Here is a 288,358-nt window from a genome sequence, read left to right on the forward strand (position 1 = left end):
CTTCGGCAATATACTTGCGGTCAGTTCTTTCCAGGCGATGAACTAAAGGCTGCGAGAGCGGAGCCACTGCACATGTATTCATAACGTAATGCAGTCAGGGCGACGAGTATGTTTGGCAAAATTTTTGTTTCAATTTCCTCCGACCTTGCGTAGCTCTTTTACTTTAAATTGTGAGGGCAGACACAGTTACGTCAGCGTGAATTTGTCAAGGTAGTAAATTTTGAGAAATGTGGAAGGTTGGTGACTTAGTACTTTCACCCACACAGTGTGAGGATTAGTCGATGTTTATAGACATGCCACGTGTGTCCACTTCCGAACAGCGATCGAAATAACATGAGCCGGAGTCCCTAAGCGGCTGTATGACTGCAACGTCGGTGAGGACGTGCAACCGACCACTGTTTTAGATAGAGACAACACTGCATAAGTCAGCTCGCTGGATTGTTTGCACCTTCCCGTAGTTATGATTATCAGGCCAGTTTAAGCTGGAGTCCACGTAGATGTTGCAGTTATGCGTGCATCGACAGCAATCACTTGCAGAACTTCATCATCGGTCTCTCAATATAGCTGACAACGAACGACGAACGCTTGTTGGAAGACGCGGTCGACATTTTGCTTCTTAGCAATGCGTAAAAGGTGAGACGGGCTTGATCGGATCGGGTGTGAAAACCTGGAAGGGAAAATTAACGAAACACAATAAAATATTGGTGGCTGACTGGCGAATGTTACGTATTCTTCCAAGTTAGGTACTATAAAAAACGAAAGAATTATGTTCTTTTTTTTTCAACGAATGAAAACGCGACCGAAAATGTGGCACTACTTCCAGCAGCGAGCGATGCCACTGGCACACTTTGGATACGTGCGTTTCGCTTCATAAAAGAGAAATGTCGTTCGCGAGTATGCATACGCATGCATGTGATACATTGCTTCTGTGCTGGACGCAACAGGTTCCACCCAGCTCGAGTCGCGCATTTTCTTTATAGGACCAGAAGTGGAGTTCACCCACTTTGGCGTTATAGTAACAGAAAGCTCAAGGTACATTGAGCGCATCGCAGTGCACATGACATTGCAAGTGTGTATGCGACGCGGATTATAGAAGCGCAACTTTGATATGTGAGAAAATGAAAAGTAACCCGTAACACACGCGCACGCAGTTGTCTAGCTGCCAGTAATTTCATTTCGAATGAATCAGCTGTGCTAAGTAGGTTGGTACTGAGTTGAGATACAAGCAGTCATAGAGGCATTACGTAAGCAAGGAGTACAGGACGCTTTCGCAAATATCTTGGAAAGTACCTACAGAGGTTCCATAGCTATCATAATTCCACACAAGAAAAGTAGGGAGATATCTATAAAGAAGAGGGTCAGAAAATTAGTCACAATCTCTCCCATGTTATTCACTGCGTGCTTGGAAGAAGTATTCAAGCTATTAAAGTGGGAAAGCTTAGCAGTAAGGATCAACGGTGAATATCTCAGCAACCTTAGATTTGCAGATGACATTGTCCTCTTTAGCAACGCTGGGGACTAGCTGCAACAAACGATTGAGGACCTTAACAGAGCGAGAACAAGAGCGGGATTGAAGATGCATGCGCATACCAAGCAGAAGAAAAGCCGGTACATGCACGTCAAAGGTAATATCTATGTAATATGCAGAACACATAGATAATGATCAATAGCCAGACAAGGGAACAAGAGTTCATGATCAGCACTTAGCCTCTAGAGTCTGTAGTCTGTAAAGGAGTACGTTTACCTAGGTCAATTACTCTCAAGGGACCCTGATGATGAGACGGAAATTTACGGAAGAATAAAAATGGGTTGGAGTGCATTCGGCAGACACTCAAATCCTGACTGGAAGCTTACCATTATCATTAAAAGAAAGGTGTACAATAAATGCAGTCTACCGGTGCTCACATATGGGGCAGAAAGTTGAAGACTGAGAAAAAGCTCGAAAACAAGTTAAGAACCGCGCAAAGAGTGATGGAATGAAGAATATTAGGCGTAACGTTAGGAGACAAGAAAAGTTGACTGTTGGGCTAGTTGGTCGTCCATATTCGAAGTAGTAGCTTAGCGCGAATAAAACCAGGGACACAAGAAAGGCGGACAAGGACAAGCGCTACTAACAACTGTTTAATGGAAGGAAGGATAGTGCATATATATCTCCTTTTGTCACGCATGCGCATACCAAGCAGAAGAGAAGCCGGTACATGCACGTCAAAGGCGGTTGCGCAAGCAGTTAAATTCGGCATCCAGTAATGTGATAGAACTCACTCACACATCTATCTTTGTTCTTCTTGATAAAGAAGGCCTCAAGAGTGAGCCTGGAAGAGGCGTTTCCGCTCCTGCCAAGAGACAGTAAGGAACCGAGTGGATCAGAGGGCAAACAGGGATAGCCGACATTATAATTGACATCGAGAGAAAGAAAGGGAACTAGCCAGGTCATGTAATGTGTAGGTTAGGTAAGCGGTGGACCATTACGTTTACCGAATGGGTGCCAAGAGAAGAGAAGCGCAGTCGACGACGGGAGAAGACTAGGTGGGCTGATAAAATTATGTAATTGGCAGCCGCTAGCTGGAATCGGTTAGCGCAGGACAGGGGTAATTGCAGATCGCAGGGAGAGGCCTCCTTCCTGCAATGGACATAAAATAGGCTGATAATGAAGTAGGTTTGTCTTGTCTTTATGTTTCTTAATTTTTTTTATTCTTACACCAGCACGCAAATGCATTTAAGGGCACGATGTTGGGAAACACGTCTTGCTAGCCTTCTTTCTTCTGTTTTACACATTTCAAAAAGAATAAACTGTAGTGCGCCAATAACAATCAAACAAACAAGTCCTCGCACGTGTCACAGTTCGCTCTTTGCCTATATTAGGACCGCACCAATAAAAGAATTGCTTCATCATGAATTATGCGAGGAAACTCGTTTAATGATATGCGTAGAGTGGATAACCGGTGGGTCATTAGAGTTACTGAATGGGTGCGAAGATAAGGGGATCGCAGCAGAAGACGATAGGAAATTAGGGGAGCTGAAGAAACTATGAAATTTGGAGGTGCAAGTGGGAAACAGCGCAAGACAGGGGCAGTTGAACATCACAAGGATGATGTCGTCTTCCTGCAGTGGACTTAAAGATAGGATTATGATAAGGATGGTGATCACCATGACTCGTATTTGTATTCACGACATGACTGTCCCCCTTCCCGCCGTTTCTTTAGCTGCTCCTAGAATATGACTGATTTGTTGTGAGAACACTTGCTCTTTCACTCAGCAATTAAGTGAACCAGCTCTCGAGTACTGAATAGAGTAGGTCACCGGCAGGAGACATAGTGTGTTGAGGATAAGCACAAACGAAGTGACGGGAGACACTTATACAAGGCACATTTTCCCGCAATATCATAAGAAGCCAACAAACATTGACACCAAGGACAACATAGGGAAAATTACTTCTGCTTAATAGATGAAATAAAGAAACGATAACCTAATGCAAATTAAAGTCGATGAAAAAACAACTTGCCGCAGGTGGGAACCGAACCCACATCTTTCGCATTTCGCCATTTTTATGACTAATAAAAATCGGGCCCCTCGGTTAACCCCCTTCTATGACTAATAAAAATCGGGCCCCTCTGTTAACCCCCTTATATGACTAATAAAAATCGGGCCCCTCGGTTAACCCCCTTTCTTCACATTTTCCCGCAATGTTATTGAGGCCATCGTCAGATGAACACGCTTTATATTTGTGTTCCTCATGGACACATGCACTTTATGGCAGTGCCTGTATTATAAAGTGATGTACCCTGCACAGCTTGTCATAGAAAAGAACATAAAGCACTAAAAAATCCCTCCAGATAGTGGGAGCGGCGATTATCTGCCTGCCTTGTGAAACGCACGTTGATCTGATAGGGAAATTAAACTCGCAATGCGGATCGGCCAAACGTGCCTAACACGTGCCTAGCACATCGTGTGCATTGCTTTGTCATTCGACGCTGAATAAACGCGACCAAACGAAGCGAACAGCACCAGCTGGCAGCGACCTTTAGCGCTGTGCCATTCTTACGTTCTTATTCGAAGCTGCCGCTACATCAACGTTACTATGAGTCTGCAGAAGATCGCTCTTTGGCCCCATTAATTTGGGTACACGTGCTGAGGAAATTTCGCGAGTTCACGCAAGCAGCCGAAATCCCTACAGCAATGAAAAAAAAGAGCAAGAGAAGAAATCAGCGAAGATCTAAGAAAGCAAGATGAAAGGTGATCTCCCTGGCTTCATTTATTCCGCAGTAAAATTCGTGTATTTTTGCTGTTCTCAAATATGGACCGCGTGTAGTTCTCTCGCCCGCGGTGTCCGGTATTCAAGGCGAAAGGCACATGGCTACAGTCGAAATGCGCGTGAATAAGTAGGAATAATTTACAATCGTTCTTGCTTTATCTCGCGTCGGCGCTTTTCATCTGGACACATTCTGAAAGAATGTACTTGGTAGAGATGTGTAGTTTGTATGCAATGCACTTACGAAGCATTCTACCGGGAAGCATTCGGCGTATAAGTAGAAAAATACCGAGCGTCTAATTGCAAAGCCTGCAGCCGAAGTCGCGCTAGCGATTTGCTTCAAAGCCCGTTCTAGTCATCGCCATTTCCTTTTGTGAGCATCATTCTTTATTTTAACAACTCTGACTACGAGGCGAGTTATATTCTGACGCAGGAGAGACAATCTAGAGTATCGCGTTGAGCACCATCGAAAGCTTTCTACATGCATCGCTGCTACGGTGACTCCGTCACTACACAGTGTTCTATTCTGCTCTTCCGCACTACGTAGCGGTTCCTATTTTCGTGCTTCGCAGTCGTGTTTGTGTGATAACAAAATACACTTAATATACTTTGATTTACTAATATATATTTACTAATATACTCCTATATGTTTACTTAGATTTACATAATATTAGCATATATATAATAGGATGTACCACATTCCGTACTCTTGCGTTGTCGGGATATCTTGGAAGCTATTAATCCCTGGGTATCGTTAATTGGAAACCTTTACTGCGACACTGAGCAGTTAGAACACGAAAACATCATGGAACATGCCGGTGTCACATTTATGACGTCATGTGCGAGTCCCAAAGTGCGAACTGGATGATATATTCAGTGAAACGTGTGATTAAACTGTTCAAAACACATTACAGCTGCTCACGCAATTATGGAAACATCGCCTATGTGATTTTTTTCGTCAGATTGCAAGTCACGGTGACCCACATATTGAGCAGACATTTTAATCTTGAGCTTTGTTTTAGTCCTTGGAACACTGCCCGTAGACAAAAGCGGAGCTAAGGTAGTTTTATTCGAGCGAGATGAGGACACCATGATATGTATAATTGCACTCGATGGCACTCCGCCTGACATATGGCGTTGGTATGCAATTTCCACCACCATTTCGCTAACACGGATGCGATATACACGAAAGAATGTGCAGATTATACTAGCACGACACAGAGCATAACAAAAGAAAGAAAAAAAAGACTCGATGTTCCCTGCGGCATAGCAATAACGACATTCCATTGAGGCGAAAAAACGAATGCCCCACCAGTTCGCGATTTCCTCTGCCTGCCTCCCCCCCATAAAGCAGCGTGCCTCAACTCCGTGTTAAAGACCACTCCTCGAACGCCGTGTGCGGTTTGAATTGCGAGATGTGCTTCGCATGGAGAACACGACAGGGCGCCGTTCTGCGAAATCTGCGCAAAAATGAAGAGGCGACGGCAGTTCCGTGCGACCGAGCGAGGCGTCATTTGCATTGTCTACTCCTCCATTACCGTTCGACATTTGCATTTTTTTGCGCATTTTCCGTTTACTTCAGCGCGCGTGTTAAATGAGCACACGAATTTGTTTTATGACTGCCCCTAAGAAGGCTGGCGCAAACCGAAGGATTTCGATAAATAGGCTGCTAAACTTCTAGACCACGGAGTGAAACATTTCGCATGTCGCGTTATTCTTATTAGTACTATTTTTTTGCACACTCTCTTCATCAACTCGATCGTAGATTGCAACGTACCGCGTCTCCACTAATGAGCACATTATGAAGCTGAGCGACGGCAAAGAGAACATAACGCTGAAGAGAAAAAAAAATTCGGAGCAGGTCATTTTGTTTCTAAAGCGACGCATTAGGAAAGAATGGCGATTGGGAACAGACTGTTCAGCTTCCACTCGGATATCACGAAACCAACAAAGAAGAGCTGGAAATGACGTGCGTCTCCCCCAAAGAGACTCGCTTTTTGCTTCGATTCCGATGAGCTCGTTTCAGCATGATGAGCACGATTTAGGACAAAAGGTAGTGACACTCTGGTATTTCCCTCAGCATTCTTCAGTCCCCCCGCACTCTCTGACTCTAGCCGCAACTACGTCTTTCTTTTTCTTTTCGGAGTGGGGGGTGGGTTGGCACTTTAATAATAACCTTTTTTTTTCCACTCACAGAACGACTACTGTTGGTAGTGTCATAAAATTGGGTTTTCCGTGGGTTTACTCTGCGGCATAATTTTCGATGCTCAGCTTATATCTTCTGCTGCTCGTACTCAGTTGTCGCGTCCTCCTGGTCGCAGATTTAGTTTAATTATTTGTTTCATTTTGTTAGCCTACGAACGCTTTCTATTTCCGTCTGCCGCAAAAGTGTCAAATGCGTACGTGAGCGACCCGGATAAGTCGTCCATCGGAACACTTAATTGTTTCAATCGCTACGGCTACAAGCTGCGTTAGGCTGGCAGCCCATTCCCGGGTATCAACAACATCGCCAACTTCCGACCGTTCATGCATTGCAATCAGTCTCCTATCTTTACCATCTGCGAGCCGAAGATAGAAAGCTGAATGATGCTGTCGGGCTACCAAGGCGAGACAGAGGTTCACAGTTTTATGGAGCGTTGAAGTCGTGAAGAGCAGTGGTCGAGGAATAAGACTCAGTGAATACAACGTATCGACAAGAGAACTCCATGAAGTGTCCGAGGATCACTTTAACTCCAGCGGTATTGCTGCTTAAATCACTGCTGAGCATGCAAGCCTATCTATGCAAGGCATTCATCATACCATCGTACCATCAACCAATGGTGTAAGCAAACACATGGTTATGTGTGTGACCTTGATATCATTTGCCTAAAACAACTTATAGGTGTCTTTTTATTAAAGAAACCACGCTGGCGTTACGCAGTTCTGCTTAGAGCAGTAGCCTTATTGTGTCTTCCATTGTCGTGTTGCGTGTTAAATATTTCTCTGACATAGCAATGCTTGGTGCGACCATAGTTCCACCTACGTCAACAGCAAACACCCGCATCTTCGAATTAATGTGATGCAATACAACCAGTAGAGGGGCGCAACATTTAGTCGGTCATGGAATGCCTCCGCTGGGATTGCTTACTGTATAACTCCAATGAAACCGTCAAGAGCGCAGTGCATGATAGCCCACATGCACCCAAGTCTTCTTCAATATTAGCGGAATTGGTTAGGGTGGCTCAACTGCTAAAGCAGCATACTAGCAATGCCGAAGATGTGGGTTCAGTTCCCACCTACGGCAAGGTAACTTCTTCTCCCCTTTCGTTTCCTTTTACCTTCTCATCTGTCATTGCAAACACACAAAACAATTACCTCCCCTTGTTATTTTCTCTGGCCTCATTGTTCGTTACTTCGTAAGACTGTGACTAAAAGGAGTCGAGCACCCTAGACCCGTATGCGATTCTCCTTCAGCGATGGCAATGGAATCACGAGTGATTTGTTGTAGGGAAGCGAAAAACAGAAGGAGTTCTGCTGAATAGGTCTTAATGCCACATCGGGTAGATCCACAATGTCAGGCGTTGTCGCTACCAGGTGACGAATACTAATGCGGTATCTGATGTTTTGGAGGCAAAAGCAGTGACGAAAGGGGAATAAAAAGAGAAGCACGATACAGATCGAACATTTAGCGCTTGTTTAAGTTGTTCTTTTCGTCACAGTGGGACGTGTTCATTCTGAAGGATTGGCCAAGAATGGGCCTCTGCTGGCCGCATAGTCTTCCACCATGCGGCCAGCAGAGGTCCATTCTTGGCCAATCCTTCAGTTGGAAAGATTAGGCCAGTCTAAAGCAGGGAGAAAAATCATGGAATGGGTAGGAATCCAATGCGATAGGGGTGCCCCGACTGACAAGAAAGACATTCCATTGGACGTGCGTAAACGCTTCCGAATCGCCCCTCTACTTGAACATATGCATCCTATCTACCACAAAGAGAGGAGAGCTCACAGGGCTAAGGCTCTAGTGAGTGAGTGAGTGAGTGACGAAACTTTGTTCTGAACGCCTGCAGAACGGTTAGCCTTCCCCTGTTAGGGAGGCGTTACCGTGACGCGGCCATGACGTCTTCGCGGCGTGTGGCGCCTCTACTTCGGCCGCGGCCGCACTATTCCCTTTGGTCGACCGCGCCTGCCCCTCCTTTGGGGTGGCAGCCTCCCTCCGGTTTCGCTCGGTCGTTGCCTTTCGAGGGCCGCCGAGATCTGCTGGACGGCCTGGGTTTGAACATCTTGGTCATAGCATCTCGTTGCGGCCTCGAGCCGCGGCGGGATCGTTGTTAGTGTTGCAGCTTCATGCGGATTCTTAGCACAGTCCCAAAGGATGTGAGCTGCAGTGTCTCTTTCCTTTCGGCACACACAACACAGATCACTTTCATAAACACTTGGACACACGTGCCTCATCAGCACCGGGGTGAATAACGACCCCGTTTGAAGTTGTCGGTATAAAACCGCCTCCTTACGGGTCAAGCCCGGATGAGGTGGCGGCATAGTCCTTCGCTCTAGTCGGTACCATTTCACAATTTCATTGTACGAAGTCATTTTGTCCTTGGTTTCCCACCACCACGACGGGTCGGCTGTAGTAGCAGCGGCACGGTTGGTTAGTCCTCGTGCCGCCGCGTTCGCCGTCTCGTTGTGGTTAGCGTTGCCGCGATCCGACACATCACTGCCCATGTGGGCTGGAAACCACTTTATCACCACACACCGACTTTCACTCGCGAGATCGACCACACGCAGCACACGCGCGGCTTCACCACACACCCTTGCTCTGGCGTAATTTTTCACTGCCGTCCTAGAATCACAGAGCACAGTCGTGCACTCGGGGTCGGCGATGGCCAAAGCAATGGCCACCTCCTCGGCTTGATGCGCCCCTCGAGTCCGCACACTCGCCGCTGTTCTAGTTGCACCGGTCGATGCCCTGACGACTGCAGCGGCGAATGCCTTTCTGTCATGGGGATACTCTGCCGCGTCCACAAACACGGCACCCCTGTCTTTGGCATGGAGATCGATGAGCGCCTTGGCCCTCGCCGCCCGCCGCTCTTTGTGGAACTCAGGGTTCATATTTCTTGGCACCGGACATACCCGTAGCCGTCTACTAATTGCGTCCGGTACAGGCACCCCTGTATTTTCGGGTCCCATTTCCTTTGGTCCCAGGCCTAGGTCACGCAGCACTTGTCTGCCCGTTCTTGTTTCTGATAGCCGCGTGAGCTGAGCGGTACTCTGCGCCTCGGCGATTTCCTCCAAGGTGTTATGCACTCCCAAGGCCAGGAATTTGTCGGTGCTTGTGCAGTCGAGAAGTCCGAGTGCAGCCTTGTACGCTTTGCGTATGAGCGCATTGATCTTATTGCGTTCGCACTGCCTCCAGTTGTGGAAAGCAGCAACGTATCTAATGTGGCTTATAGCGAAGGATTCCACTAGCCGGGTGAGGCTTTCTTCCTTCATGCCTGCTGTTCTGTGCGACACCCTCTTAATGAGGCGGATGGCCGTGGTGATTTTGGCCGCCAGACGGTTGACCGTCTCGCCGTTGACTCGTTTGCGCTCAATCAGCATCCCCAGCACTCGGATCTTCTCGACAGCCGGGATCGTGTGACCACCGCTCGTCTTGATCTTTATTGTGTCTTGCTCTCTCGCAGGCTCGTTGCCTTTCGTCTTCCTTGCTGTCCTTTTCGGAGGAACCACCAACAGCTCAGACTTGCTTGGGGAGCAGACGAGCCCAGACCCGTCCAGCTGCTCCTCGATAGCGTCAACCGCATCTTGCAATGTATTCTCGATGTGTCCGTCGCTTCCTCCTGGGACCCAGAGCGTTATGTCGTCGGCATAGATGGTGTGTCGGACCCGCGCGACTCGTGAGAGGCGCTCGGCCACCCCTATCATTACAAGGTTGAAAAGCAATAGCGAGATGACTGAGCCCTGGGGGGTCCCGACACTGCCGAGCTTCTTCTTTCGGAGCTGCAGGTCACCGGCGATGATTTCAGTAGTCCGCTCCGTCAAAAAATCCTTGATGTACGCATAAGTTCTCTTGCCCATGTTTAGCCGTGACACCTGGGCCAGAATCGCAGAGTGTCTTACTTTGTCAAAAGCGCTCTGCAGGTCCAAACCCAAGATGGCTCGCTTGTCTTTCGTGTTGGTAGTGTCATCGAGGATGACATTTTTCAGTTGTATCATGGCGTCCTGAGTTCCGAGCTTGTTTCGGAACCCGATGATGGTGTTTGGGTAGAGCCCCGAATCTTCCAGGTACCTCTGCCACCTGTTCATGAGTACATGCTCCAACGCTTTGCCCACACAGGACGTAAGCGAGATCGGCCGGAGGTTCTCAATGTTGGGTGGCTTGCCCGGCTTGGGAATCAAGATGGTCTTGGCTGCTTTCCACTGCCGAGGTAATGATCCGGCTCGCCAGCAAGTGTTGAAGTATGCCGTGAGGTTCTCTATCGCCGCTTCGTTAAGATTTTTCAGCGCTCTGTTCGTAACGCGGTCGGGACCAGCGGCGGAGTTGCTGTTGAGACCGTGCAGGGCAACCCGTACTTCCCATACTTCAATGTCTCGATCTAGCCACTCGTTTGCTTCGCCTAGGTAGTCCGGGTGCGTGTCTGTGGGAGTGACCGGGAGGTACTTGTCGTCGAGGCGTTTCTTCACTTCGTCTTCCCCGTGCTCGGTCAGCGCCCTGTGGATGATCTTGGCCAAGTTGTGGTGCTGGTGAGACTTGGTCGTGGTCGCATCCAAAAGATGCCTCAGCATACTCCACGTCTTGCCGCAGTGCATCTGGCCGTCCGCTGCGTTACAAACCTCATTCCATTGCTGTGTGCATAGCACTCGGCTGTGGGACTCGATCTCGCGGTTGAGTTCGGCGACCTTCTTGCGTAGCTTTCTGTTTGTCCTCTGCGTCTTCCACCTTGACAGGATGGACTGCTTGGCTTCGATGAGGTGGGCGAGGCGGCTGTCGACCCTGTGGACACGCTCGTCCGTCTCGACTTCCTTGGTGGCCTTTTCTACCTTGTTCTAGGCTCTAGTAAATAAACTTAAAAACACACCGGCGCGTAACGTAGCGTATGTGGACGCCGCTTGCGGCAGAGACGGGCTGCGGTATGGACGGTGGTTAGTGGTGGCGGGTGCCGTAAGATAGCGTGCTCCACGTGCACGAGGGACGCCTGCACAGCCGATGAGGTTGCAGTAGCGCTCGCATGTGCGGGTACAGAAGCGGGAGTAATATTATGCGATAACAAATTAGCTATCCCAAATTTTAACAAAGGGAAAATCTCGGAAGAAGCCCACCACATTCTACTCAAAGACCATCCCAGGAGGGACATAACCTTTATTTGGGTACCGGCCCATGAAGAAGTCCCAGGCAACGAAGCCGCTCACGAGCTCGCTCGAGCACTATACCACCGGACAACTCTAGAGCAGCAAGTTCCAGGGATAAAAGATAGCATCATCACGTACAGGGAAATTGTCGATCATTACAAAACCGAAAGACGAATCTTTCCGCCTCCGCATCGGTCTCTCTCTCTGGAGGACGCTCGCATTTGGCGACGCCTCCAGGGAAACAATTATAAATCCCCACATTGGATCTACTTAACACAGACGAGGGACTATAATGACGCCCTCTGCAAAATTTTCAAGCACAAAGGTACGCTGGACCATATAATATGGGAGTGTGCTGGCTCCCCAGGGGCCAAGGAAAACATTGACAGTACAGAAGCCTGGGAGGCCTTGCTCCAGAGCGAGGCTGAAGACGACCAGCATCGAGCAATCCGCCTGGCCGTTGAGGCCGTGAAGACTCACCGTCCTCAACGCGCGGCGACTGCTTCGTCCTCCCTCCTACCTACGTGTAGGTTAAGAGGCGGGCACCCCAGCTCACTGGAGCAATAAAGTTTTCAATTAACAAAAAGGGCCAAGAATGGGCTAATAACCAGTGGCATATACTCTTAGAGCAAAGAATGGAAAAATACAAACATAAGAAATTTAGGAAAATCAGAGGAGCCTTTGAAAGTCATAGCGTTACTCCATATAGAGGTTCGCAAGTTATCGAGCTATCCTGAAGTCGAGATTGCTTGTACAGGTTTTATGTAGTGTTTCATTATTTTATTACATAGAACATAGATCTATTTACTGGCAGAATTTTGTCGGTCAAAAAGAAAACAAAAACAAAACACGCAAACCGACTCTGCGTATTAAGTAACCCGGAGATCGACCACAAAAAACTCTTTGCACCAAAATCCGAAGTGCCTTTTGAGGAATGCAACTGCGGTCTTACAATGGCGTGAAAGCACTCCTACAATGTCGCAGTAAAAATAATGAACAAAAAACTTTGCCAGAAGACCGTTGTAGCGCCACCAGAAGTTTGGCTAGCTTAATATGACTGGCTTACGCCAATCTCTGCTGCGTTTTCGAATTGCCAGAAAATGCGTTTGCACTCTTTAAAGTTCGAATTCTTTTATTAGGTGAAGGTTATTTCTATAGGTGCATATACCATTCCTTCTTGCGCAGAGAATAGTATAACTTGCAGCAATAGTGCAAGAAGCACAGCAACTGAAATTTAAACCATAAGTGGAAACTCTAAAGTCGAACTGATAGAATATATTGGAGCACATTGAGGCTTATTTTCGCGTCTGTGTGTAAACGAAATGTCACATAGTCTTCGATTATGTCAGTGGTGGAACGTTCTAACCTGTGCTAGATCAAAGTTGCTCCGAATATGACGGGGAATGTGAAGAAAGCCCGTTGAAGTTACTGGACAGCTTGGCAAAGTTGACGAAGAAAATTCTAAATGACGTATGCAGAAGCTGGCAGACATTTGCTGATGCTTAACAGAAAGTGACAGTGAGAAATCTCAGAACTGTTAAGTGACACCACTTTAGGCTGTGCCAGTTATGCACTATCCGCTTAAATGGATCGTTTTTTTTTTCGGGAAAGTAAAAGGAACAATTCTTCTCTCCGACGATGCTTAAATGTTGCGAAACTAGAAACGAAAGAAAGGCGCACGAACTGATAGAATATATTGGAGCACATTGAGGCTTATTTTCGTGTCTGTGTGTAAACGAAATGTCACATAGTCTTCGATTATGTCAGTGGTGGAACGTTCTAACCTGTGCTAGATCAAAGTTGCTCCGAATATGACGGGGAATGTGAAGAAAGCCCGTTGAAGTTACTGGACAGCTTGGCAAAGTTGACGAAGAAAATTCTAAATGACGTATGCAGAAGCTGGCAGACATTTGCTGATGCTTAACAGAAAGTGACAGTGAGAAATCTCGGAACTGTGAAGTGACACCACTTTAGGCTGTGCCAGTTACGCACTATCCGCTTAAATGGATCGTTTTTTTTTTTCGGGAAAGTAAAAGCAACAATTCTTCTCTCCGACGATGCTTAAATGTTGCGAAACTAGAAACGAAAGAAAGGCGCACGACAATGTCGCCCTCTATAGATCTTCCTATGAAGGAAGAGTGAAGTTGAATACTGCATCGATCGGGGTACCGGTCTTGATAGAACTGTACCTCTCAGTCACGACTCCTCTTCCTCTTCACCAATTCTCTTCTATTTTGGTTTTCCAAACCACCGTACTTTATAGCGTGGCCTAATTCAGCACTTCTCCTCGGCTTCATTTCTTTTCTGCTTAAATTTTGCAGTGTTTCTTTATTCTTTCAAGTTTCTCACTGAACGACAGTTGTATACTACGTTGGCGCTTCCCTCCGCTTCGTCAGGACGGTCAACAACAGAATAAGAAAGCATGGACAGGGAAAAAACGGTAGGTACTGGAGAGATCGTTTATGGCCCAACTCGCACCGGTGGTCATTCGGGCTCCGTTCAAGCTCCCGCCCTCACTTTTCGGATTGGAGTGAAGCAGGAGAGGCAGAATACCTAGTGGAACGTTCGTTCCAGCGAACATAACAATTTCATCTTTTCTCTTTACTTTCAACTTTTTTTATTTTTGTATTTCTCTCATATACGATCCTTTTCATAATTTTGCTGTTGTTGCTGCTCATTCTGAAGGTACCCAGCTACCGGCTTTGCCAGGGAAGTAATACGTGCAATGGGGTCTAACTGCGACTGGCGCGACAAAATTTTGTTCTTTTTGTAATGGTTGAGAAATCGACCCTCTTCGTCTTTAACATCGCTCATGGTATTCAAGAACCACGTGTGGCTCTGTCATTTAATTCTGCAGAGCATGAGAGTCACGTGTTCATTTTTTTTACAACGATAGCCGCGTGCCGATGGAGGTGGAATTGAAGAACCCTCGCTTGTCATTCTTTTGGCGCACGTTGACTAAGCCAGGTTGTTACTCATTACTGCGGAGCCCAGTTTCTGCAGCGTTTATTATAGTCTGAGAGGTGCTTGGCGGCTTTAAGCCTCCTTAATATTTTTGATGTGAAAGCTCCAAATTGTTCATTGAGCAATAAGACCACCCTCCGGCGTCTGTAGCAGCGAAACCGATGGACGGATGGACGGACGGACCAGCAGGGGCGTTCCTCAACGTGGTGCTCTCAGCCCGACGCTATTCAACCTCGCTCTTGTTGGACTTGCTAAATACTTGCCAACTACCATCAAAATTCAATGTACGCAGACGACATCTGTGTGTGGACTTCGGCATTCACACGCCCTCAGATACGTGCGCGGCTTCAAAGAGCGGGAACGTTGACAGCGAGGTACTTGTGTAAACACGGCCTCAGAATATAACCAGAAAAGTGCGCACTAGTGGCATTTACTCGCAAACCAATGACGCCTTACGTCATCTCAGTCAATGGGCGGACCATTTCATATGTCAGAATCAACAGATTTCGTGGCCGAATAATTGACCAGACCTCTGTAGGAGTCCGCACGTGGCCTGCATGAAACTGCGGCTGAGAGAAACTTCCCAGTTGTTTAAATACTTGACAGGAAATAGGTAGGGAATGTCAGTAGACGCAATGCTGAAACTATACAGAGCTCTCTTGCTCGGTTTTTCAAGATATAGCCTACGTGTACTGAACAATACCTGCAAAACAAATATTCGTGTTCTGCAAGCAGCACAAGCTAACGCATTCAGAGTTTGCCTTGGTTTGCCCAGATGCACGGTAGCAACTATAGCGATTGCTCGCGACCATCCAATGCAAACTCACATTATGGTGGAAACCCTGAGAACGCACATCAGATATTGTGCACGTGCCCCCTATCACCACTTTCCAACACTACCTTCAGACAGGCACCAAGCATAATCATCTAAAACTATCGTCAAGTACAACGACAAACTTCCCTCTGGCTTCATCGCTGCATCTAAACCATCTATACACCCTTGGTGTCTTATCGGCCCCACAGTTCATCTCAGTGTACCAGGAATCGGGAAAAAGTCTGAGTTGTCGTCGCCTGTGCTGAAACAACTGTCTCTGTTTCTTCTTCACGAGAGGTACGCGGACAGAGTACATATTTATACTGATGGTACCACAAACATCCAGTGTTCGTCCGGTGCTGTGGTTGTCCGAGCAAGAGCTATTATCATCAGCTCTAGGACTGACCACCCAACGACTTCGACATCTGCGGAACTAGCTGCTCTTCGTGCTACACTTTGTTTCGTTAATCGGGAACCACCTCGACAATGGTCAATCTTCAGTGACTCAAAGGCGGCCCTACAATCTGTGCTATCAGCTCTGCCTAGCGGACTATTCTAACACCTCAAATTCGATATTAGATGCTTACTCCATCCATCACATGAGAAAGGACACCACGTAAGGTTGAGTGGCTGCCAAGTCACTGCGGCGTCATCGTCATAATGTCGCTCGGGCAGCTCTTGAAGACACACAGGAAGAGGCCATACCACTTTCACGGTCTGACGCAGCCAGCATACTTCGACTGCTTGCACAGGAGATCACGCTCTCTCTATGGTGCACACCAAGCAGCCAGACCAACCGCAGCAACCGTCGATACGACCTGGCCCCTTTGATGCATCTCTGTATGCCAACTGGACTCTGTCGAAGAGAGGCCACTCTGCTGTATCGCTTATGGCTAGAGGTGGCCTTCACGAAATCTTACTAATTTAGCGTTGGAATGGCCGACAACGTTCTCTGCAATGCCTGTCTTTGCGAGGAGACGATAGAACACATTCTGTGTGACTGCCCTGAATATAATGTTCAGAGACAGTCCCTGGCGTGCGTTCTAGCTCACCTTGACAATACACCATCGCCAGTTTAAACGATTTTCACATGTGGCCGACAGAAGACATCGCAGCTGAAGCCGACGAAGGGACTACTTGGGTTTTTGAAAGAGAAGGGCTTGGACAAGCGGCTGTGACAGTGATGTCATGTGCCGCGCAAGAGTGACGGACTTAACTGACGATGTGTGTGTTGTGTTATGTGCTATCTCCCTCTCCTCGCCATATTTCATTCCCCCCATCCCGCTCTCATGTGTACGGTAGCAAACGGGTTAAGCTAAGCCGGGAAGCCTCCGTGCCTTTTCTTGTCCACTTTTTCCTTCCTTCCATCGCATAACCTAAACAATTTCAATATCTAGCGGACTAATGGAAGCGTTCTCATTGTGCGTCGGAAATCTCCTTGTGACCACAACAATATTTGTCTAACACCAAAATAAAGCAAAAGCTTTATACAATTCTACTCAATTATATCTTATACCTTCAAAATCGCACTCTTGAAATCGGAGCACCCAGCGAGCAAGGTGACCAGACACATTTTTCAGTTTCAGATGGTGGGTTATGAGGAAAGGAGAAATGCGTCTCAGATTCTAAAACAGTATTCATTAAATTACAAAAAGAAGAAGGACCTCTGGAGGTACGCATATTGCTCCAGAAGTTTATAGATACTAATTAGGATTTCTAAACATAAAGGATGAAACAGACAAATTGCACCAAATTCCACCTCCCTCCGTCCCTCACCGCTGTCAAAATATTTTTAAAGCACTATATCTTTGGGTAAAAATAGGTCCCTAAATCGGACGTCCGCCACCCTTGTCTTGCTCTTTACCTCATTGATATTTCTTTATCACAATGCGGCTTTTTTTTTTCTCTCGAAGCCTACGCTTTCACTTTTGATAGCGGGAATATGAGCCATGTCAAACAGTATAGAAGGGGCGCAGACAGGCACCCGGCTTTGTATAAGTTGTCCATCGTGCCATCGCATCATTATCGGCGTTTGCATGGGGGCGACCACACACGTCGCTGGCGTTCCCTGTACAACAACAACAACAGCTGTGATGAGACGACAGGTGGGCGGGGCTTGTGTTCCGGGATACCAAGTTCACCGAGCTGTCGGCCGCCGCGATGATGCTCCTGCGACACAACACGACTCGGGGCCTTTCCCAGATCATGTTATCCGTGGTGTGCAAATGTCCCCCTCTTCCCTACACAGTCACCCCCTGCAGCGACTCCCCTTGTTGTGGATGCTGATCCCTTTTCGTGGCGTGTTCTGCATAAACGTCATTATCGTGGTCGTCGTGGTATGGCGAGCCCGTTACCGAAATATAAGGGCTGCGCATAAATACGCTATGTGACCGGACTTGTACATGGACGCCCGGCAAAATTAACTTTACGATACGACAAGAGAACAAAGCAACCCGGCACTTAGGCGTGTAGTGGGTAAGTTAGTTTTTAGAGCACAAAACTCTAAAAGGTGCCTAAATAAGGACCCTACACTGCAAGCTTTCTTTTTAACAGTTTACAGATCAAATGGTGTTCGCACGAGAGCACAAAGCTACACTCAGCACTTAGGCGTGTAGAGGTTAAGTTGGTTTTTAGAGCGCAGAACTCTAAACCGTGCGGAAATAAAGACCCTACACTCCAACATTTGTTTTTAGAAGGTTATTGACACTTCAAACGGTGTTCGGGCGAGAGCGCAGATGAGTTGGTGTGAAGAACATTTAATATATTGTTGCCGCGTTTGCGGTATACTTTCTTTGATTGATGCCGAAAATTCACTAGTCCACGCACTGCTTTAATTCATTCTTTGTGCAGAAACTGAGTCAAATTCGTTTGTAACATCGCTGATTGTGTACCAAGGACTCAAAGAATATTGAATGCTATTCCTGCTTCCCGTGAGCGATCCCGGCATTCCCTTTCCTTCTCATTCCCTGAATTTGTGCAGTTAGGTATGTTTACTCGACATTAGCGAGCATTCCCCACGCATCCTATTGTTTTCACTCGTTACACAAATAACGACTAAGGCTACTTCGTTCATATTTTGCCGCACGTGTCGCAACGACTCCAACCGTTCATTCGATCCTGTCGGAGAAGTTTGAGGCGTTGGGCTAATTTCCGGTGTATTTTTTAAAGCGAGCCGCGTGAGAAACGGGGGCAAATAAACGCACAACGCGAGTGCAGCGTGTTGTGTGAACCTCAAACGTCATGGCTCGCGCTGTTCCCAGAATGATATTCTGCCCGAGCTTTAATATCGGCAGGACAAATTGCTTTCACAACTTGCAAAGACTGAGGCGTTCCGCACGTGTGTGGCGTTTATGCATGCAACACGCGCTGGGCCCCCATGGGCCCACAAATGCTGCGAAAAGAGCGCTCGCGCATTTCACTCGCACGTATAACGCAGGGATATTGTACAGCTGGTAAAGGTGCGTTTCATTACAGCGGAAGGGAAGCACGGATGGAGCGATTGCCGGCCATTATTGCGCGACTTCGACATCGCTGGGAGAGTCGCTCGTCCTGGCAGTGGACGCAAAATGAGGCTGATGACGATGCTTGCTTGATTAATCTCATCAGCAGTAAAAAAAACACATTAAAAGAAAGCACGCAACCGAACGTACCCCAAAAACGTAAGCTGAGCAAACTCGCTGGAGAAAATAATTGGCAAGTTACCCCAAAGGGAGGAACATTGACAGCGATCGCCATGTATTAAGACATTAAAGAAGTCAGGCTCGTAGCTTTATTGGCAGTGTATATGCCACTAAACGAGTGTTTACTAAGTAAACGTGTGTCATGTAATGTGCCTCGATGCAGACATGAATAGCTTCCGTTGGATGCCTACGAGTGCTCGTGATCATGAATCAGGACACCCAGGCCTCCACCATTCTACTTGGGAATGCTCCAAACCGCGCGGCCTTTCTACAATACTGAAAGTCTCCCCATCCCTGTTGGAAGCCGCTCTTTCCAGCACAGCCTTGCACGACCAGCGATACCTGATTGACCGGGCTAGCCGGACAGCAGCAGCAAATGGGGTTTTGGACTGAGGGCTCCACCCTCTGAGACTTCATTACCAGATAACAAATACAATTTTCTACTACTACTACTACTACTGCTACTACTACTACTACTACTACTACTACTACTACTACTACAACTACTATTACTACTGGCGTCATTACGTACGCGGGTGGAGAGGAGCACGCGTGCGAGTTCTGCAAGCGAACGCTCAGTCCTACCGCTTCCTTTAACTTATTAGAGCACTTAATATTAAAATGCGCTCTCAGATCCCCTATTATTTTGTCTCCGTGCGTGCATTAGTTGTACTTAAGGTGGACGAGCAAAGTTAAGGAACGTGCTAACACGACTTGTCTCAACAGTAATAACAAACTAAGAATGCCGCTAGAGCGAACCCTTCGACAAATGAACTTGTCTTCGGCAGGGCAGCAACTGCATTCCTTAGCAGCGTTTTTATGCGTCGCTGGACTGCTCAACTGCTCCCCCTCTCCAAATACCGTAGGAGGTGAGACGCTGGTGGGTATATAATAGCTCGAAGTGTTCAAAGAAACAGAGAAAAAGAAAGAAAAGCGTTGCGCTTCCGATAAGTGAAGCCCCCGTAAACAGGCAACAAAAAATAGGAAATTGAATCGAAAATTACAAAACTGGGCAACAAAGAAATGAAGCAGGGAATAAAAGGAGCCGAGTGTCCATAAACGCGTAAATAAGAAAATTTGGACAGAGTGTGCTTTGACCGAGAAGCGTTGACCTAACTAGAAGTCAAAAAGGGAGATTTCAGTAACCAAAAAAAACAGATCTGGTTATTATCCGTTACGACTTTGCATGGGAACTGCCATTATTTTTTGTAAAGTTACCAGCAATGCTCCTTCGGTGAATCTTTATGCAGCTGTCTGCTAAAGCGATACAGCGAAATATACTGCGAGGCCGTTCGCATGTGCTTCACTTCTGAGTGGGTCGATTGTTATGCGCATGCATTCGTATCAGGATGAATTGGGAGCTTTCATTGAGATGCACATTAGGCGAAACTAAGTAGCGAAAGCCAATCCGTAGCCCTGAGGTCCGCTCCATCATAGGGGTTCCAACTGTATTCTCATCGAAGTTATACGTTCATTCAGAACACCGATCACTAAAAATCTCGAAATGCAATTAGCGAGGTCAATGGAGATGTATGGCTTTTGTAGATAGAAACATGCTGAGTAGAGGTACATGCCCAGAAGTACGACACACATAAGAATTCTGTGGGAGTGCCAGGGATGGACACATACTCAATGACAAACACCCAGTCACCCAATGATTGAGTAGGGTAAACATACGAAATTTAGGAAAATCGAGAAGCGGTTAAATATTATGCGCTGTTCAAGAGGTCCTTTCTACAGTGGTCCATTGATTGTCACTACTTGATTGTCATTGATTGTCTTTCAAAATTTCATGCTATTTATGCCGCTCTGCAAGAGCATCCGAGCAGATACACAAGTGACAGAACACCATGCGCGTGAAAAAAAAAACGTAGATGGGTAGAGGTGAAGGTAGGCGAAGGAGTCTTTCCTTTAAAAGGGTTAACGTCACGCAGTGTCAATGGAATAGTTTGTGGGTAGGGAGGCGTGAGCTTTAGCAGCGTACGACTTGTCTGTTTGTCCGGTGGGGCTTTTCAGTTCCATAACTCGCAAAAGATGTGCACGAATGCGTTTCCTTCGTTAGCAGTAGAGCTCGGTACTGACCGAATGGATGCCGCATATGCTCCAGGCGTAGGCACCAATTATATCTAGCCGGTGTTGCCCAAACGCTGTTTCCTGCAGCCGGGGTTCGTTAGTGGAGCCACGCACGTTCCGTGCCAGCTAATATCGCTGATCATCTCACACATCGATTGCGGCAGCTAATCTCCTGTTTATAATTGGCGGTAGGCCTGCTGTGCCACAATTCGTACATAGCACATATTGCCAGTCATGAGAGCATTGGTATGGAGTTCCCTGCAGTCAGACGAAGAATCGGAAATGTTCAGTAGTGGATAGTCGCCTTCATTAGGGTAGTGCGAAGTTGTTTGCTAGCCACGCTTTCAGCCAGGCGGCGACAATAAACTTCATCAGGACACTTCCTGCGTACCCTCTGACGGCTCCAAAACATGGCTCTACCATTTCCACTGGAAAACATAGATGTGCGATAACTTCCTCTGCAAGAACTTGAAGAGATTCAGTTGTCAGCACGTTGAAAAGCAGCGGCAGCTCAAAGTTCACCCCTAAAGTGCGGGTTACATTTTCATATTTCATCTGTACCTTATGTGGAAGTATTTGCCGAGGTTCTGAGTGTTCATAAACATAGCCCAAATTTTTTAGAAGGTTCTGCGCAGGCTGTCATGGCGTCGAATGTTCTAGCAGCATTTATTCGAAATTATATAGCAAAGTATGGGAAATCAGGGTTTTACTACAGATATTTAACATTTAACACGACTATTTAAGTAGAGTCTACCCTTTTCAGCTTCTAAACGCAGTCTGTTCATTCGCCTCGAAAGGCACTCACTACAGTGAGGGGGCCCGTCCTAAAAGTCCATGCAGTATTTTGACGATCCCCTTCATTGCTAAGTTCAGGGTACCCTTTTCTGTTCCATCGAATGTTGTGTGCACAACGTTTTGCGAGACGTTGGAGGGGGATCATTATACAGTGATTATTAAACAACGTGCCATTGTATGTTGGCCTGCGGCCGCTAAAGCGGCATCTGCATAAGGCCCCCACCCCCCTCTGCTAGGCTGCGCAACGGGTCCCTTCGTTCCCATTGGCAGGAGGCCTCCTTGTCAAGCGTCGTGGTGAAGCATATAGGACAAGAGAACAAGCACAGCAGACGTCAAACGTGAAAAATAAACGCAGACACCTTAAGCAAAAACTTCCCACAACAAGATTACAACTAACGGCACTACAATTACGAGCCCGACGCTTTTGCGCAGCGCCAAAAATGAGACGCACTGTTTACTATTACACAAGATTTTGCATCCGCTGCTGTTAGCCGTCAGTATAGTGTTATGGCTAGAATGGAGGGTCTCCTCACTATGGTCAGTTACGTTTTGAAAACAACTTTTGCCGGTGTCATTGTGCCTCAGCAGTCCAGCTCACAGGTTGATATTTTAAAATACCAAAACGTTTAGCTAGTAAGTAGGCATTTATGCTATAAATCATAGGTAATATTCAACTACGTAGATTGCTTTTTTTACGCACCCAGCTTTTTCACCGCCTAATTACTGGTCTAATGTTATCGGTCGGCGCAGAACACATCTGCCTATATCCGAGGAGTGGACTTCATCTTGGAGCATAGGTGAGCACCAGCAATTAAGCTGGCATGCAAGATGAGTTGTGTTTAAATAGCCGACAATAAATAAGAGTTTGATTCATCAGTCATGCATCAAGACTGTCTGATTCTTCATCGTCACTACGCCGCTACAGCATTACCGAAGTTCGGCTAAGCTGCCGCATCACGGAAATGAGCGGAAGTGCTTGGTTGGCAGATGTACACAAATAATCTGTGAACCGCCATATGGCTTTGGTTGCCGCTGCATTCTTACATTGTGACCAGCTGTTGAAGCTGGAAAAGCCTGGTGAAGTGACGTACCCTATTTTCTCTGGGGAAGCGTGCGGGTTTTCACGTTCCAAAATTATGGGTCCTTATTTGACACCAGCGTTCAAGCCAACTCAAAACATGCGAAGGTTGCTCGAAGCACTTTGGTTGTCGTCTCAATGCATGAGGTCTTCAGGCGCACTGCCTCGACCCATTTTGTTCATGCTATCTACCAAATCAAGAATCACGTGCGCTTCCACTGGGTGCGCAAAGTCGGCAAGTAGCTGCCACCAGCACTACAGGGAACCTGCGTAACGGGCACAGCCCAGCTTTGTATGTTTGTAGCCTACAGTTTATCAACGTTTCTACGTCATGGTCTAAACCTTGGTTTCAAAAAAGCGGGTAGGCTGCGTTACGTGAAACGTCTTGTGCACTAGGTACTGGGTACTACATGGGTACTACGATGCTGAAATGACATAACCAAATGCGTAAGTTAATTTTACATAGTTCACCCTTTATAAAGGATACCTGCCTAGCTTATTTTAGAGCTAGGGTCTTACGTGAGCATTTTTGAAGGAAATCGGTCCCGAAAATGCAGAAGCGCCTGTACCGGACGCAATTAGTAGATGGCTACGGGTATGCCCGGTGCAAAGAAACATGAACCTGAGTTCTACAAAGAGCGGTGGGCGGCAAGGGTTAAGACGCTCATCGATCTCCATGCCAAAGACAGGGGTGCTGTGATTGTGGACGCGGCAGAGTATCCAGATGACAAAAAGGCATTCGCCGCAGCAGTCGTAGGGGCATCGACCGGAGCAATGAAAACTGCGGCGAGTGTTCCGACTCTAGGGGTACATCGAGAGTCGAGGTGGTGGCCATTGCCCTGGCATTCACCGACCCCGAGTGCACGACTGTGCTCCGTGATTCTAGGAAGGCAGTGAGAAATTTCGTCAGAGCAAGGTTGTGTGGTGAAGCCACGCGTGTGTTGCGTGCGGTTAATCTCGCGAGTGAAAATCGGTGTGTCGTGATCGAGTGGTTTCCGGCGCACATGGGCAGTGATGTGTCGGATCGCAGCAACGCAAATCACAATGAGACGGCGAATGTGGCGGCGCGAGGACTAACCAACCGTGCCGCTGTTACTGCGGTCGACCCGTCGTGGTGGTGGCAAACCGAGGACAGAATCATCTCCTAGCTACAAGGAAACTGTGAAGTGGTACAGACTAGAGAGAAGGAGTATGCTCCCACCTCATGCGGGCTTGACCCGTAAGGAAGCGGTGTTTTACTGACAACTTCAGACGGGGTCGTTTTTCACCCCGGTGCTAATGAGGCACGTGTGTCCGAGTGTTTAGGTGAGTGACCAGTGTTGTGTGTGCCGAAAGGAAAGAGCCACTGCTGCTCACATGTTTGGGACTGTGTCAAGAGCCCGTACGAAGCTGCAACGATGACAACGATGCCACCTCGGCTCGAGGCCGCAAGGAGGTGCAAGGAGGTCACGATCACGAGATCCAAGCCCAGGGCGTCCAGGAGATCTCGGCGGCCCTCGAAAGGCAACGACTGAGCGAAACCGGAGGGAGGCTGCCACCCCAAAAAAGGGGCAGGTGCGGTGGACCAAAGGGAGTAGTGCGGCCACGGCCGGAGTAGAGGCGCCACACGCCGGGAAGACGTCATGGCCGCGTCCCCGTGATGCCTCCCTTACGGGGGAAGGCTAATCGTTCTGCAGGCATTCCTGGTAAAGTTGCTTCGCTCGGAACTGTGCTCGCTCACTATTCGTAATGGGCTCTCTTTTTCAGAGGGTGTTTAAGCAATATGGGTAAAAGATGAGCCCCTTAAGAGTAGTAGCCGAGACTGCCCTGTACCACTGGACTTCACCACACTCCTTGAGGGTTGGGGTTTGAGCGCTTGCCTAAATCTCCTGCGCTTGCGCTTCCTGTGGAGACGTACACGTTGTGCAGGTATCAAAGAAAATGGATTAGCCTTTGTCGTTTTTCGCCATTTCTCAACAGCACGTGTCGCATGCAGTTGAGTTATAGCCGATTAGGCGTTAAATTTCTGCAAGAATTCCCCACCTGCCTGCCTTTATAACCCCGATGAGCACCAGTATCAGTACAGCGTCTATAGTTCGACCGATGGTTCCACGCACTGGCGCCGCCAACGTAAACGGATATGGCCAACGCCGTCCGACGTGCCCGGCGTCTAACGACGCTCGGCCGCGCTTGCCTACTTGAGAGCCTTTATTGAAAAAAAAAGAAAGGTGGAGCCCTTAAGGGGCTCCGAAATAGATGTAGTCCCTATTCAGGTACCCCATTGGTACCAGCCGCCAGTTTAGCCCTCCGGACCAAGGCGTTTTGGCCCTGAAGGCCCGAGCAACCGAGCAGCGCCACCTCCCATTCCTCTCGGGTTGGGTTAGGGTTGGAGGAAAGAGCTGAGTTGAGCTGACAAGCCCAAACCATGTGGTAGGTATCAACCACCTCCCCGCAGTACTGTTACTTGCCATTGAAGGAACAATCGAAATGTTTCAAGACTGCCACGAACAATAAAGTGTTAGTGAAAAGTCGGATCCATCTTTTCGTGAGGCTACGGTGCGCTTCCCGGAAATGGAATAAATGATTATCCATCGCTGGGCAGTCCTCTGCAATCTGTGTGCATGTCACATGTTTCTTGAGTGTTGTCATGAGATTTTGAACCCACGTGCTGTACGCTTCTTCAAGAAGACTGGTCGGTGGCAGGGACTTACGGAAAGCAGTCCAGTTTGGCAATTTCGCCTGAGTTAGTGGCCTTTTAAGGGGCCGGGTATGAATTAAAGTGTTAAGAATACAGTGATCGCTTCCTGGCGTGTATTCGGTGTTGTACAACTCAACGTGTTGCACGTGTTTGGAAAGTGTGAGATTGGGAGAAGTGTTCCGAGTCATGGAGTTTCGAACACATGTTTGTTGTGCTGGGTCCGTCTGGACGGTTATGCCTAGCATGCAGATAAGCTCCGCTAGCTTCCTAGCGCGAACCTCCTCCTTGTAAACCCACACCTCACTAGGAGCATTCAAGTCGCCCACAATGTGTAGGAGGTCCCGACCCACTATGCTCAGTGCTCGGGTGAAGATGTTTGCAAAAGTTACGTGTTTTAGCTTGGGCGGACAATATACGTTAGGGATATGTAGTTGTGGGTAAGAGCGCCGCAGGGATAACACTGCGACCATGGTGTCGGAATATGTTGTCTGTAGATCGAGGGCTACCTCTTGTGCTGTGCACGCTTTGTGTACAAGTATGCAGGTAGATGGATGTCGCTTAAATGCATTGTACCCTGACATTTTAGCTGAGGCCCCCGGTTCCTGTAGAGCCACGATGGCTGCTAGAAATTGCAATGTTTTCGAATAGAGGCGAACATGAGCACTCTTAGCAGGATCCTTGAAGCCCTTATAGTCACCCTGTACGATTGACAGTGGTTCCTGTCTTGATTTAGCTCGCCTATGTCTAGTTCCCTGCTCCACCATTTGCACCAGTAAAAGCAGGATGACTTAATAACCGTACCGGCACGCTCTATGTTATCAAGTGAATCATCAAATTCTTCGTGTTTCTCGTCCTCCGTTACGCGGAGGAATTCGCTCGGACGCCCGGCCTTCCTAATGGTACTGGTGCGGCGGAAGAGTCTCGGGTTTGTTTGTATCCATGTTTTGATGATTTGAGTCCCCTGTTGCGTGACTGTTGTGGCTATATGCGATTTTTGGAGTTGCATGGAAGATTGGACTGCCTGATTTATTATATTTGGAAGTTGAATTGTCTGCCCCATTACGGCCTCCATTTGCTGCTCCAGGGCGGCAACCCGGCCTCTTAGCTTGTTAGTAGGGCACGCGCGTACCGACGGTACGGTGCTGCCCGAGCACGCAGATGCCGAGTCCTACTCGCCAACCATGGACCCTTCTGTAATTGGAGTGTCTGCCCTAGCATTTTCCAGTGCATGCATTTTGCTAGCTAGCTGCGCGTTTTGCCTCCTGAAAGCTTCTAGCTCTCTCCGCATATCGAGTTTCAAGGGGGAAGGTTGACAGAGGGCAGAGGAGGACTGAGACTGAGTAACTGGACTCCTGTCCAGTTACTCGCCTGTTTCAAGAATTGCCAAGAAGGGGGAAGTCCTCGGCTTTGAAGGCCGGCGGCTTCGACCCGCTCTCGGGCTATACAGCATATTGCGTCTTCTGGCCCAGTGGTGCTCGTCCGGATTTGCCTGCCTTCTCTTGTTGGGGTGGTTGTTGTGGTCATCCCTGTTGCTACTGCGGTGATGACATTGCTGCTCCTATTGATTGGGTCGTTGATCCCAGTCCCATTAAGTTTCTGAAATGTTTCGACACAGTCTGCGGATCCGGTGAGGTGAGTTCCTCCGCAGATCATGCAGGATGGTGGGAACTCACGTTCCGCAAGTCCGCACGTTGTGGAGCCGACTTGTATGCAGCAGAAGCCCCATCTTCCTTCTTCTGGGTAGGGGCAGTTATCCACCCGGTGTCCCACCGCGCCGCATCTGTAGCACGCACGGATGGTCTTCTTATATTCCCTGACACGGACGCATTCGTTATTAGATTGAATATAACGGAGTAGTCTCCAGCCTTCAAAGCTTAGCATGGCCACAGTGGATTTAAATTTAATAAAAGCCGGAGGAGGCATAATGCTTTAAGAACTAGCAGCCCTTTATACGAACTGTCTATCGACTTCAAGGGTCCCATCGAAGTGGAAGAATTCCAACATTATACTGATGCACAAAAAAGGAGACGTTAAAGAATTGAAAAATTATAGGCACATTTGCTTACTTCCTGCATTATATAAAATATTCACCAAAATAACCCAGGGAACAGGCAGGTTTTGGGACAGGATGCTTTACAATGGATCGCATCCATGTCATCGATCAGGTAATCGAGAAATGCGCAGAATACAATCAGCCTCTCTATGTGGCTTTCATAGATTACGAAAAGGCATTTGATTCAATAGAGATACCAGCAGTCGCAGAGGCATTACGCAATCAAGGAGTACAGCACGCTTACGTAGATATACTCGAAAGTATTTACAGAGATTCCACAGCTAACTTGATTCTCCACACGAAAATAAGGCAGATACCTATCACGAAAAGGGGTCAGGCAAGGAGATACAATCTCTTCAATGCTATTCAGTGCATGCTTGAAGAAGTATTCAAGCTAATCAACCGGAAAGGCTTAGGAGTAAGGATCAACGGTGAGTATCCCAGCAAAATTCCATTTGCAGATGACATTCTACTGCTCAGCAACACTGGCGGCGAGCTACAACAACTGATTGAGGACCTTAACAGAGAGAGTATAAGAGTGGAGTTGAAGAATAGTAGGCGGAAGGACAAAGATAATGACCAATAGCCGGACAAGCGCACACGAGTTCGAGATCGCCAGTCAGCCTCTAAAGTCTGTGAAGGAGTGCTTTTAACTAGGTCAATTTCTCACAGGGGACCCTAATCATAATAAGGAAATTTACCGAAGAATAAAAATGAGTTAGATCGCATTCGGCAGACATTGTAAGATCCTGACTGGAAGCTTACCACTATCATTAAAAAGAAAGGTGTACAATAAATGCATTCCACCGGTGCTAACATATGGGGCAGGAAGTTGAAGACTGACTAGGAAGGTCGAAAACAAGGACTGCGCAAAGACCGATGGAACGAAGAATACTAGGTTTAACGTTAAAACACAGGAAGAGAACGGTGTGGATCAGAGAGAAAACAGGGAGAGCCGGTAATATAATTGACACCAAGAGAAAGAAATGAAGCTAGGCAGGTCATTTAATGCGCAGTTTGGATAAGCGGTGGATCATTACCTTTACAGAATCGGTGCCAAGAGAAGGGAAGCGCAGTCAAGGACGGCAGAAGACTACGTGGGGTGATAAAATTAAGAAATTGGCAGGCGCTAGCTGAAATCGGTTGGCACAGGAGAGGGGTAGTTGCAGTTTGCAGGGATGGGCCTTCACCCTGCAGTGGCCATGAAACAGGCTGAGAAATAGGCTGTATATATATATATATATATATATATATATATATATATATATATATATATATATATATATATATATATATATATATAGAGAGAGAGAGAGAGAGAGAGAGAGAGAGAGAGAGCATGTTTCACCGCTGGCAACTCCTACTGAGGAAAATATTTCGTTAACAGTACATATTTATTTGATCGCTTTGGCGGTGAGCTGACCGTAGCACGTGTATCAGAATGCAAATACAAGGATATTTAGTGCCTGAATACAAACTAAAAAAAAACTTTGACGTGAGGCAAAGGATCGTGCGGTCCTTTCCTCACGCTTGCGCAGAAGTAATACTCTTCAAGGTTCAACCTTAAACCCTATTCTCGTAGTTGGTGCGCCACTTAGCGCATTTGTCACGTCGCCTGCATTTTGAAGTATTACGACGTCATCCAGCCATCAATAGGGGTTGACTCTACGCACAATTACTCGCGATTGTCGCTCTTCATACCTTGATGCCTATTCGTCACTGCCTTCGTGCTCTCTCCTTCATCGAAGGAAAGCTGCTTGCGCTCATCGCGCAAATGAAGGTTTGCTAAATACCTTGCTTCCTTTCAAAATGTCATCCAATTTTGGTGACGGGTACCGTTGCTATTGCGCTAACAGATTTAGCGTGAGCTTGAAGTCAGTGCAAAGGTAGGTGCCACGGTTATCTTATATTTTTTTTCACTATATCCCTCTGCAACTGATTGATGGGCGAAAGTACGTGCGGCTTCCTCTACAAGACGTTAGAGATTTGCACACGTGATAGTCTTTAGCGTGTATAAATGTCACGAGATATACCAACGGCTGCAAAAAGACTTATCCTAAAAATGTGAGAGTTTCAAATACGTGGGGCCATGCGCGCTCGTTAACATGCTTACAAGTTAGCTTTGGTAAGAATATTGAAGTGCACTTAGAAGCAACGACGTAACGCAGAGTGAACATGGGCGCTGTAACATCGCCCGTATTTGTGCACTCTTTTTTACGCCTTTGTTCAGAAGTATGCTGCAATATTCATATATATTTAAATAATTAGCCCGCCAGTACGCCTAAAGGCTTTGTGGTGCATAGTAAAAACATAGTAAGCGAATAAAGAATCGAATCCGCTAAACATGTGGAGTAGTTTTCAAAACGTCATATTCTTGTAGGATGGCTGACATGAATATAACTGTTCAGCTCCGTTACCGGAAGGGTATGAACGTGGGTTTAAATTCTTGGGTAACGCTGATGGCAGCATCCCTCCCACCGTTTCTGCCGAAAGCCGGGGCGAAAAGCTTCGTTCTCAAAGGGGGTGCACGTTGTGAAGTTTCAATTTTTGACTTCCTCTACAACTAAGAAGACGCTCGTGGAAGCTGCGATGATGTGTAGTGCGAAAAGGGATCAATACGGAGCATTTGCTTCTTGGCCATCTTTCTTTTTTCTAGAATCAGTAAGAGGGACAGAGAGGGTGCAGGGCGAATCAGTAAGCGGATTGTGAGATTCCAGTTTGTTTAGCTGAAGGAGAATTAGCTGATAGTGAGCGTGGAAAGCGGCTTAGGGGCCTTTCTCTCCACGATGCGAGCAATAAGAATGATGCTCTTAACTTCTGCTCTAATTGACCCGGTGCGGTACGCTTTCTTTTGGCTTCGATCAATCTTTAGCACACTTTACTGGCTAGCGGGTAGCTTCCGCTAATGACATGCGTAGGTGGGGAACATTGGAAAGCAACTATAGAAAGGAATAGTTACGCCTCTAGGTGGAGCGAGCGTTTTAGTGATTAATTGATGCGGAAAGGAATAAGTAGTGGCTTCTGTATTCTGTAGTCCTCTAGTACAGATTTCGCAAAAGAGCCGCCATGCTTAAATGCTCCCCTGTAATTAAGGCGCCAGTGGAGCAGCGTTGAAAGAGCTCGGCGAAAGATTAAAGGTAGTGCATAGAAATCAAATTCGGCTGGCTTCAATGACTTACGAATGCCTAGTGAAATGTTGAGCTCATTATTCCTCGTTTAGCACTAAAGCACTAGTTGAAAAAGCGAATAAATGGTAAAAGTCAACATAAGAAAGAACACCGTGGTGTATAATGAATGCTAGTTGATCGCAGCTGTATTAAAAACCGTTAGATTCGAAATTGGGAGTCGCAAAGGTTGTGTTTCTAAAGCGGAAGCGACAAACGGACAGGCCTGCGTGCAGACAGCGTTTTGTTCTGCCGAAACCAGCACGGGTTGCCTAATTTCTCAGGTATGTGAACTATTTAGAGAACCTCTCACTAAAGAGTGGTGCTGCCTACATGCAGCCACGATAGTCCAAAATTACTCCGTCAAATCGTGATGGCATCCGTTATCTCAGAGACCACTGCTCATCTAAGCTAGCGGTATCGTGAATCGGCATATCTCCTGCATTACGGCATACTCTTTGCTTCTAGTATAGCCCATAATGCCGTTTTGTATTGGAATGCAAACGCAAAAAACTAATAATTTAAAATAATAAAATAATATATTAATAAGAAGAACTAATAAACTAATTTACTATGGTCAGCAAAATTATCGGAATTTTAAGCTTATTGCCTGCGAAGGCTATTAAACGCTCGTCCTACCGAAATCCCATATTTTAAGTTATGGAGACGAGACAATTAAGCAAGGACGTCGACGCTATACGTTCTACCAATCGCTTAGTGTAATCAGCCAAGCCCAAATATTCACATTTGGAATCTTCTGGGCTCTGTTTTATTTTTCTCGTGCTGTAACTTAAACGATAGAACGACCATGCCCATTTCTGTAATCAGAAATATCCAACTAAAGTGCGCGTTCATGCAAACGCTGATCTTTACTCATGATGCCTCATGATTCGGTCATGTTTATAGCTAAGAGTTCTCCTAACCTTTGAAGAATATTTAAAAAAAGAGCTGTTTTTCTGTAAGCGTAACTAAGTACTGCTCAGTTCTTATAGCTAAATATTTTAAGTTATGTATTGGAAATTGGTGGAGCGATCAAGGCGTCCATAACCCTTACTGTAGTGTGAGCAGCCTGGCAACCGCATTTACGTTGCTGTGATAGGAAAAAAAGGGAAAAAAAAGACTCGTGAAAATAGTGTAGTCCCGAGTAAAATGATGCGCAAAGTAAGATTTACTATTCAAACGCTATATGCGAAATGGTGGTTGTCATTGAGAAGCGCTGTTTTCTTTGACAAGTTTGCATAATTCGCTGTACACCAACCAAGACGCTCGCTAGCCACCTTTTTTATTCCAAATTTATTTTGCAATATATTACAGTAAACATACACTCAATAGGCATGTTGAGTACTAGAAGCGTGTAATATTTCTTCAATGTGTTGTAGTCGTGGTGGAGGTACAGTCGTCAAGGTTAGCTTGGCGCGCTTGGCCGGCTATTCTTGAGGCTAAGAATCTGTCGCACTGTTAGCACGGGCGTTTCACGTAACGTTCATTAACATGACAGTTTTGAGGCACGCATTAATCAGGCGGAATACTGGTTTCTTGTTTACTTTTTAGACTGCGTCAAGCAGGGACTCCTTATCTTGTTTCTCAGTACAAGAATTAGTTCAAATATATTGCTATTTAAGAACTGTTAGTTTCACATCTGTGGAATATTAGCTTAATTTTTTTTGCTACAGATCTCACATTTCTATATTGTGGTACCTTATTACCTTCTAAAGAAAATTATAGCCTATATTACGGACAAAAATATTTTTCTGAGAGACAGGTCTTGCATCTAGAGCACTACAGAAATTAAAGCACTATGACGTGGACTCATTAGCCTAATATATGAGAGCACGATATTGGAGCAAGTTGCAATCGGTCAGAAAACAAGAAACTGACCTGTGTGTTGGAAGAAACAAGATTGACTGGCGTTAGAAAACAAAACCAATGCAGGTAATTAATGGCTCTCATCTCAGCTATAACATGTAAATATAAACACGAACAGCGAACATGCCATTGCCGATGAGTGGGAGGAAGCTCGTCCCCACGAGGAAAGCGGTATCGTCAATCATTGGAGATAAGAGGATCAAGAAAGAATGGTCGCCTGGACGTGGCGCAGCCCTGGCCTTTCCGGCCTGGCGGTATGAGCCAGCGTGAAGCTGTTAACCCAACGAAATTTGGCGGCTCGACGCACCCTTCGAGAGTCTGGAACGTGACCGTCCTCATGCACTCCTCTCGCTGTGGTTATCTTGAGCTGCGCAATACCTTGCGCTGAAAGGAATCGAAAGAAGTGGATATTACGGTTCTACACATTCAAGTCGAGGACTGGTAATCCCTCTGTTAGCTCACGAGAAAAAGGCTCCCGTTCTCACGCTCATCTCTTGTGCGCCATAGCAGCTGTAGATTTATAGAATTATGATATAATCGTGCATGAACTCTCCAAAAGACTCGCCATTTTTTATCCCCTTTGAAGTAATATGAATGAGAAGCATGGGAAGAAAGTATCCCGAATGAAATAGCATAACCATATGTCGTTGCCACCTTGTCTCGAGACTCTTTCTCGACATGTTGCCACTGCTCCAGTTTATTTCTTCCAGATCCCCTAGGTCAGTTCTTGCTAGCTGAGACGATCAATTGTTGAGCCTTGTGAACAATGTTCGATTCAGTGTTGTCATATCGTGGCAAACGTGGAAATTAAATCGCTCTTCTCCTAGACGTGTCCGACGGCCTGCTTTTAAAGCTGTTCTTGTATGTCGACCACTCTCCTGTTTAGTGTGAAACCCGCAATGTCCCGCTTGCTACACAGGAAGTGATCAGGCACCATGAAACTTCGATGGAAAGTGCGCCGTTACAAGAGAGAAATAACGTCTTGTAGCAGACGACGTGTCATGAAAATACAAAAGTGAACCTCTTGTCTTTTCCTCCCTTGTTTTGCCTCGAGTGACTCCTGCACCTTTAGTTTGCTTTGGTTAACGGATCGTCGTGTGGGCCTACTGAGAACGGTTAAGCCTTAGAAATCTATAGTTGAACGTCGCTCTTTCAATTAGCTATGCCACAAAAAAAAAAAAACCCTAGGTGGCGCAGTGGTGCAATTGAAGTAGAGGAAGACGAATAGAAAATATTATTCTTCGCGACGCAGTTTGCCCAATTTGGAGCTCATGTTATGTGGCAGTGACTAATAATTTAGCATCTCGACCATGCCTGCCGATCACTTCCACTTTGCCTGACTTCAGCCTGGCATTGGCATTTATGGCATTGAGAAAGTGCGAGTGTAGTTTGCAGGCTGGATGGTTTAATGAATTGTATAAAAGACTCAGTTAATTGACGAATCGTTTAATGATTCGTCATTCAATGACAATTTGTGTATCTTATGTAAAACTCTCTGTTCTGGTTTATTCTTAGTTGCAGTTATTTCCGGGCGTAAAAATGGTAATCCTCTCGACCTATTTGCTCGTGATCGTAAATCACCGGTTCAAGATCAATTTCGCAAACCTCCATTTGCCAGGTACGGATACCGCCTACCTTGGAGAATCGTCTGTCGTTGCAGGCAGCCGGCAAAGGACACTATGGTGTATGGTTGAGCTATTAAAGGGACACTATTAAAGGGACGCTGTTAAGGCACACTATTATTGTGGTATTACAGGAACACAAATAATCAATCGAGCTTGGTCGATAGATGCTTCGCCTATTATCCCATCATCATTTTCGGTGTGTGACTGCTTCACTTGGGTGCGTAGAAAATGTCTGCCAAAGATTCCGCTCCTCCTCTACAATTTGAACGGACAGCGCCTAATCAGACGAATTGACCTACTGGCCACGTCACCTCCTTGTATTCCGCTCTCTGTGAATGAGACAGTGCTGACATTACATGTAAGGTAGTACCATAGTTTCCTGCAGGTGATGCCACTATTTATATTTATAATGCTTTGTTGCTTGAGCGCTTGTCTAAACTAGAAACTGTGATGTCGTCACTTCTTGGACTTTATCGCTTTGGTAGGCACCTCAAGAACGAAGCAGGCTCCTGTTGCCAAAGGCAGTCCATAACTCTATGCGATTGTTTCTTAGTATCTTCAATCTTAGTATTTTGTGAGGATGAGTTTCTTTCATTCTGTTATTTCACCAGAGTAGGCAACACCAGCGATAGCAGGGCGCTGTGTTCGACCAGCCAATGTAGGAGAACAAGACAAAAACATTTGCAAAAAGGACCCTTCAATATACGGTACCTAAATTTCGGTGTCGTGTTCCCGGAACTAAATATTTCTTTTTCTTTTATAGAAGGTACAGAACAAATAAAGACCGTCTTGAAGCATCTACTCGGGTACATGCTGGAAGACGCTTCCCTTCGATAAAACGGGATAATAAACAAGTGCGACTATTTGAGGTGCATGTAGCGTGCCTGGTTTTGACTACTGTCACCACAAGAAGAGTTTTTCCAAGACACGTATATATTTGACGCGACTGCAGCGGTCTTACTTCGGTAAGGTCTCGAAAATCTTCCAATTTTCTAGGTACATTGCGACTTCGAGGGAAGAAAACAAGAAAGATATCTGCGGAATGCCTCGCAGGGAACTGGTAATACCCCACTATGCGAGACACGTAATATAAAAATAAGCAGCGACACCTTACATTGCAATAACGCCAAGGCTTGGAATGGAAAAGAGAGACGTGATAAAAATGAGTCTTGTACGTCGAAACCTACAAATAAGCTAAATACATCCGCCTGCCGAATGCACTTTGCCTATATTTAGCGTAGACGAGAGCCGCGCCTCAATGTTGCAGCACTGGTATGTTCCTTTTTATTTTATTTTTCTGATGTATCGGCAATATAGAAGACTGTAAAAAAGAGCGTCTAAAGGCGAGTGTTTGTTGAAGTGTGCCCGTTCATTTATTTTATTTCTGTGGTTTGAGGAAAAGAAATTTGCGCATAGGTTGGTCCACAGGTAAAAAACATCGTCTAGACCTTTTATTTTCCGCTCCATGTTCACATATTTTGAGGAATGAGAAATATGTGGATGAAAGAAAACCGTGTCCCGTCGTCTTCATGCTATGTACTTGGGGTTATACACGATACTGTAACACCCCAGAATCAAAGACTAAAAAAAAAATGCTTATTCTCCCGTAATGGAGAGTAGATGTAAGCATGAAATGAAAACGGGCAAAGCACATGTGGAGTGGAGATGATACTAGTCAAAATCTTAAAATGGGTGTAGTGCATGTTCGCAATGGCACAGAGCACCACACCACACCGTGCGATATTCTGCATTGGTTTATATGGACGCAATAGTTTCCTGTCAAAAACAGAACATAATTTTGATTAAGGACCCGAAATTTGTTAAAAAGGTTGTCGAAAATTTGAAAGTTTGAAAAAAAGAATACGAAGTTTGCGAATTAATAGCGTTGCATCAATCACAGACATCGCGGTATTGTAAACGGCATCCACTAGCTAAATGAAAGGGCACAAGTTTTATACGGTATTTTATATCATACGCGATTTTTTTACGTTGTGTACAAGGGTTGCGCAAAAGCATCATGGCCATGGTAGAAATTTTTTCGAGATTCATGTTTGACGTGTCAATTTTGTCCGCTTTAGAATTACTGTTAGCTGCAATGAACATAATTCTGATGTTATCTTTTATTGCTGAGTTACATAGTTGTAAACTTGATAGTTTCCTTTTCTGAAAACATTGAATTTCCCTCACTTTTTATTAAAATTGACGACGTAAATAAAGAATTGAAAACGAACAGTCACTATATTCCAGGGGCGTAGCCAGGGGGGGGGCTTATGGGGCTTCAGCCCCCCCCGAAATTTTTTCGTGCTGTCCATGCACCGCCGACCAAAGCCACCCCCGGCGCCGGAAATCACTCTGGATTTTGTCTAGAATGTCTTTTTGACGCTCGAAAAGACATTTAACCGCGAAGATTGCGAACTCGGGCTGGATTTCGTGGCAACGCCCATACACCGGCAGTCACATAACGCCAAGCAGTTCCATCCGAGCACAATGTTTCAAGGGCGCTTTGATGGTGAGCGGGCTCGCCGCGGCATCTCACTGAGGCCACGGAATCTATGGAGCGCATGGATATCAATTGCGAAACTTTATGGGTATAAATCTCATAAGCTCTTGATGTGAAACGTGCATTGACATTTCCAAAGTTGTGCTTTAAATTTTCAATTGCGGAACTTTGTGGGGTTTAATGTTGTTATAAACATTTGACGCCAAAGGTCCATTGACTTTTCTAAAGTCTTACATCGGAACATAGAACGAGACAAGCCAAATCAAAACACTAGCAGACGAGTTGACAAAGCACGCAGCGAGGTCCAATGAGACGATGTGTTGGGGTGGTTCATTTGTGCCGTCATGTCACATGAAAATATATCAACACTTTTTTAACCTACGCCAGAACAACCATGTCAAGACACTAAAGCCAGCCAAAGTAACTACGTTCTTATTTATTTTTTTCTATTTTGACTTTTATTCGCCGAGAACACATTGAGCCTCTTCATTTTTTTTTTGTTCTCGCTACCCTACCCGCGGGCTGCCAGAGCGAGCCAGAGCGCATATGTTTTTCTCGTATGGCCCCGACCACCGCGCGGTGCACTTCGGTGGGCGTTCGGTTTGCTCTGGCCGAGTGGATTTTCACCTGACAGAGTTTTGGAAGCTTTCTGGCTAGCAGACGAGAAAAAAAAAAACAATGGTCGCTCGCCGCCATCACTGTGGGGACTCGAAGGATTGCACCGCGTTCCTTGAGCGGAAACTTTCTGGAAAGTCTTGATTCGCCGGTGTAAGATACTGAGCAGTATGCGTATGGTTCTCAGTGGACCAAGCGTCTCATGTTTTTTTCGGTATTCCTTCCGTGGCCCCATTAGGTGCCCGAAGTAGGCATTCGATTCTGGCCAACATACTTTCCTTTGCGTTTCTTTTTTTCATTTCGGAGCCTCCGCCTCACAGAAAAAAAATACATTGTTGCGGCGCAGCGAATTGTCGCATGGTGAAAGTTCGATTTTGATACTTCTTTTGCGGAAAGTAATGGGCGACGGGACGCTTCAGTTGCCGGATACGTTTATTGTGTAATGAAGAAAGGAGGAGAATGGCATACCGATCATCATCAAGAACAGAGGGCACGAGACCGGCGTTCGAAGACCACCATCTTGCTCTCCGCGCTCACTGTTCCGAGCTACCGCCCGTTTGTTGGACTCGCTCAATAAACATCCTTACATTTGGTGGAGGTGCTGGGTAAAGGGTACACGTCTTTTCGAGTGACCTTGTTTAGGCGCCGGTAATCCACGCAGAAGCGAATCGATCCATCCTTTTTTTTAACGAGAACCACAGGGGATGCCCACGGGCTTTGTGAAGGGCGAATAACGTCGCGTTTAAGCATATCGTCAACCTGGTCGGTAATAACTTGACGTTCCGCGGTGGAGACGCGGTAAGGGCGTTGTCGCACTGGCGAGTTGGAGCCGGTGTCGATGTTGTGAACAATGGTAGAAGTTCGGCCAAGGGCACGTTGGGCAACATCGAAGGAGTCGCGGAACTGGTAGAGCAGCTGGAGAAGAGCAGTGCGTTCAAATGGGGACAGTCCGTCTGCGATGGACGAATCGAATAGGTCAGCAGCTGGAACATCAGAAGGGGTAAGAGCACTGATGACGTCGAGGTCGCGTCGAGCTGAATCTTGCTGCACGGAAAAAATTTGGCCGACATCAATGGGTTGCACGCATCCAAGGGATTCACCTTTAAGCAGTCTGATGGGATATGGAAGAGGATTTGTGAGGCAGAGAGCGCTTGTTCCATTCGAAATAGAGAGGGTCGAATAAGGCAAAAGAAGTGGCTTCCGATTTAGAAGAAGGCATGATGGTTCAAAGAATGCAGCTTCATCACATATGCTGTTGCAGAATACGGGGAGCAAAACAGCTGCTGTCGGCGGAATTTCTGTGTCTTCTGTGACGACTATTTTGTGTGCGGCTTGATGAGCGGGGTAGTAGGACTCGTCACACAAGGGGAAGAGCTCAAGTTCAGATCTGGCACAATCAATAACGGCGTGATTATACGATAGAAAGTCCCAGCCAAGTATAATGTCGTGCGAGCAAGAGGAAAGGACGATAAGCTCGACAATGTAGTGTTCTTTAGCTATAATAAGTCGAGCAGTGCAGGCAGCTATAGGCCGAACAGGGTCTCCATTCGCTGTACGTAAGGGCATCATCTCAAGAGGCGTGGTCACCTTCCGAAGCTTGCGGCAAAGTGTGGCGTCTATAACAGAAACGGCAGCACCGGTATCGACAAGAGCATATGCACGGATGCCTTCTACGAAAACTTCGACAATATTCGACGGCAAAGTTCGAGGACTTGAGCATTTCGACAGCGCAGTTCTTGCCTCACGAACTGCGGAGGCTAGTTTCCCTCATTTTCAGGGGCTGGTCGACGACGCATGGGCGACAAGGAGCGGCGACGGGGTGAAGGTGAGCGACGAGACGTGGGTTGCGGATAGTCACGTGAAGACGTGCTTGGTTGGGGACCCGGATCTTCATAACGAGAGCGGGGACGATCTATGTAGTTCGGTGAACGGGCGTCTGAATATCCTGGCGCGCGACGGCGGCAGAATCGGGCGATATGACCAGGGCCACCGCACGCAAAACAGATCGGCCGGTTGTCGCGCGTTCGCCAGGGATTTGCAGGGATGGGAGCAGACCATGTCACGGACGGCTGAATCGGGGCTGCAGCATACGACACACCATGGGGTGGTGAGGGCTGTTGAAGCTGCTGCCGCTTTACTACCTCAGCGTAACTAAGAGGCGCGGCGACAGGTTGCTGCTGAATGGGCACCGGCATGGCCTCGGAAATCTGCTCTTGAATGACGTGTCGAAGCACGGGAGCCAACGGGATTGGTCGCTGCAGTTGCTGCTGTTGTGGGAGCTCCTGACGCTGAGCAAACGGCAGGAGAGACAACTGACGGGCCACCTCCTCACGCACAAATTCTTTCATTTGTGCGATAAGGTATGGCTGGGCAGGCATGATGTCCAGTGCAGCGAGCGGTTGATTGTACGTCTGAGATGAACGTCGGGTGAGAGCCCGCTGCCTTCTCAACTCGTCGTAGCTGTGGCACAGAGTTACCACTTCAGACACTGTGCCAGGAGACTTCGCAAGAAGCATCTGAAAGACATCGTCGTCGACACCCTTCATGATGTGCTGTATTTTGGCACTTTCGCTCATTGAGGCATCGGCGCGCCTGCAGAGATTGAGTACGTCCTCAATATAGGCGGTAAATGTTTCATTCGGTTCCTGTGCCCGTGTGCGCAGCCGTTGCTCGGCGCGTAACTTCCGCACGGCAGGGCGACCGAAAACGGCAGATATTGCCTCCTTGAAAGCAGACCAGTTTTCAAATTCCGATTCGTGGTTCGTATACCACAGCTTCGCCACGCCAGCCAAGTAAAAGTTCGCGGTACTCAACTTAGTAGCGTCATCCCACTTGTTGGGTCCACTAACTTTTTCGTAGGACGACAGCCAGTCCTCGACGTCCTGGTCTTCCGTACCCGAAAATACCGGGGGGTCTCGCTGGCGAACGGGGCCGGGACAAACGGCGGCCGGGAGAGGTGGCGGCTGTTGGGCTGCGTCAGCTTGCATGGTCGAGTGCAACGTGCGGGATCGGAGTTCCAGGGTGCCGACGATGTGCGTACCCAGCACGATCCACCAAATGTAAGGATGTTTATTGAGCGAGTCCAACAAACGGGCGGTAGCTCGGAACAGTGAGCGCGGAGAGCAAGATGGTGGTCTTCGAACGCCGGTCTCGTGCCCTCTGTTCTTGATGATGATCGGTATGCCATTCTCCTCCTTTCTTCATTACAATTCTTCCTTCTTCCTTTTGTACGGTCGCCAGCCGACGCACACTATCGACACGTTGCTGCCATACGCACCAGATACCTCAGAGTGCACGCCCGTGTCAGCAGCGGCCCGTTACGCTGAAGATTGCCGACAACTAGCCAAGCGCTTTACTACAGCCGACCAACAACGCCAGAAAAACGCCCGCGATGATGATCACTCTCCGGCCGCAACATTCGCTCCTGGAGCACTTGTGTGGCTGCTTGTACCACCCTGCGCCCCTGGCTTGTCGTCCAAACTGCTCCCAAATTATCATGGTCCCTACCGCATCGTCGAGCGTACTTCCCCCGTAAACTATGTCATTGAGCCTCTTACGCTGCAAGGCGACCGTCGTCGACGTGGACGTGATGTTGTTCACGTAAACCGCCTCAAGCCGTACTTCGACCCTCTTGTACCCACCTGTTAGATCGCCAGGATGGCTCCACCTTTCTCGACGGGGGCAATTGTAATGAAGAAAGGAGGAGAATGGCATACCGATCATCATCAAGAACAGAGGGCACGAGACCGGCGTTCGAAGACCACCATCTTGCTCTCCGCGCTCACTGTTCCGAGCTACCGCCCGTTTGTTGGACTCGCTCAATAAACATCCTTACAATTGTATTATTGCGAAAGCAATTATATGGGCACTCCAGGCGCATTCCTGCCGTCGCCCTCATGTTTCGTATAAAGTTCAAGGGTGATAACATCGTGACCACGCGCTGCATGCTGTATGTGCGAGTGAAAGCGTAGTGGGGGAGGTGGAATGGGTGAGCCGACGATGGTGGCTCAGCAAAGGAGAAAAGCGGGGAGCAAGCGCGCCGCCTTTCATCGCGCGCAATACATCGGGGGGAGTGGATGGAATGGGGGCGGAATCTAGGATTCTGTGAAGTTATGATTGTGCAACATGTTTATTTGCCTTGTTTGACGCATTACATAAAGTTACTTTTTCTTACATACATAGACTCATTGGAGACTTATACGTATACTTAAATATCTTGTTGCGAGGTTTTGTGTATACATGCAGTGAACTATGTTTCCAGTGACACTTTTTTGTCCTTTATCAAGCCGTATTTTCACATTTGTATATCCCATTGTATCTTTGCATTTCTAATGTACGAGGGCGAGTCAAATGAAAGTGCACCTACCCTAACCGCGCAATAATGGCTCGGTTCATTATCTGCGAGGCATGCGCGTAGGAGAACGGCATGTCTCATTTACAAAAGTGACACGCAGGTGTGAAGATAAATGTTATTTAATGCTCTCATACACTGGGTTGAATATGGTTGCGTCACATAATGGACACTTCAAAAGTTGAACAGCTCGGTGTCGCGAAGTTTCTGAGAGCTAAAGGTGTTTCCGAAACAGAAATTAATCGCCGTATGGCTGCCGTTTACGTTGAACACGGCATTTCATTGACCACTGTGAAGCGTTGGAGCAAACGGTTTAAAGGACGTTGTAAAGACATTCCAAGACCGGGCCAAACCCATCGTGCAATCACCCCCCACACAATTTCAAAGGTTCATGAGCTGATGAAACAAGAACGGAGGATAAGCATCGATGAACTGGCAGACCGTCTGAACATCAGTCACGGTTCGGTTCACGCCTTAATTCATGAGCTTCTCGGTTATCGGCTCTTTGGTGCGCAATGGATCCCCAAGATTTTGATCCATAGCGAGAAGACGGAGAAGTTTCGCGCTATCTTGACTCATCTGATCGGGTATCACAATGAGGATGACGACTTCATCTTTGCAATTGTGATCGGGGATGAACCTTGGTGCCACTACTACGAGCCTGAAACATGACGGCAAAGCTTACAGAGGAAACATTCGAATTTACCAGGCCCAAAGAACGCAAAGGCCATCATTTCCGCTGGAAAGGTGTTGTTGACTTTTCTTTCGGTCGTCAGGGTCCATTACTGATAGAATTTGCTAAATCTTGAGAGGCTATCAATTGTTTCCGATATTGTGAAACGCCAGAACGGCAGTGTGTCGCAATCAAGAACGAACAACGTGTAAAATTGACGAATGGGGTCATCTTGTTCCACGACAATGCCTGTCCCCACGTCGCTTATGTGGTTAATACAAAACTGGCAAAGTTCAAGTGGGAAACGCTGCAGCATCCGCCATACAGCTCAGACCTGTCACCTTGCGACTTCTACATTTTGGGGCAACCGAAAAAAACTGCTCAAGGGAACCAGATACAGACTTTTTGAAGCAGCAACCCAAGGAGTTTTATAAGACGGGAATCACGCGACTCGTTAGTCAATGGGACAAATGTCTAAATTCTCATGAAGACTACTTTTAAAAGAAGTACCCCGTTGTTGGCTCACATTCATTTGACTTGCCCTCGTATATCTTGCAGAATTCCTGCTGGTTATACGTGCCCTCTGTTGCGACTGATTTCGGTGCAATTACTCACGATAGACGACCGGTGACAGCTGCTTCTGCGTAATACATTAAAACAAATTACAGCGTCATTGACATTTTTCATTGGCCATTGCATATATACAAGAATGTAGGCACGGTTCTTGAATGACAAAGTTTCATTAACATATTTGTCCTCGACTTGTTCAGTTCATTGCCTTTTAATTTTTCATATCAGTGGCATGCACTGCTTTCCTGGTTTCGAACTGATATAGTTCTAAAGTTCGTGTGATACTTTCTTTAATTAAATGGACAAAAATATGGAAGCATTGATATCAGTTATTTTGGGCAATATTTTTGGCACATACGAGTATATTATTTTATGAAAAAATACATATTTTATTGTTTTGACTGTGCGTAGCGTTCAAGAATTCGTTTGCAGCATCTTTGGCAATGACAATGCAGTTATTATTCATGGATTTGATCCCTTGAAAAATTGTTCAAGAGGAAGCTTTAGCTCGGGCCCAATCCGACGTGGCCTATTCAAATACTTGTAAAACGCAGAAACCCTTTTCTTAGATAATCCTGCTAATCGCTTTTATTGAAATTCTTTGCACTTGAGAGAGAAAGTTAAATCCTAGTTCTGTTGGAAACACAACTTCGATTTAGGGCCTGAATGTCGTTTAAAATATTTTGAAAAATTCGAAAGTTCGAAAATATAGAAGCACGACGTTTACAAACTAATAGCTATGTATGAATAACAGACATTGTGGTTCTGTAAACGGCATCTATTATAACAGTCAAAGCGGACAAGTTTGCTATGTCAATTTGTATCTTACGTGAATTGGTTACGTTGTGTACAAGGGTTCTGCACAAGCCGTAGTTCCACAATACTAAATTTTTTTGAGATTCATGTGTAACATATCCATTTTGTCCGCTGTAGATGTACTATTAGATGCAATTCACAGAATTGTGATATCATTTTTCATTGTTGAGTCACGGAGTTTTAAACCTGATAGTTTCGTTTTCTGAAAATTTTCGATTTGGCCAATTTTTAATAAATAATTGACCATCTAAATAAAAAATTTGAAACCCGTAGTCACTAGAATTAAAGTTTTTTCTTTTAAAGGCAACAACAATATTTCTGGCTACGCCACTGGCCCCATGTATGTATATATATATATATATATATATATATATATATATATATATATATATATATATGTATATATACATACACACATGGGGCCAGTGGCGTAGCCCCCCCCGAACAAAATTTCTGGCTACGCCACTGCTATATTCTAAGCTTTTCTTTTAAATACAACAAACGTCGCCAAATTTGGCGCAGTGTCTGCCGAGAAAAACAAATGCACCCTGTACATGTATTTCGATAGGAGGACTTAACCTAAAGCTTTCTCTGAATACGGTTACATTCAAAAGTTATTACACGCATCCAATAGATCTCCCAGAACAGCTGTCGTCTAAAATGGCTTACCCTTGCGCAACTGTGTTAGGATAAATTGGCCATTTCACCAAAAGACGCAATATTGAAAGTCATGATAAGTTTTAGCGTTGCGTTCGATCTCCTCCCACTTCCGCGTAACAATACGCGGAAGTGACAGTTCCCGATGCAGCACGCAAGACAATTGCTTCTGTGCAACAGCAACAGTGACCTAGCAGATACCAGGCATCTCACAACGCTGGCGCGACGAGGAACCACGGTGGGGGAGTTACCGGCGTGGCACCTCGATGGTGGCTGAGATAAAATGAACGGAAAACAGTTGGCGCCGATCTGCGCAAACATTTTAAAGGTTTAATATATAAGCCTGACGTTTACTATCTCTTCCGCTCAGACCAGGGTATGCGGCAGGAGTCACGTTTATACAACTTTTAAGTGTAAACGCTAACACCTGTGCGTGCACTGTTCATGCCAGCAGCGGAATTAAGAAGGCTGCCCTGGGGACCCATAACGTAAAACTATTCCAATATGTTTTTATTCCAATCTCCTGTTCTTCTCCCGCTCTCCTCATTTATAGGAGGTCACGTTTGTTTGCTTTAAAAACGAATAACATTACCTACATTGATCACCTTGTCTTGTCTAATTGGCTGAGAAGAGGGAAGGAGTACGCTCAAGTGGAGAGGGATTCAATGGGGCTGAGCCAGTGCACTGAGAATCGATAAGCGGATGAAGAAGGTGGTGCTGGCGTCTGCGATTGGTCCGCTTTCCCTCACTTTGCTTGCAGTGGCTGGTCGGAAATTGCGGTGGCATCCAAGGGAAGGTTAATAATGCTGCTGAAATGGCTCCTTAATAAAGAATAGTTGGTAGAGCGACGTCGTGAACATGCTGAAAATGCTCTAAAACGTTACAGAGCCACGCAAAAAGATTTATTGTGCGCAAATAAACGCATGTTCTCCGACAGCTGCGAGTAGCCAGTGCCTGAGCGATCGGCGGCAGCTTTTATTCCTTTCAGAAAGGGGCAGCCTGCGGCTATTCTGAAAAAAAGTTCAGTTTTGTTTGGCACACTATTGCATCTTTAACGCGTACACGTCACTTTCCCGCAGTGAGTTTTCGCAGTCTTGTGACGTCGCGTGACAAGCAGGTGAAGTGGGTGCAGCCCTAAGGCTTTTGACCGATAGCCGAGGTCTAACGGCGAAAAGGCGTCGAATCAAAAATAAATATTTTTCTTGCGTTCGATTCAATCATACATAATCAGTGTGTACGCGTCATATCAGATGGGGAGCCCGGTTTTCATGGCGTTGTCTGACAGGCAGGCGAAGTGCGGGAGGTCGAGAAAAGTCTCACCTACCGCGCGGTGATTATTGCAGAATTGGAAAAGAAAAGTTTGGAATAGCTTCACGGTATGCCACCTCTCATTCGGGCAGAGTTGGCTGTATGGAGAGTGACAGTGGGCGCGGAACTAGCTTCATCGTTTTTGCAGCGGAATGCACTCCACGTCTCTGCACCAGACTTTCTAGCAATCGCCGTCGGTGTCGCACTCACCGTGATGTACTGTATAAAACCCAAGGGCGATAAAAGCGCCGCCGCATGCTGCATATAGGAGCGAGTAAAAGCGCGTGTGAGGTGCCGACGGTCGTGGCTGAATCTCGCGCGCGCAAGCGAGGGAAGTCGAGAGGAAACGCGCCGTCTGCCGTTGCGCTAAATGCCGTGGGGTGGACGGGAGGGTGTGAAGGAGGGGGGCGGCGCTGTTCTTCGGCAGCAACTGCGTATATCGCGACCGCACACAAGGGAAACCGATGATTGCGTCTCAATCTCACTCGCGCGAGGGAGGGAAGCGGCGAGGCAGTGCATGTGAGAGAGGCGGCGGCGTTCTACAGCAGAATCAACTGCGTGCATTTCGCGGCAGCGCGTGCTCGCGCGCTCCTTCTTGAAAGCGGTCTGCAGACGGCTCATACATTTGTGCGTGATGTGTTCTCGCCGCTCAGTTTGCGTCGAAGCGATAGACAGCACGAAGTTCCCTTCGCTCGCTGCTGCTGCCGCGCTTCCTCAGGCCAGCGTTTTGACAGTGAGTGTCTGTGGTCGTCGAGTGTGATGTGTTCATGTTTGTCTGCGCGCGCTGACGCCATGCTTCTTAATTTATTTATTATGCGAATGTTTCAAAGTTTATACCACTGAAAAAAAGTACTATCCTTACCTCGTACAGCTGTCTACGAATTTGTTATCGCAATTGCTGCTTTGCGTTTCGGGCGAAACTTCGACTTTTCTTTTATGAGAATTTTGTGTGGACTGTCATTCTCGAAATTCCGAGGAATAGCTTAATCAAGAAAGTGAGAGAAGGTATGAGCAAATTTAGTGATGGAATGATGTGGCAATATCACCCGCATCAACCACATGCCATACAGCAAGTTGTGGCTTATACATATAACTAAATATATCCGGAAATTCTTGCTCACGGACAACGACGCTGACACCGGCATTGGTGCCCGCATCGACTCCGACGCCGTATTTTCGGCAACACGGGACCCTTAACGCTATCGTGTTAAGGGCGTTAGTGCACGGTTCTCGGTTCTGATTCTTAAAAGACTTCCTAGGTAATACCTGAACACAAAAAAGACGACACACAGGTATGCCTAAAGCACACCGAACCTAAATACGATAGCGCATTAAATTCGTCTCATTATCCAATTTACTTGTTTTTTTATTTAGCAATTTGGTTTCTTACACTCAGCGTCTGCCCATCCTTGACAAATCCACAAGATTGACTATGCGCCACTGTGGCACATGAAGTACGCAATGCCTAAATTTAGGCACACATTGTGTGAGACTTCCCTGTGCGTATACCTTCCATCACCACGCTTGCCTCAACAACCGTCATACAACGGCTACATCCTCGTGACAACACCTGTCTCACAATGTGCATCCGTGGGAATTGGTAGGTTCGTATCAGCATTCCCTGTGATCGTTTTTGTGCGTAAACATGTAAATTGCATGCCAATAAAACTGAGATCCTTGTGGTCAGTAAAGATAAACATTTCATGAGGCTCTGCGCTTCTCGCGTAGAAAGCCAGGACATTTGTAGGCATCGCAGCTTATTGTACGGGGTTTGTTATACATCGCATGGGTAAACTTGGCTCCTCAATGACTCAAAAATGTGCGTGAAACATGCTCATTTTAAATTATTTTCGGTAATTCCTCAAAGATAGTTATGAAAGCCACTCGAATCTTGGCCAATTGACCTTAGTTTGTTCAGCGCCATCACCGTCGTTATCATTTTGAATTTTGCACCTTACAACTCTTGTAGGTCGAGCACTCTTTTGGAATAAAGTTGTAATGAAAATTTCAAACGCATACGGAAGATTTTTCTCGAGACGATGGTAGACGATGGTACTGCGGATGCACTGACAGCATCCACACACACACACAAACACACACACACACGCACACACACACACACGCACACACGCACACACGCACACACACGCACACAGACGCACACACGCGCGCAAACACACACACACACACACACACACACACACACACGACGACTGACGACGTTTGTTTCCCATCGATACCAACTGATTTCTCCCTCGAGTTTCCCGGCTGAATCTTGCACGCGTCATTTGACTATGTCAGTGGCTTTTTTGTTGCGGTTCCAAGAATAAGCGTTCTAAAATTAGCATTGCATTGAATTCATTCACTAGCTTATCGCAGACTCATTTCGCAACCGAGCTGCACGCCACAGCTTCAGGGAAGAAGGCAATCTGAATACGCGCGCAGGTTATTATTCAACTCCTCCGCAGAAACCCTCCAAGACCATCGGTACAAACGCTTGTGTGAACGGCCAGAGTGCGAGAAAACAACAGAATCAAGATGAGACGGTGGGACCCGTGGCAAGAACGACGGCTCGGCCCACGTCCGCATAGTTATCGAGAAAGCCTGCCCACGCATGTCAAAGTCGTCCTGATGCGGCCCACGCCATCGACAAAAGGACGGAAGCCGGACTTCGCTGTCTCAAAGCTCTCCTCCTCCTCCTCCTCCTCCTCCTCCTCCTCCTCCTCCTCCATCCCACTGCCCCTTCTGCTTCTCCCGTAGAATTACTGGATCACTTAGCTATTCCTTTGTCTTCATTGAAGGAGCTCTCTTCTTCCATACTTCCCTCTTTTACCTTTTCCCGCTTCTTTTTTTCGGGGAGGGGGGGGTCCATTTCCTCAATCGTGGCAGTCTGTCCTTGGCCCGAGGCGTGCCTGCGGTGGCCTGAGACTCTGCTGCCCACCCCGAAGGAGGACGCCACCACCCAAAGAAGTGTGTGTGTCGATACGTCTACTGACAAAAAAGATGTTCCAGAATAACCAGTTCTGTGCAGCATTAGTGAAGCTGATTGAAATAATTGAAAACGAAGCACGCGTAAATTAATATTTTGGCAGGTGTTCAAATGAAAAGCGTACGTGCGCATATGTTCATGCAAATGTGCCTTCTGATATCTTTCAGCGTAAAAGAGGTTTCAGGTATTTTATTTAGATTTCAGTATGTCACGTGTGCTATCCGACCACGAGCGGAAATCGCAAAGGAACGCCGGAAATTGATCAGCGTTGTTTACGTTACCAATATTTTATAGTGACGTCCTTCTGGGTTGTGCATTCATTATGTACGATTGATTGTTGTGTGGTAATGCAATGAAGTACAATCTGGGCGAGGGCCAAAATAAATGGAATTGTGAAGGCTAACACGTCTCTTTGGACACCGTGAGGTCCTTCAAAGTAAGCCACAAAAAATTGCTTTCCAAGGCCTCCTCCATTCGAACCGCATTGAAAGATGGCCGCCGTGGGAGAGAACGAAACCGGTGGTGACGCACAGAAAAGGAGCAAGCCGTACCTAATTAGGCGCCTCAAAGAGATGAAACTGGGACGGCATTAACCGCGAGATTGGCGTTTCTTCATTTCCGTGGGTGGGTGGCTTGACAAAATTAGGCAGAGAGAAAACATATTTGATTAGCAGCCACAGAAGCAGAAGGGCAAGAAGGTGCTCCTGAGTGCACGAACTACAGGCCAATCACAATTTTATCTTCCATAGCTAATATCATGCAGAAACACATTGCGTCTACTATGCAATCAAAGAACCATATAGTAGTAGCACTATTCTTAGACCTGACCAAAGCATTTGACACAATAGACCCGAATATGTTGTTAAAAAGGTTAAAGTGCTCAAGCTTTCGAAATGAGTTTTACAAATTCTTCAGTAACTACTTTAAAGATAGAGTACAGTGTGCAAGACTTGGTGACGTTTAAGGCGACTTTCAACCAATAAAGTATGGGCTACTGCAAGGTAGCACGCTCGGACCGTGGCTTTTCAACATATATCTAGCTGATCGGGGTCTATTGAAAACTAGTTCGAAGCTGTTTCAATGTGCTGTCGATACAGCACTTTCCCTAGAGGTGTCTGAATATAAAGGAGATAATCAAACCTTTCAGCAGGATATTAGCAAAGTACTAGATCGGTTTTCAGATAATGCAAAATTTGTAAACCGTAAAAGAAAACAAAGCTACGATATTTCAGAAACCAGCCCAAAAATATTTCTCTGCCTTTATACCTGCATGGTTCGATGTGTTCCCTGTGTAAGAGCCTGGTTTTGGGGCATGGACCAGTTGTGAAGTACCTGGGTGTTCTTTTTGACCAACACGTTACATGAAGTGAAGATGTTACCTGTATATTTCATTTATTTCATTTATTTATTTCATTTATTCAACCTTAAGGGCCCGAAGGCATTACATAAGGGGGGGGGGGGGGGGGCGTGCATCAAAGTCGAACAGCTTCATAAGAAAGTTACATAATAAAGTGAACATTAGTTGTAGTAGGTACATAAAAAGAAAATTTCAAAAAAGAAGAAGGCGGAACATATACACAATAACAGCAAGGCGATAAATAAATAGATGTGGTACTCATGTGGTTATGTTGTCATTATCAAAATCGTTTACTTTTTCGCGAAATGTTTTGCGGTCACTGCACGAAACAATGTCATCAGGGACTGCGTTCCAAAGTGTTATGGCATGGGGGAAGAATGAGCTGCTCATCGCCGTCGTCCGGCACTTTATCGCCGCAAAGGGGCGACTATGAGATAAACGGGATGATGTTCTGAACGGGCGTTTTAAGAGGGCGTGTCCGGAATTGGTGAAGTAAAAGAAAGTGTGAAGAAGGGAAAGACGAGAAGTTACGCGCCGTGAAGCAAGCAATGGGAGAGACAAAGTTTGTTTTAAGATGGTTACGCTGATATGTCTAGAATATTGTGACGTAATGAAGCGAGCAGCGCGTATTTGTATGGCTTCTAAGTCATCGGCGAGATAAGCTTGTGAGGGATGCCAGATCGATGATGCGTACTCAAGTTTGGGTCGCACATATGTTAAATATGCTACTTTTTTTTATTTCAGACGATGCAGATTTTAGGTTACGTCGTAAATACCCTAGTGTGCGTGAAGCTTCGCAGCGAATTGTTTGGATATGTTTCACCCATGAAAGTGATGGCGTCATATGAACTCCTAGATATTTGTAAGTACACGTGTGATCAATAGGAACAGAGTTAATGCGATAAGTGTGGTGTACGGTGGTGTGTTTGCGCGTGAAAGATATTACCTTGCATTTAGTGAGGTTAAGAGGCATGTGCCATTTTTCGCACCAAGAAGCGATAGTATCAAGGTCGTGTTGTAGGGCGATTGTGTCGTTAGATGTATGAAGGGGGTTATAAAGAACGCAATCGTCTGCGAAAAGCCGCAGCTTCGTTGATATGTTAGTGGGAAGGTCATTTATGTAAATTAAAAACAATAGAGGAGATAAACCTGCGCCTTGGGGAACCCCGGAAGTTACACTGGTAAGGTTTGACTGAAAATTGTTAGCATACGTAAACTGAACGCGTCCTGTTAAAAAATTTTCAATCCATTTGATAATCTCGGGGCGGATACCGAGAGAGGATAATTTTGCAAGGAGATGGTTGTGAGACACGCGGTCAAAGGCCTTAGAAAAATCTAGAAAAATTGCATCTATTTGAAGGTGATCGTCCATGTGTAGTAGTAGGTCGTGGGTAAATTCGGCAAGTTGAGTTTCGCAAGACAAACATTTACGAAAACCGTGTTGTAAAGGGTAAAAAAAATTGATTGATTCTAGGTAATCCATTAGGTTAGATGCTATAATGTGCTCAAGGAGCTTAGATGGGACACTGGTTAGAGAGATCGGACGGTAATTAGTAGGGTTATCGCGCCTTCCTGCTTTAAAAATGGGAATTACCTTCGCTTTTTTCCAATCGTCGGGAACGTTTCCTGTATTTAAAGATTGATTAAATATAAGGTACAAAAATTTTGTAGAAAGAGTTATAGTACTTTTAAGTAATTTGCTGTTTATGTCGTCGCAGCCAGCTGAGGATGGTATTTTAAGAGAGCGAATTAGATTAGATATGCCATCTGGGTTTAGTTGCACTTCAGGCATTGTTTTTGCCGAGAAGCTAGGTAAAGGCTCCATAGTGCAGGGATTAGGAACGTGAAATACCGACGTGAAGAACTCATTTAGGGCTGCTGCGGAATTAGTAGGGCTTATTAATTCATCATCTGAGTCAACGAGATTTATTTCGTTAGTTTGTTGTTTCGTGGAGATGACACGCCAGAATTTGTTTGGGTTTGAGCGAAGCATTGTAATTAGGTCAACAGAGAAGAATTTGTGCTTGGCTTCATTTATTGCTTTAATATATTCAGTCTCACAGAGGCGGTGTCGCTCCCATGCTTCTGGACTATTTCTACTTTTGGCGGTTCTGTAGAGGCGTTTTTTCCGGTTAAGTAGTGATTTCAAGTGTTTGTTAAACCATGGGTTATTTGAGTCGGACTTAATAATTATTGTAGGGACATATTTGTTTTTTAAGCTTAGCAACGTATTTTTATAGAGCTCCCAATTAGCATTCACAGAACGGGTGGCGTAGGACTTTTCGAAATGTTCATAAAAGAGAGTGAGTTCATGATTGATTAGCTGAAAGTTTCCTCTATTATAGTCGGTGATTAATTTCATCGTAGGTGATCTTCTTTTTAGTGGTATAGAAAGGGATACATGAAGAAGGTTGTGGTCGCTAATTCCGGGCAGTATTGTCACACTTGATATGTCATCAGGGCAGCTGGTGAGTAAAAGATCAATTGTGTTATCGCCTCTAGTGGGGCTGGTTATTGTTTGATGGAGGTTGAAGTCTAGCGCCAAGTCTAGGAATTGTTTGGATTCATTCAATGGCGATTGATTAGTTACTGAAAGGAGGGCCCAATTGATGTGAGGGTAGTTAAAATCACCGAAAAGAAAAATGGGCGCATCGGGGAATTTGTCTTTTATGTTTATAAGGGAACTGCGAAGGTGATCACAAAAAAGCGGATGACTGTCTGGTGGTCTATAGCAAATGCCGTATATTGATTTAACCGAGGAATTATGTACACATACCCATGTTAGTTCTAAATTGGGATCATGGCAGATAAGTGAGGACGATAGGTTGTTGTTCACTGCTATAAGGACGCCGCCTCCTCTCCTTTCCTTGCGGTCATGGCGGTATAGCGTGAAATTCTGATTTAAGGGGAAAACTTCACAATCTTTGATGTTGTCAGTCAGCCATGTCTCTGTGAGAAGAATTAGGTCTGCGTCGATGTCTGTGATAAAACCGTGTAGCTGTTCACGTTTCGGAATTACACTTCTGATGTTCGTGAACCCAATGTTTACATTTACTGACAAAGATGAACGGTTGCTTGAACGACCTGTGTTGTTTAGTTTGTGTCATTCGGTGTACGTATCAGCCTTGTCACGCGACGAATGTGCGGAAGGTACTAATGCAGGGGGTTTTGCGCATTCTAGGACAGCATCGGTTGCAGTGTCATAAAAATATGACTTATTGCCTACGTAAAGTTTGTCAACAGTAAGCTTAAACGCACATTTTTGAGGGCGTATGAACTGGATTAATTTGGAGCGTGCGTGGCGAGTAGAGGGAGCGAAATCTTCTCTGATAGCGTAGTCAGTTTCTTTCAGTTGTCGGCCGCAAGCAAGAATGTTTTCTTTAGTCTTGTAGTGATTTAGCTTTACAATAATTGGTCTCTTCTTTTCGTTACCATATTTGCCTAGGCGGTGCGCACGTTCAATGGCGTTTCCGTCCAATTGCAGTTTCAAAGTGTCAGCGCAAAGTTTTAGGATCTTTTTTTCAGACTCTTGCCAAGTTTCTTTTTCTGTGTCATCGAAACCAAGAAATAGAAGATTGTTCCTGCGCATTCGATTGTTAGTGTCGTTGCTAGCCGCTTTCAGAACTGCGATGTCACGCTTAATTTGAATTGCCTCGTGGGCAGCTGGATCGGGATTGGTTTTCGGGTTTGCGATTTCCAGTGCGGCTAGCCGGTTGCTAATTTCTGTGAGCATTTTGTCCTGTGCTAACTGAGCGGTTTTCAGGTCATTAAGTTCGGTCCGCATAGTATCTTGGCATTCTTTGAGTTTAGTTATGACAGCCTGAATTTCTTTGGTAGGACCGGGGTTCAGCTCTACATCACCGGAAAGAATCAATAGCAGGTGGTATAGTAAATTGAAGGCAACAGCATCCGTATACATGCTAATAGCGCGGCCCCAAACGGGGTCGTAGGGGCACGACACCGCAACAAGATAACGGTTGTCACTCCGGTACTCGGCTGAGTAGCGGAGGTAACTAACCTGCAGAAATAGACGTGGGGTGAGCATGGTGTTGCATGCGGTGTCGTGCCCCAAGTGGTCGATTCGTTGCTGCGCCTTAAGTAGCCTGTGCTCGGAATGCGTGACCGGTGACGTAATCGATGATAGGGGTTGCCAGGCCAGGAGAAGAATCCGGGCTGGGTCTGGGATTTCCGGGGGTGTCGGCGGGTCCGTAGGCCATTCAACGATGCAGTCGCCTGCCTCGTGAAGGCACAGGGTGCTGGGCTGTGGCAGGAGCTCAAGGGAAGAGCACGAACCAGGCGATAGGCAGCACATGAGCATCTGCAGAAATAGACGTGGGGTGAGCATGGTGTTGCATGCGGTGTCATGCCCCAAGTGGTCGATTCGTTGCTGCGCCTTAAGTAGCCTGTGCTCGGAATGCGTGACCGGTGACGTAATCGATGATAGGGGTTGCCAGGCCAGGAGAAGAATCCGGGCTGGGTCTGGGATTTCCGGGGGTGTCGGCGGGTCCGTAGGCCATTCAACGATGCAGTCGCCTGCCTCGTGAAGGCACAGGGTGCTGGGCTGTGGCAGGAGCTCAAGGGAAGAGCACGAACCAGGCGATAGGCAGCACATGAGCATCTGCAGAAATAGACGTGGGGTGAGCATGGTGTTGCATGCGGTGTCGTGCCCCTAAAATATCTAAAAGAATAAGGGCTGCTGCGGCAATGATGTACAACTTGCGAGGGAAAACCCCAATGAATTTGCGGATAACCATATCCAAAGCATTAGTTGAATCTGTATTAATGTATGCGATAACATTATATGGCACTCGCTCCCACTATGAGAGTCTTACTTTGAACAATACAATTAAAGAAATTGTAGATACAGTAACTTACGGCACTCCACTGCAATCACTTGACATAGGAATTAATTTTGTTGTGATTTCCCGGTATTACTTTTGTAATGATTTCAAGATACCAATTCGCAAAAATGTAACATTACGTACCACAAATCGGTTCGGTAAATCACGTTCTCATACCAATTATGGCAGCAAGAGGCGCAAATGCTATGTTCAAACTCTTTTTAATCAAACTGACGGTGGCCTGTTTAGATTTACTGCCAAAAGACAAATGCATAAAGAAATCAGAAAATGGTGTGTGACTGTACGGTCCAATACATGATGCAACAGAAAGATCCTTATATGCACTGCATTGCCTTGACAACAAATTAACAATCTGTAACAAACGCTATTTTTACCAAATGCATATTTTGGAACAAAAATTTAAAATTGAAAAGATCTAGTCGCAACACTGAACGCTGCAGGGACGGCACGCAACATGGAATAGATGCGACGTCTGGCGCCTGGGCGGTGAAGCTAAGGAGGAGAGGTCAGGAGAGGTCACGGAGCCCGCAGGAGCTGTGTCGCAAACTGCGACCAGCACCAGGTAGCGCTGTGATCGGTGCACCACAATTGATCTTTCTTTTTTTTCCTGGATCTATCTCTCTCTTCTACAAAAACACCATGCGATCTCAGAAACCCTACAGGCGTGCTCGTTTCTCTCCGGCGTCCTTTAAGGCGCGTGACCTAAAAGCGATTTGTCTCTCGCAACCCCTCCACAGGCTTATGGGGAGGCAGTGTTACGCTCGCTTTGGTTTTACCATGACGTGGGAATACCTCAGCGTTTTTACTTCTTCCTGTTTTGCCTTTGTGGAACTTCGCTGCCGGCGCGCTGAGCCGTCCCCAAATCTCCTCTGTTTTGTCCTTCCGCTGCGTTGATCACATTCGGTCGGCCGCCCACGACCACGGGTTATTCTCCTATGCCATCATTACACTTCGTCGTGGTTCCACAAATGATCCATTCCATTTGCTGGCGTACTGCGTGGATGCACGGATCATACCCGATTTTCTCTAGGGAAGTTCTGGGTGTCCCGTTTGCTACCTGGATGGATAAACCGGAGAAAGCAGAAAGATGAGCGAAAATCCACTGTTTGTGTAATCCGCTCTCCAAATTCCTCTTGTGCCTGGTAAATGCATTGTATATTGATATGTGATGCGCTTAATCAACCAGCATATGCATTTGTTCCAGACATTGGTTCGGCGTATCAAATGGAATTCGCAAAATTTTTCCGACCTCTCCATTTTCACAAGAGACATCTTTCCCGTGAGGGTTCTGATACTGCGTGGGCGTTGTCGAAATTTTGATTTTAGAAACGTTACCAAAGATGGTAAAATTTGGGAACACAGTTCAGAGAAAGCGCGGTTTGATCGGCATTTACCACGTCAACAGGCCTGTAAGAGAAATTAGCGCAAACACATACACACACACACACACGCAATTACTTGGCAGGGTGCGAAGAACAAACGCTATACTGGGGACTTGCTTGCCTGCAAGGGTCGCTAAATACATGTATGAAAATGCATGACACAAAGAGGGCATGCGCGGAAGCAGCATTATCACCGCAACGGTGTCTAAACGAGGAAATCAAGAAAAGGGAGAAATTGATTGACAAATTTTCTGGACGTGCATGCGTAGACACCGTCGTGATGTAAGCGTGTGTAGACACGTTGTAATATACGCGCTTGTGTGCATGTTATGCTAAAACCGCAGCAAATTTCACCAAATAGCACTGCTCTGATCTGGCAACTAGTCGGAAGTGCCTATGTTTTCTCCCCGGCAATTTAACTACAGTGGACTCATGTGGCCCAGACGCTGCAAACAAGCACGACAAGGTGCATGAGTACATCACCAGAGCCTTATCGAGCATTACAATCCGTATTTGCTTTAAAAATATGCCGTCGCTGTGAACTTGAGATGACAAACAAATGACGATGCTTCTTGCTTCCCATATGTGTAGGTGTCGTCACTTACCACAGATTGCAATTCTCCTAGGTGGCATGATCGCTAACAGGACACGTTTTGGATTAAAAAGGCTGTCTCATCAATTTGTGCAGTGCCTTTTCAACAAATTCAGTTGATAACCTTTTAGATCTCTCGATGTGGTCACCTGTAACATTCTCCCCGTTAGGCATAATACAGCGGTTAATCCTCTTCTTCCATAGCTGGAGGAACCCTTCGTAGATCTCTTCTGTTAAGCGTTTCAGTAGCAATGTTTCTGTTCGAACTGTCGGCACGCCCGAGAAACGTGGTCCAGAATCGAGTGCCTCTCTTCCGACAAATTTTTCGGCACTCGGCGAACGCAACCTCTCAGGCACTTCCGAACAGCCAGGCAGAAAGCTGCACTAGCGGTTTGGCATCAGGTAAAAATGCGTAGTCTGCATTTCTTTGGCAGTCAAAAAGTGCAAGCAGCATGATTGAGTTTTGTTTCGTTCTTTCGAATTTCTCCTTTAAGCTTGCCTTGAATATTTTTATTTTCAATCTTGGCTCTGAAAATCTAACTTGATTTCGTGTTAGTAAATTCAAGGTTCGTCATTGGTGACAATCCGTTGCAAGAATTCATCGCTGTCATCAGAAGTTTTCCAATCAACGGAACAATCCTTTCGTTGCTGTTTTTACTCCCAAGCCAGCAGTTTCGACACCATCCTGCCCCAACGGTTTCTCACATACAGTATCTAAGTTTAAATTCGGTGAGCAAGCAACTTTACTAACCAACATGCTTTCCATATTATTCTCACTGTCATTGCACACAATTGATGTTTTCACTTTCGCAAGAAATAGTGGAATGTCCTCATCTGGCATTGTCCTTGCGGGTCTTCATGGCAATCCCTAAAACACCGAGGTCACTCGAACACAGTTCCTTTGTTTAGCATATCCTTTAGCGCCGTATTCTTTCTACACTTCGTGAACTTTCGTGTAACTCTTGCCCAATTCCTCAAGGAATTTGATGATAATCGTCTGTTTCATTACTTCGTCGATCCCAACTTCAGCAATGACTGCAGAGGGGTTGCACGAGAACTGCACGCATAAAATTCCGCAATGACGTACAGGTGGTCCGACTCGCACTAGATGCCAATCGTTTCCTTTCCACTGCAAAGAGCGAGAGTGGGGTAAATTTACTGTTTCGCAGAATCCAGTGCCCCTCTTTCGACAAATTTTCAGGCACTCGGCGAACGCAACCTCTGAGGCACTCCCGAACACCCAGGCAGCCAGCCAGCCGATTGCTCGAACAATATGCACAGACCTCGTACTTCCTCTTTTTTATATGCCATGGAACGACATGCAGCTCATGGTCAGCAGTCGGTAACTATTCGTTGGCTCGGCCGGTGTTCTTCGGCCAGGAGGACCGGGCAGGTAGGATCACCCCAGCTACTTCCTCCTTTCCTACCCCTTCCCTTATCCTGTTTTCATCTCCTTTGATTAGCCAATTTCCGTCCATTCATCGCCATTATATCTCTCCTTCTGTTTAAGTATATATATATATATATATATATATATATATATATATATATATATATATATATATATATATATATATATATATATATACAATATGGTAATATGAATGGCCACGCAATGTCCGGAGAAGCATACTTAAGGAAAAATTTATTCCGCCTTTTATTTCATCTGCTTTGCATACACGTTATCGGGCAAGGCACGCTCCGTCAGCCCGTCCAAGAAAATAAAAACCCTTAAAGTGGTGTCTATAGGGCCATCGTTTTATCTCAGCTCCGACATTTTATCTATCTTTTTCTAACGCATATGCTACTTTGGTCGATGTCCACGCTGCCCCACGAGATTCTTTCTTCTTTCAACGTATCGGGTCTTGGAGGAAATAATCATTATTCTGACTACGTTGTGTCACTTATGAGATAAGCGTCCCTTTGTAAGGAGAAAGAAGATTAGAGGCTCTTTAAAGGGTACCATTAACTGAAATTTTTCTACACCCACCCAAATCTCGGTATCTTCCTTTGAAGGGGCTCTAGATTACGACAGAGTTTGTTAGGGGAAAATGAATCTCTCCGAAGAGTTTCAATACAGCGTAATTATAGGCCTCCGCAAGCACGAGGCGAACATCTCTAAGGTAGAAAAGTACGTTTCCTAATAAGCCAGGGGCATATAAAAGTTCGAGCCTGATTATTAAGGTGCTTCGATAATCGCTCCCGCAAACGCTGCTTTGCCACATTTTCTTTTCTTCCCACTTGTTCTTATGTGGCGTCCGCATTATGTAGCCCACCGCATTATCTGCAGGGAGCAGACGGTAACCATAGTACATGGCATTTGCATTCCTTACCACAGTTCTTTCTGATCGCATATTTTAAACACGAGCTATGGGCTATCTTGCTTAGGCACTGTACTACCAGTTGTCTTTAACCACGTTCTTTGGTTATCTGGTGCTAGTTTTGTATAATGGAGTCCTCATTTGCTCTTTCTTTTTTTCTCCTCTGAAGGAACCGTTTTTGACACGTAACTATGTAGGACCACAACAAAACTATGTGCAAGCAATGTTTATTCTTAGACTTTTAGCTGCTGTTTCGCTTCGGAAGAAGTGTTTTTGAGGAATTTTTCTAAACGGCACTTTCCGCTATACGAAGCATTCTTCAAGGGTTCGAGTGTTCTGCTAAAATCAATCACTTTTGCACTTCTACGGGCCGGTGCTTGCATGGGGAGCACGCAATGAAAAAGAGTCCGGATATTTGTGCCGAAGCGAATGGCAGCAGTTACCGCTGCCGCGGAAACTTGTTTTAGGGGGTCAGAAATGCGACGAAAACTTGATATATGTTCAATCCGCGCAGGCGCCATCCGTTGGGGACAAGGCCATGGAGGGCTTAGAGCACACTTGTCATTTGGGTTTGAACTTTCGAGAACTGCACGGCCAAATAGGCATGTGTGCATATACATCACATCCTTTCGGGAAGCTGGGTACTTGAGCTAGTTGCTGTGAAGTCTTCTACAGCGTGTCTCGAAAAAAAAAACACACACGAGTGTATTTGCTTGTACAGCTTTCCGTGATTGTCTTTCTTCTAGTGCTGTGGTTTCCTAAACTTATTGATTTATTGCAAATGATTGCTAGAACAATAAAGTCAGCCTGCCTACATCTTTATGTGCTTGGTATGAATTAAAAAAAAAAGATAGGACGAATGAATACTCACCGAAAATAGGTAGCTTGCCACTCTATCATTGTAGGTGCAGTCATTTCCGCAAAAACAGCAACGGCCTAACAGAAAGAGAGCATCTGCCAAGCAATCCGCGACAGGTCATCGAAGGAAATATTTTCTTAGCACATACGAAAAGGTCACCTCATGGAAAGCAAGGAGCGAGAGTACTTAGGACAGCAGGTGCCGCAAAAAACAAGGGTAAAATATAAGAGATATTACCACAGACGACAGTAGCAATGCGCGGAATTGCGCTTATGTTGATTAAGGAAACGACCATATCTACAAAAAGGAAGATAACTCAATTAATAATGTACAACCCATAGGAGAAGAGAAAGAAATGCTAAAGGTTACTAGGTATCGACACTTCATTACAACAATATTGATATATGCGTGCTGTCAATGCCTTCAGTGCAGTTCACTGCGCTAGGTGGGTTTATTTAATTTTTGAAACTTTTTCTGCATGAGGATATTTACTACTACTACTACTACTACTACTACTACTACTACTACTACTACTACTACTACTACTACTAATAATAATAATAATAATAATAATAATAATATTAATAATAATAATTATTATTATTATTATAATAAAGTCATTCTGGTACGTACTGAAAAATTCATGTTCAGGAAAATCTAATCAAAAGTTTTCTACATTTCGCCTTGACCGGCCAGGCTCGAAAGGCGAAAATGCATGTTGTATGTGGCGCATAAAACTGCCTGCGTTATGACACCTTTCCATTTCAACATTGGGCCAATAGAGGTCCCTTGATGTGAACTGGGATACTGTGCACCGTCGAATACCGTGAAACCCGCGTAGAGACCGGCTGCCTCGGCTGCTGCTTCCGCATTTCTACCGCTACTTGTACTGCTCGGATTGGCGGCTTACTGGCTGCTTACTTGGCTGCTTGTACTGCTTAACGCTTGGCGCGTGGTAGGAGCTTGCGGTGCCGTGTGACATGGCTCAGTATAAAAGAGGTTCATGGCGGCAGTTTGCCATCTAGGGTCCAAAGGCTCCCCTAACGCAGGCATGCCCATCATAGATTGGGGCGAAACACATCTTTCCCAGCGTTGAGGTGACATAATGGCCGACTGTCAGAATGGGAGCGTGCTTTTACCTATAGCCAGTTTTATTCATTATCTATCCCAAGTGGCTTTCTTCAGTTCAGTAGAATCGTCCCCTGCTGAGGTCACGCCCGGTGTTCCTAAGAGATCCGTAATAGGCCCTTTATTATTTTAGTATATATTAACAACCACCATATACCACCTCATATGTATTTAGGCTTTGTGCGCATGATTGTGTACTATATCAAACCATTAACTCCATTGGTGACCATTGTGGTCTTGTCCAATCCCTCATGTCGTTTAGCGCTTGGTGCAAAAGATGGCAAATGAAAATCAACTGCAGTAAATCAGTCAACCAACTGACGGAGCTCCTTGTATTTTGGCTATTCTGTGAATTATGTTGGGCTAAACGAATGTTTGAATGTAAATATTAAGGCGTTATTCAAAGAGAAAATCTTTCTTCGTCTAACCACATCAGGTAAGTATACGGAAAAGCACTAAAAAACTTAGACTATGTGGAACCGCACTTTTCCTAAGACCCCTGGAGTAAGTACAGTACACTAATTTTATATAAAACACTAATTCAGGTCATTCCTGAATATGCATCTGCGCTTTGGTAACCTTACAAACACTTCAAAATAACACCACTCGAAAACGTTTGAACAATTTAGATTTGTTTCATTTGCCAAAATTACAGCCGCATCTTCTCCCCGACACAGGCTCTACAGTCACTGAACATTGAGCCACTGCTTTTGGGTTGTCCCAAATAAGCTCTGAAATATTTATATGTCAAACTCCACCTCTAGTTCTTGTGATTGTAACCATATTCTTGTTTGGGATAAAAACATGCGCAAAATAGAAGCCTTGATCACAGAGACGGCATGTGCAGGCGAGCTAGTCCAGATAACCGCACTCGCAGTCCTTGCCTTGTGCTGTCTGGACAAGAAGGTGACGCTGTAGCAGCTAAATTGGTGCGATCGAAATACATTAGGCAGTAATGCGACAGCCCACGTAGATTTTCTAAGTACCACACGGGCTAGTTCAAACCGTAGATACGTCGAAGCACGTTTTTCGAATGCCCTTACATCCGACTTCGAAATTCAATAAAAAGGCTTGAGGCGCGCTGATTTTCACTACTTGTTAGGTGCACCGTTCAAAAGGTCGACGAGGACCAGACGACGAGCGCCAGTCTCTGGGCTAATGTTTGCCGGACAGCACGTCACTGGGTAGCGAGACAAGCGAAGAGTCCGTGGAACCAAGTGCGTTGGAAGGGGAGCTGTAGCAACGGTTTCTCGTAACTGGAGATTTGTTTGGACGCCGAACCAACGAGGCGGCCTTCGATAACGTCTCAGTAGTCTCTCATTAGGAGGCAGTAAATGGTAGTCGATTCGGAACCACTGCTAGTGGGCATGCTCATTTACACAAGTCTTAAGTGAGAATGGAACCGGTGAGTTTCTGAAGAACAGAAACTCACCTGGGTGGGGACGATAGACGACAGGCCGGGCTAGTGGAACGAAATGGCAGAATGCAGTAAATTATAGCGCACTGAAACAACGGCTGCCTTTTAAATTGTGAGCGCTTGCAGGCTACCAATTTTTCATCACGACAATTTCTTTTGTTTCAAGGTTGAACGTACTTTGATAAAGTTGTCGCGGACATCACACGTTCTGGGTAAAGATTAACTTGAAGCTCTCACTGCCGCTTGTGAAGAACAGGGTTGTTGCTCAGTGCCTATTTGCAACTAGAATCCACACAACCCAGCTGGACATATTCTAACTGGGAACCGCTTCGCTCCACAGAACCTCGTTGCACTCATTTGGAATGACAATGATGGAGCCACAACGGCGTCTTCCACATGTCTGCGTGACGTCACCGCGTGATTAAACATGGCGGCGCCCGTGAAACCACTTTAAAAAGGCTTGTGCCAGGTTTCAGGGAAGAAGTTTCACAAACCAAAGCAATCTCTATGTATATAAGTTGCTCTCTCAAGAAAGACTTCGCAGTTCATTCATCGTCGCATGTACTTTAACGTTTACAAACACCGCTACATAACAATTATGAGATGTCTGTGCGATTGCTACCATTTTCATTGCCAATCGAATTACCAGCAGTAATAACATATTTAGGTATCCTTTTGCAAATTCAGCCGTAATATATGCGTTTTAACTCTGGTTAACCGTGAACAGATACTAAAAGGAACAAGAACCGCATCCTCAAGATGGTACCTCCCACACGACCACGGTGATAGCTACTAGAAGCACAGCTTCACACCAACTTCGATGACTTCTGACGAAGAGCTCACGACGACAACTGATAAATAATGTGAAAGATGAAACGAAGGCAGTGGCCACGATGGGCAGAAAGTAATGCGTAAGTGCGACAACTTTGAAGAAGGTGAGCGCCGTGAAGCGCTGTAACTCCGTATTACATTCCTTGCTCGGACAAAAAAAAGAGAAAAGTTTTGTTTTCGAGAATCCTGTCGCGATATATAAACAAATATATTCATAAAGATGACTATTACGCAGGTGACAAATTTTACGAAAATACGATTACAGTTCTTTTAGCATCTACTCCTGTAAAATAAAACAGTCAAGAAACGGAAATAGCCTTTCTGACACAGTGGATGCCGCAAAACAGAACAAAGAGTAAAGGCTGCTAAAAGACCTCCTTGCGGCAAATGTACATCAAAGTTTTAAGATTGCCGGGACGAACACCTCTGCAGGATTTTCTATGAGATCGTTTTCACAGGATTAGAAAAAAAGCAGTAAAGGCGAAAGCATTCGCAAGGGCATCGAAGGTGCGAGCAAAGTTGTGCGCACTGGTTTTAAGAGAAAGTGGATATTGGGCGCTGGAAGTTCGTTTCGATCAGAAACCGAAAATAAATGCCTTATTCGACAAACCCGCCACGCTGCTTCTTCACGTAGAAGCCCATCTTAGCTTTTTGCCCTAGTTTGTCAAAAACAATCAGTGCCACAACGAGAACACGGCAGCCGACGCCGCGTGTGACAGGTAGTGAAGAAGGCTTTGGTAAAGAGATTTCGGCGCGGCCATTGGTTGGACTTAGGCTGAGGCCGAGGAGGAAGAGAAGAGACGGCAGTTGGCGCCGTTTTGTTTTGCACTTTCTCCGTTAGGTGTTTTGACGCTCCCTGCTTCTCAGTTCGAACGAAGTTCACTCCCTTTCTCCTCCTGAAGGGGGGGGGGGGGGGCGCGAGCAGGAAGGTGGGTATCGGAGACTGCAGCGAAAAAAAAAGGCAGAGCGTATCCTTTGGTGACGATTATCGAGGTTAATGGCATAACCATTCAAGCAGCCGTGAACATGGAGTTTGTCTATGTGAATTCTTTTTTATTTGTAGAAATTTTGGTGAAAGGTGATGATGAAAGCTGATGCGGCACGATTCAAATAACCGGACCATTCAGGGACTCTTTCACCAAATATTCTTCCAATTATTCCACCCTTATGCCCTCATACCCAAACCAATTTAATCAAGGATAAATAGGGGCACTACCGATTCGAATGCTCGCTATATCTGAGGGTAACCAGAAGCAGAGAGGGAGGAGCAAAAAGAGATAGGCACGAAAGATGGGAACAAAAAGAAAGATAAGTACAAAATCTGGAAGGCGAAGGGAGCATGACCAACCGAGAAATGGAAAAAAAATCTTGCAACTGCAAAATTTTTTTTGATTTATAGGGCATTCGGAGAGCCTTGGAATGATTGTAAAGATAACAACTGAAAACTTGTAGCAAGAGGAAGGGCACTAGTTCTCAGGTGTAAAATTTATTTGCTGCAAGTTTAGGTAGCCTTTAACATTTTCGCAAGCCCTGCTTCTCCAGAAAAAAAGAAGAGGTGAAGCTAACATGCAGGAGCTCCAGGCCAGAACACATACCCAAATTTTATTAGCAGGCGAACATGAAGGTGGCAGATTAATAACAACGTGGTACATGACATTCCTGATCGACTTTTGCTCGCCCTGCGACATAAATCGCCCGCCCGAACTCCCTTTGCTGCAATATAGTCAATGTGGTTCTTCCAATAGAGAAAACCATTATATATCCCCCAAGATACTTGACAGTCTCTTCTTCTGGGGTGTTAGCAAGGGGAGAAGAAAGAAATATATAAGGGGCGCCATCAAGAGAATAGCACGCAAAGAACTTTTGTTAACGTGTAGACAGAGATGCATCACATCAAGCAATCTTTCTAGAACCGAGCAGTTTGCCTCCAATATTTGGTAAAGCTTGTGAATGTTATTTGCCGGTGAGAAAAAAGATATGTCGTCGGCGTACACACAAGTAGCTGCATCTTCGTGACATGGGATGCGTCCCACTAAAATATTTATTTAGACTAGAGGAAGCACTGCCTTTTGTGGAGCGCCTCTTGTCCGCACGTACCTATAAAATCAATATCAATATAATTCAATAAAATTTTCATGTCACCTAGAAATTCTGCGAATAATGCTTGAAGACACTTTGGCACGTTCAAGTTCCGAAGATAATTGAGCGACGTCACATGCTCAACACTATTACATGCCTTTGAAATATCTAGAGTGACTAATACCGCATACTTCATGTGGAGCCGTGCCAATTGAATACAGTTTCCCGGTCAATATGAGCGTGTCAAATTGAACACTAAGATTTGAAACCAATTTATTGCACACAGATGCAAAGACCGTATAGTCGATGCAGTATTGAGGACTTTATGTAGAAGTTCCTCCCATTTTGCCTTCGCATCAAACACAGAAGCAGCTAATTGATGTCTAAAAGGTGCCTTGAATGACTAATTCAAATTTCAAGACATTTGTTAGCCGTAGAAGACTACAGGTTCTTCATGAAGCCCTGTTAACACCGTAAACGTTGGCTAACGGACATCTTGATAAGCACTGCAGACTTTTATTAGTCATTTCCGTAAGAGGAGGGTTGTCCACAGTTACAATTTACTGTTAAATGAGGCACGAACATAATAAAAAGCTTATATTGTTGGATAGGGGTGGACAGGTAGTTTTTCCCAATATACACCATCATTTCTTCAAAAAGTATGTGTAATGCCACAATTCTCTAGCATAGCCTGTCTTCTCAAGAAAGCTATTTTGCTGAGACCAATCGATTTAGTTCCAACTGTAACACTTATTTTTTAAATAAAGAACATTTAGTATGACGATTTCATGCTAATGTATATATATTGACTAGAATAAGATGAATTTGCCCTGGAGAATTCCCGGAGAATCGAAACAGTTTTTAGAAGAGAAAAATTGTCACTGATGCCACGGTTTAGGCAGAAATGACGCCCTTCTTTAAGTTACAAGTGGCAGATGATCTTATAACCAGCGCACTAAACACATTGCTGTGATACGATGAATTCCTAAATAATTGGCGGTTAACACATGGAAAAACAGTGTGCTCATAGCTATATGCACCTATTTATGCAATTCAAGCATCATTTAAATGTGATTTGTTCCTACCTTCTGGGTGCCCCTCGCAAAATCATGTATATTCGATCGTAGCATCACGCAGACGGAATGCCAAGAAGTTTGGCATACTTCCAATTAGTGAAACCTATAGCATGTGACATGCTAGCAGAAATAGAAAAATAAATGAGAATATGCTTAGAGCTCCACCGGCGCCAGAGTGTGAATCATTACCAAGGATTCCAGCTGCATAGGCGCGCGCTCATGCTACACGCGCATCCAATCAGAGCCGTTTCGCTTCAATCGGCGAGGGAAAGGGCAGGAAAAGTCTTTGCGCGCGCTGAGCTGGCCTCCTCTTCGCCCATTTCAGTTGAGCCTCGAAAATGGATGGGACGGCCACGGATTGTGCGTTCTCCCGAGGAAAGGGCAGCGTTGGACGAATGGCGGTGAGAGCTCGCCTGTGAAAGGGCTCGCCGTTGGTGCGCAGATCCAGCTCTTAGAGCTGTCTGAGCCCAGGGAATCCAACAGCAACGAGAAGATCCCTAGCTGAGAGAGCAGAAGACCGAAGCAATCCGATACCTTTACGTGTGGGTAACGTAACGGTGACGAAGGTCTGGTGCACACACTACAAGCTTCACTTACCCCTATCTTTCGGTAGGGGAAGGGCTGGCCTTTTTTTTATGAAGTGACTTGTGTTGTTTGCCGCTGGGTATGGGCTTAGCACCAAGCGCCGTTGTCAGATGGGAAGAGGACTTACCTACAAGAGACAGGCTTCAACGCTGGCATATGGTAGCGAATGATAAATGCATATATTGCGCACAAACACAGGGCAACGCGCATGTAGTAAAGAACTGCGTTGTAGCACGCTCCTTCTGGAAGCTAGTTGCAAGAATGTTCGGAATATCCATCGCACGGCCACAACAGTGCCGAGATCGGTTTGCCAGTCTCGTCTACTACAGCGCTAGCTACGTTTTTTTTTGGTGTGCTTCCGCAACATCGCAGAACGATCTCGGTAGTCAAATAGAGCAATGTACCCCAGAATGCGGAAACTACGGGAGATAGTATGGGGTCTTCTCGAAGAACAGTTGTTCGAACTCGGTGAAGCCGAGTTTCTTCGCCGCTGGTCTACGCGGTACATGACCGTCTCCCGAGGCAAAGTCTTTCTACAGCCAGAATAATGCTCAGTTCTTTTGCCCGAGTTCAGACTGTATCTGTATGTGCCCCTGGTACATTTCATAAATTAGAGGCTGACAATAATGCTTTAGCGTGGACGCTGTAATGAGCTTGTTGTTGTTGTTGTGTGTCACAAAGCCAGTGTCAAGCAGACACCATTTATTATTTCGTTTGCTAATCTGTTTTGTTTACATCAAGTAGGATGTATTACATGTGCTGTACCTTATATTGTACTTTTCGTTCATACCACAGTTGTAAGCGTGCCTACGGGTAAATAAATTTCCTTGTCAGCCAGAAGATGCGAAATGGAACATACGGGATATTTAAGAGCCGTCCGACCAATGTGAAGAAGAAGAAGAATGAATTTCAATAAAGAATAGTTCGGCAGTTCTTGCTGTGGTATGAAGCAACTTGCAGTCTTTCAGTTGCACCCTGCATAATGGGCAGGCCACTTTTTGGAGACTCGTGTAAATATCTTCATTGATATCGTGCATGTCACGAAACTCTTAAATAAAAAGAATTAATCTTACCTATCGCACCTTGCTTCAAATCAACTTTCCTTATTAAACGAAAGAATACTTAGTAGACTAGCTTTGTGCTTGAGTCTTTTGTTTCTAGTTTTATTATCATAACAATTTCGCTGTTAGGTTGCAGGTAGACTCTAGGTATGCGTTGATAATTTTTTTCTGATACATCTGTGTAATACCTCCGCTACTGCAGCGAATATTTCTTGTTGAATTCAACCCAGTTTTGTGTAACCAGTATTTAGCCGGTGTGTGCCCGTTTGCAAAGCCCGATTCTGAAAATGGCGTAGCCTAAATATGTCTACTGAAGTGCCACTCTTCAATGAACCTGTTCGACGCCAACATGGGTATGGACTGCTACGTATTTGCTACTGGGACCATGCAGCATGAGCCAGTCAGCACGTGCCAATAAGTACGCGCCCCTAGTGCCCTGTGTTTGGTCCCAAATTGGGTCACTGAGTATCGCAGCAACAACAAACAACACATGCGCAGTGGCATCTACGAAAGGCTTCAGATTGCCAGATGGAATTGAATTGGCTGGAATTTGTCTACTTATTTTCACGAATCAACATCACGAATAGGAACATTCAGCCTGTGATGCCTCATGGCGGTGACAAAATCAGGGTCGAAAATTTTTGCGTAGCCACAATCTCAGCGTGGTTTAAACTTCGGCATTATTATAAGGAATATCGCTGTCCATGGAGTCGGCTTGCCGAAAGCCTCATCGCCGTAGCGACAAAGACGCAGTGTACTTGGCTACCACCCAAAAGCTTAGATTCTCCGCGCAACAACAACGACAAGTCAATTTTTTCCTTCTGGGTGTACCACTCACTACCCTGCGTACGAATGAAAACTAAGTGTCCTGTCACATATATTTAGAAAACGCTAACTCTAAATCTTCATTGCGTTGAAGGTGGGCGCATGATGAAGGGTGAAACGCAGGGTTTTGACATTGCGCTACAAGCACGTATGTTAACTTCCCAAGGAGCCCTTATTGAGACATTTCGCCAGTTACCGAGGCCTCTGTCTGGTGTAGGCCGACTTCGGTGCGAAAGAGATGCGGATGGTACTAACGAAACATTACAATACTAGCCGGTTACCATTGAAGCCTATTCTTCTGTTTCGGTTTGAACGTTTTCCCTGGCGCCTATATCTATGGTGCTGAACATGGATCCACAGACGATAGTCACGTGGGTGGCTTGGATGTAGCCCCAGTATTAACTGGTATTTGCCTCTTGATGGCCGTAGTCCGAGATAGCTAGATAGGAGAGGCAGTAAGTTTGCGAGAGCCACTAATAGAGACCAGAAGGAACGAGTGAGACGCGTGGGGAAGGGACCACTCATGCGTATTGATTGGCATACATATTAAAGCAAGAAGAAACTTCGCAAAATATGGGTGACTGGTTGGGGCAAAGTCGATGGCGATGACTTAGTGATGGAATTTTATGCTTCTACTGACCACCACTGGTTGCGAAGGAGAGAAACAGGACGCCCATAACAAGCGACTGACGTCGTCCAGCAATATGCAAAAAACAAGTGGTCTCCAGTTCTCTCCCGAGAAGTCAGAACTATTAGTCGTTCGATAGAAATCACGAAGAAAACTCAATGAAATACCCCACATCACACTCACCTTCGACGGCAAAGCAATATCCACAGTAAACCGCATCCGCATTCTCGGCCTCCACATACAACAGGACGGCGGAGGCGAATACACCCTCCGACGTCTCAATCAGACCACCTTCCAAATCATAGGAATGGTCACCCGCATCACCACCAAACAATACGGACTGAAAGAAGACGACATACCACAGATCGTCCAGGCCCTGACAATCAGCCGCATTGTCTACGCTAGCTGCCCCGTACTTACCCCTCACTCCCAAGGAGATAGGTCAATTAGACGTACTTCTTCGCAAAGCATACAAGCAAGTGCTCGGCCTACCACCGGGAAAGGCGACACCCAAGCTTGAAGTCCTAGGAGTCCATAATACAGTATGAGAAATTGTAGACGCCCACCTCACGCCTAGCCCTCCCACCAACAGGAAGAACAGTCCTAGCGCGTAGGCTACCGCACACATGGCCAAGGCCAGCGAATAAGCAATCCATCTGGCTCCCAAGTTCCGGGAGCACATCAAGGTAGCCCCTGTCCCCAGAAGCATGCACCCAGAACATCATGCCGGTCGTCGCCATGCTCGCACAAAGACTCTACAGACAAAATATGACACTATAAACAAATGCCGCGCAGTACCCCCAAAAAGCAGCCACGACGGCCAGCGTTGTCGACCTTAACCTTCAAGAGGCGGTCTCGATGACGGTCTGCACTGCCACCGCCCTCTTAGTGGAGGAGACAGCCATCGCCTTGGCCATCACCTCTAGTCTGACCAATGAGTACGTCACAATTATTACTGACTTCCAGGCAGCTTGCCGTAGCTACGTGAGAGTCAAAGTATCTTCAATCGTCCACCGACTCTTAAAACAAGCCTCCCAATTCCCGGACGTTGAAATAATATGGACTGCAGGAGGCGAGTCCTTCCGTGGAAATCAGTGTGTGCACGCTGTAGCCAGAGCTCATGCCTCCCGGGCGCCACAAGAGAGGGATACAGCCTCATCTAAAGAGCCCGTGCCTTTACAATACAATGGCATGCTACAACACCGCAGATTGAACAGTTGACAATACTCACCTCCACACAAGACCGTCTTACGGGAAGACGCCGTAACAAGGCGAGAATTACAAACCAATGCATACCTCCATTTAAGCATACTACACGCAATGCACCCTACACTATACTCATACAAATGTCCCCTTTGTAACGACTACGCCTCCCTATATCACACCACATGGGCGTGCCCCAACGTGAAGGCAGCCCCGCAAATACCCAACTCCACACCCGAGCAGAGGGAGGCCATGCTGACTACTTCGGACCCTTGTAACCAACAGCAACTGGTGCGGCGGGCCCAGGAGGCAGCAAAAACCGCTGGAGCCCTGAACTAAGGGCACCTCCTGCACGAGCAGAAACACACCTGCTTGCCCTTTCTTTTTTTTCATTAAATGTTTTTCCTCCTCCCACTCCTCCAATTCCACCTTGCAAACCATTTTGGGCAATCCAACGATTTCGAAGAGATTGAATGAAGAACACCCAACCTCTGGACTGCCCCTTCTTGGCCTATTCGCGCAACAGAGCCAGACGGAACATCGGGGTAACCGTAAACTTTTGCAGCTCGAAGCACGCGCTTTGGCTCACCAATTCACTGTGTGGGCTCAGCGCTGCAAAAACCTACTGTCACGAAATGGCTGACGTGATTTGTGCGAGCAGCTGAGCTGCGGGGCAGAAAGCAAGAAATAATGGGGCACTTCTTCAGGCGTGTTGGTTATCATTATATAATTCGGCTGGCTCTCAACCTTACGCCGGGAGAATTTGCTAAGCAAACATCTGTAAGTTTTTTGCCTAGCAACCAGCAACCTCCAGCAACTCCTCCTTCAATTACGCGGATGATACTTTGTGCATTTCGGTGCCTTTCATAAAAATCGAGGTACTCGCTGCAAATAAAAGCAGAAAACAGCACTCAACGACTGGACATGACCGCTTCCCATACGGGCTTCTGAGGAACTTGGAAGGGGAGGCTAGTGACATTTTAATCCAGGTTTGAGTAACTAATGGATGTGGAAAGACAACCACAAGTGGATGAGAGCGAGTGTCCGACGACGGCGCAGAGACGACGGTGGCATGAGAACCGTAGCGTAATCACGAATAACCGGTGATGGCATCATTACCATTACATATCACTGGCGGAATGATATTAGTGAAATGGCGTAGGTAATGTAATGGTCGACGCCAATAGGTCGACCACAATAGGTCGACGTTTCTGAATTCATGACGATGGTCAAATGACGGTCTGACGATGACGCCATGATGGTAATCACATGACGACGACTGCTTGATGGCGATGGGGTGACCGCGTCGGCCTGACGAGAATCAGCTGTTGTTAGACTGAACACGATGGATCGCCCATTATGAGGACGGCTTCACGACTAGGGTATGACGTCACTGAAGTGACGACATTGATAAAAGGACAGCGTGATGACGACGTCATGATGACGACAGTGTGGTGACGATAGCGCGATGGCGACGGCATGAAGAGAATCGCACGACAAAGCTGGAATGACGAAGATACGACTGGAAGAGCATCACGACCGTGATCACGCTCCTAGGGGCCCAGCCTATGAGCCAAGTTAGGCCACTGTGTGAGCGTAGTAGGCTTGACGACGATGGCATAAAATATGTCACAAGACGAAGTTGGAATGCCAGCGATGGAATGACCGAGATGGCATCTCGGTCAAGAGTATGACACAGTAGTTTCACGACGACGGTGTCACTGTCAAAAGTGCTTTAATGAGCATTAAGAGGACTTCGGTGCTCCTATCTAAATGCATGTAAAAGGAGAATTCGTTTTTCTCGACAACCACTGCACCAAATATGACGAGGTTTGTTGCATTTAAAAGAAAAATCTAAACTGTAGTGACTGTTGAATTCAAATGTCTGAGTCCTGTTGCCAAGCTTTATTAAAAATTGGCAACATCTAAAATTTTCAGAAAACGAAACTATCACGTTTAGAACTCAGTATCTCTACGACGAAAAATTATAATACAATCCTGTGGATTGCATCTAATTGTACATCTAAGGCGGACAAAATTGACATGTCACACATGAATAAACAAGAAATTTAGTAATACGGAAATGCCGCTTGTGCAGAACCCTTGTAGCCAACGTAACAGATTCACGTAAGATATAAACTGACCTTCCGAATTTGTCCGCTTTGAAGGATCTAATGGATGCCGTTTACGGAACCGCAATATCTGTTCTTAATGCAGAGCTATGAAATTGTAAACTTCGTGCTTCCATTTTTTTCAAACTGTCGTATATTTGAAAACCTTTTCACAAAGTTCAAGCCAAAAATCGAAATTCCGCTTCCAACAGTCACTAGAAGTTATTTTGCTTTCTCAAATGCAACAAATTTCATTAGAATCGGCCCACGGGTTATCTCAGAAAAACGTTTTTGCGTTTTACATGTATTTGAATAGGCCGCATCGGAGTTGGGTCCGAGCTGAAGCTTCCTCTTAAGTAGTGCTGCTACTCGATTACCTCCCTTTCTTGTGGTGTTTTTTGTAGATGCAGCGGGGATCGAATAAATTTGTACTACAAGATTCCTTTGTGTTTTAGTCGACCGATATTTCAGCTTCTCATGGTTTTTTTTTGTACTGTAGCCTATCTGTATATTTTTGCAATACTGTGTTTTTTTTCTTTTTGTTGTATCCTTTTACGTTTTTGCCCTTACCCTCTATAATGTACTCTGCCTACGTTTAGAGTAGTTTTAAACGAATAGTAAGTAAATGTGAATCAGATTCTCCGACCTGCATAGGGGGGATAAAGGCGCAAACATGCACTGACAATAAGACACGTTTTCTTTCTTCTATTTTAAGCTTTTTTTACGTGGGGTCCCTTGCGCTTTTACATAACGTGGGCCACGTTCAGTCGGTACCAGACAAGAGACACCAGCGTTAATCCAACCTCCATCTCACTATCAGTGCTCCTTGCGCCAGTACAATAGTCTAGCGCCCTCACAAGATTTGTCAATCTAATTATGATCGCGGTTTGTCAATCCCCGTATGCTATGTATTCCTACATAACGCATGGCGACGTCTAGCTGGAATTCGAATCGTTATTAGCAGGTGTGATGCCTTCCAGGAAAAATTCTACGAAAATCAAGCATTCTCTAACCTTGTTGCGGTAGTGTCACTGTCTCTGTTACTTAGATATTGTGTCATCTTGCTTTTCAGTCGTCGTGCCAGAGGGATCGGTCTGAATGCAAGAAGGAAAGGGCTGCGATGAGAGAGGTGTTAATGAAAAGAAATGCAAATGTTAGTAGAAATGAAGCCGACAAAAGTGAGTAGTTTCTTTTTTTTTATCATAAACGTACCACTTCCCCACTGCACTTGCTGCCCTGGCTGACCTGAAACTTCCAATCTTTAGTGCAAACGTCTACCAGAATAAATCTACATAACACCCTCTGTGCTCCCGTAGTTTCTGGTTTTTCTTTACTCATTGTGTTTTTCTTTCTGTGTCTCGCTGTAAACGTGATCTGCTAGTGAACTGGTATTGCACTGATAAAGTTCATTAAACACCCCACCCGCCATGAGCTCTCAGCTATTTCAATTGTTCTTCGTCCGGGGTACTCAATAGCTTACATCCCGCACTGGTCTCATTACCTCTGCTACCTCAGTGCGCTCACTAGTCGTTACGCAATACACTTTGATGTCTTTCCTGCTTCGGCTTTTTTCTGCTCATCAGGACGTTTCCGTCCTTCTTTAGATGACCTCGAGAAGGTTTCCTTTCTGTTTCTGCAATGCGCTTGTAGCGTGAGTGGTTGGGCATCTTCCTTTATTGTAGTGTGTACCATACTGAAGTTGTTGCACTTCAGTTTTTCCGGTTTGATCCACAGCACTTAAATCTCGTATCTGCGGTAGTCATAGAATTTCGACAGAATTAACGTCCTTATCTAACATGCACTCCGACGACGCACGCATATTGTCGAGCCATTGAGAAGGAAAATGAATTGGGCGGGGGAAAGAGCATGCGGGGCACAGAACGGAATGGAAATCACAAAGGATTGCTCGTTTGAGAAAAAAAAATATAGCCAGTACTCTCTTGTCCCAACTTCCTGTCCGGTGCCAGCGTCCTAGCAGGCATCTATCTTTTCTTTCCACTCCACCGCCTACCATCCCGCTCTTATTGCGCGCTCGAAGAAGGGAGCTATCGAGCCTGCTGTTGGCTGCTACGAAGGAGGCATTTTTCTTCCTCAGCTTCTCGTCTTAGGACATGTGCAGTCCTTCCTGTACTAAAGAAATGAATGTGCTTTACTCCCGTAATTTTGGGAGAATATTGTATGGTTGCAAGTTTTTGTAGTTACTGATATGTTACATTACGTGAAATGACTTCGCACCTTTCCTGAGGCACCTTTTTTTTTTTTGCTGAATTGCAAGCGGTTTTGTTAGGAAGCACACATGATTTTGGTGTGAATAGGGAAGCAGCAAGAGCCGGCTACTGAAAAGGAAATACAACGGCGACAAATGTTTGAGCTTTCGACTGACCTTCTTATCCAACAACGTTTTCCTATTAAATGCTCCGGAAGGAAAGACTCAATCCGGGGTGGCTGGAGTATGTATCTCTCCTCGTAGTGATGCTTGCAATACGATTCGCTATGAAGAAACCTAAAAAAAATTGCTAAACGGCCAAACACACAAAAAATGAAACGAATTACCAGACACCAAGTACACAAAAGCATCGCAATATAGCCTTAATTGGTTCAACTGTCAGTCCTCGAGTCCATATCAAGGGGCTCAGTTTCTCGGAAATGCGTTGTCGTGAAGGTAACACTCCAAGTTCCTCTGTACACGATGTCGCAGCACCTCTTCTAGCGTGATTTCATGCAACCGCAGCCAATGGCCGACAAGGTTGGCTTGGTTAACGGCTCGTCTTGTTTTGATCTGCTTCCTTAAGCATCACAGGGGGCAAGCAGTTGTCGAATGGAATATGTCGATATTTCCTGCACATCGTAACAAAGGTACGTTGTCACAAGGTCGCCCATCATGACGCACCATAATTTCCCAACCTTACTTTAGCATGCATTACTTACACGTGAATTACTACTGTCACATCCAGAGCCAAATTTACCCTTCTATACATCATTATCTGTCTGAAAATGGGGGTGAACCATGCGCCCTTGTAATCGCTGGAAAATGTAGTCAGCTGAGCAAGAAAAGCTACCGAGAGAGCTAGCAATAATTTACATCCTTTGTAAACATTTGCAATCGGCGAGCGCTTACGTATCATGGTTATATTGCGCTCAGTTTTACACAGACGATATTAAGGAAGAACAGGGCGTGGTCGGACGTAGCGCAAACTACCAACTGTTTATTACTGTTAAATAACGCGCTTATATACAAGGAGATATGGCGCGGGGGGGGGGTATAAAAGATATGACAAGTTCACGGAATGTGATCATAGTTCGGGTCAGGCATACGTCGTGCACTGGCCCCCGTTCGCCCTGGCAAACTCGACCTCAGCTTTGATAAGCGCGATGGACGGAGTGCTTACGCACATTTCTTTTTCTTTAGCTATTAGGAATTACGTATCACTGGCAATCCTTTTTCTGACAAGACTACCGATAAGAAGGAGCTATAATGTATGGTTCAGTTTATTCCAGGAAAACTTGAATTGTCGGAGTCAGTGTGTACTCCGCATCTATACTACTATGTGTAATTAAACGCAATGCCTTACATGCACTACCATGCAAAAAAAAAAAGCTGCACGCAACAACATGATTCCCAACGCAAAATGATGTAGACAGAGCGCACTATTTTCACACTATTCCGCAGCCTCACCCACGCTATGTACAGTGCTCAGCAGTTTAAATACAAAAACTCAGACAACAGGGTGGCCTCCACTATCTTGAGCCAGCGGCGGGCGCTGGTGACACTGAGATGATGCGTTCTCGTGCCACATGAACGCGAGAATCTTTTCTATGCATCGTGACAACATTCGGCCTCCACAGCGATCACCCAGGGAGTCCTGGTGGCGCTAAAGTTGCTGACTGCCATTCTCTCTGAGTAACGCGCTTCAATCGCTGAGCACTGTACACGCACAGAAGCAAACGTGTTGCAGAGAGGCAAAGGCTCACTCACACTAGGCCGACCCGACACCAATTTCTGTCGCCGACTGTCGGCGACAGCGTTTTTACAGTGGAGCTTCTAGAACATCGCTGGGTTTCTCTTGACGTCCGCTGCTTCACCGAGGTGGGGGAGAGGGAGCTGAGGGACCAGTAAAGCACAATATAAAAATATCATCGCACAGCGTAGTGATGCGGTGAGGGTGGAGAGCTTAATACGGGAGAAGAAGCGGCGCGGCGGCGACACAGGTGGTGTGACGTCATTACTCTCCAATGAAAACCCGTGCGCTCGCTCTGGCAGTGCTCTTTCACGCAGTGAAAAAAATTATGCGCGGCTCTGCTATCGCAAACACCAGAGACTAGTGGAGCTGGGAGACGCCCAGCAAAAGCTAGACTAAGTGTGCGGTTTGGCACTACATTACTGACCTTCCCCTAGCTTAGCTGGTCTCTGGTGTTTGCGATAGCAGAGCCACGCATAATTTTTTACCTTTGTGTTGGCACCTGTACCATACTGTACCGATGCCGAGCTCTCCGCCGACCGTTGGCAGATTGTCGGCGTCTGTACAGTGTGACAAAGGCGCCGACACGAAGGAAAAAATACTCTCGCCGACAGTCGGCAGACCAAAATTGGTGTCGGGTCGGCCTAGTGTGAGTGAGCCTTAACACCCCTTAGACGCGATGACACCAAACCGCCTCCTACATATGGAGCTGTCCAAGCCACTGCTCTATGGAGCACAGGACAATCCTATTGAATGGGCAATACGAGCTTACCCACGGTAATTTTGCTTCCGTCCTTTGATATATAGAAAGGTGTTACGTTGACTTTGGTGAAAACAATACGTTTTGTGCTGTTTTAGAGTCACCTTCAACAGCCTATTGCTTAATTCTGCACGTCTGTAGTGCTAAAACATACTCCTTTTTAAAATGTGCATGGATGAATCCAGGATGAAGGACAATTTGCGTAATATGTAGTGAGTCACATCGTCATCCAACGAACATCAGCTACGTTGACTCTGCTAATAAAAGCAAACTGATAGCTGAGGTCACTTTCAAAGATAATGACCACGGTAACATCGGAGTTCGTGTTGTCTGCAGGAGGATATTGGTGTTTTTTTAGGAGGTTTTTGCGCAATTGATCATTCCCGTGACCCACACAAAAATATGCTCGCCTCTCGCGTAGAGTAATCAGCCATTTTTGACCGCTGTTTACGGAGAGCAGCTGGAATAGACTTTAGCTGCTGCCTGCGTTCCTTTTTGATATCATAGTCATTTTCTGATTGGCCCGTGCAATCATGTCACTCATATGACTATGCATCATGTGTGTGCCTGTACACTACCCCCACAGTGTATCCTTACCCGAGAAGTGCATAAGAAGAGCTCGCCAGTACGTAGCCGGAAAATTAACGGGACCATTAGTGTGACCAGCTACACATATGAAGTGCTCTAGTCCGTGTTGACATGTCATTATGCATTGCACGGCGCTGTCCTTGTGAGACACGTGCATAGACTAAGCAGTACGTGTTACACAGGAAACTCAACCATACATGTTATTGTGTGTGAGCTTCACATGCTGTTGAGAAGTGTGACGCGCGTAAAATCCATTGGGCAGCAGCAGCCGTGATTCTGTAGTGCGCACTGTTTACAAATTCCCGTACGAGCCTATATGTAATGCAGTGCGAGACCACTGGGAAACCGCAGCGTCTGCATTTGAGACTGTGCTTATTGGCACTACGACATACCTAAAAAAAGACCATGACGACTTCCGGCATATCCAACCTAGTTAAGATGTTGCTCCAACAACATAATCAACATCAACAACTACGTTGACGACACCCCCACAATAAAAACAACAATTTCGCATAAGAACACTCACTGCAAAATAAGCCAATTTTTTCTGTCAGCGCGTTCGACTAATGCCGACGCCGAGAAGTAGGTGTGCGCTTGATTCGCCTAGAGTGGAGAAAGACTCGTTCGAGGAAATAGTGTACTTACGCTCAGGCCACGCCGATGCAAGGAGACAAGGACACGGGATGCCTAATAGCGCAGGATGGCGTCTGTATGCATTTATCGCGTTGTTATACTGTTACGAATCCATTAACGGCGGGCGCCTCCAGAATGACAGCGTTTCCTCTCTAACACCCGGAGGGGAAGACACGTCGTTGATCAGTGCTGGCGTGTCGTTTCAAGCAGTCGGAGGTGCATTCCTTCTCGTCTTGCCTCTCCTTTCTTCGCTTTCTCTCTCGCATTCTCTCTCGCTTTCGCCCCGTATACGACGCTCTCTTATATCGATGGTGATACAGCATTATCCTGTTCATATGTACCTTTCAACCAAACTTGGAGACTCGCACCTCTTTCATCCTCAATGTCGCTATAAGCCATTTATTTATCGGAATATGTCTAGGCGCATATGTGTTTGTCTGTTTCTCTGCGCATGCGGGTGCGTGAAATTTCATAGGAAGCACATGGTACGCCAGACGAGACTGGTTAGAGGCTAACGCAATCAGCTGTAATAGATAAGAAAGAGGAAGGCAGAGGTATTGTAGAACGTGTTCACTTCCAACGACGTGGCCATGCAAGGTAGTTTTGCGGGCAGAGAACAAGAAGGGAAAACAGCGGGAAACGACAACGGTAGAAAAAAAATGAAGATAAACGGGTACGAGAACCAGCGTTTTTTATCTGCCTGGGCTATTTCGCGACCTGGGCGAACTACATCTGCTCCTCTGACTAGGAGTCCTACACTGCCGGCACCGTGAGTCGCCGGGAAAAGGTGTTGCCGAGATTGCACTATTTCATCTGGTATATAGTAGAAGCTTAGTGTACTTCGAGCGGCAACCACGAAACCGAGATTTCGCGTCTGCCCCTTCTCTCTGCGTGTAAATTGAGTGTGATGGTTATTTGAAACTAGTGTAACCATTGCAATGTTATCAATGAATTAGCATTCTTCGAGTATTTCACGCACTTTCCAGGGGCTATCTATCTATCTATCTATCTATCTATCTATCTATCTATCTATCTATCTATCTATCTATCTATCTATCTATCTATCTATCTATCTATCTATCTATCTATCTATCTATCTATCTATCTATCTATCTATCTATCTATCTATCTATCTATCTATGTTTGTATACAGCCGTTTGCCCATCTACCTGGGACACTGGGTAGTCCGTGGTCAAATGAATAGTGCATCGGCGCTGTGCTGAGGGAAGAGGGTTCAAAACCAGCCTTCGGACCAACTTGGATCATTGAGCATGTGGCAATGTAGCATGCGTGCAGCTCTTCAACGAGCCTATTTCACGCGAACATGGGTCACTGTAGATGCGGGAGTGGGTAAGTACCGCTTTTGAAAAAAAATTCTTTGATGCTGTCTCGGAGTACTGGGCTGCCGCCATACGGTCCGGCCTGGTCTCCAATAACGATGCTAACTTGGGTCACTGCGTATGCGCCAGTAAGTGCATGGCGGTCCTCAATGAACATTTCTGATGCCAACTTGGGTGACCAGATATGCGCCACTGGGAATGTGCAACTCTGCCGTAACGAAAAATATACTTTAAATTTCTTCGACGGAGAGCGGAATTCAAGCCACGTCACATGGGTTCCTCAGGGACGGCAGCGAGACCCACTATCAGGATGCGCCGTAAATGCACTGGGTGTGTGCCACAATTCAGTGAACGCATTTCTCGCCAACGTTTTAGCAAGCTGCGCCATGAATGCATCGGGTGTGTAGCGCTCTTCAACGAACATCTAGCGAACTGGAGTCACTGGGTACGTGCTGCTAGCTGTACGGCGAGTGAGAGAACGATTCTCCGCTTTGGCCGCACATGGACTTCTAGGCAGCGCCACTCGACGGCACATCGCGTCCACAAATAAGCGCGAGAAAAGAACCCAGTGGCCGCTGACGCATTTCTACCGGTGCGCTATACATCTCGGAGGCCACGTGCACGCTGGCTTCGCGGCGGCGGTGCTAGATGCCGCTGAGCCTCTTTAGGGGAGAGCAGAAGAGGAGTCCCCGCTGCAGTGCACGCGTCATTCATAACTCATTTCAATGGTGGTAACACGTCGTGTCGGCATATTGATTCAATGCTGGCGCATTATCGTCCACATTCATCGAAAGATGGCTTCTGTTACCGTTTTGTTTTGTTATACCATCGCAAGAAGTGCCTAGAAATGTTACTGAATAACAGTTCGTTCACGCCATGACCCAAGTCCTAGCAAAGGGATGTTTAAAAAAATATTTTTTATTACTGAAACGATAGCGGCACTGAAGGAAGGAAGAAGAAGAGAGAAAGTAGGCAGACAGTGACATCATTAAATATGACTTCTTCGCTCCTTTAATTGGGGGCAGTGCCGTAGCCAGGATAGCATACTGGTGACCTGTCCACCTTCCCTCCCGAAATTTCTCTGTCAGATTGTGGCCTTTTCAGCCTCCCATCCTGCCCATTTGCCCTCATCCTTCCCATCCCCACTCAAGTGCATGCTTACGCCCCCCCCCCCAAAAAAAAAGCTAAAATCCTGGCTATGTCACTGACTGGCACTTGACTGAAGAGAAAGGAGTGACCAAAATGGTGAAAAAATCATCGATGATGATTGCCTCTCTAAGCGAACACCTGAACACGTTTATACTCTATTCAATTTATCAACGAAATGATGGTTTGAAGGCGTGTGTTTGTAAGTGCGGAGATTTGTATAGCATTACATGTTTAGTTCCGCGATTCACTAGTGAACGCAGCTGTGTACCAGTACATCTAGTGAAGTGCCAGAGGCCTCTCTTGCAGCCGCCACGGGAGGAGATGGTGGTTGTAGGAGGGCTGTTCTTTGCTTAACTTTCACACACACCAAAGCTCTCGCATGAGATCACGTGCCTGCAGGCGCGGCTATTCACTTACATGCGCAACGGGGTTAGTAGGCTTGAGTGACAATATTACGAAGGCATGTCTTCAACAGAGAGAAGCTCTACCTTTACATTTCTCGCCCGTTGCCGTCGTCACACCATCCGCAGTAACCCCAAATGCTGAAAAAATTGGAAAAAAATTTTTGTTTTTCCGTTGCGAAGTCATATCTAGAATTCTTAAGTTCTGAGAACTGAGTTTGCACTAATGCTTTATAATCTGGAGGACTTGCGGTTGGCGTTCACCGCCGAACGCTCCTCGCCACTATATATTTTCATAGTACACACATCCTTTTACTTGTCGGTCAGAGTCCGATCACCATCGGTCATGACCAATCACCACGAACCACGAAAAAGAGCGAAGGAGCCAAAGAAAGCTATTTGCGTTATAAAGTACGATTCTGTTGATAAGTATGTCCAAAAGGCACCACACCGGCGTACTCAAGGCCCGATTCTCTGGCAACAGATGCTAGTCCTGTGAATGCCTGTTGGGGGCTGGCGAGTGTGGAGGTGGGAGGTAAAGGGCTAGCTGTTTCTTTTCTCGGGACTTGATTATGCAAATGCACGCAACTAACACGTGTTTGTACAAAAGTTCAGAGACACTTCGTGATTATCAAGGGAAATAACGCAAATGCGCTCATCGGGAATTTATACTTCAAGCTGCACTTAATTTGCTGTTTCTTAGTATACATTTGACTAACCTGAATCGCGGTCTGTTCTTGGTGCACCTACACATAAGTGGTATTGACGAAGATGCCGTTGATCGAACGACGTTGTGCAGAAACGCTCGGCATTTTCCCGTGCAATATTTTGATAAGCTCCACGAAATGCATATGGAATCTGTAAAAAATCTGTACGAATTGCACGGAAACTATACGTAAAATATATGAATATATAAATATATTCCCGTATGACGGAAAATACCTGGCTCTGGTGAAGCATGTCCCGCACCCTGTCGCATATTTTATTCCAACCACTGAATTCAGGCCAATCAAACTTAAAATGAAATGCCTAGGATAACATGGACACTGAATTGCGCTTTCTTGTTTAATGATTTGCTCCCAATGGAATTGACATTCAGTGCTTCCTTCCCCGACACAAAGAAAATATTTTGCCCAGTCGTGATAAGGCATACGCGGCACGTAAATAATCTGAATACATTTAGCGATAAAAAGTTAGCGCGTAAATTGACGTTCATTGTAATTGCATTAAAATTATTATTTCCTACTCTAGTGATAAGAAGCAGTACTCAAGACACTTTATATACGCCGGCTCTGAAAAAAAAAGAGTAATGTGACAGAACCCACCTCACGGTGAAATTTCACCTAGGTGCGATTAGAAATGTAACAAAGTAATGCCACAACGTATTGCTACCACACAGACGCGTCATTTAAGACGCTTGTATGCAGCTGAGGTGGTCACGCTGCTAAGTTCAGGCATGGAACTTGCGTGAATACACATTCAGAGAAGTTGGACCCAATATATATGTATATAACGGAGGTTCGATTGCGTTATCCATCAGATACATCCTAAAGAATTTTTTTTACCTTTTATAAATTCGCATGTTCTGTCGCGCATAACCACTAAAGCAAGTTGGAATTGATGCGGGCCAGTGAAGAGCAGCGCGTACCCATCTAGATATCCAAGTTATTGTCAAAGCGGTGTACAAAAGAAGGGCACAAAACCAGCACCGCATGCCTAGTAGCACAAATGGAAACGAAACTAATTAACTAGTCAGCGGCACATGGCCAGCGTCATGTACAAAGTGCCGCCAGATGTTCAAACGGTTAGTGATCGTACTCGGTTTGCTCAGCACAGGAACGCGATGCTCTACCTGCTTAGACCACGGATTTCTCAGCTAGCGAAGTTGGCTGAAAAACACGTATAAGATAGATAGATAGATAGATAGATAGATAGATAGATAGATAGATAGATAGATAGATAGATAGATAGATAGATAGATAGATAGATAGATAGATAGATAGATAGATAGATAGATAGATAGATAGATAGATAGATAGATAGATAGATAGATAGATAGATAGATAGATAGATAGATAGATAGATAGATAGATAGATAGATAGATAGATAGATAGTCCTCCAAAAGAGTTTTTAGTGCCTTAAAGATACAAATTGCATAAAAAATGGCTTTCTAATGGCGAAATGATGACTGTCGGTTCCGTTAACTTGACATCGCAGTTTTTTTTTTCGCAGTTCTTTTCCAAAAGTCGTGCGAAAATGAAGGTTCCGAGGGATAAAGATACCTTCGATGCGGCGTTATGATTGCCTTAACGAGGTTTTAGCTTCGTTAAGGTGTTCCTTCTTTCATTTTTCTTTTTTTTCTTTTTTTCCCTAGATCGCGGTGCGCGGGTATGGACCGGCGGGAACGGCGAATGATATTACCTCCTGGAGGTCATCGGCCCAGAAATAGTGTTTCTATTTTCTGAACCGAGCAGCGAAACTGAGTTAGAAAACGACGAAAAAGCCATACGCCGAAGGTAGAAATGTCCTGGTGATTGCCTTGTTCTTTTTTTTTTTCATAAAACTTGCTTTCCGAATAGCAAGTTTCACGTAAATCAAGACCGCAAGCTGCCGAATACGAGAGTTTGCGCAACCTACATCACCCACGTCTCGTGTCCCCTAATCTTGTTTGAATCGAATTCAATTCTGGGGTCTTACGCGCGAAAACCATGATTTGATTATGAGGCACGCCATAGTGGGGAACTTCGGACTAGTTTTGACCACCAGGGGATCTCTACCGAGCCCCCAATTTGCGATTCACGGGCGTTTTTGACATACTGGGTTCCATTGCCCGTTGGTAATTATCAAAAAGCCATCGTTGCCTGAGCCGATAGGGTCGCTCCTTGTGAGGGGCCATCCTAGAACTCGGGCCTGCCAGATCACAGCTGAGCAGAACCTCAATAAGGTTGTTACCACCACCGGGCGTTTTTCCGTTTCGCTCCCATAGAAATGTGGCCGCCGCGACCGAGATTCGTTCCCGCGACCTCGTGCTTAGCAGCGAAACACCATTGCCCCAAAGCCACCGCGCCAGGTTCGTCTTCTTTGAGAAGCCAGGGTAAGAAAAAAGTGCAGCTTTAACAGGCGATGGCCTATTCCCTTCACTTAATAGCTTCCCAATCCCGAACAGGAAACCCTCTGGCAGTAAAAGTCCGAGAGAACAGTTCAATTTAGGTAGCGCCTCGGGGCGGCCAAGTTATTTCGACATAGGGGCACAAGAGAAAAGCAGAGAAAGAAAGAGAGAGAGACGAAACTGTGGCTCAGCTCTTACACCAGGTTCTATCGAAATGCCATGAGTGCTCGTAGCCGGACGCGGACTAGCCGAGCCAATCTCCGAAGCTGCTAGACAGCAATGCTGTGAAAGAGCAAAGCAAGAGTTCTGCCAACGCGGACTCGGCGGTACAACGTCGAATATAGGGGAGGGAAGCCGCTGCAGATGTAGGAGAGACGGAAAACATGAGCGCAAGAATGAGGCTTGAAACACAGACGTAGTGAAAAGATCAAAAGAAAAGAAATATATGAAATATAATGTGAAAGCCACCCGCCAAAACGTAGATCTCCGATGCAACTTAGGCTTTATTTGCCGCAATGATGTGGTAGGACAGAAAAATAAAAAGTGAGAAGAGGAGCCATTAACGCTGCAAGCAGAATACGAAATATATTGTGGAACGACACTACTAAGAGAGAGAGAGAGAGATGGAAGACAGGAAAGGCAGGGAGGTTAACCGGACGCATGTCCGGCTTGCTACACTCGCTAGGGGAAGGGGGTATGGGGATGAAGAGAGAGAGAGAGGAGAGAGAGAGAGGATAGAGAGAGAGGAGAGAGAGAGAGGAGAGAGCACAGTTTCGAACACAGTGGAAGGTTCGCACCGAGTTTACACACGGTTCCCAAGGCCTGTCGACTTGAGGTATTTCAAGAGCACTTTCGTGGCTTTCTGTGCCATCGACGCTTACGGCCGGGGCCCAAGGATCTTCCTTACGGAAATGGTCAAGGGTCCAGCTGGTTGAGTGCTGTCTGAAGAACTTCGCGCTCCACGTCGTGTTGGGGACATATACATTGGATGTGTTGAATTGTTTCTGTGGTTCCGCAAGAGTCGCACATGGGCGTATCCCCCATTCCGATGCGGAACGAGTAGGCCTTCATAAATGCCACGTCGAGCCAGAGGCGGCACAGTGATGTCGCCTCTATGCATTATATATTGCTTCAGTGGTTCATCATCGCGATAGTTGCCTCAAACTATTCTCTTTGCAGTTTTACATTGTCTTCACTTTGATGCGTTAGGCTTTCTTTTTTCAAAGAACAGGCACGGAGAATTCATACATGGTTGAAATATTTAAGCTATTTTTAGCGAATAGCTATGTGATGTTGGCTACCTTATTCGGTGTTGAGACAATGACTTTTATCGTCCAAATTATGGGTCATGTTTAACACATCGCTTCAGATCTCGCAATATTGAGCAGCACGAAAGCAAATGAATTCTTCATTTTGTTGAGCTCTAGCACTTATAAAACACACATTTTTCTCGTTTATGAATGTCTCCTGTAATGGCATGCAGGAATCGTGAGCTAACAACAAACACATTCCAACTGAGGAAAAACAATCTAATAAAATATAAGCACGGTATTGGGCTACGACTCAGTCTTTACTGTGCCTGAGCCATGAGTAAATGCACATCACAAAACTGTAATACCAATTAGGCTGGCCTACGTCAAATCGGGAGGAGTAGACAGAAATAGCCTGTTAGAAGATTACATCCATATTCTGTCAAGAAATGTTGGTTTAGAAAAATCAAACCTCGATACACCTTCTTGGCTCCATTCTGTAGGCATAGGTTGATTTTGTTAATCGCTAATTAGTGCACTTTGTTGTTATTGTGGACAACACGGCTATCCAGAGCCGAATTCGCTTGCGTCCATGTCTTTGCTCTTTTTCTCAGACAAAACGGTGGCAACCGAAGGAACGTTACGTTGGATGCAAAAACGGTCGAAAAAGTAAATAAAGCAAAATCATGCTGCTGTTATTGATCAGCCCACTCACTGATCACCCCTTAAAAGACAGAGTGCATATCACGTGGTGTTAACTTTAATAAATGTCGGTCCATACCAGGGGCTGCATTGGATTTGGGGAAGTGTATGGGCATTCATTCGTACTGGCGGTACGACAGTATGAATAAGTTAAGGTATGATGAAGCTTCCTTCCATTCAGAGCACATGGTGATGGCTGGCTTCCCCTTTGTGCAGACAGATAAGAACTGCAGTTTCATTGAAAGAAACCAGCGCAAGGTGGATGAGAAAGTATATCATGCTGCAAAGTCAAAGAGGATGAAGACGAATGGCTCATTTTTGGGACGTTGCAGCTGGGTTTTATCTTTCATGGGGTTAAATTACTGAGAACTAGATGCTTTGTCTTGCTGAAGGAGTGCATGCAAATTGGTTACCTTGTTAGCACTGTCACATGGTGCTTGGCATTGACAGTGGACCATATTTGTGAATTGATTTTGCTTCAAAGTGTAGCATGCTTTAGTAATAGCATGAGCAACATTTATAAATGCAGCTCCAATTCTTTATTTCAAGGTTTGTATAGTAGCCATGCGTCAGCCAGAGGGCTGCTTTCATTTATCTCTCCATCGTCGCCGACACATTCTGCTGGGGATGCGAAGAAAATAAAAAAAATTCATCAGACCTTCCACTCTGTCGAGAAGGACGAGTAGCGAAGCTTTGGTTTATTTTACCCCAATCGACGCATATATGTATATTTATGTATTATTATAACTGAAGGACACAGACAGCGAATACATCTTTTGACTGTGGAGTGAATTATTCTTATGATTTTATGAAGTACGGATGCGTGCAAGCACCGCCGCATATCAGATGCAATTTCCACAATATCGACAACTTTACTGTGAACTACGTATTTATGAAAAGTATATGAAACTCGGCGTTGTTTAAATTTTTCTTAATCGTCTACCTTATGCCCAAACAATATTTGTGAATGGCATGTTACGAACTTGTTTCATCCTATTCTTCTTAGTAAACAATCTTGTGTATTCTGCTGACTGTGCTGGGATTTATTGTCCGCAGTATTTTATAAATAAATAAATAAATAAATAAATAATGTTACGGTCTTCTTAGCGACTATTTGCGATATAATTTGCTTAGGGATATTTTCGATAAAACAATAGTCACAGCCCTTTTCTGTAACACTGCACTCTCCGTAGAGGGCCCATGTATTAGCAGCAGACGGGAATTAGGTAACGTTCCCAACATCACTATCAACTAGCTATTTACGACAAGTAAATGAAATTTGGCCTAATGATAGAGTCGTCTTGGCGCCCAATTTCCGTGTATTATTTTTCTATACACCTAGATTAGATTGAGAGCTACGGAGCATTCGCAAGATACTGCAGAGGAAAACGCAGGTGGCCTCTGACGCGGACGTAGGAGGAGAAGGGTCGGGTTTTGTGTCGACACACGGACACTATCCGGCGGGGGTAGCCCTTGACAGCATCTCTGTAGAATTGACTTGCCATCCCAGATACGCGAACGTGGATTTTCAGCGAAGCTGTTGAAAACGACCACTACAACCGCAGAGGTGATATGCAATGCCATCTTGCTTTAGCGTAATAGGTAGTAATGGTAGCTTTGTTTACCGCTAGTAATGGTAGTAATAAACAATTTTGACAGTATGCCACAGCGCATGGCGCTGCTGAAACAACATTCGAGCCAGTTGCTTGGCTAGTTATCTTATATACGAAAGGCTAGGGACGTCACTCCCCACGTCGCAAGCTGCCGTCGCCACAGCAGCTATCGAAACCGTAACTTTTACCGGTAAACGTATGGAGTGAGGGCTACGTGCTTCCCATCGTTATCAGGAGCACCTTATCATCAATGATGTATTTCGGAGGCTTATTTTGTGCTTGTTCTTTATTGAAACTTATTCTGTTCTGTATGCTGTATGGCTGATTCAAAAAAATGTATGCATTGTACGGTAAACTTCCAGGCCCTACGCTGCCGCCGAGAGCGGCACACAATTTGGTTGGCAGACAAGGGTAAAAAAAATGCCGACCTGCTGGAGGCTAACAGCTTCATTGTGAAAGTTACAGTGACGTTTCACTTTGTGAAAGGGGGTTATGTGCAAACGTACGGGTGCAGCGAACATTCGCATCGAGCACCACGGTATCTAACCACAAACGGACTGGGCCGTGATCACGGAGATACTGTTATTCACGGCCAGGTGCCTTCCTCCTGCGACAATCACACCTCTCACGGCAACAAATATAATCTCGCCGATATGAAAGATAAGGCATCTACGATTGCGCACAAAATCCGGCAGAACATATTTCACAATGATTGTCTAAGTTAATGCGAGAGAATTCATACACCACGTATAAATTTATTCAACTTCCATTCTATCGTTTGTGGTACCCATGGCGGCTATCTGGGGACTGTAAGGCATTATAAATATTTAAAAATTTTGATATATTGTACGCCGTTGGCAAATACAAGATATATGACACCACCTGTCTTTTCTGCAGGTATGGAATCTGGGACGCAGTGTTGTAACACCAGTGCCTCCTTCTCAAATTTCCCTAGGTGGCCTAGTTTTGGCAGCGCAACGAATACGTTCTATTTTAACACGCCGTCGCTTCTTTCCTAAAACCTTTTCTGCTAACCGAGGTTTCTTCCTAGGAACCTATTGTAACTGCTGCAACGTGTGGCGTCTGAGTCTACATTACATTATGGGGTTCTACGTGCCAAAGGCACGTTTTGATTATGAAGCACGCCGTAGTGGAGGACTCCGGAAATTTCGACCACCTGGGGTTCTTTAACGTGCACCTAAATCTAAGCACACCGGTGTTTCCGCATTTCGCCCCCATCGAAATGTGGCCGCCGTGGCCGAGATTCGATCACGCGACCTCGTGCTCAGCAGCCTAACACCATAGCCACTGAGCAACCACGGCGGGTGCGTCTGATTCTACTTGAGCTGTAAATACTAAGGCCTTCCTATTCGAAGAAACCGAAGTTACTCGGCCGCGAAAAGCGTTCGCTCCTCTCATACTTCCTGTTCTTTCTATACCTAACGACAAACACTTCGACTTCGATTCAGCACATCGCTTCTTTAGTCGCGCGTATTTGGCGCCCTTTGTCCAACTGTAGGCCTGGTTCCAAGGAAAGATACTCCCTTGCCATTCTGCGGGCCCGGGTTTGTCTTCTCGTAAGGTACTGAGCTCTTACCTTCTACGTTCGTTCTCTAGTTTGACGTCGGCTACCGACGCAGTCTGTCGAGCCTAGATGTATCGTCAGGCTCAAGCGGCTAGGGGTAGGCAAAGAAGTAGTGTCGTGATTAAAGTAAAACGACCTTACTAAGAGCAACGACCCATACTTCATTACTCGTCTTACGGTTACGCACCGAGATATGCGCCGCAAACGCTCAAGAGTGTCACGCGCTTGAACTCGATTGAAAATGCGCCTCATCATGTTCCCGTCCTCACTCTCGGATATCGGGCATATCGGCAGCGTTAAAGACAATCTGATGTGTCACAGGGGAATGTAAGTCGTGCACCACCCGTGTAGCTCCCACCAGTCGCTGCGCTGTTTGCGCACATGCACTACTATTGCTCTGGATTGCTCCAGGGCAGTGTAGTTAGCGCCGGCAGTATTGTGCCGTTGAAAGAGACGCGAGCTTCACGCCTGACGCTATCAGCACAAAATCACGCAAAGGGGCGAGAGAAAGGGCAAAGTACATTCAGTGTATTGTGTACTGCCAAAGAGCATTAACTCGCATCGGAAAAGGGATAACTACGACACATAAATGGCCGGTAACGCCAGTAAACACGATTATCTTAATTCCGAGCGCCGTAGTACATGACCCAGGCACGCGTTGTCACAACTTACTGTAGTAAAAAGAAAAGCAGCTACATATACGGTATTTTACCTCGTAGCGATGAGCCTGAATTAAGACCATGGCGTGTAACACAAACAAATACAACGGGAGCGAAACTTTCTAGGCTTACCAATTAGCCGACGTACTGTAAATGGAGCTTAGGGTGGATCAGTAGCACACGCGGGGCCACAATTACCAGCATCATGCATATAGGATAAAGAAAAAAAAGAGCATGAGCCTATTGCTTGAGAAAAAATTCATGAACGAAGCGTAGATGCGTCATAATTAGCGACAGTGCCCCTCGCTTTTGTAATCCTAATGTTCTCTCCGCATATGCGTCGTTAGCCACGCCGGCAAAATTGCAAAAGCGGTTCCACAAAAGACACACGCTTATACCGCGGCCCCGTCTGCTGGTGTCAGTTCGCATGTAATTAATACGAGTTATGTCTGCTCTTTTTCCTTAATGCAACAAGCTTCTTATGCAAATGTTCTTGCAAAAGTCTCACGCTTAAGCTAAATAATATATGCAGGAGGTATGTTGCGTATTCATTTTCTGCCATGTCAATGCGAAATGGGTCGTGATAGATTGTGAGCCATGACCACATACAAAATATCACACAGTGATTCATGAAATTTTGGCAGTGTCCTAAATTTCTAAAACGAGTTCAATCAAATCTTGAGATGGGGAAACAGGTAAAGAAAAAGGGCAGGCTTTTGTTTCATAGTCGTCTTACAGATATCCTTCCTCTCCACTTAGATTGTTCAGCAATAAATATTCAGGTGTTATTACACTACACGTAGCACATGAAAATGCAATAGCGCGAGTAATACCGTCGAAGACCACGGTGTGTCGTTAGATTACGTCACATTTAGTTAACGTAACTCGTTGACTGTTAGTAGTATTGTTTCCTCTGTCTTGCGCATCACGGCTTACTGTCTCCTCAACATTACACTAACCTATGCCTACGTAATTCGAGAACGAACTCGGTGATCAGCCTAAAACAGTTGGATCATTTAAAGGTATAGTTAAATTTTGCTATCCCAATCAGAGCCTTTCTAACGACGGATGGTGCTTTGACGTCCTTTATACATACTCCAATATTTCGAAGAATTCAAGGAAACATTCTGGTGGCGCCTAGAGGCACTGTAGAAATACCAGAACAAAGAATTAAATATCAGCAGGCGTAGTGTGTAATGCCGGCGGCAAAGAGAGCGTTGATGGTGGAAACACTGAACTGTAGTGATCTAGGTGATAACTACTCCCGCCAAGAAAAAGAAGTCATCAGCACAACGCGTCCCCTGGTTACTGTCAAGGACTGACCGAGCCCAATGTAGTAGTTGCCTTGGCAACTTGTCAGGTAATGGAGCATTCAGCACAGCGTAACCGACGGTCTCAGTGTGGCGATATTTCTGTGGGTCAGGCCCCATTAAGATTCCTCGAAGTTAGGGGCCACTCAAAGAATGATGACTATGCACTTCCAAACCCGTAAAACATCACATTTCATAGCGCACATAAGCGATATCATAACATTAATTTTTATATTATCATGAGCTATAATATGCTAGATGGGACAATGCTCTTCTATGGATTGGATCCGAGAGCAATTTGTTTGTTTGTCACCTCTTTTAGTAAAAAAACAGGTTTTAATAAAAATCCTGCCTTGATACCAGCTGACGAAAAAGCCACACTTTGCCACCAGAACCACACCTATATAATGGGCCTAAGCTTTGGCGATCGGCCCCATACGATCGGCCATAAAATATGGGTAAAGAAAGCTTTACTTCAAAAAGCTTTCCTTCCATTCAGAAGAAAATATAAAAAATACGATGTAGGAACAGCTTTTTTTAGTTATAACAGGCTTGATGGAAGCCAAAACTCAAAAATATAATGTTATGGAGCGCAAGCACACAGTGAATAGCATTTGAGAGATTGTGTCTCCCGGTCTGACCCCTTTTTATAAAGCCATCTTCCTGCTTTTCTTGTATAGAATTAAAGTAGCTGGGGAACCTCTGTAGATATTTTCCAAGGTATTTACGTAAGTGGTCTCTACTCCTTGATTATGTATTGCCTCTATGATTGCCGGTATTTATACTGAATCAAATGACTTTTCGTAATCTATGAAAGCCAAAGAGAGAGGCTTATTGTACTCTGAGGATTTGCCGATAATCTGAATAATGGAATGTATGTGATCCATTGTAGAGTATCCCTTCCTGAAGCCAGCCTGTTCCCTCGGTTGACTAAAGTACAGTGTTGCCCTTATTCTATTGGAGATTATTTTGGTAAATATTTTATGTAATACTGGGAGTAAGCTAACGGGCTTGTAATTATTCAATTCTTAACATCTCCCTTTTTGTGGATTACCATACTATTCGCATTCTTCCAGTTTTCTGGGACCCTTTCAGCATTACGTCTCCTCCATCTTCGATTAAATTTACTTTCATTCCATCTTCTCCTGCCGCTCTACCTCGTTTCAAGTCTGGCAAGTCCCTTGAGACCTCATTGCTAGTTATAGCAGGAGTTTCTGTATCCTCTTCATTACTGTTTCGAATGAAGTATCCCGACTCCTCTGGTCTGTACGGAATTATTCCACTGCTTTTACTACACCTTAGAGATTGCTGATGATATTTCTCTGCTTATATTTCAGTGCATACATGTAGCTTTTTCCTATGCCAAGTTTCCTTCTCACTATTTTCAGGCTACGCCCATTTTTTACGGCTTCTTCAGTCTATGTCACGTTGTAGTTTCGAATATAACTTATTTTCGTCTTGTTGATCAGTTTTGACAGTTCCGCGAATTCTGTGTTATCTCTTGAGTTCGATACATTCATTCTTTGTCGTTTCTTTATTCGGTCCTTCGTTACTTGGAAGAGGTTGTGTATGGTTGCCTTGGTGCCATGCCTCCCACTTCAATTGCTGCCTCTAAAGCCAGCCTAGTTACGGTTTCATTCATTACTTCTATGCCATCTTCATCTCTCTGTTCTAAGGCTGCATATTTGTTTGCAAGTACTAGCCTGAATTTGTTTGCTTTTACCCTTACTGCCTCTAGGTTTCTGGTTTGTTCTTGACCAATTTAGCTCTTGCTCTCTTCAAATTAAGGTGTATCCTAGCCCTCACTAACCTATGATCACGGTACTTTACCCTGCCTATCACTTCCACATCCTGCACAATGATTTGATCAACAGAAAGTATGAAGTCAATTTCATTTCTTGTTTCACCATTAGGGCTTTTCCAGGACCACTTTGTGTTGCTACGTTTCTGAAAAAGGTGTTCGTTATTCTCAGCTTATTCCTGTCCGCAAATTCTACCAGCGTCTCTCCGCTAGTGTTTCTAGAATCGATGCCATAGTTTCCAATTGCTTGTTGACCCGCTTGCTTTTTCCCCCCTTTTGCATTAAAGTGGCCCATTACTGCAGTATACTGATTTCCATTTTTCTCATCGCTCATTCAACATTTTCATACAACTGATCTGCCTTATCATCGTCGTGACTGGATGTTGGAGCGTAGTCTTGTTCTGCTTTTAATCTATACCTCTTATTGAGTTTGATTACGACTACAGCTACCCTCTCATTAATGCAGTAGAATTTGTCAATGTTGCCCGCTATGTCCTTGTGGATTAGAAATCCTACCCCATATTGCTTCTTTTCAGGGAGACCTCTATAGCAGAGGACATGGACGTTATTTAGCAATGTATAAGCCTCATCAGCTTTCTAATCTCACTAAGGCCGATGATACCCCAAACAATGTCTGGTAGTTCCTCAAAGAGCCCTGCAAACCCTCACTCGACAGAGTACGGCAATTAAATGCTGACAGGGTCACTGTCCATTGGCGTCCTGTCCAGACCCAGAGATTCTTAGCACCCTCGGCTGCGTTACAGGTTTGACCGCCACCTTGGTCAGCTACCCTCATCTACTGGGTTTTAAGGGCCATGGTTTAATTGTAGGAATCATTCAAGCTATTAAACTGGTAAGGCATAGGAGTGAAGATCGAGGGCGAATATCTCAGCAAACTTCGGTTTGCCGGTGACGTTGTTCTGTTCAGCAACACTGCAGACGAGTTATAGCAAATGATTGAAGACCTTAACAGAGAGAGTGTAAGAGTGGGGTTGAATATTTATATGCAGCAGACATAGATAATCATGAATAGATTTGCAAGGGAACAAGAGTTCAGGTTCCGTCAGCCTCTAGAGTCTGTGAAGGAGTGCGTTTACCTAGGTCAATTAATCATAGGGAACCCTGATTATGAGAACGAAATTCATAGAAGAATAAAAATAGGTTGGAAGGCATACGGCAGGCATTGTCGGCTCCTGACTGGAAGCTTATCATTATCATTCATAAATAAGGTGTACAGTGAGTGCATCTTACCAGTGCTGACATATGGGGCAGAGACTTGGAGACTCACAAAGAAGCTTGAGAACAAGTTAAGGACCGCGCAAAGAGCGATAGAAGAAAGATTGCTAGGCATGTTGTTAAGAGACAGAAAGAGAGCGGTTTGCATCAGAAAGAAAACGGGCATATCCGATACCCTAACTGACATTAAGAGAAAGAAATAGAGCTGGGCAGGCCATGTAATGCGCCGGTTAGATAACGGTTGGACCATTAGGGTTACAGAATGGGTACCAAGAGAAGGGACAGGCAGTCCAGGACGGCAGAAGACTAGGTGGAGCGATGAAATTGGGGGAATTCGTGGGCGCTAGTTGGAATGGGTTGGCGCAGGACACGGGTAATTGAAGAACGCAAGGAGAGCCAGCCTTCGTCTTGCAGTGGACCTAAAACTGGCTGATGATGATGATGATGATGATGATGATGAGTAGGAGGAGGAGGAGGAGGAGGAGGAGGAGGAGGACGGAAGAATGCGCAAAATAGAAGTTCATAAAAAGGGAACTCAAGATAAAAGCGCGCGAAAATCACGATATAGTAAATAGTATAAGTTACATCATAAACCAGGAATTTTTTCCTGCTAGTCGTCCGAATTGCAATGGGACCTGTAACATTGCCACGAAGAGTGCTAAAATTGCAACAAGCGAGGCTCCTGAGGTCGCTCAGGTTCTGATTTGAGTAGAGTCAATGGATAATTTTACAGTAGAGCGACTGCCTGAACACCGCGGCTCAGGTGGCGGTCATTTCACGTCCGAGCAAACGGAATCGCACATCTGTGCAGGATCGCTTGGAGAGTTAAACTAGCTTGTTAATTGCTGCGATTAGACCTGTTCGAGTTGCTGTCCAAACGTACTTATTACAAGAAATTTCCCTCCCCTCTCGTCTATAATCATCAGGGGTTCACGATCGTTTCTCAATTTGTTGATCGGGAAGAGGGCTAGCTTGTTACCACTTCACTGACAGGAAGTTATCGATAGGAATGATTGCGGTTGCGCATTTTCAATGGCTATTGGCGTCAATGGCTAGGAGGGTGCGTTAGGAATAACGTATTTTTTTCGTTTGTGGTTACAGAAAAGTTTGTGTGAAAAGTTGAAAGAGTTTATAGTTAGGTGATGTTATGTTCACCTGATCTTGTGTAAGAGTATTATGAGGACTAAGCCTAGGTTCTTTTTGTACGCCGGGCAGACTGCTTGAATTTTGACCGTGAAAAAAAATGCCTGCGAGCGCAGCTTTGCTCAGCATTATTCAACAACAAAAAAAGCTAAAAAAACTTCTACCATATAATGTAGGTTCATAGATAACTCTAAATCACACAGACCTCTGACTGAATAGCATTTGATGTTTAGAGCTTCACTGAACTTCATAAATTTCTCATACTGGGTCTACCCCGTTCTTGGGCAACTTAGTTGGGGCCGCATGGTCCGTGCGTAGGAGTGGCCAATTCTGTGAATGGGTATGTAGATCTGTGAGACAAAAGCTGCGAAATGTTCGAAGCATTTGATGTAGGTCTTCCTTCTTTGAGCGTGAACCGCTCCTAAAGATTGATCACTCGACGGGTATTTAGATTCTGGGCTTTTACGACCCGACACCCCAATCCGTTTATGAGGTACGCTGAAGTTGGAAATTCCGAGTTGAGTTTGCCAGATCGCCGTACACAATCGTTTTTAAATACCACTCCTGTTGGAATGCGGTAACCGCTGCTGTGATTTGACCGGTGACATCGAACTTTAGCAGCGCAACAACATAGAGATTGACCTTCAACGGCGGGTCCCTCTCGGAGATTATCAGATGTTGTCTTCGTCCTCGTCACATCATTACGTTGACGTACGACAGTTGCATCCTCCTTGATTGGTATTTCTACTTCGGCGTAGCTTCAGAACCGCTGTAGTGTACACAAGTACACTTGGTATGAAATATTAAAGCGGTGGTCTGTGCGGTCAGTGACCATTAACATCGCATGAGATTGCGCGCTGTATTGAATGGTAAGAAAGTTGTGCTCATCTTCTTTACGCTGGGTGCAGACTTAGGCTTAGTTGGTAGTGCATATTAGACTAACCAAGCGAACAGAAAACTTGGGCACAAGAGATGGGACAGACACGGGACCATGGTGCAAAGGCATTTATTTCATATGGAATGAACCAGTTGTAATTCAACGCCGTGTTTGCGTTTTCTTTTCTCGGGCGCCAAAGCTTTATTATGCAAAAAAGAGGGGAGGCATGCAGAAAGGACGCAAGAGTAAAGAAGTGGACAACACTCTTGTGTCCTGTCTGCATGCCTCGCCTCTTTTTTGCATAATGAATTCTTACCAACTAGCTCAGCTTTCCGTCGTTCTAAAGTTATATGTCGGCGTTTCAGGTAATTAAATATAATATGTATTAATATAGCATTTCATTACCCGTCTTGCGAAAGCTTTGCTCCACATAGATTGCAACACGTGCGGTGGATCTGCATAACTGTCTTCCCATTTCATGAAGTCGCGAATTTTTTTTTTTTTAGTTAAGTAGAATCCGAGACATTTGGGACTCACTCGACCACACTATTCTATAGCACATTGTTAGTAGATCTCATGAACTTTCACGGTGCGGAGATACATTATGCTCGTTCTCTCCATGCCAAGAAATGCAGTGCACCTCTCGCTTTTCCGTGCTGGGAACATGCGAGAGAATTACTAGAAAAAGTTGAATTTCCGATTGCCGCACAATATGCAAAAACAGCTGGCAACCTATTTTGTGGAAGGAAAAGTGCGCCATATTCTTTGCAATACACTATGCCTGTAGAACAAATACGAACAATGCCGCTGGAACAAATCAACCGGGAAGGTCGTCTGTGGTAAACCAGTTTTGCCGCCATAATTGTTTAATTTGGTGAATCTCTCACGCGGAAATGCGGCTTAGTGGTTCAGTGCAAATTGTAAATAGCCGTATGGTGAGAGTGGAGGAGCAATTATTCCACAGGCAACGGTATTTTAGGCAACTCGGTAACCACTAGTAATTACCACAGCCCCCCCCCCCCCCAATAATTAAGACAAATTGAAAGACGACCAGTTGCGGCATCATTGTCCAAATTGCTTAAATTCAATACTTTCCGTCATACATATTAAAAAAAAAACTGTAGCTTCATTTATATATAAGCCATGCCTCAAGATTACATTGATTGATGCAGCCAAGTGTGGTTCTTTAATGTGAAAGTGCGGCTCTGGAAAATTCGCGTGTTTTGCTGTACCTGTGGTTTTGCTAGGGGTAGTTTTCCTATACGGGCACTTTTCAGTTTGAGCTTTCGCGCTCGATGACGACTCCTTAAGAGTGCCTCCATATACTCAATGACAGTGGCCAACAGCTGCTTTCCCAGCTCAATAAGTCAAACAATCCCAGGTTTGAGAAAAGTAATATTTGACAAACAGCTACGGGGCCTTTTGTTTAGAGCCTTCCAATAAATTAACCTCGACAAAACTGACTTTGACCTCCCACTGATTCTTATGAACGGACCCCAATTTTTTTCCCTAGCTTGCACGAATGTGATCAATGAGGAGCTTCAATCTGATCAATGTTATCTTGTGCCAAACGTGACCCTAAGGCAAACCAGGAAGCAAACCTTGCAGTGCTCACTTTCCAGCGCTCTGCTTGGAATGTTTTCTGAAGAGGAAATTTCATGGGATCGAAAACCAGCAAATAGGACACCAGCCTCAGTCGGATGCCTGTCAGAAGCACGAGAGAAAGCAACGCAGGTACCTCACTGTTATTTTTTTTTCTGACTGTAACTCGGAACGCTGAAGGATGCTCGAGAAGACTGATCATTTTTCATCTTTACAGTCGAAAGACACAAAACAACAGTGCCAAGCCTAAGAAAAAAAAAGAAACGGGACAGAATAAGATTGGGAAACATGAATGGAAAAATAAAGAAAATAATGGAGACAGAGGCATTGCAGAAGGTACCACTCGAGCAGGGGCTCGGCTATCACATAAACAAGCGGCAAAGTACCGCAGTCTACCCTCATTGACTGCTTCCCCGCATCGCACGCAATTCGATAAGCTAGAATCTTCCCGCCGTCTCCACAAGCTTCGGCACGCCGGAAGCAGGCGCGCAAATTGGATAAGCTCAAATTCACACGAATCGTGCGGTGATGTGTTTCTCCTTGCTGATATCATGTATTTTTGTTTTATTTTTCTTCACCGCTATCTTCTTTTTCATCGTCATCGTGACGGCACATTTGCCGTTGGCCGGGCAGCGTATAACAGGCGCTCTGAGAAATGCGGAATTTCTTGTTTGTACACAAACGTGTTCCGATACTTAACCTTTTTCTTATCTTTACTTTAATCGCATACATGAACAATATGGGCGGCTATATACCTTCTCATGAACAGATTTTTTTGCAAGCGTGTAATACATTAGTCATACGAATTCAAAGTTTCCTTTTTATCGCACCGCTTATAGTATTTTTCACTTATTGTTTGGAAACATTATCGTGTTTGTGGTGTCTCCTCATGACTTAGGCTCTTTCGCTTGAATATTCTTCAAGTACACATGATGTACTTGTCTCGCCACGCATTGCTTCCTTGAAAGCGTTTTCCACCAACGCAAATGAAAGACCAATCGTATTGCACGGTGAACCTTGTCTACAGAGAGCCAGAAATATGCTCAAAGATAAAAGTTCCTGTAACGATCAGCTTCATAAACGAGGTTTTAGTTGTTAGCGCAAATACGGCATGTTAGGGCACGCTTTATCAACTGTCTGACTGGGTAAGCAGTTCGTAGTTTCAACCAGTGAGTTCTGTCACACAATTAGCGTTAGCAACCGTGTGTATATCCATGTAACGCGCTGATAAAGAAAGGAAAGAGCACTGCGCCACACGATTGAAGCCAAGACTACATGCCCAACATGTGATCGTCACGTCAGAGCACGCAGCAAGATTTAGCGCGCTATTTCTGTAGGCAGAGATAGAGCAGCGCTTGAGAACAAGTGCGCGTCGGTTAAAAACTAGCGGGAGCCAAACAATCCCACCCAATATGTCTGCCTCAGAGATTGCGGGTTTCGCCAATATTTCAAAGAACAAAGTAGCAGGAATGGCTTCAAGGAAAGTTTGTTTGCCTAGGCTGGGTGCGTGAAGTGATGCCCTGTCCCAATGTAAATCCTTCCTCCATGGGCGAAATGCAGGAGAAGAGTTGACTTTAATCAATACTGCAGCAATCTTAGTCTGTGACATGACAGTGAAAAAGCCTCAAAATTAAAGTTGAAATTGTTGGCACCTCTCGGATTCAGTATACTGTAGTAGAATCAAATTTTCAGAGCACCACTAATATTTCATGCGCGTTACGTTCATTTTCATAGTCAGCCTAGCTGTGGCCACTTGACCCCGGTTTTAGTCTGCCTGCATATGCGGCATGGTGCCCTCGACCAGGCCTCGCATTCCAGCTGCATTAAATGAACTAGTGTCGGTATGCGTGTGGAGCCGGGTTAACAAATACTCCACCAAGTGAAAACGCAAGTGCAATATGTTTTTTTTGTATTTACATAATCGCATTTATTTATTCACGTGATTTACCCCACTTCACATTATGAAAGTTATTTTCTCCGCTCTCTCGAAAATCACCCCCACTGCACACCGCCGTCCACGTGTCAGCAGATGCGGCTAGACAATTGCAGCGCGCCCAGCTATGATTTACACTAATTTTCTTTTCTTCCTATCCTAAACTTAAAATAATCAACAAATTATTATTGCTACTCATCCTCTGCACGGCGCCATGTGCCATAGCAACTACTTGAACTTAAAAGAAGAGAGCCGCCGGATTGCCATTCTCCCCCATCTTTTCATTCTGACAGCTAGCATTTTTGGGACGCCACGTGACATTGTACCGCTTTCGCGATCGAGCCAGTCAAGCTAGGGCGCTGTATGTTCTCTATTGGGTCAGATTGTAGTAGAGGATGTTTTAACATGGCTTCGTCGGAGCACAGTCGTGTTGAACATGAACTGTAATACCATGACCTCCTTGATCGAACTGGCTCTACAATTGCACGGCGCCACCGATATACGTAACTTGGTTCAATAAATGCCTAGTTATTGGAACGCTGTTTATTTCTACAATGTGACATTGTGACAGTGAATGTGAATGTGAGAGTGAGAGTGACAGTGAATGTGAGAGTGACAGTGAATGTGACGTGTGACAGTGTCACTGTGCACTCCTGGGGCACCTTCGAGCACTGGCACCATTAGGGAGCTCATACCGAACAATAAATAGGTTATCATGCCGGCGTTGAAGCCGGCGCTCTCAAGCATTATCGTAGACCTGACGTTGTCGGCACACGCATAATTGCTTGCACTACAGCAATGTTTTGTGCCATCTGGTAACAGTATGTGGAACTTCATATGGGATTGGATGACCTGGCTGGAATGTGCATTAACTTATTTTTAGGTGATACTTCCGATCAAGGTTTGGTCCGAGCCACAACAATGATATTTTAATGCATCTAAAAATGAAACTATAGATGACGACAAAAAAAAAAGATTAAGAAAAATATTTCTGACGATTTTGGCAATGCCGACAAATTAGTTGAATTTATTGATGTAGGTATTAATGGGGAGAGTAGGCCGTCACGTATTCGTCCTTCCAAAACTTCTGGCCTCTGAACGAAACAAGAAAAGTAAAAATAATCGCGCACCGAACATAGCAAATCCCATGAAACAACAGCATTATGGCAAGAGTTTCTCTCTAGGCAGCTTGCTGAAACATCTTCTCGGCTTGTTTGTCTGTCATTTTTGTGTGTTTGTGTCTGTTCGCGGTGGTGGCTCGTTCTGAAATTTCACGCACCAAGCCTTACATCCGTGTTTCTATACAGGGTGTCCCAGCTAACCTTTGCCAGAGTTTAAAGATATGCGAATGCCACCTACCGGGATAGAACCAAGGTAGTGTCGTTTTGCAGTCGCTTGGAGATACTCTAAGTATATTTCTCGTTTCGCCTACTTAGCTAATTGATCTTAATTAATTAATGAACTTCTCAAATATTATGATTAGATAAAACGTGTCAATGAGAAAATTGTAGAGCAAGATGAAAAACTACCGATACAGCTTTATGTTGCTCAGTACGGGCTACGGAATAGTTTTTCTGCGAGCGCGAAAGAAGTCCGCAAATGCACGCAAAATTGCCGCGCGACTGGCCGCTTGAGGCAATTTGCCTGTATTCGCGGGCTTCTTTCAAGCGCAGAAACTCCCGATACAGAAAGCTGTATGGGGAGTTTTTCATGTTGCTCTAAAATTTTCTCATTGACACTTTTCTTCTAGTTATAATATTTGATAAGTTGATTATTTAATTAGGACAAATGATCTATTTAGGTGGAAGGAAAAAAGTTTTAATATCTCGAATCGACGGCAAACAACATTATCTAGGTTTTGTCCAGCTACGTAGCATTCGCATATTTTTAAACTCTTGATGAGGTTATCTGGGACACCCTGTATGGTGAGCCACTGGTTCAGTCAAACATATCGCAAAAAAAAGACGAAGGGCGAAAATGTACCAATTCCTCTCTGTTGAGGCACGCGTACCGTTAACTAGTTAATAAATGGATGCCAGGCTTAGCAACTCCGCCCAAAGTTAATAGGATGCTAATGGCGGAGGCTCGCGGTGGCGTTCATTGAGAAGACAACGACGCGCTCAGGTGGTAGGCATCGCCCAGACGCCGCTCTCATTAATGCGGTGTTTCCCGCTGAGCTGTCGATTTAATAGAACCTGTCCCCCACACCATAGAATTAAGCTTTCCTTTGTTGTCTATTGGGAACGCAATAACAAACTTTTCCGGGCCAAGTCAACCTTCTCAACCTGAACTTCGGCGCAGCAGAGCGGCTATCTTCCAAAAAACATAAAAAAGGAGGTGGGCTTGGCGGCCAAACTTGCACAAGCGAAGAAAAAGGAATGCAGGGAAGAAGCGCACACTTTGTCATGAGTGTAGCCGTCAGCGTGGTTTATGTGTAGGCAGCCGTGAATCCGACGAGCCCGTGGAATTTAATTAACAGTGCCCATGGAAGCGTGTGCACTGATTGGAGCGGGTGTAAGACGCACAAAGATATATTTACAAGTAACGAAAGTTCATAGCTAGCCTGTGCCGGATCAATTGAGGAGGTGCGAGCGGTTTCAGGTCCGCTTTCAGCATGTGTTGCTGCTATCAAACAAAGCCTCCTCGGTATTTGGAGTGTTTTGGGGAACGAAAGCAAGTAACTCTGTGTGACGAGTTCTTGAGCATGAATAGCGTGGTACTGGTTTACCCCACACAATCGGGAAGAGAGAGTAATTGCATCATTTCTCCTTCCAAAGTAGAGCTATAGCAAGAACCATTTGAATGAAGTATTTAATTAGAGGGTTACGGCTAGAGTATACGCCCTTTTGTGACATGTACATAGTGAAAGCCTCTTGTGATTCAATCTCATGCTCTATTTCTTATTATCTCTTTTCTTTTGTCACTTTAAGAGGAAGCTTTAGCACGAGAGCTCCAATGGAAATACATTGTGTCATGAAATCACTTTTATTATTATATTGTGCCGGCAGCTTCGATCCAGGTTTGTATGAGGTTTCTAGCATGTAAAGAAACAGTGAAAACTTAGTGCCTGGAAGAAGTAGATTGTTCATTTTGGCCATGACTTTTTCCAGAAAAACTTTTAAGATTCTCAAAATTTGACAGAAGTCAAATATCAAGTTTACAACTCTGAACTCCGCAATGAAAACTTATATTACATTTCTATCAATTGCGCCTAGTAATACCTTTAATATGGGCAAAGTCGATGCATCATAGACCGCTCCAGCATGCCCTACTTATCTGTGAGTAGAAGCTGCAAAAACTCCTCTGAAATACAGTAACCATTTCACATGCGCTTTATATACATATTTAGATGATCGACGACATTAGATAATCAATGGATGAAATTTACACACACTGTGGCATCTCTTTCTTGAGAGCAGTCACAAATTTGTAAACTTCTTTCACTTCTATTACCTGAAAATATGAATATTTTTGTAAGAAACTTCATGCCGTATTTCAAATAATCGCTCACAGAGCCACCAGGAAAAGAAATTTTGATCTCATATGCAACAAATTCATTTCTTGTTGGTGCGACCGTTGTCTCTTAGAAGGATTTCTCCTTGTTACATGTATTCAATGGGCAAATCGGATATGGCCTCGAGCTACGAATTACAATTATTTTGTTAAGCACGACTGGTTTTCTGATTTTTTTTTACGTAGAAGATAGGTTTTACATAGAATATAGAATTTATCAGCCAAGACCACATCAAGGTGTATAGCTGCGTCTGCGTCATTCAAGGTGTATAGCTAGCTGCGTTGCGTCTTTGCGCAGGCGCAAAGTGCCGCTCTATCGACACTCTTCAGAGGTATTCATTTTGCCTAATAGGCCGTGTCCTATGTTAATGCCCCTTCCAAGAAGGATGCCGGGATTTTGGTCAGCGGTAGTCTTTGGGCCAACGGCAACCTCTGAGGGGCTCCATTATTTCCTTTCTACTGAAAGGAGCACATATCTTATCAGTGGCAAGCGCGGTCCGTCTAGTGGTTCTTTCCTCTAAGGACCGACGCAACGAAACCCGAAATAGCCTCTTGGGGTTGCGTGGGGGTTCGTGCGACCGAGGCGGAGGACAAAGAGCAAATTGTCTAGAACGCCTAGATCGGCTGGTCCATGAGTCGACGTCACTTTCCGCTTCTGCCGGATGAGTGGAACTTAGGCCCTGCGATAACGTACCTCCAAAGGTCAAAGAATCGAAGGTCTAAGGAATTTCTTTTTCTTCTTTTTGTCTTATGGAGAGGGCGTTCGTTCATAGTAGTGTGTAGTGTACACATAATTGCGCAGTCAGCACATTACGCTAAGACGATATATATATATATATATATATATATATATATATATATATATATATATATATATATATATATATATATATATATATATATATGCATGCTGAGTTTGCTGAACAGGTCAGAAGATACATGAATGGGAGAAAAAATGTGGCCGAATGAATCCCACAATAACTGTCCACGGTACTGCAATATATGTAGACGCAGTGTGTTGCAACACCACATTGCGACAGCCGAAACGCACCGCCTGTAATGTGTGTGCGCAGCCAGGTAGCTTTCTCGTGCTTCTCTCTGGACAATGTGTGCCATTTATCGCTGCCGCAACGGAGACACGCGTGGTGCCCGTGTGAATACATATTCAGACGAGGTTTTCTGAATATTTATTACGCGCGTTCGGCTGAGGGCATTGAGTAAGCAGTGGCAGTTCACGCCGGTGACACAAGTTGGCGTCAGAAGAGGTTCATTGAAGAGCGGCGCGCACCAAGTAACGCATACGCAGTGTCAGAAGTTCGCGTGATACAGGTTGCTTGTGACCCAAATTGGCGGTAAGTAGATTCATTGAAATGTGGCACAACAGGTTACCTTGTGGCCCACATTGGCATTAACTAGGTTCATTGAAGTGTGGCGCTACAGGTTACCTTGTGGCCCAAATTGGTATTAGCTAGGTTCATTGAAGTGTGGCACAACAGGTGACCTTATAGCCCAAATTGGCATTAACTAGATTCATTGAAGTGTGGCACAACAGGTTACCTTGTGGCCCCAATTGGCATTAACTAGATTGACTGAAATGTGGCACAACAGGTTACCTTGTGGCCCAAACTGTATATATATATATATATATATATATATATATATATATATATATATATATATATATATATATATATATATATATACGTGTGTGTGTCTGTCGGTCTTTTCGTTCGTCTTCCTGTCTGTCTGTATTTTCCGTATGTCCACGTTGCCAAACAGAACTAATTTATTTCGAAAGACGTATAACACAGAACGCACACAGGTCAAAGAAGGAAAGGCAGAATGACAGCCGCTAGGAGCTCCATGTCCTTCCATGGCATGGAAAAAGACGGTATTTTCGGAAGTACCCTGGTGTCTTAAGCTTGACTAGTAAATTCATTGTTTGTGATAAGAAATACATGTGATTTATTGTAAACTCAGAAGGAAGACAGAAGCACAAAAGAAACAAGGACGAGACGAGTACAAAGGAGTGGTGCTATAGCAAACCTATTCAACTTGTTATTGTGCTGCAGTCTCAAAGTTGCAAGCGGTTCACCTATAGTGGATAGATTTTAGCAAAAAGAGTTGACAACTTCGCAATATTTAAACTTTCGTCGCTGATCCATGCAGGCTCATTGCACATGCTGGCGTCAGTTATTACGTTCTTACGACAAGGCCATAGTATACTATTAGAAGGCAGTGCAATCGCTCAAAGGGTACTTACTATACCGGGTGAGTTACTTTAATCCAAACAACTTAAGATTTAACCCATGACAGGATGAATCCACACTTCTCGTCCCATCAGTCCGGCGGATACTGGCTAGCAAAGTAGCCGTTTCCCTTCGTTCGCTAACCGACTAAAATCTGGTAAATAACTTTCAAATTACGGGTTTCAAGGCACATGTTGCAATGGAAACACTGCAGCGGGACGCCGCATGAGGCTAGAGGAATTTTCGCAATTAAAGAAAAATAAATGCTATTCGTTTTTAAGAAATTTGTCGACAAAAATTTCCTTCTTAGCTCCCATATTAACACGCGCTTTTGAAATCGCGCAAATCGATTTTGCCTCCAGTGTCGTCCTTGTACATTGTAGCACTGCAATTGCAATGTTAGATTTAAAAGAAGCAATAAAAAACCTACTTACCGTAGGTATTTTAGTTTTTTATCCTACAGACGGCAACGGCTACTCGACCATTTAGTGACCCCTACGCTGAAAGAACGAATAAGCAAGAAAACATCGTCGCATCGATTCATAATTAACATAACCATATTTTTATGTTCACTGCAGGACGAAGGCCTCTCCCAACGATCTCCAATTACCGCTTTCTTGATCCGGCCGACTCCAACTTGCACGTGCGAATTTCCTAATTTCATCACCTCACCTAATTCTCTGTGGTCTTCGAATGCGCTTGCTTCCCTTTGAAAAACATTTTTTAGTTGTAACAGTCTACTGGTTATCTACCCTACACCTTACATGGGATGGCCCGCTTCACTTATTGCTCTTTCATTACACAGCAGAATATATCACCTCTGCGAGGGAGAAGACGAATTTCGAGAACAATTGGCAAGAAAACGTTTTTTCTCAAGTTTTTTTATGATAGCTATTTAAGCCACCGATGAGCTCAGTTAACAGAAACAATGGCGAAGAAACTTTCTTTTAATGGGGACACTATCAACTCAACAGAAACCTGAATTATTTTCTTCGTGAAAATACGCAATATACTAACGCATTAATGGGATTGGAATGACCCGACTTACAGAATGGCAGCAATGTCTATTAATAGCACAGGACAATAGCCGGCGCTCGTCGGAGGTTAACAAAAAGCGATCAATACAGCGGGGTAAAGACGCCAAGAAGCATAGGTGGCAAAGCAAATCTTCACTAACGTTTGGAAATGCAGAAAAACAAAAGAAAAACTTAATTTAACCGAAGAAAAGGCGACCTATGAATGAAGGCAGGGCGAGCGCAGGACAGTCGCCAGACAGGCCGGTGTTAGGGCGCCGAAAGACAAATCGCTGTGGAGTCGCGCCCCCCAAATGAAGCTGGACACAAATGCACGCGCCTATAAAGCTTGTGCTGCCGCAGGGTGCCTGTGTAGAAGCCAGGTACAAAAGAATCAAGAAGGATCGCAGTGCGCCCGATCGCAGCGCCACTAGGTACCGCATGTTATTTGCGACACAGGCCTCTTGCGTCCGGGAGCATATCCGTTGCGTGACCTTTCCTCCTTGGACTTCACCGTCTAGAGGCCAGATATCACATCTGCTCCGTGTTCGATGTCGCGTCAGTAGCTTGCAGTGCTGGTTCCAAATCATTTTGTTATCTCCGTGCTCCCACAGCAACGAATAAAATAATTCTTTTTTGCTTTTTTTCTCTCGCTTTCTTTGTTCTAGTCATCCGTGCCCGCAAATGCGTCTGACAGCGTTATCCTTTTATGTACAGCCATAGTTTTCTAACTTCGCGGTGAAACCCGCTACAGCACGCTTTGCAGCAGCACACCAGTGACCTTATAGTTGGATGTACATTGATTTCTTAAGTGCATTCTCGTGTTGCCAATAAAGGGAAAGCCACATAGCCAAGACGATCGCCAAGGAAGCATGCAGCAGAATTTCTTTTCGAAGCAAAAAAATAAGATTATCGCACAACAGTACTTTGTAGAGGCCACCCGCAGACCTCCGTGTCCAACGGAAATCACGCAATCGCTTGACATGGAGATGCCTAATGATATGACGTGGCGCAAAGGCACTATTACAAAGAAGCGACAAACAGAGCACTTTCATGGTACAGCGTCCGCGTCTGATGCTGGAGGTACTAGGTCCAAACCTTGGGGCCAAAAAGCACCGAACGTTTCTTTTTTTTATCTGAAGTGTAGAGGTGTGCCACAACCTGGCGCTCGATTGTTTATGTGAGTCCTCATCTCGAGAGGGGACCCTCTAGAGATTCGCGAAGGTCTCTGGGCGCCCTTTCTTTCACCAAGGCTTTGGTGAAATAGTGGCCAATCTGCCACTGCTGTGGGAGGCAGATGAGTGCTACCACCTGGTACATACCGGTACATCGTACCAATACCGCTCCCGACCGGGTGCTCTGCACCTGGCGCTTGGAAGGGCACTAACCTATTGGTGAGTCGGCGGCATGGCACCACCCGAGTCCTTTTAGAGTGGTTTAGTATTTGTTTTGTCATGGTTCTTGCACACTAAGCATAGTGGTCTGTGCGAACCTCTCCCAAGCAACGTACCCCTGCAAAGCAGGACGCCTGGCCATGGGGATGTTTGTACCCGTCTTATAAACCACTGTGTGGCCATCCTTGGGGATCGAACTACACACTTCCCCAGTCGAGTCAGGTGTCTTACCCAGCGGGCCGTGACTGCGGTCAGGCACCTGGCCTTCCCAAATGAGCCTATTTCAGGCCGAATTGCAGCTGTTCCTAAACTGTTCGCTGCATTCACGGGAAGTGAATGCTGTTGTAGCCTTTCGCTGTGCTTCGTGTCACCTCGGCAGCCAAGTTCTGGTGTTATGCCGGTGGTCTAACTGAAGACTGCTGCTCGATATCGAATGATGAAGCCCTATCCTATGGTTAAATTCAGGATATTCGCTATGTCGCTGCAACCGAATGGTGGCGCCATCTGTCACTTATATGGCAAGGCGTGGAAAAACACGCCATGTGGTGACAGGTGGCACCACCGCTCTGTCGCAGAGAAATTGGTATCTTTTGAGTAATATCGCCACCGACAACATGCACTTCCCATTGTCTTGAATTAGAGTTGCCTGTGGCGGCACACGACAGCCTATATGCTGCCACCGATCGTGCATCAACGTTCCGATACGTGAAATTTTTCATTGGCTGTAATATTGGTGAAATGGGTATATATTCTGTGACTCACTAGTCCATCCTACATGTGGGAGAATAACCTGGCTAAACTTCGCTCTATGCTTCACGGATATCTGTGACAATCCTGAATGCCTCGATCAGGAGTGATGATGGCATCGACGGCATAGAATTCAACGGCGCACGCTACGTTGCTGTGCCGGATTAAACGAATTCTTTACAATGCGATACGTCCTTTAAATCGACCAGGGAACGTCTGAACCGGGCTAGTGGCTAAAACTATACAGATCGGCGACCACGCACCAAAACACATTTAAGCGCCATTTAAGTGCAAGCCCATTTGTAGCTACTTTCTCTGTTTCTATAACACTCAGCCACTGCAGCTTCAACGGTAACCTGCTTATGTCCAGAAAATGAAATTGCCCAAAATTTTTATATGAAATAATCAATACGGCTCTTGCTGAAAGAAGATTGATGCGTTTAAAGCGAGAAAGAACCACAGGTTATTGATCCTTTTCGTGGCCATCCGGTCGGCGCCGCAATATTTGAAGACGTGGTGACGCGTCTATTCGTTGTCTCAGCTGCCTCCGTTGCCTCCGTGTTTGCAATAGATTTGTATGACGCCGGTGCGGCTTAGCAAACCTCTGCTTTGGGAGATATCGCAAGCGGGGACGGGGTGAACGAGACGAAGCTTTCACCACAGATTCAGAAAGCATGTAAAAGGGCTTTCTGCGCTGAGTCAGCTATGTCCAAACGGCGCGAGCAGCTTATATGGCACTTGTCCTAAATGCGGTGCTAAATATGTGTTCCATGCTATCCAAACATTCCCCATATGAAACAAATCAGGAATATAGTGTTTTGCTCTTGGTTCTCTATTTGGTTGTTAATTTGAAGCAGCACCTTGTCATATTTCTGACTCAGTAAAGTTCCACGGTGTGGTCACTGTCTGATTATTTCTTGCCTAATCGTTCGCGGGTGCGCTCAGTTCCAATAGATTTTTTCTTGCCGCGCACAACGGTTGACACGTAGCTTGCATTGTAACACCTTTTAGAAAATATATATTCTCGCCGGTGACTCGCTTATTCTTGAAGACCGTCATGAAACATTCAGCTTCGACCATTCATGGGCTGTCGGTATAGTCCGTCATTTACTGCGCGTATAAACTGCACGTATATTCAAGTCTGCGCCCTCTCACATTTTCTTGATACGCTGGCGACAGAGTGGGCGTGAGTTTTGCATGCCAGCTGGCGTAGCTGTGTGCTGATAACGTGCACCAAAATTGACTATGACAGGACACAGGAAGTGGCTGTAGCCTTTGTCATTGTTTAAGGAGCGGTACTCACTCGTGTGGACCCTCTGGGGTCGAAGTCCATTCTTTGCAAGTTAGCCATACAACGCTGGCGTATGAGGGAAGTCTTTTATTCGGGGGGAGAGACGTGCATCGAGAAGGACGGGCAACACAGGCAGTCCTTATGTAGCAGTGGTCTGTGCTCGTGGCCACACAGATTTATCCCATTCCTTAATATGTCAGTCACTATTCTTGCAGTCAACTACTGCACACGTGTCTTCAGTCTGCCGCTCCACAATTTGCAGCACGATTGGAGCAGAGCGTGTTAGCGAAAACCCACTTGCATTTCGGGCAGCTGATCGCACAGAAGCAAGGTAGAAGCGCTCATGGATTCGTATTCGTGCTCTGTCACTGAGGCCACGTGCAGCGCCCCGACGGAAGCGCCATCTCCCTTCGCCAGAACAAACTGCTCAGCGGACAGGGTCACTAAGAAAGGATTTTCTTAAATGTTTTGGATTACCTTTGAAGATTCATGGAACTTAAACATGAACTGTAAGTATGACATACCGACATAATGTATTAGAAACTTCTTGAAGGAGGTCGTTGCGGCTGATGCAATTGAACACACTACGTCATGCCTACAGTGGCGCTACACCAGTGACCCTTCATTCAAGTGTGTACTTAAACTCACTTGCCACTTAATCAGAGCGGAGGTGCATCAGTTTAATTTCCTATGATGAATGAAATGTGCACAGCCGAAAAGATAGAATATTCTAGCAATATATCAGGAAATCCCAAATATAAACACTTCTGCAAATAGTCACGTCCAATAAGAATCAAAGACAATACCAACCCAGAAGAACGTTGGTGTTTAACAAACGTCGAGAGTGCAATACCTGACGTGTGCTTACCGAGTTTCATTTCGAGAGCATTCGTACGTAAACCACAAGGCTTGCTAGCGCATGTGCGCCGCGTAGAGGTACGATTCAAATAACGCAAGCTTTTCTCTCTCGTCATGCAATACTATACGAAAGCGCGCTCGCATAAGCATGCCACCACCCAAGCTTTATCATCGTTTTGATCGCTGAACTCCACCAGTACTGCACAGAACTGGCAAAACCAGCAGGCTTTTTACGCAGACTGAGAAGGCACGTGTGGACTCAAACTCCTTGAGGCGGTTCGTGACCTCTTTGCGGGAAGGCACCAATGCCTGGGGCGCACGTTGTGCAAAGGAGCCGATGCGGCGCCGCAGCAAAAGGAAGCGATGCAAAAGCGGGAAGCAGGAAAGAAGGGAGTATGGAAGAATGGAGCCCCATACACGCATATCGCTGAATACCTCGGCGCTCCGGTAATTCTACGGAAGAGCCAGAAAGGGGGGAGGATTTTGATAGAAGAAGGAAGAGCCCGACTCGGTCGCAGCCTTTTGTTAGCGTGGGCGGCATCGGGACGCCTTTGCCTATAGTGAGGGCAGGTTTTGTGTATAGATATCCGGATGTGGGGCGCGACGGGGTTCTCGCAAAGCATCACGCTGTCTCGATTTGTTGCTCGTCTTTTTCGTACTCGGCCCGTTTGCTGCAAAACGGAAACTCAAGTTCGAGAACGCTTTGGCCGGCGGTCTTAGCGGGGCTCCGTGGTTGAGTTCAATATAACGCGGAATTCGCATATTGATATTCGCTTCTCCCACTGAAACGGTAGCGTGCGGGTCAGCTGCGCAATCACACGGTGGTTCAGTATCATGTGAATTCGAGACGCGTTATTTTAGGAAGCTTATAGGACCAGGTATTGGACTGCAGTAATGGAACTACAAAAGCGGGTATTACAAATACTGGTCTTGCCGAAACACCCCCTTTTCGGAGCAAAAAATGTTTTTTTTTTTATTCAGCCGATTTACACCGACTTTGGTTTTTATTCGTAGGGGCGGAAAACATAAGCGTCGCGCCTCTGAACTACACCCTTCTTATAACCCGCTTCATCTTCGTCACTACCATCGGTGGACTAAATAAATCTACAAAAAAGAAAAACTCAGAAGCCTCTCGCAGTTTGATTCGCAATTACCGCTGTGCTCGGTGAAGCGAACGCCATACGATGCCAACAAACTTCCATTTCTGTCACTCCATCCACATGTCTGCTGCACTCGACTGTGTCTCATTTCTCGTGACTGTCGATCTATTGATTTAAAAAGAATTACGCCTTTCTTGTTGTACACACTCAATCTCATCCCACCCGAGTTCCACAATGTAAGTGTAACCTAGGTATAAATCGATTAAGAGTGTACATGCGCCACTTAATCTTGATCATTTCTCTCCGCGGCCATTTTAATCATAAATAAAATACCTTATCTACCCACGTTTACCAGTTTTCTTTTATTCATATTTTGTTCCTCATTCTTAACATGCCGACCATTGTTTCGGGCGCTATAAGCAAGGGACGGGAAAGGGTAGGGGCAAACTAACGTGGACCGAAGTATGAACTGGCAGAAAACGTGGGTATTCGATACGTTGAAGAAGATTATCAAAGAGAGGTGCTGACTTAGACAGCTCACATGCTGAGTAGAGAAGGGGCGGTCTCTGAAAGTAGAAGAAAAGTTTCTAAGGGCAAAAAAAAAAAACGCAGCGGAACGAGCAGGGAAGAAGCTAAATCGATGAAGTTAGTAAAATGTCACGCTTAGGCTGTGGTCAGGTAACGCAAAGCAGCGATGTTAGGAGGTCTCAGGGTTACGTCTTGCTTCTGTTGTGCTCGTGCGCCATCGATTTGGGATGCTTTCAGTGCACCCTCAGTCGCATTATGAAGGGACTGGGTGACCCTATCGTGCAATACGCCTACCATATGCGGCTGAAATATCGCCCAGGAAATGGCCTGAGGGCATATGGAAACGCAGCCACTCCGGAGAATATTTTGTTTTCTCCGTGTCGAGTCTCGAAACAGGAAGTTTGAAACACACAAGTTGCCCATTGAAGAGAAAATGGTTACGATGCTGGCCATTACACTCAGAGCAGTGGCACCCAACCTCTCATCGGCATTGGCCAAAAGTCCTGTGCCTTGCATAAATGTATGAGACAGATCTAATCAAAAATAGTATTCAAATAATGACAAACACATTAAGTCGTGAAGGGTAGAAATATCTTCTGATGGAGTAGTCGGAATGAATAAAAGAATATCCATTTCTCTAAAACGAAAAGAACACCAAAAAAACAGGCGATCGTCTAGTAAGACTTACAATGAGATTGCTCACATTTGCGCAGTCATTCGCATGGAAATTTCGCAGTGCAATTCCTGTGGTTCTACGTCAAGCGCTTTACGATCAAATGTGTGTTCCTCTGGCTGTTGTTTCTTAACCTTATTTTCGTTTTTTTCTATTCTGCTGCCCAAATCTACATACCGAATTGTATAAAAACATGGGCCCTATAACGTAAAACTATACCAATGTGTTTTATTCTAGTCTCCTGGGGTCAAATTTGCGCAACCGCCGACGCAATAATTGGGTGGCGACACGCAGCGTTGCCTCAACAGCCCAATCAAGCGTCCTTTTAGTTTATAGGAGGTCACTTTCCTTTGCTTTCAAAAAGAAATACCATTGCCTGCATTGAGTGGTTTCTCGTTTGCAATTGGCTGCCAGGAGGCGAGGAGCACGCTCAAGTGGAGAGGTCAAAAACATGGCAGTTTGGGCGAGTTGGTATGTCATGACTTTTTTAGGCTTGTAGCGCAGCTCAGAAAAAGCAAAAAGGAAGGTGGAAGGGGTAATGAAAGGGAACGGAGAACAGAGTGAGCGCTCACTCTGTTCTCCGTTCCATTTAATTACCTCTTGCACCTTCCTTTTTGCTCCTTCTGAGCTGCGCTACAAGCCTAAAAAAGTGGAGAGGATTTCGATGGGGCCGAGTCAGGACAGTGAAAGTAGATAATCGTATGAGGAGGGTGGCGCCGGCATCTGCGATTGGTCTACTTTCCTTTAGTTAGCTTGCGGTGCCTGGTCGAAAACCGTGGCGGCGTCCAACGGAAGGTTAGTAATGCCGCAAAAACGGATGCTCAGCAATGAAGAATTGGCATAGTGAGGTCATAAACGTGCCGAAAGTGCTCGAAATCCTTAGACGGCCATGCACCAAGTTTTATTATACGCAGATAAACCAATGCTCTGCGGCATGACTAGCGCTAGTTTCATCAGTCTGCCTCATAACCACACTCGGGACAAATGAATATTTCATCATCTTGATAGACATATTCTGATTGACAATTTAAACATAGTGGTAAAGTAGTCACCTGCATTCCTAGAATTTTTTAATGTGGGTGCGAGTGGCCAGTGCATGAGTGATCGGCGGCAGCCATCTTTTACTCCTTTCAGAATGGGGCAGCCTGCGGCTTTGCAGAAAAAAAAATCTGTTTTCTTCAGCATATTAATGCATCTTCAACGCGTACACCTCACTTTGAAGCGGTGAGTTTTCACAGTTTTGTGACGTCGCATGACAAGAAAGTGAAGGGGGTGCAGCCCGAAAAGTTTTGACCAATAGCCAAGCGCTAATATAAAAAAGGCGTCGAATGAGAAATAACTATTTTTCTTTTGTTCGGTCAAATCGTGAATAACCAGTGTGCACGTGCTATATCACACGGGGCGCTATTACAGTTTTCGTGACGTCGCCTGACGAACAGGCGAAGTGGGGGTGGTTCAAAAATGTTTTTGACCAATCGGGGAGGGCTGATTTCAGAACTGGAATAGAAAAGTTTTGAACGGCTTTACGCTATAGAGCCCCATACCTGCATAACGTTTGCTGTTTATAGGCCCCGTATGTGCTGGCCACCCTCTTCAATCCTTAGTCCAACCACAAAGGTGCGTGAGCCAGGAGAAAGTGTTGTTCATAACCTGGGTAACACACCACCACCTATATAATGTCTAACTTGTGCGATGAATTGGTTCCGCGCCTTAGCTTAGCTGCTGTAATCTTTTACCCGTCTTGCGCTTTAATTACCGAAAGCAAGCTCAAGTATTTCGTGTGTTTTGATTCATTACTCCCAACTATTGTTCACGTTTATTCATGCTGAAGTTCGAGGACAGCAACGCCTGATCAAAAAGTCAAAGTATCAAAAAGATTCAAGAAGATCAAAGAAAAGAATGGAAAAATAAAGAAGCTACCAATCCCTGAGCTGCTCTGAAGCTACCAAATGCATTTTGAAAGATGCCTCGTAGATGACAAAAGTTTGAGTTTTGGTGATCAGCCTTGAGGCTGAATTTTGCGATAAAATTTGAACAGAGCTCACGGCAGTAATCGCTTCCATTATGGAGTCACAAGCACTCCGCAATTGAAAAGTTATGTTCACTGTCATAGCGGGGGCAAGGACTGTTGTTAACAACGCGTTCTCTATCTATCAAATGAAATAAACACAATGTATTAAAGTTTCAGACTACGTGGATGTCTTCGAATATCACTGCATCGGATGAATAGAACCCAGGAAATTCAGGCCCATTTTAGGGCTTTGTATAGGTACATCAAGTTATCGGTTCGTCGCAAGCATACAAAATCACAGACAATGAAGCCGCAGAAAGCATAACGGAAGGCAATCGCAATGTTTGATTGTAATGCAGATATAATCAGCTACATGAAATTGAAAGAACACAAAACGATACGTCTCACTAGGTGGGGACCAAACCGACGTGCCCCGCAAAACTAGTGTGGTAGATTACCAATGAGACTGTCGCGGTGTCATGCATTAGCCACTTTATTGGGTAATCGCGCTCAAGATTAGTTCAACGGTCAGGTCTGCACCTGTTAGTTGATACATATCTGTGTGAAGAAATCGAAACTTCCATCTAAGCCATGTCCGAAGAAACAAACACAGCTTCGAGCCCTCACAATGTTCAAGGTGTCGGGGACATTCAAGGTATTACCATCGGTTGGCCTTCGTTTTCACACCGATCCATTAATTTTATGCGCCTGCTAATATCCTCTATTGAATCTTTGACTTTAACGCGTCCCATTCTATTTCTAGCATCAATGAAAAAGAGCCGGTTCCGTAACGGAAACTTTATAAATTTTAGGTCGATGTTACCAAGCCCACAAATTTTGACTCCATGCCTGCGGTACGAAAAACATTTCAGATGCAATAACGAACGTGAGCATTTCTATCAAAGTTTACCCGGACAAAAATTAAACTTGTTTTGCGCGCCTTTGTATTCAATTCCTAATGCTACAAAAGCGAACCAGCTCAATGGAAACATGGCGGTGACACCTTAAACAAGCCATTGCATGTGCGTCTTCCAGCGTATTTAAAGTAAACATGACGCTTAATTTTCAATATTCTTTCTCAGACTTCATGTCGGTTTTCTGCATATCACTGCAACTAGCAAAAAAATGGCATTCGGGTTCCCTTATTGCACATCATCAGTACCTAATGAGGTGCCCGAGGTCGGCAGCGTTCATACCATGAGCTTACATACGACGGCTTATTAGCCAGTTCCATGCTCCTAAGCTCACCTACGGCGTGGTGCTTGCGGTTGAAAGCCGGTTTTGCATCCGCTACTGTCGGTGTTACGGGCACTGTCCAGGACTAACCTTGAACCCATGGAGAAATACTAATTAAAGTGGACGACGATAATGAGACCTCTGCTGTTGCTTAACGATTAAAGCGCAATGAGCGTTTCACTGCGGCAAATTGTCTTATCAGCCACTTGGATTTCCCTTTTGCATTACCGTTTACACGATTCAAATAAATATAAGAAATAATTCTGCATGCGCTTTCTCGGGCTCACTGCATGTTTGCCTCACACGTGCTTTTTTTCTTTAGTTAGACGATATTTTAAATTATTGCCTGTGGTAGATAACACAATTCGTAACCTTTATCTAAACAGCTCGATTAGGCAGCCATTACTTCTAAGAGAAAGGAAAATACTTTAATTCAAATGAACATCATAACTACGTTAATTAACCTTCTTATTGAATTACTTTACAGCACACATTTCAATCTACGAATTGTACCTAGTGATGTGCAAGGTATATCGAATTAAACTGAATTCCGAGGATGGCACCGCTGTCGAGATATGCGCCGTCAAACTTGGGCTAAAAATGCACTGTTGTGCCACCTACTTTCAGAGCACAGGTGGTGGGCGCCTGCTTCTGCGTTCTGCGTTAGCATCGTCCCTCGGCGTCACTGAGTGAGCGAACACAGCGGAGGATGAAAGAGCGAACGCGGGGCGCAGCGCGGGATGAAAGACCGTGGTAGCGAAGAGAGCGCAAGGAGGAAAGGTGAGGAGGAGGAGGAGGATGCAGCGGAACCATGAGGCGGAAGCGCAGGAGAGGGGTATGGTGAAAGCGTGAGAAGGAAAAGCGTAGTGCCTCGCAAGACGGGCTCCGCGGCCACGACCTCTACGAGATGGCGCCAGAGTACCGCGCCGTCGTCTGTTCACCAATGTCCTGTGGGGAGCGCGTCCACCAATACAATACATGGAAAAGAAGCGCTGCATGAGCGGAGATCTGTCTGCGGCGGCTGCCGTGAATCGCACCCACGCGTCACCCACGCGCTGCCTCTTGCGATCGCTCTATTAGCGAGGCAGTAGCGTCTCACTTGGCTCTGTTTGCGATGTGCCGCAGGGGACAGTCCGCGCTCGCCAATATATCAAGTGAAGACACGTACAGAACTGAGCTCAATTTTCGCACGCAGGTGTAAGGTAACCTTCGCTGAGTTTTCTAAAATAGAACTCTGTTTCATGCATTGAAGCCAAAAAGTAGCTGGAACGCCAGTGTATATTGTCGGACACATTAAAATCAGGATCCCGAAACTGGCGTATTATTCAGAATGCGTTTTATGTCGATGTACTTTCCATGCTCAATAGATACAATACGTAGATTAAGATATGTGCACTAAAATAATTACTTAAAAAGTTAAATAGCTTAACGGTGTTGATTATCTAATAAGGTATTTTCATTTCTTGAATAAGTATCGGCCGACTCAAACGGAAATTTATATCAAGCGTTGCAACTGAAGTATCTTCCACACGTAATCTTTCAAATTTTGGTGTCCTAAGAAAAAAAGCATACCTAAATCTTAATAAGGTTGCAACTAACCAAAATTCATACCCTCTATTTTTGCTCTTCCAACATACAAGAGCGATTTCACGCAACAGACGTTTTTAGAACTGTCTTCACATCTACACATTACTGTTTAGGCAAAATTACATTATTAGTTAATGCGATCCTGAAGCATCATCTTGGCTTGCACAGCTGTAATTACAGCTGCTGTAGGCAATAGAATAAAGCTTTCTCAGCGCCTCGAGATTTGCAGACTGTGAAATTACCTGAGTCTAGCAGAATATAACCGGGCACGAACGCCGTTTTTTGAAAAAGTAGATGCATCTTTTTTGCTTCTTTTTTCTCTCTGAATTCGAACAAAAATAAAGTAAATGAAGGCACACTCTTAGACAGAGCCTCTCCTCCTGATACCATTTCGCCACAGCGTTAGACTTTGCGAATTGTTGTTAAAAAAACAGAATAGCGTTGCAACCGAGAGGCACGACTCTCTTCTACGCAAGGGGGCGTCTAATGTGGCCCTAGTGCATTTGACAAGAGTGACATTTCCAGCTCAATTGGACGTTTTTATTTTCGACACTCCATATCTTCATGTCTTTCTTAGGTATATGGAGCCTTAGTATTCTTACAGTGTAGGCATCACTTTTTTATTTTTAGACTACGCATCATACAAAGCTTGGTACTTTCAATAGCTTCCTGCAAGCCGTTCAGTGGAATTACTTTCTTTTATTTCCTTTCCAACCAAATGTCACGTCACACGTCCAGTTTCTGGGCGCTGAAGCTGCTGACAGAAAGAAAAACGCCAGAGAAGTCGTAACGTTCTGAGAATACTTAAAAATTCTGAATACCTTGCAAAGGAGAACGAGGATATGAGTAAACTCACCGCTCCCACGTCGAGCGCACGCCTCCTGGAAAAACGTCTTGGCTTTCCGATATGTCAAAGCCATGCACGCTACGTGCTCGTCGAATATGAAATTATTTGTTTCTTCTCCTAGGCTAGCGAAGCATCCACCTACGTAAGTAGAAACAGCAAGGCGCTCTTTCTGTGTCCTTCCCTTTCTACAACAGGAAAACGAAACAAACTTTTTCTCACCGAGGAATGGAATTGTGTCTTTTGTCAGGGTGTTTCACAAGCAGAAAGAATATTTTCTGAAGCTGTATATCTAAGGGTTGCTTTTTTTTCCTTTTTTCCCCACTACCATTGTCTCGCCGGAAGCCGTGATCTCGCTATGGCTGTTGCAAGTCATTCGGCGTGGAGGATGATAACGAAACTAACAGAATCGAAGAAAAGAAAAGCTTTACAATATAATGGCTCGCAAGAGTACCATAAGAAGCCAACACGATTTGCTTGCTCCTTATGATATGATTAATAAAAATTGGAGCCCACTGTTGCCTTTGTTCTGGCTCCCAAGAGTGACACATGTATGCGCGCAGAGTTTGGAACTGCAACCTGCAAAGGAGCGCCTGATTTATTTTTCATCCAGCGACATGTATTTTTCCATAAAACTGTAGCGAAAAAAAATTGGGCTTACCGGAGGCAGGTACTTGATAAAACATTGCAGGAAGGTCGCATTTTATGGTTGAAATCACTCAATTCAACACTTACGAGTGTAACACTGTTACAAACATGGTTTGTTAGAGAAAAAAAAAATTTGGCCACGTCTCTTCCCTTCACTTGCACCTCAGGGCGAGTAATGCAATCTAATCTCTGAGTACCAGTTCTACCATAGCTGACATAGCCGCCATCTTTTATAACATGACTCACAACGAGGGGCGATAACGAATCGAAATCCAGCTTTGTTCTTGAGAAACCGGGCAAGTAGCAGTGCCTTTTGTTATATTAAACCATTCTGGCAATCTTGTCTCAGAATTCGAGCAGGAACAAAGCACTGGTAAGGGCGTCTTTCCTAAGGATGTGGAAACACAGACCTCCGTGCCGAGCGTCTTGCACCTATTAACAGAAAACATCCAAGTGTCACCACTGTTGTCCGTTGTATGCACCTAGTACGCGTACGGTCTTCGTTCGTAAACACAGTTTCTCGGTGTTCAATAACCCATCTCCCGCGTATCCAGATACGTGGCTACGCACACCGATTTTCCCTCGCGTTCGTTTAATTGAGGAGTGCTCTAGCCCACCAAAACGTAAATATGGACGCAGTATAAAACCTTCACGTACAACAAGTACAACAGACAAATGAATACATAGTGAATGTTCCTGACGTATTGTGCGATTGTTGTCGGGGGAGAGGTAAGAAAAACAGACATTCAATCAGCATTACGTTTTACACATTAGGAGATGAGTTCACATCAGGCACGTATTCAAACGGGCGCCCAGACTCCGCCGCCCCCCTCCGAAAGGGAACACTTGACCCATTTTCGCAAGTGTAAGATCAATACCGGTGCAAGCAGTGATTAGCCAATTTCTCACCCGCAAGAATTACGCAGCGGCTCGCATGCCAATGAACTACTTTCCACAAGATATGTGCATAAAAAAGGCATAAACGTTAACGCTGAACTTGCCAGTCCGAGTCAGGCAAGGTAATACAACGTGAATTTCGGAGTCTGTCTTCAACTTCGAAACAACCACGGGAATTGTATTCTGGATTCACACAAAGCGAGTGAGTACGGAGTGAACTGCGAAGTATCATCGATGCATGGTTGGTACACAAGAATATCAGGTGTTCTGTGGAGTTCTTCGGGTTTTGTAGAGGAGCGCCACAGGTTAGCCTTGTACATTTTCTATATCGACGATCTGTGGACCTCGCTTGTGCGCGGCTTTGCAAAGAACCGGACACCGAAGAACAGTACACAGAGCTTTCAATTTGCCCCACCAAGCCACTTCACCAAAGGTAAACTCAAGTCTGCGCCACTCGCCTTTGAGCTTTACGTCGGTGATATGAAAACAACACACGCTCCCATACTACGAGGGGGGTGGGAGAATCTGGAAGGCTAAATGACCGAATTTGCAGGACAAGAGCTCCCACGCCATATGTGAAGGGCGCTGTAGTTAAATGTGATAAGAACATAGAAAGTTGAAGGGCTTCAAAAAGTTGACAGACTCCTCAAATTATTGAAAATGGTTCAGAATGAAGAGAGTAAAGCGATGTGCGGAATATGACGGCTAAAGAGCCGCTTAGTGGGCAGCATCTCATGCTCATTTACGGGGTGCAAGCCCTGGCCGACGAAGTTGTCTCTAGCTATACTGAGAAGTCCCGGCGTATGTAAAACGTTTGGTGAAAGAACTGCTTGAAGCCGATACTGAACTACCTGTTTTCAAAGGAAAAAGGAAGTGTATTAAAAGTACGTAGTTAGGAGACAGCTTGGCCTAGCCGAGCGATCATGCCGCCGTCTTCTGACTGAATGAGAAGACGACGGCGTGATGCAAACGGAACTGTAATAAGAGTACGTAGTTAGGAGACAGCTAGGCAATCATGCTTAAGCTCATTAAGTTGCGTCTCCCCTCGTATGCATGTTGGCACGTGTAGCTGACAGAGATTCACACCGAGTTCCAATAAGGAAGACATTGGGGCTATTAGATGTACATTATCAGGAACAAAAGAGACACTAAATGCCCGAGACATGTTTATTCCTCAAGAGTCAAGGTACGTGAATATTCGAGCTCGTCGGCAGTACATATATCAAGGGAAAAAGGTTGTGGATCTATCGCGGTGACGTCCTCAGCCAGCAACTTCGACAATGCATCGCACGCACTATCTTTTTGTATTATGAGATTTTGCTTCTCAGAAACATGTATTCATACCTCCTGACGTCAACAAAGAATGTTACATCCATAGTAAGGTTCGTTGCAGCGCAACACAGCGCGACAACAGCGCAACATAGCACCGTGTCGTCGTTCCATACCTTCTTTTGTCCTCGTCTTGCGTTGCATTGTAACGAACCTAACTATGAATCCCAACCAACTGGATCAACTTGCCATCTTGATGAAGGTTACACCAAAGCGGTACTTATCGTGGGCTTCTATTTATTTGTTCGAGCGAGTACTACTCCTCATTCCGGACGCAATTCAAGGTAAATACGCGGTGTTTGTTTTATTGTTAACCTAATTTTTAATAATCCCCTGTAGTTTGTAGCACAACTGTACTTCATGGGCAAGGTCACTCTCATAGGCGGACATTATTTCCTCGAGTAAACAAAATGAATATTTAAATGTTTAGCAATGTTTGGGTAATTACCTTCAAAAATAATTACTTGAAGCTACATGCTGCAATTTATGAATTGTAGCCCGTGGCATCAATAATCATCTTCACTTAGATCCAATTCTGAGGATGATGCCTGTTTTGAGATATCCGTCTCCAAAATGTGTGACGGAATGCACTGGTGTTAATGTATCTTTTGAGCTCATTAAAAAAAATGAACACCTTCCATTGAAGGGTCCTTGAAATGGTTTGTGTTGTACGCCCACACCCCAAGGCTCTCCATCAGCAATGCTATCTCACAAGAATTCCATCTCAAGGCAATATTAGACAGGTCAGCGTAGTTAGACATTACCCTCCCTTCAAGCTGTGCCATTCCCCCTCAACTTTGACGCAGTGCTATCGCTACGGCACGCCTCCTTCAAGCGGTGGCGCAAATGCTATCTGCTTACTTGTTGATTTGAACCGTCTGTGAGGTCTCTTTCTTGCACACTTTTTATCGTTAAGTCTGGGCTACATGGAGCGAAATTTCAAGCCGAATTGTGCGTGGAGGAAAGATGCGCGAAAGCACTATATTCGCACAGTGCTTGCAGTTGTTTCTTATTTTTTATTGCTACATAGAGCGAAAAAAGACGGATGCCACGGTGGGGCTTCGTCCCACTGCTGCGAGCGTATCTGATATGTCCCAACGGCAAAGCAGCTGTTTCCTGTATTATTTTGGTTCGATAGTCGCCCGATATCATAACAATAGCTAACAGTACGCACGTTTACGATTGTCCCTGTTATACGCTGGTAAGATTTCTTTAACGCCGTCGAAGAAGAAAAAGAAACGACTGCCCCTTAACTTGTGAATGTGGTGAAATGGGCAGTTTATAATGTTTTCGCTACTCGATATAGAATATGAAAAGAAGACATCGCGAGTAGCAATGAGATAATTTACACCGACAGTCGATCTCACACTTTCCTCGTGGGAGGCTGAGACTGTACCACTGCGCTGTCTTAACAAAGATGACCGCTTTCTGGCGGGCGTTCAGAGACGTTGTAAAGCACGCTGAATTGCTAGCTGGGGGTTCATCACCAGCGCTGGGTCACTGCAGGCTTTATGTGGTGCAACGCATTCAGGCATGTGGTGCCTCCCTATTGCTGCCTATTGCCCTTAAGCATTCTCGATCAGTCAACACGATGATCCAGCACAAGAAGGGATAAAAGGTCTACATCTTCCTAGCATGTCATGTGGTCTAAGATGTCATTTCTGTCGTAACATGACGCGCCTTTTTATTCGTTTTTGTTGTAGGTCATTGCTTCACGCATGTAGTAAGTGGTGCATTGCGGCTTTCAATTGACTAAGGCGCGCAATTCCCCGAAGTTGGATGCAACACTTAATATAAATAGCCGGCTTTATATGCAGCCAGTAGGACGCCTCTCTGGAGACAGGGATTTCGCTTCCACGCCCAGCACGATCTGCAACTGTGGATCGAAGATTGTATATAAGGTTACAAAAGGGCGCCGCTCTTCTTGAATCGACTAACTAGTGGGATATCGAATAAGGAAAACCAAAAAAGGAACTGAAGGCCCCAGAGGGAAGAAGATGAAAGACAGTTTCAAATGAGAGTTATACTGATATCTTTTTAGGGAATTGGATCCGGAGTGCCTCTTCGCCGAGCTTTTCATACAAATGCTTACAAAGGAACCGGGAAATCGTGAGCGGGTTAGGTGACTCGCTCCCGTATGAAAGTGCTTGAGATCTTGTCATATGGTCTTGCCGAAAAAATATATATCTTAGACTGAGTGTTTTACTCATGTCACGCTCCAGACATTGCCTTAACTCGACACATCTTTACACAACAGCATAGGCTCCAGTGCTTTCTTCTCTCTCTTCATTCTCGTTTTGACTTCGTGCGGCATACACTTTTCATACTCGCTGCGTATTTTGCGCCCGGATCAAACGTGGTTTCAGTTTCCTTTCGAGACAAATTTAAATTTCGTAAACTCCACTATTACGCTGAGCTTCCTCGCTACTTTCAGTTAGCGAAGATGTCAAAAAGTCTGCACTAATATAGGTTGAATTTCTTTTGAATAGTCATGTTTCATGAACACATATAGGCATCCTACGAAAAGAACGAGAAGCAGATCGGATAATTTTTTAGTCCCACAATCGAATTGGACGAAACTAGGATGGTAAAAACAAGAGGAGGCCACTACAGACCAAAATGGAGTCCCATAGCTTGATACAATTCAAGGACTGCTTTGTGTGCAGCCCATCCAGTAGAAGCTCCACCTTCAATGAACAACACTTTGAGCGAGGATCGTGAAAGGCAAACGCTTCTGAAACATTTCGAGAACATAAAGTGGCAACTGCGCGATGATGGCAATTGTAAAAGCAGATATTCAAGTTGCCTCAGTGCAACCGAGAAAAAAAAAGAAAACAATAGTTTTCAACCAACTGTCATTGTGGCTGAAACTCTATGACTAACTCGACGTGTTCTCTGTGACTGGACACTTTGTCCAGGAAGCCCCATTCGAAAGAAGGCGGCATATATGGAAAGCGTAGAAAACCGAGCATAACCTGGCGAACGTTAGACAGGCCACAGCAGTCAAAATTAGCTTGGAACTCGCAATAGCAGTCTATCTCACAACGGCTGTGCTCCTTTGGGATGGTTAACTCAATGAATCAATAAATAAATCAATAAAGTAAGCAATAAAGTAAGTGATTAATTAGTCAATCAATTATTTATGAATTATTTATTTTCCTTATCGATCGATCAATTGTGTTTCTAGTTACTCCGGCTTTTTCTAATTCCTCAGTCGTCAACTGCGCTCTCCCAGATTTACCTATTGGCTCTTCATTTGCACTGTTACATACTTCGGGACAACTTATACAATTGAAAATGGCAGGACGTCTTGCATTACATAAGGAAAATTGATCAATGACTTGTTGCTATGCGTGCACTGTACCTCGGGATACCTACTACTAAGCCGCATGGTTTGTGTTTTCTGCTACACTTCTTGTTTGTTTGAAAGCGTGTTTTATGTGTTTAAATGTTACTTCCATTCTAGACTATTGCTCCTCCATTGGAAGGGTACAGAAAGCGCCGGTGATGGCGGCAGAACGCAGGAAGGAGTGAAACTTCTTTCCTGTGGCTCTGAAAATTTTGACCATATCTCTGCCACTCAAAATTTCAGAAGCATGCCCACACGAAAATCAGGATCCTATATCGAACAGATGGGCCTCCATGACAGCATGAGTGTTAGAGGGACCTTTTCCCTATACAACAAGTCAGTGGTGGAGTCGATTCTCTGCCGGTGTTATTTCCACCACCCATTGCCGTTGTTCAGTGATGTACCATTTCATTGCTTGCAGGAATAACATTCAGTCTCCCTCACTCCCTCCCCGCCCCTAAACAGAAACAAGCCTTTATTGATGGTCTAATTGGCATTGTCATTTCAGCGAACGTGAATGTGTTTGCAAGCCTCTTTTTCGTTTACCTGTTGAACACCTAAACCAGACAAAGGGTTCACAGGTAGACGCGGACTTGAAGTGACCAACTTAGGGGAAAGGAAGGAAGCCTGAGCCTGAAACCAATCCTTGGACAATGCTTATGGTTTTCGCCCACACGAACACAAAATCCATTGTCCTAAAGCCTCCACCTTAACCATCCCTTGTTCGCCTATCCTTTTATCATCTACCTTTTGCGTAATATCGACTTGCCCTTTCAAACTCGTTCGTTTGTTGTATTGTTTTTATTGCACAGAGGCTCCTGCCGGAGAAAATGTCGAAATTAGTTTAATACCCACCAGTGTCATTGCGCAGTGTAGCAATAGCACATCCTCTGACCTCAGTCACCTGATCATACATATAACGCCTCAATAACAGGATGCCCCAAATGTTCTATTACCCACCATTTTGGGGCCTCCTTTCGTAAAGATTCGCCTACAACTACACATTACACCAAACACAATGGGTCTAGGTGCAAGGGCTGTCCCTTGACATACTTACTACATAAGCATCGCTAGTAATAGGGGAGAAGAGAAACGGGGCCATTAGCGCACGAAAATGACAACAGTTGTGTAATAGAGGGCGCCACTGGACAAGGATAGAAAGCAAAATATTGCGCAAGAGGACAGAACGAGACTAAGAGGAAGATGAGAGCGCGGAACAGCACCGAGATCCTCGGAGGGTAATCAACGGCCATATGTCGCCGGGTCTATATCTCTTCGATGCGCAGCCTGGCTAGGAACGCATATGACACCGCTCGTCCAGCTACCATTCTGTCTCGATCGCCCTATCTCCAGCAATAGCCGATCCGGTCTTCTCTCGGTATTGGGAAGGCTCCTTCACCTCGTCTTCGGCTCAGGGACAGTGGCTGTATTTGTGCATATTTACGTGTGTCAGCCATACCGAGAGCTATTAATTACCCCCTTGCGCTTTGTTTTCCAACGCTACCCGGCCATCTCGTTACAAGGCACGTATCATCTTTTTTTTTCTTTTCGAATGACTGAACGGCCACTTGCTTCTATATTGGGTGACCTTCTGGGGAGTCTGTGTACTCAGACTGCCTAAAATCGCTCTGAAAGTGCGCGAAATGAAAACACCGTTGATGCATGAAAGAACATTTCCTCTTTCTCATAATTGTATGGCGCGATCAATACATGAGAGTACCGCAACATACAAGAGCTGTAAAACTCAAATTAATGAGTCATGGATGTGAGAATAGTTACCCTGTAATAAAATGTTTTTATATAAATCTTCGCTTTTAGGAAAAAAGTTTTGTTTGAAAGGTCCAGGTATAATAAGCAGATTATAGTTAACCTGTATGAGGATCGTTCTTGCCATAGACGACATGCAATGTGAATGGATACAAGTTCGCAAGCTGTTGATGGTGTGGTGTGGCAGATCTGGAACTTCTTGTATGTCGATGTCCACAGAATACCCACCGCACCAGTAAAGGAGGTTACTGTCGTAGATCCATATGTGTGAATGGCAATTCGGCTGGAGCACGCACATCATGCTTTGGACACTGAATGCGTTGCTGCAGGGCAAATGGCGGCAAGTCCCACTTCTTTCCAACTACTACAATGTAGAGGCCCACTCGCTATTACCGGTGGCACCACAAAGCAGACGGGAGTCTTGCGGCATGCGGAGAACCAGATGGAAGAGAACAGCGATAGAAGGCCACATTTCTCAAAAATGTAGTGCTCGTCTATTCTCCGAAATAGAAGCAAGAAGTTGAACCCGGTTCTGAAAAAGTTGCCCAAAATACGTTCCTACAGTGACAGTGTCAAATTACGCGCCGTCGGGGTGACCCCTGGCCGTGGAAGTTGTTACAGCTGCTGAATTCTATCAGCAGGTCAAAAGACCTTCTATGCTCCCGGACTTGCATGCTCTCAAGCGCTCTGATGCTGGACTTGTGGGTACCTAAAAAAATAGGAGCGCGGTAATGCAAGAAAACCAAGAAGAGCGTGTTCTAAACTGGAGACTAGAGAGCCGTGACAGTCTTCATCTTTTTCCAGTGATTACGTTGAATAGGTGAGTGGTAGAGATGAGTCTTTTCCGCAGGTAGGCCGCGTGGAGGCTCTCGGAGAGGTTTCGGCTGTCTGTGATGCCTAAAAGTTATGTGCGCTTCTGTGCTAACAAGCATTTTTCTCTTCCTACGCCGAGGTCTCATGTCTGAAGATAGGCAGACGTCAGCGTTGAGACCCTTTGTATTCTTGCTCGTACCTAGGGCCGACTGACTGCTTATGGTAAGGTAAAGACGCCATCGGCGTAAATTAACTGGCTGGCCGACTGCGGTAGCATTTCTGCTAGCCCTAGCAGAACGAGGAAGAAGAAAAAGTGTATGAAAACATGAGCTTGTAGGACCTTCTAAGGGTCAGATAGCTACAGCTTCACAGAAAAGTATGCGGTAACGTCAATAGCTACGAGCGCGTCGAGAATGTATTCATGTGAAACATCTTCATATTCTTCATAAGCTTCCATAGGCGTATTGAATACTCTCGCAAAGGTTATGCCCATTATTTTGGTTGAGAATAAAGAAATCAAAGGACATTTTTGCACGCCATTTTCGCGATGTATTAGGAATGCAACATGAACATATTGTTCAACAGCAGCCAGCATTCTTCTCACCTTCCCTTTCTCTTCACCTGCGTCAGTCCATGTCTTTCTAAGAGGACACCTAAATTCTAAGAGGACACCTTGAGATCATCTCGCAGAAATTTTATCACTTTTGTGGCATATTATAACGAGCAGGGGGCCACATTCATCTGCTATTCAGCCCCACCTTAACGGTATAAATAGCCTACCCAAGCAGGGGGGTGGTGTCTTCATTTTAAGGCCAAACTGTATATAGTTACCTTTCGGTGTTGGTCGATATCCGCTGGGAAGACACTATCATCATGTCTTGTTTCCTTTACTTCTCATAATTAGTTAGTTCACAATGAAGTAGTAAACGTTACTGAATTCCCGTCTTTTCTCACTACATGGTCCTTTACAAAGGGAGTATGGGTACAAAAACAGTCTAACTATTGTTTTATTGAAACTAAACCCGTCACTGAAACTCAGGCCTCCGGCCGATCTGCACCGACGCGAAGTTTCTCTTCTGTGTCGGTTGTGGCTTGGAGTTGCCTTCACGAATGCCTACTCAGCACTAACTGGAATGGCCGATAGTCCTGCATCTGATGTTTGCGAATGCGAGGAGAACACTGGCAACTTACTGTGCCATTGTCCTCAGTTTCAAGCACAAAGACAACCTTTGTCCAACGCATTGAGGAAATTAGATGATCGTCCTCTGAGTGAACAGACAGTACTAGAGCACCGTCCCCATCGATCATCGGCACAGAAGGCAGTGAAGGCACTTTTGTAGTTTCTCGGGACGTCAGGTTTGCGCGAGCGACTTTAAGTCAAGTACGGTCCGTACACGTCTCTACACCTCCTCTCACCCCTCTATCTCTACCCCTTCTCCCTTCCTCCAGCGTAGGGTAGCCAACCAGACCCTTGACTGGTTAATATCCCTGCCTTCAAAAATTCATCTCTCTCTCTCTCTCTATCCGGAAACAAATTCTATGACAATTATCCGCTAAGACAACTCTAACATTACGCCGAGTTTCAACTACTTTTCAAAATTACGTAGTTCACAGTGAAGTGATGAATATTGTGGAATTGCCGTCTGCCATGCAGCGGTACTTCCACACATCACTACTTTATGAAAGATTAGGAATAAATTACTCATCAGTTACAAGATGTATTCGTTCTTTGTGTCCTTCAATAATAATAATAATAATAATAATAATAATAATAATAATAATAATAATAATAATAATAATAATAATAATAATAATAATAATAATAATAATAAAACATACATACATACATACATACATACATACATACATACATACATACATACATACATACATACATACATACATACATACATACATACATACATACATACATACATACATACATACATACCTGTGTCGAGTGAGGTAAAACACCACAGCTTCGCTGCTTGCCCTTCACAGAGGGCAAAGGCTGATGAAAATCGTATCTGTTTACGTGTCTGTACCCACAAGCCATAACCAATGAACCACTACACCACATGTCTGCTCTCTGACAATGGCGACCTCGAAGTCACAGACTTGCTGGCCCTGACTCAAGCATCAAACCGCAGCGATTGCCATAGACGACGCGCAAAACATCAGCACCGTATCATGGCCACCAACCGTTCATCGGGCGCCTGTCGTAATTCTGTGCCAAGACATAGTAACACGGTTATCTATCTCGAGCGGTTCTAGGCTTTGGCGAGAGTGAATTAGCTGGACGCGCAAAGCAAGGCGGACGTGCTTATCACGTTACTGGGTCGTTAACGGCGCACACAGCCTGTATACCACGCTGCAGTACTTTGCTTCCGGACGTCCTTGAACAGACGACGTATGAACAGATAAAACAGACGCTTACGAATGGTTACGCGCCGAAGCGGTTGGTATTCTCGGAGCGACGTAACTTCCATAAACATACACAGGGATTCCGGGAGACAAGTGACGGCTTCATCGTTGAATTGAAGCATTTGGCGATGAACTGCGCGTTTGGAATGCTTTGAACTGAGGCGAACAAAACCAGCTTGTCGTGGGTGTGCCCAGCAAGGCAATTGTGTGCAAGCCTTCGGCCGCTGAAGATGGCAAGTGCCTAACGTGGGATAGAGCATGTGTTATCGCTACGTCCCCGGCGTTCACGGAAAATCACGCCACGGAGACGTTACCGGGACCCAGCGTGACACGAGAACCAGTGGGGGACGTCAAGTGGCAACGCGGTGATAGTGCGGCGACTACGCGGTCGACGAGCGACAATAGGCGACTCGGGGTGGCAGACGCAAGGGAAGTGTCCGCTGACAAAGGATACCGTCGTGCTCTCGTTGTGGGCATCGCCATCACCAGCGTGATTGTGGACACATCAAGGCAAGTTGCGACATTTCTGGGACGGGACACTTAGCTAGCGTGTGCAATACAAGGTAGAGAAATTTTACCGGGGAACAGGCTGTGTCCAGTTTATAAATGTATGCGCTAGGAGCAAGAATTCAGCCGTACAAAGTTAGTAGGCATGTAAACGAGCGAACCATTGCTATGGAAATAGACACAGGCTGGATAGGAAGGATGTATTATTTCGGCAGGCGCACTTGAGAAGTGTTTTGGGCGTCAGTCATATCAGCCTACGCAGTTCCGCTTACCGACATACAATTGCTCAAGTTTTCCATTGAAGGGCAGTATAGCTAAATCATGAGGGCACTTCTTCTAGAATGACGCTTGCGCTAGCTCCTTGGCCGAGACTGCTTGAAGCACATTCACCTAAACTGGTCACAGGTCTTCCCATTTAACAAAATCACTTAAAAGCATGGGCTGCTAGACAAGTACAACAACGTGTTCGTGGGCTGAATAGGAACTATTAAGTGGTTTGTGGGCTCTGTTGTTTTGAAGCAAGAAGCTCAACCGATATTCTGCAAAACCAGGCCAGTGCCGTATGCCCTGAAAGACAAGGTTGAAAAAGAGTTGAAGGACATGGAAGCGTCAGCTGTCGTCTACCCTATACGCGAAAGTCAACAGGCAACCCCAGTTGTAGTTGTTCTGAAGAGTGATGAAGAAACGGTGAGGATCTGTGGGGACTGCGACGTATCCTTAAACCGCTGTATTAAGGTAGCCCACTTCTCTTCCGCGTTGCCAGAAGATGTGTTCGCGTCATTGGCCGGGGGGACCTGTTTAAGTGTGCGTGACTTGTCGAAAGCGCATTTGCAACTTTAGATGGATACGCAATCGAAAGAGTTGCTAACGATAAATACACATTTCGGCCTTTTTTGTTTCACGCGTTTTTCTTTAGCGTCGCGAGCACTCCTGCCAATTTCCAGTTGGTAATCGATCGTGTATTGGCCGGCTTTGAGGTCACAGCGTGCTATCTTGATGACGTCCTCATAGCAGGAAACATCGAACACGAGCCCCGGAGACGTACCGAACAGGTGCTACAGAAACTACGGAAGCACGGCATACGTGACAACGCGGATAAATATGAATTTTTTAAACACCGCGTCTGCTACCTAGACCACATAACCGACGCAGTCGGCATTTATCGCACGAAAGATAAAGTGGAACAGACATTAAGGGCTCCAAGACCGACTGGTGTCTCCGAACTGAAGGCTTTCCTAGGACTGATGAATTTTTCCGCAAGGTCCTTTTCCGAACAGCAACGACCTTACAACTGCTCTATAAGCTTCTCAGAAGAGATTGTCCGTGGGTGTGGACAAAATAGTGAGATAACACCTTTCGAAAATTCAAGCAAGCTGCTTCTGATCGAGGAGTCAGTGCTAGCTTTGTGCAATAGAAACAAACCGCTGCTCTTCACGTGTGACGCATCAGCATAGCCATGACCTCGCAGAGAGAAGGGGTAAAGTTTCTACAAATGAGCACATGAGCGTAGGTAGCTCTTCCGCTGGGCAGTGGGTGATCCCCTCAGTCCATAAGTGCAGTGGCCTTAGCTCCCCTTCTCGCTCGGCTGACTAGGTTGAGCTGGTCCGTCGAGTTGGAGCTGGAGAGCGCTGCCTCCGATTGCCGCGTGCTGGGGTGCGTTCTGGATGTGAGTGCGGTGTGCATGGTTTACCATGCGGTAAAGCGTTGCGCGTGTATCGCGGTGTGGGCATTTATACGAATGCTGCGCAGTGTGTATGGTGTGGTAGAGGCTCAAATGTGGATAGGTGTTTAGAGTTTTTGGCATATTATGGCTTCACCTGGAGTGGGAGCATTATGAGGCGGCAGTAGCGTTCTTCATGAAAGGCGATAATGTTGTAGGATTTGCGTGAAGGTTAATGTTATGGTTTCGGGGTGGAACTGCTCGGCGTAGCCCTCTCACGGCTGCCGGTGTGCATACGCTCGGGCGTAGGCATGTGCCTGTTGATTACCGCGTAAGGACTCATGCCCCGGAGTTCACATTACTTGTACGTATGGTGTACGTATAATACGATGTGCGGCCCTAGAAATGTTGGCCCTGCAAAACTTTCTCCGTGCCGTGTGAGCCCATCAGAACAATGACGTATTCCCATTGTGGTCTCGTCGTGATGGCTAACACTATAGCTAGTCCATCTGCCTCCGCAACGCTCGCTCTGGAAACCGGCGACGCATTTATTTCGGTCCCGTCGTTGCCGAATACGCTGGTGCGCTGATGGTAGCGGTGCTCGCACATGCCGAAGGTCACAACGAGAGACCATAGCTTTGGCGTCCCGCACGCTTACAACGGCCGAAACTATGCACAAATTGAGCGCGAAGTTTCAGCCACAATCTTTGGCGTTAAAATGTTTCTAAGTACTTACTCGCTCGGCAGTTCGATATAATGACTGATCACCAGCCGCTTACGCAGTTCGATCCGAAGACATACTGCGGCTAAGTAGCGATAGCAAGAGTGCAGCGATGGAAAAATATTTTTGCTGATAATCAGTACGTCATAAAGTGCAAGAAGGGTCAACAAGTAGACCACGCAGATGGTTTATCAAGGCTGCCATAGGAAACAACGGCTGGGGGGGGGGGGCGAAGTAGAATTTCTTTCACCACAATCCCTGGTTCAATTAGTGCCCAGGAAAAAGAGACAAGGGTATACCATATCGCCAACATATCACCCCCAGTCGAATGGGACAGTAGAAAGGCTTGCACAGACGACAAAGAGGGACATCATCAAATTATAGCTCGAAGATGAGAAAACCGACCGAAGGTTGTCTCTGCAGCACCGCATTGATAATTTTCTGTTTTCATAGAGGAACACCCTAATTGTTTCGCAGAATCAGCTCCCTGCGAATTGTTTCTCGGAGGCAAAATTCGAACCAGACTGTCCATGCTGAAATCATGCAGGATGAAGTTGGGGGAAAACAGAACTGGGAAAAAAAAAATAAGCCCACTGCAGATGCGTTGAAGGGAGACAGACGAGAGTTTACGCGTGGCGAAAAGGTGGATGTCGGCGCCGTCCGCAACGAAAAGGTGAACTGGTGGCCAGGGAAAATCGCCACGAAGGTCTCAAAAATGACGTTCCTGGTACGCGTAGGCGGGATTCTTTTGTTTTCTCGTACAAATCGCGTAAGATGTAAAATGGAATTGTCAATGGTTTCCTGATCCAAAACACCACGGTCTGAGAACTGAGATACGTAAATCGAGGTGGTACCAAAAATTTTACCGACTAGGGGTACAGTAGACGCAGGTAGGGAAGGGGCAGGATGCGCCGTGTGCTGAGAACTTCGTGAGCTCTGTGTCCTCACCGCTTCGTTCGCGTTGAAGCGGCAGGCAGCACGAAGGTAGCACGAAGCGACGGACGGACGGACGGTTTTTCTTGTTGGGCCCGCATAGGATCCTTACCCATTTCAACGAAAGAAAGGGAGGGGGGGTAAACTTCAGCAATTCCTTCAGCTATGAACTCACTTCGACATCAGGGGCGTGATCGCAGATCGTTGTTCGAAACGTGCGTTCAGTTTGCGTTACGCTACGCATCACTCGATGTGCCTAAGCCGAGGCGACGGTCGTGGCGACCGCCGTTGGGGCGGCCTATAGGCCAGTCGAGTGAAGCGAAACTGAACGCAAACTGAACGCGCGCTTCGAACAACGATCTCCGACCGCGCCCCAGCATTCTTTCGCCCTGAAGACCGCCAGCTTGTTTTTGCTTGACAATGTTTTCCTCAAAGAAGTGCGTTAATTCACTCACTACCGGGGAATGGTCAAGAAACTGGCGGTTGTAATGCTGTTAGCTAAGGTGGGGAACTAGCGTGGTCGTAAAATATTGTAAGAAAATTAGGTGAGAACGTGAAAACGTGAAAATTTATTACAATACCTTGCGGATAATTATAAAACGCGACATCAGGATTAGAAAGTTTAATGAGTAATTTGTGAGTTTATGGGTTTGGCAATGTAAGCATCTTCTTTTCTGTATTACTCAGTATTGAATTTTGGGCAAGTCGTAATTTATATGGACAGAATTTAGCGCTCTGAAACTTCTAATGATTAAGTAGGTTAAACTTATACTCTGTTACGGTTTGTTCGGAAATGCTATTCAAGTATCGTTCTTGGAAAATAAGAATATGTAAGGCAATTGTTATTCGGAGTGAGTGGAATAAATGATAGGGCGTGCTGTCTTGTTTTCGTCTACCCCGCTTGAAAAGTATGTATAAAGGATCAAAGCTAATTGCTAATTTGGCCGTTTAATATCTGACAACAAAAGGCAACAAGAAAAAAGAAAGCAAGTTGGGTGGGTAATGCAGTTTAAATCTGCAACCCAGATGGTTATATGTAAGTATGATAAAAAGGCTGGCGGTCTTTATTGGATGCTTGTACTTGTTTGCATGTCACTAAAATGAATGTGTTCCGAGTTGCTTCCAGTTTTCTACACTGTCTTTTTTTCGACAATATTTTTCTTCCGTGTAATAGTGAAGCTGATAATGACTAGGCAGCTTGACGGCGACTACTGTCGTCATCAAGCACACACTGACGGGCCAGTCAAACTGCTGATCTCGCGAACGTAACTTCTCACAAAATAAAACAAATAAAAAAAACGTAAGGCGGGTAGCTCTACCAGACGGACGTGCGCTTTGTTATCCTACTCAGCGGAAAGAGTATTAAGAGACTGAAAGAAAGAAAGCTAGGGGAGGGAAGCTTGAGGGTGTGTCCATGCGTACAGATGAACTTAGAGAATAGAGCCAGGCCCTGAGTACTGTCGACTGTCGACTTCACAAGCTGTAGCAATACAGAGGCCGCTTTCGGGGATTACGACACGTGTGGGATTTGGTCAACCAGCATGACCTTGAGTCTATAAAGCAGTCCCACGTATCCCATTATAGAATTTCAGTGCTTTTTTTTAAATGTCATATCCAGTAACAAGGAACACAATAATGCTGCATAGCAGGGGGAAAGGACATGTGGTAGGCGCGGCTTCAATGAAATATGTAGGATTCGAAGACAAAATATTTTGGTTTTTTTTTTCAGCAACTCGGGCATTCTAGGTCAACGACATTAGTTCTCTTGCAGTTTCCGCTGTAGACGTAGGTATTTGAGCATTCTGGGCAGCGTCATGAACGAACCGAGAGATACTGTAAGTCAGATCATTCAAGAAAGACGTGGTGGCCCATGTCGAGTGCATAATTTTTTTTAGATTCCTCGATATCGGGCACTAACTGATGGCAAGTTACGAGACGCCGTCTCCACAACAAGTTCTGGAGGGCTGGCTTGTAATCACAATATACTTTATTGACAAGCTGAAGATGCTAGTCCAGCTGACGTCCTGGAGAGCCGCTCCCCCAGCTGTTGGTTGGCAAATATAAGTACAGTGACAACACAATCACCCTTTTGGTGGACGTGACCATGGACACGGAGATAAACAGAGAATACATCGAGGAATTTTCATTGAGACTATGAACACAGGTTGCGAAAGAAAAATGTTGTCTGTTAACAAAGGGGTTATATCGGACTAGCCATGCATTGCTCATGCCATGGTAATTATCCATGACAGCATTATGACTCAAAACTTTCTAAATTTTCGGGACTGCGAGGAAATCGGAGATGCTAAAAATGGCCGAACTACTACTTGATAGAAAGTGCTACCGGGTTAATAACAATATAAGCCATTTGCATAATTTTTTTTCGTAAACAGCGTGTTTATTGCGCACACGTTCCTACTTATACAGCAGCTACAGTTATTGAAACGTTTTCTTTTACTGTTATTCATGTGCAATTCAGATATAAGCCGCTGCACACCGACTACCACCAAAGCTAGCGGTATTGGATGCCGAAGATACAGTTTTTCGGTAAGGCGAAGTTGAGTTTACTGGTTCAATTTTTAAAGGGATCTTTCTCCTAGTCTTTTAGAGCACGAGAAAGGACGCGATGCCGAATGCCTAAGACGTCCCGAGCATGGCTTCGAGAAGTTAGCCAAGGAATTTGTTGAACGCCATGATCCACGTAGCTGCTTTGTGTACGTGCGAGCTTATGAAATTGAGTCGCGTGTTTGAATATCATTTTAATATTTCGGTACTTATTCACGCTGAGTTCACATATAAAAGTTAGTACGGGTATTATGCAAAAAGACGCGCAAAAGTAAAACTCTGTAGGGGATCTGGTAATACAAAACATAAGTAACAACACAACTTCAAGGTAAATAGGAGTAATAAAGATTGCCCCGAGTGCAGTAAGTTTATTCAGCTGGAACATTCTGCACGTTGGAAATTTTTTTCCTCTTCTTTTCTCAAAGTGAAACTGATGCCTCAAACTGTAATTATACAAGGGAAAGCCCAAGAAGCGACCGATGCCCGATTCCACTACCTTAGAACCACAGTGCTCTCCTTGATAACGAAATGGTGTTATGAACTCAGATTACTTTCGGACAATTCCACTGTTCTCATAGACAAATGAGGGAAAGAGAGAGGGGAATGAGAGTTGCGCAACTCCTAATGACGTTCCTCTTCAAGAAATCGCGCAAATGGGGAACTAGGCGTGCCATAATTACTTCCGTGCAATCAAAAGCCTACACCAGACGAGCGGGTCGTGTTCTAGCGAATGCACTTATAAAAACGAGTTGGTCGACATTTGCGCATTTTGCTAATGATTCCTAATGTAGCTAGGCAAGACCAGCCCTCACTACGCCATGGAGTTTCTGCGTATGTTGCCTCAGTGAATTTTGCCATTCCCCCAATAGAATACTTGTTGCTAAAAGAGGGCTAACGATCTCAATATGATATATTCGGTATTTCTACTAAGCGAGCCGGTTTTGATTTTCGTAGTCTTTTTCTTCCTTGAGTGAACATCGCAAAGCAATTACACTGGAGCCTTGATTGCACGAGTGAAGTTAAGAAGTGCGCATCGTTCCTGAAATTTCCATTGCAGATTTCTGAAGTGTTCTCGTCTAAAAGCCTGTACTTATTTCCGCGTCCATCTTGAGGCTGCATGCTCAGCCAAGTCAGAATATCTTGTGGTATGTTTGCTGTTGTTGCTGTTCCACACCGCCTGCCTACGCATGTCATTAGTAGCAGATTCTGCTTGGCCACTGAACGAAGTCCAAACATCGATCGGAGCCTTCCCCAAAAAAGGTCTATGTCAGGTTTACAAGAACAAAAGCCAAGATCATCAGCCTCTGCACTTGTACCTTGGAGAAAATGGCCCGTAAGCTGCTTTGCCTGCTTGCGTGTCACTAATGCTCCGTCAGCTAAACAAACTAAAATCTTACAATCCGCTTACTCGTTCGCCCAACCCCGTTCTATCCTCCGCCTCTGATAACGATTCCTGGAAAGATGGCAAAGGAGCAACTGCTCCCGTAGTTGTTCCTTCTCGCCAAGCATGTTTTTTTTTCTTCGTAATAATTCTCCAAACTGGTTCTTTGCTGTAAATACCTGCCTTGTGAAGGCCCTTTTTGGCACCGCTATAGCCGTAAACTCTGGATGCCACACTGGAATCAGCCTTGGCCGAGAATGAGTTAACGGCACCTATTCCAAGTTCAAATCGGTTCGTGTTGTAGGACTGAACAAGTATATTTGGGTTAGTAACTGTGTGAATTTGCATATTACGCTTCGAATACAACTGATGATGTTGGACAAATGAAGTGCCTCATTCCGGCACTATGGTGACCAAACGGGCAATCAACAAGTGCCGATTATGTAGCACGCCTAAAGAGGCTGTAGGTCACCTCACACGCTAAGGCATCACATTTATCGAGGCACGTATTTCTTCCCTTGAAACGTCGTGCCCAGGGGAGGCATTCTGTGCGTCGTTAACTGTTGCTGCACTTCTATTTCAGGCTGATTGCTCAACAAAGATTAGGCAGTAGATATCGGTAGTTTGTTCGCGCGGCGCTACGTCCACAAAAACGTTTGCAAATTCCATAAAATCGACAACATTGTAGAAATGAAGCGTTTCTACACGTGACGACTGACTCAAGTTTACCGCATTGATCTAGAAGCTCATATTTATGCAGTTTCGGTGGTTGGTCCACTTATAGGAAGCTAATAATGCCTCTCTAAACGAAAGTGGCTTGGCTTAATATCCAGTCATGGTGCCCTGGTTATCAGTGAGGGGCCAGGTGAGTGTTGACAAACAATAAAATAATAATGCAGTTGCGAGAAATTCCTTAGGTATCCTATATTTGAAAGTATAGATACAGCAGCCTATACAAGATAATGGACGCTGTTGACTCTCAGTAATATGGGTGCGGTAAAAAAAAACGAAACACTTCATCTCAGCAATTGTTGTGCCAGCAAATCTTTCTGGAGTAAAGTCTACATAAGCCTAAACACATTGAAGTTATCGTCACGTCTCTCATAGTCAACGGCGGGACCGGTATTATTGGAATTCATCTCCCATTATTTGATGTAATCTAGCTTTTATACTTGGTTTGGTTAAACAGACTGTACATTGTGTCATCACCTTGCTTTTCATTCAAGTCTTTAATTTTCATAGAACTAAATCTCGAGAAGGCAAAGTGAGCTTTTGGTTCAGCAGCACTTGTATAATAGCAAAGGCTGCTTTAATATATTGTCCGGGTCTTTCTCACTGAAATATGCGTTCATCGTCGTAATCACCCGTGAAGCCAAACGCAAGGTTGTGAAGTTGTGAAACGCAACGCAAATTGTGAAATGCAAAGCTCCACAATGAATTTGGAACGATACATATTGTTTGAAAACACGAAACAAATACTATCCACACAACACAACACCTATCTCGTCGTCGCTATCATCACTAAGTACAACCTCGCTTTTACGACTTTCAAGCTTCATATCGCCTTAAGTGTCCCTTGCGTAATTGAGGAGAAGGGAAATAGCAGCATATATTTGACAGAACACTCATTTTATTTTGTGCTCTCAGTAGTTATCGGTTGTCATTAAGACGGCATATGAGAAGTTGAAATAAAAGGCGACATAAAATTGCCGAAAGCGTTGCGGCAAAATGATTTGTCATAGAATCACAGATTAAGGAAGGTTATCACAGGTATTTGTATATCGTGTGTGCTAAAAAAATGCAAAGTGCAAAAGAAAACACATAGTGAATCTTATAATGAATGATGAAGCGCCTAATTAGCCAGATATGAATCTTCTCGCTCCTATTGCGACATTGAAGATAACGCATAATTTCTCCGAGCCAAGCGACACCCGTCGCCTATGCTAATGTTGGTCAACGGACACGAAGCTCAAACGCCTCACTCGAGTTTATTATTTCCAAGACGCTTAACCACACACACACCGCCGTTGGTAAATACGCAGTGACTAGCAAAACAAAAGCATGCGATCCAGGCGCACTAGACACAACTGCTTTCCCAGAACAAAAGCGGGCTGGCCAAATAGTAAATGAAAGATTTGAAGGGTAAGAACTAGAATTGGCTACCGAGCTTGGAGCCGCATGCCTCTAGTACTTGCGTGCATTTTCATTTGTCGGAGGCTTGGCGGGTTCTGGGCCGTATTTACTCTCGCCTTCCGGCGGGCTCAGGCTCACAACCTTGGGATGCGCCTTGACAAACGTTCAAGTCAAATTGCCGTGGCTATCCCTATTGGCAATAGGTTGGTAAGGGCAAAGAATTGCACAACATTAAATCCCGGGATTTTACATACCAAAACCACGATGTGATTACGAGGCACGCCGTAGTGGGAGACTGTGGTTAATTTTGACCACCTGGGCACCCAAAGCACGGCACGTTGGGCGTTCTTGCATTTCGCGTACATCGAAATACGGCCGCCGCAGGCAAACAATGTAAACGAAGCATATGTTACCTAAGCTGGTAGCGTTCGTAGATTTCAGGTTGTACACGCTTCGTCTTCGTGTGAGGGGCGAGCTTTCGTGCGCTTGCGCTATGTGAAAGGTGAAGAATAACATTCCCATCCTAGGAAAACAAGAAATTTTTTAGAGAAAATACCTTCGATGTGCACAATACCTTCTTTTTTTTTCTGACGCTGCGATTAGCTTCCCTGCCACCTTGTCCTAAGTCGTAATTTATGTCACTTCGGTTGAGTCTTTGAGATAAAAAAAAATCATGACGTGGTGACGCAGGCTACCCATTTTCAAGTGGCGTTTGCAAGTATGTTCAGAGCTCACCAACGTTCGTGCAACTGTACTCTGTTTGACGATTGCGAAACTACCACTACAGCCATACTAACAGGCTTGTTAAGGTGAACGTTTTGAATAGTTATGCAAATGACGGACGTGCATACTGGTGAAAGCTTTGAAATGGAACTAGCAAAATTTCCATTTGCTGCATTTTGTTTACAAAATTTGTAATGTACCTTAGTAGAGATGGCGGATGACACGCAAGCTGGCTGTTTGCGTTCCCAGTGATTATAGCAGTGCTGCTGAATTTCTTTTTTCACAGTTCGTTATTTTCTGCAGTGATTATGCAGCCGCGGAAAAGCTGGAAATGGAACTTTCAAACTCTTCGGGCCGTTAGGGGTGTGCTCTCCGCCGACGCTGTTATTGATGTGCCCTCGCTAATGAATACGCTAAAGGTTCTTAAAAAAGGTACTGCCGAAAGCTAGCGTTGCCACCTAGCTGAATGACTTAGTTGAATGACTTAGTTGAACACCACAGAGCACATTGCTTTATGTAGAAAACGACGGGCCACTCCTGGGCACGTTTGATTCCGTGTTTTCACTCTCTAACGATGGTCTAATCACCGGCGCTATGCATAACTCGCGCCACGACACGCGGTATGGCACGCGTTCGCCAGATCCTAAATTGCAGATTAGCTGCAGCACTCGATCCATTAGATGACGAGCGGTATTGGCGCCTACAGCACGTGCGTGGGTCCCCTAACGAGATTCGGCTGGAGACGAGAGAGTCGGGCAATACCGCCGGGCTATAATTGGTGCTCGCGCCTGTATCGTATAGCACATCGATCCGCTCAACGCCTTGTTCTAGGCCTAACGCCGACAACGCATTCTCGTGGCCTTTGTGTTGGTTCGAGAACTGCAATGCCATCCAAAGCAGACGCGCAAGTATTGCACAAGAAAATTAGATCTATACACAGATTCGACATTACTATAGGGGTGCTCGATCGGCGAAATATTTCCGAATCAAATCGAATTGGAATATTCGAGATAACTTACCTCTAAATGTTCATTTAGATATGCAATAATTTCTAATTTGCAAAATGACGTGGAATATAAGTTCGTGACGTTCGTTAACTTTCGAAACTTCTGACAATAATCAGTGTTTTTTAAGTGCACGTACAAATCGGTGCTAGACGTCGAGACAGATCAGGAGCTTGTAAAATAAATTAGCAGTTCCGGTCGAAAGGTGAAGCACTGACTGCGTTGGCAAGGCTTAGCGCTGTGCTTCAAGCCCTCGGATTGTGTTCCATAGATATGTCCGCACGTCCGACTAACCCGGACGAGATATATGCGGGTGCCCCAAAATTTGTGGCTCGCTTGTGTCATCTCCCTGAGGCCAGAGTAGGCATAAAACGTGATAAATTATGCAGTGGAGCACGTGAAGTCACATTGAACAATCCAGAATTAGCGATTACTTTGCTGTCACTCGCACTCTGAAATGTCTTGTATATCCAAACACACTTCACAATTGTTCCAGATGCTCCAGGTATATTTCTAATAAGCAAGCCCTCCTAATGCACAATGTAAGAAAAATAAAGAGAAACCTACTGTCCTTTCTAGAATACGATCCCACCTTTGCTTTAAGATGCATAGCGAAAAATGCGGTTCGAAGTGTTTGAAGGCTGTTCGCTCTTCTCTTTGGGTCTAAAAAATTACCCTTCGTCCACCCCTAAAAACAGTAATGCCAAAAAACGGCTATACCTGAATTCAGCTTTCTGCACCCTAGACGAGGACTGAGTAGAGACTAAGACACACGAGCGCAGACTCACAAGAGTGCTTTATTTCGAAGAAGGCGACCACATATATGGCAAATTCTGGGACACATCACGTGTGAGCCGCCTGCAGAAAATTCCTATCTTTAAGCAAGAAAGATAGCTCGTTCCTTGAAAGGGTGTCTCAACACACCTGTGTGGTGTTACCCACAGGTGTGCTTTGGTGATCTCGCTGGTTACGACTTTGGCTGACAATTGAGCAAGCACTATAGTCCGGTTTACACGTGACCGTTGTGGTGGCATTTGCTTGATTGCGCATGGAAGTTCCACAGTGTGAATCGAAAAACCCACCTCTTATTTCCATCGCATTGTAGCGATGCTTTCAAAGCCTGTCGTTAAGGCAACGTCCAATCTGACCAACACAGAAGGACCAACAACTCAAAGGCAGATTGTAAATGATTCCTTCCGCAGAGTCAACAAACTTTGGCTCATGTCTCCTTTTGCATGCAAGCTCTTTGGGGGAATTCGCCCTTGTCAATCTGCATAAGGAGTGCAGTTTATCGGGAGCAGAAAAAGAACATTTTACACTGGCCCGCTGGCCAATGCTTTGCAGTGGATGTGATGTACCGTAGGTATATGGAATAACCACGACTTTTTTTTGTAAGGTGTGGAAGACTGAGTGGCATTAGTTATTTGTGGCGATCTATACACGCTTCAGGAGGCCTTCAGTAACGCTAACGAGGACAGGCGTAGGATACCCCGCGTTCCTGAGGCGAAGTATCTGTTCAGAGAAACTGTCGGTCATGACCTCAGGGCAAGACTTGGATAAGGAATCGGACAGGCATAACTTCGCGATGCGCCTTTTTACCAGCCTTGAGTGCGCTGACGCATACGGGAGCAGTGCCCTGTTGGCACGAGGCTCGTATTTCCAGTCTATACGTTTGTCGAGGAATCAAAACCTAATGTCGAGAAAGCGTGCGCTTCCGTTAGACAGTGACTCGTGAGTTAAAACTAAAGGTGATAAGCCCGGACGTGCCAAAAATATTGCGCTTGTAGCTAGCGTCTTGGAACGGCCTGACCTGCAATTAGGAAAGACTCAAAATTCCTCCACGTACCTAAATATCTCAGCGATGCGGAATTCATGAAGATGACCGCTGAGGCCTCTGTACAGTTTGACTATGGGGACGATACATGGGCCGATACATGTGCCCTCCTTGTGTTTGAATGGCTGGTCCTCATTCTGAAAAAAAGTAGACTAAACGTGAAAACTGAGCAATTAAAGAGACACACTACATGACAGCGTCGTCTCATTCATAAAGGAGATACTTCCAAAACCATCGACGTAATTCCGTGCACAGGAGAGCAGGCAAAGCTGGGGTAAGGAATAAAACAGATCATTGATGTCTATTGAAAACGCCCTGGGGTTTTCTTGTGAGGACGACCTCAGGTAGTCTAGGACAGCATCAGAGTTCTTGAGAAGAAACGTCTCATCAACGTTGAACAGACTAAGCGAGGTTTGCAAAAATAGGGCAGTGACTTCCGCCAGGTGCCCTTTTCAGAGAGGAATTGCTCTGAGAGGGGCGTCAATCTGATATGTTTTAAAACTGAAGAAAACATATCGAAGCACTCTATATTACTGGCTCCTATATCTTTGAGAACACTATACAAATTAAGCGTGTTATAGTTTTTTAGCCTTTCATTTTTCTTCTAATATTGACAGGTTTCTGCAAGGAGCAATACCGTTGCGTACCACATCTAAAGCTTTCTATTTAAAGAGAACAGGAGAGAGCACCGCAACATCTCCCTCTTTGTCTGCCGATAAAACGCAAAGATTATGAGCCTTTAAGAAAGACAATGCGCGTTTAGCAGGTACCTTCTGTACCTGTTAAAGATGAATGTATAAGAACCTACATACATGTCCTACTAACATTCCCCAGATAATCACTTTAGGGGAATACCGACGCTGCCTAAGGCGAGCGTTACTCGCGGAATGTCCATTGACGTATTTGGAAATATTCGAATATGTTTGCAAATAATTGATCTGCAAAGACGAAAATTGTGCCCCTTTGTACATGGAGTGCTGGGCTGGGATGACGTAAACGTTTTAATACAAATATTTTCTTTTTGTGTGTGTGTGTTTGTTCAGAGAACGCAGAACTGGTAACGACAGCACGTCCGCTGTAGCTTTTGTATTTCTGCGTCTTGAGCAGCTTTCCGCTAATAACCAACAACACCACGACCAACCCGTACGCTCAACACCTTCGTCCTCCTTTCACGTCATTAGGTAAATTATTCTCCGCCTCCATGTAGTACATGTCAACGCTTACCTTACGGCGCAACATTTACATTTTGTACGCCGAGCGTATAGGACGAAGGCTACCATAATGACGTCGAAGTGAAAGGCGCCCTGCATAGGGTTGAGCTGGAGAGAACGCGCTGTAGGAACGTGGGGGATTTCTGTAGGAAGCGGTTAACATGACCTCGCAAACAACACGAGTCGTGTCACGGGCACATAATGGCGCGGAAGCTGTGAACTTCCTACTCCCTGGCCGACCGGGAACTGATGCGAAGACGCCCACATGCCTGCTCATCATAGCCGTAGTTGACAGGGAACGACAGCGAAGTCTGTCGCCCCATGTGAACGCCCACCGCGAAGCAACGGTACTATGGACAATTTCCAAGAGACGGCATCTCTGTCCGGGTGACTTCTACTGTTCGACGCAACGCATATATGCCTGTATATTCCTATGGAAATCGAAAGTCAAACAGTAAAAATCGAGAGAAGAAAACGCATTGACATTGAAGAAGGAAGAATCTGGTATATTGCTGCAGACAGTGCTCGTCAACTTTTCATATGGCTTACGTTTTTCTCGACATAGAACGAGAAGAAGAAAGGGATTAGTTGGAATTGATTTTCGGCAACTACAACCATGCGAAGCCGACAGACAATGAAACCAATGAAAGTATAGGGTGAAGCACTGTTATTTTTAATATAAATATACAAATGACACTCAAAGGACTACGAAAGCCAACGGAAAGCTTATTTCAGGTTGAAGCCTAACCGACACAAATCGCGTACGTCGAATAATAACAAGGTTTTCATACTTAAACAGCAGCCTAGCTGTTTGACGAAGTTAGTCAGTTTAGTCTGTGAATATTTACTTATGTCTATCGATTTTTTGATGAACATATATGCCTTCGATTATGTTGTTTTATTAATTTCTTAATTATAGGGGTTTTGGCAAATCAGGCACATTTCTTTTTGTCTTCTCTGAACCATCATGGCGGTCTTGAAGCAAGAGCAAGTGTTTAGTTATTGGGCTGGTCGGAAACTTGCATTACTAGATGCACATATAGAAACAGTGGTAGCCTGTCTGATTTCATAGGCTGCTGTAAATTAAAAAAGTAGTGGTTGGTTTCAACACTGTAGGTGAACAGTTAGCTCAAAGTACAACTGCGATGATAGAATCCTTATTTAAAAAAAATACCATAGTTTTGGTACCATTTTAGATCGAATAACCTTAATCTTAATCTCGCCCCTGTTTCGCGCTCACTTTTTCTATAAACCTTCGTCTTCTCGAGCAGGCGGATTTTGTTTCCCGCTAATTCGCCATAACTAGTTAGCTTCCTTCTCACCTTTGTGATTGATTTAGATATGCAAACATTGTCCGTCCGTCCGTCCGTCCATCTGTCTTTGTCTGTCTGTCTGTCTGTCTGTCTGTCTGTCTGTCTGTCTGTCTGTCTGTCTGTCTGTCTGTCTGTCTGTCTGTCTGTCTGTCCGTCCGTCCGTCCGTCCGTCCGTCCGTCCGTCCGTCCGTCCGTCTTCTGTCTGTATGTATTCGTCGCACTGTGTTGCAGTGCGAGTTGCGTGTGGAGCTCCCCTTACACCCGTGTCTTAACCAGTACGCGAGCGCAAACCATAACTTCGATCGCCACTTCCTCAAGAAGAAGTTCGGAAGCCCACGCAGTGTCGGCGACCAACTCCGGAGGTATAAGCAGCGATCACAGGCGCAAAGGCATAAACGGCAGCGTATACGTAGTGGCCCAGAGGCGCAGCGTCTCAAAATGACAGCTGTTACGAGAAAAGAATGCAAAAACGCCCGCTTTACCACTGGTGTCATCAAGACCGGTACCACCGTGTGGTTTTTATGGCTGTGTGTTAGAGCCCTAGCTTAGGGACTGGCCCGCGAGAGTGGTTAGACACTCGCAAGAAAACGGCGCTTAGTTGCCAAAGAAAGCTCAAGGCTTTTAGATACCTTCACAAGCATAGAATGTATAACCGAGGTATGTTACCCAATAGTGTACGTGTTTCCATCTGCTCAGTGAACAAGGCTTCTGTGTGGAAGCCGAAACGTTCGAGAATTTTAATTTAGACAATGCCAATTTGGTTGGCGTTCTGTTTTCCTCTCTATTATGAAGTTACTTCTCCACCACACGAGGTTTCGTCAAACTCTTGATTTATGTATACAAGTTCATTACCATCTGAATGACATCTGAGAGAAGAAGGAAAAGCGTCAGAAAAAGTGTCTCTGCTGACGACGGATATTACGCTCCTTACTGTGCTTGTTTTTGTCCTCAGTGCTAAGCGTACTTATCCTTTATTGCCATTTAAAACCAAACAAAAAGCAAAAAAAGTATACAATATTTATTGCTGAAAGTCCAAGTGAGAAACTCAAAGACGCTAATTTAGCCTCCAAATTGTGATTGCTTTCTTCAAGGGCCCGATAACGTAAAACTATTCCGATATGTTTTTATTCCAATTTCTTGACGTCAAATTTGCGTAACGACCGACGCAAGCATCGGGCGATGACCCGCAGGGTTGTCTGGACAAACCAATGAAATACTCCGCTCGTTTACACGAGGTAATTTTTGTTTGCTTTCAAAACGAATAACATTGCCTACAGTGAGCAGCTTGTCTTATCTAATTGGCTGACAATTGGAGGCAAGGAGCATGATCAAGTGGAGAGGGATTCATTGGGCCAAGACAGTGCACTGAAAATTGATAACCGTATGGAGATTGTAGTGCCGGCGTCTGCGATTGGTTCGCCTTCCCCTAATTAGCTCGAAGTGGCTGGTCGAAAATAGCGGTGGCGTGCAATGAAAGGTTAAGAATGCCACTAAAACAGATCCTCAACAAAGAACAGTTGGCCGAGCGAAGTCGTAAATATGCCGAAAGGGCTTGAAAACTTTACATGGCCATGCAAAAAGTTTTATTGTACGCAAATATACCCATGCTATCCGGCAGGCGCGAGTAGCCAGTGCCTGAGCGATCGGCGGCCGCCATCTTTTATTCCTTTCGGAACGGGGCAGCCTGCGGTCATTCAGAAAAAAATTCAGTTTTGTTAGGCATATTATTGCACCTCCAACGCGTACACGCCACTTTGACGCGGTGAGTTTTCGCGAACTTGTGATGTCACGCGACAAGCTGGTTAAGTGGGCACAGCCCGAAAACTTTTGCCCAATAGCCGGTGGCCAATGGCGAAAAGGCGTAAAATCAGAAATAACTATTTTTCGTTTGTTCGGTCCAATGATGCATAATCAGTGTATTTGCGTCACATCAGATAGGGAGCTATCGTGGTTTTCGTGCCGTGACGTGAAAGGCAGGCGAAGTTTTGGTGGTTCCAAAAACTTTGTTACCAATCGCGGAGGGCTGATTGCAGAATCGGAATGGGAAAGTTCGGAATAGTTTCACTTTATAGCGCCCGAAGTATATGTATTTACGGTTGTTTGGTGAGGCATACGTTTGCTTATTCAGACCCACTATCTAAGCGTACAACCCCTACACTTATGAAACGTGCCGAACACTCATTTCAGGTCGCACATGTCGGCGTCGCCTTTCAGCACATCTTTTGCGGCTGGCATCGGAGCGTATAATGAAGAGAAGAAAAGATGAGTGACTGCCAGGAAAAGCCTCCGGCGGAACGTATCCACAAAGAAATAGGAGGTGAAGTGAGAGAAGCAACAAGAAAACTGACTCGTAACTCGAATGAAGCCGTATCGCGCTACGAAATATGCGTCGGTCCGTGCAAAGCACTGCCCGTGAAATGGCGAAGCAAACGATGAGTTATTTACGGTCTATCAGGGGAGCTGTGGCTGACGTGTACTTCGTCTCTGGTTAAGGAACTGCGTTTTCACAGTTCTTTTCACTATTACCGAAACCAGGAGAGCAGGCTAAGACCCTACATCGGCTGCATGCAAATATAGAACCACGGAACAAAAATAGAGTGCGCAACAAAACTGGTTTTGAACGAACTTGAAGGCACGTCAAGAAAGTTTTCACTAATATGAAAATACGTTGAGGAGAACTCTAAATGCATGGTCTTGTGGGCTTGCATCCACAGGCCACCGTTTGATCAGCGACCCGAGTTGAACCGTTAGATATGTGCCACAGAAACATGACGTAGCCCTGTTCCAAGCATATTTTCAAACTACACGTATAACACTCGGCATTTAATAAAAAAGAGACATGCTCTTAAAGTTCACAACACTGAGTATATAGTTATAAGCTATGGAAAGTTGCATACTACTTGCCTATCTGAAAACTTCGTCGCTCTGACAAACACTTTAAGAAAAGGTATCTCCAAAGCATTCTCTCTATCGCATCCCCTCTCCTAGGAAACAGACACTGAAGAAGAATATTATCACAGGCTGTGATGGTAAAATGCAGTTCTAGAGTAGATAGAACCGCTCTGTTACTTAGAACAGAAGCTTGCTAAGAGATATAAATCAAATAACAAGAAGTAGGAGGCCACAACGCTGTGTGGTGCTCTCACCAGTATTAATTAACGTCATCTATTGTGACAATATTTGCTTTTGTATAGCTAATGATTCATTGATAAAATAGGATGCCATTGTAATATGAATGAACCCAAGACTTAACACGGCAATATACATCAAGCGTTATACGCGAAAAGAGCCCAAGTCCTATGTGGTAGCTTAAGATACATGCATGGCGTCACACTGTCGTGCCCCCACTGCATATTTATTTATTTGTTTATTTATTAGATACTGCCAACTGCCTCTTGGCAGTCGAGGCAGGAGTGAGTGTATACAAAGTTGGCACTGCAAGTCAAAATAACAAAAACTTGGGTTACAAGGAACCATAAAAAATAAAATGCTTAAAGATACAGACTATTGCGTCGGGAAAGGAAGCATGTAAAAAATGACAAAAATAGGGAAATGGTGATTCTAAAACGAACACGCTTCATTGCAAAGATTGTACGGCAGACACAAATGAATCAACCGAGGACATACAAGCGACTTCTTGCGGTAGAGCATTCCACTCTGCTATAGTTAGAGGGAAAAACGAGAAGCGATAAGCAGATATATAACGTGGTTAACTCGAATTTTTAGTTTTATACTCCCCCTTTTTTTCAGGACACAGAAAATAAATGTACGAATGTATCTAAGATGCCAGGTACAGCAGCGCCTAAACAAGGTGTCCAAGCGGGCAGTGATAAACGAATTTAAAATCAACCCGCACATAATTTCTTAAGTTCTTTTTACAAGAACGAGAGGCCTGGTTCCAGATCCCCCGCAGGGGCGTCTGCGTAAGCAGGCGTTTGGTGTGTTGCGACACCACGGACCCGAGCACACGAGGGTTGGACCCTCCCGCGTGTAGCCGTGCGCGGCTTAGCCGTGTCCGGGGAAAAGGGGATCCTGGGGGTTGAGCCAATGCCGGGTGCTCGGACCTTTAAGGCCCCCCGGCGAAGGCAACACACCTCTTTGGCCTCTGCTTCACGTAGACGGCACCCCCGGACTGACCCACCCGGGGGAAATCGGTAGTCGCCTTTTCCTGTCTCTCTCTTCTCAAACCCTTCGTCTTTATCTCTCACTTTACATCTTTCCTGTCTCCTTCTCTCTTCCATTTACTTCCTTTCTCCACGGCGGCTAGGGTTAACCTTGTGTGGATATCCTACCTTGGGTACACCATATTGGGTTATAGTGATGGCGTACGGCTGGCGTCGTGCAGGCTTGTACACAAGCTCTGCCGCGTCCCCTCGTTGGGCTCCGTGGTGGGCGGTCGGCGCTGTTGCCGAATCTTATATATTCCCATGGAAACTCCCTTCCCCAAACTTCCTGATCGCCCTCCGAAACGAGGGCGCACCGAAGATGTTTTTCAGTTTTTCGGACACCAAATCCAGAATTTTCCCCGGTTCCACGTCATTCACTCTGAAAAGCCAAACAAAGCAGTGCGAAACATATCACCATTCCTTCTCTCAAAGTCCTTGACTGATGTTTTTGGATCAGGTTATAAGGTGTCCAGGATGGCAAGCGGTGACCTCCTCTTGGAGCTCCGCGACCAAAAGCAATATGAGCAACTACAGAAACTAGTGTCATTCGGGGAGACCCACATAACAGTAACGCCACACCGCACAATGAACACCACCCGCGGTGTTGTTTCCGATGATGATCTGCTTGAGCTGACTGAGGCGGAGCTCCTGGAGGGCTTTAGTGAGCAAAATGTTATCAATGTTAGAAGAATAAAGATAAGGCGAGATGGTAAAGAGATTCAAACGAAGCACTTAATAATTACCTTTGGTTCAAGTGTCCTGCCCGAGTCAATCGAGGCCGGGTACATCAAGCTCCGCGTTAGGCCGTATGTGCCCAACCCACTCCGCTGTTTCAAGTGCCAGCGCTTCGGCCACAGTTCGCAGAGTTGCCGAGGCCGCCAAACTTGTGCTAAATGTAGTGCCCAAGAACACACCACTGAAACGTGTGAGAACGCTCCCCACTGTGTAAACTGTGATGGGGAGCACGCCGCGTACTCGCGGTCGTGCCCCTCCTGGAAGAAGGAAAAAGAAATAGTAACGATCAAAGTGAAAGAGAATATATCGTTCAAAGAGGCACGAAGGCGGGTAGCATACCTGCCAAAGAAAAGCTTTGCCGAAGTGGCGCGTCAGGGGGCAGCGTCACAACGGCCTCCGGCGACTGTCCGACCCACACGCAGTGAGTCGGCAGTTACGCCATCTGCCCCCACGGTGGTTGCAGCTAGCGCTGCTCCGCCAACCGAGGAAAAGGGGCCATCGACCCCGAAGGTTGGCGCAGCCAAGGCTGCCCCAACCTCCCCGGCCCCTTCCAGCGCTGGCAACAGCCGGCGCAGCCAAATCCCGCACAGTGCCCCATCGACCTCCGGGCTGGTGGGCGCAGGGGTCTTGCCCTCCAAGTCGGGACCCTCGCTGGTAACTTCCCGCTCGCAAGAGCACGTGTCCGGCGCCTCACAGGAGGCAATGGACACTACACCTATCTCCACGGCGCGCCAAGCGCCTAAGGAGCGGCGAGGCTCCCTCGAACGCTCCAGAAAGGGCAGAACTCCCGTTACAGGGCCTCGAAAGAGCTCTGTAACCTAAGGCATCACCTCCGTTTCCGTAAACACAGCACCAATTTTTCTTTAAATATGGATACACAAATCATCCAATGGAATGTCAGAGGTCTTCTCAGGAATCTCGATGATCTGCAAGAACTTATCCATAAACACAATCCAAAAGTGCTGTGTTTACAGGAAACACACTTAAAACCAAAACACACAAATTTTCTTCGACAACACGTTACTTTTCGCAAAGACCGCGATGATGCTGTCGCATCATCGGGTGGTGTTGCCATTGTAATTCAAAAAAGCATAGCGTGTCAACGTTTACAGCTACGAACGGCCCTCGAAGCAGTGGCGGTTCGAGTTGTCCTGCTGAACAAACTCATCACTATTTGTTCGCTTTACATACCCCCACATTACAAATTAAAGAAACCTGAATTTCAGTCCTTCATAGATGAATTGCCAGAACCTTATGTTGTTCTTGGCGATTTCAATGCACACAGCACCTTGTGGGGAGACTCTCGTATCGATGCGCGAGGTCGTCTCGTTGAACAGTTCCTTTTCTCTTCTGGTGCGTGCCTTCTGAATAAGAAGAAACCCACATATTACTGTCTTGCAAACAATACCTTTTCTTCAATAGATCTGAGCATAGTTTCTCCGTCCATACTGCCTGAACTAGAATGGGAAGTTACGAACGATCCTTACGGAAGCGACCACTTCCCCGTACTATTAAGAACACTTAAAGAAGACGAATATCCACCACAGGCTCCTAGGTGGAAGACTGAGACAGCAGACTGGGAGAAATTCCGTAACTTAACTAGTATATCATGGGATGACATGTCCTCGTTAGGAATTGATGCTGCCGTGGAATATTTTACAGCCTTTATAATAGATGCCGCAACTAAATGTATATCACAAGTAAATGGATTGGCATGCAAACGGCGAGTCCCGTGGTGGAACGACGAATGTAGGATCGCTCGTAAGAAACAAAACAAAGCGTGGGGGATGCTACGCGCCTCCCCCACTGCGGAGAATCTTATCAATTTTAAAAAAGTAAAATCCCAAGGCAGGCGAACCCGCCGACAAGCCAGAAGAGAGAGTTGGCAGAAGTTTTTATCTGGTATCAACTCCTATACAGATGAGGCCAAAGTCTGGAACAGGGTTAATAGCATAAAAGGGCGACAAACATATTCACTTCCTTTGGTGAACACACAAGGTGAAACACTGAAAGATCAGGCAGACACACTTGGAGAACACGTTGAGAGCGTGTCGAGTTCAAACCACTATTCGCAATCATTTTTGAAATACAAACAAATAGAAGAATGTAAGCCAATAATACAAAAATCCAGACAGAATGAACCTTATAACCGGCCGCTCAGTATTGCAGAGTTGAGAGCTGCTTTGACCACATGCAAAAGCTCTGCACCGGGACCTGATAGAGTCATGTACGAAATGATCAGAAATTTACACACTGACACCAAACTTACACTACTCACGCTTTTCAACGCTATTTGGGCTATGGGATGCCTCCCATCCGCATGGAAAGAAGCGATTGTGGTCCCTGTTCTTAAGCAGGGTAAAGACCCCTGCTTGGCGGCAAGCTACCGTCCGATAGCTCTTACAAATTGTCTTTGTAAGGTTTTTGAAAAAATGGTTAACCGCAGACTTGTACATTTCCTTGAACTTAACAATGTCCTCGATCCCTTTCAGTGTGGCTTCAGAGAAGGGAGGTCCACAACCGATCACCTTGTGCGCATTGAGGGAAACATTCGCGACGCCTTTCTACATAAACAATATTTCCTATCCGTATTCCTCGATATGGAGAAGGCGTACGACACTACGTGGCGCTATGGAATCTTGAGAGACTTGTCGGGAATTGGCATCCGTGGCAATATGCTCGTCCTAATAGAAAGCTATTTGTCCAACCGTACATTCCGCGTGAAAGTCGGCAATGTATTGTCGCGGCCTTTTATACAGGAAACTGGTGTACCTCAAGGAGGTGTACTTAGCTGCACGCTCTTCATCGTGAAAATGAACACCCTTCGTGCTTCATTACCGCCAGCCATTTTTTATTCTGTTTACGTAGACGACGTACAGATGGGCTTCAAATCCTGCAACCTTACTGTATGTGAGAGGCAAGTTCAACAGGGCTTGAACAAAGTGTCCAAATGGGCAGAAGAAAACGGATTTAAAGTTAACCCCAACAAAAGTTCTTCTGTGCTTTTCACAAGGAAAAAAGGGCTCATTGCAGAACCCACTATCGAAATGTATGGTCAGCGAATTCCTGTGAAAAAAGAACACAAGTTCTTAGGCATCATACTTGATTCCAAATTAACGTTTATTCCACACATAAAGTACCTCAAGGACAAATGCTTAAAAACAATGAACTTGCTTAAAGTGCTATCCCACACAACATGGGGCAGCGACAGAAAATGTTTAATGAATCTTTACAAGAGCCTCATCCGATCACGGTTGGACTACGGTACCGTGATCTATCATTCTGCAGCCCCGAGCGCGCTAAAGATGCTAGATCCGGTCCACCATCTAGGAATCCGACTGGCCACTGGAGCTTTCAGAACAAGTCCTATTGAAAGCTTATATGCAGAATCAAATGAGTGGTCACTTCATCTGCAGAGAACATACATCAGCCAAACATATTTTTTGAAAGTCCACTCTAATCCTCAACACCCGTGTTTTAATATCATTAACGATACGACATATGCTACACTATTTAATAATCGTCCTTCCGTAAGACGGCCTTTCTCGCTGCGTGTGAGGGAACTTAGTGACGAAATGCGTGTCCCAATCCTCGAGCTTTGCCCAATGCATCCAGCCAAGCTGCTACCTCCTTGGGAGTGGCAGCTGATACAATGTGATATATCCTTCATGCAAGTTACAAAACATGCTCCAGAGATTGAAATCCAAATGCATTTCCGGGAACTCCAGCACAAATACTCCTGCACGGAGTTCTTCACAGACGCATCGAAGTCACACGACGGGGTGTCCTATGCAGCCGTCGGCCCATCCTTCTCTGAAACCGATGTACTGAATCCGGAAACTAGTATCTTTACGGCTGAGGCTTACGCACTGCTGTCGGTCGCAAAGCATATAAATAAGTCAAAACTCCAGAAATCAGTTATATATACAGACTCCCTTAGTGTTGTGAAGGCCTTGATGTCTTTCTGTAGCCACAAAAATCCGGTAATTAATCAACTCCACTCCGCACTGTGTAAAGCATATATATCAAACCAACATGTGATTATATGCTGGGTACCTGGTCATAGGGGCATTGAGGGAAACGTACTAGCTGACCAGATGGCCACATCCATTTCATTGCATTCAGTTAGTCCTACTGCTTCGGTCCCTGTCACAGACCTGAAGCCTTTCCTAAGAAGAAAACTGCGAAACCACTGGCAACGTATGTGGGACGCAGAAGTAAATAATAAACTGCACGTAATAAAGCCACAGTTAGGTTCTTGGCCCTCCGTAACAAAATCGCGGCGAACAGATGTCCTATTCTGTCGCCTCAGAATAGGACACACATTTGGCACGCATAACTATTTACTCACTGAAAATAATCCTCCAACCTGCGGTAGATGCGGGGAGAGGCTGACCGTCCTCCACGTCCTCCTGGAGTGTCGGGCAGCCGAATCCGAAAGAAGGAAACATTTTTCGCTAGCATACCGGCAGCACATCCCCCTACATCCCGTAATGCTACTCGGCCCAGAACCTTTATTTGACACCAACGCAGTCCTAAGTTTCCTGAAAGATGTTGTCCTGCATGTTTTTAGCCCCGCATGTTCGTAGCGGGTCCTCTCTTCAGAGGATGCCGCTGCGATAGCTCTTTAGTATAGCACATGCCTCTAGGCCCTTGGGTTTCAAGGGCTCTGGCGAGGCAGTAGTGCTCCAAGTTTTTTTACCATCCTATATATTTTTATTTTGCATCATTCTTCTACGATAGATTTTATTGTTCATAGTATTCGTCATTAGTCATCGCCATAATTTTATAGTACATAGATTTTACCCATTTACAGCGACTATTTTTAGGCCTCTTTACAGCCAAGTCACATCTTCCACAATACATCGATAACACTACCACCTGTCATGGCGCTCTTTGGCCAAACCTGGCCCTTGCGCCACAAAACACCACACATCATCATCATGGTTCCAGATCCTTTTGTAGAACTGTGCGGACAACAAATACCTGTCAAAAAAGAGCACAAATCTCAAGGAATTATTGTTGACTTCAGGCTTACTTTCATTCCACACATAAGATGTCTTAAAGCAGGATGTCCAAAAACAATGACCTTACTTAAAATCCTATCCCACACAACATGAGGTAGCGACAGAGACCGCTTATTGAATATTTACAGAAGTGTAATTCAATCACGATTGCACTATGGTGCCGTGACATATACTTCTGCCGCCCAAGTGCGCCAAAGGTGTTAGACCCTGTCCACCATCTGGGTATCCGCCTGGCCACTGATGCATTCAGAACAAGCCCTGTCGAAAGTCTATACACGTGGAGTCACACGAGTGGTCACTCTATTTTTAGAGAACATACATCAGCTTCACCTGCTTTCTTAAAGTGCACTCTAATAAGGAACATCCGTGTTTCACAACCGTTAACGACATCACGCGTGCTATAATTTTCCGTAATAGACCCTCTGTGACACTACCGTTCTCACTGCGTATGAGAAAACTTAGCGAAGGAGTGGTTGTCCCAATTCTCGAACATCGCCCATTGCCTCAAGCTAAGCTAATACTATCCCCGAGTGGCAGGTGACAGAAGGTGATGTATCCTTTGTTGAAGTCACAGAGCACGCTCCTGAGCTCGAAATCGCTATACCTTTACATGAACTTCAATAAAAATACTCTTGCTCCTAATTCTAGACCAATGCATCAAAGTCACATGCTGGCGTGTCTTACGCGGCTGTTGCTCCCTCTTGCTCTTAATCAGGTGTATTGAACCCCCATACAAGCATCTTTACTGCAGAAGATTGTGCATCACTGGGTGTGGTTAAGTACATAAAGACAGTACAACCAGAAAAAGCAATAATATTCACGTCTTGGTCAAGTGTTGTAAAAGCACTAATTTCCTTAAGTAAACACAGAAATCTCGCTTTCATTAGGCGTTACTCTTACTTGCACAATAATTATTCATCTGGTAGACACGTGACAATATGCTGGGTTCCTCGCCATAGATGCATCGAGTGTAATGTGCTATCAGACGAAATCGCCACATCAATCACATCGCAAACTATTTATTTATTTTTTATTTTACCCTCAGGGCCGAAGCATTGCAGAGGGGAGTGGGTAGAGAATAAACACAGTGCATAGTAACATAATAATAACAAAATAATAATGAACATAATAAACATAATATCACAAAGCATGCAAGGTATGGTACATCCTAATTATACAATGTTAGCTAAGGCATGTTTAAATCTGCTATTATCATTAATGGAAACAATGTCGGAAGAAAGGTGATTCCAATCTTGTGAAGTTCGAGGTAAAAAAGAGTAAAGAAAGGTTTTAGTATGGCATGGCTCGATACCAACCTTAAAGCGATGGTCAACACGGTTAGATATATAATGTGGCTGAAGAATGAATTCGTCACGGAGGGTAGGGTGATAGTAAAGCCGATGGAAAAAGTTCAAGCGAAAATGTTTTCGGCGGGATGCTAGGGATGGAAGAGATATATCAGATTTCACAGAAGTTATACTCGTATTCTCGTATTTTATCGCTTCCCCTGGAACTCATTACAATTTGCCTGCTACTCGTTGGTCATACTTGGCCCTCGCGCCACAAAACACTACAATTATCATCATTATCATTATCATCATCCCAATTTCTCTATTCGGGAAGATATGCACTGAAAATTATCCGTAAACTAAACTGTAGAATCGCCAATACAGGAGCATGCTGCACCCACAAAGTGGGAAGGAGTGGCAAAGAAAGCTAGTGTAGAAGTGTAGATGTAGGCAGTGACGTCACCTTAATATTCTGACGGCTCCTCTCCGAGACTGTATTTCAGTATACCAAAAGTGCAAGGCATTTCAATGTAATCAAAAAGTTTGAGACGTAAGAAGTTTAGGAAGATTGTTTCTACGATAAAAGTGATTGAAATACGAATGACACAGAGTGCAATTTATGGTGCTGCAAAACTACCGGCTGCGAGTTTTGATTGGAATATATAAAAGGTAAAATAGGCTGTCCGTTTCCAGAGTAAACGATAACGTTAATAAGTGTGTCGCACTACGCTTCACGCTTCCAGGTATTGTAGCCGAGTAAAACGCTTTCACATATAAAAAACCTTGCGCTAAAGAATAACAAAACGTATGCGTGCGAATAGGAAAAAAATTCGAGGGATTTTTAGGCTCCCTATTTCATGCAGAGAAGCGAGCTCTGTAATGCCGAGTAATCCTGAAGGACAAATCTATAATTCCCTTTTCTGTAGCTGCACTGGCTGTCGTGAAAGAACAAAGAACAGTATCATACAAGATAGAGCCTATCAACTTGGGTGGCACTAAGTGGAAAAAGCGGTAGAGAAAGAGAGAGAGGGGTGAAGAGGAAAGGCAGGGACGTTAACCCGTTATTACTCTCCAGTTGGCTACGCTACACTGGGGTTTGGTGGTAGGGGTTAGAAAGAGGACAGTAAATGCACATAACGAGCACCGGCAAAAACATGGATTAAAAGAAATGAATTGCCATCATCGACTCTCCAAGAGAGAAATAATGTATTAACGCTCTAAACTCATATTACAGTTTGTCGCTTTTGCACAGGTGTTGCTTTTCATTCACTCAACCTAGAAAGAGCTGCGGCAGAAGAGACTTTCTATTCAGCCAGAAGTGCCTGTTAAGCGACAGATTACGGGCAGACGCCTATACAAAAAGGCAGCTCCGTTTCCCTATTGCAGCCAAGCCAAGCGGAATTAAAGCCGACAGGCGAGAAGGGGCTTTGGCGGGTACCTCCACTTTAATCCGTGCTTTTAAAAGATAAGCTTAATACAATGGACTACACGTCCATGGCGCGTTCGCACAAATTTGGGGCTAGCGTTTTTTTCGTTATTTTTTTACTTGTTCATGACTTCAGTTTTCATTCGAGACCGACTCACGCACCTATGGTTATATTTTAACGAGAATGCTCCGATATTTTGTGTACTCCACTTACGTTAGACCGATCTCTTGCCTGCAGCGACGACGTTCAATAGGTAGCCCACATTATATTTTTTGCCTAAACTAATACACAATTGCTTACTGTTTAGGAAGTTAGATGCCCACTGCGAAATTTAACTTCACCTCCCCCCCCCCCAATTTGTAACTTTGACCACCCCCTCATTTCAGTTGCTCCGCGTAGAAATTTGGAGTTGGCCAACCACCAGTTTTAATTTCGCCCATGTCCAAATTTTAGGTTGGGCCACCCCTTTTATTTCAGATGGCCCACCCACAAATTTAAGTCTGCCCATCTCGAATATTCAAATTGGCCCACACCCAAAGTTCAGTTGGCCCACCTCCAAATGCAAGTTGACTCAACTCCAAATTTCAAGTTGACCCTCCCCCAATTTCAGTTGGCCCATTGCTACTATGAAGTTTCTCATGCATTTTCGAAGGAGCCCTACGTGTCTCTACGGGTATTTTCTTTACATTTCATTTTATTTTATTTTTGCTTCAATAGGTTCCTTATCTCTTAAAGCTACCAATCATCTACACTTACACTATCTTACCGATTATTTTTGTCAAGTCTGCCGAAGCACTTCAAACAAAAGCTGGAGATTGAGAAATTCGAGTGTGATCTGAGAACGTGACAAATGCAGAGTTTATGGCGCGTTTAGAATTGACGTACCTTCCCAAATGCACTGAAATAATCGCTGTGGTAGCTTAGTGGCAATGACGTTGCATTGTAAAGCACAATGTTAAGAACTCAGTTCCCGGACACCTAAGCCGCATTCCCGTGAGGCCGAAACGCCAAAACATTCGTCTACCTTGCAATGAGTGCCCGGTGAAGAAGGCCAGGTAGTAAGAAATATCTGGCGTCCGTCAACACGGCATGCCTCATAATCATATCTTGATTTTGGCACGTAAAACCTCCGAGCCAGAAGGGCGAGAATATTTGTCGCGGGAGACATCAATAAGCAAATTCAGGGACCTGAACCATGGTCACTCCGTGTTGGTAACCGTATGATAGGGGTAAAGGAAAAAGGAAAAAAAATATGGAAGAATGCGTCCAGTGTGCGCTTGTCCTCAGATTCGAACTCTCTTAGAGTCAAAGGCTGCTTATTGCCGATTTGTCAATAAAATGCATTAAGGCTTCCTTGACCTTGTGCGTCTTTGGTCAAGATACCGGACTCTTTGCTCCAGAAAACAGGATGTCTTCTAAGCGATGGAGACTACGCACGACATATCGTTGGCTCTCTAAGATTGGCCAGTGACCGGAAATCTGTTTCATATAGTCGCGCTACATCACCATTGTACTTAACAATGAATAAGCGTACATAAATGCCACACTCAACTACATGCGGGGCATTAATGACTGAATAACTGCAGAATATTTAATAATTAGCGGAGTACAACTTCTATGTGACCTATTGTGGGAATTTGAACTCGCATCGTACATTAGGCAGTAATTATGCCAAATCTAAAAACAACGTTCACCGATGATTAAGATACTTCTCAATGCGAAATCTCAGCGCAGCTCTGTACCTTTCCTGTTCGAATGTCATTATTTTGTAATATGGTTACATATGTACATATTTCATGTTAGGAGGAGAAGGTTGTGAGTAGCGTAGCTGGCACGGACAATCTGTCTCATGCGTCACATTGCGAAGGGGTGAAATGTCGCGTGACCGCCTCGCTAATCGGGTGATCGCGAGGTGCAATGCGTGGGTGACGCGTGGGCGCGGTTCACATCAGCCGTCGACGACAGACCTCTCCTCATGAAGCGTTTTGTTACAATAGAGACGACGCGCGCTACTCTGGCGCCGTATCGTAGCCATCGTTGCCGCACAGCCAGTCTCGCGCTGCATTACGCTTTCCTTCTCGTGCTTTCGTTCCACCAACGATGAGATTCATCGCGGAGAAATCGTGCCACCCGTGTCAGCAGCCACAACACCCAAGGGAGCGTCACCCCAAGCATCACTCGTAGCCGCTCGCCATGGCCGCTAGCAGGAGCAGTGATCCCCGTCACAAACGCTGGTATCGCGGACTAACCTCAGCGGCTGACGTCGCCGGCGACCGTAGCCCTCCCCACCTCGCGCTACCCTGCGCATCCCCCCCCCCCCCCCTGAGAATCGCACATGAGATCGCCCACGTGGCTGCGAATTCCGTGGCCACTGATAGCTCAGCACATGCGCAGGTAATTTGCCATCCACTCCTCGTCCACTTTCCGCCTCATGCTTTCACTGTAGCTTCCGCCTCCACTTTCCTCCTCACGCTCTCTTCTTTCAGCTACCGCTGTGTTCCGCGTTCGCTATGTTACGAGGTACTACGCCGAGGCACACCGACGCTCAGCCTAAGAATGGACGCCTAAGAGCTGTGCTCTAGAAGAAAGCTATGCGTGTGCTGTCTTTTATCATTTTTAAAGAGGAAAAGAACCACTAATTCAGACGTGACGTAACGAAGGAGTGTACAGGACGAGCGGTAAACCGCACAAAATGAGCAGAATACCGCTAGTCCTGTCCACTCCTTCGTCACGTCCCATCTGAAGTCGCGGTTCTTTTCTGCTTTAAACATGTCGGGCCAACTGGCCCAAAGTCTTGAGCCTTTCATCATAGTAGCCGCAGTCAGGGTGGAGAGCATACCGTCAACTGCAAAGAATATAAGGTTACATGCGTGTGCACAACACGGCGGGCTCTGGATGCAATGCAGGACACTTGCGGCTTATGAACGAGTTCACCACACATGGCCGATTGTGGTGTCCTGACGTGTGACGTCGCCGCAAGTTAGTCACGTGGAGGCCGCTGCGAAAGAATGGGTGGCAGTGGCACCGGAAATAAAATTCAGACTGTATATCTGCTCTCTTGTTTCCTAAGCAGGTATCTAAACAGAGAGAGAACTGGAATATGGAGTTCTCTATGGCACGAAACCTTAATTACCTTGTAAATGAATTTACCGAAGAAAGACACCCTCATATTTGAAGGTAGCAAGAGCATACGCTGATTCAATTTTTATACTTTTCGTTGTGTCTCTTCTCGGCTACCTTTTGTTACAAGTATGCCGAAGACACTAAGCCGTCAAGAAGATTCTTTTAATTTACTAAGCCAGCGAAGATTGTGAGGCTGTAAGGTAGTTCTGCCTCGTGTAAATCTTATCAGCTGTATCAATAAGAAGTGACCCACATGTTTAAGGGCAGGAAATTGGCGAAGTGAGCCTCAGCGACATGACGATAGCGAGCCAATTCACGCTGGGGAAGAAATTTGTGGGAATGGCGTAGGTAAAGCAAGGATGTAAAAGAATTATGTAGGACGAATGTAGTAATGAGAACCTCACAATTTACTGCTTATGTAAAACGCTCGCTGCATGACTTATCAGCCTTAGAAAAAAAGGTTCGAGGCTGTTGGAAGTGTAAAGAAGAGGCTTTGTAAGGCTTGCTTGAGTTGCACAGTCGTTCTGGCCACATAAGTATTTGAACAAGGAAGCAGTTGCTGAAGGGCGTCAATTATTTTACACAGCATGACTTCGGAGGGATGTTTGAAGTCATGCCACGGGTTTGGAGTCAGTCTCTTTTTTCAGCAATGGGTAGCCCATGAGATGTGAAGGAGGTAGTTCATATGTGAACGCCTGTATGAGAAGGCATATGTGTACAGAATGTATCCGTAGCAACCTATTTCGCAAACAATCAAGATAGTGCTTTAAAGTATTTCGCCCTGATCAAAACTTGCTCAGGATTTTTTGATGATCGTACGTATCCTGCTGTCGTTTCTATATTATGATCGAATTCCCTTCCCCCCCCCCTTTCGCTGCTGGCCATAAATGAAATGCATGTGCCTCTGTGGTCCATAAAAAGAGGCACTTTAGAGAGTAAGGAATGGCTCTACTTTGGAGGAAACTTTTGTAATCTTCACTATTTCCCGCGGGGTCATCGACCGGCAACGCATTCTGGTGGCCGTCCATTAGGGTGGTGGTACGTCACGCTCGAGTGTTTGACAGTCTTATTGGTAGTGTATTTATCACTTCTTGTATTTGGCCGGTGTTAGGATTCGCGGTCGACGTCAGTCGCCAAACAAGGTGACTTTCAAAACACCCCAGAAAATTTGTTTTACAACCCTGTATACAAAATAAATGCTAGAGATCTCAGAATGTCCACTGTTTCTTCAATCGTGTTTTATTTTTAAGTAGTTAAACAAGCTTAATAGATATCTGAATGCCTACATTTACGAATAATTACGACCATACATACTATAAAGCCATGGCACGCCTAATGTGAAAGTGATGAGTACGGTTCCCACACGCAACAAGTTAACTTTTCACCCACTTTCATTTCACTTTATTATTCCCCGTTTTCCAATTCCAGCAACAGCTGACGGCGCCTATGTTTTCCTTTGTTTTACTGCCTGTTGGCTTTATATAGTCGTAATTACCAAGATTTAGCCTCGGGTCTCGGTTTCTCTTCGTTGTGTTTTCGTTATGTTTCAGACTGTATTATATGCGCTTTGTTTAGCTCTGAGCCCGACGGGATACTTGCTATCAGTCTCAGTCAATCTCGATACTCCGCCCACAATGAGCGACACCGATTGCGAAAGCATAATTGAAAGCGTAATTCATTTCTTCTCTTTATTCTGCCGCTTTGTAAGGTGCTTTGATTTTGCTCGTGTGAGCCAGTTGATCCGTACTTTGAATATGTATTGCCTCATTCACCATTTGCCGAGGGTACCGTGTTAACATAGCGCCAATGTTTCGCCTGCACAGCTCCAAGTAACGTTGCATCAATCTATCCGTCCATGTACTAGGTTACATTACTCATACGATGCTTCTCGTTCATCCTGAAACGAAGAATGGGAACTGCTTTCTGATGGCTCGGGATTTCACCACACTACCTTCGCCCACTCTATTAGCCAAGCTGATAATGCCCATCTAGTAGGCACGACTGGATAACGGGATCGGTTTTCATTATCTCGATGAAGACGACATTGCCTCACTAAGCACGGAAGTAAGCTCCACAGGAACAATGAATTTTCATGAAACAGGAGTGTTCGAATGAATGAAAATGCTGTGGAATTTTTCTTCGTATCTGCAAAAAACGTCGGACGCGGCAAAAATCCTCGAATAGTGCTGCTTAACGGGACACAGCTCTAATAGGATCGCTTTGGGCGAATTGGTAATGAGCGTTTATTGATTGCAGTTGGACAAGGAAGCAAACGAAAAGCGCGTGATGTAATATTTCACATATAGTGCAGAGAAAGAAGAACACCATACAAAACAAGTGAGAAATAGGCAGGCGTATGAAGGATATGTTTCTGTTCTACCTAGATAAAGTACAGGTGCACAATTCAAAATTCCCAATACTGGTGCCATCTCATTTTGGTGTTAGCACGGACATCTTCGACAAAATAATAACAAACAGAGAGAATATATGGCAATTCGTAAGACAATTTTCCGCTGCATCTACTCGTTTGTTATTATTCTTGACCACAGGTGACCTATCTCACCAACAGCTACATGGCTTAGAGTGAGCAGTAGACGAAGCTAAAAAAGACTACAAAATAAGACTTACCGTTATGCGATGCGGCCATATACGTAGCATTTATTGTTACTAGAGCACAACGTGGCCCTATATTTAAAACAAACAGAAAAGAGGAAGGACAATTGGTAGTCGCAACTGCAAATGTTTACCGAGACGAGGGTTGTTTAAGGTGACAGCAAAACTATGTCAAATAACTGAAGCGAGTCTAATAGTGAACATTGGAAGCATTTAAAGTCAATCTGAATGTACTCCCCTGTTCCTTATTCTAATCTGAAAGTACTCCCGTGTTTCTTATTTCAATCGGAGGCTCCTTTTTCCGAAGCCGTTAATGGAGCATCGAGGTTTCTCGTGAACTTGCGTCTTCCATCCGACCACTCACGACGCCACTACAGCCTTCAAGCATGTAGCAACATTTTTGAATATGTGCTCCCAAAGAATTGCCAACGCTATATCCATTCTTTGTGGGATTTGAGAGGACAAGAAAACCATTGCGCATTTTCTTCGCAAGTGTCCTCGTTTCAGCCGGCAAAAAGCAGCGCTCCTCTGGGCACTACACCTGCTCGACCAACGGCCACTCCTAACGAGCAAAATTTATGCACGCTCGCCTACACAGACATCAGCACGGGTTGCAATGGATGCGGTACCCGCTGCGTTACCTAACAGGTACCAGATTATGCAACAAATCGTGACGGTGCGATACTGTGTAAGACCATGTGGCGCCTTCACAGACCATGTGGCAGCTCCCGCACAGAAAGATTTATAATCTACATTCTTCTCTTCTCTCCCTTTCATCCTTCGTACCCGTTTTTCCTTTACTTTAAACATGGCAGCCAACCCGAGCTAACCCCTAGGTACTCTCACAGGCTTTCGTTTGTATTTGTCTCACAGTGTCTCTATCAGTGTATTCCCTTTCAGCCAGAGTTTGTTCGACGAAACGCCGGTCTTTGCAAACGTTGGATCAGCTGATGCCCTAATCACCAGCTGAGGCAAAATAACCAGTGTTTATGAAATCTGCGATATTACTCATAGCGTGTATCATCAACCTCTCCTTGACGGCAGCTCACAGAGTGTGCAGAGCAAAAGAACTTGGCACTATACAATGGCTCGATAAATTTAGCGCAATCATTAAGCTTATTCGCAGGCTTGTACAATACTTGTCGTCTGCTGCACATTTGAAAAGTTTGAGTGCGCATAGATGGTTCGCGACAATATGTGATAACCAGCTTCCCTTACCAGCCGTCGTGCTACGTCATGGCCTCTCGGTACTGTGAGAAATCGCAATTTCGACTGGCTACAGCGAAAATTGGCGTCACTAATTTGCAGTGCTTCTAAGAGAAAAATCATTTTTGTGATGCCATTACTTATCACAGTAGAAGTAAGGAAGTTGACATTTTATTTTCTCAGTGCTCCTTCGGGAAATGCTGATTGGTTAAATGTTAATTTGTAAGTGTTGCGAAGCCTACAGACAATTCCTGCATCTATCGTCTGGCGTTTCGGCTCACCATACGTCCCTAGCAAATATTCGTATCCAAAAGTGGAACAAGGCCAACAGTGTTTTCTATTCTTTCGTCTGCGGCGTGGAAGAGAACATAGAACATCTATTGTGCAACTGTCATCGATTTCAGTGCGAAAGACAAACATCGTCTACCACATTGCGACGACTGGACGATCGGCCGTCGACTGTGCAGGTGCTACAAGGTAAATGTACCTGGTAGCAAAGCTCCCATAGGAGCCCACACGTTCAAAACATGGCGGTCCATCGGCGGTCCATCGGCGGTCCATGGGGCTTAGCGCCATCTGTATGTGGAGAGAACACTTCCGGCGGAAGAAAAAATAATGTAACGCCATGTCCGTTAAAGGCAGAAGTGACGTCATTTTGTTTTCGAAGGCGCGAAATTTGTTTTGTTGTTCTTCCTTTGGAGCTATACATTCCAATGCCCTGCCATTCGACTTGATGGGCGCTTCGAGCTTTCAGCGTGGAAAGCGATGCAGGAAAAGGCCAGCCGTATGGTTGTCGAAATCGCATCCCTGCACAGAACATACTTTCTTTGGAGGCCGACGAAAGCTTTAGGTGTAGAGTGCTGATCCTATTGTTGGATGCCAAAACCGTCGGCCAGCGCGGTCGCACGAAAACAACTACACAATTATTTGGTGGTCGTAACTCACTACATTTGACTGAACAGATTAAGAAGCATAGAAGCTACCCGCGTCACCAAATTCAGGCAAACTTTTACAAGCAAGAAAGCACAAACTGTGAGGGGGGCGTATTTCAACAGGTGACACGAGTGCGCCTTTCTGCCCATTTCAAGACGTGCATTGCATTGCAAGTGATAGTGGCGTCAACGCCCCCTGTAGCGATGGGCGCTTAAAAGAAATGCATTTATTAATAATAATAAAATTAAACTTGTATTTTCTTAACTCGTCAAGAATGTATAAAGTTTTCTAGGAATTTTGTTTTCGTTGAATGAATCTAACTGTGTCTCGTCTGAATTAAAAAACGTGTTTTTCTTTCCCAATGTTTGTTCCCTCCATAAATAATCGCGCTTCAATTGCTGCTCCCATAACCCCCATGCTGGTGTCGGTGACAATCTGTACTGAACCGCTTTTCGCCCGAAGCTTCGCAACCTATTTGAATCGACCTTGGGCGTTACTCGAGAACCGTCCCCATCGCTGGTCGGCCCACAAAGCTATGAAGGTACTTTTGTCTTTCTTGAGGACGACTGGCCTATGTGAACGCCTTTGGCTCGCTCAGGCCCTCGGCCTGCGTGCCCTCCCTCTCTCTATCTTATCTTTCTATTCCCTCTTTCCCATCCCCCGAGTAGGGTAGCCAGCCAGACGCATTTATGGTTAACATCCCTGCCTTCTCTCTTTCTTTCCTCCTCCTTCTCCTCCTTTCGAAGCATATGTAGTGTTGTTTCTCTAGTGATCAACCAAAGAACAGAACTAAAAACCAGTCGCCATCAACAAGAAAGAAAGAACCAATCCAATGGCACTGACCGTGGGAGAAGCTGCCCGAGAGCAAGAAACTCTTACGTCATATGACAAATATGCTGACGTCGTGGTATGGTTAGCTCTTCAATTGCGCTAACAGTGTGCAATCGAAAGCTAACAGTGCGCCCATGTCTGCTCCGAGAGCTTCAGCAAAAAGATGGGGAAGAAAACGAAGCAAGAGGGAGTTGGCCATGTCAACTAACTTTGTTCACGCTCTTTCTTTGTTGGTCCACTGAGATAAGACGTGCACATAGATGTGAAGGAATGCCCTTCATTCTTGTTTTCGTTTTTCGCGTCCTGCCTTTTAGAGCTATATGGAAGGCTAGTTGCCACATCGTGCACGACAGTTCTATTTTCGTGGCAAGCCTTGTGACGTCGCAGTATGAGCAAATGCAACGACATTGTTGTCGCACATTTCACAACCCACTTTCTTGCAGCGAAGACACGCTGAATAGATCGGTGGAAAAATAAAGCTGTCCTTACTGCGTATGGCGGCAAGAGAGGCGTTGACGTTCAAATATGTCGTCAGTCATGGTCTCACTTGACAAAGAGCAGGCTAATATTGCAATAAGTTTCGTAGTTGTCCTTTATTATATGCCGCCCTTTATCATTGCATACGTTTAGTGTTAACGGCTTTCTTCTGGCCTTAGAGTTCATTTCATTCTCTAACGCGAGCAGTAAAGTGCAGCAATTCCACTGCTTGGCCTTTCTTACAACAGCATTTCTAAAGCGAAGCATTCATTGCCAACTTTCCCGGATTTAGCGTGGAATCCTCGCTGCATGGTGCTGGTGCATCGCTTGCTGTTTCGGCGCGTGTATTTGTATATATATACACAAAGGTTTGTATGCGTGCTGAATGAAAGCAACGGCGAAAGGGCTGGTGACCCTTGTAGGCTAATAAAGCATGCGTACACGTGTTATGCGAAATAAAAAAAATAAACGCTCCTAAATAAAACCTGAACAGTATAATTTCGGCTCACAGCCATCTATAGAGCACACCGAGCTATTTATACAGTGGTGATCCATATTTGACGCACTCCTTGATTTATATCATTTCTTTCTAAATTTAGCAATTCGGTATGCGTCATTGCATGCGTGTTCCTTCCCGGCAAATCTTACCGAATCGGCAAGTCCCACTGTGAGGTAAGAGGTACAGAATCTCTAAATGCTGCTTAATACATGTCGTACTTCTCTGCACACGTACATCACAATTCTTCCCTCGGCCAGCAGCTCACATTGCCTTCGTCATTATGACATCGTAGCGTATAGGTCTGGCTCGGTGCACCCGTCGGATTTAGAGTTTCTATTTGGGCATATCTTCCGAGCGATGTAGTAAATAAACATAAATCTTGCATGAAAATAAAGTTGTGCCCATTGGGGTGCATAAGCATCAACTTTCTATAAGGTTACACGCTGCATAGCATGAGAGTATTAATGATATCCGCTGGTTGTAATACGTTGCACAGCTATTTAACTAACGTTTCGCTTCCCGTAGCATTCAACAAATGCGTTGGGTGAGTTGTTTATCCTAGAGCATACATTTTTCAAGCAGCTCCAAATTGTAGTAGTTGTAATAATACGACCACCAGATTTCATAGGGCTTACTACAGATATGTCATTTTGATGCCTTTAATCTCCAGGCCTTCGTGCATTACAAATGCGCGTGAGCACGTTAAACACAAGACTTTACTGTACGTATGCTATGCTACAAAACCTATTTTTCTCAATAAAATTGCGCAGCGAGGCATGAGAAAATATACAAAGTACAACACTTGTGGAACGCCATGATAATAAACTAGTAATACTAATAATAAGAGACAATAATAAACACAATATAATGCATACGTGATGCAATAAGAAGTTCCAAGCATCTATGGTAAACAAGAAAAGAAAGCGAAATGACATTGCGCCTCAGATCATCTCGTTAAGCTAAACAAACGCAATGAGATTAGTTATAGCACGTTCATTGAGAGCGTCGTCATCACAGTTGCTTCCTTCGCCGAATGCGAGTAAGTAGCCTAAAAAAATGAACATATATCATCCTTAGTGGGATTCAATTCCTAATTAGCGACACACAAGCTGACAGCAGCAATCATCGACATACGAGGCAACGAGCGCAGATGATACCTCGATCATTATAGGTGAGCAGCAAAGACGGCTTACCGTCATCGGGGGTTGCGGGTACAGTTGTACTATGCGCAATGTGGGCACCGATAGCTGTCGCTCAGGTCTGCTTGCACGTCGGTGTCACCTATGCCTGATTATTGGCATTGGTTTCGTCTGCGTTAACCTTAGATGCACCAGGTAGCATAAGATCCGTGATTACGCAACGCAAGACATATTGACCTCGTAACGTAAACTTGAGGGACTATTGCCAGATCACAACACTCACCAGGCTATTCCAACCACGCACCAAGAGCAACCCACACGACTATATTTACTATAGAACCACCGAGAAGTATGCTGCCTTCATCGCATAAGCGCATTTCATGATTCTCTTATATTTCAAAGGCAAATTGAATTGCACAAATTATGGAGAAATGCAGAAACCACCTAGGAGAAGCGTCAGCTCGTTTTGCCGCAAACATCAAGGCCACAGAAAAACTATAAAAATCATAGCAACGGGAATTGAGTCGGGCGATTCGTCGTCACTAATAGAGTAAGCAGGGCCAGAGAAGGTTATGTGTGCCCAAAAAGCAACAGCACAGCGTTCATAGTTCCTGGACTGCGTCAATATCTCGCCCTAGGGCCCTTAAACGGGCTGGCTCAAGCTGGTTTCAGATAGGACCAGTCAACCATGTCAGGTCGGCATGTTTAAATTGCGCGAAAAAAAAAAAAACTATTTAGAGTATTGTTTTACAGCAGCAAAAAATAAATCAAAGCTTACTTCGTCGACTACAAAAGTATTTCACCCGGAAATGTATCCTCATATTTCGTATGTCTCAGAACACCATGCAAGAAGGCCGCAATATTGACACTTTCCGAAATTGCTGCGATTAGACGTAAACTTCTACGTCAAGGAACAAACCCAGGGAGCTGATATCTTTTGCACACCTCGAGTGGACTGCTGTGTTAATTGACGACGAAGTTTATCCTTCCAGTCTCCTGTTCTTTCACGTAAAAAATGGGCGCCCAATAAACGATGTTTATCAAGAAAAATGACATTAATAGTGTACAAATAAAACACACCCCACATTTAATCTTTATTATATGCCTCCCAGTGATACAAGCCGCCGGTCCTATGAATTTATGAAATATTATTTTGCTTCTATTGCGATAGCAATTATGTGGCAAATCCTGGCGCATTTCTGCCGTCGGTGTCGCCGTGAGGTTATGTATAAGGTCCAAGTGCGTGAATATGGTCGTCGTCCGTTGTGTGCTGTATGTGCGTGTGAAAGCGTGCAGGGGTGAGCCAGCGATCGCGGCTGGAGCGGAGGAATCAGGGAGCAAGAGCGCCGTCTTGCGTCGCGCGCAAGGATCCGGGGGAACGATGGCGAGGGGGCCGTCTACTCCGGGAGGCCCGGGCGGCCGCGGGCTCCCGCCCGGGTTGCTGTATCTTGAAAGCCATCTGCGATGCGGAAAGAGCCCGGTGGCGTGCTTTACTTTCTCGGCTTAGTTCGCGTTGATGCCGGACACCACACGAAGGCCAATTCGCTCGCTCATGCTGCTGCTTGCTTGCTTGCTTGATGCGCTTGCTCACCGCAGCATTTCGACAGCGTGTTTACGCGGTCATTGAGTGAAATGTGTTCATGTTTGCTTCTGCGCGCGTGAAACCATGGTTGCTCATTTTAGTTAGTGTGTCCATGTTTTCAACTTTATACAGCCGATAAAACTACTATCTTTCATTTGTACAGCTAGCTTTCCCCTAATTTGATATCGTAATATATGCTTCACATCTCGGGTGAAGCTGCGACTCTTTTCTGCTGTAAGTGTGCATGATATAGTGAAACGAATACGACCTGTGTTCCGTACTTGAAGTTTTGGGTGGAAACGTGTTTTGTCGTTTTCTTAGTTTTTCGGCATCAACAGCTGTCGGGTAAAGTAAATATTGTGCCCTTTCACGCGAGAGTGCGTGGTTAACAGTCACTTTAATTATTTGACAGCGGCAATATGCAACAGTAACACACAAAGCGTATTTGAGCGCCAACCATTAGCACGCTCAATTGTTGCTGTATTCTTGCCTTTGCATTTGTCACAGTACACCCTGATTGCTGGTCTACTCTGACTGTAAAAGTGAAGGAGGTGCTTTTACTCTGTTTTTCCTTGTTTGCTCATGGACAGGAAAAAACTGAGGCAGAAGCTTTGATTCACACTAGGCTATTTATTCGGCTACCAAACGTTCCCCAAGCGGAGAATCTCACACCTATCATCCTTCAACGAACAAATCTTTACAGAGAGCGACGAAGTGGTTTTATATAGTTCAGCATTTTTATCTGCGCATTTATCGTTGTTCCCACTTTCACCCGAACTTGCTAGTGCTGGCAGGCCTACTCTGCCACATATGCCACAAAAATTAAAATTAAATTATTGGGTTTTAAGTACTCCAATCGCGATTTGATTATGAGGCCCACTGTAGTGAAAGATTCCGGAGTAATTCTGACCACCTTGGGTTCTTTAATGTGCGCTCAATGCATGGTACACGGGCGTTTTGGTTTTCCCTTTCTTCGAAATGCGGCCGCCGCAGCCGGAATGCGAGCCTGCACCCTCGGGCTTAGTAGCGCAATGGCATAGCCAATACGCCACCTCACGGGTCATACGTATGCAACGAATGAAGGACCTGTACGGGAGCAGTAAATGGCATGCATCTTGCTTTTTTCTACTGAATTCTTTCAGGCTTTCTTCGGGAAGAAGGAATAACTGCACGTTTGCCAGTTCCTCGCCGAGTATTTCCATATGCTGTAGATTGGCCAGTTGGGCGAGTTGGTGGAAGCTCATATTGTAATAAGGGGGGTCATTGCGCTATAAACACACGGTCAACAGGAGTAGAAGTTGACAGGACGCGCGCAGTCTCTCAACCGAATTTCATTGGGTGAAAGATGACGTATAGCGCAGTAACCCCTCTTATTTCAAGGTGAATTTCAGCAGGCTCTGGTGCGCTTTTGATTGCGGATGTTGCCGGAGCTCGGAGGTTGTCATTGGTTCCATGATGCTTTATGATACCTCCAACTCCGTCACATGCATTCCCTGCCATGTGCCGCCGCAGAGAACAGCCATTTTGTTGAAACGAAGTTGCAGTGCCGAAGTTCGTGCGATAAAGGTTTTTAGTCCTTCTTGGTTAGACTGCACAGGGTTCGGGATCGGCTCATACTTTTCATCAGACGGATACCCTCAAACACGTTGTAGTCCGCGTGCAACGCTACGGCAAAGGGAATGGTTACTTCAGAAATGCACAAAAGATATGACAATAAACACAAATTTGACGATATGGTCGAGTTGCTACAACTTGACCTCACATACGTAGCATATAGAAAGCGAAGAAAAAACGTCAGATAAACACGCACGTAGTGCTGACTGATGGCTTATTGACGAGAAAGATTTCGCATATGAGAAGAATTTTATCTAAAAAAAAAAGTCAAATTTCCTATTGCCCGATCAGTACTTTCGACACAAGAAGTTCCCCAAGCCTAGCTATGCTTCTGCTTCAATAAACCCGGCGATTACCTGCGGCTTTCTTCCCGAGTATTATTGTCCTGTCGAAAAGCGGTCGACAGCCAGAAACTCTTCAATGAATGTCAAAAAAATCCTAATTTTTTTGTCACAGTTGTTAACTATGTGAGCCAATCATTAATGCATCTACCTGTATAGTGCATGTACGCTGAGAGTGATTTTGTTGCTACGTATGACACGTGTTTGTTCTACTTTAGATTGTAAGAAATAATGAGGCCTAAATGCTTGTATTCTTCAACCCTTTGTAGTTATCTTTGCTGCATTTAGTATTGAGAGGTTAGTGATGCTTTCTTTTTCGTGACTGTCATGCAGACCGTTATTGTGCATTTAACGTCATCTGTTAGTCCTGACACCATTTCGCTATTGTTTTAAGAGCGTCATTCAAAACTACCTGATCATCCTTGCCCTGTATTGCTTTATAAATAATGCAGTAATCTGCGAACAAGCGTACTGTTGCGTCGATGCCATTTGCTATGTCGTTGATAAAAAGAAGGAAGAGAATGGGAGCTAAAACTGCGCCCTGAGGCACACCAGATAAAACTTCAACGCAGTCAGAGGATTGCCCTTCGAAATGAACAAATTGTTGGCGTCGTGACAAATATGCTTTTAAAATTATGCTTGCAGCTTATGGATTAGCTTTAGATGCGATACCCGGTCATAGGTTTTTGATAGGTCTAGAACAATTATGTCTACCTGTCCGCGCTTATCGATTGTTAATGCTAGGTCATGAATAGTCTCTACTATTTGAGTTGTTGTAGACAAACCACTCCTCAATCCGTGTTGGTTAGGGTTTAAAAAAATGTCCGGATGTTCCCCTTCAATGGGACAATTATGGCTGGTGTTAAGGTGGCCGTGACGTCTCGGATACAAATCTTATTAAAGGTAAGCCGAGGAATTTGTGGCCACTTAGAACTTATTCCATTCAATAATACGAAGAAAGTACTTGTCGTACTGACGTAGCTTTTTGTAACCTAATTATGTATAAAACTGCCGTAGCACCACATCGGCTTCAACAAACGAGACCACACCTTCTTGGGTAACAAGCGAAACTGGCAAATAACGATTTTCTCCGTCCGTTGTGGGGTGGGAGTATTATGAGGACACCCAGCGACCAGGTGAAATGTCAGAAAGCGCGAAGACAGTGGCCAATGTATCAATGCGGGAAACGATGTCGTACTGATTTTAGCCTGTTTCTATCACGTCTCCGTGAAGTGTCATACAGAGCGTAGTGAAAGAGCAAGACCATTCACACTAATAGAGTTGGAATAAATACTGAAGCTGTCCTAAAATGAAGAAAATGGACAACTTGAGCTAACCGTTGTGATTCATTCACAAGGAGCATGAAACATTTGCAAAACGAAAGGAATAGAAGAACAAGGCGCTGGTAACGGACGTCATCCTGGAGCTTTCCAGTCTCACAAGATGCAATATAACAGGTGTCATCTACTTCCGGTAAGGCGTGGATGTCGTACCCATTGTGAGAAATGCTAATGTGACAAACATCATGGGAAATAGTTTCACGCCTACAGTATGTAGGAACCATTCACTCTTGTTGCTCATAATCTGCCCAGAAAGCCAGGAAGTCAATGTGACCTAAGTTATGCTAGCCCAAAAATACACATGGCGTGCTTTTCGGCACGTTTTTTTTTTTCGTGCGAAAAGAAGTACGTTACGGTATTTCTTCGTTGCATCGTAGTCGTTATCTATGAATTTCCTCGGTGATGTTGCAGATTATACATAGCCTAAACTGACCTCTAGGCTAAGGGCCGCAATATTTTTTCACCAATAATGAATTGAGTGGTTTCACCATCGTCTGTGCTTCGTGCGGATGCTTAGCGCAGTTTTCGAACACACTTATCATAGCATGAATCCGAGCTGTATTGGTCTGATAGTTAGAAGCCTGTTACAGGTAGAAAGAAAACGAGATTGTTGCGTTTGTGTTGTTTCCCTATCTCTTTGCAAGAATGAAGGCCGCTTTTAGGCACTGCTCTTTGATAATTTAGTTGCACACGCCGCTCTTGTAGTGCTCGGCGCATCTTCGCTGACCTAAATATTCAGTATTGCCTCCTTAAGTAAGTTTTATTGTTTGTTGGTGCATGCTCTTTCTGTTTGTTTTGCTCTTTGAGTTCTTAGTTTGAGTCACAGTTACTAGAATATCAGCGTCGACTGAATCATTACCTGGTGAATTTAGCAGTAAAACAACTTCCCTGCTGCAGTGAAGACGAAGTCCCAAGCAATGCCACGAACCCGCCATAACGACCACGACATCATTCAAAGACAAGGACATTTGTGCGACACATCTTTATCGGTTCAAACCATGACAACGCAAGCTGACTACTGTTTCAGAAGTTGTAGCTTTCATGTGTAAGACATACCTCAATCAAGGTTTATGTATTGATCGAAGTATTATGAAATGCCAGTTCTACCTACTTGCTTGACCGTGGTTTTGCTCCGGACGGATAGGTGCCTTCCCCACCCTCTTTTATTTTCCCAGTTTATTTTTACGAAGAAACATGTTTGGGACGTGTTTCCAGCCTTTATCGCATTGATGTAGCGGACAGACCGTAGCATTTTTATTTATTTTTACTGTTTTAAACATACTTTTATAGGACCACTTTAATTTTTCTGAGTGGTCAGGTAGGTGTAGTTTCGCAATCTCGTCCGACTTTGGCTCAAATAAGGAGAATTACGATCCAGCAAATGAGGTGGCGTGGCCTCTTCCTTCAGATACCTTTTTCAAGCGAAAGATTTACTGGCCGCGAACTTGCGATTTCGCCGTGGCCATGCTCCGAGGACGCACACGGCATCACCACGCGTTCCTTGTCGTTGCGCTCACCTCCGCTCTCTTCGCCAGCTGCATCGCATGCCTGATAAGATGCCGGAGGATTGAAAAGGAGAGCTCGCGTGCGCCGCAACCACGGTTGAGGCAGCAGTATGGACGGCTACAATTCTGATAAGCAGGAGGAGACCTGGAATGGACATCGGAACGACGTGAAGATGAAACGAATCACCCAGGAAACAGACGAACAGCGTGCCGAATGACTGGCCAAACGCCGCATCATAGCTAGACAACCAGACTAACCTGGACATACGATTAAGATTAACCAAAGCGAACCTTCCTATGCCTTAGTTATCGCTACGTATATCCTTGCATAGCCGACCTAAGCCACTGCCAGTTTTTTCTCTCCTTTTCCTTTTGTGAATTTCTTCGTCGCAGCGCAGCTTGAGAACGTCATGTTCAGGCTACGCGACGCAATAATTACTCTTTCAACATGCACGAACGTCTTACGCTCCAAAACAGGTTATTGCGATACAGAGATGGCAGTCAGTGCACAGCCGAGACTAAAAATAGAATGCTACACGTTTGAACTAGCCGGCGCATGCATGGCGAAATGGAGAAGAGAAAATCATTCTTAGTGGTCGGCACCTTTTTTTTTTTCATCCTTTCTTTTTCGTCGCCTTCCGAACGGGGTGAGCAAACTGTCTATCCTCCTTTTGCTTCTCCAAACTTTGGTCCGTTTCTGTTGTTGTAACGGTTCTTCTTATGGAGCAGAATAAAACGTTCGTCATGGACGAACACACTGCAATCCCGCCTAGAACAGAATTCGAAAAAGTCTGCTTTGGATTCTTACACCCATGACAGCTTCTAACAAATGCAGAAAGCATTTCAGTAGTTTCACCCACGCCCGCCTTACTTGACGTTGGCTGCGGACGGGTCTCAGTTGCAGCTGGCACTGCATTTTTTGCTTTTTTCGGTGTCATTTTGCCTCTTTACGGTCTATCCTAGCTGGCCCCGCCACAGCGAGCTTTCTGGTCAGTTTTTCCTTTTTCAGGGATCACAGCCAGAACCGCTCTCAAAACGTTGCTCCTTTACGATTTCCTAAACATGGAAATTTCCAAGAGGAACTTGCTATTCGATGGTTGCAGTAAGGTCAGTCACCTTAACCTGCATTCTCGAATGGAGGACGCAATTTTTACATCTAGTGTTGAACAGAGTTGCAGGTTCGATTAATTCGAAGTTGCCGCATTGCGACACGAGCAATATAGGAAAAAAAAATACTTGTCTAAGTTACTTTAAGCGAATGTCAAAGAGCTCCACGTGGACAAATTATCAGAATAACTGCAATTTTATATCATCGCGTACGATAGCCTTGGTTTGCGTTAAACTCATTAAATTGTTTGTTAGGTCAGCCAGCTGTAAAGAAATAAATAAATAAACACATAAATAAATATTCCCTCCATTATATAAACAATTAATTTCGCCATATTCAGATTTCTGGAAGCTCTATAGCAAATGAGAATTATGATTAGAAGGCGATGACTAAACGAGAAAATAACAAGGTGATGACTAAACTGATCGATTATTTTTGACGAATATTTGACTATCGCAGTAGCGTCAGCGCAAGTTCCAACGGATAGACGAATATACAAGGTTATTTTTTCTAGTTGCATCAAATTTTCAAATTTTGCCTGTAGCACATAGTGAAATGTAAACCTTGATCTAAATGACTTCATGAGACGACCATCACTTCTACAATGAGTGAAAATGCTTAATTGAACAATTAACATAATTAAGCTACCTAATTCTTAAATTACTATTTGATTGCCCATATTTCAATCTAGAACGTGTACCTAGTAAGTATGTAAAACATATTGGCTAAAAACAAATGTTGAGAACGCTGCTGTTTTCGAGATATGCCCCGTCAAACTACCACTTCACTTTTTTTTATGAAAACGCTGTTTTGTGTAATGGATCACCAAATTAACGGGAGCCCTATGCGTCTCGTTGGACGCTTTGAAAATAATTATCTCGCAACTGGCGTAGTTTTGAGAATACGTTATTAGTTAATACGCCTTGCAAACTCAATGGCCACAATTCATGAATTGAAATATTTGCCGCCAAACATTATTGAAAAAAAAAGAACTAATGTAGCTATGTTATTTATTCATTGAGGCGTTTTCATTTTAACAGAACTTGTAGCCGCCTTATGCAGTAATTTAGTTCAAGAGTTGCATTTGTGCTATCTGCTACGGGCATTTCTGTTTAATTTAGTGCATCTGAAAATACACACTACATAATATTAGAGAATTCAAAGCGTAATGGAAGCCCCTCTTTCTGTCTTCGGGTACGACGCCCCTAAACGCCGCGCAAACGCTTAAATAGGCGATACAAAACAAATAAATAAGGTACACCATAAATATACTATTTCGAGACAAAGTTACATTCTAGTCTATTCGTATTGCTCCGGTTATTATTCATACTCATATTAGTAATATTTCTCAAAACTGTACGCATAAAACATGTCGTGAGATCCGATGGCTTCTCAACTTGCTTGCACAGCATAGGTAAGCGATGATAAATAGCCGATAGCGAGCGGATAGGTGGATATATAGCTAGATGAGAAATAGCTACCTTCGCACGATCAGGAAATTGTCATCGTCATCGCCTTCACCATTATAATTTTTGTATGAATAAACAGGCATCTTCGGGGTATCCCTCAAAGTGAATGCAGACCCCGTAGAAGAGCGTCACTGACACGAATTATTGTACAAATTTAAGGACAGGTGACGTTAATACTGAGTTCTCAAACTGCGCCCTGAGTTGCACAAATATGTAGCTTCTCTAAAGTTGATCGATACTGCGTAACGAGTAGCCTAAAATTTAAATTAAACATGTTTATTTTTTCCGAATCTATATTTTCTAGTGCACAATCAAGTTCATCTCGACAGTAATTTAGAAACCATAATACTACACCCCAGAGATTGCCACTTCGTCCCCTTTTACCGCTTCCCCTTCTTCTCTTTATCACCCCGCTTTCGCACTTCGTGCTAAACTTCCTTCCTTCTTTGTTATTAGTACTTTTTACGGTACGTTCCCCCGTAGATATTTCGCGGAAATACATCAAAACAAATCAAAAGTCGAAGATTTTTGTCAATAGGATAGAAGAAAAAATCTAAGCCGCTTTCTTAAATGAAGATGGTTGAACGCAAAGCTTTCCCCCTGTGCAAACTGAATCAAAGTCCAAAGCCAACGACCATGCAGTGTACTCAAGAAATGCTGAGCGACCCGATGAAATCTGATTTGGTTTGAATTTGATTGTATTGATTGATTGAATTTTGATTTGAATTTGATTTGATTGCTTGTTTAGGAGTGTATCGCCAACGACCACGCAACGAACCCAAGAAATGGTGAGTGACCCGATGCTATGCATATGTGGTTTGATTGCTTGTTTAGGATTGCATTTTTCAGATCACAAGACGAGCCCATGTTCACGTGCACTCGCTGTGTTCCATAAGCAGTGAAGCTCATTTGATCGCGACAGGAGTGGTGTCATGTGTAGCAGACGCAACTTGCGCTTCCAATGAACTTAGTGCGCATGCGCTACTCTTGCTGAGCTCTTCGCTTCGCGCTCTTATAAGGCACTGACCGGCAGGCCACTAGACGCTGGCGTGGTACTGCGAATGTAAACTGTGGTGTTCTACGCAGCTGTGTAAGTTGGCTTTCCTACAGTGCGTTTTCGGCGCTCACGGACGAATATGTGAGACATAGAAAGCTTCACGTTAGAACACAGACTGCCTGCTATAGTGAACGTGGCTCTGGGCTTGTTAACAGAGAACTGCCGCGACATTTTTGATGCGAAAGCATCAAATGGCCCGTTGAGCCAAAAATCCGGCGTCTGCAGCATTGAAACGGTACGTAAATTTCCATTGGCAGCGATGCCACGTCACGTGTGATCCTTAACAACGCAGAGCGGCCGAAAAGGCACACCTGCTGCTGCGCTGGCGGGTCACGTGTAGCGTGAGGGGAGAGGGCTTTGCCACTATGCTCCTCACCTTCGCTCTCGCAAGCCTGTGCTATGCGCGCGTTTCTTCACCGCGCAAGCCCTCACTGGCGTTCTAACTTCCCCTCGGTAGTCGCTATAAATGAATTATTGTATTAATTATTGTAGAATCCTTATCCTTCCGATCATTACGATATCCTTACGATAAGCTGCTTAGTTTGGCCATATTCCTGGATTTTGCAAAAGCATTTGACACAGTTCCCCATAAACGTTTGCTGCTAAAATTGTCTCAGTTAAATTTACACCCCGACGTACTAAAATGGATAGAAGCATTCTTGACTAACCGCTCTCAGTTTGTTTGTGTTAATAACCATTATTCTAGCAGACTCCCCGTAACATCAGGCGTCCCCCAGGGATCCGTCTTGGGACCACTTCTTTTTTTAATTTACATTAACGATCTACCAACGCATGTATTATGTAACATTCGCATGTTTGCAGATGATTGCGTAATCTACCGCAAAGTTACTAACACATCTGACCACACACTCATCCAGAATGATCTCAATAACGTACAAGAATGGTGTAATCGCTGGCTAATGAACCTAAATCCTAACAAATGTAAACTCGTGTCTTTCACTCGCAGCCGTAACCCCCACACATTTACCTATTCCATTGCTGATGTTCCAATAGAATCAGTCCAATCATTCAAATACCTCGGTGTCATCCTATCTTGTTATCTGTCCTGGCGCTTGCACGCTACTAACATCATCTCTGCTGCTAATAGATCACTGGGATTTCTTAGACGACATCTGCGTCATACCCCACAACAAGTAAAAGCGTTGGCCTATAAATCATTTGTAAGATCGAAACTTGAATATGCATCTCCCATCTGGAATCCGCATCAGATTTATATCATAAATGCACTTGAGGCTGTGCAAAATCGCGCTACTAGGTTCGTTCAATCTTCATATTCATACGATATCAGTATTTCATCGATGAAAGCGCAAACCGGCTTGGAAACGTTTTCTTTCCGTCGACAGGTTGCCACCCTCTCTCTCTTCCGCTCATTTTTTTTCAGCTCCCTAAATCACCCACCGTACATCACGCCCCCTTCATACATATCTCATCGCACTGGTCATCCGCTTCAAGTTGCACGCGCACGTGCCCGGACCACCACTTTTCAAGCATCATTTTTTATTCGAGCATCAAGGGACTGGAACGGCCTTCCACACGCCATCGCAGCCATTACAAGCCCATCTGCCTTTACTGAAGCTGTTGTCACCCATATCTCAAGATGAACGCCTGTTTCTAATGTTTATTTTATTAACCACCCCTTATGTAATACCCCTCTAATGGGGTTTTTAAGGTAATAAAGTGAAGTGAAGTGAAGAACATCACTGCTGCCAGAGCACTCATTCGGCCAATTTTCACTGAACTGGTTCATGTACGACCAGTACGCGTTCAACGCCTGGGATTTTTATTCAAAATGCTGCGCGCGTTGATGTAGAATCATCCGTGCGTCAGGAATACACTTAATTTTCCCGGATTTCCACGTGGCTTGAATTCTCAGCAACTGAGCATGGCTACAGTGAAGTGCTGTTGTCATCCTGGGAATAGGCCTCCGTGTTTACAGATATAGCTTATTATGACGGAGATTCATGTACGCACCCTTCTTTTCTTTATCACCTTTCGCACTCCCCCAATGACGCTTTCCACCGTAAAGCACACGTTTGGTAAAGTCTTCATTGACTGGAATACCTGTTCCTTTTAACCTTCGATCGTGTCAGAAAATATGGCGGTTTTCTTTGAAGTTGCCGAGATATCGCTGTTCAGGAATCATTTGCCTTCTGTTCAAGACAATGCATGCATTCTAAACGGCACGGACTTACCGCTATTACAGAGAAAAGTTTCTAGTTCCCAGTTTCGAACAGGTCTTCCGCTTATTCGTTATGTTTCTCGGGAGGCAGAGTACGATGAAGTTACTTTGCCACTGGCGATATTCTAGGAGATCGACCTTTCGTGAGAGTGCAGCTCTACTTGCCCAGTAAAATCAGAAACCGCATCTTGTACTTCGACCCTTTTTTGAAGGGATGACTCAGTTGCAGATAATCTTTCCTCAAATATTTTATGATACTGACTTTTCCTTCTGAAGTGACCATTGGTCGCATTTGACGTCTGTAAGTGCCTTCGTACGTTGCTCTAGGGTGTGCTGAATTAGTTCACATTTTTCTTTTTGCGAGCGCAAAATGGTACGGTTTTTATCTCAATGTGGCCACTCCTCAAGTTCAGCAACACGAGAAAGGAAACACAGAAAATAAATAACAGTGTCATGGGGCACGGCACGACTATGAGAAACAGTTCGTCGCTTCGAAAACATTAAATGTTCTGTCTGACCTGTAAACGAGCATGACGAACGGATTTGAAGCGAGATTCAGGTGAAAGACGTGCCCGTAAGTGAGTCCATGGGTGTCTGAGATGTTTCTTTTTAAGGAACAGGCACATCAGTCATTGACTGCGCCATATATTCACTGCACGAGTCATTGATGCCGTTGGTTGCGGGCTTCAGTCGAACCCTCTCTTATATGCGCACTTCCTCACATCCTTTGAATGTTCCAGGAGCCTCTTTTGCCAGTATATGACATGTGTGCAAGACTTAGTAAAAGAGCCAGTACATCAGGTGTAATTCCTCCCCTATGCCCGAGGCTTTCAGGATACTTCACTTTCATGTTAAGCAATATTGGTTATCGCACCTACGAAAATTTATCAACACAGCAATACACCAGCTTCATCCAAAGGGAAACATTTAAAAAAATGTTTCATAAGATTGGTCGAGTTTCAAGAAGTTTCACTTAGCAATATCGATGGTGTGCTTTGTTCTAACAACATACGCATTTACGGCGCTTATCCTAACTTCTTTATCACATTACAGCAGTGTTTGGCGAGGACAAGAACGCTGCTACAGCGCAGAAATAATTGCCGGCTATGTGTCATAATGGCGTATGCTATTGTAATGACATAGCCTCTCGACATTGTTAACAAAAAGCTTTTCGAAATTAGGTCAATATATTGAAACTCATCTTTTTGAAAATTTTACACACTGACTTACGCTAGTGTGTAGCGGCGATGTTGAAGAGATTGTAGAATGGGCGATGCCCCAAATTGCGTTGTATGATCGCAGTTTAGTACGTTTCTAGTCTCCGTTATAAGAGGCGTCATTTTCCGGCAGGATGATTCAGCTCTACTGATGCCGGAATTTAATTGGGCGTTCTGACTGAGGCCTTGGTTATATGACCACATCGGTACTCCGACACAGATTGCGGCGCTGACTGTTCTTTTCCTGAAATTTGATAGTGGTACCAAGCCACCGCAAGCAACCCTTAGCTTTCACCGCCACCGCCGCACTTTATGGCTGTTTCACAACAACAGTTGTGTGAGTGCGGCGTGCACTCCCTATATGTAGTAAATAGAGGGCCTTTACACTACCGCTAAAATTGCACGAAGGCTCTCTAATAACCGTAAAGACGTGTGAGCAGTAGGCCTCGCTCGGCGAGAACCAAGTGAGAGCGCAGAAGAGGCCGTTGCAGGTGTCGCCCCATGATCTCGCTTTCTTCGCGAACTAGACTTCCCTCGAGCTTTCGTCGACAGAAAGTAAATGCAGAATACAACGCCATAGACTATATGTGACGTGCTGCATCTATAACACAGTCGCGTTTATTAGAGTCGGTTAGAAGACGACCGGTATGTACGATTGAAATTGTAATATTTTATTCAGAAATTCAGTATCTGCCATATGTAAAAATATATTGACTCATGAGTAGAAGTGATAGCCAGGATACCAGACGTGGCTTTCTGAAATGCAATACCACACCAATCCGTTTCAATACCGATTTAGTAAGGGTCAATGTACCAAACGTAGGCGCGCCGGACAATGGGTGTCCGAATACCGAATAGTAGATATCGAATCAAGGAATATAAAACACGACGATTGATACTCCCTAATGCGATATTTTGAACCAGTCTGCTTGAATGTTTAAATTTTTTTGTGTGTGGCAAAGAATTTTATTCTGAATGGCAGGGTCCTCTCGGTCGCAGCGCTGAGCCTTTGCTCGGGCAGCTCGTTTAGCAGCAGCCGCAGCCGGAGCATCTCCACCGGTTCCGGCGCTGATTGTTCAGAAAGAAACCGTGAACACGACAACGCGTCGCCCGCGCGGAGCGCATTCTCTAGCGGAGGTGGCGCAGTGGAAGTTTACTTAGCGGTCAACGCTGTGGAAGCTACGCGAGAAGTTTGGCCAAGAACGGTTATCGCTCCGCGCGTTCAGCCCATGCTTCGCTGCGCGTTCCGTCCATACTTCGCTGCGCGCCAACAGCGTTGGCTCGCGCGAGCATGCACGTGAGGCTCCTCGCGACGGGTTGCAAATAAAAAAAAACCGGAAAGAACAATAAAAATGATCTAAAACAATGCATCTGGAGCCGCATGCATCACTGGGTTTGTTTCTGTGTAACACTGAGTCTACATAAAGAACAGTTGCGCACAGTTGCGGACAAAAAACATCGAACGATATTCCAGCGCGAACGAAGCCTCTGCAAGAAGTCTCTCTAGCCTCCAAAGCGTCGACTTCTATGTATGAAATAGAGTTTAGCGCATTCGCAGTGGGTCCTAAGCCGACGCCAGCGCTTTGTTTCCGTATATGGTATCGGTGGACGCACTCGCTTGCATGGCTGCTCACCGCTCTATAAGCACGTCGCGTGCGGCACTCTGCTTTCCTCCTCACCCTTCCACCATGCTCTCTCCTACCGCTTCCCTCCTCATTCGCCTACCCCCTGTGCAGCGCGGTTGAGGTGTCCTTTGCTGAGAGACAGTTACTGCGCTGCACTTTACCCCAACCCTTCCTTCCCATCAACACGAATCTCCTTCTCTCTCTCTCTCCCTCCTCATGCTTGGGCGGCGCCCTCCTCCGCCGCTTTCCTCTATGCGCCTTCTTTCCTCTCGCCATTTTTCATTCCCTGCAGCACTCCGCGTTCGCTCTTTCATCTTTCGCTGCGCTCGTTCGCTCGGTCACGCCGAGGGACGCCGACGACGCTGTGGTTTGCGGCAATTCTTTATTTATCGCATAGAAAGTTTTGCTTTCCTATCTTTCTGCGAAATGCACAAGCGCTACCCCTAAGTGATGGCAGGTGTATTCTCGTAAGGCCGATCTGCGCGACTGACGAAATGACTGCGCATCACGTGACTCGATCACCGCACTGCTGGTAGCAGGTGCCGATGGTAAAGCGCAGGTGCCGTCTGCGTGCAAATTGTGGAGTACATTGCCGCGTGTCAAAGGATCTGTAACCTAGAGGGTCACGGCAAGTTCGCGACTCTCGCTAGAATCCCTTCCGCAATCCTAGTCCTCATTCCTTCGCCTTCTCTTGCATTCGTTTGCGGGGTGGTTTGTCGGCTTTTCGGGTGTCGCGTGAATTCTACGAATAAATCTGTGTACATTTATTGAGGCCCATTACCAAACCAAAAATTTAGACGCCAACGCACGACAAATTAACGCCGCTTAGGCCTAAGGGCCTAGGCAGTGTGGCTGTGGCTAAAATTTGCCGGTGACCGATGTGGTAATGGGCCTCAAGCCGTCGCGCAATGCTTGTCGCTAATATGTTTGTACGGATGGCTGGGTTGACGGCTCTCAAAGTAGCGTGAAACTCATCGACGCGTGCATCCAACACGATCTGCGTGCCTATTGGCGGCTAGTCGGCCTAATCTTCACACATGTTTTCGCACTTGACGAAACACGCGCTGCTTTTGTTAACGTTGCCTCTCTACGCGTCTTGTTATAATTTCGACCGGTCCTGTCGTCCGGGACGAACCTTGTACTGACAGAGGCAGCCCCGGCCGACGCTCTGCCGTTCTGAGAACTGCGGCGTTTGGGCGCTGTGTGTGTGACCCCCGCATCAGGCCGACGTCGGAGAACGCTAGCAGCGACAAAGTCCGCTACCGCGTCAGCGGAGGCGTGCCATCCGCGGCGCTTCACTTGCGTAGAAAACGCAGTGACACGTTCACTTAGGTGGCAGCTAGCACAAGGGGTTTCGAGACGCATGGGGCATGGGGCACTGCGTGGGTTTCCATACCGAATATATTGAATATTCGAAAAAAAATCGGTTAGTAGACACCCAATTCGCGAATTATTCGCACATTCACTATTCGGTTCGACTCGGTGATATTCCATATTCGCACACCTCTATAACAAAACACCTGAAAATGTTGCGATAGATGTGTTCGAAAAACCAACCTCGCTAACTATTTAAGAGGTTTTTTGTTATGCTTTCGCCGGTTGTTATTTGTTGCACTGTGTCGCAGTATGTGTGGCAATATCATTGCTGTCGTGACGTACTGGCCGCACCCGTCACGTAAATCAACCGGTACTTCGAACATGACATCCTCCAGGACTAGTTCGAAACACTGTGCCGTGCCTTAAGCGCAGTGTCATGAGACCGCTAGCTGTCAACAGGGTGCAATGCGAGAACGCTCCCTTTACCACTATACGCTACTACTGTCATGTGGCACCAGCGGTAGCACCTCGCGGCGGGCCCGTACCAGCGTGTCGTTCAGATAAAAGCTCCCAGATTGGGCGGCGAAGACGATTAGACGGAAAGAAAATCGCGGCTAGTTCGCCCCCCCCCCCCCAAAAAAAAAAATTAATGCTTTTAAAAAATTATAAAAAAAAGAACATGGAGCCGTCCTTCCGGCTCGATGTTAGTCCTCTATAATGTTATTCGCCTTATTAGAGGAACGCCATCCTTGAAGACCTATATTCCCTTCTTTGAGGATATTAGACAGCGTTTGTAAAAGAGCAATACGAGGTTTTCACGTGTCGCACGCATGGCGTCCTTTTGATTCACGAGTTGGAAAATCGCGAATAAATTCAGAACCCCCCTGGTCCTCTGACATCCACTTGAATCTAAGTACAAGAGTGGTTTATTTTTCTCTACCGCGGTGAGTGGCGCAGCTTTTGCTTGTTTCATTGCATGATTCCTCAGCGCATAGAGCCATTTACCAGTACATATGCACCCATAGTAAAGGTGGCTATACACAAAAAGTCAATTAGTAATATGCATTTTGTGTTCAGCGGCGCCAGTGTTGGTCTGGACTAACAACAAAATGCTTCTATGTGAGTGTTGGCGGAAGAGAACGGCCAGGGAATATATAAATATAGCATGAAACGGGGAGACCGTGTATAGCACGTAAAAAAATCGTCAGCAGTGGTGTAAAAGACAAGCCTCAACATAACGGCCAGTGTTTCGTCAAGAAAATTTTCTTTGTTGCCGCGATGGAGCGACGTTCCAGGACGTTTAGGGCGTACGAAAAAGCAGCGCGAGGGCTGAGTAACACTTTGTTCTTGGCCATGAGATTGGGCTAGTACTCTTGAGGTCACCTGTTCGATCACGGTTACGGCGGCTGCGTTTTAATAGGGCGCAATGTAAAAACACTCATGTACTGGCAGTTATTTTCATACAAGCACACCGAGTCCCGACCCTAGCTAGGAACGTGGTGCAGCACCAGCAGCAGCTGGTGTGGTGGGCCCAGACAGCAAGAGCCGCTGGAGGCCTGGGCTCCTCCCTCCACAAGCAGAAAGATGCTTGCTTGTTCTTATGATTTTCAGTATACATTGTTCCTTCACCTCTTCCTGTAAGGTGGTGTGCACGAAAGCGGTGGTGATTCTATACAGGTGGAGTAGGAGCGGGAAGCAGCAAGTCACCACAACTAGCATAATATTAATTAGCAACGGACTCCGATAGAAGTGCCGTTAAGCTTGTAAATTGTTTTTATAGCTTTTGTGATTCTGTGCAAGCAAAACGAAAATTCCCTTTACTGGCATTTTCCACTTGAGGACTGCGCTGTCACGCCCGGGCTCTTAACGTTACGTTCAACTTCGCTCGTGTCTTGTTTACCACGCACACGAAATCTTGGCTTCTCAATTATACTTTTGTGTATGCCAAAATATTCCTTCACAGCACGGTTTCAGTCCCCAAAGCGACACTTTTACTTCGAAATACGCACTTTGAAGGAGCTGATGCCTTCGTTTGGGTGTGGTTTTTACATCGTTAGCACACATGATTCTTGCAGCACACAAAAGATTATTTGAAAACACCAGCAATCACGTCGGTGGCATTTGTAAAGGTAGTGAGCGTCGTTGGAATAGTTCATGAGTGTTTATTTTCGACATACAGTGCGGTAGACAGCGAAAGCTTCTGCACAAGAAAATTCGCGAAAAATATCGATTCCGATGGGACTTGGCCTCAGCAAATTAACGGTATAGGATAACGTTGTGGTGGTCTTCAAAAATATAATATTCACTCGACCGTTTTAATTAAGGAGCATTAAACAATATGGGATACTAAAGAACTCCAAGTTTCCTAAGATCTTGTGCTTCTAAAACTTTGCTCTTAGGAGGAAGTGCGTTCTGCAGCTGGGGAATTGTTTCTTTCGGTTGGTGTTTCGCACAACCACCTTGAGCTCGGGTCTGCTCATCCTTAGCAACCAAGACGCTGGTGCCGCGATACATAGGCCAGTGCGACTTGTTTTCGATAAATGAGAGTTTTTTGGGGCTTCTCAATGTAGTTTTGCTTAAGGAACGCTTGTTGGCTGCTAATACGTAGGAGTAAGGGCCTGCCTTTTCAACTACGCCATTCGTGCTCATTATGAATTCTCGCGACAAATATTGTCCAAAATGTTTTTGTGCACGCTGCTGGAACCGCTGCGGTCGAGACGTTTCTGCTAGCCTCATAATTCTTTGTCAAAGGAATAACAACACGTTCCACTCCCATATGCAGAATGAGCTACGCTGCTAATAAAGCCATTGGGGGGAAAGAGGAATATTCGTCTCTATATACGTGAAACTTGCCCTTGTCAGATAGGAACCTACCCAAAGGCAAGGCTGCTTTTCATGAGGGGCCATAAATTTTACTGCAACCAATGTGTTTCCGAGCATAAACACTCGCAACAGTCGGTTCTGCGCACAAGGATTCCATGCTGTTTTAAGCAGCGGATATAGACTGCTTCCAACATCAAGGTTGTGTAGTCGCTTAGGAATAATGATGTCTGGTGCGTGCACAAACAATTTCGGCAGATCCAAGAAACTTGTTGTAATCGTCCTTATTTGAACCTTGAACCATCGACACATCTCAATTAAATGCTAAGCAAAAGGCACACATAACACGTTCAATTTCATTTTGTTTCCAAGTAAGCTCAATGAACTGTTTCCGTTCTCCCATCGCAGAAGTTTGTGTCATTTGTGCTTCCTTTTTTGCCGGAAGCAACCCTTCGTGTTCTGTCCTGCGCTTTCTCGGGCAGAGGAAACACGCATTCTAGGCCGGACGTCATAACGCCGATCCGCAGTGACCATGATGACGTGACAATAAAGGAATTACGTCAAGTGAACGACAAAGGCGTTCTGACTTCGACCGCATGACGGTAGTGAGACGACGGTTGTGTAATTATAACGACGGTATAACGACGAAAGCGCAACAGTGGCATGAGTACAACGTGATCGTGACAACGCGTCTATGGCAACGACGGCCTGATAACGGTATGAGGGCAACCCGATGCCGAAGCTGCAGTAATGATGATACCATTACCACGATCGCAGGAAGACGACGGTGTGATAAAAGATGCGTGACAGCGATGGTTTGACAATGACGCAATGATAGGAATTCTATGCCAACGGCGACATATCCCGATTGACTGACGATAACATGATTACGTCAGAATGATGGAGAAAGAGTGGTATCAATGGAGTGATGAAGGTGCTATGACAACGGCGGCAAGGCCACAATGGAATGATGATTCTGAAGTGATGACGATGGTAAAACGACTGCGTGGCGACGAGCTCATGAAGACATTGCCATGACGGTGACTGTATGACTACGGCGTCATTGAGAGAGTCGTGTCGAGAAGTTAAAATGATGACAATCAAACAAGAACGAAAGCTTCACGACGATAGCATGACGTGCGTGCGTGACAACTGCTAACTTGAAGGCAACTTGACCACTGGTCGGCGTAAACGGTTAGATGGATGGATGGATGGATGGATGGATGGATGGATGGATGGATGGATGGATGGATGGATGGATGGATGGATGGACGGACGGACGGACGGACGGACGGACGGACGGACGGGCTCAAAATGCGGGATGTAGCAAAGGAGGTAATTGCATTACAAATGTGTACATACAGTTGGTAAAGAGTGCAGTCACTAACTTTTTATCCATGATTACTTCTTGGCTAGTTTTTTACTACCTTAAATAAATCGGAATTAGTAACTGCTGCCTTTACTAATCAGTTACTAGGTTCCAGAGGTCAGTTAGTAAAAGGTACTATATCATTTACCACATGGTCACTGATGCTGTGTAGTAGCAGTCCTAAAGGTATGAATGAGTATATTATAATTACTATCATTATGCTAGACCAAAAGTTAGTATTATATGTTATGACTAAGACTATGAGTCGTGCAACTGTGGGCAAACTATTATACAAACATAAGTTTATAAGTTTGTTTATATATCCATATGCGTTGTTGCACACCGGCGTATCCTGTGTTTCCTAGCGCTAAGGCCAAATATATACACATCAGGTAATTGATAGAAACTGCCGCGTAGGATCCCGGTCATGGGATTTTGCGACGCGTAGCTTTCCTATGTCATTTCCTCCATTCTCATCTGTGCAGTTGCAGTTTATTACACGCAACATAATGGTCCTGCCACACATGACCCTTATGTGTAGTCATGGCATTCGTGTTAAATATAACTAAATTGTGTGAGAAAGCGGTCCTGCTATCTCGTTCGTTCTTTTTTTTTTTGCAAACGTATTTATAACAGTATTTTATAACTGAAACAACAAAACATTTCTTTATCAGGTAAACGTTTTAAAACCTGTGCGCCTCAGGAACATCAGCAAGGTAGATTTGGTCTGAGAGTTGACTATTGCAGCGTCTATTGCTTAGAATTGCGTGCTTCAGTTGTGTATTCATTAAAATATGGGCAGGCACAAAGGCTGTGCGTGAATGCCTCGTCACAGCAGCATGTGTCGCATGCAGGGCTGTCAGTGATTCCAGTGAGGAAGGCAACGAGGAACTTTTTAAATGCGAAACCGAACCGTACACTGCTGAACCTGTCAACGTTCAGCAGGAAAGCTGTTCGCGTCGTCGAAAATCTACGCGGTGTACGAAATTGTAGGTGTGGGGACAACGAACATAGATCAGACATGGCCTTAATATTCGGGCGCTCGACGGACAATGCTCATAACACTGGACATCAAGCGCTGCTCCGCTTCAGCGTCGAAAGGAATAAGTACGAGCGCTCTCACATACGGACCAGGCGCTTTCCTCGACGTGATCGTTCCTACCCGCAGTGTCCCATAACCGATCGAAAAATCAAGTTATGTGACTTGTAACAACCACGTTGATAAATGTTTTGAATTTCGACAACCAGTTGTTCCCTGTGTCCTCCAGTCCTGCGTTTTGTGGAATCAAGAGGATGGCCTTGGAATCGGAGACATTTTTCCATGGTAGAGGCGGCTTCTAATTGAAAAATTTCTAGTGCAGCACCGAGGGCATACTTTTCTGCAGCTGTCGATGATGGTACACAAGCTTTCTACAGATTTACCAGGTATTACTGTTGCTACTGTAGAGCTATCAATGTTAGCAAATAACTTACGCGGACAGCAGAAAACAAATGGGCAGACTAGCAATATTTTCCAAGTATACTGTTGACGTCGATGACCATATTTGATGATGTCGGCACACGGAAACGTGACCACGACGATGTGACGAAAATATAATGACGACTGCAAAGATAACGACAATATGACGACAATACAAACACAGCCAATACGGATGACGGCAACGGAAACATGGCAGCCCGACAACGAATACAAAAGGACTACAGCGTGACGACAATGGCCCGAAAACAGCTGCAAGTCTACACTTTTTTCAACGTTCGTCTACTACGGCCAACGCCACATTCTACTCCCACCATTCGCTTTAAACTCACGCGAGTCCCGTCACTGTGGGAGTCGGTTTAAGGTAAGCTGTGGTGGTGACGGTGCATCATCAGACACGCAACGAACTTCGGAGACGGAGGGCGAGTGTGTCAGGGAGTTGTCAAATGATTGCGGCGGAGATACACGACATAGCGTCACGTTTTCAGCAAATGTGGCTAGAAAGAGCTCTCACGGCGCTATCGTTCTGGCACCGTGCGAGTTGTGTATGGAGCTTTTATTGGTCGCAGAAGACTTTTGTGCGCAGATCACAGACCAAGCGACTCGTCCAGATCCTCCAGCCCGAGCTGACGTCCCACATTCCCGTGATTGCCGCATGGACCTTCCCTTTACAATGGAGGAGCTCGAAGCGGCTCTAGCTCTCTGCCGGCGCTCATCATCTCCGGGTCCGGATGGTATATCATACCGGGCCTTGTGCTATCTCGGAGAGGCCGCACGGATACAGTTATTGAGCCTTTACAACTCCTCATGGCAGACGGGAAATGTTCCTGACGAATGGAAAGTAAGCCGCCTGGTGCCATTCTTAAAGCAGGGCAAATCCCCATTAGAACTCACCTCTTACCACCCAATAACGCTGGCCAGCTATGTAGGAAAGATAATGGAACGGATGATCCTTGGCCGCCTGGAATGGTACCTTGAATACTACAAGATTTATCCGATTTCCATGGCTGGTTTCCGACATGACCGCTCTTCCATCGACAATAGTTGATCTCGTTTCATATATCCAGCACGAAAGGTCCCCTAAGCGTTTATCTGCAGCTTTATTCTTAGATGTGAAAGGGGCATACGACAACGTATTACATGAGGCCATTCTCGATGCTCTTGCGACGGTTGGCCTAGGTGGTCGAGTCTTTTTATGGATTGCAAGCTACCTATCTGCAAGACCATTCTTTGTGTTAACTGACGATGGCCCAACTACGCGACGCTATACCAGCAGGGGCGTTCCTCAAGGCGGTGCTCTCAGCCCGACGCTATTCAACCTCGCTCTTGTTGGACTTGCTGAATACTTGCCAACAAACATCACAATTTCAATATACGCTGACGACATCTGTGTCTGGACTTCGGCAGTCACACGTCCTCAGATACGCGCGCAACTTCAAAGAGCGGCCACTTTGACAGCGAACTACTTGTATAAATAGGGTCTCAGCATATCACCAGAAAAATGCGCACTAGTAGCATTTACTCGCAAACCGATGACGCCTTATATCATCTCAATCAATGGGCGGACCATTTCCTATGTCCGAACCCACAGATTCCTTGGCGTAAGTATTGACCGAGACCTCTGTTGGAGCCCGCACGTGTCCTACATGAAACGGCGCCTGACAGCAAGTTCCCAATTGTTTAAATACTTGACAGTAAAGACGTGGGGGATGTCAGTAGACGCAATGCTTAAACTCTACAGAGCTCTCTTTCTCGGTTTTCTAAGATATAGTCTACCTGTACTGACCAACACCTGCAAGACAAATATTCGTGTTCTGCAGGCAGCACAAGCTCAAGCACTCAGAGTCTGCCTTGGTTTGCCCAGATGCACGTCAACAAAGGCAACTCTTGCGATTCCTCGGGACCATCCAATGCGAACTCACATTACAGTGGAAGCCCTGAGAACGCACATCAGACATTTTGCACGGGCCACCTATCACCACCTTGCAGCACTACCTTCAGACAGGCACCAATCATCATTCTCTAAAACTATCATCAAATACAACGACAAACTTCCATCGGGCTTCACCGCTGCATCTAAACCATCGATACCCCCTTGGTGTCTTATCAGCCCCACAGTCCATCTCAGTGTACCAGGAATCGGAAAAAAGTCTGAACTGTCGCCGCCTGTGCTGAAACAACTGTCTCTGCTTCTTCTGCACGAGAGGTACGCGGACAGGGAACACATTTATACTGATGGTTCCACAAATATCCACTGTTCGTCCGGTGCTGTGGTTGTCCCAGCAAAAGCTATTACCATCAGTTTTAGGACTGACCACCCAACAACATCGACATCTGCTGAACTAGCTGCTCTTCGCGCTGCACTTCGTTTCGTCAGCCGGTAGCCACCTCGACAATGGTCAATCTTCAGCGATTCAAGGGCAGCCCTACAATCTGTACTATCAGCTGTGCGTGGCGGGCCACTCGAGCAGCTCGTATTCGATATTAGACGCCTACTCCATACATCGCAGGAGAAAGGAGACCACGTGACGTTTCAGTGGCTGCCAAGTCACTGCGGCGTCACTGGAAATGAAGACGCCGATAATGCCACTCGGGCAGCACTTGAAGACGCACAAGAAGAGGCCATACCGCTTTCACGATCCGACGCAGCTAGCAGATTTCGAGTGTTTGCACAGGAGATCACGCTATCTCTATGGTGCACACCAAATAGCCAGACCAACCAGAGCAACCGTCAATACCATCTGCCCTCTTTGATGCATCTCTATACGCCAACTGGACTCCGCCGAAGAGAGGCGACTCTGCTTTATCGCTTATGGCTAGGGGTGGCTTTCACGAAATCTTGCTCCTTCCGCATTGGAATGGCCGACAACGCTCTCTGCAATGCCTGTCTTTGCGAGGAGACGCTGGAACATATTATGTGCGACTGTCCTGAATATAATGTTCAACGACAGTCCCTGGCATCTGTTCTAGCGAACCTTGACAGTAGACCATTGTCCCTCGACACGAGTTTCACATGCCGCCGACAGAAGGCGTCGCAGGTGAAGGCGACAAAGGGAATACTTCGGTTTTTGAAAGAGACGGGATTGGACAAGCGGCTGTGAGAGTGATGTGACGTACCACGCCAGATTGATGGACTCCAACGGACGATGTGTGTGTGCTGTCCTATGTGCTCTCTCTCCCTCTCCCCCTTTCCCATCTTTAATCGCCCCCATTCCTCTCCCATGTATAGGGTAGCAAACCGGTTGAGCTAAACTGGTTAACCTCCCTACCTTTCCTTCTCCACTTTTTCCTTCCTTCCTTTATTGGTCTGATCTTCGCGCTTGTGACTTCGACCGTTCTTGTGAAGTTCTTTATTGCCCTTTAACTTTTCATATTTCCAGCTACTCGTACGTTTGTCAAGGAAGCAGGGCAATTATTGGCTGTCCGCACGCGTATGTATTGCTAGTAGTTTCATAGATGGCGTGATAGTTTGTTGAAAGAGACCAATTTCCAAATTCACAAAGCCATTTGAAGCCAGAGGGAGGACGTCCGTGCGAATCCACGTATATTCCGTCGCCCACTCGCGAGTGAACCGTCATTATTGCAGCCCCTCCAGACAGTAGTGCGAGCATTCTCGTGTAGAAATTGTTGTATGAACCACTGCGACACTTCTAAGGTATAGCTAGGTTTATTCATTGAGAAGGCACCAAGCTATCCCGCGAATGCATGAGCCCTTCACGAAAGGCCGAGAAAGGCCAACCGCTGGAAGCGAAAACGTGTGAACGTTTCGAAGGTAGCTACGCACTTTGAAACATCAGCGATAATATAGTTCCGAGTTGGTTATAAATAAAGAAGTGTCGCTTTTTTTTTCTCATGCAATTGAGGTATGTGCACTGTTCTGTAGTTTTTTGTAACTGAACGCCAAGCAAACGCTTCTCGCGCATGGCTGATGCTGCGAAGCCTCAAAACTTTCAATAGTTTTGTAAGCAACGTTTAGGCTGATGCAACTGTGAATGCATGCTTTCCCAGGGTTTCTCTGCTTCTCACTCTCTAACTCTCTCCAAAGCAACTGCTTTTAATGATAACCAAATGAAATTCCGACTGGTTTAATAAAAACAAACAAAAAACGTCGGACGATTACAGTACTCCCTGATGCGTAATGTTTTATTTCATACCACTGTGATACGTTAGCCTAGAAAAGTTTACTGTTGGGCTAGTTGGTCGTCCATATTTCGCCTCCTCCAGGCTCGCTCTTGAAGCCTTCTATATCAAGAAGAATAGAGATAGATGTGTGAGTGAGCCTTCTATCACATTACTGGATGCCGAATTTAACTTCTTGCGTAACCACCTTTGATGTGCATGTACCGGCTTCTCTTCTGCTTGGTAGGCGCATGCGTGACACGAGGATATATATATGTATATGCACTATCCTTCCTTCCATTAAACACTTGTGAATAGCGCTTGTCCTTGCCTGTCTTCCTTGTGTCCATGGTTTTATTCGCGCTAAGCTACTACTTCAAGTACATTAGTCGCAGCGCAAACCCATAAGGACTACTCTGCAGTGTTCGATTGGTCGCTAATGCTATCGCATTCACAATTCATGAGTGCTTAGGTGACGTCGCATATTTTTTTTCTTTTGTTGCTCTTCATACCTGGAAGTATAGCTACTTTCTCTACTTATGTGCGCATTGGGTAAGATACCGCGGTCATCTTTTCCAGCTGAGGAGAATGACCGCATGCGATACGCAGGTTGTGCCGATTTGCATGGGGGATCCGCATGGTTAACTAAAGTGCAAATGCTTCTCTAGAAACACATTCGGTGGCGTTCGAGCAGTAAGCCTTATTCACACATAATTGAAGCGCCTCGCCTCGCCACCGTCACTTTAGCGGCGTCTGTCATAAGACTATGTGTTTCATCTTCGGTTTCTCTTTTAAAAAAAACTCGACTCCAGTGACGCTGGCAGATGCTCCTAATGTCGCCGTCTTCTCATTTTTGAGTCGAAACCGAAGAGGAAGCTCACTCTTGTGATAGCCGCCGGTGCGGTGAAGGTGAGGCAGTCAATTATTGGGACTTTGACGTCTGTGTGAATAAGGCCTCACGTGTATCAAATCACTGGTGGTAATGATGCTGTTATATTCTGATTCATATGATTCTAGAATTGAATGTAGGGTGAGGTGTTGTCTGATTGTTGCCTTTACTCTAGCGTAGCATCAAGCGGCAAATTTTCCTTCACGCTTCCCTGTTTTATTGAATTTCGTCGCCCTTTATTTAAGTCTCCTTTTTCTTCTACACTCTTTGACTTGAACTTCTTTGCTTTGTGCTGCCGTTCAGTGCGGTCTATAAAAACATTGAAAAGCTTGTACTGAAAAATTCTCCAAGTAGTGTAATAGATGGTGCAGCGACGATCAATTGAAAGTCAGCAAAGCGCTTATGTGTCCGTCTTCTTTTTCTCTTTGTCTCAAAGTTACTCCTTACAGCGACAGTTGTTCCTGGGTCATTCCACTCGCCGTTGTTAAGGCTCGTCGTTGGCGCGGGCGACGGCCGGCGTCCGCCCAGACCAGTCACAGGAATCCCAAAGTTCATCTATGACTTCGAAGATATATCAAGAAACATAAATGCCATGCCTTGAGCCGATTCGACCTCCAGCCCCTCAAAGCCGTAGGGGGTGTCCCACCTCTGAAACACTGTAATAATTGCACAGAAAACAAAGAGGATAGACCACCTGAAGAGCATTGTCAACGCCGATAGCTCCTATAATTGGTCGATGCCATGTTCCGTAACTTTAACGATGCGCCGAGGTAAAATTAATAAAATGCAGCCATCGGTCAAATGGCAGAAAAACAGGGTAGGAAGCGAATGAAATAGATAACAACGTCTCTCCACTTCAGCTCCGGGTAATGCTACTTGCAAAATAAAAGAAGTATGCTTTTTCTCGCGGCAAGTTTGCTCCGTACGCATGTACGATTCTTTACCCCATCCTACAGCACATAAATGTAACAAGTATGTGCCAGACCTAATGCGCCTAATAATCGTAATCTGCAAATGTCATAACCAAAAACTAGGATAATTAATGCACCTCGAGAGCGACAATTTATTTTCGCGAGTCTCTGCAGTAAATTTATAAGCCACACCGAGTTGACGAAATTGAAACTTAGGCAATGGTAACCAGTGAAAGGCTCGATAGGCAAGAGGAGAAAAAAGTCATATCTCTCCACTTGTTTACCACGAGGGAGCGCCAACCTCCACGTAGGAAGACGACGTGGACTAGAATCGATATCTAAGAAACATTTCTTCTCGGAAGCAGATTGCTAGATCACCCACGTTTTGGGATGTTTACTCCGAACTGTGCCAGGCAAAGCAGTCTAACACTTACTGCGTATAACCAATCCGTTTTGTAACAGTTGCCTTGACGAATATCTCTACCTCACACCGTCATCCTGTGTGTGTTTTTTTCACCAGTGTAACTGTTACATACGACATCGTCTCGTTTTCGGACCCGTTGCACGTCATTGAGCTTTGATTATTGAACACAATTTTGCACCAAGTCTATTAGATTACCTCTTTACAGTTTTACCTTCCGGCTCATTCAAATGCCTAATAAAAGTGTGACCTTGCCACGTGCCTGAGATTTTGCCCAAATGCTGTTCGTTCTGTGGAAAGCGATCACAGAAAAGCGAAGCCACACCCTGTAGCAATCCTGTGGAGCATTTCAAACTACCAGCCTGGTCCCGTAAAAAAAGACTGCGCCTAAAGGAGCTGTCGACACGTAGGCGCTGCTCTTAGACATGTTTTTTTTCCATTGCATTGGAATCGATATAATCGGAAAAGCAACCACTGAGCTGCTTTCTATGTCTGCTGGTGTTACAATAAAAAAAAGATATGGTGTTAGAGTGCGACCAGATTTTTTAAAAACTCCTAGTTTGTATTCCAGCAAAAATAAAAAATAGAGAGATCAAACATTAGTCTAGCACTTCTGACTCCGCGATGAAAACACTTTCAGAAAGTTTGTAAAATATCCTTTACAGCGTGTGAGCAAACTTGCCGCGGTGACGTTATGGCTTTGGCTCTGCATGGTTATGTCGGAGGTCGCGGGATCGAGTCCCGTCCATGGCGGCTGCATTTCGATGGAGGATACGCAATAAACCACCCCTGTACTCCATTGCGTGCACGTTAAAAAACTCCTGGTGGTCTAAATTAATCTGGACAGGCAGGCTACATCGTTCATCATGGCCATATCGCAGTTTTGGCGCGTAAAACCTCAGAAGATGCATAAATAAACGGTCAACGTCTTAGACAAATCGAAGAGTGTGTTTTTCTTCCCTTTAAAAATAAATGCATGAATATTGAACAGGTTCTTTGAAAGCCTCATTTAAAATGCGTTGCGATTTTGCGTAATCAGTCTACAACATTTGGAGCTAGTGTAATGGAAAAAATGTAAAGAATTGCGATAACTGTTCTTGTTGTTGGGCAATGCTTCCGTGGGTTTGAATATAATTCGTGTTGTGAGGCTTCCCAATGTCCGACCATGTTTTCAAATACCATTTTTTCCTAATTTCAAAATTTTACTTGCAACAATGCCAACCGTTTCTTTTCATTGTTAAACACATTGAGTGGCGTGTATGTCACTTTAGCGCTAGCAGCTTCCCCCGCATTACTTGTATTTGAATGAGGCAATTAAAGTTGGCCTCAGGCTAAAGCTCGATCGCAACGCAGTTAGAGGAAACGAGAAATTGTAGCGTTCTGTGTTAGCGCGTTTCCTGGGCAAATAACTAAGCATCCGGAAGAGAGCCTCCGGCAATATTTTCGACTTCTACCAATGAAAAAAAAAAGAAAGCGTAAAACATGTACTCGCAATCGAACGCCTCCGCCTCGGGCATTGCGGTGCTACAAGTTCGCCGTGTTAGCTCATTCTCGCAAAGGATCTGCGGCCCTAATTATTGCCTGTGCCACCGTGTAACTAGTCAGGTGTGCTAGAAATAAATGAACGTGCAATTGGAAAATGTTAGAACGGTGTGTCAAAACATAGAGCCACTAAGGCAGTACTGGGCATTTGTCGTTACCACAAAGAGTTTTCTGAAGAATCCCTACTCCAATGATTCTTATTCGCATGTGGGTTTGGCGCCCACATAGTTTTTTCGGTGCTGTACAACATACTACAGGAGCGGTTATTAGGAGCGCAATTTTTCATGCGTAGACATGAACAAACGTTACAATATTTTAATAAAGCTAAGTTAGCTTCTTCAAATTGTCTGTATGTGTTTACAATTGTTCGAATTTGTGAAACCCACTGCCTGTTGCTCTCTTTAGGCCCCCAGGTCCCGTCAACATGTCTGCGACAGCTTTTTGCCGGGGGGCCCCCAGCTAGTGTGTTGGAAATAAAGTGAATTCTGATTCTGATTCTGATAGCTAACTGGGTTTGCATAATTTCTACAATAAACAAAATTTGTATTGATTCGCCAAAAAAAAAGTTGCATGAACTGGACTCTTTCAACAATCGTATTGTCAATCACTGTGCCTGTGTTACTGTATTGATATTTTGTTCCCCCTAAAATAAAGTAATGCTATGGAGCTCAAAAATTTGTGCATGTTATGGCAGCATTTCTAAAGCATCTTCTTTTCTCAATACTTCACCTATGGGCAAAATTTCATATTTTCTGATATATTTACTCAACAGGCATCGTCTCTAAATTGTGATCTATTCATTTTATCTCATTGAGAATGTCAGTTTTGTGGAAACAATTTTTCTGGAAGTCTGCCGCAGATTTACATATCACGGAAGTACGTCAGTACGCGACGTGGCTCAACACCGTACAGTGCACATAATAACGAGTACCCGTATACGCAAAGCCGAACTCTGCAACAGATGCACATTCATCGGTCACCGGTTGTTTCCTACGGAATGGCACAACGGAACGACAGGAGCCACCTAAATATCCTCAGGGCAAGAAATATATGCCGTCAAGGGCTTCAATCTGTTTCGTAAACCGAACAGATTTTTTTTTTTACTTTTCTCTGGCTTTAAAGTGAATAGCTTGGTTCGTGTGCCCGTTTTCATTCTCGAAGTTTATCAGCTAAGGGGTTTTCGCGGAAACCTAGTTGCGGGGGTCGTTCATCAGCGAAATCCTTTGAAATCTACCCAGTGTCGCAACAGGCGGTTGTGGCATCTGGAAGCACAGACGCTGATGTCGGTGATAGCGCTTTGTCTCGATCTTCAGCCACCTCCACTGACGGCTCCGGACTGGGTTCTTTAGTCAGAAACATGTGGCGCGTTAATTGTGGACGTGCGCTAAAACGTACTCCTTTTCCATTGCTGGTACACATTTCAACGTCTTATGCCTGCAAGCATATTTGTAGCTGTTTTTACTGTCCATGTAGCACTCAGCTAGCGGCCTCTGCTTCCGCTGCGGTAACCCAGATTGACTGAGAAGTGAAAAAAAAATTGGAAGACGCTTAAGCTTCGCCTGTAAGAGTGGAACGCGATTGCATTCAAAGATCTTAAGCGCTTGTCAGGCTTCCTGGCAACTGCAGCTTATGGAAGCGGAATGTTCGCCAGGAAATACTAGTGGCACGAAGCCTGCTTTGTGGTTCTTTTTTTGATGGTGTGCAAGGAACCGAGGGGGCTGCACCGCTCCAACTAAGACAGACTTTAAACGGCAGATGGAAAACGCTGTCGCGTTAAAACGCGTATGTGTTTGAGTTTCCGCACAACAGAATAATGTTTTCTCATATATTCAAATTACAATCCGACCCTATCATGTCGATATGTTGTGTGTAAATTGTACTTTAGAATTTTATCTGCGTATTTTATCTTGAGGAATTCAATTAGTTCAGCAATTTGCTTGCGCCGCATGGAGGGCCTGCATGGTTGGGAACGCGTGGCTCGAAGTGATGTTTACCGAAGCGACGTCCGACGCTGGACGCCAGACTTCCTGCGACGCGTGGCCCTTAACGCTATCGCCTTAACAGTCACAAAATTCTCATCTTCTTCTGAAGCCTTTCTTTCCCTCCATCGCATTCCTTAAGCCACCTAAGCAGAATGCCTAGCCGGTGATTATACGCCGGCTAAGCACTCTGATTTTCAATAAAGAGCGTTCTGTCTCTCTCTTTCAAGTGATCAAGCGCACAAAATAATAGAGTCACCCGCAGAGCATAGAGAAAGGGAATTGAACTTTTCTTTCTCTATGCGCAGAGTACATTATTCACCTTAAAAAAAAAAAAACAGGTGACCAACCTTCGACAATAACGTAAAGGAAAAGTTTAGCCGTGTCGGTCGCACTAAAGACTTCCTTCTTTACACAGATTTAGCTGCAGGGACCCTTCAAAACGCAAAACAGAAAGGAGCACACACACGCCGAGGCGAGCAATCACGTGACTCAAGAAAATGAAAGATAAAGAATACAGCCGGGGACTGCCGTAATGGCGGGAATGAACCTCATCGCAGATCATTTCACCTCTTCCTGTTCTCCTCTAATTCGAGAAGTGCGACCGCTGCCCTGAACGAATCCCGAACGAACGGTGGTGCCGGGGTGGTCATAAACGGTCTCCCCAGTCCCTGCCCTTCTCCGTCGCTCCAGCTTTCTGCTTTCCATCGCCTCGCTGATTGCGTTCATTCCGTCGGCCCTCTTCGCCAATTGGATGAAAGGCCAAACGCAGGGCAATCCTCGTTCACCGGCAAGTTCGCAAAGAATAGAAAGGTAGTAAGGGCATGCTACAGAATTTGCTGACGTTATAAAAGGAGGCACTCTAGGAGAATAAAATGGAAAATACCGGAGCACGGGCAGTACAGGCAGAATTGAGAGCTACTTCCCTACTACTGTCCACACGCTGGTTTAATGAACCTTCATTTTTCTCTGTAGGAAGGAGAACAGAGAGGGGAAAAATGTCGTGATACTCTCTGGATTGGCAACTCCCCAACATCGCCGATGAATATTGTAACTAAACAAAAATGAGACGGTCTGTTTAGTCCGGCTGTTCAATAATCTTCCTCTGTGCTCCTGCGCGCAGTCTTTGTCGTCTTGTTTCTAAGTTCAAGCAGGTTTCAACAGAACTGCTTGTTGGCCTAGCTGATGTGTGTTGAAGGACATGTTTTTGCCCGGTCTGCCCTGCATTTGACAGATCACGCGACAGACCAGACGCTGTATAAACGAAGGAGCCTGGAAACACGACCTAAATCTCATGAAAGCTGGCGTGTCGCATTAGCCATCGCAGTGCAAGGCCTGCATTTGTCAACCACATTTCCAAAGGGATTAACGTTCCCATTAGAAGTAAGCGTCAGACAGCACGAGTGATAATGGAAAATTATTACCTAAAAAAGAAAAAAAACTCGAGCTGTGTTAGCGGCACGTCAGTTATGCTTTACCGATAGGAGACGAGATTAGAAGAGTTGATGGTTGGGCTAGTTGGTCGTCCATATTTGAAGTAGTAGCTTAGCGCGAATAAAACCATGGACACAAGGAAAACAGACAAGGACAAGCGCTTGTCCTTGTCTGTCTTCCTTGTGTCCGTGGTTTTATTCGCGCTAAGCTACTACTTCAAACAGAGACGAGATTGTTCAGCCGCTGGATATCCTAAGTTTGTGAATAGCCGGGCCAGACGTGTATATGTGCTTAGTCGTGGGTCAGCACCCAAGATAAATCACTTTGAAGGGGTCGCCCGTGCTGTTGCCTATGTTTCGGCCCTTTGTGTGTGTCTTAATTTGGGGTATAAAACATGCCCTTCATGGATGTCCCGCTTATCTCAAATCAAGGCGCCTCACACGCTCGGCTGCCTCGATTGTCTCCCCTCTTGGGATAAGAGGGAAGCACGTTGCCAACAGCGCTGGTTTTAATCATCTCCCCTGGTGCCTCATAATAATTGATTTTCAGAACTGTTTTGTCTAAGAGGTAGGGGAAGATGAAAGGCGACTTCAAGCCATTCTATCCTTCGTGTAAAACTAAGTTCCCTTGCTTGATTTCTGGAATTTTAGAACGTTTTTAAGTGTCATAACATCTCTTCGTTGATAGCGTGCGCTGCTGCCGTTTCTCTTTCGCCTTGGAGTGTTGCTGTATAAGTACTTTGCCATTCTTTCCAGGCGATGACCCTCCGGTACCCATGGGCATATTCCACAGACAGCAAAATAAGGTGTGCAACAAAGGCCAGCCTTGTGCGAACAGTTGCGATGCCGCGCAGCAGCTCCCAAAGGCAATTTCAAGCCGCCAGGCAAATTTGGATATAATGGTATGTGTACCTTCAAACCGCAAATGAATTCTACCGCCAGAGTGTTACCCTCACGATGGCATTTTATTTATTTATTTACTTATTTATTTATTTGTTTATTCATTTATTTATTTATGTATCTATTTATTTATTTGTTTATTAGTTATCTGCATCGCCCTGTAGGGCATTACAGCAAGGAGGTTACAGACTTAACTAGGTACTTGATCAAATTTATTTCAATGCGTGGAAAAAGCATCATGTGATGTGGTATACACAACGCTCGATGGCAAACTATTCTAATTTGGAACAGTTGTAACAAAAAAGGAATAACGCGAGCCGTCACCCCTGCACGAACATTCCCTGACGCACGAACATTCCCATATATAGCGTGGTGTGGTGCGTTGAAATATTGTTCGCGGTTAATGCCCGCTCTAGAATAATAAATATCACGGAAAATATTTTATTCTGGCATGCCTTCTGCGGTTCTTCAGCTCTTGTCATTTAAACTTATGTTTGCTTTCTGTAATGCTAAGCTGCCGGCTATAGTTACCAAGAACAATTCTAACTGTCCTATTCTAGATTTTTTTCGAGTTTATTTATAACTTGAGATGCATGTAGGTCCCAACAAGCACGTCCATACTCAATTATTACGGGTACATGACTGAAATAAGAGCAGCGTTTTTAAGTTGCTCGGTAAATGACTAAAAGCCCGCCATAAGAATCCCAAAACTGATGCTGCCTTACTTCCGATATAGTTAACACGCTCGTTTGATTTTAAATCACGAGTAAAACAGACGCCTAGATATTTAAATACCTTACTTATGTTTAGAGTAAAGTTATAAATTCTATTCCTGTATGGATATTTTCTTGTGAAAGTGACAGGAACAGTTTTATCTATACTTAACGACATATCCTAACGCACACACTAGTCTGTTATAGTATTCAAATTAGCCTGCAGGATTTGTGAATCATAAATGGCATCTACCACTCTATAAACAAGACAACTGGCGGCAATATCCGGAATGAAGGCTGTCTATTCAATGAAATATCAATAATACACAACAAAAACAATACTGGTCCCAACGCTGAGCATTGGGCAACTCCTTACGTAACTGGTGCATATTGTGCAAATATGCTATTCAGAACAGGCTGCTTGCGCAATCACAAATGCTCGGCAGTGCGCTCTGTTATTATACTATCCCAAGTTATAAGATTTTCATTTATAGAGTAGCACACGGTGTGCTGAAACGACAAATAATTTAAGGAAATCTAAAAAAACACAGTCCGCGCACAACTTGTTGTTTCTCAACTGCCGATGCTCATTCCAGAATAAACTCTGTCAACTGTGTATTGCAAGATAAACCACGCCTGAAACCATGTTGGCTGGGGCTTAGGAGATTATGTTTGGTTATATGGTCCATAACGCAACTACATATTACATGCTCTGTAATTTTGCAGGTTATACTAGGTAAGGAGACGGGTATGTCGTTCTGAATGGCGTTTCGCACACCACTCCAATGCATGGGTATGACTCGCCCTAACGTCTCCTCATCAGGCATGTCGATTTCATTGAAGGACTTCTGGAACAACCGGGTGAAATAAAGGCACAACGCGGCCGCACAATTTATTACAATAGTGGCAGCAATATCATCAGGGCCGCATGCCTTAGCACACATCTTAGTACACATCTTTCAACAATTTGCGCATACAGTCAACACAACAAGTGACTTCTGGCATGTGGTCTATTTCAATAGGTAAAAGAAAACAGAATACTCGAGCTAGAGGGCAAAAAACAGGGATGAAAAATTTAATCTAAAATTTCAATTACAGACTCAATCTTAGGAATGATTGCCTCATCATATTGTCACGTGGTAGTGACGTTAAAGAACACAGTAGCAGTATTGTGAAAGACAAAACTAGCTTTTACCCGCCGTGGTTGCTCAGTGGCTATGGTGTTAGGCTGCTGAGCGCAAGGTCGCGGGATCGAATCCCGGCCATGGCGGCCGCATTTCGATGGGGGCGAAATGCGAAAACACCCGTGTACTTAGATTTAGGTGCACGTTAAAGATCCCCAGGTGGTCGAAATTTCCGGAGTCCTCCACTACGGCGTGCCTCATAATCAGAAAGTGTTTTTGGCACGTAAAAACCCATAATTTTAAAACTAGCTTTTATTGGGTGAACCTGTGCCCACAAAACAGGCTACACTTAAAGCGCAACGATAGCGGCGAACACAGTCGGCGATCGTCGAAAATCTGATCAGCGGGTCAAGCGCGTCGGCTTTTATAGATCAGTCGTCGAATGTTCCAGATTAACCGATGGGACCCGCGTGTCTTCCACAAAGTTCTACACCATTCGTGTCACGCGATGAAATCTGATAACACAAGGTACGGCGACAACAGACAGGCGGATAGAAGCATCGATAACTTTCCAGAAACTTCGGATGCATGCAGGCGCGTCCCGCGCTGGGCGATAACATTTGTTCGGCGGCAAAACGTGGTCGCCCGATAGAGATAAGTACACGTGTCAATACCCCCCCTCTTAAAAAGCATCGACCCGATGTTACATACAAGCGAAATAAAAACACCCGTAGCAAAGAAAACAACAAAAAATAAGGAATTTCGTCAGCGTCCGTAAAAGGGTTTAAGGCGCACCACGTGGACCACTTCAGATCGTGCGCGGCGCCGCTGTGAATGCGAAATGCCGTCTGGCACGACCTCATAGTCCAGAGCGCCAATACGTCGGATGACCTTGTAGGGTCCGAAATAGCGTCGGAGTAGTTTCTCACTGAGTCCTCGTCGGCGTATCGGGGTCCATACCCACACACGGTCGCCGGGGTGGTACTCGACGAAGCGTCGTCGAAGGTTGTAGTGTCGGCTGTCGGTCCTCTGCTGGCTCTTGATTCGCAGGTGGGCGAGCTGTCGGGCTTCTTCGGCGCGCTGGAGATAGGTAGCGACGTCAACATTCTCCTCGTCAGTGACGTGCGGCAGCATGGCGTCGAGCGTCGTCGTCGCGTTCCTGCCGTAGACCAGCTTGAACGGCGTGATGTGTGTTGTTTCTTGCACCGCCGTGTTGTAAGCGAATGTTACGTACGGCAGGACGGCATCCCACGTCTTGTGTTCGACGTCGGCGTACATCGCTAGCATGTCGGTCTTATTCAGCCGATCCATAAGACCATTCGTCTGCGGATGGTAGGCCGTTGTCCTCCTGTGCCTTGTTTGACTGTATTTCAGTATGGCTTGGGTGAGCTCCGCCGTAAAGGCCGTTCCTCTGTCGGTGATGAGGACTTCTGGGGCGCCATGTCGCAGCAGGATGTTTTCAACAAAGAATTTCGCCACTTCGGCTGCCCTACCTTTCGACAGTGCTTTAGTTTCAGCGAAGCGGGTGAGGTAGTCCGTCGCCACGACGATCCACTTATTTCCGGTTGTTGACGTCGGAAAGGGTCCCAGCAAGTCCATGCCGATCTGCTGGAATGGTCGGGAAGGAGGCTTCATTGGCTGTAGTAATCCGGCTGGCCTTGTCGGCGGTGTCTTGCGTCGCTGACAGTCTCGGCATGTTCTGACATAACGGGCGACGTCGGCGGTCAGGCGCGGCCAATAATACTTTTCTTGTATCCTCGATAGTGTCCGGGACAATCCGAGCTGTCCAGTGGTCACATCGTCATGCAGGGCGTGCAACACTTCTGGACGAAGTCCTGATGGGACAACAAGAAGGTAGTTGGCGCGGACTGGTGAAAAGTTCTTCTTCACGAGTAGATTGTTTTGAAGCGTGAAGGAAGATAATCCGCGCTTAAATGCCTTGGGGACAACGTTGGTGTGCCCTTCCAAATATTCCACGAGGCCTTTTAGCTCCGGGTCTGCCCGTTGCTGTTCAGCGAAATCTTCCGCGCTTATCATTCCAAGGAAGGCGTCGTCATCTTCGTCATCTTGCGGCGGCGGGTCAATGGGGGCGCGTGATAGGCAATCGGCATCGGAGTGTTTTCGTCCGGACTTGTAGGTTACAGTGATGTCGTATTCTTGTAGTCTGAGGCTCCACCGCGCCAGTCGTCCTGAAGGATCCTTTATACTCGCTAGCGAACACAACGCGTGATGGTCACTGACGACTTTGAATGGCCTGCCATAAAGATAAGGGCGAAATTTAGCTGTAGCCCAAACGATGGCGAGGCATTCCTTTTCGGTCGTAGAATAGTTGCCTTCGGCTTTTGACAGCGACCGGCTAGCGTAAGATATCACCTGTTCGACTCCGTTTTTCCTCTGGACTAGAACGGCACCGAGGCCTAGGCTACTGGCGTCAGTATGGATTTCTGTATCGGCGTACTCGTCGAAGTGCGCAAGTACTGGCGGCGACTGCATGCGTCGTTTGAGTTCTTCAAATGCGTCGGACTGCGGCGTTTCCCACTTGAACTCAACATCACATTTAGTTAATCGTGTTAACGGCTCGGCGATGCGTGAAAAGTCCTTGACAAAGCGCCTGTAGTAGGCACACATGCCAAGGAATCTACGCACTGCCTTCTCTGCCTTCTTGCACTTTGCGATGGCAGCTGTTTTCTGGGGGTGGGGCGTACTCCGGATTTACTGATGACGTGACCTAAGAACAGAAGCTCATCGTAAGCGAAGCGGCATTTTTCGGGCTTCAGAGTGAGCCCTGATGACTTGATTGCCTCTAGTACTGTGGCAAGCCGCCTAAGGTGATCGTCGAAATTTCCGGCGAATACAACGACGTCATCCAAGTAAACGAGACAGGTCTGCCATTTCAATCCCGCTAAAACCGTGTCCATCACGCGCTGCAACGTTGCAGGCGCCGAGCACAGTCCGAATGGCATAACCTTGAACTCGTAGAGGCCGTCTGGGGTGATGAAGGTGGTCTTTTCGCGATCTCTTTCGTCGACTTCTATTTGCCAGTTGCCAGACTTGAGGTCCATCAAGGAGAAGTACTTAACGTTGCAGAGCCGATCCAATGCGTCGTCTATCCGTGGAAGGGGGTATACGTCCTTCTTCGTGATCTTGTTTAGACGACGATAATCGACGCAGAAACGTAGGGTTCCGTCCTTTTTCTTCACCAGGACAACAGGGGATGCCCACGGGCTTTTCGACGGCTGGATGATGTCGTCGCGCAGCATTTCGTCGACTTGTTCTCTTATAGCTTCGCGTTCTCGCGGCGAAACTCGGTAAGGGCTTTGGCGGAGTGGTCGAGCGTACTCCTCGGTGATTATGCGATGCTTGGCGACAGGTGTTTACCGAATCCTCGATGGCGTCGAAAAGCAGCCTTTGTATCGTCGGAGCAGACTTCTGAGCTGCTGTTGCTTAGCCACTGGGAGACTTGGATTAATGTCGTAGTCTGGTTTGGGAACCATGGTCTTCGGGGTACATGCGGCGGAATCCGAGAGGACAAACGCGTTACTGGTTTCCAGAATTTCCTCGATGTACGCGATCGTCGTGCCCTTGTTGATATGCTTGAACTCCTGGCTGAAGTTTGTCAGCAACACTTCAGTTTTCCCTCCGTGCAGTCGAGCGATCCCTCTTGCGACGCAAATTTCACGGTCTAGCAGTAGTCGTTGGTCGCCTTCGATGACACCGTCTACGTCAGCGGGTATTTCGCTGCCGACCGAAATAACAATGCTGGAGCGAGGCGGGAGGCTCACTTGATCTTCGAGCACACTCACGGCGTGGTGACTACGAGGGCTCTCCGGCGGCATTGCTTTATCTTCCGACAGCGTTATTGACTTCGACTTCAGGTCGATGATTGCGCCGTGTTGGTTCAGGAAGTCCATACCGAGAATGACGTCTCGTGAACACTGTTGGAGGATAACGAAGGTGGCAGGGTAAGTCCGGTCATGAATGGTTATTCTTGCCGTGCAGATTCCAGTCGGCGTAATCAGGTGTCCTCCAGCGGTCCGAATTTAAGGGCCTTCCCATGCAGTCTTAACCTTCTTCAACTGGGCGGCGATGTGTCCACTCATGACGGAGTAATCAGCCCCTGTGTCTACTAAGGCGGTAACAGCGTGGCCGTCGAGAAGCACGTCGAGGTCGGTGGTTCTTTGTCTGGCGTTACAGTTAGGTCTCGGCGTCGGATCACGGCTGCGTCGTGTTGAACTGAAGCTGTAAGGTCGCGTCGTCAAGCCGTCTTTCGTCGGTGTAGTCTTGGCTTCCTGACTTCGTCGGAACGGCGGCGTGTCGTCATTTCTTCGTCGTCTTCGTCGGCGGCGGAGGATCTTCGTCAGTTCGACGAACAGCAACCGCACCTCCATCGGTTGCTGCTTTTAGTTTTCAGGATATGGGCTCGCAGAGCTGCCCCGGGCTGGGCCGGTGTATGGTCGGCGCTGTGGCGACAGGTAGCGACCTGGTGACGGTGAACGGGACGGCCGTCGAGGGCTCCACTGAGTAGCGGCGAGGTAATCGGCTATGTCACGTGGGCGCTGGCTAAGCTGTGGACGCGGCGCATTCACGGCGAACCCTCTCAGTCCCAAGTCGCGGTATGGGCATCGGCGGTACACATGGCCGGCTTCTCCGCAGTGATAGCAGAGCGGGCGGTGGTCGGGGGCTCGCCAAATGTCCGTCTTCCTCGCGTACGTGCGCTGGGCGACGGGTGGGCGTGCTGGCGGCGGCGGCGGTGGACGACGGAATTGCGGCGTTACAGGGCCCTGGCGTTGTCGCGGAGGGGGACCTTGACGGCGTGCGACGGCGGCGTAAGTCATCGCTTCTGGCTTCGGCTGCGGTAATTGTGGTTGCACCTCAGGAACTCCTAGCGATCGGTGCACCTCTTCTTTCACGATGTCGGCGATCGAGGCCACTTGAGGCTGCGACGAAGGCAAGACCTTGCGCAGTTCTTCGCGCACAATGGCCCTGATGGTCTCGCGTAGATCGTCCGTGGCCAGTGATTGAATTCCGGAGTAGCTTGTTGGCTTGGTGCGTCGGTCGAATTGCGATCCCGCAATTCCAGTGTCTTCTCGATGCTCATTGCCTCACGAAGAAACTCGTCGATGGTCTTCGGTGGGCTTGTTACCGTACCGGCGAAAAGTTCCTCCTTTACACCACGCATCAGTAGACGTACTTTCTTCTCCTCGGACATTTCGGGGTCGGCGTGGCGGAACACACGGCTCATTTCCTCAGTGAAGATCACGATCGTCTCGTTCGGCAGCTGCGCTCTTGTCTCCAGTAGAGCTTGGGCTCGCTCTTTTCGCAGGACGCTTTGAAATGTTTGCAGGAAGCCGCTTCGGAAGAGGTCCCACGTCGTCAAGGTGGCTTCTCGATTCTCGAACCACGTCTTGGCGGCGTCCTCCAATGCGAAATAGACATGTCGTAGCTTGTCGTCGCTTGCCCAGTTGTTAAACGTAGCGACCCTCTCATACGTTTCCAGCCAGGTTTCCGGGTCTTCAAATGTGGAACCGTGGAACGTCGGTGGTTCCCTGGGCTGCTGCAGCACGATGGGGGACGCTGGGTTGGCCATTGGGGTTGGCTTGGCCACAATCTTCTTGGTCTTCTCAGGTAGAAGTCCGTGCTCCGGGGGCAGCTGTTGAAGACGACGGCTAGCTCGGTGGTCCGGGACTACGTTGGTTTTGTCCTCGGGCTTCGGGCTTGGATCGCGGCTTTGCGGGGGCGTTCGGTACATGAACGCACTAGCACCTCCACCAGATGTCACGTGGTAGTGACGTTAAAGAACACAGCAGCAGTACTGTGAAAGACAAAACTAGCTTTTATTGGGCGAACCTGTGCCCACAAAACAGGCTACACTTAAAGCGCAACGATAGCGGCGAACACAGTCGGCGATTGTCGAAAATCTGATCAGCGGGTCAAGCGCGTCGGCTTTTATAGACCAGTCGTCGAATGTTCCAGATTAACCGATGGGACCCGCGTGTCTTCCACAAAGTTCTACACCATTCGTGTCACGTGATGAAATCTGATAACACAAGGTACGGCGACAACAGACTGGCGGATAGAAGCATCGAAAACTTTCCAGAAACTTCGGATGCATGCAGGCGCGTCCCGCGCTGTGCGATAACATTTGTTCGGCGGCAAAACGTGGTCGCCCGATAGAGATAAGTACACGTGTCAATATTTCAAAGCAGGTATTGATTGGTTGTTCTTGCCATTGCGCTTCACATACCTCCAAAATTTGTTGGTAGCTCTGACAAGTCTCTCTGCTAGATTAAAGAAATACAAGTCCTCATCGATCTCGGACATTTCTATATTTTCAATTTTTATTGCTTTTCATAAGGCCAAATACTCTGGTGAATTAGACGCCTTGTATCTTTGACAAAATTCGTCGCTGTCCTCGAACTGCGGCACGTAACTCTGGGTTAAGCCAGTGCTTGTTTCGAGCTCTTAACTTGATATAACTCGTAATTGGAAACAAGCTTCAAGTGGTTCAAGCATTCTCAGCTTAAAAGTATTCTACAGTTGTTCGATATTTAGAGTTTGCGCGAGTGTATCAAAAGTTGGAAATAACCACCGCAAAGCAGCACTAATCGCCTCGTAGGTGGCCGTGCTTTAGGCATAAATATTTCGGCTAGGTTCTTTTGTAACCTTCATATACAGAACTGATAAATCTGCTAGAAGAACACTGTGGTCTATCAAACCGAGCAGCACCCGTACATTGTATGCAACGTCAGGTACGTAATAAAGCCAGAGGTCCAGTACATGACCTGTTCTCTCAATGCGCGATGGCTCGCGCACATACTGATGGAAAGTGTTCTGACCTACAATATCAAAAAAATCTTGAGTATAGACTTCTGCGACCAGTGTCCATTGGTACCTCAGCTAACCAGTTTCGTCAGGTTACAGTCTCCCCTTAAAACAAGGCATTCATCGTAGATAGTTTCAAGAAAACTGGATAAATGAACTAGGGGTTCTACAGAAGGACCAAGAGGGCCTATAAAATGACTCAAGAATCATTGCTTGCACATTCGGCATCCTGAATTTAAAAAAAAAATCAATTCAGTTTGCCTATCAGCAAGTTCCATTTAGACAGTAGGGATACCATTATGGACACGAACAAACATCCTCCGTGAAGTGCACAGTGGTCTTGACGAAAGCACTCATACGTGCCAGGAAATATTTAAGTGCGAGAGATAGTCGGGCCAAGCGAAGATTCTGTTCCCAAAACAATGGTCGGTTGGACGGCACGAAGAGAAAATTGAAAATCATCAACTTTATTTTGATACTGCAGCAATTGAACGAGAAAATGCTGACCGGGCACATCGTATCATTAACAGTACTTTGTGATTGCTCCCCTATAACGCTGTCTTCTTTGCTCCATTTAGAGCGCCCACTCCCCAAGTTAAGCGTGTCATACTTCAGAACTGGTTTCAAGTCTCCTTCCCTGTTTTGTTTGGCATAGACCCATAATTTATTTCGCTTACCACGTACTGCACGGGAAAAGTCTTCAGATAGAGCAACGCTTGATCACTTCAGCTTGAATGATTTTCCAAGCACGGCTTCGCGGGCTTTAAAAGAATAGCAGCGCGCAATGATGGGCATATTTTTTCCTTCGCTGAATTTACGTAGCTTACAAAGACAATTCAAGTTTCAGAGTGGACAGACTAACGATCAGTTCCTCAGACTGAGCTGCCGTATCATTGGCATTAGGATTTGCCAGGCCACAAGAAAGGAAATTATTGCGCCTCTCACAATTTTCCTAGTCATCCACTTTTTCAACCTTGTCTGTCAAAGCTTCATGACATTGTCGTTGCTTATCTTCAACGTTAGCTAAGGTTATTTCCATTGCGTCGATGTTTTCTAGCTTATTTTCTGAAGAAATAAGCCGAGATTTTAGGTCAGTAACGTCTGGAGTGAGCAGCGATAACTTAGAAATGTATATTGCACTTTGACCATTCAACAGTTCTTGGATTTGTGCAGCAGTTGGTGGACCTGGGTTAGACTCAATATGTCCACCACAAAGAAGCAAAATCAGTAGATAAAATGCCAGGCTACAAAAAACTGACAAATTCCTCTTGAAATGCGCGCGATTTGGCAACACAAAACGACAACAAGAAAAAGTATGATAAAGCACTTAGACTGGAACCGGCAAAATGTAGCTCGACACTTTCAAAGTGCGAAAAGAGAGCAAAGTTTGTGAGCAATGGAAACTTGTAAGGGTCACAGCCATCTCGCCGCTCCCGCGTGCCATCATCAAAGTGCAGCTCTGGTGATTTTGTAGCCGAAGCTTGGCAGTATCGGCGACCACTTGGCAATGTTACGAGCTTGGAATCGCAAATTGGTTACATTTTTCACCAGCTGGACGCTGTTGCAGCTCCAAGGCTTCGAAGAAATCAATCGAAGACGAAGAACCACTGTCGACCAATTTCAGGCACACGTTGTAGTTGAAGTAGAAAACTTGTAAGGTAGAAAACGTTGTATTTGCAGTAGAAAACTTGTAAATGCCCACATGGAGTATTTAACCACTTAGTGTAGTTACACATGGTGTAGCCAACCACAGAGTGATCCTCTTTATCACTTCCCAAGCTCTTAGCCTTTCCGTTCTGAATGTCGGTCTGCTGACCATAACAATGACTTTATAAGTCTTCAGCACTTCTCGTTGCATAAGCAAAATGACAGCATTGGAGTTTTCATCTCCTAGTTTCACGGCTTCCATTCCTGGACATCGGTTACTAGCGACCAGAAATGCGTGCTTCTTACGCACTCCTTCCCATTTCTTTTGAAACCCGACAAAGTGAAGGTGTCCCACTTGGAATGGCAAGTTGTGGTACACAGGTATGGTTACTTTTTTTCCTTAGACCTATATATCGCTGTTTTCACTTAGCATTCATGACAAGTCCTTACACGTGTAACATTTTTCATATTTTTGCACCTGAAACGCTGGTGCACTTCCTTTATGTCCTTCAAGGTCGTCGTGCCCTTCTGATTTGAGGTTCTCGTGACAAATGAGAATCTTCTGCCGAAATTTTTACTTGCACCCGGAACTTTGTATTCTTAATGAAGATCTCTTCTGTGTCTTACCAACTAGTTGCGACATGCTGATGTTTGGTTATTTTAGTCTCTGTACTATGGAAACTTGATAAAGCGTCCGCGTCGGGCGTCTTGATTCCGGGACAGTGAACGTCGTTAAAGGCAAACTGCTGGATTTCAGTGAGCCAATGATCAATGCCTCCTTTTGGCTAAGTGCTCCACAGGAAATAAGTCAAAGCTTGGTTGCCCGTAAACAAGCTAATATGTTCGCTTTCGAGCTAACTGCTTAAATACCATACAGCCTAGGCTACGGCCAAGGCCTCTTTTTTCGCGGTATTGTAGTTTCTTTCAGATTAGCCGGAAGTGTATGAATATTATCCGTTTACATTCATCTGGCGCTCCGACGGTATAGTAGAATCTTTATGATAGAGGACTACGCTGGAGACATAGAGATGCGTCAACATAAACCTTAGAAGGCTTCTTTAAGTCTATTGCTTCTACGACAGGATCCAACATCCTTCTTTTAACTAGTTCTTCATACACGTCTTAGCATTCCTTGCTCCAAATGAACGGGAAATCTTTGTGGGTTAATTCTGTCTAGCACTTCGTTTCTGTGGCAAAGGCTTCGATGAAAGACCTTGGATGGTCCACCTAGGTCAAAGAAAACTCTCAAAGCGTGCGAGTCACGAAATTTCGCCGGTGTTTTGATCCTCTGCACTGACTCTTCTTTTGACCATTGGTGCCTTGAAAAAGTCAGCCCCCTTAAAATTTACCTTCAGGTTTACTTTTCCCAGACAATAAAATTTGTGATAAATGAACGGAGTTCATGTTCATTCTTTTGTTCGAGAATAGACAATAATGTCATCAACGTACACACTGTAGTATAGAGGAGTCAGGAGTTTCAAGATGGCGTTATTTTCTGGAAGCCTGCCCCTGATATTTTTTTTAGCCATAAGGGAGCCATATTCATATGGATCAAAGGGTGTTCATAAAGGTTGCGTATTCTTTTTACTTTTCCTTGAGTGGTATGTACCATTATCGTTCACAAAGTTCACAAAGATGGCTCCTAGAAACGATTGTCATATCTCTGTCTTATTAATGATGTCATCAATACGTGGCATAGGAAACGGATGCAAGCCTGGATTCTGAATGATTCATCTTCCTTCGACACTGTTGTTATAGGAGAAGCATATGGTGTCATTTATTTCCTTATAATTTGCGCGGTAGGCATATGTTGCAGTTTCTTCTTGAAGCACTTTCTTTTTTTTCACGTGATAGATTAAGATAGATTGCTTAAGGCAACAGTTGTGTTTCATAGTTTAAATGGAACTTCAATGAAGTACGCTGTAAAGAAGTACGCTGTAGAAGTGTGAGGCTCTATGTATACCCGCTCTGAGTAAGCACAAGGGACATTTTCTGATGTTTTCATGGCTCAGATATTTCCACTAGTTTCACTGTTATCTTCATCTCGGGCGTGATCGATATTCAATTCGTCCTACCTGGAGAAGTTAACCCTCAAACACTTCATATATGGCTTTGACAATATGAAAACCATACGCTCGACCACCTTCTCCACACACGACGTGAGCGAGATGGGGCGCAGATTGTCGACGGGGGGTGGTTCCCCGGCTTGGGAATGAAATGCACCTCCGCTTCTTTCCATTTTTTTTGGTAACGAACCCTTCTCCCAGGACACGTTGGCGAGGTTTAGCAGTTCAACTCGGCTTTTTTCACTCCCACCAGCTGCGGCTGAGACCATAGCCGCGGCGCTGGTAATAAAGCAAGAAGACAGGGTAGGCAGGGAAGTCCATGTCGTTACCGACTCGCAACAGGCCTGCCGTAACTTTACGAACGGACGAACACCGCTGCTGGCAGCTCAGATTCTAGGCCCGAGGCTGCAAGAATACCATCAAATCACGTGGACGCCGGGTCACGCGGGTCTGGAGGGGAACGAAAGGGCGAACGCCCTAGCTCGAGCGCTAATCAACCGAGCGGGGCAAGACCAATCGTCTCATCAATCCCCACCCTTTACCTTCATGTCCCTGCCATCCAATTATTGCGACCGACTGGAGATCCAGCGACTCAACCGCAGGATTTATCCCCCGCCTCACAAAAATCTCAGCACTGAAGATGCCGTAGCTCTCCGACTTATACAGACCAACACATTTCCAAACCTACACAGATACAGTAAAATGTTCCCACATACATATCGCGACATCTGCCCCTGGTGCGGCGACACACGCCCTACACTTTTTCACATCTCTTGGGGGTGCGAGGGCAAACCTCAACACTTAAAGAAACCTAGCACGTCATTTGAGCGGTGGGAGGTACAGCTGACCGGCGATACCCTGGCGGGACAAGAAGCTCTCGTCCAGCAAGTACGTCGAGCAGCCACGGCCAGTGGAGTCCTGGAATGAGGACCCCACCCACTCGACCTCAAGAGCAACCACCTCGGTGGTCCAAATAAATGTTTTTTCTCTCTCTCTCTCTCTCGCTCCCACCACCGACCATGCCACCGACCATGTACGGATTCCGGAGGCAGCTGAGTACGCAAGACATCTTGGTGCAACTGCACGAGCTGGTTATCAAGCAAGAGAAGACTCCTACGCCAAAAACTATCCTGGCGCTCGATCTCAAGGCAGCCTTCGATAATGTCACATACAAAAGTATTATCTGTATCCTGCGGCAAACGGGGTGCGGAAAGCGAACATTCAAGTATGTGCAGGATTTCTTAAGCAATAGAACGGCAACGATCAAAAGTGGTGAAGAGAAGTCGAAACCGATAGCCCTGCGAGACAGAGGAAACCCGCGAGGATTGGTTCTTTCGCCGCTTCTCTTCAACCTGGCACTCCTCCTTCTCCCGGCTTTGCTTCAAGACATAGAAGGCATAGATGATGCTCTCTATGCAGACGATTTGACTGCGGACGTCAAGGGCAGGGTTGGAGAGTTGGATGGAGGAGACCCTTCAGAGAGTGGCAAAGACCGTGCATGAGTTCGCTGAATCGTGCGGCATCAGTTGCTCGCCACAGAAGTCAGAGTTACCATTTATCAAGCCAAGAAGAAAGAAAGGAGACCAAGAGAACGTCCGCATCACCATCGACGGGACGACCATAACGCCAACCACGCAAGCACAATCCTGGGTGACATCTTCCAGAACAATGGCAAGGCGGGGGCGTCGATCGACAAAATCAAGGTTTCAACGGATTAAATTTCGAACATGATGAGAAGAGGCACAGACAAAAATGATTGAAGGAGGACAATGCACTGACGCTCGTCCGGGCCTTCGTGACGTCGCGCATCGTTTACGCGGCGCCGTACCTTAAGTTACTCAAGAAAGACAGGGACCAGTTGAACGTCATCATACGCAAGGCAACCAAGATGGCGCTGGGCATGCCGCAGCATTCTTTGACCGACAAGCTTCTTGGCATGTCCAAGAACAACGTCGTTGAAGTGTTTATAGAAGCTCATCTGTCTAATCAAAGAGTTCGACTCAGTCAAACTTCAGCGGGACGTCGCGTTCTTGCCAAGTTGGGCTGGCAAGAGGCAGAGCGGACAGAAACGGGGCCGTTACCCAAGTTGTGGGCGCATAAAATCGTCAGTAAGCCACTGCCTCGAAACATATGAGGTCGGGTCGTAAGGACGGCCGCAGAGCGGCTCGTAAGCCCCTTGTAGGAGACATTAGATCAAATAGAAGAAGAGCATGAGGGGTCACTCTCTTCACAGACGCTTCGTTACCGAAGTTTTCATCGAAAGCCACGCTGGCAGTTACGACGCGGGATGTGCTCGTATACCCTGCGCCTCCATCAAGACGTCTTTTCCGGAGGTGTCAGAAGAGGCCGCGATAGCGATAGCACTCGCGCAGCCCAAGGTGGGAAGAATTGTCACTGGCTCGCAAAAGGCGTATAACAGCAACAGAAAGGGGTGGTTGTCTCTTGCGGCACTAGATATTCTCAAGAGTAAACGCGACTTACCTGAAAGGAAAGGACTTGATATGAACACCAGCTCACTCTGGGCTGGAGGGCAACGAATTTGTTCACCAATTCGCCCGAGAGATGGAACACCGGGTAGAAGAAGGTGAGCCACAGTCCATAATTAGTTATAGGAACATTACGAACCAACACAAGATGTAGAGGTGCCATTACCCTGATCCTCACAAATCGCTTAGCAGAGGACAGCAAGCGATCTACAGGCAAATACAGGCTGGATCCTGCCCGTACCCTTACCTTCAAAACAAGATGTACCCGGAAAAGTACGAGAAGGAAAGTAATCTCGGCAAGACTCAGTTAGGCACGCTCTAACACGTCAATGGTGTATGCGATTTCGTCAAGGCAATCCGCCCACCTCTTACCTGCCCCACTACCCTACCCCATCCCTCATCCACCCTTACCGAGCGATGGGAGACCTTGCTAACGAGCCCCACCCTGGAAGACATGCTCGTCCGTATCTCCAGGGGCCAGGCAGCTAGGGAAGCATATGGGTCCCGTGAAGAGGGAACCACTTCCATCGACAGCGTCTAAGAAAATGTCGAGCTCGGCTCAATAAAGTTTCTCTCTCTCTCTCTGTCTTGGACAATATGAATATGAACTCGGCGTCATTCATTACTGTTGCTTCGATAGGGGCAATAGCACCTTTGTATTCAACTAGAATTTTTGCCCCGTTCTCTAGAAGCCTGGCATTTCTATCATAACTGAGCAGATCAATGATGTTGCCCTTACGGCTTTGACTTCTCTCTATCAAACTTAACTTGACCAAGTTCACGGCTGCGACTATGCTCACCAGATTCACTATCTAGCCTATGGTGGCTAGCGGGGCTTGTTGGTACGAACACAAACTTCAGCAAAGAGTGCAAAAATGGGGCGCAGGAAAGGAGCACACGACAAAGGCATAACAAAGACGACACAGCGCCAGGGTAGTGTGCTCTTTTCTGTGTCCCATTTGCACTGTCTGCTGAAATGTGTTCACAAAAACTTGTACCTCCTTTCTATTTACTGTCATTCTTGCGCAAAGATTATTGGTCTTTATTAAATATACAGTGGCATATGTTTAGTGTCCCGAGCATCAAGTGACAGTCATGTTTCTTGCGCAGCACTTCCGGTTCATCCCGTGAAACGAGCGGGGAAGAAATCGAAATAAACCTTAAAAAAAACAAGAAAAATAGTAGAGCACAAAATTCATGGTTGTCATTATAAATAGGATATAAGCGCATAAGTTTAGTTACCGGTTGAGCTACTGACGTGTTTCGGATAATTAGGATTATCTATAAATCCTTTAGTATCACACACAAAAGCACAGAATCATTGATTTAGAGACGAACTACGTGAGCACGACTTTGTGAAAATTTCTGGAAACCCGGCATTGTAAATTTGTAGCAACGACCTCAATAATTTCGTCACACACAAGGAGGTGGCATGATATTGTTACGGAAAGATGAGAGAAGAGAGAGTAAGAAGATCGGTGACGCTGGCTGCGTGTTGTTGGTGGTCAGCTGTCTTAGCTACTATGACTCATCCTGTATATTGTCACGTGGTAGTGACGTTAAAGAACAAAATAGCAATACTGTGAAAGACAAAACTAGCTTTTGTTGGGCGAACCTGTGCCCACAAGACAGGCAACGCTTAAAGAACAACGAGAGCGGCGAGCACAGTCGGTGATCGGCGAAAACCTGATCAGCGGGTCAAGCGCGTCGGCTTTTATAGATCAGACGTTGAATGTTCCAGAGTAATGCCTGGGACCTGCATGCCTTCCACAAAGTTCTACATCATTCGCGTCACGCATACATGCAATCAGATTACACAAGGTTCGGCGACAACAGACAGCGGATAGAAGCATCAGTAGCATTCTAGAAACTTCCTATACATTTAGACGCGTCCTGCGCTGAGCGATAACATTTCGTATCTATCTATCTATCTATCTATCTATCTATCTATCTATCTATCTATCTATCTATCTATCTATCTATCTATCTATCTATCTATCTATCTATCTATCTATCTATCTATCTATCTATCTATCTATCTATCTATCTATCTATCTATCTATCTATCTATCTATCTATCTATCTATCTATCTATCTATCTATCTATCTATCTATCTATCTATCTATCTATCTATCTATCTATCTATCTATCTATCTATCTATCTATCTATCTATCTATCTATCTATCTATCTATCTATCTATCTATCTATCTATCTATCTATCTATCTATCTATCTATCTATCTATCTATCTATCTATCTATCTATCTATCTATCTATCTAGCTTGGAGGAGGTTGCTGCGCTAGTTATAAAAGAGATAGATGTGGTTTCTATGGGCATTAACAGCTATGCCAGCATCAATAACAACATCGAAAGCTGCAGGACTGATACTCTAGAAACACTATTTGAGGAAGTATTCGAGACGCCTTTGAAAGGCGAATAATCATGGTGACGACACTGCCCAGTAGCTACAATAGCCAGCGTGCTTCACGGGTGCTGAAGGTGGTAACGCCCCTAACACTTCTGCGAATTTCAACATCGAAGCTATTACCGCAACTGTTTCTACGTAACTGAGCATGTGTTGGTGGGCTAGTTGGATAAGCATGATTACAAAGACGGCGCCGAATAAAGCAACACACGAAGAAGGGAAACACGAGACTACGTGTTTTGTGTAGACTACCTGTGTATTTCTTGTTGTTTTGATCCTTGACCACAGCTATATATTACTATGTCAAGAAATAAAACACTCAGTTGTGTATTAAATTTATTAATTATTGGATTTTACGTGCCAAAACCACTTTCTGAATATGAGGAACGCCACAGTAGAGGACTCCGGGAACTTCGACCACCTGGGGTGCTTTAACGTGCACCTAAATCTAAGTACACGAGTGTTTTCGCAATTCACCCCCATCGAAACGCAGCCGCCGTGGCCGGAATTTGATCACGCCACCTCGTGCTAAGCAGCCCAATACCAGAGCCACTGAGCAACCACGGCGGGTGTACTTAGATTTAAGTGCACGTTAAAGAACCCCAGGTGGTCCGAATTCCCAGCGTCCCCCACTACTGCGTGCCTCATAATAAGATCGGGGTTTTGGAACGTAAAACCCCATAATTTATAATAATGAATTTCTTGTATTTTTGATAGAAAAATATAAAACAATTTCGCTAAGGAAAAGTAAACCATGGAGAGACGGTAGATTCTAGGTGGTGCGATAAGACTTAGGCAGTGAAATTGAACTGCCTTCTACTATGAGGTCTCATATACAGTCATCTAAGGCCGTCACATCAGTAAATAATTCTTTGGGGTGACACGAACTTTCTGCAAATGCTGCCATTTTAAATGCTATATATATATATATATATATATATATATATATATAAAGGGGTTGGGAAGTTGGTCGCCCCCTACCCCTCCCCCCCCCCGGAATAATATCGTTCCGCCTATGCGTCTTCATGAGCCTTTTAGTCTTTGCAGTTATTTTTCATTTATGCAGCGGTTCCAATCCCTTAGCGTCATCTTTGCTGCCTGGATGTCCGTGTTGACGGTGAGGCTTGAAGCCATGGCGGAGCAGGCTGTTGATTGCTTTTATCGTCTCAGGTATGCCTAGAGCTTCAACTGGCAGATGCTTGTACCTGGGGTTGTGAGTACGGCTTCTGGCCATTGTCATTTCAGTGGTGGCATTGCGGTAGATCATCGCAGCAAAATGCTTGCCCTGGGAGTCATAAAGTTGTTCTGCATACATATAGATTACGTGCCAAGATTCTTCTGTATCTATATTTTGGGCCCTCACAATAATTCTTTACATTCGTCCTTCGGGCCATCTGTTCTTTTGGGTAATGACTACAGTTGTGTTACTTGAAACTCTTCCCAAAATGGGATGAAGCTGCAAAATTGGGCGAGGTAACTCGTATATGTTCCAAGCCACTCCATGATGAGTCGGCCACGTTGAGAGTATGTCAGACGAGCTTGACGTTGTCTTGCTGTTGGATTTTCCTAATCACGGTCATTTTGGAATACTGCTATCGTTCACTTATATGGATGTTTTTAGCACAACAATACATTGAAAAAGTTTTACGCTGCAGGGCGACTGATAAGCATTCAGACGTATTATGGTGGAAGCCTCTTGCCAGAGTTACAGCTCGGTTTATTCGAATGTTGACATGAGCGTTTGGAAACGAACGTGTCAATATCGACGCAGCTAGTTTTGCTTCATTTTTCCACAAATGAATGTCATGTAAGGTTGGCGCGCGTGCTGTTAGATGCACGAACAGATCCAGTTTTTTCTTCAAGGGCGGGGGGGGGGGGCGCTCCTGATTTTAGGATGGTGAATAGTGATGATGATGGTGAGTTGTTTTCACATGTTTGCCCGTTCTCTTCAGTACCCAACATACCTTTCTTGTTGCTAGAGAACAAAATAACCGAGACACCTGTGAAGTAGGGCATCACGAGTTAGTCACGTGTCATTCGCTGGCATTGCGTACAAAACATTTAGGGAGGGGGGGCGGTCACGACATCCAGAAATCCCCACTGATGCCGCGCATGGTTGGAAGGTGAATTGTAAAAAAAAAACAGAATTCATTCGGTAATGTTATTTGCTATTGGCTGGCTGCGTTTGCTGGTACTATGTGCAGCATTAGCATTAGCCGGAATATGCTCTTTCGAACAATTCTAGCACAATGCCTTTTTCATTCTGAATACAGGGCCTGTTATCCTTTTTATGTAATGAGTTCGTGAGCCACTTTTGAGTTCTTCGGCAATGAACTCTCTACTTTCACGCACGTTTTCGTCCGATGTAGCCGCGTCCGCCAACCACTCGAGCAGCCCTGCGCATGCCCCTACAGAGTTTTCCGGCACAGCCCACAGCACGTCGTGGTTGACCCGAACGGCCGGGCCGGAGTGATCGGTTTAAACCGTGTCAGAGCCGCCCGCATTGCTGCCTCTCCCTGAAAGATGAAGTCACGGTCAGGGATGTCACCTTCCTGTACCTCTACTACTGCGAACGTCCAGAGCACTCCCTTGGGCATACCCACCATACGCTTCAGTGTCCACACTGGGCTCCCGCATTAACGCAGCGTTTGGACCCTCAAATGTCGGTTCCCACTAGGGGGGGGGGGGGGGAGGCGGACCTGTGTAGTGGCCACCACAAGGCGATGAGCGAACGCGAATGATAGATACAATATAGAGCGAGCCAAGAGCCTGATTATAAAAAGTGTTTCCATTTAACGTCGGTATGGCTCGCATCTGCCTCGTCCCTATATACGCTATACAACCTTATTATTATTGCTTTGTTAAAGGAGGCATCGCTAAATTTCGATTGTTAACTTGAGGTATGGTATAGAAGTTCGATGCAAACGATTGTCTTAATCCCTCATTTCGAACAGAGTCGTCTTAGTAGAACCCGTACTACGTACTACGCCCTGAAAGAAAGCCATACTATCGATCTGTCAGGAAAGAAAATATGTTAAGAAGACATAGTGTGGAAAATAAATTTTTCTAAGACCTGAGCAATAACCGACAATATAGAAATTCGCCGATAGTTTACAATACTATCTTTCTTCCCTGACTTGTGTAGTGGTAATGTAACTGCAGTTTTTAGGCATTCTGAAATTTTCTGATCTTCCCAAAACACTATTGAGTATATGCAGAATATTATCTGACAGCAAACTGAAATTCCCCCTGATGGTGTGTAAAGATATTGCACCATATCCAGTGGGCGTATTAGGACGGAAATTCAAAAACCCCGCAGGGGCGTCTGCGTAAGCAGGCGTTTGGTGTGTTGCGTCACCACGGACCCGAGCACACGAGGGTCGGACCCTCCCACGTGTAGCCGTGCGCGGCTTAGCCGTGTCTGGGGAAAAGGGGATCCTGGGGGTTGAGCCGATGCTGGGTGTTTGGACCTTTAAGGCCCCCCGGCGGAAGCAACACACCCCTTTGGCCTCTGCTTCACATAGACGGCACCTCCAGACTGGCCCACCTGGAGGACATCGGCAGTCGCCTTTTCCTGTCCTCCTCTCCAATCTTCGTCTTTCTCTCCCACTTTTCCATCTTTCCTGTCTCCTCTTCACTTCTTATTACTTCCGTTTTTCTTGGCGGCAAGGGTTAACCGTGTGTAATATATCCAACCTTGGGTATATATATTAGGTTATAGCGGCGATGCATGGCTGGCGCCTGCAGGTATCCTTCTAACCTTGTAGCGTCCCCTTGTTGGGCTCGGTGGTGGGTGGCCACCATCGCCGCCGAAATTTCCAATGCTATATGGCAAGCAACTTTCCTCCATTACCTGATCGCTCCCTCAAGAGGGGGCGCACCGATGAAACTTTCACGTTTTTCATGCAAACAAAGCAATCTTTTCCTAAATACCACGTTGTACACAGTCAGCACGATAGCAAAACAGTCAGAATGATCTCACCATTTGTTGTAGCAAAATGCCTCACCGAAGCAATTGGCCCAGGCTATAAAGTGACGAAGATGGGAAGTGGTGATCTTCTTCTCGAACTTCGCGACAAAGCACAGTATGACAAGCTCTCGAAACTCGTAGCATTTGGTGAAATTCCAGTCTCAGTGGGCCCACACAGATCCATGAACACAGTGCGCGGGGTCGTCTCAGAAGATGACCTTCTCGAACTGAGTGAAAGCGAACTACTAGAAGGATGGCAAGAGCAGAACGTAGTAAAGGTGCAAAGAATAACATTAAGGCGAGATGACAAACAAATACCGACCAAACACATAATCATTACTTTCGGAACCAGCGACCTGCCTGAAACAATAGAAACCGGCTACTGCAAACTACGTGTTCGACCATACATCCCTAATCCGCGTCGATGCTTCAAGTGTCAGCGTTTTGGGCATGGGTCGCAAACCTGCAGAGGGCGTGATACTTGCGCTAAATGTAGTTCAACAGATCACGCTTCAGACATCTGCACTTCAGAAATGTGCTGTCCCAACTGTAAAGGAGATCACCCATCCTACTCGCGATCGTGCCCCTCGTGGAAGAAAGAAACAAATCATAGAACTGAAAGTCAAACTAAACCTATCTTTTCCAGAGGCACGCAAACGTTTCGCTCTCCACAATCAGTCTAGTCCTTCCTACACCGATGTGGCGCGCCGGGGGGCAGCGCTACATCATTCGGCAGCCGCCCAAGTCACACGGAGTGTGACGGCGGTCACGCCATTAGCCCCCCCGGCCGGAACAGCCAGCGCTGTTCCAGCCCCCGCAAAGGAGGAACAGCAGGCCCTCGGGCCTGTTGAACCCAGGGCCACTGCACGTGCAGATCGGCCCACCACCCCCGCGAAAATCCCCGCTCCGCGGGCAGTATCCACCGCCTCAGAAGAGGTGATGGATACGAGCACAAATCCGGCGTCTCAGACGCCCAAGGAACGGCGCAGCTCCCTCGAGCGCGCCGGGAAGAAAGAGAGAGCTCGCATCAAGGGGCCTGGAAAGGCTTCGTGAGCTTAGTTATATTTCTTAGACACACAGCACAAACTCCACACATCATGGATACACAGATAATACAATGGAATGTCAGGGGTTTACTCCACAACCTAGACGACATTAAGGAACTCTTAAATAAGTACAATCCAAAGGTGCTGTGTGTCCAGGAAACACATCTTAATCCTTCATGCACGAACTTTCTCCGGCAGTATGCCATTTTCCGGAAAGACCGCAACGACGCCCTTGCCTCGTCTGGCGGTGTCGCAATAATTGTAGATAAGGGTGTTGCATGCCGGCAATTACAGCTTAAAACACCCCTAGAAGCAGTTGCAGTACGTGCGATATTGTTTAATAAACTAGTAACAATTTGCTCACTATATATCCCTCCGAACTACCAACTTTCAAAAACAGAATTTGACACCTTTATCTATGAACTGCCTGAACCTTACATTGTCCTTGGAGATTTTAATGCACACAACACCCTTTGGGGAAGCCGTCGTTGTGATGCCAGGGGACGCTTAGTGGAAAACTTCCTCCTCTCTACAGATGCTTGTTTGCTAAATGGAAAAGATCCTACATTTTACTGTGTCGCAAACAAAACATTTTCATCTATTGATTTGAGCATTGCATCGAGTTCACTCTTGCCGCATCTGGACTGGAACGTGATTGAGAATCCGTACGGGAGTGACCATTTCCCCATTGTCATAAAACTAACAAGAGGTGATGAGTGCTCTCCACATGTCTCCCAGTGGAAAGTCGATTGTGCCGATTGGACACGATACAGGGAGCTAACACATTTGACTTGGAATGACATCTGTAATCTATCTATCGAAGATGCAGTGACATACTTCACAGTGTTCATAGTTGATGCGGCGTCAGTATGTATCCCCGTAACAAATGGATCGTCCTGTAAGCGACGTGTTCCATGGTGGAACGATGACTGCAAAAAAGCGCGTAGAAATCAAAATAAAGCTTGGAAGAACCTTCGAGACTTTCCAACTACGGAGAATTTGATCATTTTCAAGAAAATAAAGTCTGAGGGTAGAAGAACGCGGCGCCGTGCCAAAAGGGAGAGCTGGCAAAGATATATTTCTAGCATCAACTCTTATAATGATGAACGAAAAGCTTGGAACAGAGTGAATAAAATCAAAGGTCGGCAAACTCATCCTCTACCATTAGTAAACACGCAAGGAAATACCCTTCAGGACCAAGCTGACTCTCTTGGGGCACATTTTGAAAACATTTCTAGCCCAATGCATTACTCCGATGCATTCCTTAGATACCAGAAACAAGCTGAGAGACGGCCTCTGGACCAAAAAGGAAAGATCGATGAACCGTACAACCGTCCTTTCAATATGGCTGAATTCCAGGCTGCACTACATAGTTGTAATCAATCAGCTCCTGGAACCGATCGAATAATTTACGAGATGATTAAACATCTGCATCCCGAAGCACACAAAACACTCCTCTCCCTTTTTAACGCCACATTCTCTGCTAGCTATATCCCGTCAGCCTGGAAGAAAGCAATCATAATCCCTATTCTGAAAGACGGCAAGGACCCGTCTTTGGCCAGCAGCTATAGGCCTATAGCCCTAACAAGCTGCCTATGTAAGTTTTTTGAAAAAATTACTAACCATCGCTTGGTGCATTTTCTTGAAAGTAACAAGATACTAGATCCCTTGCAGTGTGGCTTCAGGGAACATAGATCCACAACAGATCAACTTGTCCGTATCGAGACAAATATCCGGGATGCCTTTGTGCACAAACAGTTTTTCTTATCGGTATTTTTAGACATGGAGAAAGCATACGATACTACTTGGCGTTTCGGAATTATTCGTGATCTAGCTGGAATGGGCGTCCGAGGCAACTTGCTAAAGGTGATCCAAAGTTATCTGTGCAACCGCACATTTCATGTTCGTATTGGTAATGTCCTATCTCGTCTATTTACTCAGGAAACAGGTGTGCCACAAGGTGGAGTGCTGAGCTGTACTTTATTCGTTGTAAAAATGAATTCGCTCCATACTATCATACCACGTACAATGTTTTATTCCGTATACGTGGATGATATCCAAATAGGGTACAAGTCATGTAATCTTAGTATATGCGAGCGACAAGTGCAGCTTGGCCTGAATAAGTTGTCTAAGTGGGCAGACGAGAACGGCTTTAGACTGAACCCTGAAAAAAGTACATGCATTCTTTTCTCCAATAAGAGAGGGGTAATACCGGAGCCCGTTATTGATCTTAATGGAGAACGGCTATCTGTTAGTCATGAACATAAATTTCTAGGCCTCATTCTAGACTCCAAACTAACTTTTATCCCACACTTAAAATATTTGAAAATGAAATGCTTGAGGACAATGAATCTACTGAAGCTCTTGTCCCGCACATCTTGGGGAAGTGACAGAAGGTGCCTGTTGAGCTTGTACAAAAGCCTTATACGGTCACGCCTTGACTACGGAGCCATTGTGTATAACTCTGCCACGCCTAGCGCGTTGAAGATGCTCGATTCCGTCCACCACTTCGGTATCCGTCTTGCTACTGGTGCGTTCAGGACTAGCCCTGTAGAAAGCCTGTATGCTGAATCGAATGAATGGTCCCTACATCGCCAAAGAACATATTTAACTCTCTCTTATGCCCTTAAAGTCAAATCAAATTTCCATCATCCGTGCCATTCAGTTATTCACGACCTGTCTACGGCTAGGCTTTTCCGCAACCGCCCAGGCACTAGACCTCCTCTGTCCCTTCGGTTGGAAGCATTGTCCGAGGAAACAGCTGTGCCGATTTTAGAGAATGTCATAATGGCAACTACGCGGCTTCCACCACCGTGGGAATGGCAGTCTATCGAATGTGATGTCTCGTTTGCAGAAATAACAAAACGAGCACCTGAGGCACACATACGATCACATTTTCTTGAGCTTCAGGAGAAATATTCTTGTGCTGAATTTTATACAGATGCCTCTAAGTCGTCTTCTGGTGTTGCTTACGCAGCAATAGGACCAGAATTCTTAATATCCGGTACATTGAACCCATATACATCTATCTTTACAGCGGAAGCATATGCGATACACTCTGCAGTGAAGCACATCAGGCAAACGAATCTTACTAAGGCTACAGTGTTCACAGACTCATTGAGTGTAGTGCGAACCCTTATGAATGTACATAAACATAAAAACACTGTCTTTAACCAATTGTATACATTACTGTGCTCAGCTTATAGTGATAAGCAAACGATCATCCTATGCTGGGTACCTCGCCACTGTGGCATAAAGGGCAACGAAGCTGCTGACGAGAAAGCTACTTCGGTAGCTTTTAATGACACAGACACAAACATAGCCATCCCTGCTACAGATCTTAAAGCATACTTGCGTCACAAACTGAAAATCCACTGGCAGCAGCAGTGGAATGCTCAGATATCAAATAAACTGTACTTGATAAAACCCAAATTAGGATATTGGGTATCGGAGAGAACATCACGATATAACGAAGTGCTCCTTTGCCGATTAAGAATAGGACACACTTACGGCACTCACTCTTACCTCTTGACTGGGGGGCATCCTCCCACTTGTGGTAAGTGCGGCCAGAACCTCACAGTCCTGCACGTTCTTATTCAATGCCCTGCATTAGAAACACAGAGGAAAAAGTATTTCATTTCTGCATATCGCGAAAATATTCCCCTTCACCCGAAATTTTTTCTCGGCAATGAACCGCTTTTTAATCCGAAATTAGTTTTAGCGTTTTTAGCTGAAACAGACACTCTCGAAATCATTTGGCCAGGACATTTTTAGCTCACGTATAACAGCCTTGTACTCAAAGGCTTCCTTGAATCTAAAGTGTCAATGCTATGTTTTATTGCATCATGCTTTTAGCGAGACCCCATTACCATAGCCCACAGCATTATTTAGTCACAGTCATTATTTTAGCAACTACATATTTTACGCCATCCACAGCGAACGCTTTTAGGCCTTCTTACAGCCATGTCACATATACCATAAGAAATTCATTGCCTAACTCATTGCCTGCATCATTCACAATGCACCGCTAACATAACATTTGTCATGGCGCTCTTTGGCCATACCTGGCCCTTGCGCCATAAAACACTACACATCATCATCAAATTCAAAAAATAATTTCTTCCAGACCAACCCCTCGAAATTTTCGGAAGCTGAGGTAGATACTTATTGCCGTAACGACCGAGTGTTTGTGGATGGAGAGAAAGCTCTTTGAGACGCTCTAACAAAGTGCCTGTTGAAAGCATCAGCCACTGCTGTGGGAGGTTGCTTAAAAGCACCGAAAATAGACCGTTACTGGAACTCCCTCCTCTGAGCTGATTTACCAAAGAAGTTTTCCTCACATTATTTGATCATTGTTGGAATCTATAAAGAAAGCAAACAGCGCTTGGGGCCACGCAGAAGAGCAAGAACTCTATTTCTTGCCGACTTGTATTCTAATCGCAGTGCTTGGTTTCTGGGGTTCCTTCTGCAGCGTTTCCACAAGGTTTCTCGATACGAAATAGCAGCAAGAATTTCCCTGCTCGTCCAGCAGTGACCCTTTCCTATCGGCTTATCTATCAGCTGTGTGCAATGTAAATTCAAATTTTGTCATTTGCGTAAAGAACCTTTCATACACTTTGCCCAACGAATCATCTTTGGTTGAGGATGAAGGACAGGCAGAATGGCGGTGCTTTCATGGGTGGACGCTCGGACAGGTTCTCGGGAAATGTGTCGCAACGTTCGTGCCTGAAGTACTGCACACGACAAAGTATCTCGCTTTTGTTTTGCGATAGCCATCAACATGCGCGCTCTCCCCTTAAGCTGTACATTCTTTCAACACATAGTTTCTTTTCTTTCTTTTTCACAACCTTAATAGCCTGTTCCTCGTCAATGTTTTATTTTTCATTGCGTTGCTGCTTCCAGCGCGCTCACCTGAATACTGACCTGTTCAAGTCCTTCGAAATGCGGACGTTTACATCTGAGACCTTCTCTCTCTCTCTCTCTCTTTTTTCATCCGCCGAGAATTCTCAATCGTTTTCTCGCAGTCCATCCCAAGACACTGTTTCCTGTATGACAATTGTTTTTTTGCTTGCTGGCTACTGCTTTTTTGCTTCTTTTCGTCGTGTTATTCAGCATTTTTCTATGTGCAAGTCCCCGCCCGCTCTATATCATTTCCCCTTCGCTTTTCACTACTCAGTACTCAGTGCCATATTGTGTGTGATACCACTTTCTTTTATTTCTTCGTGGCCTTTCCTTCTCGTCTCACCACTTTGTCTCGTTTCTTTTCTTTTTGTCTCTGGTTTCGACCCTGGTTGCGTATAGTCCATTTTCTTTGGAACAGCTATCTGAGTTTTCGTTTACAATATTCCCCGTGCAGATTTCTTCTGTTTTTTTGTTTTTTTTTGTTCCACTTCCTCAAATACCCTCAACGGCTCTCTTCTTTCAACGCTTGTCAGTATTTCCATTTCACCTCGTCTTGCCGTTCGAGGATCTCGCTGCTTTTGTTTACGAAAGAGGTCACCCGTCGCCTCTTTTAGGGCGCAGTTCCTTCTTGACAACGGTGCGGTTCACTGCCAGTTTTACGGGAGCACGCTCTCAACGTCCCTCCGAAATTGTTTCGGTCCAGCGAGTAAAGGTACCCTCAAAGCTCGCCCCCCATCTCTGACACCTAATAAAACGGCCCCTCTCAAAAATGCTCTTCGAGCCTACGGTCAACATCGATACTTTGTTTTCATTGTTTGTCGCCCAAGTTGAGGACATTTCCAACGTCTGCTCGAACAAAGCAGCAAGAAGAAAAAGCAAATACAAATAAAAGCGAAATAAAATTATAATATGCATTTCTACAACCGGTATTTCCGATTCTTATGGACGTCGTATCAACCTCTCTGTGCTTTGTCGAGCGTGGCATTTGTTTTAGACTCTGCGATAAAGCTTCCGAAGAGCTTCCTGCCCACTCAGCCAAGACACAAGAACATGAGGAAGACATTACTTCTGCTTTGTAGTTGCTTCCCAGCGTGTGTTTTTCTACTTGTTTACTTTCTTTTACTATATTTTCGATTTCAGCATCGTGAAGGAAATGTCGTGGTGTATGAGCAGATTTTTCAGATGGTAAATCTTATGACAACTCGTACGAGGTCCATACCAATGACTCAGATATAGTGCCTTGCCTTTCAAGCTGTTCTACAGCATTAGCTTAGCGTTTGCAAATATGTCACACAACCTGACATATGACGTATGACGCACCTGAGATGAAAAATCACTCATGTACAATATTTATCGCACCGTCGTTCAAATATACCGCAGTTGTGTGGGACCACCCCTTAACAATTTCATTAGAAAACTCGAAAAAGTGAAAAAAATTGTGTCCAATTTGTCTATATTTGTTGCAGCTGGAAGACATCACCTACATTCTTTTTATGAAGTGTGGAATTTGATTAATTCGAAAGAAGTACAAAAGGCTGAATTTTTAATGATTTTTCCTGATAGAGCTTGCATTATTAAATCGTGACATGTTCAACTAGAATCCAAATGTGCTTTGTGCTCTTGTCATTGTAAGAAAATTGCAGCATTTATAAATCGCACTGATACATTCAAAGCTCACTTTATTCCAGAACAATCTGTAACTCTAAAATCGTCTACTGACGAATAGTTGATAACGTTGCCTTATTTCTGCATGTTTAATCGTGTAATAATATTTTGATACACTCAAATAAACTTGAAACTTGAAACTTAAACTGATTTCGTAACTATGTGTTTGTGTTTATTCTCCATTTGTTCCTTTTTCATTTCTATAAGGATGCAGATGACTGTAGATGATGGAGGGTTACTTTCCGTTATGTCACTATAATGTTTTGATGCTCTATGTTGCACTGCTGTTTTGTCAATGATAATTGCGCATGCTCACTGAAGCTTAAAGTGTGGTACCCAGGCAGGCCATGTGGAATATGTAAATAAATAAAGAAGTAAATAAATAAATAAACAAACAAGCAAACAAACAAATAAACAAACAAATAAACAAATAAATGATGAGGGAAATGTCGTCGGATAGGTTGGAGAATTCACTGGAAACCAGACGTCTCGTTTGCTTCCTCGTTCTAAGGAAGACGTAAGGTGATGTTGAAAGATGGGAAGAAAAAATTGTAAAGGAATGCCACATTCCGTATAAAAAAGCAGTTTGTATCTTTTATAATCGATCCCGAGTCCCCCACTACAGCCTGCCTGATAATAAAATCGTGGTTTTGGCACGTAAAATCCCAGATTTCATTCATACATTTTTTTCTAAGTTGTATCGGCAGTTGTAATTTTACTTAGGAACGAATACACAATTATTAATTTTATGTGGCAGTGCAGAATGCAAATGACATGCTGTATTCATTAGCGCTTTTCTTTCCTTCTACCTTTCCTCTTTTGAGCGGGTAAACCCTGAGAGTAATTACAAGAATAGTTCATTACTAATTATTTAAAGTGATAGCGCTACTGAGGAATAGCTTTCATCACATTTGCAAATGAAATCAAACATTGCAGTATCTGACTACCGAAAGCTGCTATGATCAATGCGGGCTGACGGAGGCGCTGACGAAAGCGCTGACGTCATTGAAGTCGGCTCTTAGTTGAGTTAGAACAGCGGGATGACCGACGCCGCTGGCCTCCGCGTGCTTTTTATTCGGAGCCACCAGGTAGAAATGCCGCAAGATCGAGGGGGAGGTCGTGGATACCATCAAAAGACTGCGTCGCAAGGGTTATGTTGCGGCGATGTTGCGGATGAAGCAGCGAATGTCCGAGCACACGCCAATGAAGCTTCGAAGTATGTTTATATCGTCCTTTGGTTGCGGGAAAATGCATTTAGCCGTGGTAGCTGAGTAGCTGTGGCGTTGCGGTACTCAGCTTAAGGTTGTTCGTTAATGCCGGCCATGGTGGCTGCATTTCGAGGCAAGTGAACTGCGAAATGGCCGTGCACTTACACTTAGATGCGCGTTCAAAAATAAATTAAATTCGAGACGCTTCCACAGCCTGCCGTTAGCACTTCCTCCTCTTTCCACTGTAGCCACCGGACTCTAAGAATACACAACGGCATTAGCCAACCTCTCTGCAAACGCATCGCACCTCATTTATATTCCAGACGTTGGGAGGAAAAAAAGAGTAAGGAGGCGACATGACATCAAAGTTCATGAAGCAACGTGAATATGATGTCCCTGGGCGCCTATAAACTTCCTTATTCGGTAACAAAGCCTTAGAGTCATCTCTCAGCTTTCAGCATCCGGAGGGCCCTTAACAACGGCCCAAGTTTTGAAGAAAGTAAAAAAAAAAGAATGCGTAGAAAGCACTAACAAGTCGGGAAGACTGGTGAAATGCTTGTTTAACGAAGGGTATACCCATGGGAAGGGACTCCCCTTGTTCACCAACGCACGAAGACGAAGGGAAGGAACCAAGAGCAAAGAGAAAGTAATTGATGGCTTCAGAAGTAGAGCGCGTTCTACACCCTCACCGGTGCGTGAACTTAGGTTTTTCATGACTGTCCTCACGCTTCAATTATTCAGAGGCTACAAGATAAACCGCGCCTACTTTGAGGGGGCAGATCGTGGCCTTTCACCTAGCATTGTCATAAGTATAAGATTACAAGAATTAAAGCCTTCAGGTTATGCCATGGGTAGTGTTTCTAGGTAATACGTTTTGAGCACCCAAGAGTTTCCTGCTTCCCGGATGGGCCGCTATACAGTCTATCATTATTTTGAGCGCCAGAGCCCCTCGACTGCAGCGAAAGATAAAAATAATACCGTCGGACAAGCTGAACCCGCTCCATATATATAAAAAAAGTACAAGTAGCGAAAAGTGTGTACAAGACTATCTAAGGCGTGGTAAATGCCTTAGCCGTTAGACTAAAAAATTGCTCTTCTAAGTGGCTCTTATGAGAGGTTTTCTATCAAAATGACGCGTTTTCTTCTGGAGCCATAGCTAGAGCAGAAGGCGCCGGCGGTCTGCTACAACAGTTCTTAGGGAGTTACCATGTATATTAGGAAAACATCCGTCAGCCCTGTGGTGCATCCGTAATTGTCTGTTGTATACATTCGGTCACGAACCACAGAAACCTCCGTTTTAAAGCGAAGCTTTATTGACCTCTTTCCCGATTTCCCTGTCCGTTTCTAACTGCTATCAACTGGCTGATAGCACACTTTGTTCGGACCCCACTTCCAGCACGATTTCCGCACCATTAGCTCTCACCAAATTCTAATCAGTGTCGTAGACTGTGACGTTTGACTAAAGGTGTCGCGCTACGTGTGTTCTTAGTTCATTCACATCATTTGTGGCACATGCGCAAGGTGACAGGAAATGTAAACGGGCGGAATTCGGGCACGCGAGGTTTTTTCGGCAATAGAAAGCACAATTGCGGTTCGCATCTAACTGTAAAAGGGTACTGCGAATTAACAACCTACCAGTAAGAGGCAACTGATGCGATCAGGCGTATATGAATGTCTGAAGAGCGTCTCCTTCAGTTGTGAATGGTGGCTTCTCGCAAGACCCAGATAACCTCGAAAAAAATTTTAAAAATGACAAGAAATCATCCAGACGTCGCAATCTATAAGTTAACAGACCTGGAACACTTATAAAGCTATTCATTGTGACTTCATTCCAGTCACCTGACGTGATACTTGTGTAACCGCCGCCGCAAGCGTGACGGCGGACCCTCCATGGTTTGTAAACAGCCCAAGAAAGCTGAGCAACAAAACAACAGAGATGATCTGAAACCATGCAGTAAATAAAGAGACTTGCACATTGCATACCTCCCGCGTTTTGTTTTAGCTGCACCATCCAGCATAAGAAATATAGCTTCGCCTGCATAGGTGGACTAACCACTGCTCTGTTCTTGCTCAAATTTTGCAAAAACATCTGAATTTATTCTAGAGATTGTTCAATAGGACACTTGGCACGTTTACTTGCCTGTTCTGTCCAGAAACAAACACGCTCATTTGCTTTCACCTGCTCTCTTCGTAGTGAGTGTTGTTCGAAACATGACGGCTGCGTTCGAATGTCTGCAGCATGGTAAAGCTTGGACTTCGAAATTTCTTTCCCATAATCGCTGACAGGTGCGATGTGGAATTTAAGATGCCTGGGCGAAGGCAAGATTGTACTGTTTTCATACGAAAGCAGAAAAGCTACAGCAGCAGCTGTTGTAATGAACATCCCGCACTGCAAAAATAGATCTTGCAGCAAAATTTTAGCAACAAAGCAGCAATATGCGCAAAATAATTCTTTTTAATAATTTGCATCAAATATGCAGGTCTGTGTACTTGGTGGAAGGGAAGTCCTTAAAGGGAAGCTGAAAGGTTTTCCAGAAAAAATGAGTGTACATGTGTACATAGTGGTTTTCAACCCTCCGAATTCGAATATCGTATCGAAATTGAGCGAAAAAAAGCGCAAATATATTTTATTTCGACGAAAAGTGCAGCAGCGGACACGCCCAGCTCGCGCGTCTCGTTTCCTCCTGTGATTGGTCGGGTGCCTCGTGACGTCAACTCTATTAACCGACCGCTGCCGCTACACATGAAGCGCGGTTCCAGGTAGTTTGGTGCTGTTTCTCTGAGACGGTAATGGAAAATTTAGAGAGACTGCGTTTTTCTGAGGAGTTCGGCGTTACTCCCTACATGTACGAGCCGATTGCGAAGAGCCCGCCTCTCGAAGAAGCAAACGATGCTGGTGCGAGCTGTGCTTTCGACGCGAACGAAAGCAAAGTCTTGGGATCTCCTGTGTTGGAAATGCTCTTTGGTGAGCATGTTTTTTGCAAAGCGATCTAGTGATCTCGCCGATCTTTCGCCGATCTAGTGAGCTCGTTCCTGGTCAAACAACTGCAGCGTTGTGTTCCTGCATGCCTCCTCGTGGAACCTAAGCGGGGATGCGATCGTCGGCATTTGTGTGCTGTCCAAAGCTGTCGGCAATCTACAAAGGCGGTTTAAACGTGTGAAAAGCTTCCCGGTTCATGCAGTACGTGTAGTGACCTTCATCGCCTGACTACCACGTTGACTACCATTCACGTTGATTACCACTGACGTTGACTACCACGCACGTTGACTACCACTCTACATACACGCAGACGTACCAACAAAAGAATGCAGGGTCGATCGAACCAGATTAAAATGGCACGCACGCCGAAACAAGCGTGGTCAGGCACGGTCGCGGACGCCGCGAAGGAACGAAACACTAGAGTTGACGTCACAACACCGCGGTTTCCGGTCTCCGCTCGCATCGGCAGCGTCAGCAGCAGCGCGCGGCATTCGACGGGGGGTGGAGCTACAGCGCAATTTCAACCGACGATTACGTCGCTCCTAATTGAAAAAAAAACAAATTGTGCCTACATGGTTTATAAGGTTCCCGCATCCGTATATGATCGTCTTATTGAATTCGACAGACTCTTCAGCTTCCCTTTAACTTCCCTTTGTAAAGGGCACAAAGTGGAGGGCTGTTTCCTGCGATGTCCGATGTATTTCGAAAATGAATATATGCGCTCACTTTTACGTAAACGACATCTGAAGGGAAAATGAATGTTCGAAATGATGTCATGCATGATATAAACAGGTCACTCTCGTTAATGGACTGCCTCTGGAGAAATGGATAGGCAATTTGGCAAAAGAGGTGAGGTACTGCGACGACACGAGAAGTGCGAATTTGAATAATAGAACAAAAACTAGATGACAGGTACCCAGACATAGCTGCCAAAAGTTGTGATAGACTTCACCACTGTCTTATTATTCTGTCACCTAAATTTAATAAATTCGTTGCGCGAGGTCATGATATGGAACCCTAGGTTTGGCGCCTACATTTCGATGAACGCGTACTGCGGAAAAAAAGAAAGATGGAAAGAAATGAGTTGGCTGTATTAGGGAGGCAGCTGCAGTCAACGATTTGCGCAAATGTGTACTTGAAATGTCTTGTGCGTACTACAGGGGGAGGGGATTGCTCACTGCGATACAGGAAAGGACCTAACCAAACACACAACTTGCACTTTTATACACATTCATGCGTCGGAAAGCTTACTTGCTGAACGCATTGCAGGTACGCACCATTTGAGCCCCACGCCCTACCCTACGGTAGTCGAAGCTCCTGCACTTGCACTCCTTCAGTGGACGCACATGCTCTGTCATGCTGAAAGGCCGGTTTTCTCTCAGCCTTGCTATTTGGGTACTCCATTAGGGGACCCTATGTATGCTCAGGTAATATATTCGAGCAGACATAAAGCTTCTGAGAAAAAAGAAACTGCCCACGTGGAAGCCTTATAACTCGTGATGAAAAACCAGTTTGAATTTCATGCATTAAACCGATTATGAAGGAGCGATGTCTCTCAAACGTGACCACTTCCACTCTGATCGAAAAAGTACTGCCGAGCTACTCCCCGAAGGCAGCGAGCGAAGCTAAATTTGGCTCCGATTGCGCCATGCATGGAGCGACAACGGCGCGATCTGCGTACGTTGGCAAGTGACTTCCTAGTGGACGAAATGAAAAATTTTTCAGGTCAAACGATGTGCACTTACTCACATCTCACTTTGTGGATTCATTGCGCGGAATTAAGCCATTTCCGGAAATACAAAGTGAAACTGCGGCCATCACGCGGCCAGACGAGACATCACTACTTTAACGTAAAATGTTTTTCATTTCGGTCAGTATAGGGGCGCTTGATAAATCCGCATGCACTGAAAATATCTAACAATAATATCGCTTATATCGCTACCAATGTACCAGGCGCACACCTTACTTTGACATTATTGTGCAGACGAAAAATTCCAGTACTCGGTCATGCATGTGTCCCGCGCATTGATGATGCCGTTGACGCGCCGCGCTGGATGAAAGAGGTGCAAAACTGAGCTTCGTGCGTGGCGTTCACAAAGACGTAGCGCAGCAGTAGGTTTCTCAGTCCGAGCGGAAGTAGATATAATCCACGTGACTCATATCCCATGTTCACCTGAACTTAAAAGCTTTTCAAGTGCGTAACTTCTTGCATACATTTTACGGTTGTTCGGCTATGGCGCCTCGGCGTTCGGCACGTAAAGCTGCGAAATGTAGTGAAGAGACTCGGGCAGCAAGAAAGAGGAGTGTAATCCTAGCCCACCCCCTGTTGACCACGGGAAGTCGTTTTAATCTTTCTAGGTAGCGAAAGCACAAGAAACTGAGGCGAGAGCGAAAGTGCTAACCAATAACGACGCGAGGGCGGTGGGCTGGAGGAGCGGCGCAGGGCAGTGTCGGTCCCCACCAGTAAGCGGGGTCGCCGACTGGAATGGATGTAGGCGACGATATCAGCCCATAAGTGTCCATCAGGAGCATCCAGAGCAGATTAAAAAAAAACTCAAGTTTGTTTACGTTTTCTTTGTTTTGATGCCAACACGCTGATGTCTTTACTACGCTGTAAAACACTGCTCCGTAATGCATTTTTGTTCCTTTGACAGCAGGTAACAAACAAAAAATCGCAATATAATAATAATAATAATAATAATAATAATAATAATAATAATAATAATAATAATAATAATAATAATAATAATAATAATAATAATAATATAAAATAATTAAGAAATACAAATCTCTGCACACGTCATACTTCGTTGTTTGAGTCTTCACACGGCGCCGACCCAAAACGTACTTTATTAATAATTCGGCAGAGATCCCCGTTTCGAGCCATGAACGGGTTGTACGTGTTTATTCAGTCACTTAATCAGAGTATCTGATTACCTGTTAAGCGACTTGCTGCTCAGCAAGTCGGCGATTAGGGCAGCCAGCTATCGTGTACTATGTGAAAGGCTTCATGAGCAGTAGACGCAGTGCGTCGCGGACAAGAAATAAAGGAGTACTGTAGGACACTCCCACCAAAACTTGTTCTGGGCAAAACAATAAATGAATCAATGGCACCTTAACACAACGCATATGATACCGTCTTTCGAAGGCATACAGTTGAGCGCAGTTCCTGCACTAGCTGTTTCTATGTAAACCGCAGCTAATTTTCAAATATTGCCTGTGGCAGACGGCAGAATTCTTGTTCTTGAGCTGGTCTACTCGATGAGGAGGACAATTACTTGCACGAGGAATGAAAATGCAACAACGGGCTAAATTAAAAAAAAAACAACCACAAATTACGTTTTCAACAAATTACCTTACTGCGCACATTCCAATTTTCAAATTTACATCATTTCCTAGATGTCCGCCATCAAACATGATGTCAAAAAATGCACTATCGTTGCATTTACTTTTTCAACGAAATAACGTTGTATGCATTGCAGCACAAAAGTTACAGCACCGTCACCGTCACTGGACTAAAAACTGAATTAGACATTTTTGTTAATTAGTCTATTAAGCATTTCGATATCTCGAGCAAATAATATCCGCCTGTTTGAGCAATCAAGCTCAAGGATTGAAATTGTGCTATCTACCACAGGTGATTTAAAAAAAAAAATCTTTATGTACTCGCCGATACACCCAGTGCACCTACAGAACAATCTAGTACCATACGCAATTTATTATTGGTAAGAACACGCAGTGCAAACACTCTAGATGACTAAACACACCATTCCATGTCTGTCATGTGCAACTCAGCGTGACTTGCAGGTAAAACGAAATCCACATGCACCGAAACGGCAAAGCGTCCCTCACGTACGTATTGAGTGCTTTTTAGTCGAGGCTAAATGCCCGTGGTCCAGCATTTCCCGGGCCACCCGCCAGCAGCGCCTTCTAGCGCTTTGCCTAGCTTACATTTCGATTCGAAGCTGTGTGCCATTTCTTTCCGAGCACGCAACGAGAGGGTCCTGCCGCTTACAAATTTCGGCAGATGTGCGGAGCTAATGAGCTGCCGATAGGCGAAAGCCAGCTGCATGGCCGAAGGCACAGACAAGTTTTCAGACAAGATATTTCAAGTGCCATGAACACGAAAGCAGAGCGTGAGAGAAAGAGCCGCGAACATTGACGAAGTTAGAATGAAAGGCGCTGCATATCGCCGGAGCTTACTGATTTGATAGTGATCTCGCTGGCTCCTTTTTTTCCCCTGTCTCATACCTCGTGTTCCTCTGTATTCTCGAAGAGTTGGAATTTATATTCTCGCAATGTGCAGTATTTAGGCCATGTAACCATGAGTGGCTGGCATATTCAGTCTGCACTCTTGAATAATTTAAGATCTCCCATGCTTTGATGTTCCTCGGTGCTTTTGACCTGTACACCTCCGCGTACGGGAGCGGCGCTCATCTTGCAAATATGTTTCACGTTCACGTGCACAATTTACATGCGATATAGACACGAATCGTCATATTGCGGAGCATTTCATACATATTTAAAATTCACACGGACAGTCTAATTGCGAAGGCAGGCTGAAGCCACGGTTGCGATTGGCTTTGAAGTTTAATCTAGTCATTGTTGTCATCGTTTCTCAGAAGTGGTTTTTTCCAACTTGGCTAACATGAGTCTTACTACTCTCACACGGGAAAAAAATGAAGGGTAGCACACGGAGCGTCATCCAAATATATTTATACAGCCGCTTCGGGGGCTCCATCAATACAGCGCTCGTCTCCTGAGCTCCAAGTAACGAGCTGTAACGACGTTCTTCGGCGTTGCATTTTCTACGACGAAGAAATCTCTTTCTTGCACTTCAATTTACTGGGTGCGCAAATATTGTTCCAGATCTGCCCCCACTGGCTTGTGCCATGGCGCTTGCGGTGTATACGTGATACTGAGATACTTAGACGCAAGCATGGATTCAAAGCAAATGCGTCTATACTATACAACAGCTGAGGCTAAGGGGAAGCCACGAACTTGGGTAAGTCATGGGATGCACAGAGCTGATAACGAGCCCTCTTTTATAGAAATAGCAAAATAAGTACCATGGAAAGCGAAACATAGTCGAACGTGCGCTAGAGCAACGGGTGAACAGATGGGAGAGGGATATTTGTAAGCATAGGAGTAAGATGTGCGGCTGATGCCACCCCCACGTACGTTCAGTTTCAGGAAAGGCTGCATGCGAGGTACCTGGCCTAGCGTCTCCTTCCACCCTCCGCCTCCCTCCCTCCGTCCCTCTCTCCCTCCCTCACACACACACACACACACACGCGCACACGTTGCGCGGCAAATATACCTCCATTTGAAAACGCGCCTTTACCTTTGTACTGCATATTTGTTGACCTGTAAGCTATATGGTGGTGATCACTCTAAAGATTCGCTTTCGTATCCGCTGTGGAAGAAAGAACATTGTATGGAACCGGGTTGTTTTTATTAAGGTTGACGTTGGCCTCGCCCGTAAGGGGTAGTAACAAGTAGGAAGCGCTTGTAAATGAAGAAACGAAGAGCGAGAGTTGAAAATTAGCGCTCGGGTTGTGTCTGCCCCCTTAGTCCGTCGGCTTGACAAGCACTTTATATCCCTTACTACGATGTTATTTTCTTGCACGTTTTGTGTTACTCTGGGGGAAACGCTGCGATATCATGGCGCATTACGACGCCAGCAGTCGCATTAGGGCGCTGCCTTTCTCTTTGGTCCTTCTTCTGCAGTACAAGCGTAGAACATTTACATAAAGTCTCCGAAGACGTTGCCAGGAGGTGTGGTGGGTTTGCGGGAGCATTGCTGCTGCCTAAAGTATGTGGATAAATGGCGGCGCGGGAGTGCTGCGGTCCCTTCTTCTTGCTCTCGGCAACCCTGGAAATGAAGTTTGCACTAGGAGGGAAGGTAGACGGTAGCGGCCATACCCAGAAGGTGCTGGTACGGGCGCGTTTCTATAAAAACCGTGCAATTCCTGCGACACACCACTTCCGTTCGCAGTTTCGGAGAACGTTTACCCACACCTGTGATTACACTAAAGCCATAGAAATGGGGACAATTTCCGTTCTCGCTATGTCGTCCAAAAATATATATATATCTGTATCTTTCTCGGCGGAGCGAAAATGGCCATAGTTTTGAAGAACCTTACTTCTGGTTCACTGTTCGTGCAACGACGCTCACGGTTTTATTATGAGGGGCCCGGCAGTAACGTCTGACATTAGTTTTAAGCACGTGGATGCCACACTGCAGCTTCAAAGGAGTCGGTCCCTCACTGTTCTCTATATCTGTCTCTGCTGATTATTATTATTATTATTTCCGTTTGGCGGCACCAGTATGCAGCGCCATAGCGTCATAATTGCCTCACGATCTCGGCACGAACGAAGAAGACGGCTGCCACTTTCGCACCTCGAGGGCCATCTGCTACGAACAGCAGACGACGCAATTTCTGGCGCACGCTAGAAGATGACACTTCAACTTGCCTCGCTCTAACTACAGATATCGTTCGTCTCGACTTGTTCACGTTGCGAGTCTGGTGGTTGCTGGTTATAGTAACAAGAACGGTTCATTAGCGAACATGCCCGGGTCGCCGGGAATAGATGCAGGGGCAATTAAACGTCGGGACGAAAACTAGCCGGAGGCAAGCTCGAGGAGACAAAGAAGAAGTACTAGAGCTTCCATATTATACCATTATTACCATACGTCTAACGCGTACTTGAGAAAAAGTAAATAATAGCGTAAAATATTAACGCTTATCACCACTGCTGGCATACCAAACACATATGCAGTGAAACACCACATAGTGGCTTGCTTTTTCGGTAGGAGACCACGTGGCATGAGCGCCATCATTGGACAGCGGCTCGCATGGTTCAGTGATTGCATCTAGATGTTTGCTTTTCGACAACATGCAAGGCGCATTTAGTGGAGCGCCGTTATGACACTGACCCTCTCTTTCCACCACGCATAAGAGAGTAGTCGGACCATACTTGGGGGTCTAGACGGGGAAGTTAAAAAGGAAAAAAACAGCTACCAAAGGAACCCTTTTTGAGGCTCTTCGGAGGATAAAGTGTTCGTATTTGGTATTCCCGTGGACCAGGCGTCATTCAGCAGCAGAAGTAACTCCATAACTAGGTTATTGATTAAAAGAAGTTTCATGATAAAATAACTCAAAATTGCTTACCCCTGCGTTGGTGACTAATATTCAGCAGCTACCGCTGAACAGTTGTGTCACTGTGAATGTAGGAAATGAGCACATATAAAAAATAACTGAGAAATTGGGGCGGAATATGTGAGCCCCAGCACTGGTCACTGCAACTTACTTCACAAGATAATGCAAATAAGCAGTTCGAAATGCGCTACAGCTGCTGACACAGTTCTTTACATCACATACTTCGTCGAATTTTGTCATGGCATAGCAAATCATGGTGTTCCCCGCAATGAGCAGTTGATTTATTAGTCGTTAGACACTGCGTACACCAAACTCATCATAGCAGAAAAGTTCAGTGGCTTTTATCGCGCTAGAGGAGGAAGCAACTTTTTATACTTTTGCACATGATTAAGCTCTGATCGAAATACAATGTTCGTCTGCTACTTCGACAGCCTTCCATACGCAACAGGAAAAGGCTAGCATCAACTTCGGGTAACTTTCACCATCAAAACACAGAAAGGCAAGTCCAGCCTAAAGAAATAAGAAGATATATGTGAACGAGAAAAAAGGGGGTTAACCGAGGGATCCGATACTTATTATTCGTAGCTTAAGAAGCCAGCAAACAAACACACCAAGGACACCACAGGGCAAATTACTTGTACGTACTAATTGAATAAAAGAAATGTTAAATTATTGGAAATGAAAGTGGATGAAAAAACAACTTGCCGCAGGTGGGGAACAATCCCATGTCTTCGCATTACGTATGCGATGCTCTACAAATTGAGCTACCACGACGCCGTTATCCCATTCATTTTCTGGGGTATTTAAGTACAGGAACCATGTGCACATCTATACCGATGGATCGACTACGTCGTGCAGTTCTGCTGGTGCCGTGGTTATACCAACGCGAGGAATGACACTACGCTTCAAGACATCGCATGTCACGACTTCAACGGCGGCAGAACTAACGGCCCTGCGTCGAGCACTGGAATTCATCGAATGTGAAAGAGCTAGAAAATGGGCTGTGTTCTGTGATTCGAAACCGGCATTACAGTGCACACAGTCAGTTCTCCGACACGGATGCCATGACCAATTGACATATGACATCGCGAAACTTTACCATCATGTCCAACAAAAAGGTCACGAGGTCGTTTTTCAATGGGTACCTGGCCATTGTGGAATCAGTGGCAATGATTGCGCCGATAACGCTACTCGCACAGCACATCATGACGAGCACAGCGTTCCAATTCCGCTTTCGAGGACAGACGCCGCAATGCAGCTTCGACACCTGGCACGCAGTCTCACACTGACCGAGTGGAACTCGCCAAACTTGCGACTTACACGACTGCATCGACTAAACCCCTCCCTGCAACTCCGACCTCCACTCGGACTTCCTCGACGTGAAGCTACGCTTCTCTGCCGCCTTTGGCTAGGAGTTGCCTTCACAAAGGCATACTCTACATTAATTGGAATGACTGACAGCGCAGCATGCGAGCTCTGTGGCACTGAAGAAAACATCGACCACCTGCTGTGCCACTGTCCACGATACACCCTTGAGAGACAAGAACTTGCCAAAGCCTTTCAAAAACTGGACAATCGGCCGCTTTCTGTGCAGGTGCTGTTGGAACAGCGCCCCCATCGCCCGTCGGCCCGTAAAGCGGTGAAGGCACTTTTGTGCTACTTAAGGACGACGGGCTTGTGCGACCATCTGTGACTATTAATGCAATTTCTGTAAGGCCACACACGTCAGCGAACTCACCGCAATTTCCTTCTTTCCTTCCCTCCTCTCTTTCCCTGTTATCTTTGTTTTCCCCTTTCCCATTCCCCCGGTGTAGGATAGCAAACCGGACGTTATTCTGGTTAACCTCCCTGCCTTCTCCTTATCTCTTTCCTCCTATGTGCTACTACTAGACAGCAGACAGACAGCCCTGGGAGTGTGTGGTGGCGCTGGCTAGCACTCCAATAATTAGTTCTAGTAGCAACACATAAACACCACAGAAAGTGTGTGGGCAAATGGCGCCGCGGCAGCTCAATTGGTAGAGCGTCACACGCGTAATGCGAAGACGGGGGATCATTCCCCACCTGCGGCAAGTTGTCTATCATCCAGTTTTATTTCCATTGTTGTATCATTTCTCTAAATTATTTAGTAAGTACAAGTAATTTCCCCTCCTTGGTGTCTTTGTTTGTTGGCTTGTTATGGTGTTACACACACACACACACACACACACACACACACACACACACACACACATATATATATATATATATATATATATATATATATATATATATATAGGCCATTGCTGCCGCTTAAGCCCACCCCCTCTCACTCAATACAAGAATAGATAGAGCCAGTCCAGCCAAGCGCTTAAAACACAAACATAAATAGTCGTCGGGCTTCCCGACAGTCCCGAAAAACAGCGCACCGCAGCTCTGTGGTAAACAGCGCTTCCAGAAGCACCCGCGCTGGATTTGAATTATGAGATGTCGTACGCACGCAGAACACGCCGGATCGTTGCCCCGCGATCTTTGGACGGGAACAAAGAGGCGATCGCAATTCTCCACAAGCAGGCGAGAGCGGCGCAGAATATAGAGCGGCGCCTGGCGCAGTTTGCATGCTGTTGTACCCGCCGTTTCTCCTTCAATATTTACATTTGTTTGCACAATTTCCTTTCACTTTAAAGCTTGAATATTATGAGGGCGCGAGTAAGTTTTACAAGGCTCTCTAAGAGGACTGGCGCAAGCCATAGGCCCTCAAAAAGAAAGAAAGAAAAAACGAGGTTGCTCTTTCCAAGGAGTAAAGAATACGGCACGCACCATTTTTTTTTCTCACTCATTTCGAGAACTAGATTGTCGACTGCAAACCCCGGCGTGTCTTATGGCTCGAGCGGAAGCATTGGGTGGGACACGAGATTTTTCAAAGGGAGACGGAAGGAGAGGGCGGGTCTTTTCCTAAAAAGCCACATTAGGAACGGAGGGCATCGCGCCTTTTCCATTCAGCTGCCACTTGGACATCGCCGAAATAGCGGAGGAGTTTCACAAATGCAGTGCTCTACTCCCCCAAAAGAGAACCACTTTTCGCTCGGCGTAGTGAATAACTTTTTCCAGAATGAAGAGCACAATTTCGAAGTGAATGTAACGGCACTATGGTTTCCCTCACTTCATTCACCAGACTTCTTGCACTCAATTACTCCATCCACAACTTATTTTATTCTTTCTAAGGGAAGCTTTCTTTCTTAAGCCTCTCAGACTGACCTTACCGTGGCTGCTGGATGCTGCCGCTTTATTCAGGGATAGCTCATAAGAGAGAAGAGATGTTGAATTACGTGCCCAATGGTTGGATAGAACTTCAGTCCGCCAGCACAGAACACTCTGCGCCTATATTTTTTTTTTTTCAGAGTTCGCATGTGAAGCCTACAGTGTTGCCAAAAACGTAAGTTTGAAACCTCTAATGACGAAATCATTGAATGTAACATGCAATGATACTAGCATGTCAGTATGCTTTATTAGTGACACTAGGAGCCGACAATCTAAAGTAGACTGCCGTTACGAGCAAATTCACGGTACTATCGATATCTGTTCCTCTCATCAGAAGCTTTAACAGAAGTGACCCACAAACTCGAAAACAGCTGCTTCTAGTTCGCCCGAATATATACGGCAGGACTTTAAAAATGAAACAATATTACAGCTTAAAGGCAAATGTAAAAAGTGACGTTTAACAAATTTATTTTTAAAAAATGTCCCTTCACACATTCGCACCTAAGGAAGTGAGTAACTGGTTGCTTACTTGCACTGTGCATATTTCTGCGCTGTCACAAAAGCTGATTTTCATTCAGCTTGCTCAAAGATTCTTTACTGCCTTCGGGTTGAAAAAAATCCGCCACTGATAAATGCCAATCTGGACAGCTGATGCATAGATGTCAGCAAAGGTATATAAGCGAGTGCTAAGTACTAGTGGTCTGCTGGGGCGCTGATTTCAGTGAATTCATCATCAGTTCTCCTGTCAGCTGCGATCTTCACACTGACCCACAAATACAATTTCTCTCTATCTATTACTCTCTCTCTGGGCTTGACTCTGGTCGTACTGTTAAAGGACTCCCACAGAGGTGCCGTTGCTGACAACGTCAACAGTGTTCACCTTCTGACGTAATAGCTCTGCGGTAATCCGCAAGGTGGAGAGAAGTAATTAGTTAAGGGAAAATGAGGCGTCCACCCAATCGTAGCAATGGCTACAAAGGAAACCCATACGGATTCCTCGAAAGAAAAGCCTCGCAGTCAAAGAAAAATTTGCCTAGGTCCGAGACTCGAACCAGGGACCACCGCCTTTCCGCGGTAGCCGCTATACTAACCAGGCGGCAAGCAGATCTCAGAGCGAAGTCGAATATGTCAAGAACTCGAAGCACAGGCAAGCGTTTGGCGTAATAGTTCTGCGGAAACCCGCAAGGTGGAGAGAAGCATGGAGAGAAACCCGAATGGGTTTTCTTTGTAGCAATCGCTATTTTTAGGTGGATGTCTCATTTTTCCTTTATTAGTTTTCATCGTAGCAGCCGTAGTTCTACCTGATCTCCAACACAGAGCTGGCATACTGCGACGTCAGGAATACAAACAACTGCTTACTGATGAAAAAGTTAGGACCCGCACATACAAGCTCGTGTTTATTGGAATAAAATACACGCACGCTAGCGTTTAATAATTAATCGTTGATAATTTTGTCTCAAAGTGAATTCGTGGCTTTGACGCCCGCTGCCATGTATTTACATTTTGATATCCGCCATGCTGTCAAACGCTGGTCTTTGCCACGTAGAAACATGATTACAAAGACGGTGCCGAATAAAACAACACGAAGAAGGGAAACACGAGACAGCCACATTTCGCCCCCATCGAAATGTGGCTGCCGTGGCCGGTATTCAATCCCACGACCTGGTGCTTAGCAGCCCAACACCACAGCCACTAAGCAACCACGGGGGGTTATCACAAATGCTGCTTCGCCTTTCCGGAGAAACTGTAGCCTCTGTTCGTTTCTCTCTTTTTTTCTGTGAGTCCGAGTATAAGCGCTGCTGCGCATGAGTGCTGTTTATTGGTCTCATTTCAGTTACTGAGCGAATTATACACGGTGTCCCAGCTATCACGCACCAACACTTCAAAAAAGAGGAATTGCGTTGCTCGAAGAAAACCTAGTGCATATAGTTTCCGGTACAGTAGAGTAGCCGCCAGTAATTTTTTCGTTAGTGAGATAGGTTTAGGTAAGTATAAATAAATAACTAACCCGATAAGTACTATCGTAAGTATCAGAGCGTCAATGCGGCATTTGTCTACGGCACCCCCATATGTCAACTAACTTTGCAGTTTTCAGCAACGTACTAACCGCGGACAATATTTTTCGACTGGTAAAGAAACCCCACGAAGAATGAAAAATGCCACGTGATTGTGCTCCCACCTGCATCCTAAAGCAGCGCGCACAAATAAGCTGATTGAAAGCAACTGATTTGCCTGTCACACACCCGAAGGGTGAGCGTATCACCTTGATAATGGTAAGGAAGGAGCACCAACAGCACATTTCATGGCTTCGCAGCTATTCCTTCCTCTTATTTCAACGTCACACTTATTATACGTCTCTCAAGGCCAACTGATCACATTGATAACAAAAGCGCTTTGATAACGTGGCCGAAGCGCCGCTTTGACCACGCACGAAACGTGAAAGGCAATTGAATAGACATAGAATGTTTCAAAGTCCCACCTCTGATCACACCCCATCGTAATAGTGCGCGCGCAGCTGTATTTAGTGCCACAAACCTTCTTCTGACCAAAGCCAAATCAAAGTGTCGGTTTTATTTTTCATGGGAGTGCGTACATGCGGCATAAACAGGTCAGTGTCAAAAAAATAAAGATGAAATAAACAGACTCGCAAGCGTCTCATGTGTAGAGAAAAGACCAAATCGATACGTTCAAGAAAATAGATATGTACCACTTCTAAATCAGGCGAATTGGAAATTATGCCCTCTGCACAAAAAAAATGAAAGAGAACAATAAAATCCACGCATATACTTCTCTGGAGGTTATCTCAGTGATGCGCAAGCATTTTGTAATACTGACGTAGTGTTTCATAATAGTACGGTGGTGTTTTTCGTATAATTGCGAGAACGACCCCGAAAAAAAGCCCATGAAACAGAGAGGCGCAGTTGCAAGACCAAACTGTTAAGTGAGAACTCCATGGGACAATCAAGAAGCGGCGAGCAGAAGCAGTGTTCACTGGTGGTGTAGATAGCCCGCAGCGGATGTGGGCCTAGGATGAAATGACCAGGGAGACGTAGCAACTGAAGGAAATATATGCAACATTATTTATTAGGTGCACTTAACCATTGCGAACTGTGATCAAGTGTGCTCCGGCGGCGGCTACGTCTGGCGCGGTGGCGCGGCCTGTAGGTTGAAAGCGATCAGCGAAAACCGCGGAGGGCGGCACGTGATGAGAGCTCCGTGAGCGCTGTGTTCGCGCCGTCTCGTAGCCCTCGAAGCCAGAGGCCAGCATGCGCGTGAATTCGCTCGCTGCTGCGAGCGCTAGGTTGAAAGCGAAGTTCTTACAGGACGGATGGAGGGACGGCTTTTCCGTCAGGTAAACATAGAAATGCTGATGCATTTGAAACCATCAGATTTCAGCGTGCCATTATCATCTCTCAATTCGTAAGCGTCGTTGAACACCAGCTGCTGCTTAGAGGACGTGTCCAAATAGGTCTCCTGCAGCTACGCAGTAGTAAGTTCGCCTTAACACATCTTCTGTGGATTTCTTGATGACCGACGCTGGAATTATGTGGCAGACATACGTTATCTTTTCCTTGAGCTCATCTGTCTTCCGTCTCGATCATGTAAACACGATCTTTCACATGACCCCAAAGAGTGAAATCGAGGGCAGAGAGCTCACGTGACCTAGCCGGTCAATTTAAATACCCGTATCTTCCGATCTATTGCGCATGAAAAGTCGCATCCAGCCAGTTTCGTGCTCGGCTGCTACTGTGTGCGAACACCCCATCTTGCTGATACCACAGAAGTGGAATACATGACAGCAAGACTTAATTGAGAAACTCATCCAGCACTCCATCAAGGATTTCTTCCCGTAACGCTGTCCAGTCAGTCTGTGAACAAAGAAGATGAGACCGATTATAGCACCAGCGTAAATTTCGCCTCATACATTAAACAACCACTGGTACTGGTGCTGATTGCGCGTTACCCAGTGTGAAATGGAGTCACTTCAATGAGGTGCATTATGCAAATTTGCCTGAGCGTTTCTGTGAAAATTGGCCTCATCTGTGCACATCATGTTGCTCAAAAATTTCAGTGACTCATCGGCTTTTTTTGAGGACCATATTCGACAAATTTGGACGCTTCCGAAGGTCCCAATTCTCCAAGCAATTTTTCAGGAGTTAACAAAGCACGCAAAGCTATTTGAAGCAAGTTCAACATAAAGCAACATATTCCTTCTCTAGGCATAGGGTTTCTATAACTTTAGAAATAATTTTTCATTGGCTACCTCCTTCTCCTTCAAAAATATAATAAACTTTGTCCTGTGGGTACATTTAAATATATTGTCTATTTGCATGGTCATTACAGTGGAAATTTAAGACAATATTGAAGTGAGAAATTAAGAATGAGGCTATTGTCAGAACTCGCAGAAATAAAGTGAAAGTATGAATTAAAAGCCGCGCACCTCTACCCCGACAATGATGTAGTAAGCTATAAGCCACAATAGAATGTTGAGTGAAAAGGTCTAAGCCAGTCAAAAGAAACCTCAAATGATGTGAGTGACAAAGCTCTGGCAATGACATTTCAGATGTGCGTGTGGGGGGCGTAGCAAGTAGGTCTCGGTATCGGCGAGGAGGCGGGGGGGGGGGGGAGGTTCTCCCTACTCCTTCCGGGGTTCCGGAGTTCGGGCAAGTGACCTGACTGAAGCTCAGCCCTTCTAGCGCGACTTCTTCAGTCACCGTGCCCAACAACCCTCGTTGTCAACCCAGGAGATAGACCCATCGCTTCTCCAAACACAAGTCTTATTCATTCATTCATTCTGATCTTGTGACGTGAAATTTACTTAAAGGGACACTAAAGGGAAAAAATGATTTCTTCTGCATCAGTAAATTACCGTTCTACAACACCAAAAACACCACTCTTACAACGATAAGACGTTTCGTAAGCCAGAAGAAGCGCAAGAACGAAATACGGCTGGCGACGCCTACTTAAGTTCCCGCACCTGGGGACTGTGACGTCTTGGATTTTGATGGCATCTTCTAGGGCCTACTAATTACATATAGCGGTACAGATTGACAACATTGTGTTCTAAAGGAACCAAATATTAAACATGGCAAGTTTCGGGAACCTTTATTCAGCCAACGCGACCCAAATTCGAAAACATACTTTGGAATCCCTGACGTCACGCTGACGTACCGGCGCTGGGGTTTTGGCGCGAAATTCAAATACTATTACTTTGACCTTCTTTTTCTCATCTAATAATCAAACTACTTTTTTGAAATGACTGCCTGCAGGGTTCTCAAACAATGCTTCATTAGTCTAAACTGATTTATTCTTTCACTTTAGTGTCCCTTTAACCACCAACGTGAGAATAGGGAAGTGAAGTCAGCGTTGTCTGACCCACCCAATCAAACGTTCTCGTCGCTTATATGAGTTCACTTTTATTTGCTTTCAAGGTCAATAGGAGTGCCTTTGCCTACATTCACACGTTTTTCTGATCTAATTGGCTGATAAATGACGGGGAGCGCGCAGAAGTACAGAGAGTCAGCTCGGTCAACTTGCGGAGTGATAGTAAATACGTGGATGAAGAGGGTTGGCCCCACATTTGAGATTGACCCGATTCCGCTTGCGTAGCTTGCTGGGTCTGGTCCAAGACCCGCAGTGGTATTTAATTGAAGGGTAGAAGTGCCCCTAAGGCGGATCCTTGTTCAAGAAGAGTTGGCACAGCGATGCCGTATACACGCCGTAGTGCTCGAAAGCCTTTCACTGCTACGAAAAATGGCACTGCTGCTACGAAAATACTGCTACGAAAAATAAACTAGCACCTGGAAAACTAACCTCTGTAACGACATTCGGCAGTTTGGGGTTCCTGCACCAACTACACAATTCCACCAATTGGCACAACGAGGACAACGATGAAGCCCGTTCACGGGAACGTCCCAGTTGCCCGAAAGGCACTATCGTCCGACAGAGCGTAATTCGATTTCGTCATCTTCGCTTGGGCAAATATTTTTCGGAGTCATTCAAGCGAAGGTGGTTCATTCGATGGCCTGTTTCTTCGCGCGAACAAGCGCACAAGGAAAAAAAAGCACGTTAGTGAAACAGCCGTTAAAGATTTCTAACAGGCAAGACGTTATTGCCACCAAAGACGAAGCCGAAACGTTTCTTTTGCTAGTTTAGCTGCGTTCCGCATGACGGACAAATAGCGCACGGCCTTGCGACTAGGAGATGTAAAAAGACGTGAAGAACTAGAACGTTTCTCAAAGTAACAGTAGAACTCTGTCTCCTTAGCATAGACAAACTGACCGTTCGTAATGTCGCAATTCAATCCGGAGCCTTGCGAAAGTGAAGGACAACCGTGAAGCCGGCATGTTGAGGAAGAGAAGGGACGCTAGTGTGCGTTAAGCCTTTCTAGTGGGCAAGTTTGTTTCTGTGCTAATATTGAATGCAAGCTAGTGTTAACGTGGATGAAGAAGTTGCCGTTCAAATAAGTAAATATTACTATGTGAAGGAAATTAAGAAAACTTGATAAGAGCACGTCCAAGAAAAATGGTGGAATGTTTACCTGCACCTCCTCTTTAACCCATTATCGCCCAGCGTACTTTTCAAGGTACAGTACCATTTCTATTTGTAATTTTTTGAAGACAAAACACACGATGTTCCTTTGTACGCCATTTTGCTAAGAATGGTCCTGCGAAGTTGGCTACATTGTATTTTTGTCAGCTGCATAATGTGTTTGATGTATTCGTCGCCAAACTTGGCTAATGGCTGAACATAGCAGGATCTGCTCTACATACAGCTTCTTCATTTTTTGTCAAGCATAGCATACGTTTCTCGAAGTCAGTCTTAGAAAAAGGGGCGTGAACGATAAACGCATGACATTGAATATGGAACACATATTCATACCATCGCAAGAAAATAAATGTTGTTGAACTTTGTAAAGTGCGCTGGGCCTATGTGTATGCTAGAGGGGTATGCGTTATCTGGTAGTACACACGATGTTATTTTTTGGCATATGAGAAAAATGTAAAAAGAAAGATGATTCATGCATCCTTCATTACAAATTAGAAAATCAGTGGGAGGTAACAGGAAAACAACAAAACTATGGATATTCCTATGCCAGGCGACGCGAGTTCTGCAATGAAAGGGGCAGCCCAGATTGGTCAACAAGACGTAGACCCCGCCTCTCGAGATGACAGCAATTTGTATCGAAAATGAAACCTAGCAATCATAAATGTGGATGGTAATGCAAGAACCAGCTGTAATTGGTATAGACTTTTTTTTGTTTTTTAAGCTCCAAGATATAGCATCCACATTTCGTGACCTGCGTTAAGTTTTGCTCCCATAAAGGGCCAACCTGCTTTACAAAGTACTCGCTCGTATAGCGTTTCAAAGAATAAAGCGCCGCTCACAAAACTTTAACAATGTATTTAAAGTATGAAAAGTTCGTGTGATAGGAAAACCAAGAAAATGTAACTTAGATTTTTCTTGCGCCTTAAATGGTCAAAAAGAAAAGAAAAAGGCTAGTTCCTCACAAACAAAATAAAACAATTTAACATAAAATTTAATTGACAGTTCTACGTATTGATGCCACAGTTTGGTATGAGACACGCCGTAGTGGGGGACTTCACACAAACCGTCGGGTTCAATAATATGCACCCAATGCACAAACACACGCGGGTTTTTACATTGCCGCGCCATCAAAATGCGGCCGCCGCAACCAGGTATCAGTGCCGCCATTTTAGGCTTAGCAGCGCAACGCCAAACCAATTACGGCAAGACTGCGGCTAAACGATTACAAACGGGCCGGTTGCATCGCGCATGTGTATCTCCTTCTCTCCCACCAAACTTTTTTTACTGAAAAATTCTTGACGAGTCCCCCCCCCCCCCCTTTTACGTATTGGGCATCTATGCTTCTAGCTGCTTCCGCGGGCTGATCCCGGAGGTTCAGCAACATAATATTGTGCGTTCATCACGATGATAGACATAGTACCGGTGGTGCAGATGGTTTCGGCGGATAGTACTATTGCGGGTGCTCTCGGTACAGCTGCTACCACCACGTAGTGCCAGTGGTATCGGTAGTGGTGTTACTACGTGCAGCAGCACCGCAATATAGTGTCACCGCCATGTGGTGGTATTGGTGGTACCGGTGGTAAGGGGAGCCTCCTCGCATTTCCCCCGAGGACAGCTAGCGTTTTGACACGCTGTTGTGGCGCTGCGCTTGCGGTTGAACACGAAGACACTAGTTTGAGATGCTGCAGGCCTCTCAGAATTCATCATATGGTTCGTAAATTCAATTATCACCTCCAAATCCCTCAGGAAGAGTTTGTTTCGCATTGACGATGACTGCAGGTTAAATCGCCTTCCAAATTTTGTTGGCGTACACGTGTTTATTTCTCATGACACAAGCTTCCTTGGAACTTACGCGTTTCATACTTGGTACAAAGCAAATGTTTGTGAGCGCTATATCTGAACATGCATCGATAACAAATATATCCAAAAGGAACTAAAGAAATGCACACTCTTCGAACAACTACAAGTTGTAGCTACGTTCCCCTGCATGAACACAAATTACATCCCTCGTATCCTTCACATTAGGTGATTGGCGTAACGCTTGCTTTGGAAGATGGCCACATGACTTTATTATGCGGGGTGGTCATTGTTGTGTTTTACAAAATTTTTAAACATAGGCTGCGAGAAACAGCATAATTCTTGTTCTTAGGCTAGATTATTCAAAAAGGCGGACATTACTAACACGAGAAATCCAAACATATATTCAAATAAACACCGGCAATTTACTCATTGTCTTCTTGATTTACTACTGTACAGAGCATACTGCAATTTACAAATGGCAGCCGGTGAGCTTGCAATACTTGTCCACTTGATGTGAACTTAAAGGATGACATCCATTTAGAGATGGTATTTCCCACATTATGTAAAGAAATACATCGGCAATTCCAGTTAGTTTTGTGCTTCAATGCACAAAAGAGCGTTTTGGTAAAAAAACTTGACCGCAACACATTTTACGGCCAGTTTGATGGCGCAAATTTCGAAACTAGTGTCATTCTGAAAATTTGTTTCAATGGGATCCAGCTTGTGAACTTACAAGCTACAATTCGTATATTGCAATGTGTGCCGTCAAGTGATTAACAAAAGGTAATTAGTAATTTTTTGATCTTGTTCAATGTGTGTTTCCATTTCTTGTGCAATTAATATCGAGCTCAATTACTATAACTATGTTATCTACAGCAGCCGATTTTTCAAAATTCCCAAGAACTCTAATTGCTGTGCTCAAATACATGCAAAAGACAAACATGCTCTCTTGAGACAACCGCTAGACTGACTGAAATAATTTTTCATGCAATTAGTTAAAAATTAAATTGCAGCCACTCTGGAAAGGATAATTTGAACTAAGAAGAATGGGGGGTACTGTGTAGAAAAATTGACAAAATTTATAACATAAAAAAATTAAGAATGAGCTTTGCGAATTCCCAACTCTGCACTGAAAAGAGCTATGCATCTCTCTGAGCATCTACAGCGGATTGATGTAATCAATGTAATCTATTGTGAGAGACAGAGAGAGCAAGGACAGGAAAGATAGGGAGGTCAACGAGACGAGCACCCGGTTTGCTACGCAAATCTATTGTGAAATTACTACAATGTCATGCGGCTGTTGAAAGCGTCCTTTCCGGAAATTAGTGCTAGATTTTAGAGTGGTTTAGAATACATCTTTATTGTCGAATTTAGACATTTTCGAATGGGTTATCTTTATGTATTACTGAGTCACTAAATTGAAAGCTTCGACCAGGAGGTCTTTTTTCATTTTTTTTTCACTTCGGAACCAATGTTAGCAAAAAAATGCGGTATAAGTAAAAAAAAATTACTTTCGACTATCATGAAAGTCGAAGTCTCTTTTTTCTTTAAATGCCACAAGCTTCATCAAAATCCGTGCACTGGATTCCAAAGAAAATTATTTCTGCGTTCTGAAATGCTTAGATAGCCGTCCTCGATCCAAGCTTACTCTGACCAACACATAACATGAAGTCAGTGTGTTTGAGTAAATGTCCTGCAATGGGCAGCTTCAGAAGTTATGAACCGCTCTTTATTAGTGTCTTTCTTTTCACTCCAGACGAACATTTTTGCCATGTGCACTCACCTGCCTGCTGTCTGTAGCGTTAAAGTTAGCTACCACTTCTTCGGGAGTGTTTTGCTTGTGATTGGTGCTGTGTATCTTTTGCCTCCCTGTCAACAGAAGCCCATTCATGTGCTATTTTATGGTCATTTTGATGTCATTTTGTCTGCTTCTCGCAGAATCTTCGCTTTTATTTGCACTCGTCACTGCAAAGGCTCTCCCATTCCTGTGACTGCCGGTCTCGCTGGTTGCCATTTCGCGCTCACATATCGTGTCTTTCTCGCCAGCTGGCACGCGACATGTCGTAGCAACTGACTCCGAGCACTTGCTTTTCATTTCTGTTTGTTATGGCTAGGGTTCCCGCTAAGATTAATTTCTGTTGGTTCTTTTTTTTAGCCCTTGCTGCACATCCACATCATGATTTCTTCTGATTATATTGCTGCTCCTACGCTTTCAACAACCTTTTTTATGGAAGCAAGGCGAAGCTATCAATAATGGTTGTCGCCGGAAGCTGGTATTGTTTCTGATGTCACGTACGCTGAGTGTAGGAAGCAATGCCGTTCATTACACTTGACGTTAGTTACTTGTAGCTTATTTGCTTGAGCTGCTGGCGCGCCGGTTTCATCAGAAAAAGATTATTGTCCGGAGAACTACGCTTGCTGGAGCTTGGGCTCGTGTATTTCTCCCAGTAGTTGCTGTCCTGTCAGGCTTGTGAATTATGGTTTTGGTCACTGAATGTGAAGCTTAGTGCCTAGGATACCTACGCCGTTTGCAAGAGTAAGAAGCCTGTTAATGAAACAAAATAAATAATTGGAGCAAAGAACGATACAAAAGGTGATTTAGGAAAAAATAAAGCCTGAGTAGTTAGAACGGGAAAATTCGAGCAATTAACAGTACAACAAAGTTCTACATAAGTCCTACATGGTATGCCACATTTCTTAGCTGACGATTTTGTTGGCGATGATGGCTCGTTGTGTGGCGATGACAAAGGCTCGCGGCCGTACCTCCGGAGCAGACAGCTGGATCGAACGGTAACGGTACAAGGGTCTCCGACACCCTGCGGATGCACGCACAGTGCTCAGGTCTTGAGCCCCCAGTCACTGTCCGTAGGCACTAGGTTGGCTATGGCCTCTAGGCAGCTCGAACGGCCTATGCAGCATGTCTCGAATTTCAGCACTGCAAGAGACAGCAGCAGTGCAGGAGAAAACGCAGATGATGTCATTCAAGCTGGTGTACGAAGAAGCCGAGACACGGCTCTCGATGACAAGCTGGTGCACGTCAGCCATGAAGACAACATGGACGTCGCCGCCTATCTCCGGTGCGACGAAGAGGTATGAAAGCTCATCCGCAAACGTAAATAATCAGCAAACGACGCATTATCATTACTTACAACGTGCGCTAATACCAAGGACGAAGAAGAGAGATGAGACGCGAGCGCTGTGTTTCGTCTCCTTTCTTCGTCCTTGTTATTTCTGCGCGCTGTAAGTATAATAATGCAGGTGTACCGACACTCTCAGCTAGCTACCGTACTACTGCAAAGGACGGACAGCCGGTGCTACAATAGTCGACTTCGTAACGTAGAATACCAGCCCGGCGACTGTGCTTGGCTTTGGACTCGATTACATTGACGTAGACTAAGTGAAAAGCTAACTCGATGTTATTTCGAACTGCCAGAAATTCTCTGACGCATTGGTGGGAGGGACCATGAGGTCGTGGCGGACGGCATTGTGCAATTAGAAAGTCATCACTCGCATCCTGAAGCCGTCCACGCGGAGCGTCTCAAGCCATTTTGTGCACGCTGAGGAACTTTGTCACTTCATTTTGTTGTTTGCAATTTTTTTTCCTACGTGTGCTTTTGATTTTTCGTTTTACTGTAAGTCATCAGGGAAATCCTTTTCAAGAGGGCGGCATTGACACATGTACTTGTTTACCGTTTTTCCGATGTATTACAGCTGTAATACTTACAGCTGTGATACCCCCAGCTGTAAGTATTACAGCTGGGAAGTTTTACCCGCCGTGGTTGCTCAGTGGCTATGGTGTTGGGCTACTGATCACGATGTCACGGGATCGAATCCCGGCCACGGCGGCCGCATTTCGATGGGGGCGAAATGCGAAAACACCCGTGTACTTAGATTTAGGTGCACGTTAAAGAACCCCAGGTGGTCAAAATTTCCGGAGTCCCCCACTACGGCGTGCCTCATAATCAGAAAGTGGTTTCGGCACGTAAAACCCCATATATTATTATTAGCTGGGACGTTTTTTTCGTAGCATTGCAAAACGTGTGGTTGCGAACCTGTCTAAGAAGAATGCGTCATTCTAGGTCGTAGTCGTAATCAGCTCACAAAAAAAAAATAATCGAAGCAAAGGCTATCATTGGCCTGGGCCATGCATGTGTGAACTCACCTTCATTATCATTATCAAGCAATGAATTGGCGTATCACCAAAGGCTGTATGAATATGTTGTCACACGGTTACTATCGGTTTTGTTGCTTGGTTTTTTCGTAATCTCTTGATGTCACATGGTTTGCTGAGTGTATAAGTAGCCTTCTGTGTCACGAAATAAACAATCAGTTGGAAGTTAGCGCTCACTCTGTTCTCCGTTCCCTTCCATTACCCCTTTCACCTTCCTTTCTGCTCTTTCTGAGCTGCGCTACAAGCCTAAAAAAAATCTTGCCATACCAACTCGGCCAAACTGCCACGCTTGCAACATCAAACAGACGCGACGTAACCCTGACGTATTTTTTTTTTGCATTTATCGCTAAACTGCCACTGAATTTTTATTGCGATAGCAATTATATGAACACTCCAAGAAGATTTTCGCCGTCGTCGTCGCCATCGCCATGGTGCTAAGCAGATATTTAGGTATATGTATGCTACGTGCTTAGCCATGCCGTATTTGCGGGTTATGTTGCTACACTACTCAATTACTAAAGTTTCTCATTCCCCTGTCCGACGTTCCTGATTAAATTTTTCCTGACAATTTTCAGAAGGATCGCCCAGAAACAAACGCCACGAAGCCCAACATTCGCAGCGTATGGCTTTTCTCTTGATTTATCGGACTATTGAATATTAAAAGGCGAAACCAATATAAGTGCTCAAACTTGCAAATCACGTCATTTTACTGGTGCGACTCTTTACGGACAGGGTAGTGGGTGCCTGTGCGATTTCCTTAAGGGTCCTATCCTGTGTGTTAAAGATTTTAAGGATACGAGAAATTCTGGCGCGCGCGCGTCTGTCGCGTCCATGTTATTCGGACCCGGGAATAGTCAGAACAGCGTCAGAGAAGTTCCAGAGCAGCTTTAATCCTTGCTATCGCAGCTAGCGCGTATGCGTTCGGGCATAATTTCCGTTTCTTTATATGCATATATTGCTCAGATCGGCACACATATGCGGAGGATTCTATGTGCATATAAAGACACTGGTCAAAAATTCGTACGATTGCGCCAGCAGTGGTGCTATTTCCTTAGGTCATTAGGTATATGACATACATCGTCAAAGCCATTGTTTCACAAAGTGCAGAACAATATATTGACAAGTGTACTTGTTTACCTTTTTCGGATGACTGCTTTTCACCGTCTGACAAATGTTTTGGCTCAGCGCGGGACGCGCCCGAATGTATCGGAAGTTACTCGTATGTTATCGATGTTTGTACCCGCTGTCGGTTATAGCCGAAGTTTGTGTGATCGGATTGCATCCGCGACGCGAATTGTGTAGATTTTTTTGGATGATACACGGGCACCAGCGTTTGCTGTGAAACCTTCGATGAAAGATGTATAGAAGCCGACGCACTTGACTGGCAGTTCAGGTTTCGACGATCACTGACCGTGCTCTTCACCCTTATTGCTGTGCTTTGAGTGTAGCCTGCTTTTGTGGGCACAAGTTTGTCCAGTAAAAGTTAGTTTCCTTGTTCAGAGATTAGCCTTTGTATTATTCACTATCACTACTACGGGACAATATGCCGCAACTGTACTTCGCTATCCTAACCTGTAACATGTCTATGCGCTACCGTGCAAGCGTGCTCTTCTTATTTGTAAATTGCGAGCAGAAATTTGTAGCCAAAGCGTCTGGCAGCGGAAGTCATGAAGTGACGTGAACCCTTGTGCGTCGGTCTTACAACGCAATAGACAGCTGGGGGCATCTAATTGATAGAGCTGCTGGTTAGAATAGACGAATGTAAGCAATTGAATTATGTGAATTATTTATAGCACTAGATATATTTATAACCGCGCATGGACGCAAAAGTATATATATAAGGTCCTCATGGGCGTAACTATACAGCGTTCTCCTACGGCGTTCTCATTACTGCACTTGTTCTGTGCGTTATTGTGTTACTGTGACATGCTACGCTATAGTAACGTACGATTTCGGAGATAATAACGTAGATAATATTTTTGTAAGCTAGAAATACCGTCGTCAAAGAAAAAAATACTTCACCTCACCGCTACAGCATATTGTTTTCGCATCTAAAAATGCTGGTGCGCTGTTCTTTTTTCTTCTAATTTTGTTGGCTTTTGTCAGCGCCCAGGGAAAAGACTAGTTGTACTTAAGCTTGACATCTACCCTCCGTTCCGCTCAGACCAGTCTATGCGCCACTGTGTATTATGCACACTGCTGCTCAAGAAGAGCACGATGGTGTTCCTGCGTGCACAAAGATCGTGGCAGCAGCGGAGTCCGGAACGCTGCTTTGGCTCCAGCAGAGCGCCGATTTGGGCTAATGGTGGAAGTGCGTCCACTCGTCTTCGTTGCATTTGCAGTCAGGTGTACGCTGCGCGTCTCTAAAAGCATTCGAACCCTCGACGCGTGGGCCGCGCGTTCACCGTCCATTGCAGGACAGCACCACGGCCGTGCCAACGGCGGTGGCACGAATTCTCCTTGAGCCTTATATTGCTATTGCAATTTAATGCGTACTTCATCCAGAAATTACTTTTATCGAAAACAACAAGAAACACAGACGGACGTTTGGAATGCATTTCATGCATCTGGTCAGAGAGGTACAGTTTGTCCCTCGTCTTATTGATTATGGAGCTTCTCTTGGCGAGCTGCTCGTATGTTTGCGGTCCCACGCGTACTTGACACCGCCGGTTGTGACAACTTTGTCATTACCTTTGTTCCCAACCCACCCGTGATGGCACCTCGTGAACGTACCGCTGAATGTGGTGGATCGAGTTGCGCGAATTGCGCTCTCGACTGCCAACCAGTGGCGACTGCTTCGGGCCCACGGCGCAGTGACTATAAGGCGCCTTGTTATTTGTACCAGCCGTGCGTCGTACTACTCCTCCCTTATTACGCGCAAGGTACTCCTGCACAGGGAGAGGCTTTCGTCCGGCACTGGACATAAAATAGGCTGATGATGATGATGAGCAGGAGGAGGAGGAGGAGGAGGAGGAGGATGTCTCTTGCACAGAATTTGCGTTGGTTGACGCCTTTGAGCGGGCCAGAGTCATAACTTTAGTTCTGCCTCGGTTGCACTATAGTATACTGCATTTACGTTCTTCGTTATGTTGCTTGAGCTCCTCGTCATGTTTATGTTGTCCCCAATTCTGTACCTCGTTGCACCTTCTTCAGTATGCGAGAAATCTTCAAGCTGTAAGCAGATATCTTCACGGATATTTATTGATGGCTTGCAGTTATCCATTCACGAGCTAGCAGAAGTACTGCTACGTGATATCGAAACTTGCCAAGGTTGACGACTGGGCGTGTTGGTATAGCATATTAGAGGTTGGAATGCGCAACATTTTGACGAGACACACAGAAGAGAAACACACACCACAGAGCGCTATAGCATATTAGAGGTTGCATTGCGCAACATTTTGACATGTGATATCGAAGCGATCAAAACGTGACAACCCGAGCGGCGGAAGGCTGTGCGGAAACGAAATTATTCCACCCCCCCACAGCGTCGTCAAGGGAAACGCCAATATATTTTTTTCTTTCTGAGGACGTAACTGACGGGGACAAGTAACGATTTATTCCAAGCTAAAGTGCAATATAATATCCTCTAGAATATAATTGGTTAACGGCTACTGACACATAGCGAGGTAGTGTGGCGTCATCAGGCAATGGTATTGAATTATTCTCGTCAAGTCGTGGTGCGCGGCGCTTGCCTCATTTCCTTCGCTGATTATATCTCTCTCGTCGGGTATATCAGAGTCCTTCAGGACCCTGGTTATGTGCTGATGTCATAGACGTCTTCTGCCAATATTCATCCGCTTTAACTTTACCTAATATCTGACTTTAGTATTCGTTTAATCCGCTGCGGTGCAGTCCCTGACACGATGAGTACGCGCTCGTGCCACATTACCAAAGAAGGAAATAAACATCACGACTCTTTAAAATAAGGAAACAAGCGTCCTGCTTGTGTATATCAGGCATTGCAGATTTCAAAGAAAATACTATGGAAGATTAAGAGTGTCAATAATATATGTATGTACAAGGGCTTTTCAGGTAACTTGTTATATAACACTTAGCACTCGTTGATGACTACAGGGTATCGACTACGAAACATAACATCTGATTGCTATCTAATGTGGATGGCTATGGTGCCCTTGCTTTGAAGTGCTTTCTCTTTCACAAGTACAAGCCAAATAATTCGACGAGGAGGTGAAAGACAAGCCGAAGGAGAAGAATGTACGTAATGAGGACATGCTCTACACAGATGAAAAAAAGTTGACCTGCAGAAATAACTCACAAGAAGCTAACCATTGACAAGGTAGACGGATTTACTGTGAAGCTTCATTTAGAATAACGATAGAAAAACAAATAAAATGTGACGTTGTGACTATAACATACAAAATTGTAAGCAGGAAGAGAAAAAGAACGACTCGACTTTGCAGGGTGTTGTGGAAGATCGACTGTGAGACATGCCTGTATGACCTAAATACAGATAGAGGAAAGCCGTAAGGTCAGACAGAGCCCATATATGCCATAGTTTCAATTCAATGGAAAAAGAAGGAAACATTGTAAGAGAATTCGTCAGGAATATATTTTGCTGCCCTGCCAGCTCGAGAAGACGGGGGCGAGTAGTCTCGGACCTATGCGTCGAAGACGAGAACAGAATTGTTGCTCTAAAGAAACGCCGTACGAGGAGAAAAAATGTCTCGTGGAGAAACAATGCATGCAACAAAAATGAAAGGCGTGTCGTTACCGGTGATGGACAAGAGAAAACGCCTGAGAGGCGAAACTTAGTGTCATGTGTCTGTCTCCGTCTCGAGAAAATGGAAACTCCGCGTGACGCGCTGTCTCCAGAAGCTCCTTTGCACTTCGCATACATATTTTTCAACCAACAGATCGATATTTATTGTAAAAAAATTGCGGGAGAGTTACCACGAAAAGAGAATGAATACATGCGGGGAAAGGGGCAAAGGTATTTCGAAATTGCTTGTGACGTTTTTCTAAAGACCCACCTACCAGAGAACTATGAATCGCTGCATCATAATTTGGCAAACGTCTTCGACTAGAAAAAGAAAGCATTGTGCGAGTAACACAATTCATTCCTTTGTTTTATGCCTTAAGCGACACGCACGCCATATGAATGATTACACAGATGAAAAAAAAAACTGGAGGACGCTTAAGCTTCGCCTTCAAGAGTGGGACGCGACAGCGTTCCCGTCGACCCGCCAAGGGGTATAAGACAATGCGCTACGGCACAGCAATCACTTACGATGCGCCCCGCATCGGACTTAGCGCCCACCTATCACGCGGTGAGCGTCGAGCAACGCAGCGTTCGGCGCGGCAACGAAACGTGCGCCTGAGCGAACGGAACGAACCAAAGAACTCGGTGTCTCGGAGGGGAAACGATCTACGCCAGCCAAACGTCGCGATCGGCACGGGCAGAGAGATAGATAGTAATCTAAAGAAAGGACCGGGAGCACGGCGAAGCGTCGTCAGGGGAGAGGGAGTCCCGCGACGCGCCTGGCAGCGGTCCCAATGCGCGCGCGGCGCGCCTCCTGTCGGGGCAGCGCCGTACATTGAGAGGAGGGGGTCTTCTGTGTTTGCCGCAAGATGGCTCTGCGTGTGCGGAAAGCGCAGAAGAAATGCAGCGGAAACGCACTTCGCAACTCGTGTAATTGTGACTTCTTTACGTTACATGTTCATAATTACCGATATACACCGCAGTATAACTTTCCACGGCTCGTTTCGAAGGCAACACCGCATTCACTAGAGGCGCGTTTGCACCGCTTGGAAGCATCGAACTCGTGGCTGAGTGGTAGCGTCTCCGCCTCACACTCCGGAGACCCTGGTTCGATTCCCACCGGGCCAATCTTGGAAGTTGCTTTTTATTTATGAAGCGCCCGCCGTGATTTATCGCTCACGGTCAACGCCGCAAACGCCGACACCGACGCCGACGACACCGGCTTTTCTGCGACACGAGCTCCTTAACGCTATCGCGTTAAAAACAGATTCAGTATATAATGACCTAAGGCATTCTGAAAAAGTGGCCGTCGGAAAAGAAATAAAATGCTCTTTAGAAAAGAAACAAAACGAAAAGGGTGGTTGCTCATGGTGTCACACGATTCGAGACCCTTGTGTCACACTTTTTCTTGGACTATTGTAATGACAACTAGCACCAACAAAAAAAAATCCGCAAGCTTGGTTTTTACTCCGGTGTAACGCGAAATGCAAGAAAGAGTGTTGAGGAATCGATTTGTTGCTTGCTAAAGACAAATAGGCGTGAATGGTTCCAAAAACACTCGCCGGGATAGAAAAAATTGTTGCTCTTACGCAACGAAGCTGCACAGTGTGCTTGTATTAGTGTGAAAAATGCAAGTGAATCGAACTGTCTGTGTCCCATTTTCTAGCCGTGACATATCTTACTTCAAAGGTTTTTCGCTCATACATGCAATAACCAGACTTGACATAAAGAATAAAGATGCGCACGTGACAATTAGTTTGCTGTTTACAGTGCACAATATACGCTGAGCGGATTTTAAACAGAATCATCACAAAACTTGGCTTCAGGCCTGGCTTACAGCGGACTTCGCTATAGATCACATTCATTTCAATCAATACGGGCTTAATTCGCGAAGCTTTCCTTCTGTAAATACTGCTTGCCATTGAGTGGCCGCACTGAATGATATCTCCGAGATTGTGATTGGCTGCCACTTCCTCTTACGAATAGTTTAGGCGTAAGGAATGCTTTTCTGAATAGGGGTCAATGATATTCAAATCTTTACAGGACACTGTATTGTATATACTAATAGAAAAAGGCTTATTCTTTAGTAAATACTACGGCGTATATCTTGACATAGATGCACTGATGTTAAAATGAGAGTTTAGAGGAACTATATTTTCCACAGTGCTCGTAAGTATAAGCAGTAGCCTCAATTTAGGTACAAGGTTTCGAGGCATACTTCTTGAAACTATCGCTAAGCAGAGTATTTTGGTTAGTTGATATTGCTTCATTAATGCTCGACTTTCCTTCCGCTGTTTATTCCGCTTTCCTTCCTTCCGCCTCTGGTTCTGGTGTTTTCAGGCACTTTGGCACATATTCATTCTGGGGGATGTCAAGAATGTTTAAAGACGGAGCACCGCACGCCTAGCTGTGCATAGCCAATGGTCTGACCGGTCTGTTTCGGTACGTTCTCAGTTGCACATATACCCGGTTTCACATATGCAGTGACCTAACCTGTCTAGTTAGGTACGTACACAGTGGCCCAACTGTTTGCTCGATTGGCAAGACTGCAGAATGAAGCAGCTAGTAGCGAGTAGCCAGTACCGGCTAACTGGGGAATAGAGGCAAAGAAAGTTTTATTTTCAAGCGCAGTGTTGAGGATATACCATTTTTTCAAGGGTCGCATTCAACTTGAACCAATCTGGTTGGGGAAACTGGAAATGAGACAAAATAGTCTCTGACAAATGAGATTTGTGAGAATGTAGTGTAAGCTTGATGAAGGAGCCGAAATGAGTTCGAAACGTTAATTTATATTAAACATACCTATTGGTTGGTGACGGTTCTTTTTTCGGGTAACTTTTTTTTTTTCACCTGGATGGTTGCAGAAAGCAAACCGCGGCAATTCGAGAAGCCACCACACGCACTCATTCAACCTCATTCTGCCAGAATTTTTTTCGCCCACGCTTCTTGCGATAGCACGCTTCCCAGCTCCATCAAGCTAAGTTTTTTTGGGGAGTCCGTAGTGAACAAAGTGCTTCGGATCTCTATTAATATTTTCGAACATTTTCTTTTTTTGCTTGCTTAGTGCTTCTCATCGGATGCCAGAGCTAGGAGCAAACATGAGACCCATGCGTTTTCTCTCACTTTGTTATTTCTGGCGATGCGTTGTACCGATCAATATCTATTTGCTTATTCTGCCATTATGATTTCTTTGAGTAAGTGACTGGCAAATAGGTAATCGAAAATAGCGAGTCGAATGATCGTCAGAAATCTCGCGTTGTTTACGTGTTCCATCTTACATCTCCTGCGTTTCTAATGCGCAGTAAAGATGAGGCAAACTTCTTTTATTTCCTTCACGAAGTATACATACGCACGTGCACTACAGATGGTACAAGTAATGATGCCAGAAGCAGAGTTATTCTCTACAGCCAGTCCATGCAGTTCTGGCACGCGGTCAGGTTATGACATTTCGGCGCCGCCGGTCTGGGGATGGGAGGTGAGGGGTGGAGGGGTCTGTCGTAATTCACGTAAAAGAAATGGTACGGACGCAAACACTACATCTAGCCCATGTTCCCTCCACGGGGGTTAGGCAACCGGGCTTTCGCATCAAGCGCATGATGGATGCTGCTATCAGTCAGCCATGTCCGTCCAGAGGAGGAGGACACTTTATCAATTACTAGGCTAACACCGCACGCATCGTTGCTTGCTCGTGTTCGCTGGCACCAGCTGCCGACGGCCTCCTTTGATTTGCTTACTTCGCTGACCCACTACAGCCACCTTTCCGTCATTCTGATTTTAGTCTCGATGTATATCTTCAGCATTATTGAACTTATTGATACCAAGCGTTCAGTGCACCTTAGGTGTGACATAACCACCATTTCGACCTCTATGTGTAAACACTGCGGTGAAAATGCAGCAATGGCTAGACGCGACAATAAATTTGATGCCTGATCTATCGGTAGTGGTGTTTCTGGGTTTTTTCGTCACCCTATGCATTCGCTTAGTCGTCTCCATCAAGTTATCCACTATTTTCTTAACAGTGTTGTGCGTTGGTAAAATAGCTGGGCCGAATTCACGAAGCTTTTCGTTCGTAAGTCCTGTTTTTCATTGGCGGGTCGTCTTGACTAACCATAGGGCCTTCATCATTATTGGCTGGCACAAACGCTTTTAGCGTAAGCACGTTTCGTGAATACGGGCTCTGATATAGAGAGTGAAGAATAATGCTACATCAGCAAAGCACGCCCTTTGACATTACTGCCATAAACTTGAAAGCACCTCGTAATACTACTGATAGTCTTGCCGGACATTGTAGGACATGATCTCCCTCATTGCTAACAGCTCACGTAAGGTTAATAGTAATACAAACTACTGCTAATACCATACTGCTACAAAAATTGCAACTATCACGTCGTACTATACTGCCACTAGCTTTAGTTGCACATTACCAGCGTAGTACTCACAGGGTGGGTAAGGCAAGGCGGCTTAGCAAGTATTCATGCACTAAAACGGTGAATTCCTGCCACTAGAACGACGTTTAGAATCATCCACCTACAATGTAGTCTACACAGGCTTTGCACACGTCGTAATATAGCCCATCCTGAATTTCCCACGCCCGAAAATCCAAGTCCTTACTTTGTTTAATTCTTCGCTTTGGAATTTATGGCTTGCATCTCATGCAGAAATATCTCCCCGCTCAGAGTATCCGCTCCAGAAAATTTTGCCCAGATTGCGGGTCACAGCGCTTGACTTGCTACTGGACTAGCGAATCAAGTTACACCGCATATTTAGGCAGCAGATATACCTTTAGTTCTGCCATTGATCTCATTCACCTACTTAACAAAAGCTCCTTGTTCACTAGTGAAAATGGCCACTGGCGTACCGTCTTCGCTAATATAAATTACGTTTCTATTTCAATATATTTTAACGTAAGATCATCTCCAACATTTTAGTGTGCCATGCATGCCAAAAGGCAAACTGCGTCAGCTATAGTTAATGTGCCTCACTCACTCACTCACTCACTCACTCACTCACTCACTCACTCACTCACTCACTCACTCACTCACTCACTCACTCACTCACTCACTCACTCACTCACTCACTCACTCACTCACTCACTCACTCACTCACTCACTCACTCACTCACGCACTCACTCACTCACTCACTCACTCACTCACTCACTCACTCACTCACTCACTCACTCACTCACTCACTCACTCACTCACTCACCTAATAATATACTCGGCAGCAAAATCGTCTGCGCAGTATTGCCTTGTCGGTGTTTTGTGCTGTGCGGTCATGGTGCATTGTCATGGTTCTAACCTAACCTGATACTTTACTAATCTGCAACCTTGTACAAATTGAAAATATACCTAGGAGAATCACACGAGGCTCAGCCAATTTATTGTCCCCTGATCAAGTAACTGTAGCGCGTGCACTGCGCACCATTTGCGAGACGCCGAAAACAATCGCGTATCGAACAGCGGGTAAAGAGATGCTTACAGTCCCGAATCCATTGAAATAAAATACAGGAGTGGATGGGTAGAGGAACGACAGACGATGCGGCTGTGCGATGAGACTAGGAAACTCCTGTGGACATTCGATACAGTCACTTGGCGGAAGACAAAGGTAACCGGAGAACACGTAGCCGAAGCCTTCATCCTGAAATGGTCGTGAAAGAATCCGAGGACGATGAAGGTCCCGGCAAATGACACATCGGTGGTGTGCACTTTGGTCCTTGTTTGAATTCGATCCGGCGATTCCGCTTGTTCGGCTAAGCAGTGAGTTGGTCATCGCAAAATCGAATGAACGCCGGCGGTCAGAATGGAGGAAGTCGAAAGGAGTGCAATAGGGGGGGAGGGGGAGGGGAGGGGAGCAGTTGTCAGAGAGCTGCCGGGCGCTATTCTGACATGGCACTCCGTGACCCTGAGTCTAGTGGTGGGTCAGATCTGTGGCCTGATCGATAAATGAACTGACCAGCGGGAAAGCAAATTAGCCGTTTCTTGGAGAGAGCACAGTTTGCTCTCGCCATCTATGAGTGCCGTCTTGCATTCCTTCTCCATCGTTCTGTATGGTTTGCCTTGGTGAAGGCTAGCGTCAAGCTAACCGAATCACTGGCCGCTCTCAGTGGCTCAGCCCTCCTTCCCAGTTCTTCGACTGGCAGTTTCGCAAACGCTGTCGGGGCCATTGTCTGATAACTGGATGCCACTCATTGCACACTGGCTCACGCTGACCCGCATTCCCCTGTACAGAAGGCGTCAATGAGCAGCGCCTTCATCGATCGATATCCAGCAGCGAAATCGATCAGAGCGCGCTAGTAGTGCTTCTCTTAGGTATATACGCGCGTGGCCCTTGCACTGTGTAAACATTCAAAATTTATGAAACACCTATTTCCCTAAAACAAAGAACAATTGGTTTGGGCTACTTGGTCTATCGAGAAAAGGCAAGCGTATTTACGTGCTAGAAACACGGACTTAAATGGGACCGTCACAAGAGAATTGACACAGTCCTCCACCGGTACTGCTGTCCCTTCTTTGCCGCTGTATTCATTCTCGGTTACAGCGACGATGCTTATATATTGTAAGGCTTTGTTGAAAAAAGACCGGTGCATTAATATGAATTCAAGAACCTAGCATAGAGTGAAATCATGAAGGAGCATCAAATGTGTGCAATGGTCTGCACACCGAGCTTCTTTAAGCCCAAGGATTTTACCAATTGGCACGCAATGTTTACTGTTACGACAATTCTGCTTGTACGTCACCTAAATAAATTTTCTCATTTCCTATTACTGAACCAGACATATCATGATCGCATAGACACTTATACCGATGGTTTGACTTCACCTACCAGCACAGTTGCCATATTCGTCGTTCTACCTCAGCAGATTACAGATATATTCAATCTGTCCCACATAATTACATCTACGGCGACAGAACTTGCAGCCCTCTAGGCAGCCATGAACTACATCTCCGAAAAGCAGGCACCGGATTGGGTCATATTTTGTGAATGTAAGGCAACTATTCACAGTATCAAGTCTGCCTTACATTAAAGAACATACAAACAGGTGATATCTGACATTAGGGAAATACACCACAATGCTCTGCCAACAGGACACAACATAAGATTTCAGTGGATTCTGCTTCAGTGTGGCATCATCGGTAACAGCTCTGTTGACAGGGCTGCCAGGTATGCCCACGAAGATATTCAGGCGCGCCCAATGCCTTTGGCGAGCACATACGTTCCCAGAGAACTTCGTCTGCTCTCAGGCCAAAAGTTACAAGTTTTCTGGAGTTCAAGTGTATTCGACTGCCGATTGCATAAGCTGGACCCCTTCCCAAGGCTGCAACTGGCATCTAGTCTTTCCCGCGGCGAAACGACCTTGCTTTGCCGCTTGTGGCCGGGAGTGGCGTTCACGAACGCTTATTTCTGTCCTTCTTACTTCTTACTTCTGTCCGGGAGCCGGATGTGCCACATGTGTAGGTCCGAGGAAACCATCGAGTCCCTAATGTGTATCTGTCCTCACTACTACGTACAACGCCTCTATCTGCGCAGAACTTGAAACCGACTGGATTTGAGACCCTTCTCTGAATGAAAGACACTGGGACCCTGACCACATCTGTCACTGCACAAAAAGCGATCCGTGCAGCTAGTACAGTACTTGGAGTGCAAACGTTTGAAAGACCACTGATAGGGTAGCCATGCATCCTACCACGTTCACTTAGTGTTCACTCTCTGCCTCTATTCCTCTTTCTATTATCCCGTTTTCTCGCCCCCTTTGTAGAATAGCCAACCTAACGCTCGTCTGGTTGACCTTCCTACATTTCCTCTTCTTCCTTCATCTCTCTACCGTCAGTCTCATTTTTATGCGCAATCTGAAGAAGGAGTGACACATCCTAGAGGATGCATCTGAGGCAGATTACTCACTCTGCGACCGAAGCAACAATTCAACCAGTCGCACTGAACTTCTGCGAGGAAGTACCTCCACGTTACGTTTCAGTGAATGTTTCATTTCTTTCATGAAATTGAAACAGTTTATCGTACGTAAAAGAACCTCTCCTGTGATGTTTCTTGCTCATTTTTAAGACTCTGCACTATGCTTTTTTTCGCTTAGGCAAGCACAAACAAAATGTGAGTAAACAGACCAGCATGTTGTGTTTTAAAGAGCTTTCTTGGCCTCTTTTTCAACTCTTAGAGCTGGTTGGCTACCATCTTGCACACTTGGTCTGTCTCTAGTATAGCGCATAGCCGTAACATATATATTGCAAAACCAAGGTGACATGGTAAACACGTGATCAACCTAATGCAGACGTGAGCTCGAACACATGCCTGCCTTTGTCACCACGCAGTCATGGTCATCTCGTCGTCGTCATTTCGTCGGCTTCTCAACCATTGTAATCATCCCATCATCATTGCTTTACTGACATGTCATCGGCTTTGTTAAGTCGTCGTCCCTGTGTTGTCATCATTGAATCGCCGTCATGCAGCCGTAGCCAATCCATTGTCATTCCATCTTTGTCACGCCTTCGTCTTTAGTCCGTCGTTGTCCCATAGTCCAATTTGTTTTCTCGTCGTCGTTCCCTCGTTGCCATTCCGTCACCATTGTTCCGTCGTCGTGCCTATATGGCATTGTCACTCAGGCATCCCCAAGCTTCAGTCGTTGTGTAGCCGTTATGCGTTCGTCCGGTCGTCCCTATGCCATCGTCTCCGTTCCATCGTCATTCTTCAACGTCACGTCATCATCGTAACATTTACTTGCCATGCCGTCGTCAATTCATCGTCGTCATTCATTCAGAGTTACTTCTTCGTCATTATGCCGTTGTCGAGAATTTGTTGCCTTCAAGCCATGGTTGTCTTTCTGCCGTCAACACGCTGTCGTCATCGGGACACCGACGTCATTTCATCGTCCTCATACCTCATACGCCATGTTACCGCTCCGTCATTGTCTGTCCAGCATCGTGAAGTCTTTCTCTATATACCATCATCATCAATCTATCGTCGTTATACCACGGTCGTCATGCCTTCATAATTAACCTGTCGTTGTCGTTGCTTGGTCGTACCGCCTTGTCGTCATTCCCTCGTCACCACGTTGTCTTCGTCACGCCACTGTAATCATGAAGTCGTCACCATTTTTTATCACTCCTGTGTCTTCATGATACCGACATCAGGCTGTTGTCGATTCGACGTCACCATTGTATCGTCATCATGCTGTCGTCGTGATGCCTTTCTTGTCCTGCCGTCCAGGCCATCCTTTCGACATCATTGTTATTTCGACGTCGTTGCTACTCCATCGTCATCACTCCATCATAAATATTTCGTCGCGATGCTTTTCTTCATCAATACTTCATCATCAGGAATGTTATCCGCCCGCATGTTGGAGTGTCAGAAGTTTGCATTAGGGTAGACGTTTCCCGGTGAAAATGGCAGCGCTTTTTGCGAACGTCCATGAAAACTTTGCTAAACCGATTCTAACAGCGCATAATATCGGCATACATTTTAAGACAGTAGAATTTTCAGCTACATTGGCCACGGCATATGGTAAGACGATCTCTCAGAATAAATACTAGCAGGCGCAAAGTTGCCCAAGAAGTCTGTTAGCTAGGGCCACTATATATGTGTGAGCTTCTGTTTCACCAAGTAGGCTAACATCGCCAGCATGTCATTAAAGCGTGTATCTCTGTATCTGTTCGTCAAACAGACATGGACTACTGGGTATCTGCTCGCGCAGAGGACTTCGGCACTGAATTATGTTCCAATGCACGGTCAATTTTTGCCATTCTTGGATTGTAAAGGTGGTATGAAGCTATAACACAGCCGAAAATTGCTGGACATGAGCTACGGTAGCTCTGAAATGTGCTTTTTTACAGCGAAGCTGTTTATGGCTATGTTCTGGCGGATTGTGCCTCCTTCGACATTGAACAACAAATTTTCAGACGTCGGCCGATCTCGATGACAGTGTAATGCCTGGCCGACACGTGGTGGTGGTGAAGCAGGCGCTAAACGTGGGCCGATCCCGAAGTTAGTGCAATACCCGCGCCGGAGGTGCAGTTCACCATTAAGGGGCCACATTCGCAGCTTCGCTGGTCATCCGTGTTCATAGAATGGAAAGGCTTTGATTTCATTACAGCAGATATCTAGCGTTCAAAAATAAAAGGAAATTTGAAAAAAGTTATACGCACGGTGCATCTTCGTGGGAAACATTAGGCATTGGGCTGTCGTACTATAATATGAAAAAAAGGTGCTTGTTAAGACACTTTATTTACACAAAGTTTGAAACTCCTTATCAAACTTGGTAATTTTTTTAGAGAATTTAGGAAATTCATTCATTACTTCATAGGTGTTCGAGATTGGCTGTTACTGTGCAGCATGTTGTTGGCTCGACTGCTGCGCATATGTTACAAAATGCATTAAAAATAGCATATCGTTATTATCAACTCTGCAAATCACGGCGCTTCTCTCGAAATACAACCAGAAATTTTCGCTAGCTGACAGTTCCTGTGAGTGTTTGCCTACCTTATTGGTGGGGCATGTGCGTAGTATATAGGCACAATGAACTTTATGAATCCCTGCAATCACTGAGTCACTTGGGCATTGTCACCGAATCGATTGATATTTTCCCGGTTCTCGATATATATTGTGAAACCGCGCCATATGGAACGAGTTACTGCGACTCTTAATGACTCCCTAATAGAAGATTGGAACCATAGACATGTGGATTTGTTTAGAACATATGCGTGTCGCTCTTCATTGGAAGATCGAACAAACAACCGTTAAACAGACAGTAGACAGATTGATGGACAGTTAGATAGTCAGATAAAAAAAAGATAAACAGGCTGAAATGTGGGTTAAGGCAGCGCACATGGCAACAAATCTATAACTAAACGAACTATGGTTGAGTGGAGCAATTAAAACACATGCGTAAAGCGAACTTTCCTTTAACAGTGGTGGCACCTGTCAACTGCACTAAAACGCATCGATTTATCGCCTCTTCTTGAAAAAGTTCAAAGCGCGAAATCTGCCTTCACCTGCATTCGGTGAAAACGGCATTCAGTGAAAACGAAAGACACGAGGGTAAGCTCCTCCTGAAACAACGTGTCTTCGCAGCACTCCAGAAGGTGTTAGACGAAGGTAACATTACACGTCACAGCGACTGCCAAAGCATGGAATAGGAGCTTGCAGTGAATTTCGAAAACAGCGAGATGAAAGGTAATGGTCTATTGACAAAAAAAAAGAGAAATGCACCACAGTAACCACTGAACATGACGTCGAATGTACAGGGTGTTTCAGCAAGGTCCAGAGTTTAAAAATATGCCAATGCACTCTACGACTACGGGAACCGATGCATGTTGCCCACTTTTGTATTTAGTGTGTCACGCGATCTTTTGTATTTTGCATAGTTAGATATTTAGTCAAGACCAATTAACCAACTTCTGAAGCAACAAAGGTAGGGAAAAAAAATCCAATTAGAATGCTGCAGAGTGGTTTGCAAAACCTCAGAATAAACAGTTTCTGCCTTTCTATCAACTAGGTATTAGTGTTTTTCAGCTCACTGCGGATGCCCCGCGACATACAAACAAAAAACACCACCACGTGACATACCCGCTTGGGCACCGGGATGGCACTACTCCCAAGCGTTCTGCGCTCAACACCCTGTATATACCCCTGTAAACACCCTGTACATACACAGAAAGAAAACGAAACAATAACTGGTTCCTCCCCTGTAGATGCGATTGGTTGCGCCGCGTAGCGCAGAATCCCACTACCAAGTAAATCGAATTGCTCCGGCGTGAAAGCAAGCGAGAGTTTTGCTTCCCGGAAGCCGGAAGGCACCCCAACATCAAGACACTATCGGAACCCTTTTCGGATGTCGCGTCCAGGAGTGCCGCACGAAATACGGGGTGGAATCGGTCTGAAATTGTCTTACCAGCACCACTCGTGTTCTATCTCGGGGCTCTTTGCCTTCACTTGTTTGGTTCCTGCGCTGCACTACAGCTTAAGTGCAGCGATATGAATCGTGCGCTGCGAGGACCCGAAACTGAGCAGTGTTGTAAAAGGCAGCAAATTGGATTACTTCGTATTGATGCTGACCCCCTCGACTTCTGTAATCGACACCAAAAGCTGCCTACACAAGCATCTTTTTTTCTTCTTCCCCACCGTAATGACGTTACATCCAGGAAATGCGTTCAATAAATGAGCAACATTTTTTACGGAAACTACGTCAGCTTTGCGAGACTTCAACGATGCAAGGTCTGCATTCCCGAGAGGCAATTATTTCGAATTGTTGGGTATAGCTTGTTTGAAACTGCTCACTACAGCCTTCGCTCCTTACAACAGTTACTTTTATTTCTACAGCATGGTTTCGTGGATATACCCTGTTAAAATTAAGACGTCTTGTAATGAAAACTAAACACCTTACACTACGTTCCCATAAAAACAAGAAAAAGGAACTAATGTTCCCTTTGATCGTCTTGAAATTAAGGAAATGCATCTCGCACTTTTATTATTTCCGCTTCAAAAAAAATTGTAGGGTTTTACATCCCAAAACAACTTTCTGATTATGAGGCACGCCGTAGTGGGAGACTCCAGAAATTTCGACCACCTGGGCTTCTTTAACGTGCACCTAAATCTAAGTACACAGGTGTTTTCGCATTTCGCCCTAATTGGAATACGGCCGCCATGGTCGGAATGCGATCCCGCGACCTCGTGCTCAGCAGCCCAACACCATAGCCACGGAGGAACCACGGCGGGTTTCATCTCCTAACACTAAAGGAGTGGCTGGTTACTTATCTTGGAAACAATTACATTTTAATTGTTTGAACAGTTAAGTAATTGCGTTTGCTTTGATCCTTTAAAGATGTATCATATGCCAGAAATAAATCTTTAGTTTTCATCAAAGTGTGCTAAATGAACCCTGAAAATGGATATTCAACAAAAAAAAATTTTGAATATTTTGCGGCAAAGTTTTCGGCAACAGGCGTGCAACAGTAGGAGAAACAATGGAGACGAAGTTCACCTCATGCCCCCTATTGCTTCTTTCGCATTTCATAAAGATAGTTTTTATTTGATGCGAAACAAAGGTGCACAATACATTTGCCCTTTATTACCTGTGTGATTCCAAGACAGCCTGGGACTTTCAATCAGTCTGTATCCTATGACGCTGCTTAAAGAACGAAAATCGAATCGCGCGCCAAGCTTATTTTTCCTCTTCCTCTTTTGCTCCTCTGATCCAACAAAGGACGCTTTCTGCGTCTCATATTGTGCTGTCCAAAGACATTTAGCTAGAAAGTGCTACTTGAAATCCTACTCAGCAAGAAAACATATATATATTCTTGTAATGAATTGCCGGTAAGTAATAGTCACCTATAAAAGCTAAAAGGTTGTCTGCAGGCAGAAAACAGGCATCGCAAGCATCATCATTTATCGTCAGGGAAACTAATGAACAACATAACGCACGGTAAGACTCTGCCAGCAAATCATGAGAAGAAACCACAACATTTGGCTGTGTCTGCACGTGCAGACTACGTTGCAACGCCGTTTCAGCTTGAAGCGTTCATCAATCAAATCAATAAATTACACCTAATTCTTGTTATATATTTATACCTACGTTTCAATTCGGGAGATAAAGATCGGCCGATACAATTTTGCAAAATTTACAACGGTTGTCCAGTTGGCTGGCTCGTGGACATTGGTGCGCAATTTCGGCGCGAAGTACGGTACACGATAGAAATAGCATCGCGAAAGACAAGTTCATCTTCGTTTCGAAAAAAGTCCAAGCTGTGAACTTCGTGGGAAACAGAAATGACCACCATGTCACGAAATTTGTTTGTTTACTTGTGGACGTTGATAATCATATAATATCATGAATGGTAGAACGTACATGGAAATTTCACCAGCAGTCTGTCTTATAGAGGTGCTGCACTCTTTCATAATGAGGTACGTAATTTCACGCAGCTTACTTCTTGATTATGAAGTCCGGTGATCATGTTCGCCAAACAAGCATACACCTTTTTCCCAAGTCCTCGTTGTTTTGTTAAGCGCTATGCCTCACCTTCTTGTCCCTTTCTACTGGTAGTTCCGGTATCCTCTCTTCAGAACTTCAATGTGCCCCATGACGCCACAAACGGCTTGCATTTTACGTGGCCCCACCATTTGATCGGTTCTTTTACTCCATAGTTTTCATTTACACCAACTCTAGAGTAACTTAACAGTCGCTTTACTGTAGGCACTGGTATGCGAAAAGCAGCGAGAAAAAACTAGGACCATCGTAAGAAGAAATTCACGGCGGAACACTTCATCATGTCGGCATGAATAAGAAGTCCTTACGAGTAAATAATCTAAGGAATCGGGACTGTCATAGGTCGGCGTACATACTTCAGACAGTGTTACTATAACACAGCAAAGGGCAGACCATGTAAACGAAAGTCTTGTCAAGAAACCGCTTCTTTCCTTACTTAGCCAATAGAATTTTGTTTAGCATCCGCGATACATTTTTGGCTCATAACTCAGTCAGCAAGGCTGAAATGGCGGTAAAATTCAAGCTTCTTGTGTTCTTTCAGCTACTGCTTAAGTAATTATTTTTAGAAATCCTCCTACCTGGTTTACTGTAACAGTGACTTTTGTTACACCTTCCGTGGTTAGAATTACAAGCAAAGGCAAGCATAGCTCAGCGAAATGGTTGCCCGACTAATATCACTGCGTCAGAGGCTCTACGAAGAGCTGATCGATGCCAGAGATGACAAAACTTATGATTCGTGCATCATTTTCACTGCTTCATGTTAATACATCTTCGAGTTGTGGTTTCCTTTTTTTTTCTTTTTAATTCCCAAATTCAGGGACTCGTATGCCGCTATTATGGAGTCAAAAATAAAAGAATAACCAACGAACCTCCCATCGTGCCCTCTAATTTTACATAAGGACAAGGGGAAACTCAATTTCAATAAAGTATAAGTGGCAATTTCAATAATGTATGGGCAAGCGTAGCATATGAAGAAAAAAAAGAAAGTTACCAGAAGCTATTTTTGACATCGACGATATTACACGCGTGCCGAACACGGCGTTTGGCTTCTCCTGCATGCTTACAGGCTATGCGGCAGTGTGGCTGCGTGTTCCGCGCGCGCAACATTTAATAACTGAAGCACAGTGCGGGCTTGCAATAAGAAATGCGTTCGCAAGGATCTATAGCCTAATAAGATATAGCTCTTCGCGCTGTAGGTACCTTAGCTATATCCTAATTAGGTCCCGCGTCCCCCATACACCCGAAAACCTCTCGTTTTTTTCTTTTTGATTAATCGGTGATAGGTTCGCTATCACAATCCACCCGCCGTGGTTACTCAGTGGCTATGGTGTTGGGCTGCTGAGCACGAGGTCGCGGGATCGAATCCCGGCCACGGCGGCCGCATTTCGATGGGGGTGAAATGCAAACACACCCGTGTGCTTAGATTTAGGTGCACGTTAAAGAACCCCAGGTGGTCGAAATTTCCGGAGTCCTCCCCTACGGCGTGCCTCATAATCAGCGTGTGGTTTCGGCACGTAAAACCCCATAATTTAATTTTTTTTTCTGTCACAATTGGCACCCGTCATTGCTGTTTTACCTTTTCGTTACAACATATGAAGGAAAGTAAATGGCAGGTACCATCGTTTGGCAATGTCGAGGCTGGTGCTCACAGGATATGAGGGAACCGCGTCAAATGCAGCGCGCTGCGAAGTCTGTTGAACGTTGGTTGGCGGGATATGAATCCGTACATGGATTTTCGCCCGTGCACTCCACCCAAAACTGCTTGTTACTCAGTGCAGCTAGTTGATCTTGCGTATATGTCTGCTCGAGGACTTCTTTGAGAGCAAGGCCTAATTTTCCTTTAGGTATGCCGAGAGAACTGAAAAGTTGGCGCCAACAAAAAAAATATAATGACCGAAATGTGGGTTTATTGAGCGAGCGATTCCTATTGTTTGAGCAAGAAAGGTAACGATGAAATATACCTCAACCAACAGGGATCTAATGGTATTCAATGCAGTCTGGAAACACACCTATATGGGGCCAAATTTATGTCAGGTGAGGCCGTGTACACTGAGAATGTGAATGCCAAATTATGCAGGAAACGGAAAGTTGTTACACCCATTTATCTTATACGTACAAAAAAAGCACCCCGTCTCTTTACTTGATATTCACAGAAAAAGGTCACACGCGGTTAGTATAGTCATATTGAGGAAATTGGGGCGGGGATAACGTAGAAATGTTCTCCTCTAATGCTACTTCTTTTCGTGCTTAGTCAATGTTCAGAGCGATGCCCTGCCACCATAATAGCGCTTTCGCGAACGGTCGATTATAACAAAAAATGTCATAGAATTTAGCACAAGGAATTCGTGCAATATAAACGCCTATAACTATGTTACTCTTTAGGACGGTAGAGTTATATCCCTGCAGTCTACAAGGCTACCGTATCCTGCACTGTTCGAAATTCGAAGTTCATTCGTGGCATTCTAGGCATAAGGCGCGCAAACGAATAGCAGCTCAATCTTCAGGATATCTGCTTTTTTTTAGTATTTGACAGCTATTGCTGCTTGTTTGCCGACGGGACGAAATCTATTTGGCAAGTTCCTTATTTTTCAGACAAAAATAAAGTCTTGTTCGTATAGAGACATGCCTTTTGGAGCGTTCATGAAAGAGCCCGTCTGCAAATGAGTTCCAAACGACTGCAGAATGAGACGAGAGTCCAGCGACAAAATTAAGTGAGACGAATTCTATACAAATTGAAAGAAAGCTAACAAAATAAAACGGGCGCCACAACTTCTGTGAATGCAACTCGCAAACTTCGAGGCATAATTAGTAAATGAATTTAGGGGTGGTGGCAGAATAGCACCCACTTTATGACGTCCGCTGCATGTATTTCGCTATTCACTTCCATCGTTTTAAGTTCCGCACGACGGTAGTGAACACAAAGAAGCGCACATCCGATGTTGTATCGCATGCCAAGAGTCGCTTGCAAGATCAGTGTTCTTAGGGATATGTCGGCGTTGAAAGAGAAGCGAGAAGCAGGCCTTTTGTGGGACCGCAAGCAAACTGGCGTCAGCAGAAGATTCCTTCGCTCCTTCTCTCCCTCTTTCCGGTCGGGTAATTTTGGGTGCGGGGTTTAATTGCTCCCCGCATCCGTTCTGCGGGCGGCTCTGGCGCGTCCGCTAATGAAGAGCCGCTCGCACCATTCCCAGCTTCCCGAAGCGGTACGCTGCTGGCTATGCGGGAAGGAAAAGTGGCAAAGCGGTCGGTTTCTATGGCAGCGTAGCGGCTACGTGCGGTAAACGCGGTCTGGGGAAAATTCGTCGTCTGCTCTCGGGAACAAACGAGCGATGCCACAGCGCCACCAGCAGACGACCAAGCGCCGCCATTGTGCGTGCGAAGAGGGCATACGTCGCAGTGGGGCGCTGTCGGCTATTCAAGAACGAAGTCGAAAGAGAGAGAAAGGAAAGCAAAAAAACCCGCATTAGGTAGGCGAAGCATCACTTAAAAGTCTTAATTGCGAAAGGCTGGTTTGTCGGAGCTGTTCTGGTTCATGCTTGTGTACCATGCATTTCCGCATCTGGCTCAAAATAGTATAGCGGAACTTTTCATCCCTTGCACTGCGCAAACCTTTACCAGATTGGTAACCTGGAGAGGAAGTTTACAACATTGACATTCCCAAAATTTAATGTATTCGCTTCGTTGACCATGAATCGCACCCACAGCAGTTTGTGTACCTACACTTTTAACACAAAAAAAAATATTGTAGGCATCAGCTGAATAAGTCTCATTCAGCATATTATACGCACGCCTTAAGATGAATCAAGCCAGTTGCCAAGAAAATGTTATTGTTTTATGTAGACATGCCTACGATCACGCTAAATAATTCCACTTGCTTCTTCGTGCTTTCGATAACCCATATTCAGGGCCTGCATGAGAAAATGCGAAGAAGCTGTATTTTACGAGTTAAGACATGCATGCAATGTGTGGAGGCGGAGAAGTTTATGGCCTCAGCAACTCGGCTATAACGAGGAAGGGGAAGTCATTAACGTCTCCGAAATGAAGGCTGCGGCGTCATATTTTAGACTTTACATTGCCATAATAAGAAGTGTTTACATTTCTCTCTAACGGGGCCATTTGGTGGGTTAAGTAGGCAAGCGTATTCAGTAAGCTGGCGAAGACGTTAGTGTTGGGAAGTAAACATGCCCGTGCCGAGACGCCTGAACAGCAGACCCCTTGCGAAGAAGAGCCCCGAGCTCCTAACCTAGGCTTAACTACCTGCATTGTACTTGCGGGTTCATTCAGGACATTACCACATGCACTAATACCCAGACTTCCAGGATCTGGCGATGAAGGAAGATTTTTCCTGGCACTCATGTGGCGACGTTTCCGAGGTGGTTCCCGAGGCTTCGCAAAACTACAGAAAGAAAGCTTGCATGATGTTTCGAGCTGTATTCAAGCGTATCTCAAATTACCTTGCTAAGCAACGAATGTTCCATTTTTTTTCCTTCACTGAGATAGCAATTATGCCGGGCACTCGGCGCGCGGTCGTGCAATCACCGCCGCCGCCGCCGCCGAGGCGGCCCGTGCGCCATCTGTAGGAGGTCACGTGACATAATACACGTGTCAAAGAAGCTAGACTGCAAGGAGAAACCGAGCAGGCTGCTTGGACACATGTTTTATCCCTCCGCGCCCATCTTTGCAGGACACGCGATGCGTGCAGCCGTGGCACAGTTGTAACGGTCATTACGAAAAAGCTGATGTCATGAAAGCTCCTCGATCGGGCTAGGCGACCATTTGTCGTCGTCCAGTTTCGAAGGAGAGGGCAGTAGAGACCATCGTCATCAAAGAAGTGAGCTGCCGCACGGAGCGTTCGCATTGCGACAATCTCGCGTGCTCTTCACTGTGAGCGCTCCTGATCGTTCCAACGTTGTGACCGTGTGTGTTCGTAGCCACCGCCTCCAGGAAGCGCTATCACAGCCACCGAGTGAACTACCTTCATATGTGATGCCACGCCTCTTCTGTTAGGAATTGAAGGTTTGCTGGAGGTTATGCTGTTCGTAGACGTACGAGACTTTCATTCACGTAATATTTAAGTGGCAGGCTATTGCTGTCAGTGCCTCGTACTTCAGGCGAAACTGTGACATTACAGCGAAACATGTTCAGCGGATCGTCGAAGCCGTTCTTGTGTGACGGTGAAGGCAATCGTATGACGGCGGAGCGTATGTCATTCAACAAAGCAACGTGCATCGCTGTCCTAATGTTCTTCTTTAAAATGTATTTTTCAATAATCTTAAAAATAAACGTTAGCTCGCGAATACCCGACACAAATAGCAAACACCACTTTTGTGCAGTCTTTTTAGACAATAATATTTAGGCATTGCTTCTCAGTTCATGTTTTGCTGGCCGCTTACTGACCGCTCAGACAAGCGTTTCTGTAAGGATCAAACGTTGGACAACGATTATCCCCTGTGACTTGCCGGCATTCTGTCTTGAAAATCGCGGTTACAGACGTACGGGTCCTGCGACAACTCCGTCGCTTCGCATTGCCCCTGAAGACGGGCCACAGCTGTAGCCACTTTCGTATTGACGAAATGGCATAGAATTGATCCTGTTTGGTGACTTTCTCGAGATCGACACTGAGCCACCTCCCGATTGAAGGTCACACCAGGCCTAAATATTACTTCTTGACGATTCCTGCCCTTACGAGAGGCTTCGAAAACGCGCCTTTTACTCCAGCGCATTTGAATAGACACCGAGATCGCGTGGCTATAAAAAGTTTGCTCATTCATCACGTCACCGCCTGTCTTTGAAGTACAATGGCCCCTCCAATCGAAGGTAGGCGCTAGCGTCCACTTTCTCGATAGGAGTGGAAGTTTCGATGGGACAACTTTGGACGCCATTGGATGGCATTATTTTGGGGTCTGTGTAGGCCCCTTTAGGCAATTCATTGCGAGAATTTGGTTTCGAAATTTGCTTTCAGATTTGATTTCAACAAGAGTGATTGGGTGTCAAGTCCTAAATTACACCTAATTACATTTCCAGGAATTGCTTCTATACATACGCCTCTGACGTTCGTAAAGTTTCGCACAGGGCAAAAACAGCACAATAGGCACTTGGGGCGAGTCTGCAGCTGCGAAGGGAGGCAAAAAAATGTGAGAACACCTACGTAGCACAGCTTTCAGCCCACCGGCAAAAGAAAAAAGGTTAGCAGATGTATTTCAATACGAGCACCTCATGCACCTAAGGCCACGAAGCTGTATGAGAGAAATGTCAGAGCCTTCGGAAGTCCTAAGAATGCGTTTTGCCATTCCCCGAAATCCACCTGAGGTATTGCAAATGCCACCTTGAGTGTCTCCGGCGCAGTTCTTTCGCTTTACCCGAGAATTTTCGTATTCTTCATTTTTATCGGAGCTTAGTACCTCAATACTCACTGTTACATACGGCACATATTTCTGCATGCCATCGCTCTTCACCGCCACCGCATGAGAACCTTTGATGAATTCTCGCTAACATCATTGTTGTAAAAAAAAACAGAAGAGAGAGAGAGAGAGGCAGAGAGCCAACCAGGCGCAATGAAAATATTGTACACAGAATAACTGGAAAGCAGCCATAAGCAAGGATAGCTAGGATATTCACCCCAAAGCCACTCCTCCACTCCCTATGCTAACGTCTAGACGCAAGAGGCTTAGTGCCGGGGAAATTCCACGAACATTGGCTTGGCGCGCTTCCTCTCTCCAGTAACCGTACAGCACACGTGCCTTCCTGGCAATTCTCCTATGTTTATGACTGGGTATTTTTTCTTCTTTCTCTCATGTTCGCGGGCATTCCCTGTGGTCACATTCCGGACGTCTCCGAAGCCAGCCTATCTACAGCCACTAAGTTCTTCTGCTTTGCTCGGTGTTGAAGGCTACGTGATAGAGCGGACACGATTATGCGTAGTTCGCGCAATCTTCGTTGCGGAATGCGGCCGTTCCTCACCCGACGTTGCCGCAATGTTGAAACATCAGAAACCGTGATGTGGAACTCTGAGTGCCTCCGACAAGTCGCGTAGCCCATAATTATCGAATTCTCTACTTCTTTCTCTCTCGCAATAAATTCCAGGAGTGTTGTCTTTATAGCGATGGTGAGCGAATAAAATATTTGCCTGCTGTAACGATCACGTTCTTTGAGCTTTGTAAATAGACTGCGCGTTCTTGCTTATAGAATCGAGAAGAGGATGGTGGTTGCCATCGGATCTTGCCTTGCTACTGGTCCGCCTGAGTGCCTCGTTTTTTCTTTCACGAAAGTTTTATAAGCGGCAAATACGTTATGATCCAACGCAATGTCTAAATCTAAAATGATGCATAGTTTGCTCCGGCTAGCGAGACAGCTGAAGCAGCGGACTACGGGCGCACAGCTACGTTGACTGTCCTTGTTCTTTGCGTCACAAGGAAGAAGGTAATGTATGGTGTTTGCCGAGGGAGGAACGTTGGCGAGAGGTGTATGCGCAGAGAAGTACGACGCTCATCTAAATACATTCAAGACTTCGTCACCGTTGTGTCACAGCGTCGCAGTAATTCTCTGGTGTTTCTGAAGAATGGGCACATGCACAGCAGCACATACGCCATCCCGCATTACTAATGCCGAAGTTGTTTGTTCGGACAAACCCACACAAGTGTCCAAGTGGTGTACTAGACCAGGTGCCAGCGAGCTGCAAGTTGTACATTCGGATGCTTGCCGAGTGGTCCAAGTTCTCTATATGCATCCGAAAACGTATGCTGCGAGATAATTGCGACGAACGCTGAAAACTTGCGAAAGAGGTGAAGAAAGCCTCCTTTAAAAACTACAGGTACCTCGTTCAGTTCGTTGTTATTCGAAAAGGCAGAGTGAGACGGGTTAACACGAAGGCGAGAAATGAGGTGCAGAACAGGACACAAGCCCGCAGCCTGTGACCAATCTCCCACACGATGCCGTCCCGGCAGCCCCATGTTTCGCCGTGACGACGTTCTGAAAGGAGTCTGCAAAAGTTTACTGACAACAGGCTAGGTTCATATCACCTGTGAACTTCAGCAGTAGTCCTGACACTTCTGTCCCAAGCGTCCTGTGGCGAAAAGAAACCATACATTGCTTTGGAAGGATATCTCACTGAGAATGTAGAACCATATTGCTTCTGTTAATTCGTAACCCCCCCCCCCTTCGATGCCTCCTCCTATGAGCTCATTTGCTAACAAAAGAAGTTCAGCGGACGGCGGTACCGGCTCTCCGGGCGGCAACAGACACGGGAACAACCTGTCCTGCAGTGATGATAACGACTTGCGCTGTGCTCACGGCAATATCTCTTTTAGATATGCGATTACCACCGACAATCGTGCTGAAATATATGGACCACTGACCAACGATGACTCGTGTAGTCAGTGTCATACTTTATAGAAGTAGTTCGTCGATGACAACAAAGTTGCAGTATTAAGAAAAGAGACTTGGATCGGTTCACTTGGCCACTATTGGTTAATTCGACCTTTCGGTTGATGCGACCGCAACTTGCGGCCTCACAAGGGTCGAAGTATTGTTTTGTTAGTGCAGCAAGATTGAGAAGCTTGAAAGTTGGTTCCCTTTAGGCAGTCTATGCGCCCAAGAAATGCTGGGGTACTAATGGGATTCCACCAGCTCCATCTGTTGTAGGGAAATTTATTTGGCTCGTCAACTTGCAGCAAAAAAAAAAACACAGCGGCTGCAGCAAGAATCAAGAAGATAAGTGAACGAACCAGCTCCGAGTTCGCGATGGCGACGTCAATTGACAAGGTGGCAATCTTCGTCATTATGGTGTTTTCTTTGTACGTTGTATTTAACGTACAACGTCGTTCAGTCTCATACTTAAAAATGAGAACATTGCAGAATGGTTACCGTAAGAAATAGCGATATGAATGACATAGAAAGCGCTTTGACTTTCAGTA

This window comes from Dermacentor albipictus, chromosome 7 (genome assembly GCF_038994185.2).
Source record: "Dermacentor albipictus isolate Rhodes 1998 colony chromosome 7, USDA_Dalb.pri_finalv2, whole genome shotgun sequence".
In the NCBI taxonomy this organism is placed as follows: Eukaryota; Metazoa; Arthropoda; class Arachnida; order Ixodida; family Ixodidae; genus Dermacentor; species Dermacentor albipictus.